At 34.5% G+C, this 209783-nt stretch overlaps 11 protein-coding genes and 3 long non-coding RNA genes across 37 annotated transcripts in view; 5 read left to right on the forward strand and 9 right to left on the reverse strand.

Annotated features, from left to right (window-relative positions):
- Window positions 1–13614: 13614 nt before the first annotated feature.
- Window positions 13615–21527, reverse strand: LOC117689183 (uncharacterized). The gene is made up of 2 exons (XM_066088943.1): window positions 21462–21527; window positions 13615–17373 (listed from the first exon to the last, which is right to left on the reverse strand). Exons 1-2 carry the CDS (start codon window positions 21482–21484, stop codon window positions 15303–15305), a joined length of 2094 nt encoding a protein of 697 aa, XP_065945015.1. The 5' UTR covers window positions 21485–21527; the 3' UTR covers window positions 13615–15302.
- Window positions 21528–30914: 9387 nt separating this feature from the next.
- LOC105322234 (neuronal acetylcholine receptor subunit alpha-9) lies at window positions 30915–47212 on the reverse strand. 5 transcript variants are annotated; one of them, XM_011420954.4, is made up of 7 exons: window positions 46279–47212; window positions 38521–38617; window positions 35811–35974; window positions 34571–34615; window positions 34266–34375; window positions 32856–33391; window positions 30915–31942 (listed from the first exon to the last, which is right to left on the reverse strand). In XM_011420954.4, the coding sequence occupies exons 2-7, from the start codon at window positions 38582–38584 to the stop codon at window positions 31356–31358; spliced, it is 1506 nt and encodes a 501-aa protein (XP_011419256.2). In that variant the 5' UTR covers window positions 38585–38617; window positions 46279–47212; the 3' UTR covers window positions 30915–31355. The 5 variants fall into 5 exon arrangements, with proteins under 5 accessions (XP_011419256.2, XP_065942548.1, XP_011419183.3 ...); XM_066086476.1 differs by lacking the exon at window positions 46279–47212 and adding an exon at window positions 45397–45441; XM_011420881.4 differs by lacking the exon at window positions 46279–47212 and adding an exon at window positions 42444–42611.
- Window positions 42754–65186, forward strand: LOC105322564 (neuronal acetylcholine receptor subunit alpha-2). Of its 8 annotated transcripts, none has more exons than XM_011421403.4 (9): window positions 42754–43265; window positions 48711–48979; window positions 50043–50167; window positions 62043–62157; window positions 62336–62490; window positions 62668–62712; window positions 63200–63309; window positions 63729–64264; window positions 64472–65186. In XM_011421403.4, exons 4-9 carry the CDS (start codon window positions 62100–62102, stop codon window positions 65041–65043), a joined length of 1476 nt encoding a protein of 491 aa, XP_011419705.3. In that variant the 5' UTR covers window positions 42754–43265; window positions 48711–48979; window positions 50043–50167; window positions 62043–62099; the 3' UTR covers window positions 65044–65186. The 8 variants fall into 8 exon arrangements, with proteins under 8 accessions (XP_011419705.3, XP_011419783.3, XP_019920574.3 ...); XM_011421481.4 differs by having other exon boundaries at window positions 48711–48811; XM_020065015.3 differs by lacking the exon at window positions 50043–50167.
- Window positions 65187–65870: 684 nt separating this feature from the next.
- LOC105323106 (galactose mutarotase) lies at window positions 65871–78978 on the reverse strand. The gene is made up of 8 exons (XM_034469280.2): window positions 78824–78978; window positions 78380–78510; window positions 78129–78283; window positions 77781–77990; window positions 77273–77354; window positions 66742–66889; window positions 66344–66518; window positions 65871–66182 (listed from the first exon to the last, which is right to left on the reverse strand). Exons 1-8 carry the CDS (start codon window positions 78889–78891, stop codon window positions 66102–66104), a joined length of 1050 nt encoding a protein of 349 aa, XP_034325171.2. The 5' UTR covers window positions 78892–78978; the 3' UTR covers window positions 65871–66101.
- Window positions 78979–86969: 7991 nt separating this feature from the next.
- On the forward strand, window positions 86970–107070 carry LOC105347938 (neuronal acetylcholine receptor subunit alpha-10). The gene is made up of 6 exons (XM_011457193.4): window positions 86970–87438; window positions 104081–104262; window positions 104361–104405; window positions 104579–104691; window positions 104921–105456; window positions 106015–107070. Exons 1-6 carry the CDS (start codon window positions 87321–87323, stop codon window positions 106602–106604), a joined length of 1584 nt encoding a protein of 527 aa, XP_011455495.3. The 5' UTR covers window positions 86970–87320; the 3' UTR covers window positions 106605–107070.
- A 3990-nt stretch (window positions 107071–111060) lies between these two features.
- On the reverse strand, window positions 111061–115003 carry LOC105347939 (uncharacterized). The gene is made up of 4 exons (XR_010715018.1): window positions 114860–115003; window positions 113858–113951; window positions 113221–113370; window positions 111061–112189 (listed from the first exon to the last, which is right to left on the reverse strand). It is a non-coding gene; the product is annotated as an uncharacterized lncRNA (long non-coding RNA).
- A 10983-nt stretch (window positions 115004–125986) lies between these two features.
- On the reverse strand, window positions 125987–135286 carry LOC136276611 (uncharacterized). Its single transcript, XR_010715135.1, has 4 exons — window positions 135163–135286; window positions 133425–133515; window positions 132423–132575; window positions 125987–126474 (listed from the first exon to the last, which is right to left on the reverse strand). It is a non-coding gene; the product is annotated as an uncharacterized lncRNA (long non-coding RNA).
- A 7180-nt stretch (window positions 135287–142466) lies between these two features.
- Window positions 142467–146309, reverse strand: LOC105332239 (uncharacterized). The gene is made up of 4 exons (XR_010714941.1): window positions 146220–146309; window positions 145057–145153; window positions 144070–144222; window positions 142467–143740 (listed from the first exon to the last, which is right to left on the reverse strand). It is a non-coding gene; the product is annotated as an uncharacterized lncRNA (long non-coding RNA).
- Window positions 146310–154087: 7778 nt separating this feature from the next.
- On the reverse strand, window positions 154088–164146 carry LOC105332238 (eukaryotic translation initiation factor 3 subunit J-A). The gene is made up of 9 exons (XM_011434769.4): window positions 164001–164146; window positions 163837–163916; window positions 160359–160407; window positions 158878–158966; window positions 157329–157443; window positions 155632–155729; window positions 155159–155216; window positions 154801–154874; window positions 154088–154468 (listed from the first exon to the last, which is right to left on the reverse strand). Exons 1-9 carry the CDS (start codon window positions 164014–164016, stop codon window positions 154340–154342), a joined length of 708 nt encoding a protein of 235 aa, XP_011433071.1. The 5' UTR covers window positions 164017–164146; the 3' UTR covers window positions 154088–154339.
- Window positions 164147–164403: 257 nt separating this feature from the next.
- LOC105332237 (protein FAM221B) lies at window positions 164404–171324 on the forward strand. Its single transcript, XM_011434768.4, has 7 exons — window positions 164404–164562; window positions 165711–165870; window positions 166201–166341; window positions 167486–167596; window positions 167802–168002; window positions 168291–168410; window positions 169297–171324. Exons 1-7 carry the CDS (start codon window positions 164521–164523, stop codon window positions 169494–169496), a joined length of 975 nt encoding a protein of 324 aa, XP_011433070.3. The 5' UTR covers window positions 164404–164520; the 3' UTR covers window positions 169497–171324.
- A 2377-nt stretch (window positions 171325–173701) lies between these two features.
- Window positions 173702–184638, forward strand: LOC105332235 (PWWP domain-containing DNA repair factor 3B). Of its 4 annotated transcripts, XM_066088166.1 has the most exons (16): window positions 173824–173865; window positions 174775–175434; window positions 175595–175662; window positions 176176–176246; window positions 176695–178114; window positions 178418–178512; window positions 179173–179240; window positions 179648–179730; window positions 180080–180146; window positions 180810–180945; window positions 181384–181549; window positions 182070–182133; window positions 182268–182396; window positions 182749–182856; window positions 183216–183426; window positions 183464–184638. In XM_066088166.1, exons 1-16 carry the CDS (start codon window positions 173839–173841, stop codon window positions 183481–183483), a joined length of 3393 nt encoding a protein of 1130 aa, XP_065944238.1. In that variant the 5' UTR covers window positions 173824–173838; the 3' UTR covers window positions 183484–184638. The 4 variants fall into 4 exon arrangements, with proteins under 4 accessions (XP_019924463.3, XP_065944238.1, XP_065944237.1 ...); XM_020068904.3 differs by lacking the exon at window positions 173824–173865 and adding an exon at window positions 173702–173793 and having other exon boundaries at window positions 183216–184638; XM_066088165.1 differs by having other exon boundaries at window positions 183216–184638.
- A 1367-nt stretch (window positions 184639–186005) lies between these two features.
- LOC105332234 (asparagine--tRNA ligase, cytoplasmic) lies at window positions 186006–194155 on the reverse strand. Its single transcript, XM_011434764.4, has 18 exons — window positions 193968–194155; window positions 193027–193109; window positions 192864–192929; window positions 192201–192293; window positions 191745–191834; window positions 191333–191411; window positions 191143–191213; window positions 190902–190988; window positions 190093–190179; window positions 189892–189948; window positions 189535–189612; window positions 189008–189085; window positions 188756–188877; window positions 188415–188550; window positions 187756–187869; window positions 187446–187577; window positions 186960–187091; window positions 186006–186266 (listed from the first exon to the last, which is right to left on the reverse strand). The coding sequence occupies exons 1-18, from the start codon at window positions 194005–194007 to the stop codon at window positions 186135–186137; spliced, it is 1677 nt and encodes a 558-aa protein (XP_011433066.3). The 5' UTR covers window positions 194008–194155; the 3' UTR covers window positions 186006–186134.
- A 150-nt stretch (window positions 194156–194305) lies between these two features.
- On the forward strand, window positions 194306–206010 carry LOC105332233 (integrator complex subunit 3). Of its 2 annotated transcripts, none has more exons than XM_011434762.4 (32): window positions 194306–194735; window positions 194958–195041; window positions 195144–195227; window positions 195310–195423; window positions 195546–195630; window positions 195725–195791; window positions 195961–196102; window positions 196400–196529; window positions 196643–196740; window positions 196876–196923; window positions 197115–197258; window positions 197383–197470; window positions 197599–197678; window positions 197787–197878; window positions 198654–198745; window positions 198894–199004; window positions 199352–199484; window positions 199829–199886; window positions 200049–200155; window positions 200245–200289; window positions 200531–200650; window positions 201036–201129; window positions 201305–201364; window positions 201778–201846; window positions 202082–202157; window positions 202346–202459; window positions 202818–202866; window positions 203115–203282; window positions 203393–203487; window positions 203928–204000; window positions 204360–204546; window positions 204951–206010. In XM_011434762.4, exons 1-32 carry the CDS (start codon window positions 194658–194660, stop codon window positions 205017–205019), a joined length of 3054 nt encoding a protein of 1017 aa, XP_011433064.3. In that variant the 5' UTR covers window positions 194306–194657; the 3' UTR covers window positions 205020–206010. The 2 variants fall into 2 exon arrangements, with proteins under 2 accessions (XP_011433064.3, XP_011433065.3); XM_011434763.4 differs by having other exon boundaries at window positions 199355–199484.
- Window positions 206011–209748: 3738 nt separating this feature from the next.
- The window catches only part of Striatin-3 (striatin-3), a 19957-nt gene continuing 19922 nt past the window's right edge, over window positions 209749–209783 (reverse strand). For all 9 annotated transcript variants that reach the window (XM_066089087.1, XM_066089086.1, XM_066089084.1 and 6 more), the window contains one exon: window positions 209749–209783. This exon is cut by the window's right edge and continues 1858 nt beyond it. The gene's annotated coding sequence lies outside the window, so the exon portion shown is untranslated.

Raw genomic sequence — 209783 nt, forward strand, 5'->3', positions numbered from 1 at the left:
TGTCATACAGTATACTAAAACAAACCGTGCTGTGTCATACAGTATACTAAAACAAACCGTGCTGTGTCATACAGTAAACTAAAACAAACCGTGCTGTGTCATACAGTATACTAAAACAAACCGTGCTGTGTCATACAGTATACTAAAACAAACCGTGCTGTGTCATACAGTAAACTAAAACAAACCGTGCTGTGTCATACAGTATACTAGAACAAACCGGATGTGTCTGGTTAACCAAGTTAACCATCAGATCTACCTTAAATTTTTCATAATATAATTTTTTAGTCATGAACTATAATTTTTTTTTAATTTTAAACTATCAATTAGTAAATAAAATTCCATGGATATTAACTTAAAAATGAATAATAACTTAATTTTGCAGCACTCTATTATGAAACTCATCTTTGGAGGCTCTCCCTTGGTTCTTATCTTTATTATTTTATTTTTAACATAAACATACATAAACGCATATCCCATCTAGAATTGTTTTCCTTTGGACTGAAATGTCACACTTTCATTGATTTAAACATGCCACCTGACTCCCATAAATATCTCATATATATGTCCGTCTGGTGAGAATTAATATTCGGCAATATGGCTGACGCTTCGCCTACCCATCTAAACATTTTCATTATTTAATAGAGAATCCGCATTTTGTGAGTTCTTAGAATATTTGAAGAAGTTGCCCTTGAGATTTCTTTAATTACTTTAATAACTAAATTAGAGAAGTTGTCCTTTGAATTGACGTGACATTGTTGTGTATGGAGCAGAAAAAAATGACAGCGTCAAGGTCTCACTTGGAAGTCCCCGGGAAGACAAATTACTTATTAGATTTGTTACTGATTTACTACATAAATATATCTGGCTGATCAATCTCATAGACTGAGTAAGTAGACTAATAAGTAACACATAGCACTAGTAACAGTCAAACATGAATGTATGATTTATTACAGCAGTTAATTGTACAATACCAATGGTATAAATCATATCTAATAGGATTCATCGATATAAAACAAATAAAATATCAAAACAAATGAAACATCGAAACAAATAAAACATCAAAAGAAAATGAACATCAATACAAATAATACACCAAAAACAAATGGAACATAAAACAAATAGTATATCAAAGAAATGGAACATCAAAACAAAAGGAACATCAAAACAAATGGAACATCAAAAGAAATAAAACATCAAAACAAAATGAACATCAAAACAAAAGGAACATCAAAACAAATGGAACATCAAAAGAAATAAAACATCAAAACAAAATGAACATCAAAACAAATGAACATAAAAACAAATGGTACATCAAAACAAATGAAACATCAAAACAAAATGAACATCAAAACAAATGGATTATCAAAACAAATAAACATCAAAACAAATAAAACATCAACACATATAATGTCATTGTGCCAATATTGTCCTAATCTATAACATATTGATTGTTTTCAATCTAAAGGCAGATTATCTATATACTGGTGTTGACTGAAGTATGTCGCGTATTCTCCTCTGTGTGGCAGTTTGTATGCGATGATATGGATACTGTATTAGGGACTGTTGGTATGAGTATAAAGCAGCCTGGAAGTTCCCTGTCATCTGTTGACAGATCCCAAGGAGATGTCTCTGTAATATTCATGTACATACCGTCCCTGATCATAGTGGACTAGGACCTGTAGCTCATTTAGAGCTGCTTGTGATAATATTGTATTAATGTGTCTGTAACACAAGAACTCTAGGAAGTGTAACATTACAAACACTGGGATATACAATGTATGCCATATGTTCTGTAGAGCAGACTGTTGTTCTGGTATTAGTTCCATGATATAACATATTTCGTTTTTAAGTTCTACATCCATTGTTACAGCCTGTCTCATCTTTGTAGACCAGGACTGTCCCCCTACAGCCTCAGTATACCTCTCTCTGTCTACATATCCCTCATACATTAGATATGGCTGTGCTAACTTGGCCTTTGTTATCTCTATAACAGATGAAGCTTCCCTGTATCTGAGTGTCTTGTAATAATACATGGCAATGTACAACATGTCAGAAACACACCCAAACTTAGCTGTTAGTTTCATCAAGTGACATGACAGTGTGTCTGCAATATAAATCTTTTTATTGACACCTATGTTAGTGTACATATTTTGTATTTCAAAAGCAGTAATCTTTAAAACAATAGTTGTGAAGATCTGTAATGTAACAACTTGATAATGTGACAATGGTGTATGTATCAATTCTTCTATTTCGTGGATGACTTTAGTAAGACCGCATAAGTCTTCTTGATTCACACCCAGGGAAAAAGAATATAAAGAAACAGACCCATTGACAAGTTCTACATCATAATCACTTCAGACCTCATTATACTCATCTATACAAATAGAAAGTCTGGGATTGTACAGGACATCAATGATGTAGGACCTGATTGAGGAACTCTGTAACAGACAGGCCGGACCTTTTTTGTACAATTCATGTAACTGTAGGAACAGTCTGTTTTGTGCTGACCCATGGACCTTTGTCAGAAACATGTTGTTTTGTGTGATAAAAAAGTTAGGACATATCCCTTCATACACCCATTTAAGGAGGAGATTGAAGCAGACCCAGAAACCAGCCAGGAGGTTTTGTGGACACAAGTGAGGCAGTGTATTTTGTTGAATCGCCCAGAAAACTGTTGTCTTCATGTGATAGGAACACAACAGTTTATTGGTTTCTTCTGATTTTTGATTTATAATTTCTTTAAAGAAGATTTAAAGAAGATTTTTAACAAAAAATATGTCAAAAACTGACAGTGGTTCATTGAAAACACAAGTTTTATATTCTGCCCGAGAAAAAGAAATTCTCCATTGTTCATTTCCATGGGGTTCTAATGGGTGTCCTATTGCAACAAAGTGACATCCATTTCTAACAATGTCATCAACAACCTCAGGATCAGGCCATGAGTGACATCTGTCTATCCATGAAGAGGCAAATGGAGGCCAAAAGTCACACACAAGACAGTAGGCAGTGTCATATTCTACACCCCTATCGACAAAACTCCAACAGGGTCCATGTATAGTAGAGTTAGGAATTCCTACTAAAACATGTAACTCTCTGTATAAAGAACTAGATATATAGACTCTGTCATTCAATCTGACACATGCTGAGTGGACTTTTCTGTCTATATGTGGTGTCAGTAACTGAAGTAAAGTGAATCCTGGTGGACTCTCAGAACTGTCAGAGAGAATCAAGGTTGTATTGGCCGTGTTGTAATACTCAGACTGCGACATGTCCACGATCACTCGGTGGTCTTTTACCCAGTACATAAAGTCCACATCTGATCTCTCCAGTCTAAATCATTCTCTATGACTTCCACTCATCATCATATTGCCCCTATCATTAGGTCTCGTTCGTCTGTATACCATTTCCATGAAGTCCACTATCTCCCTTCTGATAGCCAATTGTTGTGTGGTCCCCACTATCCAACACGTTCCCACAAACACTGACTTTGACATGTGCTGCATTTCCTCATATCTGTCAAATTTGATATGTAAACGTTGAATATTTGTCTTTTTTATTTACACTAAACACGTAAATAAGAAATGCACTCATAATGTTTACTTTGTGTTAGGATTATATTTAGCAAGGTCACATGTCAAGCACATGTTAGTCTTTAGCATAAAGCCCCATTCACAATTGGCGCACGACCACTTTACACCACTTTGCGATCGAAATTTTTGAGATTCGCACGAGCTCTCGCATACGTTGCACGAGCCCTCGCTTACGTTGCACGAGCTCTCGCATTCGTTTCATACGTTCTACTGGTCACATCAACGCGGGGATCACAGGCAGTGACCCCCTTGCACGTTACACATTTATTGCATGATGGTGAGGGAAATACAAGTATGAAGATTTATTCTCTCAAGAAAAATCGTGTTTCCCGGGAGAAATTTGTTTCTTCTAGGGAATAAATCTTCATATTCCCTGAACATTAATGCAATAAACGTTTTATTATACCAAGCAACATATGATTACACAAAATACGTTGATTTCTAATAATGTTTGACTTTTCAACAGTCGCAACATTAACGACGTGATTGTTTGATTTCCCATGTAACTGTCTCACTTTTCTTTCATAAATCATAGATAGTTAAGTTGGTTATGATATATAAAGAGAATCATAATGATTTAATGTTTTTGATTTAGTCATATTTGTCTACATCGTATGCTCATATCGGCTTTTTCATTCCTATGACATCGCCCTGTCACGTGGCTTTCTAGACCAATCAGATATAATATAATAATCATATTGAGGTATGATAATAAATGCTGCTGCATACCTGTATCTTCTTGGGCGGCATCAATTATGTCTACTGAATATGGGCGGTGTATATACCCCCTCTGACTCGCACGATCATTCGTTTCATGGAACGCATAATCGCACGTCCAATCAAATTGGCGCACGTTCAATCGTCCAATCATCTAGTCTCTCGCACGTTCCTATCGTATTATCTTTCAACAGTTGCTTTCATTGTACAACAGTCGCATACAGACGCAAGATATATCGCAAGATTCAATACGTTTACATCGCACAACGCTCGCTTAGATCGTGCGAAATTCGTACGAATACTTTGTCATATGCGATTATTTCAGCAGCAATTAACGATTCATATCCAATTTTTTCGGTCGCACGAATATTTGGTCGCTTCTTCTCTTGTGAAAGGGGCTTAAGCAAAACTTAACGAAAAATATGATTGGTTGTAATTGTTTGAGTTACATTCGGAAAGTGTCGGTGTTATTCATAATGATTTGGGAAAATGCTGGTTTGACTTATAAATACGTATAGTCGTTGTGATTGGTTAAGAGAAACACACCCCACGGCCCGGTGTATATAAAGTTAGGATTTGCCTTAGTCTTGCAGCTGACATGGAATCTTCACTAAGGTTTGAGTCAACTCACTTACCCAGATAGATGGGTGGGCCTCAGTTTCCGTTTCCCGTCTCGTTCATTGTTTCGCTCAGTGTTTTGTTTATTGTCCCATAGTGCAGCACGTTTGTTTAAGATTCTATTGTGCTATATTTAACATTAGGAACATGCTAGGTGTTAAGTTCGTGCTAAGTGGGTTGGCATTAGGTTGGGGTTACTTGGACTTTTATTAACATTAAGGCAGTCTTACATTTTCGATGTGAACAGACGTATGAATACCACTATTCGTTTACATTGGTGCCGTGACGTTACAATTACCACTAAATGAATACATTGATGCTGTGAGGTTACAATAACCATATACAATTACATTGGTGCGCTGACGGTACAATAACCATATACGATTATACTGGTGCCGTCACGTTACAATTACCACTATACGATTCCATTGGTGCCTTTACTTTACAATTACCACTATACGATTACATTGACGCTGTGACGTTACAATAACCATATACGATTACATTGGTGCTGTGACATTACAATAACCATATACAATTACATTGTTTCCGTGACGTTACGATAACCATATACGATTACATTGGTGCCGTGACGTTACAATAATCATATACGATTACATTGGTGCCGTGGCGTTACAGCTACTTCTATACGATTACATTCGTGCCGTGACCTTGGTGCAGTGACGTTACAGCTACCACTATACGATTTCATTGGTGCCGTTACGTTACAATTACCAATATACAACTACATTGGTGCGGTGACGTTACATTAACCTTAAACAATTCCCTTGGTGCTGTGACGTTACAATAACCACTATACGATTACATTGGTGCCGTGACGTTACAATAACCATATACGATTCCATTGGTGCCGTGACGTTACAATTTCCACTATACGATTTCATAAGTGCCGTGACGTTACAGATACTAATCTACGATTCCATTAATGTCGTGACGTTACATTTACCACTATACGATACGATTACATTGGTGCCGTGACCTTACAGTTACCACCATACGATTCCATTGGTGCCGTTACGTTACCACTTTACGATAACATTGATGCCGTCACGTTACAATTACCAGTATACGATTATATTGGTGTTGTGATGTTACAGATACCACTATACGATTCCATTGATGCTGTGACGTTAAAATTACCACTACTCGATTACATTGGTGCCGTTTCGTTACAGTTACCACTATACGATTACATTGGCATCGTCACGTTACAATTACCACTATACGATTACATTGGTGCTGTGACGTTACAATTACCACTATACGATTACATTGGCGCCTTGACGTTACAATTACCACTATACGATTGATATTAATACTTATATTTCGGTGTGAAAGACTCCATCTTGAAGGATGTGAAAAATTGTCATGCTTTATAAATAAACAAGAAATGACTTCCTGTAGGCCAGGATATTTTCTTTAAGGGTATCAAGGGTTCTTATAGTTTCTTCCAAAATAAGTATTTACAAGTGATTCAAGTTTCAGTTTTTGTAAATGTTTTATAGCAATGAGCACAAAGCTGAAACAACTCATAAATAGGCACCAGTATATAGGTGTATAACCCTTTGAATTTGTTACACCCAAATGCGCATCTGAGACTCATGGTCGATGTGTAATTTTCTTTATGTTGTCAAAGATTTTGCACTTTTATTCCTGTCTAATGTGCATTTTTGTTATTTTCATAATGCATTTAACAGTATGTTTGATGTTACTTTTCTCTGAGAATAAGTACGTATAATTTGGTAATTCCATTGCAGCCGAGGATGATGACAATATAAGTGTTTATGAACAGACAGCAAAATACTTCTTACTGTAACGAGGTCTGCAGCTTATATAAAGAGAGGTTGTAGGAATAACACCGATAAAAGAGGAACATGGCCAACAACGCCTTTTACAATCTGTGTTCAGATCTAGGTTACTCAGTCATCTATAGATGAATATAACAAATAAATATTATAATAGTGGCTTTATCCAAAGGGTCGGATCACGTCAAGTTGCCAGGTGCTGATCATCAGATCAAACAAGACGGGAAGCGTTGAATTTGATCTGATGATCCACACCTGGCAACGAACCAGATATGATCCAGTTATGGAAAGAAACGTCCAAACTGTGGAATCATTCAAATTCGTGGGGGACAATTTTCGTGGACTTTTGCTTATTTGTGGGGATGAAATTAAGGAATTATTCTTTCAGTATTATGAGGAGGTCAAATATGGTCGGGGTGATCAGCAACAGTATTTTATTAAGGGATGATTCCCTATTATTTATAATTATATAATTTCAGCAATTCTGGCATTAATTTTAAAAATAGTCTTGATGGAGCTTATTGGACTATACGTTACAAAATCGATTCGTATAGTGTTATCACAGACAAAGACACTCGAAATTGTAAATATACCTAAATCAGTTTATCTTACAGTATAGATATCCCATTTAGATGGGAATCGATGACTTATGTCTTACACTGTTGGTATGAAGTAAACAGTGAGAACACGATGCTGTAGTCTTCGAACGTAACATTGACAGTGAATTATCGTGCTTTATGGAAATACGTCAAACAATGCTCATCAATATTTTGAACACCCAGGGTCTGAGAACAAGATGCAGGTTTATATGTATACAGATACATGCGCGGATCAATATTTTTTTTCCCGGGGGGGGGGGGGGGGTTCTAGTCATATATTTTAAAGGGACTTGAACTAGATTTGACTTAAAATTTTCAAATTTTATATTTCCATTTTGAATGTTTACACTGATAAATAAAGAAGTTTTTTGTCAAAACTTAAAAGTTAAATATCACGTTATAAGCAAGATACAGAGTTCATAATTCTTTGTTTTGTAAACAAAGCTCGAATATTGTCATTTTTTTTTACATATGTGTTGTATTGGTGTAAGTTTCAATCAAATGTATCTTTCTTTTGTTGATAATAGTATTTATGAAGATAGAGAGTTAGTTTAAATTGTTTTTTACAAGTCATTTTGTCTAAGAAATGGTAAATCTCTACATCACATATTTTGTTATCAACTATAAGACTAGAGCTTTGTTTACATAACAACCAATTCATACCTCTATATCTCGCTTATAACTTGACTTTAACATTCAATATTTTGGTCAAGCATTTAAAATGCACCAGTAAATCATTGTATACATAAAAAAAAATTGATCTCAAATACTGTCCAAATCCCTATAAAGAAGATTGATGAAAAAGGCTTCTAAAATGCCTATATGACAAAAGGTAAGATACTGTAATATTAAAATATCAAGAAATCTGATATCTTTTTTAAATTATTAAAAATAATTCATACAGTAAGACTCGTTTAGTACGAACACGAATATATAGCGAATTCTCGGATATAGCGAAGTTTTTTGAGTCCCCGGTACAATACTTAACAAATCTTTACAAAATTACAATTGCGACCCTTAAATATGTAAAATACTTTAAATACGCCGATTTAAACTAGCATATGCATGTCAAGACCTCCAAATAGGGTTATTTTTGAGAACTTAAATGCGTTTTCTTTTACAGAGTGGGTCTGAGCTCCATATTTTTGCCATAGTGTAAATAAGGTTTAATGGAAATCAAACCGATTTCAATCAACAAAAACGTGGAGAGATGACCACTATACATTAAAAATGTCATTTTGTATCGCAACAATTTAACGTTTTAGAAAAATAATACAAGTCCGTGGTTCAGTGGTTAGAGCACCAGACATAAGATAACCTTATAGAGCTAGGGTTTTTTTAGATTGTGGGTTTGATACGACTAAAACTGTAGGGTTTCTTTTTTTCTCATCATTTGTTTTTTAAAATATTCAAAACTGAACATAATAATTACAAATTGTTCTTTTGTAAACTTGTATTATAACATTATCAAATATATTTTTAAAAGTTGATAAAAATTAATTTGAAATTGTATTTTACGACTTAACCAAATGGGCATTTGTGCTATATCATTCTTCATTCTTCCTTTACTATGTAAATTTAAGAAATTTGAATTTAACATTGGGAGGGGTTCGGAACCCCCCCCCCCCCCCCCAACCTCTAGATAAACCTGTGTGTGGCCGAGCTATTTACTAGGAAAGACCTTTAAATGACGCGATAAGGGAAACCAAAATATAGATGAAAGAGGGACCTAGTAATTTGAAAAGTGTTGGGGTGTCAAGACAAATGATACGTAAACCGTACAAGGTGATATCCGAATGAAAATTCAATGTATATACGTGTTAATATTCATTACTATTCTATGTCAAAGTTTTTTGAATTAAGGCATTTTGCAAATAAACTACAAAATGCCTGCACCAGAGTACTTGCTTACACCTTTGGTATTTCAACACATGCGTGATGATGTCCGTATAAGGTATATTTGAATTTTAACTGATTAGTTATTATTGTAAAATTAATCAAAAACCTACTTTCATTTTCGATTAACAAGCCCGAAATAGCTAAAATGAGAGTAAGGTGGTAGACACGGTTTGGCGGATCCAAGTCACGGATAGTTTGCATCAAAATATACACTGGCAATGAAAAAATATTGAATGATTACGCAAAGAGTGAATATTTTTACTGTGAGCCTATTTACGGAATACATAGAAGTTAAGATTTGATAAATGTTGAATAAGTAAAGGATATAAGCCAAAAACTGTCCATTCTGTGAGAGAAAGAACTGATCGAGGCCCGAACATTCTGTGAGAGAAAGAACTGATCGAGGCCCTTCGGGCCTCGATCAGTTCTTTCTCTCACAGAATGGACAGTTTGAGGCTTATATCCGACTTAAAACATTCTCTTTTGTTTTAAGAATGAACTTCGACAGGTACACCAGTTGACAATGAAAATAGAGCTATTTATAACCACCCCTAACAAAAATGCAGTCCTGAGTAGAATTCTGTTTCTATTGTCTACTTAGTGGACAGGTACAGGTGACTTTTTAGGTATAACTCATTGGCGGATCCAGAGGGGGGGTTCCGGGGGTCGGAACCCCCCCTTTCTCTGGGACATATGACTTTTTTTGAAAACGTTCAATGCCTATTTAAAGGCAATTTTTCCCATTTATAATAGAAATACTGTAATTATCTCAAAGAAATGCTTTTAAAATGGCTTATTTAAAAGAATTTCTTACTGCGTCCCATAATTTTGTTCTTATATGAAAAAAACCCTATCGAATTTTTATCGAAATAAAGTACATTGTACTCCCCTTCAGCATCCGGTGTTTACTACACTGAGTAAACATGTGGAAAATCAAAGAAAAAATACACAAAATTAAGCAGTATCGCTAAAAACATAGATTTATAATAACAGCTAAAATGTATTTTCTACTCTATTTCTTTAAAAAAAATTGATTATAGTTCATACAGTTTTGAACTGACAAGCCATCGAGTAAAACCACGTTCAAGTACGAGTACACGCATTCGTTTTACTTTAAAAGGCCTCTTTCAAATGCATTATTTAGTTAATTAACTAAAGTAATTATAATAGATGAGTTTTACTTCGTTTCATACGAAAAATACTGTACAAAGAAAATTACATGACCCGCTTATGCGGGTTATGCTATTTTTCTGAATGCTAGCTATCTTCATACCCACATGAAACACAATAGAAAGCCTTTTTTTGTTTCCAAGAATCGGAATTTTAAATTCTGTAACAAAATTACCGTGTAAAGGGTTTATATGTAAATTATTATGAAAATGCCTAAGTTTTCAAAACTTTTCTAAATATGATCGCATCTGCACTAGCCGGATGATGTAGCGCACCCATTTATTCAGCAGATAAATTATCCCCTATGTTTTGTCATATTCTATCATTTAGACCTTTATTTTAGAAGGCAATCGATAGAAATCAAAATCGATAAATAATTCAGAATTTAAAAACATCAAATACATAAAAAAGTTACCAAAATATCCATTTTTATAATAGTTTGTCGTAATTAGTCTGATTTATCTTTTGTTTCTTCGTGTTTCTTTTCTATCAATTTATCAAATACAGTTGTAAACGCACGGAAAACGTTCAAAAAGTCATTGTTTATTGACAAATGGTGAATTTTGCACATATTGGTTTTCATCAAATGGAACCCCCCCTTTTCCAAATTGCTGGATCCGCCTTTGTAACTTGAAATGCATGATTTTTCATTCATTCACACAACTTGTGTTTTAGTATCGAGATGTCTTCCTCTGATGGAGAAAGTATTTTTCTAAAAATAACTCAGTCAAAATGCAAGGATGATAATGAAAATCATCCAAACATGGATGGTGTTCTAAGTGACATTCTAGATATGGAGGCTGGGCCAGATTTTGATTTAATTCAGAACTGTGTCTTTTCTGATATCTCTGATGAAGATATGATTAACGCCAGTCAAGTGGTAGAGAGCAATAATAGGTTTTTAAAACCTCTGAATCAGCAGGATTTGGATGACTTAATACGGAGTGGTTTATCTAAGAAAACGGAGGCAAAGTCAAATCTGGATTTTCCTGATTCCACATATGTATACAACTGCATTTGGATTATTTTCCACTCATGTACCAGCGCATTTGAATTATTTTACAGAGTTGTGTCAATTCATTTGGATTATTATATTTCAAAGCATGCTTAATTAAACATTTTGTTCTCAGATGTATGGCTTTGCATGGTATTTGTTTTATTACACGTCCAATAAGTTTACAATTACTATCCATTATTTTTTACTGGGCAGATTTCACTGTCCATTCTTTAAAATAATGGACAGTTTTTAAAACTTATTGGACACTTACAGGTAACTTTTTGGATTTGTTCTCAAATCTACAAGTACTTTATGCTATATATTAGTTTAAAATAACAAAGGATTGCATAACGAAAATGTTTTAAATAAAATGAGTCAATTCGTTTCTTTAGTTCGCGGTTATAGTTTTGATACATACTTCCTAGAAAGGGGTAACCAAGAACGCGGATAATTAATCAAGGAAAAGTGTAGGACGAGTTCACCATGCATTGCGGGCAGATACTTTGGATCACTCAGACTTAAAATGGAACTTATTAATGCGATTTCGGATTTTAGTATTTTCCAGAACTTTCCTGGACGGGGTACCCAGTAACGGGTTGACTAATTGACATCATGGCGGAAAGTGTAGGGCGAGTTAACAATCATCCAGAACTGACAACTTCGGTTTAAAATATGCTTGCCAATGGATAATATTGCATAACCTAGCATGTTTGAATTGCATACTTTTTTTTATACGACGACGGATTGGTTGTTGTGTAAACCTTAGACATCAATTTCAGCTTAATGGGGATGCCCCCACCCCCATCCAGATTGCCCCCACCCCCATCCAGATTGCCCCCTCCCCCTCCAGATTGTTTTTAAAACAGTCTTTTATCTAAATATCCTTATGTTGGAGAGTAATACAAATTAAATTTATAAATTGACCAAAAGAAAAAAATTAAGAGAGAGATACACTAAATACCCATTCACTGATTTGAAATAAATAACAACAAACGGGATTACGGCCACGTACTCACTTGTTTTGTCCTGGATTCGTAAATACACGCATACACATGCAGTGTTTTGGGTTCAAATCCTACTGGTGACTCTTTTATTATTATTATTTTTTTTTTATACTTTTTTGTTTTTAAGCTTGTGTTGATATAACATTGAGTTATAGAATACCACTATAATTTAATTTGTCATTATTGATTTCTGCAATATTTTCTGTTCTTAATACTAGATTATTAAGATATACAATATAACTAAATTAAAATATGCATGCATTAACATTTCCAATATATCGACAGTGTAATTATCGGATTACCCCTCATTGCCATTTTTAGAATGCTTGTGAGTTCTTTTAATAGCCGGAATAGATATGTACTTCAACTCTCAACATAATATAGTTTGAGTTATCAATTTTTGTTCAAACCTGTACATAGACTTTCGAAGTTATAGACATTTAAATCCCAAATGATTTGTGTTGATGATTCCTGCAAACTTACAATCATGTACGCCCAATTTTTTTTAAAAACAATGCCAGATTCATTGCTTATGAGCTGAATGCACTCTTCTCCTTTAAATAAGTAATCAAGAGCTAGCTCTTTCTTTCACAAATTGAACTTTTATTAAAAAAATACATGTAGAATATTTTATAACGACAGCTTATAATTAACGCTCTTAATTATTTTTGCAATTTGGAGACATGTCGATTTTTGTCTTGTTTAAAAAATTGTTGATAACCTCCTTCAGAATATGAGGATAAATAATCTACAGCAAAACAGGTTTTAGCAAAGCTTTCAATGAGTCCATGAAAAAACTTTCTTGTAATATTCTTAAACATAAATCATGGTCGTGTAGTAGTTGGGGCTATATGGGCCGTGGATATCGGCCTGGGTAGCTCAGTGGTAGAGCTCCTGACTAGAGTTGCAGGGGTCCCGGGTTTGATTCCCGGTCCAGCAATATGTTTTCATTGTATTTATTTACTCATTCCTCCTTTCCTATTAGATTCATATTAATTTATATAGTAAATTGATAATAGAAAGCGTTCAAAATAACATCTCTAATTGTTAAATACAAGACAAAAGATTAAACAATTATTTTATTTAATTTCAAACACAAAATATCATTACAATTATTTCATTTTATTTTAAAGACTTTACAAAAAACTGTTTAAATGAACTTGCAAAGTGACAGATATTACAACCATCGTTTAAAAGATTTTTTTTAGCATTGTTTTCAGAAGTTTCATGAAAATTTTACTTTTTGAGATTATAAATTCGTTATATTTGATGTTATATTTCAGTTTTGCTCTACGTATCATCCTATACACGATTTTGTATAATAGATGCATATATCATGACCAATAAAAGTCAATTATATCCATCTAGATATATTTGTAGAGTCACTCATGACTTAAGATTATTATCAAACGTGTTGTGTGTTTTCTATCTCCAAGCATCGCAAATCATGAGACGATCTTTTTATCGCATGCTTTACCACGTCTATTGTTAAACCTCAATCTTTTCTGTGAAAATTATATTTTCAGAGCCGCACAACACATTTACTGCAAGACATCAATAACTTTACTAATGAAAAAAAGATCTTTGAAGACTAACAAACAAACATTTCATTTTCGATCATACTTTTATCAGTTCATGAGAGTAGAATAAAACCAGTTTTAATTAAATTGCTTCACATTTACAACTTCACACCTTTCAACTTATTTATTTTTTCTCCTTTTTCATTCTACGTCAATCAACCGCCTAAACTTATGTAATGTTATTAATAAGACTAAACAGTGTAATATAAAAAAAATAGCACATGAGTGATATACACCATATATTGAGCTAAACATGTGATAAAAGAATATATTGAACATGGATGTATGGTTCTATTACAGCACTAAATTTTACAATATCAGTGGTATAAAACATATCTCACAGAATTCATCTCATCATAACAAATGGTACACCAAAACAAGTGGTTTATCAAAACAAATGAAACATCATAACAAATGATACATCAAAACAAATGGAACATCAACACGAAAGAAACAGATACGTCAAAACAAATGGAACGTCAAAACGAATGATACATCAAAACAAATAGAACATAAAAAACCACAAAAAAAACCAACCAACAACAGGTACGTCAAAACAAATGGAACATCAAAACAAATGGTATACCAAAACAAATAATACATCAAGCAAATGGTATATCAAAACAAATGGAACATCAAAACAAATAATTCATCAAATCAAATGATACATCAAAACAAATTGAACATCAAAACAAATAAAACATCAAAACAAATGGACCATCAAAACAAATGGTATACCAAAACAAATAATACATCAAGCAAATGGTATATCAAAACAAATGGAACATCAAAACAAATAATTCATCAAATCAAATGATACATCAAAACAAATTGAACATCAAAACAAATTGAACATCAAAACAAATAAAACATCAAAACAAATGGAACATCAAAACAAATAATTCATCAAAACAAATGAGACATCAACAAATGGAACATCAAAAAAAAAGAAACAGGTACGTCAAAACAAATGGAACGTCAAAACAAATGGTTCATCAAAACAAATGGAAAATCACAACAAAGCACATTATATGAGAGTCATCATATAGTATTAAATTGATCTTAATTGAACTCAACTGTTCATAGTTCTAGTATGCCTGTTCTCCCGAGGTATTGTTAACTAAGCAAAAACAAGAGAGAAAGATAAACTGCTTAAAGATGGTTAAAAGTTAGAAAATTAAAAGTTAGATACACTGCAATGAAATGTAGTGATTCAAGAACTATAGTGATTGGGGGGGGGGGGGGGTACTGTCCCTATATTGTCTTAATTTTTACATACTGATTTTGTTAATCCAGGCTTTTTTAATCTAAAGGCAGATCCTCTACATACTGGTGTTGTGTTGACTGAACTATGTCCTGTATTCTCCTCTGTCTAGCTGTATGTATGTTGTAGAATGGATGCTGTGTGATCTGTGACTGTTGGTATGAGTAAAGAGCAGTCTGGAGGTCCCCTGTGATCTGTTGACAGATCCCCAGGATCTCCCAGGAGATTTCTCTGTTTCCATCAACTATATACAGTTCCTGATCATGGTGGACTAGGGCCTGTAGCTGATCTAGAGCTGCTTGTGATAATGTTGTATCAATGTGTCTGTAACACAAAAACTCTAGGAAGAATAACATTACATACCCTGGGATAAATAATGTATGATTTCTGCTCCGCAGAGCGGACATTTGTTCTGGTAGTAGTTCACTGATATAACAGATTTTGTTGTAAAGTGTGATAACAAATGCCACAGCCTGTAAGAACTTAGACCAAGACTGTCCCTCTACAGGCTCAGTATACCCCTCTCCGTCTACAGTTTGATGGTATGATAAGATCATATATCGTGCTAACTTGACCTTTGTCATCTCTATAACAGATAAAGCTTCCCTGTATCTGAGTGTCTTGTAATAATGCATTGCAATGTACAACATATCAGATACACACCCAAACTTGGCTGCTAATTTCAGCATATGATAGGACAGCTTGTCTGCAATATACATCTGTTTGTTATGACCTGTGTTAGTGTATATTTTTTGTAATGCAAAAGCAGTACTCTGTAAAAACAGAGCTGTGTACTTCTGTAATGTAACAACTTGATAGTGTGACAAGGGTGTATGTACCAACTCTTCTAGTGTATGGATGGCTTTGGTAAGATCACACATGTATCCTTGAGCTACAACTGTTGACAATTGAACGAAAGAACCTTTGAAAAGTTCTAAATCATGATCAAATTCAGACTTCAGTATACTCTCATCTGTACAAATAGAAAGTCTAGGATTGTACAGGACATCAATGATGTAGGACCTGATAGAGGAACTCTGTAACAGACAGGCCAGACCTTTGTTGTATAATTCATTTAACTGTAGGAACAATCTGTTTTGTGCTGAGCCATGGACCTTTGTCAGAAACATGTTGTTTTGTGGAATGAAAAAGTTAGGACAAACTCCATTATACACCCACTTAAGGAGAAGTTTGAAGCAGACCCAGAAACCGGCCAGGAGATTTTGTGGACACCAGTGAGGTAGTGTGTTTTGTTGTATTGCCCAGAAAACTGTTGTCTTCATGTGATAGGAACACAACAGTTGATTGGTTTCTTCTGATTGTTGATTTATAACTTCTTTTAAGAAAATTTTTAACAACCCATAAGTCAAAAACTGACAGTGGTTCATTGAGTAAACTATTTTATATTCTGCCCGAGAAAAAGAAATTCTCCATTCTTCATTTCCATGTGGTCCTAATGGGTGTCCTATTGCAACAAAGTGACATCCATTTCTGACAATGTCATCAATGATTGCAGGATCAGGCCATGAGTGACATCTGTCTATCCATGAAGAGGCAGACGGAGGCCAAAAGTCACAAACAAAACAGTGAGCATTATCATATTCTATTCCTTCTACATTGGCAGTTCCACAGGGTCCGTGTAAAGTTGAATTAGGTATTGCTATAGAACGAGTGATCTGTCTGTATATAGAACTAGATATGCAGAGTATGTCATTTATTCTGACACATGCATGTTGGGCAAGCATACTAAACATATGTGCTGTTGGTGTCAGTTTCTGAAGTAAGGTGAATCCTGGTGGACTCTTAGAACTGTCAGAGAGAATCAAGATTGTATTGGCTGTATTGTAATACTCAGACTGAGACATGTCCATGATCACTCGGTGGTCGTTTGGCCAGTACATGGTGTCAATATCTGATCCCTTCAGTCTGAACCCTTCTCTCGTACTTCCACTCATCATCTTAACGGCCCCATTATTTGTTATCAGTCGGTTCTCCACCATCTCCTTGATGTCCGATGTCTCCCTCCTAATAGCCACCTGTTTTGTGGTCCCCACTATCTCACACAGTCCCACAAACACAGACTCCGACATGTGCTGCATTCCTTGATGTCTGCCAAATTAGGTAAGTGAACATTGAATGTTTGTAATTTTGTTTCTTATTCATCCTATACACGTAAATAATAAATACAATCATATTGTCTACATTTTAAGATCAATTCTATGTCCGAATCAAAATTCGGTGATCACGCATAGTCACTGATTTTTTTAATACTTCACAGTTTGATAGACATTGATGAGTAAAAAAGTTCAACACCATTAATTCGTTGCTATGTGGCCCTGTTTCCATTTTGACAGAGGGTAAAGATGTAAAAATGGCATTTGAATGCTTATTTGGGAGCATATTGTGAGTATTTGGCAACAATTTAGGGTATCTAGGGTATATACGGTATCTTGGGTATTTTTTTTAATAGTCATTTTTCAAGAGATTGAAAAACAAAGTGTAAAGAAACATGTTTTAAAAGTGTTCCATTTTAATTAAACATCAATTTTAAATTATTATTTCTTCAGTAAATTTAAACTTAGAATGCAAATCTATATTTTTTTAGGTACAAACTACTGTGCAATTAAGAATTTAAAAAGGAAAATAGAGAACTGCCGCTTTAAGCTAAAAATAAGGTGAATTCAAATATTTTGAAGTATTTGTGAATGGGTTCAATTCGCAAATCAAAAAAAATATTTGTTATTGATTAGAGAACAAGAGGTCCATGGGGCCACATCGCTCACCTGAGCAACAATGGGCGTTCAATAGATATTGTGTCATATGGCCCTCGGTAGAATAACAAAAAATAAATATTGTAAAGTAATCAAATTTTACACTTATTTTTGCATACACGTAATCTTTGACATTGTACCTTCATGAAATACTGTTTTTACACACAATAAGAAAATCCTACGCAAGATATAAAACTAAATATTTGGTAGGGGTACACTGTTCTATAACTTCTAATTCCCTGTATTTTCGTTCTGCACCCCTCCCCCACTTAATAAAGCGATCAAAATATATGAGAGCATATAGGTACATTTTCTTCCTCAACTACTTACTAGTTATTGTATTTTTCTTAAAATATAATAGTTATTGTATTTATCAAAAAATCCTACATCTATATATGTGAAGAAGAAAATTGCACCTCAATGCGCTCAATTTCTCAAATTAAAAATATTCAACAATTTAATTTGTCTTCTCCATTATAATTAAATGACTGTTGTTTACCTCGCGTAAACTCGTGACTTTTATAACTTTACTCACACTTGATTGATGAATCCACTGGAATGAAAAATGTTGTCACGTGACATGTTAAAGAGCTATAAAAATCAATGTTACCGTATTGACAGGCACATCAATCTAATTTACTATGGCCCACCCATTATTTTCATTTTTATTCAAAAATTACAAATGGCTACAAACCAGGATAATTTTCCGCTGTAATATTTTCTTAGGAATAGCGATAATTCATTTATCCCCGCAACAGAAATGTGTCAGAACTATGGAAACTGTTTTAACGATGTCGTTTTTATTTACTCACATTTCACATTATTCATTGTATAAAGAGGGGCCCCAGAGAGTAGTTATATATATACAGCATATCATTCTTTAATTTTTTTTGTGTACAAGTATTTAACATACTCTAATTCATATAGATTCTTATGATCAACCAAAATTTCAGCGTCAATCGTAGAATTATAAGCAAGATACAGAGCTCAAAATTTTGCTAGGTTTGAGTCATATTTTGTTCACATGAGTTTATTACATTCAGCTTAAGATTTTTAACTTGGTATTTCCTATTCGGCATTTAAAATGGAAAAAAATGAATGGCCTCAGATCTGTGTACAAACATAGAATTGTGAGCAAATCTCTATATCTTGCTTATAATTCGTAGCTTAACACTCAAATATGGTAAGTAAATAGAAATTGTAAACAAGTAAACACAAGAAACATGCACTATAACAAATAAAGAACACAATTTATTTTTCAAAATGAATCATATATATGTATATACCTACATATTTCCGTCAGCGATATTAAACTCTATTTAAACTGAATAAACTCGAGAAAATGCCGAGCATCTCAACAAAACATATTGCATTATTCTACCATTACGCAAAAGATGATACCGAATTACCCATAGCATGAATGAATTGCATTTTAGTCCTTTCTTAATACATAAGATGTTGCTTAATTTGCGCAGGTAAACAGTAAACTGTTTGATTTACCGAAGTCTCTGTTTGATTTGATACGTAAAAATCAGGAAATACAAGCGACAGTTCCCAAGTTAACGCGAAGCATAAATGAAAACGAAACGAAAATCACAACAAGCTAACACCACCGTCATATGTGAAAACTGTCAACGCATTGAAATATGTAGCCTCAATTTACTTCACAAAATCGGCACCAATGTATTTTGCATGTTTCAAAGATTCCCTTTGTATACGAACTGTTGCACAACAAACAAATTCATCATTGTCAGATCGACCCGTTTATCATATAGTGTCATGGCTGCTTTAAACAAAGAACCTCGTTTAAGAATTATGGAATACGAGTCTTGGTAAAATGGGTAAGCAAACCCGAGCCGGGGCAAAATAAAAGCCGGGGCAGATCGGCAATCGTCATTTCCAATTACGCATTATTTTGCAGCAATATTTACAGCGAATACAAATATACTGGTCAGTAAATATCTTGAAATTTTAATGAGATTGGCAGATTAATAACTGTCGATCTTTTGTTTTGCCCTGGCCCGGTCATGCCTACCCATTTTACCAAGACTCATGGATGCTATAAATTGCTTGAAACACGCCTTTTCATTCTTATTATTTCGTAATAACTCAGATTTGAAACAGAATTAGCCCATAATTTTTGCAATTTATATTTTCCTTTCCATAAGGATTACTAATGCTAAATTACATTGAATTTGACTCAGTAGGTCTTGAGAAGAAGATTTTTAAAAATGCACCCCCCTTTTTTTTTACAGTTTCGATGTTTTCTCCGCTTTGAATAAAGATCTGTCTTTCATTTTTGCAATTTATATTTGCCTTTCCATAAGAATGCTTTGTGCCAAATTTGGTTGAAATCGGCCAAGCAGTTTTAAAGAAGAAGTTTAAAATGTAAAAAGTTTACAGACAGACAGACGGACAGACAGACGGACGGACAGACGGACGACGGACAAAATGTGATCAGAATAGCTCACTTGACCTTTAGCTCAGGTGAGCTAAAAAAGGTAAGTCATGAACTTCAACATTTTTAAGTTACAATGGTAAATTTTTGAAAGTATTGGTTTCTTCATCAATTTTCTTCTATGACATAAAAATTGACAATTTTACAAAGTTTGTTTAAAGTCTTTGATAGTTTATATTAGTGCACAAAACCTTCTGTCTTTAGAGTAAACTACTGTCAAAGTGGATCCTGTATTTTCCGTGCACCCCCGCGGGTCGTGACAGGTGTCTCAGGTATAAACTCGTACCCCCGCGGAAGGGTTGTCCAGCGAATCAACATTTCAGAGAGAGAGAGAGAGAGAGAGAGAGAGAGAGAGAGAGAGAGAGAGAGAGAGAGAGAGAGAGAGAGGAGTGTTTGAAGAATATGTTTATTTGTTTATTTTGTCTACCACGTTTTTAATTTTTAAAACCTTATTGCATATCTTTTGAAACCAGAATCTTTGTTAAATAAAGTCAATTTTTAAGCCACTAAATGACCCCCAGGACAAAGTTGACATTTCTGAAGCATTATTGCGCATCTATAGGACACCTCCAAACATATTCCAAGAGATGATTTGTCTATTTTTGAAAATGTATGAGTATAAGAAAGCAGATTATTGTTAAAAAAACGTTATTTTTTTACCAATTATTTGACCCAGAAAATACAGAAACCTTTTTACAAAACAACATGACACCCCACATTAAACTCAAAGAGTTCAGTTTGCTGGTTTATAAGATGTAGGAGCAAGTTGAGAAAGTAAAACGTGACAGACGGACGGCCGGAAGGACAGACGGACCGGGGTAACAACAAAACACCCAAACTTTATTTAGAAAGTGCAGGTATAAATATAAAAAACATTGGTGACTTTGCATGGCCAGATCCTTATATAAATCTTTAATTTTCACATAGAATTGATATTAAAGCAAATAAAGATATTTTAATGCACTTACATTTTGGTGGGGAAAGTCTCCATTTTGAATGATGTGAAAATTTTTTATGCTATATAAATGACCAAGAAATGTTCTTCCTTTTAGCCAGGAAATCTTTTTAAATGTGTCAAGGGTTCTGATGGTTTCTTCCAAAATGGGCATTTACAATTGATTCCAGTTTCAGTTTTTTGTAATTTTTTTTATAGCAATGAGCTTGAGGTATCTCACTCCTTACTGTTCTTGTATCAAGAATTTCTTGATAAGTATATCATTGAAATCTGTAGACAAACCATACTTGAAAAATACAAAGATAATTGGAGGACGTGTTCATCCTTTTGAGTTATGGTCTATTCAATTTGAGCTTTTTGCACCTAAAATGCGATTTCATCCTGATTAGGATTTGTTGTCAGCCTTTTTGATTAAACAAACTTTATTCTTGAAAATGGCCACTCTGAATAGAGGGATTACAAAAAAATTGTACGAAGCTGCATAGATTTTTTTGTGTGACCTTGCACTTAGAATAGACATTTCCTATAATAGTTACAGTTTGATTTGAAATAAAAACATTTTAATAACAAGAAAAATGACAATAACAAACTGTCAACCAAGAATTTATAAGAAACAGGGGGTCAGTTTTGTCTAATTTTACATATATGGCTTCAAACACGGGCCCTGGAAGTTATTGTAAATATATTGCATGTGCATGTATAAAAAAGTAAGGGTAGGACACTCTTTTTGGGGCGAAATCGGGTTTGACGAAGTCTGGGCGTTCCTCAAACGAAATTTCGCGATAAATCGTTCAAGTATACTTTACTTACGACATATGTATACATTCGTTCCGCTCCAATGCTGTTACGTCGAAGAAAAAGGTGTTTTTATACATCCAAGTGCCTAAGAATTTCGCTAGACTGGTTTACATCCGGTTTAATCGCAGTGAATCGAAAGGTAAATTGAAAGGTAAGTTCTGATTGGTCAATAATGAAATAAATTCTTTAATTTCTAATCGATATTTGTCAATCTTCTTTATTATTCTCGCATTTCATTGTTGAAAGGGCAAACTACCCAGTATCTATATGCATAACTCCTTTCAAACATTTGATACATACTCATCATAAATTGTTATCAGTTTCGCCACCTTATTGACGAGCAGATTTATTTTATTATTAACAAATCAGAACTTATCTTTCGATTCACTGCGATTAAACCGGATGTAAACCAGTCTAGCGAAATTCTTAGGCACTTGGATGTATCAAAACACCTTTTTCTTCGACGTAACAGCATTGGAGCGGAGCGAATGTATACATATGTCGTAAGTAAAGTATACTTGAACGATTTATCGCGAAATTTCGTTTGAGGAACGCCCAGACTTCGTCAAACCCGATTTCGCCCCAAAAAGAATGTCCTACCCTTACTTTTTTATACATGCTTGAAATTTTGATGCCCCCTTTCTTTAATCAAGCCATGTGGTTGGAATCATTTTTTCACGAAGTTGGTATCAACTTTATTTTTAAAGTTGATTTGCATAATTTGCAAGCAAGGAATTATATTCATCATTTACATCTGTAGGAAAACTCATTATGTCTATTCTGTGTGCTGTAGTATTAACTTGTACAATAAAATAACAACTATTATAAAACTTGTACAATAAAATTACAATTATGAACTATGATAAAAAGTGTTTAAAATAACTTGGTATATTACTGTTGTAATAAATAAGATTGCTTCTTTTTGTTCAAGTTTATCTCAACTAAGTGTTTAATTTAATGGCATTGGCTACTATATGAACAAAATAACTCATATTACAAATAGACACACAAAGATATACAAACAAGATATCTGTGAGCCAATGCTCACTAGTGATACCCCCGCTCTGATGTGAATATGCAAAATAAGCAAAGTCGACATTTAACAGAAAGCTGGCATCTGATTGGTACAGAAATATATCCCACAATATGGCATGCCTAAACAAATAGTGTGTTAAAATTTCAAGCATCTGCGAGAAATAGCTGCTGAGAAATCTTTGAGGAAAATTTGTTTGAAAATTTTGGCTAAAATAAACAAAGTACTCATTTAACAGGAAGTTGACGTCCGATTGGTACTATATAAATAGTGCCTGTTTGGGAGGGTAACAGTTGAAATTGACACCCCGAGAAAACCATTGTCAACCGACGCGAAGCGGAGGTTGACAATGGTTTTCGAGGGGTGTCAATTTCAACTGTTATCCTCCCAAACAGGCACTATTTATTTTGTTATACTGAATGTCTTTTTTAAAATTTTTAAGAAAATTTTACTGCTTTTATATAGGAATAACGTGAATTCTACAGCGAACCGTACGCGCATAATTTTCGCGCATGTAACATTTTTTAATGTTACCCGTTGCCAAGTGCGTTGCTAACGCTGAGGGTAATAGTAAATATTATTAACTGCGTCTTAACCAATCAGATTTCAGTATTTAACATGAAAGTATAACAAAAAAATATATCACATGATATGGCATGCCTTAACAAACACTGTGTAAAAATTTCAAGCATCTGTGATAAATAGCTGCTGAGAAATCTTTTGACGAAAATTTGTTTGAAAATTTTGGCTAAAAATAAACCAAGTCATTATTTAACAGGAAGTTGATGTCCGATTGATACAAAGTATATCCCACAATATGGCATGCCAAAACAAAAACTGTGTGAAAATTTCAAGCATCTGCGATAAACAGTTGCTGAGAAATCTTTGACGAAAATTTGTTTGAAAATTTTGGTTAAAAAATAAGGAAAGTCATTATTTAACAGGAAGTTGATGTCCGATTGATACAAAGTATATCCTAAAATATGGCATGCCAAAACAAAAACTGTGTGAAAATTTCAAGAATATGCGATAAACAGTTGCTGAGAAATCTTTGACGAAAATTTGTTTGAAAATTTTGGTTAAAAAATAAGGAAAGTCGTCATTTTACAGGAAGTTGACGCCTGATTGATACAAAAATATATCCCACAATATGGCATGCCAAAACAAATAATGTGTTAAAATTTCAACCATCTGCAATAAATAGTTGCTGAGAAATCTTTGACGGAAATTTGTTTGAAAATTTTTCCTAAAAATAAACAAAGTCGTAATTTAACAAGAAGTTGACGTCCGATTGGTACAAAAATAAATCCCACGATATGGCATGCCTATACAAATATTGTGAAAAAATTTCAAGCATCTGCAATAAATTGGAATAAACTGCAAAGAAATCTTTGACGAAAATTTGTTTGAAAAGTTTAATTAAAAAATAAGCAAAGTCGTCATTTAACAGGAAGTTGACGTCCGATTGGTACAAAAATATATCCCACGATATGGCATGCCTTAACAAACACTGTGTAAAAATTTCAAGCATCTGTGATAAATAGTTCCTGAGATAAATGCGACAGAAATTTTTGTTACGGACGGGCAGACAGACGGACGGACAGACAGACACACAAGGGTAAAACAAGATACCCCCTCTCCTTCGGAGCGGGGGTATAATAATTTACAATAGGCAATTTTTCATTTAATTCAAATTATGATTTATCAACAAACCTCCAAGATATGGCGGCAGTGTCAAAACCAGTTAATAAACAGTAAATTACCCTTTTGCATAAGGTTTGACTGTATATAAAAACATCTTATATATTTACGTTTAAATCTATAAAACCTACAGACAGAGTTATCATTACACTGTATGTCAATACGACAAAATAACATTACAATTATTTCATTTAATTAAGGTCTTACCAAACAATTTGTAAATGAACTTCCAAAATGACAAATCTTAAAACAATCTTTTAGAACACACATTCGTTTTTCAAATGATTTTGCCACAGTTAGTACGAAAATGTAACTTTTAAGGTGATACATTACTAAGAGATTGTAAGAGTATGTAGTGATGATACATATGTATTTTGATTTGATGATTGATTCAAGAACTACAATGATTGGGGGTTGGGGGATTGTCACTATCCCTATACTTTAAACGTACTACATTTGGCTGTATATTTTAATTAGCGCTTTTGGCGAAATGCGGCTGTCATAAAATCAAGAACATCGTTAAATGCCATGCATGTATGTATACGAATAGTCACATTCAGGAGTAACCTAATTCAAATCCAACTTCTTCAAAAGGTAACTTCAACCAAATATTGTACACGCCAAATATAATACGTTTACAGTATTGTCTTAACCTCTGCATACTGTTTTTTTTTTCAATCTAAAGGGAGATCCTCTATATACTAGTGTTGTGTTGTCTGAACTATGTATTCTCCTTTGTATGCTGTGGAATTGTTCCTGTGTGAGTGACTGTTGGTATGAGTAAAGAGCAGCCTGGAGGTTCCCTGTGATCTGTTGACAGATTCCCAGGATTTCCCAGGAGATGTCTCTGTATAGATACAATATATACAGTCCCTGATCATGGTGTACTATGACCTGTAGCTCATCTAGAGCTGCTTGTGATAATGGTGTATCAGTGTGTCTGTAACACAAGAACTCTAGGAAGTGTAACATTACAAACACTGGGACAAATAATGTACGACATTTGTTCTGCAGAGCAGACTGTTGTTCTGGTATTAGTTCACTGATATAATAGATTCTGTTGTGAAATAAGATATTATCTGCTACAACCTGTCTTGTCTCATCTTTGTAGTCCAGGACTGTCCCCCTACAGCCTCGGTATAACGTTCTCTGTTTACACGTCCCCAATACATCAGGTAGGGCAAATACATCGGTTATGGCTCTGTTAATTTGACCTTTGTCAACTCTAGAACAGATATAAAGCTTCCCTGTATCGTAGCTGCAGGTATGTAGCTCCCGGTCTGAAAAAATATCAGATGGACTACCTGGGAGCTACAGTGCCTCCCATGGTAAAAAAACTGCAATTTGCGGAGCACAAATCGCGCTAGGATCGCACAGGACATCAATGATGTATGGCCTGATAGAGGAACTCTGTAACAGACAGGCCAGACCTTTCTTGTACAATTCATGTAACTGTAGGAACAATCTCTTTTGTGCTGAGCCATGGACCTTTGTCAGAAACAGGTTATTTTGTGGAATGAAAACATTAGGACAAATCCCCTCATTCACCCATTGACGGAGGAGTTTAAAGCAGTCCCAGAAACCGGTCAGGAGATTTTGTGGACACAAGTGAGATAGTGTGTTTCGTTGTATCCCCCAGAAAACTGTTGTTTTTATGTGATAGGAACACAACCGTTTATTAGTTTCTTTCTGATTGTTGATTTGAAACTTCTTTTAAGAAAATTTTTAACAACCCATATGTCTAAAACTGACAGTGGTTCATAGAATACACTGCCTGAGAAAAATAAAATTCTCCATTCTTCATTTTCATGGAGTCCTAATGGGTGTCTTATTGCTACACAGTGGCATCCATTTCTGACAATGTCATCAATGATTTCAGGATCGGGCCATGAGTGACATCTGTCTATCCATGAGGAGGCAGATTGAGGCCAAAAGTCACAAACAAAACAGTGGGCAAGGTCATATTCTACTCCATCATTGACACTACTCGAACACGGTCCATGTTCTGTAACATTAGGAATTCCTGCAGCAAAAATTAACTGTCTGTATATAGAACTAGATATATATAGACTCCGTCCTTCATTCTAACACATGCTAAGTGGACATTTCTGTATACTGTTGATGTCAGTAACTGATATAACGTGAATCCTGGTGGACTCTCAGAACTGTCAGAGAGAATCAAGGTTGTATTGGCTATGTTGTAATACTCATACTTAGACATGTGCATGATCACTTTATGGTCGATTGGCCAGTACATTACGTCCACATCTGATCCCTTCAGTCTAAATCCTTCGCTGTGACTTCCACTTAGCATATTAATTACCCCATCATTAGGTGTAACTCATCTCCACATCATCTCCTTAATGTCTTTCACCTCCCTCCTCAAGGTCACCTGTTGTGAGGTCCCCACTACCTCACACAGTCCCACAAACACAGACTCTGACATGTGCTGCAGTCCCTCACATATGTCAAATTTGATATGTTAACATTGAATACATGTCTTCTTTTTGAATAATTGTCTTCTATTATTCACAGTATACATGTAAATAAGAAATGCACTCATAATGTCTACATTTTCAAAGCAAGTTAAGATATTCAAATTTACATTTCTGTGGGGAAAGACTTAATTTTGAAAGATGTTAAAAAGTTCATGCTATTTAAATGACATGACAATGTACTTCCTGTTAGTCAGGAAATTTTCTGAAAGGGTGTCAAGGGTTCTTATGGTTTCTTCTAAAATGATATTGAGAAATGTTTCAGTTTTTGTAAATGTTTTGTAGCAATAAGCTTAAAGCAAATCACAACTCATAAATAGGCACCAGTAGGCACGTAGCATCAGAGATGGGCCGGGGGGAGGTGGGAGCCCCCCCCCCCCCTTTTTCTCGCAGCAAAGATTTTCTTTAATTTTGCATATCAAAAATTGGTTTATCATGGAGTTGGTCCCCTCACTTTTTTGGGGTTATGTAAATAATTGAATTGAAAATAAGGAAATTAAGAGGGTAATGTGAAATTGAAGTCAAAGGGTATAATGCCCTCCGCCCCCCCCCCCCCCCATCCCCCACCGGGTTAGAAATTTCATGGATTTCGGATTGTTTTTGTTTGAAAATTGCAGTCCCCCTTTCAGAGCCCGAGGAACATGACAATGCACGTGTATTAACATCACAGCGAAATACTCCGTACTGTTACGAGGTCTGCAGCTTATATGTGAAAAGGATGTTGTAATAGCACCGATGAAAGAGAAACATGGCTGATAACGCCTCTTACAATTTTTGTTCAGATTTGCTTATTTGTGGGGATAAACTAAGGAATATCGAATCATTCTTTATTAGTTTTATGAGGAGGTCAAATATGGTCGGAGTGATCAAATCAAATAAAGCCTGAAGGGCTTAATGATAGATTTGATCACGCCAATTGTTTCTGATTACCTCAAAATAATCAAAGAAATTCTCTCTATTACTTATGTTTATATAATTTCAGCAATTATTAAAATAGTCATTGAGTAAATGTATGCATGCGCGGATCCGTTGGGATTTTTTTCTGGGGGTAGGGTGGGGGTCCGAGACATTTTTTTTAAAATTTCATTAGGTTAATTTAAGAAGTTGAAAAAGATTAATCTAAAATGATAAATTTTTAAAGTAAATTAAAAAATTGTCTAAGAAATCATAATGTTTTTAATCAATTGCAAACTGATTTTTGTATAGATGAAATAACCGTAGTCAAGGTACCCCTTTTATTTTATTTATCATAATTTATATTCAAACACCGGGTCTTTGTTTAAAAAGAATGAATAAGATTAAAGATAATAGTGGATTTTAAAAAAATTGCTAATATATACACGTATTTTATCAGAATATACAATTTTTATGTGTGATTTTATTTTAAAGTTCCTTTTCTCTTCCTATTCACTTCACAGAGGTTATCGTTCCTTGCATATAGGGTTTTATTTTAATCAATTTTGATCTGAGTGCGAGTTCATTGGTTCATTGCTTGCTGAACCTCGAGTTTACATACGTAATTCAATTTTGATACAAAAATTATAAAGAGATGAAAGCAATGAAACATGCTTAATTTTTATATACATGTATTTTCATTTTTAACTGTCTTTGTCTGTGGTAACATTACGAATCAATTTTAAGCCCTAAAACCAAATAACTTCATAAAACATGAGTGACACAAAATGGGTGCGTCTTATAGCATAACCGAAAAATGGTAGCGGCTGTGCCGCTTAGTAAAACATAGTATGTGCTACATATGAAATAGTGGTTTTAAAATAATGTTGTTTCAAATTGTACAAATTGGAAATACTATAAATATAAATAATAAGGAATCATTCTTTGAATATTATGAGGTGATAATTTCGGTCGGAACGTGGTCAAATCTATCATAAAGCCCATTGGGCTTTATTGGATTTGACCACGCCCCGACCAAAATTATCAGCTCATAATAATCAAAGAATGATTTCTTATTTCTTAATTATAAGATTGAATTATTATTCAATTAAAGTTCAATTTGTTCCAACAAGAGGCTCACTGGACACATTGCTCACCCGTGTTCACTGACAGTGCCAAACGGGTGACTGATCAGCTAACTTAAGCTTTATCAAATCCAATGCAAAACCTACACTTGTTCCAAGAGAAAATTGGGGTTCATTACTCAAAAACAATCTTCTTAATAACAAAGGTGCCACCTTTATAGTTATTGTGCAGATTGTTTTAAAAAAATACCTGATATGGATATTATCTTCTCTGTATTAGAATTATTGCAAGTAGAATACCGGTATCATAAACGACATCCGCGTTCTTTTTTGAAATCCATCTTTTAAACTATGTACCTAATATGTTTATAAGTTTAAATCCTCACCCCGTTTGGGTCCCCGTATTTCGTTCGGGACCAAGGTGTAAACATACGAATATACGTCATAGCAGAGTCAGTCACAAAGGTAGCGAGGAAATTATTCTTTTTAATTACTATGTTAAATTATGACCATTCCTTTTGCCTCTTTATTTTTACAAAGATTACAGCTTGGACAAATCTAAATGATTAGAATAAAAGTTTGAATCAATTTTGCCCACTGATTCCGAGAGGAAAGAAAGTGTTTAAAATTACTTAATGCAGATGAATAAACGGATAATAATGATGGCATATTTCTGCCCCCTTTTTGCAAGTTATTTTTCTATAAATTATGTCAACATGTAAGATAATGTTGTCGTCGACATGAGGATAATTATGTCAACATGCAAAAAAAATTAATAATTTGTTGATATGTTAAATTACGGAAATTAATCAGATAGAATTCGTAGAAAGTCAGATTATCCAGTATTGCCAACATATGACTTCCAACATGTGTGACACAACTTATTAATATCAACATGCTATATATACTAGTTTTTATATCGACTTGCAATTATTTTGTCGACATTCGACATATTTATGTCGACAAGCAACTTTTCTACTGAAAAGACGAGATAGATATGTAAACATGCAACATAAGTTACATGTCGACAAAAAAATAAGTTGCATGTTATCATATGTTTTTCGCATGTTAAATTGGAAATGTTGAATGTCAACATAAATAAATTATTTTTAAAAATCAATATCGATAAGTTGCAAGTTAAGACATCTATATCGCGGGTCAACAAAAATAAGTTGCAAGTCGATGTAAATTAATTATACTTGATATGTTTTAAGTCACATGTGGACAGTTATCGGGTAATTTCTGAAGTTTTTTTTTTTTGCATGTCAACATAATTATGACGCATTTTGACATAATTATTCTGAATGTTTACACAATTTATAGAAAAATAACTTGCATTCCGACGGCAGAAGTTTGCTAACATAGATTACAGACAAAAATGTATCAGTAAAATCTTAACTGGCCTTTCACCTCAGTTGAGATAAAAAAAATTATTTACCTGAATGCAATTAAACCAGATACAACTTAGTATGAAATTGTTTATTCGCATATGCAAAGAATTTATTGTCTTATACATATCTGATAGCATAAATATGTTTATCCAATACACATCCACTAGGTGTGAATAACTTTGGCGGAATGCGACACATCTCGTGGAATGCGATACATCTCGTGGAATCACGCCTTGATGGTTTTGTAGAATCAGCTTGGACTACAATTAATTAGAACCATGACACTCCGACTAATATGTGATCAGTACAAACAACGAATCGGCAGTAATAGTTTATACGATGAATATGGAAGTTCTAATACATACATGCAGTAAGGGGTAGCAATGCAGTAACAGTTCACAGTTCATTTATGACGTCACGCATCTTTGACAACATCACTGGAACCTTATCTTTGACATGCTATTGTCACCGATATCAAATGGGCTTGATGAAACTGGCCAATACTAGATGTCAAGTAGCAACGATGTCCCCGTGGTTGTCATAGGGCCGGATAGAGGGAATCACCACCAATAGGATGATTGTTGAAAACAATGTACCGAAGATAAACAGCCAGAACAGACACCTGTCGATCACCTCAGCGGCCTCCATCCAGCGCTTACAAACTAGGTCACTCCTCTCCTTCTCCTCCTCCTTGTCCACCAACATCTGAAGCCGCGCCAGGATCTCCCTGGTCACCCATGAGTCGTTACACACCCCCACCTCCCCCTGCACGTGTTCCGTACTGTTGCCATGCATCTCGCATTTCTGTTTTGTGCTGTTGTTTTCATAATCTATTAGAGCACACCCCGAGTCGTTGGAGAAGGTCGTGTGCATCTGATAATACTTTTCCTTTCCGTGCCTATCGTCCACGGTTCCACAGTCTGCCGTCGTAACGTACGCCAGTTTCATACAATTGATTTTAGCACAAACTATGATTAATTTGCGTAACCACCTGGGTAGATCCACCTCTTTGAATCCCCGTAAATTGATGTTTGACGTCACGACGGCCATGATGACGGAAAATGACGTCAGAGCCATAACTGTGGTAAGATATATACCTGTCGAAAGTTGAATTAATAAAAAATTTATAATGTATTTTAAATTTTCTAACGTAAATATACACAAGCTTGGATCATGCATAAACATATCACGATATGTACATTCACCGCTCAGAGATCCTCTCCATGTAAACGGCTGTGGCATTGACAAATGAAGAAAAAGATAATTCGCATGATTTAACAATGTGGTTGTAAGCGATTGATAACAGATCAGAATGAATCAGAAATTCTACAGTAACACGGACAAGTATAAAACTATTTGATTAATTAAACGCCCATAAAACAATTGCCTCGCAAATTCAAAACCAAGATGGATGGACGAACTGTTCGTGCTAGATGGATGGTAGTTTGCAATAACAGTAGCTGACGTTACAATCAATCTGTGGGCCGGCAGCCAATCTGGCAGACCAGATCTAAGATCAGAGGATGCCTCCAGCTCAAAGACAATATGTAATTATTTGTGTCAAAATATTTGGTTTGGAGCACCGAGCGCACACAGCTCGAAATTATAAAGATATTATCAGGATACTCCGCGAAAGAAAGTCTCCGCTAAACCTATACATACTCATTTGAGTAACCAAAATTATTTTGCGGTATATATTTTATAAATGCTTTTTAAAAAGTTGTTGTCCCTAATGAGTACATAAAGTGCAAAAACCTTTTTATTCTGAATTTAAAAAAAAAATAGATGGATTAATATGGCAATAAGCACTAATTTTAAAAGAAAAAATATAATTAATTTGAATAACCAATCAACTGTTTTCATATATCTAAAGGGAAAACATTTTAATGTTTACAGGATGCGATATGTTTATTACATTGTAGATGTGCGATTTTACTTTACTAATGAATAAGAAGGAGTTAAGAATTTTAATAGCAGGCTTTTTATAACACCCCTGTAAAGCAGTCGTACCTATGAGCGGAACAAAGTTGGAAGTGGCGGGCATGTTCTCTGCTATGAGGAGCATGAAGACAGAGAAGGCCAGCAGCACGGTCAGTCCCAGGGACACCTTCTCCCCGCTCTCGGGGCGGATCCAGAACCCCACCATCGTCAGAATGGACAGCATCACACACGGGATGATCACGTTGTACGTGTAATACAGCGTGCGTCGCTTCAGGTGAATCCAAAACGTCACATCCGGGAACATCTCCGAGCAGCATGGGTACCGGATGTTGTGACGTATGGATTTAACACTGAGAAGTTCCCACTCCCCGTTACGTACAAAGTTCGTGAGATCCACCCCTTTTGTCGTGTTGAAGACATCGACTTGAGACCCGTCGTAGGCCCAGCTGCCAAACTTCATCTTACAGAGCTGGTCATCGAACGGATAGTATGTGATGTCAATCTCACACGTGCTGCGGAACTTGACGATGGGCGGCCAAAACACCGTGCCGTCATAGGAGACCATGGCCAGCGCCTCCATGTACCCCCCGGTGTAATCCTCGGCGCTGAAAAACACAGGGGTTAATTATTATACATTTCAATTTATGCCACGCAAGAAGCAAGTACTTCTATTGGTTTTAACCTTTAGCACTTAAATTTATCAACATAGTAATCTGATTTTGCAACAAAGTTAAAAAGCAGTAATAGTTTTCGGATAAACCTAGATAAAATATAGAGGGTATCTTTTTTTTTATAAAAAAAATTCAAGAAATACATACGATATCTATAAATCATGTACGTGTCAGCCTTTGGAGGAAATCCTTGAAAATTTCAATTTTAACTGCTTTGCATAAATATTGCTTGATCTCAGGGTATGCTCACAAGAGTACGGCATCGAGCAACCAGATGTTGTTACATGGAATCCCTGACACTCATTGAGTGTACTCACCTGTTGTAGAGTACGATCTCATGTAGCCAGAAATTGTTACATGTATAGGGAATTCCCGATACTCATTGAGTGTACTCACCTGTTGTAGAGTACGATCTCAGGTAGCTAGATGTTGTTACAAAGGATCATCAGGACTGCTATTTGGAATCAATGACACTCACTGAGTGTACTCACCTGTTGTAGAGTACGATCTCATGTAGCCAGATGTTACATGGAATACGATCTCAGGTAGCTAGATGTTGTTACATAGGATCATTAGGACTGTTATTTGGAATCGATGACACTCATTGAGTGTACTCACCTGTTGTAGAGTACGATCTCAGGTAGCTAGATGTTGTTACATAGCATCATCAGGACTGTTATTTGGAATCATTGACACTCACTGAGTGTACTCACCTGTTGTAGAGTACGATCTCAGGTAGCTAGATGTTGTTACATAGGATCATTAGGACTGTTATTTGGAATCGATGACACTCACTGAGTGTACTCACCTGTTGTAGAGGACAATGTCGGGTAGCCAGATGTTGTTACACGGGATCCTCAGGACGGTCAGATTGTTGTAGTGGGCGGGGTCCCAGCCAAGCTTCTCGTCCTTCCAGCTCTTCAAGATAGAGGAGAACCATCAGTATTCTCTCTCTCTCTCTCTCTCTCTCTCTCTCTCTCTCTCTCTCTCTCTCTCTCTCTCTCTCTCTCAATGCTTTTTATAATCTGTCAGTCACTGTAAGTAGCTTATTGCATTGTTTTTGTGAAATGTTTGTATGTGTGTCTTGTTCATTTTATAAAATGATTTCGTTACCTGATCCAACCAAATATTGGTAGTAAGCACTTGATTTTTTTCCTCCTGGAAAGAAAAAGATAACATAGAGCAGAGTAATTAAGCACAAACTCCAGTGTCCATTATTAAGGTTTTTTAGTGATTAAAACGTATGCATGATGTTTATTATTAGATGGGCATATACATGTAGTTCTGTTAACTATAGTAGCATATATAAGCTGTGCATGATGACTTTAGTCCATATCATTTAAGTTAATATAACTAATTTCTATCCTAACATCTAAATTGCATCCACTTTACATTTGTATATCTTCTTCCTAGCATGTTGTGGAAACATGTTTGCATTAAATACATATCCGGCCGGGGTAATGTGTATCCATAAAGATGTCAGATTTAAAGCCACAAGCCCAAAATATTCCTGGCTATATCAGACAGATATATGGTAACTGAAGCATTAACAGCTGCAATGAAGTTACTCTGGTATACTTTAACCAAATCAAAATAGTAAACGATATACGGAAACAAAGATATCTATATCTGATGTGTCCAGAAATGGAGAAGCCATTTTGAGTAATGTAAACTAGATGAACCCATTAAGATGAGAGTCCATTTGCTTTAACCGAATCAACAAAAGATGTATAGAAACGGGTCACGATCAACGTATTCTCAGCTGGATATGTCATACATATTGTGAAAAGTCCCACCTTTTTACTTCTTTCAGTCGCATGGTTTTGCCTTTTATATCGTTTTTCGTGCACTGAACTTTTTCTTCGTATAAAATTAATTTCTATCATATTTGTCACGTGATGGGAACACGAAGTCTTGTTTCACCGGAAGTAACAGGAAAACCTATCAAATACCCTCATCTGACTTTCACAAGCACAAAGTCGAATTGAATTTGTAAGCACAGTAAACTTGAATGATAAAAATGTATAATAGTTTTTGAAATGGAATGGAGATTAATTATTCCGGCTCCCGCTCTCTGTCTATTAAATAAAATTCTGATCCGATCGGGCTCGAGATTAACTAGACGAAGCACGTGTTATATATTAACGTAGAATTTGAGACGACTTTCACTGCTTTTATGAAAAGATATACAGGAAGTCGATCATGATTCATTGTTCCAAAAGTGCAAATGTTTTACGTATCTCAAACCTCACAGAGTGTCGTTATTGTTATTTGTAGCCAACAAGCTTCTTGTATAGAGGCGAGTTGTACTGGTGAGTATTGGGTCGTGTTTCTATAATAAGTCTGTACTGACCACATCAAAGATCTGGGTGAGGGAGATACTGATGTTGACATTGACAGGGTGGGAGGCGTTATAGACCGGCCGTGTGTTCCTATCGTAGTTACGTAACAGCTCCTTGTACAACCTCTGCTCGTCCGTCAGCCGGACCCGGGGGTCGTCCGTACCCACCGCATCAGCTGTAAAAAAACAAGTGTCTGTTACAGGTACAGGTGTAAAAACTAAGTGTCTGGTACGGATACATGTCTAAAAACTATGCATGTCTAAAACTAGGTGTCTGTTAGAGACACATGCCTAAACCTACACGTCTAAAACTAGGTATTGAATACAGATAAACGTCTAAAACTAGGTGTCAGTTAGATATAAAAGCCTTAAACTACACATGTTCAAAACTAGGTGTCTAAAACATGTACATCTCTCAAACTCTGTGTAACCTTCAGATACAAGTCTAAAGCTTTGTGTCTAGTACAGGTACTTGTCTAAAGTTACAGGTATCTATCTATCTATCTATCTATCTATCTATCTATCTATCTATCTATCTATCTATCTATCTATTCATTACAGGTACATGTCTAAAGCTATGTGTCTATTACAGTTACACGTCTAAAGTTACATTTATGTACATGTCTAAATATATTTGTTTTGTCATGGACTAGAATGTCTCGACGTCATTGGATGAATCGCGTCACGTGGTTGCCTCATAAATTTCTTTACAGGGCAAGCGTCAAAATTTAAACGGCAACATGGCGGACGTAACGTTATTTGAGCTCCGCCTCGCCTTCTATGAACTATAATATATATGCATATTTCAGGTACATGTCTAAAGCTATGTGTCTGTTACAGGTATATGTCTAAATATAAGTGTCTATTACAGGTAGATGTCCAAAAACTACGTATATATTTCAGGTCAATGCCCAAAACTACGTGTCTATTACATGTACATATTTAATTGTAAAACTGCACACCTTACTGTAAATACGGCGAGTATTTTAGACCTACATGTACCTTGCAATAATCAATGCCAATCAATGGTACGTTCATTAGCTGACTCTCATTAATTGAAACATCAAAAGTAACCGCAATATCCTTCATGATAAGTATTGTTTTTTACTCTAGTGTCCAAAGCTCAATTAAGATGTAGCCATTTCTGAGTGAGGTTTATCAAGAGCCAAAGTTTTACATCTTCACAAACAAATCATCTTATCATATGAAGCCTCTGGAGCAAGCAAACTAAGGCACATGTTTTCTAATTAGTAATTAAAACTATTAAAAAAATATACAACTGTTTTTCTATTCATTTTTTTTTTCGAAAGAAATTGAAGATAAAAGCAATCTAATTATAGGTGCCTGTCTGCCCGATAGATGGATTGTTATATTTCACGATCACGTAGACGAAATTTTACATAAAAACATCACGTGATAGTTTACATATCGTTTTGGTATCTTACACATGACGATGTATATCAACCCTTGATAAAACAGATACTGTCTACCAGTACCACTGGAGTCAAAGGCATGCCCCTTTATAGTGGCATAGAGTTACATACAGAATGGTTTAAATCTCGGACGAAGTATACGCATGTATCTTTAGATCTGAAGGTACCGGTATATATGGTACTTGCTTAGTAAGTAAACAGTTACATATAGACAGATAACTTAATATATATGTAAGACAAGATAGTCCGCTTCCACCGACACTAAAAGTCACCAAAATTTTCAAATCACTCAACTCAGTCCACAACTCAAATCCTTACAAGAAAAGTGCATACATTTGAGGTAAAAACTCAGACTTGAGGATGAGTATTGACTTGGGGAAAAGTTAATGACGGTTGGACCTGATTAAAATGCAAACTGAAGGTAAAGTTCCGGAAAAGGTACTAAACTATTTCCAGTAAAGTTTTTATATAATTGATTTCTAACATTTCTATGAGTAAAAATGAAGTGGAGAATTTCATTTTCAGCTACACACGAATCTTAATGCTTACGTGAGGGTCTACCCATCTCATTTAATGAAATAATAACCGCCAAGAGATTGACGAATATTGCAAGTGCAGCGATGAACCAAAAAATCTGTTCAATTATTTTGACATTGATAGCGACTTCTGAAGAAACCGAATGCCCTTGAAACTGTGCATATTGAATAACACTGGAACAGAGATCTATTTCTCTCTCTAAATGGTCCCTCACCCCACACGCAAAGCACTTTTTGTGCTTTTAGTGCCACATTCCGAGCTCTTTGTGTGAATTTTGGCTCTGCTATTTCTTCTCGTTTTATTTGTAAAACCTTTTGCCAAAGATAATCTAAATAACTAAATAAATAAATGAATGAATTGGTAAGTGATTACTTAAGTAAAGGTGTGTTTTCAAAACCATTGTATGATGCAATCACAATAAAGAACGGATATCTAGGATCGCCTCCGTTACTCTCTCTCTCTCTCTCTCTCTCTCTCTCTCTCTCTCTCTCTCTCTCTCTATATATATATATATATAAATGGAAATATAACAATGGTTAAAAATATGTTCTATAGAAAAAACATAGGAATTTTAAACGTTTTTTGCTAAATGATGAACAATTTTACAACATTCAAGAACAAAGAACCGAAGAAGATTTCGGTATTGTAGTAATTTTTGGGGTTGCATTGTAGTTTGAAATAAAATTCTTAAAAGGTTATGTTGTGTTATCTGTTTCTGAAAACACTCCCATAAAAAATCAAACAAACCTTACCTGATCTGACCAGAAATCCCAAGATGCAACAAAATGCACTGATTAACACAATCCGTGACGTCATCTTCGCAAGACATTCGGAAAGACCATGAGGAGTCTGAAACAGGTGAAAATTACACAGGTGTAAGTTATGCAGGTATTAAAGGTTGATTGGTTTCTGTGGACAGTGTAGAGAGTACTGAGCACACCTTGACACCGACAAATGTTCCAATCAGGTATCATGTCAAGGATGAGCCGAAACTTTTAGGTTTTTTACGCATCATTGAAATCATCCTATCTTAAAAGTATCAGCTTTCATTAAAGAGAGACGCCAAATTGTGCGTGATTTGTGAGGCGCACATTAAGTCCAGGTGACACTTCGGACCTGAGGGGTTGATGCTGTATTTTGACGGTAAATACACAGAGTTTGCTTTAGAGTGTTACAGTCACGAACATGCAGAAAGGTATGTGTAAAAAGGACATCATGTTGTATTCCTAACATGTTGTTTAAACAAAAGATAAGACAAATTATCATGATAAAAACTTTTTTTATGTATTTGGGTGGTCTTTGGAAGTATCCTAAGACTTGTAATCATTGCACGTGCTATTTTCATATCAAATGTAAAGTATGGATTTGGTTTGAATCTCTCTCTCTCTCTCTCTCTCTCTCTCTCTCTCAATTATGCTAAACATTAAACTACGTTTTAAGATGTGTACTTTTTTTCCACAACATATATATATATACGAGTTTCGAAATCGGAATTTGTTACCTTATTTTACTTAAGGTATATATGTATTTTTACTTATTGATAACAATCAGTAAATCTTAAGCTCATTTTTTTTCTTTCAAACGTAAAGTGAACAAACAATCTTAGACGATTATTGTATTGGTTCTTCGTCATTGTTTATCTTCAATTCTGTTTTAAAGAGTGTTTAACAAAACGTTCAAGTGATAAGATACATTAAAAACTGAATGCCTTGATCTGTTAAAAGGAGTTATTATGGAGAAAGTTAATATACTGAAAACAAGACTATCCTGGTACCAACCGCATGGGCGTGCGCCGTCCCTGTGATAGCAGATTGAAAAAACAGCCTTGTTTACAAAAACAACATCATTTGTGAGTTTTTCCTAATTTTAGAGCAAAATCCAAACAGTCCTACTTCTATTTTGTTAAAACTCTTCTTTGAAAATTTGCATATTTGGCCCCACCTGAGGTGCCCCCGGGGTGGTAGAGCCACGAATTTTACAATTTAGATACCTCTTACCATAGAGATGCCTCATTGTAGTTTAAGAAAACGAGAATTACCATTCACAAGATCAGTTAAGTTACAGTCTAACACTATTAAAGCTGTAGGTTTATGGTAAGGGTAAAAACGGTTGTGCTGAATAAAGTATTTTTCATTTCTTGTTTTCAAATGGCAAAGAAAACTAATATAGTTTAGCATAAAACTCTCACGAAGCATCGGAACAAGTAGATTTGATGTAAAGGTGTTTATAGATTACTTTCTCTAGTCATCAAGAAATTTGAATTTTATAGTTTTATCTTTGGTGGCTAAATATATATAAAAAACTTAGAGTTTAAGAAGCTCAAAACGTCTCCGTTACTTACTATAGAAACGGATATCCTTAGATACCTTTTTAATTTATTACTCTGTTTTCAACATCAATGGTATAAATAAATGTAACTTGAATATAAAAAAAAATCGGTGACTGCTTTACGGGACAGGGGTTTATCTATAAAAAAGCATGTTCAAAGAATCGACCAAAGTTTGTTACATAACAATGTCATGATGTAGACAAACAGGTAACTTGAACATTTTTCAATCAAATATATTGCATTTAGGCGTTATTTATACGTCTTGTGATTTTAACGTGAAAAAGGGAGCCTTTCATTTGACTTTCATAGAGATGGAGGCAATATGTATGGTGACATCTGTGATATTTGCACATAACTGAGGAATCAAATAAACTAATTAACTTAATTTCCGCAAGGTTAACGGTGAAATCAGCATATTAACGCCCTGATATGCATGTCTCAAAACTATTGAGATTACAGTAATAACAAGAAACATATTGAGTTGCTAGAGTGTCTTTCTTAGGAAAGTTTGAAATAAGCAAATATGACGATTGATCAAAATCAATAATCATTGATCAAAATCTATAAATGGTCTTTGCAAACGCATCAAAAGCAATTATTTACCGAGTTAAAATATAAAGAAATAACGACTTATTAGAGACGGTACACATGCAGGTTTTTTTTTTATTATAACATTTGTAAAGCGTCCTTGATACATCTTCGCGTGCATACTATTTTATTTTCTTTGTCCGTGAATGTCACATACGAAATAAAACATTACATAGCAAAACATAATCTATAATCTTGTCTTTCAAGAAAACTATGCTTTAGCGTTTTTTCGGTGTATATTCTTGTAGTAAACTGGATTCTATGCATTTGGTTTCCGTTTCAAAAACTTAACATATCTTATACAAACTGAGACTAAATTCGTTAGTCTAATGTCAAATGATAGAGATAAATTTTACCTGTTGAAACTTCTCTCAAACGTCACTCCTTGAGGGTAAGCTTATTCAACACAAATTGTTTAATGCGGACATGATATTGAGGACATTTCAGGAATATTTGATCGGATAATCCAATTCGCTTTTGTAAGATTTTTTTTCATCAAGATTTACCACGTGAGTGTGATCTTTTTTTTCAATGAATGCAGCATTTGCATTGATAAGCTGTCATATTAACCTACTTAATAATTAATTGAATTGAACTCGTGTCCATCACTTTAATTAAAAAAAACCATGACTTTGTAAAATTGGATTTATTAAAGATGAAACGATAAGACGAAACAGATGCGCATTTTCTTTATTTCTAGACACTTAAGACGCAGGCCGAACAAAGGAGCAAGGTTCAATTTTTCAAACAAATAACTTTAATAAGTTTCTTTGTGGCATTCAAAGCAAAAGTGCGTGTATAGGGTCACAGCACTCGGCTCATGGGGCTGGATTTCAAAAACGAGAAAAAACGTGTTCACGTGAAGAGAGCCGTATCCAAAACTTCAATACAGAATTAATGAAGAGAGAAAAGATAAAATTAAAAATAGTTAAATGCAACCCATAAACAATATAAACGGTGCTAATTACAACAAGTAGGAACTAATCGTTACTTGTACTGTTAAACACGACCCACAAAACACATAAAAACCACAGAAACTTAGAAAATCAACAAAGAAATAACAATGGGAATACAATGATAGAAATCATTCAAAAGAAGGAAGCAACAACATTAAAACTAACTTACACAGCGAAGTTTCTGCAAACTTTTAAAAAATACTATATCAAAGATGGAACGTTTTTTTTCCTTACGCTAGAGAAACCGAAAGAACCGGTAACCAACGGATCTTAAACCATTTTGTTAATGGAAAGTATCGTCACCAAGAAAAAGAAAAACACTAGCATATATCTTCTGTTAAAAATAATCATAGAGACTAAAAGCACTCAACGAACACGCTACAAGATTCAGATCAGATATTGTAAAGTTTGGGCTTTGGTTTACCTTTGTTAAGTTCAGACAGGCATGAAACTTGTGTACCCAAAGTACAGAGCTCTTAATATTTTATTTCTGTTCAAATGTACAAGTACATGAAAATGCTTGGTTAATAAATTCCATTTGAATCTCTACCTATCTGCAAAATTAGCGGCAGTCTTAATGTACTAAAAAGTACTAGAACTGATGGAGAAGGGTTATGATGTACAAATAAAACAACTTAACGTACATTTTCTATACTTTACAATTATTGTACCAGGCCTACTTACTAGAAACGATTTTTTTTTATGAATATTTAAATAAACAATTGTTATTCGATACTAACATGTTTTAAAAGTCAGACATGACTAACTTGACTGCGCGATGATTAGTACCTGTATATCTTACCTGTAAGGTGGGTCTGGGCAATGAGGGGACACAGTCATACATGCTGAATGGGACACTAAACAATGCCTTACGTAAATGCGGGTCGCGGTCAGCAGTGCGTGTCAGAGTCGGATCGAGATACTGATCTGTACAGACGATTGGGTGATTAGCCATTCAGATGTTTTATTTACGTCTAAAAAAACATACGTAAGGAAGGCAGAACGAGAAGCATTCAACGATAATTACAGAACCTTTAGGATTTAAATCTCCGCTAAATGGTTTATAAAAAATGTCCATAATTGCACTGTTAGCTGTAATTAAACTGTTATCAGTTTTTGCGATAGGGCACGACAAGCTAGATTTTCTCAGCTAGAAACTAATTCAATTGGCAAATAAGTTTACAAAAAAAAGTTCTAGCATAAATGAATAGACTGTTTATTTTCTTACTGAGCTAAAAGACTGGACACAAGAAGGAGGGAACCGAATGACAAAAAGAAATTAAAAAGAGGCAGGCTATATGACGGTAACAGCAGATATCGAACTGGTTTAGGATATAGGAAGTGAAGTGGAGAGATTAGGAAAATAATGATAGGACAGTGGTTCAGGATAAATGTAGGAAGTGGTAACGGATAAAGGACTGCTGTTCATTTTAAAGGACGGTAGCTGAGGATAAGGGTTAGGTATATAAGACAAATTTAGGATACAGGAAGTGGTTAAGGATACATGAAGTGGATAAGGATACAGGAAGTGGTCAAGGATACAGAAAGTGGTAAAGGATACAGGAAGTGAATAAGGATACAGGAAGTGGTTGATGATATAGGACGGTACCATCAGGAAATGTAGGTAGGAAAACTAGATGTTCGCAACAAGCGCTGAATAGAACGTGGCTTAATCTTGGCGTATGACAAGAGCCGGGACATATTTACACGTACTGTAGGGTTTCATGATATCTATGATGTTTACATGGTACAGAATGACATTACATTGCTCGGTATTGAGCTGAGGTTAACACCCCTCGATCCCTCTCTCTCTCTCTCTCTCTCTCTCTCTCTCTCTCTCTCTCTCAGAATCAGCATGAAGAATTGGAACAGTTGTCTGCCGGTGAATGCAAAATTGATCAAAGAGTGACTAAATAGACTTATACCTATAATCATGTTATAAAGAAATTAATAAACTATCACAAGAAATAGATTAACCATTCCATGGTCCCGACCGTCCAGTCTCCGATGACATTTCTTTAGCATTAAAATATCAAGGTAAAACCTTAGTTTTTTTCAATAAGGCGGCAGGTAACTTTGCTGGTGCAGTCAAAGTAGAAATTACCAAAACAGAGAAATGACAATAAGGTATTTAAAAATAAACCTAATTTAGTTATTTTTATCTAAATCTTAGGGTTTTGTGGGTTTAACATTTTGAGATGACAAGATTTCATAAGGACAAGAGGTTATAATGAAATGAAAAATTTGTGTACTAAACACTGGTCAAGTGGAAAGATAAATCTAGAACTATAGCCCTCGACCCCCGCCCTCGGTGCATCGTGACCAGTTAGACAGGACGTGTCTCGGGTCACCGTCTGGGGTTTAAATGAACCAGATTTCATGTTTAAACATAATACAGTTGATTAGGTTCTGTAATTCCGCCGTAACGGTTTGACGGTCAGTGAGATTACCGGAAGTCATCGGAATCAGGTCACGAGTCTAACAATCACTAGGTTCTTGTGTTGTACCCGTTATTTCGTAAATGTTTCAATTATGATTAAAAAAAATTTATTGTTCCTTACAAGTAAAAAAAAAAGTGAAATTGACTTTTTAACTGCTCATAAGATCAGATCCGTCAATAAATGCCATAAATCGAGCTTGGATTTAATTTGGATGTCACGTGTTACTGTTACCAACATAACCGTATCAATGTTGGAACCAATAGTTTTCTCTAACCTTACACGAATTTGTCTGTAATCTTATTTTGTTCAGTATCACTAATTAAGATGTTTCAAATTTTAATTCAGAAGGGTACAGTGGCATATACAAAGTATACTCATAACATACACATGTCACTATAATAAAATATTTACTTACTTACTTACTTACTTACTTACTTACAAAGTCGTTTTTTTTTTTGCATTTAGCCTACGTAAACTTGTTGTACTCGTATGATGAGTAGTTCTTAAATAAGCTGTATTATTATTGGTCTTTCATTGAATCTTTTTTTTGTTTGGTTATAATTAACAAGTCGCTCGCAGAAACCTCAGCTCTCTCTCTCTCTCTCTCTCTCTCTCTCTCTCTCTCTCTCTCTCTCTCTCTCAGAAAATTTAATTGAAAATTTCCTTACCAGAGATCTAAATACAATTGTTGCATTTTTCTATATTTTGTAAATAACTCTAACAAACGCTAGACGATCGGCAAACTGTTAAAACGTATATTGCAACAAAAAACAGGCTGAACATTAATTAAGAATAGTATGCATTCTTTGGTAATGTTATAAAATCGGCAGAAAATTTGTCGAAACATCTGTATATGCATTTTTTGTAAGATATCAAAATCAACAGAAATGTCGTCAGATCATCCGTAAGCTGTGTGGGGGGGGGGGGGGGGGGGGTTGTCGTGTGACTAACGTGGTCACTGTACAGAAATAGTCCGTCTGTTTAATGTACAAAATATAAAGAAATAACGACTTATAAGAGACGGTACACATGTAGTATGCTTTAATTATTATTACATGAAGGGCGTCCTTGATACATCTTCGCGCGCATACTATTTGAATTTCTTTGTCCGTTAATGTCACATACGAAATATAACATTACATAGCAAAATAATCTTTAATCTTGTCACTCAAGAAACCAATGCTATTGCGTTTTTACTGTGTATATTCTTGTAGTAAACTGGATTCTATGCATTTGATTCCAAAAACTTAAGATATCTTATACAAACTGAAACTAAATTTGTTAGTCTTATGTCATATGTTGGAAAATTTTTACCTGTTGAAACTTCTTTCAAACGTCACTCCTTGAGGGTAAGCTTATTCAACAGAGTGTTTAATGCGGACATGATACTGAGGACATTTCAGGAATATTTGACCGGATAATCCAATTCGCTTTTGTAAGATTTATTTATTAAGATTTACCACGTGAGTGTGATAATTTTTTTTTCAATGAATGCAGCATTTGCATTGATAAGCTGTCATATTAACCTACTTAAGAGTTAATTGAATTGAACTCATGTCCATTGCTTTGCTTTAATAAAAAAACCGATGACTTTGTAAAATTGGATTTATTGAAGATGAAACGATAAGACGAAACAGATGCGCATTTTCTTTATTTCTAGACCCTTAAGACGCAGGCCCAACAAAGGAGCAAGGTTCAATTTTTCAAACAAATAATATTTTAATGTACAAACAGATCGGGCACCTGCCACCAAGAATATCTTTTTTAATCAAGTTTTTAAATTCCATTCCTATTTTGTTTGATTACTAGGTTTGATTTAAATATTCGTTTATACTATCTATGTTCGAGTAAATATTGGTGAACATTTCAATTTTTGCTTTAAATTTGACAAAACGTCAACAGATTTATTTATCCATATCTTGATTTAAGTGAAGAAATTTACTGCAAACAAGAGACTGGGTGGATACAAATAATATCTAAATTATTGAAAAATGCAAACTGAGGAAATAACGATCAAAAGAATGAGGTACAGTGAACGCGTAAAACAGAATTTGAAAACAAACATTATAAAAGTCATAAAACAAATACATAATTCATATGAATGCTTAAATCGCGTCTGGGGCATTCACCAAATGAAATTGCAAAGTCAGTACAAATTTCATTTTTATAAAAGATATAAACTGAATAACTTCTTACCGTTAATTTGGCGCTTCTCTTGATTAAAAGCCTATAGAACGATGGTCCATCGACACAAAACGGCAGACAATCCAATGCATTCTAAGAATTGGCCGATAGCTCAATGAAGACCCAGAATGCCTGAGTTCATTACTGATCGTTAAGGAAAAGTATCATCAGCGCTAATATTATAGGTGATCTAAGCGGACCTGATGGTTCCGGGAGATGCAACAAAGCAGTCAAGTGGAAAAATACTGTCGCTTAAGTCCGGATTAACCGGGAAACAGCTGATCGTTCGGAATGATCCGCTGTAATTCACGTTAGCAGTCAGTAATTATAAATTGCCATCACTCTGAATCCTCGCTCTATACGCCCATCATTTAATCCCTGCTCATCCACAGGCATCACTGTTTCCCTCACTGCAGACAGAGAAAGCGTCATTTGATGAATTAGAATTGTTGTTGTCTTTGATGATACCTGTCCTGACACATAGATTTTTTTACTTCGGGGTTGCGACTTACTGAGTTTGTTAAGTTACTTCCCCTTACTAACTTTATAAATTCCTGCTTAGATTTTCGAAAAACAAAACATGCGTTAGGATCCCCCCAGAGTGGGATTTCGGCATGAATACTGAGGCAGAACGGCCAGTATCTCAAACAAAAGATAACACATGTATTTCTTTCATATCAATTGAAACATGCTGGGGAATGATTGCATCTACCTGTTGTACTTTTGTTTTTTGGTTTTTTTTTCGTTCTTGCTTATAAACACATATATCTCACTTCGTATTGCACGACTGCGGGGGAGGCGGACAAAAATTGAAGGATCCCTAGATAATTTTCTCTAAATGATACCAACAAATGGTAGCATTAAATCAAAACAAAAGCTACCCTTATAACTGGCCGCTAAAAGAGAGCGGACTTTGGTTCAAAAGAATGAATGGCGTAAACAACACACGTTGTTGGTATTTGCCATCAAAACAGTGATATATTATCATAAGGGTTTTTATAAGAATCTGCATAAGACTGTGGCTAGTTGTTATTTTTTGTGCTATTCAATGCTGGATTTTTCTTTTCTATAGCCACTTGTAACTTCTGTTTGCCTTTTTGCGAGGTAGTCATTTGCCTCCTATTATTTTTCGACAACTTTTTCAGTCTAAGAATATGTTTAATCCCCTTTTATTTATTTTTTTTTTCTTTAAGGGTTTCTTTTACCGAAAAAAAAGATTATCTGTATTTGTATTAGATACTATGCTTTTTTTTTAAAATTAGTTTATTTGAGTGATACCAACTATAATGGTTGTATAGAGGTCTCATTTTGGTAATATTTTACACACATAGGTCCCTATCATTAATTCACTCAAATGGATGTCGTTTTATTTTCCTGATTAACAGAAATGTGTTTTAGTCCCCCATCATTCGTCTATTGTCAATCAATCTCCCCTTCAGATGTGGCTGACCTTTCACAATGGGTCTAAATCCAAAACCGGATTCGGATAATCAGAGATTTCAGATGCGCAAGAACTGTCTTTATAATAAGCATGCGCCGGGCATGTGGCGTACACAAACAGCTAATGACATGCAAGGACCTCACGGCATTCACAGATCACGGTCCCTCTGCAAGCTACTGTCATTGTATGCTCAAATCTGGAAGGCCATCAAAAGAATTAAACATTATGAAATTCGGTGATTCGATAAAAAAAACCCACCAACAATTCGAAAATTCTTCAATCTAAAACTAACCAATACCATCTCAGGAAAATTGGAAGTTATTTAGAAAGATTATAAAGTACAGCTATAAAAGTTTCAATGTGACATTTTCCAAATATGAAACTCCTTGGCCTAATAATTTTATATAAATTTTGTTCGTCTAAAGATTTATTGAATAAAAATAATAGATTTGAAAAGCTGTTAGAATAGATAAGGAGTAAAACTGTCCTGGTTTTGAGAACAGAAGAACTGTATAGGCTTTGTAAAATATTATCGCAGTATACCACTGATATATTTTTTTTAAAAATACAAATAATTCCATTGACTTGTCATTATGTAGATCCTTCATACAAATTACAAACAGGGACCATCTGTTACGGTTAGAAATATCAATGAATTAATTTAATATCATAGAACTATATTCATAAAACATTGTACACCCCCCTTTAACCAGCAATGTTAAAGGTTATTGATAAAAGGTACATATGTATACAAGACTTAATCATGGGGGCTGCCGAAGCTCACCTCCTACCAGATAAAATCCATTCATCGTTTATGAGATTAAAAATCCGGACAAATAAAATACAACATTCCAAAAAATTACACAAACAAGAGGGGAAAAAAGAAGGCAACGCGTTGATAGACATGAATTATTTTCTCAATAGCCTCATTGCTTTATAAACATCGTGGCTTGTTTGTGATATGAAGGCTGTCATAACAGCGAACCTGTTTTTTCAACTACAGGGTGATACTGAGTGGATCGCGAAATCCTTCGTACATCTGCTGAAAAAAGGTGATTTGATCATCCGGGGACTTACCTTACACCTGTCTTTATCTTGGATCAGGTACAAACTTTGTTTACCTTAATTACGGAATACCTCATTAACAGTGAGGCCCAACATCCGGTGCAGATTTGGATGACAGAAGAACGTGTCCTATATCGCCTACCATTGGGTGATTAAATCGATGTCGGGTTAGACGGGTTTATCGGATTAGACAGGTTGTCAACTTAGGTAATGTCAATGAAACGATACTTAGTTTAATTGTAGAATTCGAACTGTCAGCTGAAACAACAGATATCGGAATAAAATATTCCGGTTTAATTTGTTTTTCATTTGCTTTATAAATATTCTTACTTATACTATGGGTGTATCATATGATATTAGCTAAAAAATCGGTTATTAACCTTTTTCTGAATTATCGAAATGTCTTTTTACAATAATATATAAAAAAAACTTCTAGTGTGCAGGCTTTCCTAACAATTAGAAGCATTCTTCTTCTAGCAATGTTTACAGTATAAACATTTGGAATAAGAATGCCATGGTTGAACAGTGCTGTGGATACATGTATTTTATGTTAGGTTACTACAAACACATCGTATAAAACTAAAGCATCGTAACACAGACGACATTTAGTACCTCTTGTCCATTTTTCCGGTAGCGAGGCTTACTTTTTAATCGCGTTTGTCTTAAGAGCTAAGTATTTTTACAAGTTTTTATTTAATTTGCCCTTGCAGTGACCAAATTCGTGTAACATTTTTAGCTAAAAAAGTAAAATTAATACTTGACCAACGTTTTGAAGATTCTGAAAGTTTATTTTATTAAATACAAATGAATTGTATAGTGAAGAAAACAGTTCTGAAATTTGGCAAACATTTGGTGTCCCGTCGTGTTGTTAACCTTGTGGACAACAGACAGACCTTCCGGAAGTCCCGCCAAGATTTTTTTTTTTGTGATTTATCTTTGGAGATATAATTGCAATAATTAAAACAAGGCTAAAAGTGGTTTTTAATTCTTTAAGTTTGTGTTATAAAGAGTAGACAATTAGTCCTTCTTATGGAATATATGCTTGTACAATCTATGAGAAACTCAGAAAATCAAGGAACGTCTTTACAAATAAGATCGAAATTTAAAACCAACACGTACGTGTGTAACATCCCGCAGCAAACTGTTTACTCTGGTCTTATTAGTTAAGCAGTCTATCAAATACCTGAAGCGGAAAATTATCACCGGCTGATGAGGCGAACGATTATGGAAATAATAACTATTTATTTGTATTTGTCTGGGCGTTTTATAGGTGTGTTATTGTTCCGTTGTCTTGTGGTGGCGACAGATGGCGTGACAGGCGTCCCCCGGCACAGCTTCCGCTGCCGGTCGATTGCCCGGATTAAGTGGACCGTGCGACCTTCCGTGGACCTCTACGTAAGTGTCCGTTTCTTCTTCTATCTCTGTAAACGATGGCGCGGATGCGGGGTTAAAGTACAGCCTTGTGTCGTTAATCTCTTTGCTAAGTGAATAGAGCCACTAATAGCTCTCTTAGAGTGTTGATACCAATCATGATTGATTTGCAGGAATAATAGTTTTAAATTGTTATTAAAACAAATTGAAATAAAATATAGGAAATATATTAATTATTCGTCATAGAGGTAAAATTTAAGAAATTTTTGTTTTGATTTTTGGTCATAGTGATTGTTTTTCAAAGTGATAACAACAAGGATTTTTTATATAGGGGTTTCAAATATGAATGCCAATTTATTAACTTTGAAAAATGTAACTAAAGGTTTCTCTGATCTAATCTATCAAGTTTTACGAGCCATGAAAAAATCTTCTCCATATATTGGTGTTTTCGGTCTTAGATCCGGAACAAAGTTGTGTCTTCCTCAAATTAAAATAAAACTCCTCCAATTATTTCTAGGTTACGAAGTAAGATTTGAAGCGGTTTGGTTTGGGCCCCCACTTTACTCTGGATCGTTTCTCTTAATGTTCAGTATATGGTTAAACCTTACCCTAGATAAAGTATAACACCAGGGAACAAAGAATGATAAGCTCTGTATATTGCTTCCAATTCTACGACAGACACTCATGAATGGTCAATGGTTGATCATTTAAAAATAGAAAATTTGTTCAAGATCTTGACCATGCCTCTCTTGAATAAAATTTTCAAGTTATCTTACAGAATACATGTATATTATTTTTTCACCCAGATTTTTTAACAAAGATACTTCCTATATTCACGTTACAATTCAAATGTCCACACGGTCCTATTTCTTGTTCTTTACGCGTTAAAACACTATTTTGATACAGGAGATTGTTTGCTGCTGTATTCAGTATAAAAGTAACGTTTTTTAATATACACTTTGTTGCAATCAATGTGTTATCGTTCAATAAACATCTGTTTCATTCCATAAAATTAAAATATGTTTGGTAAATATTGTTAGCAGCCATGCTACAGATCTGGAGGCGGAAGGGGATAGATGTACTACACATTATTTTTTTTCTTCATTAATTCCTCTTTGCCCGGATTTCTGTTAACTTTAGCATATTTATTTACAATGATTTATTGATTATTGCTTGTGGTACAACATTGGAATTAAAAGTGTTGCCAGAAACGACTTGTAGAATTAGTCTAATTTTTTTAGAACCAGCGTAGTCCTAAAGAACCTATAATTGACCAAGAGTGATAATTTAATGATGATTTAGAGATTTAAAATCAGAATTATTGCAACCATGGTTTGACTCCTTAAGACTTTAATGGAATTTCAGAAGTTTATTTTTTTTGTTTTTGAGTAAACTTCCACAACAGTGTTTTAAATAAAATCATAATTTTACCAAAACAAAATCTTCTTCTCAGGAAAATTCTTCTTTCTCGTGATCTACGTTTTGTTTCGTTTTGTTTTTGAGAAATTAAAAACCCGATTTACCAAAGAACGATTCGATTTTGTCTTTACTTTTGCAAAAACTCTGTCTCATAATTGTGCTGTGAGGCAAAGTATGACAGGATTCTCAATATATTTGTGTGCATCTTCTGCAATTTCATTTCTGTCTCCAATGCACTACACGCCATCTGAAATACCCCCCCCCCCCCTCCCTGTATCATCAATCACGGAACAATGAGAGTTTTCCCAGCATCAATCTAGACCTTCATTCATAGTCATCCCATCATATCAGTAACAAAGGATTTCATCATTCTCGGTGGTTCCTTGTTAGAATAATTTACTGCAATAACATCAAAGCTTGAATCCTATGGGTCTATGGTTTTTGTTGTATTTTGCAAGAATTGAGACACAATTATTTAATCAAATGCGCCTTTTAGATTATAATTGATTTTGTCATGTAGGAAACGAATAAAACGGTTGCTAAATATAACTGAAATGATTGTGAAAGAAAACGTGACCTGTGGGTAGTGCTTTGGTGGTGCTTTAACCACCTTGTGGTTTGGTGGTGCTTTAACCACCGTGTGCTTTGGTGGTGCTTTAACCACCTTGTGGTTTGGTGGTGCTTTAACCACCGTGTGGTTTGGTGGTGCTTTAACCACCTTACTTAGGACGTTTTTGATGAGATTGACAAAGACTATTGTTCTACAGTTAGATTAGGACTCCTCTGTCTATCAGGGATTCTGTTTTGCGGAATTGATCTAGCTTTTTGGCGATGATAGACCTACCTAGTGCTGTGGTAATCTGATTGGAGATGTCAGATCAACCGAGATCTCGCGAGAATTGGGGCGTAGTTTTGTATCGTAGTTCTTGATGGTAACATGCTTATTTCTTGTAGAAGAAGGCAGAAACCCCCCTCCGGAATATTATCATTCACTCTCAATCAAAACACTGGAAATTACCCACACCCTAGGGATGTTGTTGTCAATGGAAATGTTTCTTTATTCTTAACACTCCACATATCTTACAAAGTAATCCTGAATTTGCAGTATTCAATTTATAAATTACGCATGTTCGAAATGAGAGGTCGAAACAGTTTTTCTCAGGCAATTTTACTCCTTGTACAATTAAGACATTTTTATTCCACTAACTGACTTAGTTATTTTTAACAGTGAAAGACTTTAATCTCGCAATGCAATGTTGAATGAAAACTTGATGAAGATCCCCAAGGCCCGGTGTGATATGATTGCTTTTGAAAGTAGTTTGCACTTTTATTAGATAAGGTAGTAACAAATCGTGTCCATCTCCAAGGTACTTGTAAATAGTCCGTGTTGTTTTTGTCACAAGTAACTCTTGCAGAAGAACAAAAAATGAGAACTTTTGAGGGGAAATTAACCCCATCCCACCCCACCCCAATAAAGGACACATAACTTGCAAGTTCTTCAGTACAATAAGCTTTTCGTTCCAAATTATTGTTTATCTGAATATTCATTCATAAAGTTTTAGTTTTAAAAGATGATAAAAAATAAAGTGAAAAACAATCTTTAATTGTATCAACTGATAATCGCGAAATGAAAACGTATTCCAAATTAATTCATCTAATTCTGATAGGAAATGAATACTGATTACAGTATACGGAAATTTTCGAACCCCTTTTTTATAATTATGCCCGTTAGCCATCATTAACAATTGACAATTAAAAATTGGACTTTCTAAAAACTGCACGTTTTTTCTCTTTAACCGCATCAGTATTAAACCGAATTCAAAAACAAAGCAAAATCTTCTATTATCGTCATTGAGGGAAAATAGCATCCTAATTTTTGTTACTAGTTTTAAGATTCAATTTTTATGTTTCTTGTTTTTGTTTTGTTTTTTGTTTTGTTTTGTTTTTTTGGTTCCAAATAAGGTTGTATACTCTTATGACTTAAATAAATGTACTAGTTATATGACTTTTTAAGTGTTAGATTTTTTAAAGATTTTTTTTTTTGCAATAAGAGTACCACATTAATTGACTCGATGTGATTGGTGGAATCCATGTTACTATTAATAGATAACCACAGCACTCAGTCCCCCGTGGTGACTTCACACTTCCGTCCTTAGTATCTCTATCTTTCACACAGCGTCCAATGAAAGAAAGCATAAACATTACACTTAAAATCAAGTGTTTACACGGACCGTATCAATTAAAAGCTTGATTGAGATATTTAAAGAAAATACCACTAAATGCAAACGTATCTTGAAAATAACTTACTGTGTTTGAATTCAAGGCACGTCAAGGGGGTGCTGATATAAAAATCCAAAAATATTCAATTTACACGCAGAAGTTGTAACTTATGTATGTTCATATGCAAGCTAGGAGATTTGTTAGATTCAAAGGATAATGATAGACCAATAATAATACAGCTTATTTTAGACCTGCTCATCATACGAGTTAAATAAGTTTACGTAGGCGAAATGCATAAAACGACTTTAAATATGGCATTGTACCCTTTTAAATTTAAATTCAAAACATCTAATTCAGTGAGATTGATCAAAATTGGACTGCAGATAAATTAGAATAAGGTAATTGAAGTTGTGGGAGACTATTGGTCACTTTTTTCTTACTTGTAAGGAAAAATCATGATTGAAACCCTTTAAGAAATATTGGGTGCAACACAAGAATCGACTCGTGACCTGATTCCGATGACTTACGGTACTTTTACTGACCGTCAAACTGTTACGGCGGAAGTACAGAACCTAATCAACTGTAATATGTTTAAACATAAAAACTGGTTCATTTAAACCCCAGACGGTGACCCTAGACACGTCCTGTCAAACTGGTCACGATGCACCGAGGGCGGGGGTCGAGGGCTATAGTTCTAGATTTATCTTTCCACTTGACCAGTGTTTACTCAACTTTTTTTTTTCATTTCATTGTAACCTCTTGTCCTTATAAAATCTTATCCAATGTATCTCAAAATTGTTAAACACACAAAACCCCAAGATTTAGATAAAATAACTAAATTTGGGTGGTTTTTAAATACTAATTTTCATAGTTGTATTTTGGTAATTTCTTATTTGACCGCGTCAGAAAAGTTACCTGCCGCCTTATTGAAAAAAAATAAGGGTATACCTTGATATGTTCAATGATAAAGAAATGTCATCGGAGAGTGGACGGTCGGGACCATGGAATAGCTAATTAATTTCTTGTGATACTTTTTTAATTTCTTTATAACATGATTATTGTTTTCTTAGATGATTTAGCCAATTCAGTGTTACTTCTGTGGACAAACAAGTACCTTTATATAAGCCTGTTCAGTAGCTCTATGATTAGTTTTGCAATCACCAGCTGCTGTCCCAATTCTTCCACATGTCTACATGTAAACGTCATCAAACAAAGCTGTATCGTCTTAAGTTTAACTGCCTGTTCTTGGCCTAACATGCAACCTATATTTCGTCCATTGTCTGTAGCAGCATATAAGAAACAGTTGCCAATTATTTGAGGAATTATATTTCGTATAAAGTACATATAGAATGCTTTGAAATGACATAGATAGTTGTAACATGTATGCACGTGCCCGCTCTAAATAGTACCCTAAAACCTTTAGATAACTTTTTGACCTATTCTCACGGGACTTCCAATTATAATTAACATAAGAGGTGATTTTATACTACAGGCTATATGTGTGATTGTAAGAGCCAATGACATCCCTCTCCGGGGAAACTTTCCTAAGCTTTATGATAAATGACTGAAATCCGAGGAACTATAGAGAACAGGTGCGCGCCGTAGACGCTATAGTTATAGATCAGTGGTACAAGACTCGGCAGTTCCTGGAAATCCAGAAAAAGATGAACAACTCCTTGAGTTGTCCTCACCAAATAAATGTAGGGATGTGATAAAGCTAAGCGTATTGATGATACTGATCAGCTCTGCTGGAGAAATGAGAATGGCTGTCTGTTTGAAGATTCCAGTTCGTTCACCCGCTTTTACCCCAAAATGTGATTCTATCATTTACCGTGCATGTTAGGGGTTTCAATGTTACATTAATTTCTCCCCTATTGAAAATGGCAACATTTCATTCAAAATCAGTTTGAAAATTTTGCAAACTGGTTTTACACTTCTGAATGTCTGAGAAAAAAAGATAAGACTGTCTTTCATCAGTATGGTAATGGTATGTTCGATCGAATGTTAATAAGATACAATTCATAAAAAGATGGTCCTTGTGAACTGATATGATAAGGATGTAAATGGAAATAAATTTGATTCTTGATTAAGGCTGATAACAAGAATCACCATATAGCTGCCGCTCTTCACCCTAAGTACCTCACCGCTTTGTTCTAATGAGGTGGACAGACAAAAGGAGGCATTCAGACACTTGGTCATCTATCAAAGACTACCCGCCAGATTCATTTAAACAGACAATGCCCCCCTGAACGGTGTGTTTACGGAGAAACCTGACCCTCATCAAGGCACGGGACCGCTTTGTAGCGTATATTATCTATATATTTATGTTATTGTCCGACGAATTTTGCATATCAAGTCAGAAATCTTTATTGCTAAATGTTTAGACAAGGTCGTGATGAATTTGTTCTATTCTTTAATAAGCGCCCGAGGTTTGTTTCCACGCTAAAACCACGTGCGGTTTTTTCCATTATTCACTCCGGACTTACGTGGGCCGGGCCGCCGGATCTAAAGTCCGGACACTGAATCCGTTTTTTGTCTTTGGAAGGTTTTAATCAAGAAGAACTATGGGGGTAGGTATAGTTCTCAAGTGTTCCATGTTTCCGTCTAAATTAGATCTATTTTAAAATCTAGGTTTTAGAAATTACTTAGCGCAATCCATTGACCATAAACTAGTCTTGATGTAAATAAATCTTATTTTTAACTAAATTTCATTTAAATCAGACTAAGTAATCACTAAAGAAGTGTACATTTTTATAAGTTAAATTACGGCTTCATTTAACTTTAAATTTCCTTACAAAATACAGAAAAACCAAAATGATATACGAAAAAAAAATGTGTTTGTATCTGTATGTGGTCCGTTGCGGTGTATGTAAATCTCATTAGCGCGTGTTTACAGTTGCATGGTCAGCATGTTCAGATAAACGAAATAAACAAGGCACTGGGTACAGATCTCTCCGACAGGTTTCTGCAGAATACAGGGAGTCGGGGGACGATAGTACATGTGTGTACAGCTTGACTGGCGAAAGTAAGTGACCCGCGAAAGTTTAACACAACACCCCTCGTCCACGGTGCCAAAAAATATTCGTGTTTTTATAAAAAAAAATTCTTAATTTTTGGAATGATGACTAGAGAAAGGCATAGTTCTGTCAATGAAAGTGAATAAACGGTAGGGCTTTTTTCGTGTGATTTTACGTAGACGGTTCGTTCGTAATCGGGTGTTGACAAATTTCTCTTGGATTCTGGGATATACATAATAACTACCATTGTGTAAGTTGGTTTCAACTCAGTTATCAACGAACTCGGTAATCTTTTATTTTTTACAGTCTTATGTATACACTGTACCTAGTTTTTAGTTTTTGGTTGTTTTTTCTTAAGTTTATGTGATCATGAAATTAATGAAGATCCTTTATAATAAAACCTTTTAAAGGACTATATATGGTTTGAGCCTAAAATGGCCCCCTAAAATGAACATTGTCATTTTACTGTAATTCTTTGATTTATTTGTACAAATATACATTTGAAGTTTTCTCATAATATTTATTTTGATTTTAGTGCCCACAATTTAAAAATATGACATCATAAAGTTTACTTTTCCCGCCATTTTCGCATTTTTAGCATAAAACGGCTTGTTTTGAGGCAGTTTTTCTGTAAGGAAACATTGAGCGACTACTTGAACAAACAAAATATTTTCACCAAAGATATATCTTTCCAATACTTATAAGTGACAAAAAGTTTGTTCTTGTTCAAAGAGTCGCTCTATATTTCCCATTCGAAAAAAGATAAGAAAAATGTCAATTTTTGGTTGATTTTGATTGAATTATAAAAATAGCGTCACTTCTGACGTCATATACTGCCAGTGAGTGCATATAAATCAAATAAATAGGTGAAAAACATATTTCATGTCAGCTCTTTTATAAAATAACACAAAAAATTAATGAACCTGAATCATTTTAAAAATAGCGAATTTTGGGGGCCAAATTTGACTTATATCATATATAGTTCAAATTTTAAAAATACATTCACCTATATTAAACAGTTTTATTAGAATTAATTTATAAGGTTACATCTGATAAGGTCAAAACCTGACAAGTTTTGTAAGAAATAAATGTTAAGAGGGCTGGACGGTCGTGGCCATTTTTTAGGCTTTATTAATCTCCTTAAAAAGAAGAGTTTTATATGAATAAGAAAAATTCAAGTTTTATAGTTAAGATAAATGAAGATGTTCTGTACTAAATTGTAGTTTACGGCTAAACAATCCATTTTCGAAAATTTGAGGTGAATCTGATGGTTGAGTTGTTGACTAAACCTCTTTGAATTAACTCTCGGTCGTAGAAGTCGTAGAAAATTATTTACAATATACAGAATTATACATTTTTACACTGGGTCTTGGCACAATGACATTTGCCCGGGAAAACTGCAATGGCGTGCAAGACTCTTTCAATGTACTGACGGAAATATCCGCTTTCATTGATATTGACTTTAGTTAAGAACAGAATGGCAATTGTATTACCGAGATGCAGCAAATCAGTATCGGACGGCCATTGACGGCAATTTACGCTTCAATCCCCGGAAGATTTAGAATTGTTGACACGTGCATTATTGCACCGAAAGTTGTTCTCTGACCACGTGATTTATTTTAGATCGTGACGTCACGAGGCAGTCTCTGCGATCTAGTGTTGTACCCACCAGATGTACAGGGGATCCTTTCTGATCTGATTAACCAAGCTCAAGCCCGTGCATCTTGAGTATCGGTTACAAATAATTACCTAATAAAATACACCTGCTTTATTTTAAATGTAGATAATAGATGGCTAGACCACCTTTATGCCTTTTATATTTTGCCAATCCATCGATCAGCCATGTCGGAATTGGTTCTGGAATTAAAAGTCAGAGGATGGTATGGGTTACGGTTACTTCTTTGGCTTTAAGGACACAGGGAGGAGAAGTTTAAGGTTGTTGGTGCTTTATTAAGTCGGTGGTTCCCGAGGACAGGAGAAGGTTTAAGTTGTGAGTGGTTTATTAAGTCGGTGGTTCCCGAGATCCGGTAAACCATTCTGTGCAAGTTGTAAACATGGACACTTTAATCTCGGGAAAGGTAAGGTCATACCATGAATTCAATATAAAATGGTTGTGTTCAGTGTAAAATTAAGTTTAAGAACTGTTTTTTTTTTTAATTTATTGACTAAATGATTTTATCTTGAATCTTAAATCTTGGTAGTTTTAGTTGGGACTCGTGAGGGAGTTGTTTGCGGGAAATGTAACACTTGTTTTTATAAAGGAAAAAAACAACATTATTTTTGTCTAAAATCATCGAACAATTATACTTTGCCCTGGTGACAACAGTGAACTGACAAGGTTCGTGCATTAATGGCTCTCAGTATTTTCAATGAATAATTCAGAATACCTATTGAATTGATAGCCAGAGTTTTTCTTAAGTTCTTTTTATAATTTATTTCTTATTTTAAAAACCTCATGAAGAAAAGGCAATACAGATTATTTTTTTTATTTTTTAAAGAAATTTTAAAGTGTCTTGTTTACTTATTCAAATCAATTATATTACATAATCATCATGATGGTGTTTTGAATAAAATAAAGCTTTAATTTTGGCTCCTGTCGTCTGTATGTTGACAAGTGTGCAATTAGTTTTAAATGAATAATAACGGCTTACTACCTTCCACAGCGCTATTAAATAAGCTTATCGTAGAGGAATTTTTTAACAAATTAAAATAAAACATGAAGAGACTGAGTAAATATTTTCTCAGTAGACAGATAATCTGCAAGTTTAATTTTGTATTAACTGGTATAATATGTACAACCCTAACCCTGCAAGTTTGTACTAGCTACGACTTTTTCATTAGTCTAATAAGTAGTGTTACTTTAATGTTTACATTTTATTTTTTAAATTATATTTTGCTTATCGGTTTGTTATTGATTTCCAATATTTTGTTCGCTTGTTTGTCAGTAAGTTATTACATAGGTGTATGAAGACTCGTTTTAATCTAGCGTCAAAATTCATAAATGTACCATTCCGGCATTTCATGTCAAACATTAAGTTTTTTTGTTCAATTTTGATTAAACCCCACACTACATATCTTGGAGTTTCTTAAAATCACTGATTTCAGAATACAACTAATACTTGAGAAAACTATTAAAGGTAATCTTGCTTAATATTCATGAGAAAACAGAAAGATGAGAAAGAAAAAGAATAACAAAGCCGTATTGAAAAGTACAACGTTATTTGAATATTTCATTTAGCACCGTTATCATACTCAGTTTCTGAAAATAAAAAGATAAATTGGATAATAAATTATATTTTGATATCAGTTAAATAGAAAAAACATAGTTTGATTGAATCAGTGCATGGTATTTGGCGGCGTTATAATTGGTCAATATTTGACCTCTGACCCTTGGCAGTGCCTGTCACTTCCTGTCTCAGGCTCTCCGTTCTTGTAAGCCACCTTTCGACCTTCGGAACATTTCATATCAAAATTGCCTTATTACAATCGCAATAGTTCTTGTTTTATACTCCATTAAACTGTTCCGTTATTTCGACATCAAAGTGTTTGAGAGGTATAGCGTCGACGAGTCCCGAGAACCAAGCCATTTGGAGTACGTACCCTGGCGCTGAAAGCCAGTGCATATGGTGGCATTTTTACACACCGATGACTGGAGAATTAACTGATTAACACGGCTAACCGAACACTCACCATATGTACCTTAAAAAGGTGGATCAAACGCGCTTTGTCTGTTCCCTTCATGAAGTTTAATTTTCGTTTCATTTAGATTCTGCCTTGAAGCGGGTTTCGTCCGTTTCCGGTTTCTGCCGATATTAACAAGGTATAATGGTTGAAATGCCGAGCATTCTAGAAAAAAAAACTTTCAGTCATGACCGTACGTGACATTTATTTAATAAGACACGTAAACATATATATAATTAAGTTACGTGTGCTGTCCACCCAATGCCTATGTACACATCGTCTCTCTGTCTGTCTGTCTGTCCGCCGTATTTGCATATCAAACACACATTAATCACAAAGCTTAATAGATAAACAGGAAATGTTTGTTTATTACAATTAATTATAAGTAACTTGTTTAATTGCTTTTACTGATTTATACTGACATCTCTACAAATTCTACTGAAAAATAACATTTGTTGGATGCATATAAGTATTTTTAACGGAAAATGTTGGGTTGACAAAAGCATCTTAGAAATTTCTTTCACCTCAGAACAGGGCGGGGGGGGGGGGGGGCTGGTCATTGATTGATTTTGGCAAGTTTTCTGATTTGATCGTTCTTCCTAGGAGAAGCTAGCGTAGAACGTGGATTACATATAGACGTTAAGAAGATAAGCAACTTTTCAATAATAACAAAAATAATGCACGTGTAAATATATACAGATTTTTATAAACAAAATTATTGGTCCGTTACCGATTTCTGAAAACCAATTTTAGCTGGAATCCAAATGTGTGGCTGACCTTTGTATTAGGAAACCTTTTATTTGCTAAATTACATTTGTAGGCGAATTTTCTTGTCCATTAATTTTGGTGTCGTAAATGAAGACAGTTGTTTAATGCGAAAAATTCATAACAATTGCATGCTTGCGCCTCATTTGTGTACCCCCTGGAATTCCATGGTCAGAAGGGACCAATGTCGGATTTCAATGCACTGTTTTAAATAGTTACGACTCTTTAACGCCATTATGAATGAAATTTCTTCTGTACTTAATTGTAGTGCCCTGGCCCTAATATCCAGTTCTGCTTGCTAGAGCACAATCTTACACCCAGATGATCAATTTGCTATTAAAACAAGACTAATGCTGTAATTAGAAAAATGTGTTTGAATGCACTAAGCAGATTGTGAAATCAATTAATAGTTTAAGCGGAATTCCCCGGCGCTGCCTTTCATTATCTAATCATAACATAAAATATTCCTAAATCCCTATCGGAAACTAAGTTTATTTTTCTTTTAAAAAGGGGGTAACCAAATGTCCGCGCTCGAGCCGTGGCTGGTCTTGTTTACAGCACGGGCCGCTGGAATTCTACTATTTTTATTGAAGCTAAAAACTGGGTTTAAGAGCTTTCACCGTTTTGACATGATAGAGGTGTGGTACTGAAAGAGAGAGCTCCTACCGGATCTTAGCATTCATAACTTTGGGTTTTACGGAGCCATTTGAACATTTGTTTACAATTCAAAGGGAAAATTTTGTATTCCTTATATATAGATAGATCACTTAAATTCTGATTAATTCTTTAATTTACAGATTTTGACCAATTGCAACTGACGTGACAAACCATGACTTTACCCACGAGAAGCCAGGATGTCACGTGACCTATTGTTTGTTCTTTACATTCTTTTGCACCCGTCAGTCTTAACAGGTAAATTTATAATTCAGATTTTTAAAACATGTTGTTCCCCGTTAATAATTTCCTCCAAACGTTGTAGAATACAGCCTGGAGACATGTCAGCATGTATTTGTTAAGCTCTTGTCTCCTGAAACGTTTCGGCAGACCTTGAGAGTCTTGTAGCTGCTGTTTGATTTATCCCTACTTTTAGCTGGCGGTCCGTCTACCAATGTCAAGAAAACGGACGAGCAGAGACTGCTAGAGGTTCTGTTAAACGGATATAACAGTGACACGAGACCCGTATATAATGCGTCACATCCGGTCCAAGTCTCGCTAGGAATCACTCTCACTCAGATATTTGACGTGGTAAGTGACGGAGACCCCGGAAATAATTACCTGTTAGCAGTAGACTACCTGTCATCGGTAGGATCTATGAATTACAAGTTTCAAAAAATTATACCACCTAAAGGTAAAAAGACCCAAACTTAAATTGATATAAATACATTGTAATGTTAAAAACTAATCATTTGATTTCTGTTCCAGGATGAAAAAAATCAAGTGTTGACCACCAATGTCTGGTTGGACCAGGTGAGATGTTAGGCTTGAGACAGCAATATTGTAACAACATCTAATGACCTCCGAGTCCAATATCTTTTCACTGTACAAACGTCAAATGTTTGATTCCCAGTCCCAGACTATTAATTTGCGTATATTTGACTTTTTAGATCGTGAACTGATAAACGTATAGCTATTTTGATAATCAACGGTAGGAAAAATTCAGAGTTCTTAAATGCCTATTAATGGGCTGTTAAAAGGCCCCCATCATCAATTATTGATGTTTGTATTGATTTGATTGAAAATATATATGTGGATATGAAATAACTAACAATATAAATATGTGGTCTGAAACCCCGAAAACTGCATTCTGGGATTATATCATCTTTCCAAGTCGGAGGTTTCTGATCCGCTCTACTAACTCACAAACGTCGTTTATGGGTAGCGAAGCGGATCAGAAACCATTGACTTGAGAATATGGGATAAGATGACTGACCGATTTTCATTCCCTTGCCATCAGGAATGGAAAGACGAGAAGCTGACGTGGGACCCCGCTGATTATAACGGACTGGAGGTGATGAGGATCCCGTGCCGGAAAATCTGGCTGCCGGATATCGTCCTCTACAACAGGTGTGTGTCCAGGGACAACCAAACCATCGCCCGCTCCGTCAATACAGTTAATGGAGAGACGAGTTTGAAGAACATAGTCCATGAACTTCAATTTTAACCAATGATGATCTTATATCGTTAAGCTATGAGTTATAAATGGCGTAATGAAAACAGAAAGAGTTAAAGATGATACAAGTACTTACTCGTAAATTCATCAACAAGATCAGTTTGTAACTATTGCTTTGTTAGGGGTATGTCCCCACTTTTTTTTATTTTCCTTAACGAATTAATCTTACGAAGTAAAAGAATTATGTGTGCTTTTAAGAGTGAGTTCCTGTTTCATGTTTCGCTGCACATATGTGGACAATAACTTATTTTTAAATATAAGGAAATAAGAAGCAAATGCCTGAACGTAACCTAAATCTAATATTTTATTGCAGCGCCAGCGACCACAATGAGAAGTACATGGAGGCGCTAGCCATGGTCAGTCACACAGGGGTAGTCTTCTGGCCCCCCATCGTCAAGTTCCGCAGCTCCTGCCTGATGGACATGACCTACTTTCCGTTCGATGACCAAATCTGTAAGTTAAAGCTGGGCTCCTGGGCCTACACCGGCTTCCAGGTGGACGTGCTAAACCGCTCAAACACCGTCGATCTGTCCAGGTTCGTGCAGAACGGCGAGTGGGAGCTTATCCGGACGTACGGTGTCCGGAACAACGTGTACTACACGTGCTGTCCGGAACCGTTCCCGGATGTAACCATTACGCTGCACATCCGGCGGCGGACCATCTACTATATGTACAACGTCATCATCCCCTCCATCATGCTGTCCAGTCTGGCCCTGCTGGGGTTCTGGATTAACCCTGACTCCGGGGAGAAGGTCACGCTGGGACTGACCGTACTGTTAGCGCTGTCTGTCTTTATGCTCCTCATCGCGGAAAACACGCCGGCCACCTCATTCTTCATACCTCTGCTAGGTACTATAAAAAATCATCACAGGAACGTTTCCAAAATAACTGATCCATTCTTCAATATACATGGTCACACGTATTTAACGATCTTATTCGTGATTACTACAGTTCCATTACAGATACCTTGCAGCTAATGTAAATGAAACATTACTCTTACCATAACCATCTGATATTTTGATCACGCTTTAACGAACTCGTATGTTTATATTTCAGGAGTTTACCTTATCACCACCATGTCCTTTACCTCTATATCTGTCATCTGCTCCGTGGCTGTGACGAATCTCCACATCCGGGGATACGCGCATCCTGTCCCAAACTGGATGCGCAGTGTCCTACTGGTGGTGTCACGCGTGCTCTGTATAACTGTCAATCATCTCAAGGAGAGGAGGTCCCACTGGAAGCCAAAACACTGGCACCGCGTCCCCGAGGCTTCAACCGTCGGTAACCATTCCTCGACCAATGGCCGTGTCGTTCATGACATAGGGGAGGCGACTACCATCGTAACTCATGACGACGTGCTCCATGACGGAGCGACACCTGGTGACAGGTTACTCAAGGACGATAACTCACAAGTGAATCACGCATTACTGGAAACACTGAAGTGCCTTATGAACAAACAAGAGGAGACCGACCGAGAGAACAAAATCCACGACGAATGGAAGGAGGTTGCCATTGTGATCGACCGCTTCCTGTTCCTGGTTTTCCTGTTGGGGATGATTGTGGCTTCCGTTTATATCCTCGTCGCCTTGCCATTACAAAAGTTACAGAGATTTGGTGGTTCTTAACTTTTCTCTATGACTAGTAAATGTATCTGTTTATACATGTGAATTGATTGTCTTGACGATATAGTGATATTATTCAGAACTAATTTGTGTTTGACCTATTAAAAACGCACAATTATTCGGAAAATACATATATTTTTATATATCGTGGTTTAGTAGTTGATTACTAGAAATTCGTAACGGAAATTTATATATGAATGTTTTGTTTTTTTGGCTGATATCAGTTTGATTAAATACGATTAACCTATAAATATTTATGTTACAAAACTTGCAGTAATTTTGGACTTGCCTGTACGATTTTTCACATATTTTATGGAGATATTTGATACGATATAAACAGGTTTTTAACATTCCAGCGTATTTCTTTTAACGCATTCACCAGCCTCGAAAAATTCACTTACCATTTTTACCCGTTAACACTTTGTCCGGTTAATAAGGATGATGTAAAGAAAATTGGAGACCAATACATTTATAATATGTTGTGATACCATCGCTGGTAACAACCTAATAAATGCTTTACACGGGGTATTTTTTTTTTTAAATAAGCCAACTTTAGAGCATGCGTTAGATATGCAGGCACGGAACATCAAGAATGGGGGAGGGGAGCTGCCCTCCCCTTCTTTTCGCAGTAGATAGTTTACTTAAATTTACATGTTTAAAAATTAAAATGTCATGCAGTTGCCCCTACCCCTATTTTGTTTTATTTGGGGAGGGGGGGGGCATGTAATAATTGGAAGTGAAAATAAGAAATTATAACAGTGAAAATGAAATTACAAGGAATACTTCGCGGTAACATATAGCTTGCCTTATCAAAGAAAAAACTACCTGGAGATGACAATAAACTTTATTCCATTAACCGAAATAACACTTTAGAGGAATTATGCATGTATAATATGCACAACATATATGACAGATAAACACGCAGAAATCTTACTAGCAAAGACACAGATGTTTTCTCTTTTGGGGTCATAAAAACAATTAAACTCCATTCCTTTTTTAAAGCACATTAAATTCAATGAATCATACTTAAATTGAAAAAAATCTAACACAGTGGTAAAGCATTACGACACCAGTCCGAATTTGTACATAGTGGTGTGACGGTAGGTTTGACCCGGGTGGAGGATCGTACTGGGGAAGTTGGGCTGAAAAACAAAGTCTGTTCATTAGGAACCAATACTTTACACTATTTACAGGACTATACTTGGACTCAATTGTATTTCTATTTACTTCTTTAACTCACTCAAAGTCAAAATGAAAAATTAACATCTGCATGCAAGAATTGGACTGACTTGGACTGACTTGCCTGATTTACACTGTTAGCGTAGTGCTGGGTCTCTAAACAAACTGAGGCTAACTTCCGGTATTCCACGCCTCCCTTCCCGAACACTTCCGGCTTCATATTACATCCGGTGTAGCACTGCAGTCCGGGCTCTGTTGTAAAAACTTCCATTTTTCGACCGGAAGGCGGATGTTCTAGGCTAGAAGAAAAGGTAGTACATGTAGAACTTTAAAAATGTAAAACTCCGGCGAATACTTTGTTTTGGACATTGTTTCAATTTTTTCTTAGAATAATACAAAAAAAATTGACATATCCTACTTTCCATCACCAATTTTTAATTAATTGGTTACCGATATACATGCACAATTATTCCGAAGCCTAACTTTATAATGATGGCTATTCTTCATGGAGAGTTGAACTACCTAGCAACCCGCGTGAGTTTCCCCAGCTGTCCTCCCACGCAGAAGTTCGTGTCGTACCCTTTGCCGTTGTTGACGTTTTTCAGGCGGTCGCCAAGGCGGGTGGGCGTTCTTAAGTCGTAGGCTGTTCCCGCCACGGGAGCTATGATCCCTGAACAGAGAAATACTGCAGCTCAGAAAAGCTGCGTGTATGCTTTAAACTAAATAATATCGGAACCAAAGACCATGGAGTCTGAATAGACCAAGTCTACTTTAGTAAGTGCATAGGCGTCGGAACCGGGGGGGGGGGGGCTTTTTGCAAAGTTAGACCTAACCATTAGAAACATAGCATGATAGAGGGTTCAGCCCCCCACTTTTTCTCTGAGGATTAGTCTAGCCCCCCCCCCCTACTTTCAATTTGCTTCCGACGCCAGTGTTGTGACACTATTTTGAAAACCAAATGAAATTTTCATCAATGTTTTTACATTTGAAAATATTACTAAAATGCAACATTTTAAACCTTTTAGTCAAAATCAAATTATTTTTGATATTCATTTATTTGTGCACCGGGAATTAAAAAATAACTGCCTCGTTTAGCACCAATCCGAAATTCTTTAATCAATTACAAGTAGTAAATAGACGTGGTGGGCACAAGTCAGCATTTAACAATTATAACGTGATTTTTTTCTTTTTGGTTTTTCTACTTAACGAAAATTGATTTTCTTTTATCCGCTATGAGAAATCACGTTAATCTCAATGATAAAGAAACAGATAATTCTTTATAAAGATGACGTGTGGTGTTAGAAATCTGTAGACCGAACCCGAGCAAACTAGGACCTTGATGAATGATTGGGACCGGAACCAAAGTCAAGCTAGCCAGCACTAACTCCAACGCACTAACAAAAATTTCATAAAAATTATCGGCTATTTTCAAGCGTTTTCCGATCCCGATGTAAAACAACTGAAATTAACAAATCGCCCTGCTAGGACTTGTGCTCATTAGATGAGCCCGGATTTCTTGGGGGAGGGGTGTTCCCTCGAGGACTCCGGTGCCAAATCAGGCACTAGTTACACCGTTTCTTGGCGCCAGTGCGCTGAGTACACCTTAAGTGAACAAATTATTCCTCTTATGTAGGGATCTAAACAAGGCGCTCTGCGCCGAAACTAGGACTTGTGCTCATTAGGTGAGCCCGGATTCCTTGGGGGAGGGGTGTTCCCTCGAGGACTCCGGTGCCAAATCAGGCACTAGTTACACCGTTTCTTGGCGCCAGTGCGCTGAGTACACCTTAAGTGAACAAATTATTCCTCTTATGTAGGGATCTAAACAAGGCGCTCTGCGCCCAAACTAGGACTTGTGCTCATTAGGTGAGCCCGGATTCCTTGGGGGAGGGGTATTCCCTCGAGGATTCCGGTGCCAAATCAGGCACTAGTTACACCGTTTCTTGGCGCCAGTGCGCTGAGTACACCTTAAGTGAACAAATTATTCCTCTTATGTAGGGATCTAAACAAGGCGCTTTGCGTCCAAACTAGGACTTGTGCTCATTAAGTGAGCCCGGATTCCTTGGGGGAGGGGTGTTCCCTCGAGGATTCCGGTGCCAAATTAGGCACTAGTTACACCGTTTCTTGGCGCCAGTGCGCTGAGTACACCTTAAGTGAACAAAATATTTCTGTTATGAAGGGATCTAAACAAGGCGCTCTGGGCCCAAACTAGAACTTGTGCTCATTTGGTGAGCCCGGATTCCTTGGGGGAGGGGTGTTCCCTCGAGGATTCCGGTGCCAAATCAGGCACTTGTTACACCGTTTCTTGGCGCCAGTGCGCTGAGTACACCTTAAGTGAACAAATTATTTCTGTTATGAAGGGATCTAAACAAGGCGCTCTGCGCCCAAACTAGGACCGTGGCTCATTAGGTGAGCCCGGATTCCTTGGGGGAGGGGTGTTCCCTCGAGGATTCCGGTGCCAAATCAGGCACTAGTTACACCGTTTCTTAACGCCGGTGCGCTGAGTACACCTTAAGTGAACAAAATATTTCTGTTATGAAGGGATCTAAACAAGGCGCTCTGGGCCCAAACTAGGACTTGTGCTCATTAGGTGAGCCCGGATTCCTTGGGGGAGGGGTGTTCCCTCGAGGATTCCGGTGCCAAATCAGGCACTTGTTACACCGTTTCTTGGCGCCAGTGCGCTGAGTACACCTTAAGTGAACAAATTATTCCTCTTATGTAGGGATCTAAACAAGGCGCTCTGCGCCCAAACTAGGACTTGTGCTCATTAGGTGAGCCCGGATTCCTTGGGGGAGGGGTATTCCCTCGAGGATTCCGGTGCCAAATCAGGCACTAGTTACACCGTTCCTTGGCGCCAGTGCGCTGAGTACACCTTAAGTGAACAAAATATTTCTGTTATGAAGGGATCTAAACAAGGCGCTCTGCGCCCAAACTAGGACTGTGGCTCATTAGGTGAGCCCGGATTCCTTGGGGGAGGGGTGTTCCCTCGAGGATTCCGGTGCCAAATCAGGCACTAGTTACACCGTTTCTTAACGCCGGTGCGCTGAGTACACCTTAAGTGAACAAAATATTTCTGTTATGAAGGGATCTAAACAAGGCGCTCTGGGCCCAAACTAGGACTTGTGCTCATTAGGTGAGCCCGGATTCCTTGGGGGAGGGGTGTTCCCTCGAGGATTCCGGTGCCAAATCAGGCACTTGTTACACCGTTTCTTGGCGCCAGTGCGCTGAGTACACCTTAAGTGAACAAATTATTCCTCTTATGTAGGGATCTAAACAAGGCGCTCTGCGCCCAAACTAGGACTTGTGCTCATTAGGTGAGCCCGGATTCCTTGGGGGAGGGGTATTCCCTCGAGGATTCCGGTGCCAAATCAGGCACTAGTTACACCGTTCCTTGGCGCCAGTGCGCTGAGTACACCTTAAGTGAACAAATTATTCCTCTTATGTAGGGATCTAAACAAGGCGCTCTGCGCCCAAACTAGGACTTGTGCTCATTAAGTGAGCCCGGATTCCTTGGGGGAGGGGTGTTCCCTCGAGGATTCCGGTGCCAAATCAGGCATTAGTTACACCGTTTCTTGGCGCCAGTGCGCTGAGTACACCTTAAGTGAACAAAATATTTCTGTTATGAAGGGATCTAAACAAGGCGCTCTGGGCCCAAACTAGAACTTGTGCTTATTAGGTGAGCCCGGATTCCTTTGGGGAGGGGTATTCCCTCGAGGATTCCGGTGCCAAATCAGGCACTTGTTACACCGTTTTCTTGGCGCCAGTGCGCTGAGTACACCTTAAGTGAACAAATTATTTCTGTTATGAAGGGATCTAAACAAGGCGCTCTGCGCCCAAACTAGGACCGTGGCTCATTAGGTGAGCCCGGATTCCTTGGGGGAGGGGTGTTCCTTCGAGGATTCCGGTGCCAAATCAGGCACTAGTTATACCGTTTCTTGTACACCTTAAGTACAAGTATAGAAACTATTTTTTAAAGGACTACTTTGTTGTCCTACCGATTCTAAAAATAGCCAGAGGGATAAACTCAATTTTAACCGCAAAAATATTCCACGGGTAATTCATACCCTGCATGTTTACACATAGACCGGTTTCAGTGAATATTTTACTTTTTAATGCTTACAATGATTCAAGGTTATAATAAGTCAAGTGCACTCTCTCTTTCTCTCTCTCTCTCTCTCTCTCTCTCTCTCTCTCTCTCTCTCTCTCTCTCATTAAGGTTTCCGATCCATAATAGCCCATGTTCAATGAATCGGGATGTATGGCAAAGAATTAATACAAGAAAACATTGGATAAAAGCATCAAGGACTACAATAATAGTATTTCAGACAAGCTTAAGGAACTCCATAAAGGGAAACCTAAAGAATACTGGGATATTTTAAATAGTACCAATAAGAAAGACAAAACTAGTGTAAATATTGATTTAATGTATGAGTTTATGAAAAAAAAACAAACGAAGGCACAGTTGAAGACCAAGAGATAGATATAAACATAAACTTAGATAATGATACACTTCTTAATCAGTCTATAACTTGTGAAGAAATTAGGAATGCTGTAAAAAAATTAAAAAACAATAAAGCGCCTGGCGGTGACCATGTTATATCAACGAATATATTAAGGCAACTATGGAAATATTCTTACCCTTATATGTAAACTTTTTCAATTTGGTTTTTGATATTGGCCTAGTCCCAGACGACTGGCTATTAAATTGATAATTGACTCTCAGAAATTTAAACTAAGGCGATGTCCAAGTTTAATTTTACACTCGTGCCAATTCCGTTTTTAAGCCTTGTATTTGATAGTTGATTAGTAAAAAGAAAGTTTCAACTTGGAAAGAAATATGTTAGTTACAAATCTATTATATTTTATAAAAAAAATTGTGAAAACAGTCTCTCCCCATTCAGTGGTATTAAAGCATAATCAAACATTTAATGTTCTGTAAAGAGGCTAGCAAGCTTGTTGGACGAACATTTTATTTGCATTAATATTTTCATTCTTTCTCCGACCTACAAGAGTCTTTTATTTATTCCGGGTTTCCGTGGTGCCAATCGGATGAAAATCATCGACTCCCTTGGATGGGACTCCGGTCCATTGCAGACTAACTTCCAGCCTTAACCGGGACCCAAATTTATCTGTGTGGACTAAGACAAATGTTGATAAAGTACATTGTCTAATTCAAAGACACAACACACATCAAGTGGTCACACCGTCGACCTTTTCATATTTATATATAACACTCATATAATTTATAATACATCATATGGCATAAAAATAATAATAAAATAGCACACCATGTGACCTCCAGTATATGTATTGATCGATAACACAAGTCGACCAAAGACCCCTATTGATTTAAATATTTGATTAACTTCGTTCACGTGATTAAAGAACATGTTACGTACTAAGCGCTTGTTTTGTTATCAATTTTATACACTATAAATAAAAAAAACAAAGTACTGATTTCATACTAATGGTATTTACCAACGACGGATACAGTAACATAAAAATATTTTTATCTCCTAATTACGAGAAAAGATCTCGTTACATGTGTATAACAATTTCATTATCTCGTTATTACGAGAAAAGATCTCGTTATAAAAAGTTGTCTCGTTATTACGAGAAAAGGTCTCGTTATAACGAGTTAAATATTTCGTAATTTCCAGAAAAGATATTGCTATTACAAGAAAGGATCTATTTAAAATGGTGTGATTCTGGAAAGACCTCTAAGTCGATAAGTTCACCCTTTCAGTCTATTTTTATTTTTTTATTGTAGAAACATTAATTCAATATTGATTAACTTTTAAATAACAACTATTATTATTTATCAATTTCCACATAAGATGGTCAGTTAATTTGTAAATCAATCTGCTTTGTTACTTTTTCTAACATTTCTTTCGCTAATTTAATGAATATCTTATGTTCATCTATTTTACATAAAGAGAGTAAAACAATAAAATGCACCATTTTGTATAGATATTAGATCTTTCTTGTAATAACGAGATCTTTTCTCGTAATAACAAGATCTTCTCTCGTAATTAACGAGGCCGGGTCCAATACTTATTCTGCCCTAGATTTTTGAATGAAACTTTAACATGAATTTCTACTGATATAATTATTATTTTAAAATAAAAAAAAGAAAAAGAAAGAAGATGGGGAATAAGATGGCGCAAATGCCCATTCGGTTTAGTAGTGAAATACAATTTTGAATTTATTATTCCTTCAATTTGTATGCACACACCGCTGCAGTTATGAGACTATATCTTTCAAAAAATAATGATTCAATGCTTATATTTACATTTTTTAACATATTTGTTAATTGGAAAAATCCTTACTTACAAGAAATGTGACACCTTCACGTTGTGTCGTATTATTTATCAAAATAAACAATAAAATCAAGTATAATTTTATACATAGTTTCTTTCCACTTTTCGACACCTTACAGCATAGCGCAGTGGGTTAGTAGGTTCGCTATAAACCTATACGTACTGAGTTCGAATTCCGTTGAGGACAATAAAAATCAAAGTACTGAAGTACTGACGGGAGTTGATTTTATCGATTATCATTTATTTTAAAATCAACTTATCTTGCGTGGCAATTAGTTTCTAGTCTGTATTTAAATTACGTACTTTTTTATAACATGAATTTCAATTAGACTTTTCAGACAAGAATTTAGAGAGACCCCATATGAATCATGTTGTGTAATATTTAAAGATAGATTTCAAACTATGTATTAGTAATCGAAACAATTCTAAAATGTGTATGGATCCAAGCACTATTGATATTGAACTCCAGCACTCAGCTGTCTCCGTTAATCTCCGACAAGCAAGAGAGCCTCTCTGTTTGTCGGAGATTTACGGAGACAGCCGAGCTTTTGGTTGAACGAGACTATATAAACTCTGGCGTAGGGATACATGAGACTACATAAATATCTAAATTGTTCGTATTATATAAAATCTTACTATTTTCAAAGTGTTTAAAGATAAGTTTTCTTGAAAAACAGTGCTTCAGCATACATTACGTCGAATTTTTCTATTATATTCAAGAACTAAGATTTGTCAGCGGTAATGATTTGTGCTTAGGTCCAAACACTGTTTCACTTTCGGTTTGCCGGAGAGTTGATTAAAATCAACTCCCAAAAATCACTTTCCATACTCGTCTTACACTTTTCGTTAATTACAGTCAATTCGCGTTCATGGTTACCCCGTTCTGGAAAATTTTCTAAAACGTATTTTTGGTTGAATATTGTGAAAGAAAATTCTAAACCGGTGAAAGTATGTCAATTTTAATATATTTTAATCCACATTAATATTGACAGATGTTCCTTACCATCATAAGGGGGATGGGAGGGTGGCTTTGAAATTCTTTCAGGTTGGGATACATAAATCCTATTAGTTACGTTTCTCCTTTATTTATTTGACTTAGTTTTGCATAAAAGCGAATACACCTTCTCTGAGGAATCCGGGCTCACCAAATGAGCACAAGTCCTAGTTTGGGCGCAGAGCGCCTTGTTTAGATCCCTACATAACAGAAATAATTTGTTCATTAAGGTGTACTCAGCGCACTGGCGCCAAGAAACGGTGTAACAAGTGCTTGATTTGGCACCGGAATCCTCGAGGGAATACCCCTCCCCCAAGGAATCCGGGCTCACCTAATGAGCACAAGTCCTAGTTTGGGCGCAGAGCGCCTTGTTTAGATCCCTACATAAGAGGAATAATTTGTTCACTGAAGGTGTACCCAACGCACTGGCGCCAAGAAACGGTGTAACTAGTGCCTGATTTTGCACCGGAATCCTCGAGGGAATACCCCTCCCCCAAGGAATCCGGGCTCACCTAATGAGCACAAGTCCTTGTTTGGGCGCAGAGCGCCTTGTTTAGATCCCTACATAACAGAAATAATTTGTTCATTAAGGTGTACTCAGCGCACTGGCGCCAAGAAACGGTGTAACTAGTGCCTGATTTGGCACCGGAATCCTCGAGGGAATACCCCTCCCCCAAGGAATCCGGGCTCACCTAATGAGCACAAGTCCTAGTTTGGGCGCAGAGCGCCTTGTTTAGATCCCTACATAAGAGGAATAATTTGTTCACTTAAGGTGTACTCAGCGCACTGGCGCCAAGAAACGCTGAACAAGTGCCTGATTTGGCACCGGAATCCTCGAGGGAATATCCCTCCCCCAAGGAATCCGGGCTCACCTAATGAGCACAAGTCCTAGTTTGGGCGCAGAGCGCCTTGTTTAAATCGCTACATAATAGGAATAATTTGTTCGCTTAAGGTGTACTCAGCGCACTGGCGCCAAGAAACGGTGTAACTAGTGCCTGATTTGGCACCGGAATCCTCGAGGGAATACCCCTCCCCCAATGAATCCGGGCTCACCTAATGAGCACAAGTCCTAGATTGGGCGCAGAGCGCCTTGTTTAGATCCCTTCATAACAGAAATAATTTGTTCACTTAAGGTGTACTCAGCGCACTGGCGCCAAGAAACGGTGTAATTAGTGCCTGATTTGGCACCGGAATCCTCCAGGGAACACCCCTCCTCCAAGGAATCAGGGCTCACCTAATGAGCACAAGTCCTAGTTTGGGCGCAGAGCGCCTTGTTTAGATCCCTACATAACAGAAATAATTTGTTCATTAATTAGGTCTACTCAGCGCACTGGCACCAAGAAACTGTGTAACTAGTGCCTGATTTGGCACCGGAATCCTCGAGGGAATACCCCTCCCCCAAGGAATCCGGGCTCACCTAATGAGCACAAGTCCTAGTTTGGGCGCAGAGCGCCTTGTTTAGATCCCTACATAAGAGGAATAATTTGTTCACTTAAGGTGTACTCAGCGCACTGGCGCCAAGAAACGGTGTAACTAGTGCCTGATTTGGCACCGGAATCCTCGAGGGAATACCCCTCCCCCAAGGAATCCGGGCTCACCTAATGAGCACAAGTCCTAGTTTGGGCGCAGAGCGCCTTGTTTAGATCCCTTTATAACAGAAATAATTTGTTCATTAAGGTGTACTCAGCGCACTGGCGCCAAGAAACGGTGTAACTAGTGCCTGATTTGGCACCGGAATCCTCGAGGGAATACCCCTCCCCCAAGGAATCCGGGCTCACCTAATGAGCACAAGTCCTAGTTTGGGCGCAGAGCGCCTTGTTTAGATCCCTACATAAGAGGAATAATTTGTTCACTTAAGGTGTACTCAGCGCACTGGCGCCAAGAAACGGTGTAACTAGTGCCTGATTTGGCACCGGAATCCTCGAGGGAATACCCCTCCCCCAAGGAATCCGGGCTCACCTAATGAGCACAAGTCCTAGTTTGGGCGCAGAGCGCCTTGTTTAGATCCCTACATAAGAGGAATAATTTGTTCACTTAAGGTGTACTCAGCGCACTGGCGCCAAGAAACGCTGAACAAGTGCCTGATTTGGCACCGGAATCCTCGAGGGAATATCCCTCCCCCAAGGAATCCGGGCTCACCTAATGAGCACAAGTCCTAGTTTGGGCGCAGAGCGCCTTGTTTAAATCGCTACATAATAGGAATAATTTGTTCGCTTAAGGTGTACTCAGCGCACTGGCGCCAAGAAACGGTGTAACTAGTGCCTGATTTGGCACCGGAATCCTCGAGGGAATACCCCTCCCCCAATGAATCCGGGCTCACCTAATGAGCACAAGTCCTAGATTGGGCGCAGAGCGCCTTGTTTAGATCCCTTCATAACAGAAATAATTTGTTCACTTAAGGTGTACTCAGCGCACTGGCGCCAAGAAACGGTGTAATTAGTGCCTGATTTGGCACCGGAATCCTCGAGGGAACACCCCTCCTCCAAGGAATCAGGGCTCACCTAATGAGCACAAGTCCTAGTTTGGGCGCAGAGCGCCTTGTTTAGATCCCTACATAACAGAAATAATTTGTTCATTAATTAGGTCTACTCAGCGCACTGGCACCAAGAAACTGTGTAACTAGTGCCTGATTTGGCACCGGAATCCTCGAGGGAATACCCCTCCCCCAAGGAATCCGGGCTCACCTAATGAGCACAAGTCCTAGTTTGGGCGCAGAGCGCCTTGTTTAGATCCCTACATAAGAGGAATAATTTGTTCACTTAAGGTGTACTCAGCGCACTGGCGCCAAGAAACGGTGTAACTAGTGCCTGATTTGGCACCGGAATCCTCGAGGGAATACCCCTCCCCCAAGGAATCCGGGCTCACCTAATGAGCACAAGTCCTAGTTTGGGCGCAGAGCGCCTTGTTTAGATCCCTTTATAACAGAAATAATTTGTTCATTAAGGTGTACTCAGCGCACTGGCGCCAAGAAACGGTGTAACTAGTGCCTGATTTGGCACCGGAATCCTCGAGGGAATACCCCTCCCCCAAGGAATCCGGGCTCACCTAATGAGCACAAGTCCTAGTTTGGGCGCAGAGCGCCTTGTTTAGATCCCTACATAAGAGGAATAATTTGTTCACTTAAGGTGTACTCAGCGCACTGGCGCCAAGAAACGGTGTAACTAGTGCCTGATTTTGCACCGGAATCCTCGAGGGAATACCCCTCCCCCAAGGAATCCGGGCTCATCTAATGAGCACAAGTCCTAGTTTGGGCGCAGGGCGATTTGTTAATTTCAGTTGTTTTACATCGGGATCGGAAAACGCTTGAAAATAGCCGATAATTTTTATGAAATTTTTGTTAGTGCGTTGGAGTTAGTGCTGGCTAGCTTGACTTTGGTCTCAAAGGATCATAGAGTGAGCGGGTTAAAATGGGACTCTCTCAGAAATTACCGGCAGCATGAACTATTGGATGATTGATCAATTTATTCTATCACAGAACCGTTTGATTTAATTTAGTTCGTAAAACACGAGCATCTGGTGTTGCTAAAGCTATCCAGATGAGGCAATGAAGTTAACAAGGAACGTCTATAAATTACAAGTGCACTCCTAAAACACCAGCGGGGATATTCTCTCCGACTTCCGTGTGGATAGATTTACCAATAAATACGGAGGCTGTGATATTGTTTGTGATGGATATAACCAATTAATGATAAGATAATGGATGGTAGAGCGTGATTGGGTTTTATCGGAGGTAAATTTTCACCTGTTGGAATGCTGTTCTCATCTAGGGGCGTGTAAGTGAAGGCGTCAATCCATAGTACGTGGTCCTCAAGGTTGGGATAACCCTGGAATATATTTATGTTTTCTGTATTGATAACAATGCAAAAGAAAAAGATGGTGCAAAAATGGAACGAGGTGTTGTTAAATATTTGTAGATTAATTTAGAACAACCTGTTTATTCCAATTACTTCAAAAGAAGACCACCTAGAATTGATTGCACACAATTTGCAAATAGACTTTCGATAGTTTATTCATTCTTTAACCGGCCAAGGGCTCTTCTGTGATACGCACAAAATTGTATACTATTACTCCAAACAACAATTTAACCCATCAATAAAGTGCATTATACTGTCTCTAAGTTAAAACATAAGAAGTTAATATATAATGAGCAGTTATTTTACTGCTAATAATTGATCGTAGGTCACAAGGGATTATGTTTTGTAAAGCAGATTCTTGGAATAACGAGATTTCTCTACAATATGTCCACGCACCTGTCCAGCTAGGTTCAAGTAGGCGTGGTTTGTAAGGTTGATGGGCGTGGCTTTTGTTGTCGTTGCCGTGTAGTCGATACTAAGCTCGTTCTCATTGGTCAGTCGGTATCTGACCTCCGTAGTTAGCTCCCCTGGATATTGTTCCTCGCCGTCCGGACTGACGTACCTCAAAACAAGCGTGTCTCCGTCCGCCCGCGCATCCCACACCACCTTGATATAAAGTATATATCAACAGGGGAGAAAAAATGATAACCTAGCGAATCCAGTTCTTCGTCAGCATTACTTTGATTAGGAATGATAGAAATTACGTCAGTGGCACTAAGCTTCAGTTATATCAACATATATTACCTTATCAAAGCCTTTTACTCCACCGTGTAGGTGGTTTGGGCCGTTATTAACCGGAAGTTGGTACTCTTTTCCGTCCAGACTGAATTTCCCCCCGGCAATTCTGTTAGCGACCCTACCGCAGATTGCGCCAAAATAAGGATGCCGAGCTTCGTATCCTATTCAATACGCAGAGGATAATGAAATTTTGTTTTAAAACATTTTTTAAACATATAAAATTTATAGTGACAGTTGATTTTGTAATTCAAATATACCCTTAATGTCATCAAATCCTAGGTTGATATCAACTACTTTTCCGTTTTTATCCGGGAGGAGAATGTCGGTGATAATTCCACCATAGTTGATAATTCGGACTGTCACGTTGCTCTTGTTTTTAAAAGTAAATCTAAAAGTGAAACAAAATAACAAAAGACATATACATTTATCTTTTGAACTTAAGTATGTTGAATAAATATAAAAATAATTCAAATCAAAATTTAAGCCAGTGTCATACGCAATCAAAACCGAATTTGAACTTTAAATAAAAATATTAGCCTGTTTTCATATATTTTTACCTCATGTTGCCCACCATAGTAATGTTGAAACATTTTCTATTCAATTATATTGCATGACACTATGTCAACATACATATGATATACGTTCATAACCCACATCCCCGGTCAAACGTACCTGGTCACCAGGGTTGCACATTTTCTCACCTGCTAATTTCCGTCCCGTCCTGCAGACGACCAAAACTGTCCCGTGTCGGTACGACTTTTTCCGCCATCACTGACCGCTGGGTAACGTCAAATCTAGGTCGGCCTACTTGTCCTATCTCATCGTTGATAATAAAGACACCTACATGTACCTGCAAAACACCGGGCCACAGGTTTCGTCAAAAAATGTATTTTACAGGATGAATGAAAACTAATCATATTTAGATTTTAATATGTGATTGTGCAAAAGAACACACTTGTTACTTACGGTTATTTAAGGTAAAATTAATTTATTCATTCTGATTAAGATTATTTTGAATACAAATATAATGTACGTAACTATGACTATTAGCAAATATAAGATTATATCAAAAAGGGTTCTAGCTTGTGTATGTATTTGGGATTAAACATTTATACTACACAAATTCACTCATAGTCTGAACCATAATGATTCATGTCCATATATCCTTGGATGTTAATATTACTTTAACTAGTATACATGTTATTTACATAATGGGACGTGTGTATGAAAGAAAAGTTACACATTTCTTATAATTATTACAAGGTTCAAGTAATGTACTAAAGTACTCTACAGTTCACTGACCATCAGCAATGACGAAAAATTTAATGAAGGAAAAATGTTTTCAAAATAAATGATTGTTTTTCAGGTTTACATCCATTGATAAATGAAATATACATGAAAATCTCGTGTACATAAATCAAATATGTTTATTGTTTCGTTTTCAGTTTGTCGGAAAGAAGCCCAGCTATGATTCCATACATGTTTTCTATCCCGAAAAGAAATTGTTCGTGGATTTAAAAAAAAAGTGTATTTGACAGTGTATTTCAATTTGAATTCTTTGGAGACCAGAAAGATCTATAACTTCCTAGACACACATTTATTTATTTTTTGTTATCCCTCTTGCTCTATCTGATTATTTGCCCATTTTTTAAATTTATTTTCCAATCTTAACAATAGAGCTGTTAGTGTCAGTGCATTTACTTGATCAAGCTAATGTTAATCTTGCTGTTAATTATTGAATCCAACTCTGAGCATCATTTTAGATAAAGCTACTGGTGTCAAATCTTATATTCTAAAGATGGTTTTTAAAATATGGAGAGTGAAATATATTAATGCTACTTCAAAACAAATGATAAGTTTATTATCCTACATATAAGTAATAGATGCAGGTAGATGCATGATTAAATGTAGGAACTATTGATTTGGTATAACCGTTTAAAAGTGCTTTTGTATTTTGTCTGTAAATGGGAGAATAGAAAAAGACCAATGTCTTAGCTATTTCACACAAAATCAGGAGTTAGTTTGACAGAAGGGCTTTGTATGATCAACATGAATTGATTCTGGTCCAACTGAAGTATGTGTAGAATCATGTGAAGGCATTGGTAGCTTTCAGATAAGTCGGCTTTCTCCAAAGTTTTGGTAAATTTTCAGAGTTCACGGACGAAGAAAGACGGCAATCAAATAGCTGTCCTTATTTTATAGAAAACAACATTGTCCTAGGCTTTCAAGGTAGCTAGATTTTATCCCAATTTCTAAAGACGTTACTTGGACTACTGCGATGAGTTCAGTTAATTCAAATAGAACCTGATGCTGAAAGCTTCGTTCTTTTAGAATGGCTAAATACTCGGTAATGTCGAAATGTCGCTGTAATGTAACAGTCTGAGGAAGAATAACAGTGGTGTTTTAATTCCCATAAAGCATCGGATTCCGACAGCTGTCCACGTCATCAATTGGTACTTAATGGAGACCGAGACTAAATAAATAAATACAAGTGGTTATCTAAGGCCAGGGCACTCACGTTGATGGCATATCTAAAGGGGGCGAGACTGGTGACCATTAAACGTGTGAATCTCTCTCTCTCTCTCTCTCTCTCTCTCTCTCTCTCACATAGAACCTTTTTAACAAGAGCTTGGACTTTGGGTGCAATGTGACGCAGGCCTGTCTATTTCATCGTCAGCCGCTCAGCCAAGGCTCTCTGAAATCAACAAGATTTGTCTGGCTTTTGAGCTAAGACTTACGCAATCGGTGCATATTTCAGTCAAAACCGCGTCCTTTTAAACTTGTTTTGACGCAAGAAATAGATAGCTGCGTCCTACTGAAAGTCTAAGATCTTGTTTAAATTGTTCTATTGTATGATTTGTTGTATTGTTTACAGCCAAGATGTCGACAAATAATCTTTGATTCATTGTTACGTCATAACGCTAGTAGGGAGCTTGAGATCTCAAACGTGTACGGGTACGTGTACGTGTACTAGGGGAATCACCTAAATTCTTCGCGTATTACGTCATCAGTTTTTGTGACGACATAGTTTCTACACGTTCTCTAAACTTGTAGAGTGTCGTCTATACGTAAGTACTAACGTGTAGCTTTTTACAACAAATTGATGAGTGAATGTATTCTCGTGATACATTATATATATTTTAAACATTTGCATGAAAATTGATAAGAAATATACCATTTATTTGGAATTAACTAAATAAATTCATTTCACAAAACTGCGTCGATTTACGTAAACGTTTATATCCTACAAGTTAAGAAATCTCAACTGATAGATTACAAAAAACGTGTGCGTGTACGTGTAGTTTTAACACACGTACGTGTACCCGTACACGTTTTAAATCTCAACCTCTCTACTGACTACTGAGGGTGCCTGACTTTGACACGTCCATCACAAATTAATTATTGCTGTCCTTCCCCTGAACTTTCTGTTTCAATTTCACCAATTTCCGTCCGTTGTCATTCATTACTTGATCGCTTCTTTGCAATGTATCTGAAGACCACTAGACTGAATTAAAATGTCAATATACGCCACTAATTAGTTTAAGACAATGGACGTACTGTTAGCGCATTAGTAATAACCAAAACATCCCTGATACCTCCCCCGTGACCACTTCGTTGTTAAAGATGATGAGAGAGTGATGACAACCTCTGGACCAATTACAGCGTCGCACACAACGACAAATTGGTCCTTGTCTGTGTTTGTTAAATCAAACGCAGTCTCATGCTCCCAAAGATCATGTCGCGGTTCCTTAAAATGATTCAGTAGCATACAAAAAACACCAGCCTATGATTGGGCTGGGAATTCTACTTCATTTGAATTGTTCTCATTGTTTGAATATGTAGCTTCTAATATATGCATAGCTCCTTCCAATTCTCATTACCGAGAGACAAAAACATAAAAGCTGGTCAAAATCTTGTCAGAGAAATCACAGTATTCCATCTCCACGCAATTTGTGAATGGTGTTCAATGTTTGTGGGCAAGATTGAGCGGAAACCACATCACTTTGAGTCATTTAAATGCATTGTAATTAATCAATCCCTTAACTACAAACGTTTCTCGCTAAAATTTAAATCGTATGTTTGAGTTGACAATACAAAACATTTATTCATTCTTTATTCCTTCAGGCTTTGCAGCTCATTAGATTATACAAATTAATATCAAAGAACATAGCTGCAGAACTGTAGCTCTCCGGGAAAAAAAATATCGTCAGACTGTCAATATTTTTTCCCCGGAGAGCTACAGTTCTGCAGCTACAAAGAACATAGTAAAGTACAGAAGTGGATGTTTTACAGGAGACCTTAGTATATACGTATAAAATATGACATAAGTAATGGGAAAAGAATCAAAAGAACAACATCTAAAGTTTATTACAGATACATGTATTGGTACTTTATTTCATACTAAAGTAAATGTATTTGCCAAGGTTACACATACCTTTAAAAAATTTTGTTATTTAACAATTGCAGCAGTTTGAACATCGATGGGGTTTCCCATAAAAAAATTTTTTACGGTATTCAATATACTAAACTATTAAAATAAAATGGAATCTTCTTCAACATAGTTTTTACATCAAAAGTAGTTCCTTCGGGCTCTGTGTGTATTATTGTACCTTCCAGTTTCGATTGCTATGGGTATACAATATCTAAACAATCTTTAGAGTGATAAAATTAAGGAAAACAATCAGTTTATTTTATTTATCTTTAAAAAATACATAGTTCTCTCCTTATTCATAAAAAATATTTCATTAAAATATATAAAAATGAGCAAAATGGACGCTATTCTTTTCTGAGGCGCAACGATGAGAAGACAATCTTAATTTCGATATACACTGATGAAATTTTACAGGAACTTACTTTCTAAGGTAACATTGAAAATAAAATCCATCAATTAAATATTTATAAAAATGACATTTCTGCGTATCTTCTATTTTACCAAAAATATCTTGTTTAGTCAGGTCTGCGATTCGTTGATTTATGACTTTTAGAGTGAGTGAATCAATTGTTTGTTTATATATAAAACTTCATTGGACTCAATTTCATTTAAAATTTTCTTTACATCAGAAGCCCATGTAATTCGCAGTTAATGTATATTTTTTCGTAACAATTACTACAATTATAACTACATGTATAAAACACATCTTTCCAAAACTTAAAAGTAAAATTGAAAAAGCCTCTTTGTAATAAAGGGTATCTACTTAACTCTGCATACACAGCAGCATTAAATGAAGACCTTTTCACACCCAGGGTTTGCGTACAAAAATCAAGGTGCAGTTTTTCAACATTGTTACCTCTATGAGAGCCCCAAATTTCTGATGCATAATTAATATTACCACCAACATAACAATCATAAAGCGATAATGTTTAATGATTAAGTAACATGCCTCAAATATTTTTTCTTAGAGCAACCATTGCCTTTCTACCCTGGTCAGATAATTGCTTTTCAGCCTTTGTATATTTAGTATTAAATTGAAATATTACAAAAAACAAATGAGTTAACCTAACTCATTTGCTACTTATTCAAACAACGTTTGGATCCCCACTCTTTTCGTTCCATACTAATAATTCTAAAATCATTTTCTATCGCCAAGGGGTGATTCTTTTGGGAGTTTTGTTGTTTGTTTTGTTTTTGTTTTTTTTTTTAAATTATTCTTTTTTCTATTTCTGGAGGTTTTTAGGACGTGATGTCCGGATATTTATACTTCTTTATATCTATTGTAAGTTAAACCTCGCATGTTTTCTTGGTCAGAATCCAGTGTGTCTTGGGGCGGAGGTAAGGTTTGATACGACGCACAAAATAGACATGTTTGAAGCTGACATGTACCTCGTAAACGGTCTCTGATTGCCTCTTCTATTTCGTGGGGGCTGTATATGTTTTGTCTGGGGCCTCTCCCCTGGGGATCCGGTGATTACTTTGGACGCCTTTGGCCCTTACCCCCTCCATCGTAGTGTAAGGTGATATATTTCACAGGCCAATGACCTCCGGCCGGAGGCGCGGGAATGATCACGTGACGACCCGCTCCGTTGATACAAAGCCCTGCTCATCGATTCCACGTCACGCGGGATCTCTCTGTTAACGAGCACGTTAAGATTTATTTCGCTCTTTGTACGATTTCAGGGAATTATCTATCTATTCATTAAGACAACGTCGATTGACCAAAAAGAGACTGATTAGTCGAACCATGTAGTTCAATCAGGATTCTATGAAACGTTTGTAAACAAGTAACAAATGACGGTTGGTGGTCAATAACATGTTTAGATTTCCCAGAAGTAGCAGGAACACAAGATACAAGATGAAGGACCAGATGAAGGACCCGAGAGGTTTGTGCACTTCATAAGGACCCTCAATTACATCCGGGTCCTCATGTTAAAGAAACAGAGGCGAGAAAGACACTCAAAGACATACTGAAATAAAAAGTCAATTAAGTTCCTGATGGACGATAGTAAATATTTATCAGAGCGGCTTTTAGTGCGAACTAATTTCCGCGTGTGTTTTAATGGAAATCCTTAGATCTACATACGCGTCACGACTAAAGAAATAAATACAAAGGGCTTTGTCAAAACTAATGATTACAGAAGAAAAAGTCGGCAGACATGTTCGTTTGCTGTCGTTATCAATAATGTTGCAATCAAGAAAATATAATCTTAAGGTAGTTGCGTTCTTGTTGGATAATGATATGTCAATTTCCTTTACTGTTGTGTGTTTGAGATGAAACATTTTTGGAAATTTCACTGGATTAACAAGGGTGTAATAAGTGTGCACATCGCGTGACTTCAGCATCTCCTTTATAAGGATGTCTAAAATCGCTCAAATCATTAACAGCCTGTGTTATGGAAAACAAGAAGTTGATTAAGAACCAGTAATTTAGTAATTTAAATCTTATGTAACAGGCATAGAACAAATAACAAATGATAGTATCTCTGGCGATAAGAATTGATCCCCGCACCCCCTGCTTGAATTTAGAGGTTTATGGATTGGACAGCTTTTCCGGGATCAGTTGACAATTTTCGAGGTGATTAAGAAATAAAAATATTGATCAGGTATAATGAGGCTAATAAAATGCTCTTTAATTACTCTGCTAAAATATATGGTATATTCTGTGTATTTCTAGAGCAAAGAAAAAACACAACCGCAAGTTTTCAAAATATAAAAATGAACTCGAAAGATAACAGACAGTAACATATATTTGCCAGAATTTCTCTAGTTCAAAAACTGAAATATGGTAAACCTACATACATTGATTAAACAAGCAAAATCGACATGCATTGATAACACAGAGGGAAAAAACTATCAATGAAAATAAACAAAACATTTACGAGAACAAGATAAAACCGCCTCCATTTCTCTCGGTTGAATACCGAAACGTCAAATTAGAGCTGTAAATTCACTGCAAAGTTCAATCAGGGGGTTCCCCTCCCCCATAAACAGGGACCAGGAAGGAGAGCCTGACTGATTTGAATATTTTCCAATGACGCGTGTAATTACAACCAATCAAAGCTGCTTTAAGATAGATCTTACAGTCCGAGGAGCACGCTGTCCATTAAATGTAAAATAAAGTATATTCCCAATTAGCCTTAATGAGCCTTACTATTGTCAAAGTAATATAATCTGCCATTAAGTATATCATCAATATGGCATTAACAATCCGAAGTTGTATGAGTGTAAGAAATTAAACACAAATTAAATAAATAAAAAAACATGTATTCTTCTTGTATAACATTTGAACATTAACTAGGCAATTGTATGTGTAATTGTAATTTTACGCAGATGTTTGTTCGCCAAAGTAACTGTGGCAATAGTTTCTTAACTATTTTGAGCAGAATTTTTGAATCTGCACATTCCACCTGATATTCTGTCAATAAGATGTGTTGTCCGTAAAGACGAAAGAGTACACCAGACATTTACTGTTGTCTGTTGTAACTGTGATGTCATAGATATGACTAGGCTGTATGTGATGTCACAGAATTGACTAGACTGTCTGTGATGTCACAGAAGTGACTAGACAACAGCCGTTGTCTGTTGTGTCTGTGATGTCACAGAAGTGACTAGACAACAGCCTTTGTCTGTTGTGTCTGTGATGTCACAGATATGATTAAACAACAGCTTTTGTCTGTTGTGTTTTTGATGTCACAGAAGTGATTAAACAACAGCTTTTGTCTTTTGTGTCTGTGACGTCACAGACGTGACTAGACAATGACCGTTGTCTGTTGTGTATGTTTAATTCAACAACCAAAAAATAGTTTAATTTTACTAACCGATGATCCCCTGAGTTTTTTTATGAATTAACACCGACCACCTGAGTTTTATCTGGAGACGGTTATCTCTACTTAATAGGAACTGATTTTAATAATTAATCTCTATAAAACGATTTCAGCTTCTCTGTAGAGACTACATAAACATAGACAAACGATAGATGGCGGGAAAATACCAAATTTAATCGTTATACACTGATACTCTAGCTTATATCGATTGATGTACAAGCTTATATCAAACATATTTGTTTATTCATTTAAAAGCTACAACTGATAAAGTTAGGAATTTGGAATTTAAAATCTGGTCAAAGAAAGATTAAGTCGTCATAACTGTGAATTAAATGTGTAGATTAGTTTTAAAATTTGATTAGCAGTTCTCCCATTGCTATATTTACTAGTGCAGTTTCGTGTATTTGGTGAAAAATAAGTTTTAGTTGAGAAGAAACGCTTAGTCTCCATTAAATAGTTCCAAACTCTTGACACTTAATTTTATACAGATCTGATCATTATTACTATTTGTTGTTTTTACAAAATTGCTACTTGTCTCTAAAAACAAAATCTGTTTTCAATCCGCCGACCTCCAAGAATCGATGGATTTTGTCAACTGTAGCCTAATCGTCGTTTTCTATTGCGCTGTGTTTGTCATTCTATAAGATATCGGGGAAAGGGCTTGTTGTTTAACCAGGAAAGCTGAAGCTACACTTTGTTTCTTTTATTGTATTCCAAGACATCAGGAGGATTAGTTGCTTGATCCCCAAAGTCTGTAATTTCTCGGATTCTCTTTCACACAGACGCGCACACAGAATCCATGTATCCTATCATACGGCGGTCGGGCCCGTAACGCTGGTCATTGATTCGGAGAGCGGACGAGAAGGAGGCGGCGAGAGACAGAGAGAGAGAGAGCGGCCGTACAAGTGACTCGACTCGTCATGGAGAAGACCACGGGGGATGTTCGCCGACCCGGAGTCCGTTAAAACCCTGCCCCCAACTCCTGCCAAAATGCCACCCTGGACTTTATTTGTGGTCCTATTCCAAATACTGGAATTGAGTACGGTGATTGCATCAGGTAAGGCTTTTTACTGCCAAGAATCAGTTAGATACACCTGAGGCCGGTAGACTGGCCAGGTGTTAAGCTGCCTTTTATGATGCAGATCACAGTTTTTTAATCATAAGCTTCTACTTACATGTAAACCTATAGATAAGTCCACCCGGGATGTATATGCATGTAGAAATAAATGTTTTATCATGAATTCAATCGTGATGATAGAGCAAAATTCGGTTTTTTTTGCTTTCATTTTTAATAAGATAAAAATGCGTTTCCGATTCAGCCGATTAATTCAGGGCTTATAAATCTCAATGTAACTTCTCTTGTAGTCCGATTTACCAATTCTTATATTAAGCAATGTTTTATTTTTCAAGAAAATTATCCATGAGCATTATACTAGTATCTATTGATGTTTCCTTCCAGTTGTTTTTAATTACGTACACATTACATATTGATGAAGCAGCAGAACCATTATAGAGCAGAATGCACTGTTTTATATTTACATTTCCTTATTTTATTGGAAGAACAGCATAAATTGCATGAAAGCAAAGATAAACGAGAACCGGTTACCAGACATATTTGGGAGTTGATTTTAATCAACTCTCCTATGCAGTCACTCAGACAAACCGAAAGTGAAACAGTGTTTGGACCTCAGCACAAGGAAACCTATTTATAAATACCTTGATAATAGTCAGATTTTAGATGGTACGAACAATTTAAATATTTTTTGTAGTCGTATGTATTCCTACGCCAGAGTTCAATATAGTCTCGTTCAACTCAACGCTCGGCGGTCTCCGTAAATCCTTGTCGGAGATTTACGGTGTCAGCCGAGCGTTTGGTTGAACGAGACTAGAGTTCAATATTGCTTGGATCCATACACTTTTCGAGAAATATTTCTATCACTGATACATAGTTTGATTGAATTAATTTTATCTTTAAATGTTATTTAACATGATTCATATGGGGGTTTCTCGACATTCTTGTCGAAAAATTCATATTATAAAATTGTACGTAATTCAAATTAGAAACTACATGTACTTGTCATGCAAAATAACATATCATTGATTTTAAAATAAATAAACATCGACAAAATCAACTCCCGCCAGTTCTTCAGCACTTTGATTAATAAAGTAAGCAAAACAGCTGTCTACTCAGAGCACGTGAGGACTAAATATCTATATACCAAATGTCTCGCAAAAGTTTTTTTCCTTAAAAATTTGTCAAAAAGGTCACTTATATATAAAGTGTTTCATTAGTGAAGAGTCAGTCAATTGACAGTTTAGACGAACAGTTATATTGTAGACGGTTTTGACAGACAGTCGTGCTGTTGTTGACAGCAAATTTAGACAGTCAGTAAAAAGTCAAGTTAGACAGTCAGTAACGTTGTAGACTGTCAAGTTAGACAGTCAGTAATGTTGTAGACCGTCAAATTATACAGTCAGTAATATTGTAGACCGTCAAGTTATACAGCCAGTAATGTTGTAGACCGTCAAGTTAGACAGTCAGTAATATTGAAGACCGTCAAGTTACACGGTCAGTAATGTTGTAGACCGTCAAGTTATACAGCAAGTAATGTTGTAGACCGTCAAGTTACACGGTCAGTAATGTTGTAGACCGTCAAGTTAGGCAGTCAGTAATGTTGTAGACCGTCAAGTTATACAGCCAGTAATGTTGTAGACCGTCAAGGTATACAGTCAGTAATGTTGCAGACCGTCAAGTAATACAGTCAGTAATGATGTAGACCGTCAAGTTAGACAGTCAGTAATGTTGTAGACCGTCAAGTTAAACAGTCAGTAATGTTGTAAACAGTCAAGTTATACAGTCAGTAACGTTGTAAACAGTCCAGTTAAACGGTCAGTAATGTTGTAGACCGTCAAGTAACACGATCATTAATGTTGTAGACCGTCAAGGTATACAGTCAGTAACGTTGTAAACAGTCAAGTTACACGGTCAGTAATGTTGTAGACCGTCAAGTTATACAGTCAGTAACGTTGTAAACAGTCAAGTTATACAGTCAGTAACGTTGTTAACAGTCAAGTTACACAGTCAGTAATGTTGTAAACGGTCAAGCTAGACAGTCAGTAATGTTGTAGACCGTCAGGAAAGACAGTCAGTAACGTTGTAAACAGTCAAGTTACACGGTCAGTAATGTTGTAGACGGTCAATTTAGACAGTCAGTAACGTTGTAAACAGTCAAGTTATACAGTCAGTAATGTTGTAGACGGTCAAGTTAGACAGTCAGTAACGTTGTAAACAGTCAAGTTACACGGTCAGTAATGTTGTAGACCGTCAAGTTATACAGTCAGTAACGTTGTAAACAGTCAAGTTACACGGTCAGTAATGTTGTAGACCGTCAAGTTATACAGTCAGTAATGTTGTAAACAGTCAAGTTACACAGTCAGTAATGTTGTAGACTGTCAAGTTAAACAGTCAGTAATGTTGTAGACTGTCAAGTTAGACAGTCAGTAAAGTTGTAGACCGTCAAGTTAGACAGTCAGTAACGTTGTAGACCGTCAAGTTACACGGTCAGTAATGTTGTAAACAGTTAAGTTACACAGTCAGTAATGTTGTAGACTGTCAAGTTACACAGTCAGTAACGTTGTAGACCATCAAGTTAGACAGTCAGTAACGTTGTAGACCATCAAGTTAGACAGTCAGTAATGTTGTAGACCGTCAAGTTACACGGTCAGTAATGTTGTAAACAGTTAAGTTACACAGTCAGTAACGTTGTAGACTGCCAAGTTACACAGTCAGTAACGTTGTAGACCATCAAGTTAGACAGTCAGTAACGTTGTAGACCATCAAGTTAGACAGTCAGTAATGTTGTAGACCGTCAAGTTACACGGTCAGTAATGTTGTAAACAGTTAAGTTACACAGTCAGTAATGTTGTAGACTTTCAAGTTACACAGTCAGTAACGTTGTAGACCATCAAGTTAGACGGTCAGTAATGTTGTAGACAGTTAAGTCGGACGGTGAATGAAGATGAAGACGATGTTGATTATCAGTCATGTAGTTGAAGAAAGTCAAGTTGGACGGTCAATAATGTTGTAGAAAGTCATCTTAAAGGGTATTTAATAGATAAAATTTGTAGAAAAATCGGGATAATTTTAAGAAATATTGAATATATGCTTGTATATACGTTCGCTGGGATATACATCCGTGGGCAAGGGTTACTCACGAAAGCCACGTTCATTGGTTCCTAACGAAAAATCATGACAGCCAGCTATGTGAATACATCTATGATTGTGTCCTTTTTTTTATATAAAACTTAGTTAGTTATACAACTCAGACAGTCAGTTACGCTACAATAAGCTTAAATAACTACGTTGTAAAATTCAGCACAATCGGTTATTTTGTGGATAATTCAGCCAGGAAGCTTTTTATATAGAAGAAATTGTAATTTAATGAGATAATTTTTAAATTTCAAACAAACAAGGATTTATAAAAAGATAAATTATGGCAGGTAGAAGGTTTATTTTTCAATCAATCACATGTTATTGAGGTAAATAAGACGAAACATGGTTAATTATCACGCATTTGTTGTCATTTAACAACTGTAAAAGTCATATGAAAGATATAAAAATGGCAAATTTATATCTTTTGATAAAAAATCAAAATTTCTGTTGAAAAGATTAACAAATGCCTTTGGTCAATAGGATGTAAAGGGACTTTTTAGAAATATGGATTGTGCTCTAGGGACGAAACATTTAACGCCAATCTCTTGTAGATGTTCGTCACCGGAAGTACAAAAAATAAAATCTGTCAAAAATTATATCGTGTTTGGAGGGAAATCTATATCTTTCAATCTTCTAAGTCTGTTAGAACTGCCTCTAAGACAGTTTGAATGTTGTAATCACTTCCTTTTTCATGAAGTAAGGTAATAAATTAATGATACATCCCCAAAAATGATGCTGAACATTGTGTAAATGTTTGAGTGAGTCACTACAGAGAAATGATCTAGTGACACCAATATCGTTGCTTTATTACGTCACTTGGATGTCATAGATGTTGTTGATTACAGCTTAGAAATCTGTTCCTTGCGTGCAGTAATGACGATGTAGCGCTATTCTGTAATGGAGGTAATAAAAATAGATTGCATGTTAAAAAAAGTATTTCCATGGTCATTGACAGATTCTATTCTCGAATTACATAAAAAAAATCATAGTACATTACTAAATACCCAGGTCCTTATTTCTCATATAATTTTATTGCTTGACCATTTTTAAACGAGCCGCCCGTCTGAGCAGGGCATATTGACACCATCTTCTATATGTTTCGCATACACAAATTAGATCTTGAGGTTCAAGGATAAAAACTAGACGAAATAGTTAGTATGGTATTGTCATATTGGATTCAAACTCAATTTTCTGCTCAGAATATTACTAATGGGGCAAACGTAAGACGCTTAGCTTTTGTAACTTTGTTAACCATCTAACTATTCGGGATCAATTGAAAGAAAAGGAATACCCAATCTAAATTATTCTTGAAACATACATAGATAGACATATGGAGCCATTATCAAATCTAAATTAACGACATTTGCGCAAATGTTTTCTTAAAGTTGTATGGGACATCTGTTGATATCAATGTGGGAAAAAAAACACCATTAAAATCAAAATACTTTCACCGGTTTAGAATTTTCAAATTTTACAATTTTTGAATAGTGAACATTCTTTTTGATCTTATATTTATAATCATCACTATAAAACTTTCTGTTTAAACGTAGTTAGATGACTCTTTCGGAAAAGAAACTATTTATAAAATAGTACTTGATTTTATTGTTTATTTCGATAAATAATACGTCACAACATGGAGATTTCCCATACCATCTTAAGGGGGAAGTGCCGCCATCTTCTACATTTGGGAATCAAAATGTATACATTTCTTGAACTGGCTTGTTTCTGCACAAAACTGACCAAAACTGTTGTAAAGAGATAAAAAAAAAAGCTATGCTACGTACGAGCTTGTTTATTCAATCATAGAATTTGGACAGTCAGTTATACACAGTCAGTTATACATTGGACAGTCAGTTGTACAACCTAAACAGTCAGAAATATAACTTAATCAGTTATACAACTTAGACAGTCAGCAATATAACTTAGTCAGTTATAAACTTAGACAGTCAGCAATATAACTTAGTCAGTTAAACAACTTAGACAGTCAGTCATACACAGTCGGTTAAACAACTCCTACAGTCAGTTTTAGATTTTGGACTATCAGCAAAAAAGGTAGTCATTTTTACAACTTAGAAAGTCAGTTACTTAAATTAGACAGTGAGTTATTCAACTAAGCCAATCAGTTTTACAACTTACACAGTCAGTAAAATAACTTAGACAGTCTGCGATATAACTTAGACAGCTAGCAATATAACTTAGACAGTCATTTATACAACTTAGACAGTCAGTTGTACAACTTAGACAGACACTTATACAACTTGAAAAGTCAGTTATTTGAATTACACAGTCAGTTATTCAACTTAGAAAGTCAGTTATTTAACCTAAACAATCAGTTTTACAACTTATACAGTCAGTAATATAACTTAGAAAGTCAGCAATATAACTTAGACAGTCAGTTATACAACTTAGACAGTCAGTTGTTTAACTTAGACAGTCAGTTTTGTGTTGCAGTTAGCTTTTATGGTTATGTTGTAAACATTCTAGATAGAGGCTAATTTTGTAAGTAAGTTAGCCAGGGAGTTATTTTTCAAATATCAAACAATCTTAGGCTCATAAAAAGACGTAAAATGTCTAAATTAATGTTTATTTTTCAATTATTCACATGTTAATGAGGTGAATATTCTGTAGAATACATTGTTTTTTTGGGTTGTTTTTTTTTTTTGGGGGGGGGGGTTGTTGTTAGATTAATGTCGTTAATTTATAGAAATTTTAAACAAGGCAAAGGCTATATTTAAATCCGAATTTTTTTAAAAATCGTGATATTTTCATTTTTTTGAGGGGGGATAGCCCTGCTGATGAAACCTTGTAATATTTTAAGACAATGACTGTAATTATGTATCGAAATACTATAGTTTTTCCAACACGACGATTTCTATAGAAACGATGAACTAATGCCTTTGGTCGATAAAAAAGTTAAGGGGATTTTAAGAATAATCCATTATCTCTAAGGGACGGAATTTTTAGAATTATGGATTGTGCCCTAGGGACGGAACATTCAAAGGAGATCTCTTGAAGACGTTCGTTATTGGATATACAAAAATTAATTAAAAAATGTCAAAAATTATATCATGTGCTGTGGGAAATCTATATCTTTCAATCTTATAAGTCTGTTAGAACTGCCTTTAAGACAGTTTTAATGCGGTATAGAATGTTGTAATCACTTCCTTTTTCATGAAGTGAGGTAATGAATTTAGTGATGCATTGGTGCCTTTATCAAAGAAAAAGTTGATGCTGTGAAAATTTTGTAAATGTTTGAATGAGTCACTACAGAGAAATGATCCAGTATCTTCAATAACGTTGCTTTATTACGTCACTTTGATGTCATAAATGCTGTTAATTACAGCGTAGAAATCTGTTCCTTGCGTGCAGTAATGACGATGTAGCACTCTTTTGTAATGGAGGTAATAAAATAGATATTCGACAAATTTCATGCGTAAGTGAAGTATTTCCTGGTCGTTGACGCACTCAATTCTTGACTTACATAAAATATTCATAGTACATTACTATATACCCCGGTCATAGTACATTACTATATACATAGTACATTACTATATACCCCGGTCATAGTACATTACTATATACATAGAACATTACTATATACATAGTACATTACTATATACATAGTACATTACTATATACATAGTACATTACTATATACATAGAACATTACTATATACATAGTACATTACTATATACATAGTACATTACTATATACCCCGGTCCTAGTTCTTTTATAATCGTATCGCCTTCTGCGTAGGGCATATTGACAAGTGTCTCTCTCTATTCCGTATATTCAAATTAGATTATATTTTTAAATAGAAGAATATAAACTAGACGAAAATAATTAGTATGGTATTGTCATACTGAATTCCAACCCAATTTTCTGCTCAGAAAAGCACTACTGCGTAATGGGGCAAACGTATAACATTTAACTTTCGTAACCTCGTTTACCATCTAATCATCTAATTACTCAGAATAAATTGAAAGAAAAGGAATTATGATATATAAACCAAAGAGTTTAAATCATTTTGAAAGATACTTAGATAAATATATGGAGCTAGTATTGAGTCTAGATAAACGAGACAAATTTCAATGCTAAATAAACCATTTGGCTGCTTATTGCATTTCACTGTTCTGATTTTCTTACAGAAAAATTGAAGCTAATGTTTGAGTTTTTTTTAAAAGCTAATCATCATTTTATCTTAATGATATACACATAAAGGTAGATAAATATTTGGATCTTTGGATTAACTCGGTTCCGAAAAAAAGCCCCCCAAAAATAAGTAATCATATCATTTAACTGTGTAAGCTAACGAGAGCTGAGCGAAAATCAAAGTATTGATATCACTCACCATAATGGGTTGCTTAATTGTATTTATTTATTATGATATAAGCACTGCTATTTCAGGGACATTTGTTACAAATCGATGACATTAACTTACATATATGATCGATGATAAGATATAAAACGGACAAAAATAGAAACAGTTTAAACAGTTTATTAGTTCAGTATGTATCAGTGCTTAATGGTCAACCTTGTTCTAATTGCTCCTTGAAATATTAATTTGTGTTGCTCATTCAATATATCAAGATTTTTTAAGTGTTTAGGTTTGATTCACTTTATATGCCGCAATTGACCAATTGAAAACATAACATTGATTAGTTTGATGTTTCCATTGAGAGCTAAGTTACAATTTCTGTACAAAAAAACAATGGCTTTACGGTGGACTTGCACATTTTGAAGATGGGGGAATAAGATGGCGCAAATGCCCATTCGGTTTAGTCGTGATATACCATTTTGAATTTATTTTATCCCAATTAAATACATTCAAATATATTATAATATAAGTTTGCAAAAGCACAATTTCTAACTATATTCAGTTTTTAATATATTTAACAAATGATTCGAAAAAAATATTGCTTTTAATTGTGGTGGTATCGAACCCAGAACATAAAAACCCTAGATATATAAGGTTAGTTTATGTCAGGTGCTCTAACCACTGAGCCATTTCAGACACAACAAAGTCGGCTGTTTAGATAATACGTGTGACGTTGGCCATGAATTTACGGACGTGTATATTTTTTTTTTCAAAACGTTCAATTGTTGGGATACAAAATGATATTTTTTATGTATATTGGGTCATCTCTCCACGTTTTTGTTAATTGAAATCGGTTTGTTTTCCATTATACTTTATTTAGAGTATGAGAAAAATATGGAGCACAGACCCACTCTATGAAAGAAAATGCCTTGAAGTTCTAAAACATGACACTTTTTGCAGGTTTTAATGCGTATACGCCTGTTTGAGTCAAAACATTCCAAGTATTGAACATATTTATAGGTTACAAATCATTGATATGTTAAATATATATCGTTTTAAATGGGTTTTTTTAAAAATCAGATTTATTGTTATCTTAAGGTCAGACGACACGTTCCTCAATCTTAGATAACTTTTTTCCAGGAATTTGTAAATGGTTAACTACTACTTTGACAAGCTTTCTTGCAAAAAATTAGGGTACCTTACCAGGCATTTCTGCAAAATACTAGAGTATATGCAATTTCCTATATAATCTTCTTGAAAATACACTTGAATTGCTGACTCATATATAAAAAAAAAATGCATCTTTAGCACAGCGAAATTCACTTTATTAGAGCTATATCTCCGCCGGGGCGAGGCTTTGAACTCACGACCTCTAGAACCTATACGCTTCTGGCAGTGACCGGCCACGGTTCTAACCACTCGACCATCTAGACAAATAACCAAATCAAGTAAATTTTGATTATTTCTAAAGTAATAATAAAATTAATATTTTTTATTGGAACTCTTTATTACGAGGAGATACAAAAAAGATTCTCGAGGAACGTCTCGTCTGACCTTAATTTTTCAGTAGCTTGTCCGACCGTGTATGGGCATTTTACACGCCTTATCCGCCTATCTTCTTTACAAGTATACCGTTATATATGCAAAACTTGAATTTTATGTAGCGGAATTATCGTTCAATTACTTAACTGGGATTGAATTTCGATGGAGATGGTTTCTTTGCTTCTACATATATTGTCGTCCTCCATTATTATCTCTCCGAAAACCGACTCGCGCCTTCAACTTGTGAACTCGTGGTTTCAATATTGAATTCCGATTGGTCAAATTTTAACCGCGCCACTTCACGTTAGATCAGTTTTATTGCTAAAAACGATGCAATAATTTGAAATCGCAACGATACAAAACATTTAGCGTGATCTTTGAATTCCTGCATTTTCTGATACAAGTATCGCGGCCTCTGCCCCCTCAAACGGTATTGGAAGATACACTTTTTCAAAGGTTCTCTTTATATTGCCTAACTGTATAACTTAGTCTATGTGATATACATGTACATCATGTATCCCTAACTGTATAACTTAGTCTATGTGATATACATCATGTATCCCTAACTGTATAACTTAGTCTATGTGATATACATCATGTATCCCTAACTGTATAACTTAGTCTATGTGATATACATCATGTATCCCTAACTGTATAACTTAGTCTATGTGATATACATGTACATCATGTATCCGTAACTGTATAACTTAGTCTATGTGATATACATCATGTATCCCTAACTGTATAACTTAGTCTATGTGATATACATCATGTATCCCTAACTGTATAACTTAGTCTATGTGATATACATGTACATCATGTATCCCTAACTGTATAACTTAGTCTATGTGATATACATCATGTATCCCTAACTGTATAACTTAGTCTATGTGATATACATCATGTATCCCTAACTGTATAACTTAGTCTATGTGATATACATCATGTATCCCTAACTGTATAACTTAGTCTATGTGATATACATCATGTATCCCTAACTGTATAACTTAGTCTATGTGATATACATCATGTATCCCTAACTGTATAACTTAGTCTATGTGATATACATCATGTATCCCTAACTGTATAACTTAGTCTATGTGATAAACATCATGTATCCCTAACTGTATAACTTAGTCTATGTGATATACATCATGTATCCCTAACTGTATAACTTAGTCTGTGTGATATACATCATGTATCCCTAACTGTATAACTTAGTGTATGTGATATACATGTACATCATGTATCCCTAACTGTATAACTTAGTCTGTGTGATATACATCATGTATCCCTAACTGTATAACTTAGTCTATGTGATATACATCATGTATCCCTAACTGTATAACTTAGTCTGTGTGATATACATCATGTATCCCTAACTGTATAACTTAGTCTATGTGATATACATCATGTATCCCTAACTGTATAACTTAGTCTGTGTGATATACATCATGTATCCCTAACTGTATAACTTAGTCTATGTGATATACATCATGTATCCCTAACTGTATAACTTAGTCTGTGTGATATACATCATGTATCCCTAACTGTATAACTTAGTCTATGTGATATACATCATGTATCCCTAACTGTATAACTTAGTCTGTGTGATATACATCATGTATCCCTAACTGTATAACTTAGTCTGTGTGATATACATCATGTATCCCTAACTGTATAACTTAGTCTATGTGATATACATCATGTATCCCTAACTGTATAACTTAGTCTGTTTGATATACATCATGTATCCCTAACTGTATAACTTAGTCTATGTGATATACATCATGTATCCCTAACTGTATAACTTAGTCTATGTGATATACATCATGTATCCCTAACTGTATAACTTAGTCTATGTGATATACATCCTGTATCCCTAACTGTATAACTTAGTCTATGTGATATACATCATGTATCCCTAACTGTATAACTTAGTCTATGTGATATACATCCTGTATCCCTAACTGTATAACTTAGTCTATGTGATATACATCATGTATCCCTAACTGTATAACTTAGTCTATGTGATATACATCCTGTATCCCTAACTGTATAACTTAGTCTGTGTGATATACATCATGTATCCCTAACTGTATAACTTAGTCTATGTGATATACATCATGTATCCCTAACTGTATAACTTAGTCTGTGTGATATACATCATGTATCCCTAACTGTATAACTTAGTCTATGTGATATACATCATGTATCCCTAACTGTATAACTTAGTCTGTGTGATATACATCATGTATCCCTAACTGTATAACTTAGTCTATGTGATATACATCATGTATCCCTAACTGTATAACTTAGTCTATGTGATATACATCATGTATCCCTAACTGTATAACTTAGTCTATGTGATATACATCCTGTATCCCTAACTGTATAACTTAGTCTATGTGATATACATCCTGTATCCCTAACTGTATAACTTAGTCTATGTGATATACATCATGTATCCCTAACTGTATAACTTAGTCTATGTGATATACATCATGTATCCCTAACTGTATAACTTAGTCTATGTGATATACATCATGTATCCCTAACTGTATAACTTAGTCTATGTGATATACATCCTGTATCCCTAACTGTATAACTTAGTCTGTGTGATATACATCATGTATCCCTAACTGTATAACTTAGTCTATGTGATATACATCCTGTATCCCTAACTGTATAACTTAGTCTGTGTGATATACATCATGTATCCCTAACTGTATAACTTAGTCTATGTGATATACATCATGTATCCCTAACTGTATAACTTAGTCTATGTGATATACATCCTGTATCCCTAACTGTATAACTTAGTCTGTGTGATATACATCATGTATCCCTAACTGTATAACTTAGTCTGTGTGATATACATCATGTATCCCTAACTGTATAACTTAGTCTATGTGATATACATCATGTATCCCTAACTGTATAACTTAGTCTATGTGATATACATCATGTATCCCTAACTGTATAACTTAGTCTATGTGATATACATCATGTATCCCTAACTGTATAACTTAGTCTATGTGATATACATCATGTATCCCTAACTGTATAACTTAGTCTATGTGATATACATCATGTATCCCTAACTGTATAACTTAGTCTATGTGATATACATCATGTATCCCTAACTGTATAACTTAGTCTGTGTGATATACATCATGTATCCCTAACTGTATAACTTAGTCTATGTGATATACATCATGTATCCCTAACTGTATAACTTAGTCTATGTGATATACATCATGTATCCCTAACTGTATAACTTAGTCTATGTGATATACATCCTGTATCCCTAACTGTATAACTTAGTCTATGTGATATACATCATGTATCCCTAACTGTATAACTTAGTCTATGTGATATACATCATGTATCCCTAACTGTATAACTTAGTCTATGTGATATACATCATGTATCCCTAACTGTATAACTTAGTCTATGTGATGTACATCATGTATTGGTGTTTCTTTATGATTACATAAGGGTTTTAACCGGTTTTGAGCTTTTATAGAAACTTTGGTTAATTGTCAAACGACCAAACCTCCAAAGTCAAAGTATAAGACGAAGCCATAGGAATTAGTGTCAATCAAACTAGGCAAGCTGTTTGTGGTTTTAGTTTATGGTTGTCACCCCCCCCCCCCTCCCCCGACTCTAGAACGTCAATGTATTTTTGTTTGCACAGTTAATATATATTCCCACGAGTTGCGTTGACAACGACACCCCATTTCCCGCTTGTTCTGTCTTTATAAATGTCACAGGTTCAGACATTTACCGTGAGAAAGACACTGTCTACATTTCAGTGAGTGTGATGTTTTCTTCAGAGACATTGCAGATAATATTTTCAGACCCAAATGAACACAATGTTTCTTAAAATGATTCCTATACATTCCCAAAGGCTGAGGATCGTTCTTATTACGTGGAACAGCGACCATTCCCCAGATTATGCATATGTCATTATTTTGATAATGTATCGTGAAATTCATTTTTTTACATTGGTATATTGGTTTCTACAACTGGTATAATCTTGTTATCAAAGGATGACTGTTTTGAGTTCTAGCTTCACGTAGAAAATAAAACTGATCATGAAATGGTTAAACTAGGGTTCCTTCATGTATATAAACCACAGGAGTTTTCATCTTCAAATTCAAACGTATATCAGTGTTGCATTATTCGTGTGGCGATGGAATAATTCCTAATTTTTTGTTTTATGGGTTTATTTTTACCGTTTTTCAGAGTTCTACGGACCAATTTAGAAAAAATTTTCAATTACAAAATTTGCGCAATGAAATCCCCCGTGGTGAGATTCAAGAAAGATTATGGAATACTGTAAATCCTTAACCATTTTATAGTCTTTTTATCACGTGACATATTAGTAACAGTCATGTGACTTCACTGAAATTGACAACATGATAATTACACGGGTTCTTTGCGATTCATCTCAATTGTGCGCGCTCATCTGCGCGGATTCTGATGATGTATACCATTGAAAACAACTTGAATGGCAGAATTGGTTATTGTTTGCAGCGTTCATCATGACGAAAGTTTCCGTCTTTTTAATTAAGCAGACGACATGTCTTTTCAGTGACGTGACGCCGGATCGTCAAGGTGACAGACCGCGCCGATATAACAACATTGATCGGTCTGTGGGATTCTATGGTTTTACGACATACTGTATTGGACATTTCATTATCGATGAAGGGAAGGGGGGGGGGGGGTAAACATGCTTTACTTAGTCAATGAACAGAACTTGAAACTTAAAAGAATTTTCTTTGATATTTCGAAAAAGGGTCGTATTACGAATATTAAAAAAGGATCACGGAAGTTTAGTTGATTGTAATCTTTATACATGTATACTAAGTTGAAGAACTTCATTACTGTATGAACTTGAATCTACACTTCCATTTATTAAAACAAGAAAATGCTTTCTTTGATGATTTATGCGGGGCATTGCAGAAAAAATACATAAGCAGCGTTAGCGGGCTATGTATTTTTCCTGCAATGTCGCTACCCGCATAAATCATCAAAGAAAGCATTTTATTGTTTAAATTAACATCTTTCTTTTAACTAATTAATAAATTTATTATAAAAAGTAAGTAAAGTTCACTAAATTACTGTTAATGTACATAAGTACGTTAGCTAAAAGAAACAGCCAAATCATCTCCTGTGAGACTTTAAGTCCCTTCCCCCCCCCCCCCCTTCCCATCCTTCCTCGTAAAATCTAACAAAATACAAGTCATCTGAATCTTCTCATCAATATCCGAAACTCGTCATGTCGTGTTCCCTAACACCGACTTCAGAGTCCCATGGAGGCTTTAACTCTTTCTGTTGCGATATGTCACTCAACTGTCACATCTCACACACATGTAGCTATCTAATGTTGGTGCTTATAATCGATTTCCGAAAGAAAGAAACATTATAAAGAGTTTAAGAAAGGAGATTTTGCAAAGATTTTTTACTTCTCTTACATTTCGGAAAATATCAGTTTAATTTGTCAGTTTAACTTGCATTGAAGGCTACCATATCCCTTTGGGGTGTTGACTATTGGACAGGAAACGAATTTATCCACACTCGTTAGGAATTTATTGTACATAGCATTTCAATGAGCTATATACATTGAACAAAATCAAATTCATTCCACACGGATAAAATCTTTGCTAGCATTACCATCTTTGACAGTTGTATATCGACTATCGATAAATCTCCATCTTATCTACGTCATCATTTTGTAAATTTGATTTTGAGCTAAAATTTAATTATTGATTCTTCATTATTTTATTCAGAGAGATCGATGGTTTTAGATATCACAGTTTTTCAGCCAAACAGTGATCTTTTTTTTTCTTTTGGATACATGCTGTTGCTTGACTAGTTTCCTTCTATTAAAACTGATTTATTTAAACCTTTGGATGCCACCATGAAATCATTAACAAAAATAAACCTGTCAAAAGAGGACCTAGATAAGCGTTGATTGCAGAACGGGATATAAATCAACTATAAACACAGCCAGACAGACGGACAAACAACGAACCCTCGCTTCCGACAGACCGCGGTTTACCGCCGAGGTCCGCCTCTTAGTGCTTTGATCTTAAAGTTTAATTAAAAATAATTAGTTTTCTGGTCTCGATATGCCACCCACCATCTTCTTCGTTCACAGGTTGTTTTATATTTCAGTATATTTTATCTTTATTTGTTCAGAAGATATAGAGCATAATGGATTATGAACCATACAACCCCTATCAGTATGTACATTCTTTAAAACTTTACTATACAGATATACAACTGATGATTTGAATCAGAAAATTTAAACCCCGACACCCCCCCCCCCCCCACCACCACCACCACCACCACCACCACACACAAACACAGAGAAGAGAAAAACCATGCAGCATTCAAAAAGTTCAACGTGCCATGAATATGGCCGTAAACAAAAAAAGATAATAAAATCGTGTAATCTAACCGTACACCCACAGAATGACGAAACTAAAGATTCTTACCGATTTCTTAATTGCTAATTTCCCCGTTGGCCGTGAGTTAATCACGCGAGTTATCAGTAGCAATACGGCAAGGGGTCTGCGTTTCTGCCACGCCCAAAATACACACTTTTTAATCGTATCATTATTTTCTTTCTTTATTTTTCATCAACTTTTTTCTTACTTAAATGTACACAGAAAGTTTTGCAAATCATGACATTTGGAGTTGGGTTGAGACTAAATGGAATCTGATGGGGTTAATAATACACGTGTACATGTTGTATGCATATTAGATGCCTGCAATCTTTAAATGATACTCAAAATTCTAAATAGAAAGTTACTGCATTGCAATTACGATACAACACCGGGAATAGCTTAAACCGATCGATGTAGATTTAATGTTGTAACAAAGTTCATTTTTCATTCAGGGATACATGTGTATTTGTCTGAGTGTCCGTATGTAATACAACTTAATCTAAACGATAAACCAACGAACCGCCCAGAATCGTCAGAGGCGTGGGGTAGCGGGGCTGGGGGGGGGGGGGGGGGAGAGAGGGGGTTGGCATGTAGCCTAACAGTCTTGCTTGCAGCGAAGTTGTTGTTTAAATATCTGCAGGCAAATATTCAATCAGAAGAATCAAAAATAAAGGCCAATCTATCAGATTTTTTTCCAGAAGAAATGTTTGGAATACTTCAATGTGATTTTTTCGTACAATCAAGAATTCACATTGTAGAAGCACCATGAGAATTACTCAATGCAAACTTCTAAGAAAAACAGGTTATATGATATCCAATTTTGTCTTTGAAGAGGAATATTTCCGACTCGCTTTGGGAGCGTTGGGAATTCTTCGCTCCTGTGGAATGGTTATGTACATGGCGGATAGCATTCATCATAGTCAACAAGATCCTAAACAGTGACATTGTTTATTTAATTTTGCTGGGAATAACAATCAATGAATTTAAGAAAGACTGATTGTATCGTTCTAGTAAATACTCCATCAATACACGAGCGCCTTGTATGTTTCAGTATTCTTGTTATGTAACTACACGAATATAAGATTTTTTTTTTAGCCAAGGCCATCTTATCATAATACTGTTAATCGATCATAATAATTCAATCTTTTATATTCTGTATGTCAGGTGATGAAGGACCCGCCTATTGGAACAAATTTAACGACGTCTCGCGGGACGAGATGACAGAGGAACAGCGCCTCCTATACTTTTTATTGCGGACCTACGATAAATCGTCACGTCCGGTCATCAAGGCATCCACCCCTGTAGTGATCCGTCTGGGAATAACCCTAACTCAGATTCTTGATGTGGTAGTACTAATACTCATCTCCTCTTTCTATTTATATAAAAGCGTTTTTGTCACATATGTTACACCTAATTTTCAAAAATTACTTTTTATTCATTTTAGGATGAGAAAAATCAAATTCTGACCACCAATATTTGGCTCGATCAGGTAAGACTAAGTCGAACAGTCCCTGAAATATCCGTATTCTGTCTGCATTTTGAATAAGTTATGGTGACTTTATTACTTTGTAATGTTCTAGGACGTTCAAACTTAAAGTTTGTCATAATTGAACAGAGCGTAAATTTTGCCTAGTATTATAGCCTTTCCCGTCTTTTTTTCAGGAGTGGATGGACGAAAAATTAGTGTGGGACAACATCACGGAGTTTGCGCACATCCAGAAGATGAGGATCCCGTGTGATCTCGTCTGGTTACCCGACATTGTTCTATACAACAGGTGTGTAATAGGTTCAGGTTTCTGACGTCCAAGTCAAATCACGGAGCTCCAATCTCTTCTTGACATTCTTCTTTTCAGCTTGCTTCTCGGACAATTCATGGGGGTTATTTTGATTTTGCCTTTAAGTTTTCATCGGTTATATGCTTCTATATATTCTTATGATATAAATTGATGCATTTCAATAAAACCTTGATGTTTTGATACTCGTGTTTTACATTTTTCCTTACAGCGTTGACAGTCACAACAAAGGGTACATGAAGAGCCTGGCTTTCTTGGACAGTAACGGGAACGTTTTCTGGCCTCCAATAGTCAAGTTCCGTAGCTCCTGTAAGATGGACATCACATACTTCCCTTTCGACGACCAAGTGTGCTCGTTAAAACTGGGATCGTGGGCTTATGACGGGTACCAAGTTGACGTCACAAACCGCTCGCTGGATGTCGACACGACTCGGTACGTGGATAATGGCGAGTGGACACTCATAGGCACAAAGGCCGTGCGCAGAGTGGTTCGATATCCGTGCTGTCCGGAGCCTTTTCCGGATGTGACGTTTTACATTCACATACGACGTCGAGTTCTGTATTATGCGTTTAACGTCATCATACCTTGTGCTCTTCTGTCTTCGCTGACGTTGACGGGATTTCTATTGCCGCCGGATTCGGGAGAAAAGGTGACGCTAGGACTAACTGTTCTCCTGGCGTTTTCTGTGTTTATGTTGCTGATAGCAGAAAATATGCCCGCCACTTCCGAGTACATTCCACTCATAGGTGAGAGAGAGAGAGATGGAGATGAATATCGGCGAATCAGATGTGTTTTTCACGCCAAAATTGAAAGTGGAAGTAATATATCTGTTACATATGCCGATTTACTAACAATCATTATCATTATATGCAGATTTACATTTTTACATTTTAAAAAATGAAAATTGCTAATTTTCGATTGATTATCGTGTAACTTTATTTTTCCATTTATTTTTTGCAATATCTGTAATTTATACCACATTCGAAAGTTTTGAAATTTTAGCTATTTGTTTTAAGCAAGCATTCTAAATCTTGCAAGATGTCGCCTATCTGTTTTGTTTGGATTGCCACAATGTTAGATCGTTCCAAGACATTGGTACTTTCAACTTTATTTATTTTGTCTTTCACTACTTGAATTATGTCGTTTGATAGATGGGTTTATATAGTGGAATATTTTGAATTTTGAGAACCTACAAAAATAAAGATCTGTACTGTTTTCTTAATATATACGTTTCTGTTGGTAGCATACTAAAGTCAGCATTTGTCCGCTGACCGCTGAATCAAAAAACTGTTTTATTTTGACAGGGATCTACCTGACGGTCATTATGGCGATGAGCGGGATGTCTGTGGTCTTCTCTGTCCTGGTGCTCAACATCCATCACAAGGGCGTCCTCTCCAAGTACCCCCCGCGGATCCTCAAGTGTGTCACGCGGGTCTTCGCTCGAGTCCTTTGTATGAAGGTTCAACTTGACGACACAGCGAACCCCGCCTCTGTTCGCCGAAACACGTACACACCGGTCAACTACACGTGTAAATCCCATGACAACGAGAGCTTGTTGTACAACGATATGCAGCGCCACACTCCCATCCACGTGGACTTACAAGACAGTGACGCCATTGATGACGTCATGAACCAAAACATGCCCCAAAACGTGTCTGGGAAATCTAACTTTGACATGGAGATTCTGAATTATTTCACACAAGTGATGGCTAGCCATGAACAGTCGATGGTCGAGAAACAAATAATTCACGAATGGCGGGAGATCGCGCGAGTTATGGACAAGGCGTTCTTCTGGTTGTTTCTGCTTGTGACGATATCATCAACCATCGTTATACTAGTGATCAGCCCAATGACAAAGGAAATCAACCTAGACGAAGTCAACCATTCATATTAGGGACATTCGGACTCCTTGTAAACAGTCTCTCTGTACCGTTTGTGTTCTTCCGTACTGAGTCATCTTTGTTTTTGTTTATGCGTATTCCGTTAAAAGAAGTATAACACTTGTCAACAAATGTTTTCTGTGACTTTCTTTGTTTCTCGTTTGGTGGATACTTATTCCTGGTGGAATGTGAATGATTCTGATTCAGTCCAATTAATTGGCTATGGAAGTGTAATTTTCATTTTTTTAATGTGTTTATTGAATGTCCATACAAAGAACCACGTGATCAACAATGTGGACATGTGCTTTCATTTTTTTTATTTGGCATCATAACGATTTCCTTAATTTCCTCAGTATGTTTCCGTATAGAACAAACAAAAGTTGTAATTCGATTTTGCATGTTGTGTGCATATTTAACTACTGTATTGTCATAGTTGATTATTAGTCATGATAAAATTCAATAAACTCATAAAACAATTAGGATTAGCGGAAAGTCAAAGAAGGATTCATGAATATTCAAGATAAATAGTTCACCAGTGTTAAATTGAATTACATTATAGGTATAGTATTTAATTATCAATATCCAACTTTAAAACTTATAAAGAATATTTATTGCAGTCCTAGTATTTCTTCTTTTGATTCACCGCTGCATTTGCATTGTACAAACAATAGATCAATAGATGTCAAAATTTTTAAATAAGGGGTGAGCTTGAGGTTTTTGATGGCTATTTGAAGAGTTTCAATTACTAGAAAATATATTTAATATTTTAAAAGGAGTAAACAGAAGAACAGGGGGGGGGGGGGGGCTACTAGGGGCTAGATTTCGACAATAAAAGAGAAAAAAGAGTATGAGATTTCAGTTTTAAGAAAGATCTCAGTCATAAGATAGGTTGGTGAGACGGTCCTCTAGGGTAGAGTAGACTCGGTCTGGTGGAGAAGAGAACGGATATAAAGACACTTGGACTCCATAGATGATGTATATTATAGATAGTTGCTTATAGATAATGCTTCCGTGGCTGTTCTTGAGGTTTTAATAATTGATGTCCCCTTAACTCTTCCAACTGACGTTTCTCTAATGATGCCCTTAATCTCGTTAATTGATCTTCAGCTAGTCCCTCGTGTAAAAATAACTCCTGTTTTCTTTTTTATTCCTTAATCAGAGACAATTTTTACTACTCATGCATTTATGTTTCTTCTACCGACCTTATATAACCTGTTGCATTTACTACATTGCCTTTGGACGCTTTCTCTTTTTCAGAGAATACGTAAAAAAGGAATTCTGTTCTGAAAATATAATGTACTCTTTTATTTCAACCTGTTAATTTTGTGGACTTCTTTTCTGGCTGCACGGACTTCTATATCCGTACCCTCTTTATATATAGTAACAACTAAATGCATTAAAACAACATCTATTGATTGTTCAGACGTAAATTCATCAGTGCATCGAGTAATACCATGGCCATCAATATAGTTAGATATTTATATTTTAATCTAATTGTCATTGTTTATATGACCATTCTTTTCGTTTTAAGACAACTGAATTTAGCAATGACATCCCACTTCCCGTATAAGATATCAAGTTGGTACAAAATCAAATATCATTTCAGAGCACAAAACTCATCTCAAAACGAAAACTGAGCAAACAGAAAAAGGCCCTCAGGCAGGTAAATGGTTTCACTACTTGTATTCGCAAAGAAAATTTAAATATATAGTGAAGTGTGTCTTAAGAAATGTTTTAAAATTCAAACAACTAAGAGTTTTTAAAACGGAAGTGATATATCCTATGTTACCATAAGTTATAATTAGATATAAAGATCATACGATTATTTTGTGAAATCAATCCCAGAGCTCATTTTGTCTGCTCTCCAGCTAACTACTCAACAATGTCCTCTAAAATTTCATCCGTCAACCTTACAGAAACTGTTTTATATAACACATTGATTATTAATGCTTTCTTTTTCAAGTCTCCTTCTTCATGAAAATACCTTTTGTTTCTAAAGTTAGATATCAACATCCATAATCGTATTGATATACTAGTATGTTATTGATATGCACAAGCTGAATACCATTTTACAAGCAAGGGAGAGGTTATGTTTTATGCCTAACTTTTACCATATTTATTTAGCAATAACCTCTCCCTTGCTTGTAAAATGGTATTCAGCTTGTGCAAAATCAAATATTAGAGAATAAAATTCATAAAAATTAGTAAGATTCACAATATAAAAATTCAAAATATAAGCAAAAGGAAGACAATCTCCACGTAAGTATAATGGTTTATTTTAACAATTGCAATGAAATGTTTTGTCAAGAAGGATTTTAAATGTTTAAAACACTGAACTATATCTGAAGTATATAAGATTTCTTATTCTAGTTTTGTGAAACAGAAGAGAGAGATTTTATGTATGATTGTTAAACCTCAGAACTTATGACAACCGTAAGATATCTCTTATGATTCTTTTATAAATGTATATGACTCAACACATTTCACAAACATTCATAAGCTTTTGACAAATTGGGCATTGTTTATAAAAACACAACAAATTTAAAGAGAGTACTTCAAATGACGTCCTTTTTGATCAATGACAAGGTCAAGTTGATGAGTAAAATTCGTCTCACACTAAAATGACAATGTTGCTCCTTGAGTTGGTTTTTCCAAGGGTATTCTGTATTTATAATTTGTACAACTACATATGGAGTCTAATATGGTAAGGCAGATCTAAAACGAAAATTGTCTGCTCTCTTGTGCGTTTTATCTTAATTGAAATTCAATTCAACCAAAGAAATATGATGCAATTTTATGATATTATGTTTTAAATAAACGGACGTATTTTTCCATACCTTTTTTGTGGAAAAGAATTGTAAGATTTTACTTTTTATTTGAGTCACAATTTACAAGTTTTGGCCAAATATTATTTAGTTAATACTAATTTTTAAAAAATGATATCAAATATTCTGGGATACCCTGTACACCAAGCACGGGTTATCTATGATGTATGACAATCAAGTGTCGTTTTAGTAAAAATTGTTACACAAGGGTGCATGGTAGAGTGATGAATAACGGAAATGACAATCGTGACAATCAAAAGTCGGTTTAGAATTTTGAATATAAATTGTTTTAGTTAAATTATTTTCATTTAACCTGATTCAACGATGCTTCATCTATGAAATTATGCTGCGTGATTTAGGATGTACATCAATTTTTTTGGTTCTTATTGTGAATTAAACAGTTCCATTTTTATTAATTCATTGGGAGCAATTTATACAGGCATTTTGTATTCAAGTTTCAATAATGATTTTCCAAGCATGATAAGGTGTGTTAACACCATTGATCAGATATGCACATACGATACTTGGTGAGTTCTTAACTGTTAATATTCTACTCACTCTAAAATATTTTTTTAATATATTTTAATATGCAGGCTTTCATTTCTTTTATAGATTGCTTGGCCAACAAAGTGCCATATGCGATAAGAAAAACTATATTTTACATTTGGTCATCGTATTATGCAAACCCTGGCCAAAACAATTGTCAAAAATGACATGCTTACTCGCTGTCCGTCATAATGTAGACTTTAAGCTTTTGGCAATTAATATATAAACTAGGCGGATCCAACTGTGTTCATGTACGCTCATCTATAATTTGTTCTTTGATTTGTTCACATAAATCAAACAGTCTTGCCTCGTTCAAACTTAAAAAGTGTTTTCCGATTCTGTTTTAGATCAACACTCACATTTTTTACATATTCGTATTTACTAACAAATATATCTAAATGCTTTAATTAGAAAGATCGATCGTAATTTGTTATAACTTTAAAAAATTGTTTATGATATTAAGTTTCTCAGCATTGAACTAAACTACGTCCACCATACCAACATACGATTTCATGAATTTCGCAAGGTTAATGAACCTCGGATTTTTCACTCCTGCATAACTTCCCAACAACAGCTGATTTTTCTGTTTATCGTGAAGGGATAAAATTACAGCTTTTGTTCCTTCTGTTACGACTGGAGCCAAATGCATAATTTATGATCTTTTTTGTCACACAAAGTATTCAAATTTAGCGCTTTCTCGATAAAGAGCCCCCAGTTCCCATGACAGCATCTTCCTTTGTATAGTGACTGAGTAACTGTGCTTTATTATGCGATGAGCATGTTATGTTGTGCAGAGACTGAATAATGACAGATTATGTTGTTTAAGGTGGTTTGTTTAAAAAAAAACAAACAAAAACAAAAAAAGAACAAATCAAACAAGCATAAAATAAGACAAATATAAGCATGAATTCTTGCAACATTTTTTTTTAGGGCTGCGAGATTTTTTGGAAGGGGGTGTTTGTTTGTTTATTGTTTGTTTGTTTGTCAGTTTTTGTTTCTGGGAAATTCTGGGTTGTTTAAGATATACCCAGATTCGCTTGGGAGGATTGTACAACTTGAATTCAGCCTTTAAGAATTTCTGGCGTTAAAAGAAAACACGTTGTGATGGTTTGTAAGTTTATTCCAAAGAAACCGCAACTCTCAATATAATAAAGTTAACAAATAAAAATAATTCCTTATACATTACATCCTGAAAAATAAAAAATAAATTAATACCGTTTCATTTTCGAATCTATAACACTCCAGTTGCGTTAACTTTTAAAGCGATAGTTTATAAATATGATAAGCATAAAACGTACTGAGTAGAAAGATATACTTTTATAACTAATGGATATAATTAATTTACAAAAATATATGAAAATGAAATGCGGTAATAACAATCAGTGTTAAAAAAAATCGAAAGTCCAAAGAAGAAATACAAAACAGGAGCATAGAAAACTAGGACCTCTTTGTCGTAATCGGGAAAACGGAAAAATCTTAAGACAATTCGGTGATTAATAATGGACTAACAATAATTATAAAAAAATAAATACAAAGATTGCTATATAAAAAGTATTAAAAACTTCCCAAAATTTGTTTTTAGCCTTTGAAGTATTGTTTGTATATATTACATGTTTTAAGGTGCCTCACTACACCTTGAAATAGTTTCTCAAATCAGCAGAGAATTACTTGATTATGATAGGAAACATGATGGATAAGAAGTATATATGTGAAATTGGCGAAAAAATGTGCATTTTAGATAAAAAATGATATTTTCAAAAATTTCATTCAGTAAACATGAACAAAAGCCCAAGGCGGATTCAAACTCATGATCTCCGGTTCACAAGTCTGATACTTTAACCACTGAGCTATTAAGATATACATCTGAATCGATTGATACAAACAGTTTAACAAAACTTTTAAATCGCCAAGAAAAAAGACATTGGACTACATAATATTACGACAAAGATACCGTAATTACACGTAATGAAAGGTGTAAGAAAATTGCCGAACAACAAATTGTTAGCACCAGGAGGGGCATGAACTCCTTGTACACAGGACCTCAGAGAGTTTATTGGCAAAATGGTGGCAGTTGTTAGAAAGGAAATTGTAGTTTCCGAAATTACGCCTGTAGCTGTGGGCACAATTCTTGATGCACTCGACATCCAAATAACTGTATCCCGCTGGAGAGCTTTCAGTTCCCCCTGAGCATCTATGACTGTCTATCCTATTCCTATGGACGAAGATACCTATTTTTCACGTAGGAAGATAAAAAAAAAATGTTCATGTTTTGATATACATGTATATCTAGCCCAGTCAATTTAACTTTGGTTTAAACATTAGTATGGCATCATTCTTTGTTCTTTTGCTACCTTCCATTGCTTGAAATGACAAATGAAATCTAATAAGTTACCTGTAACCGTCCAATAAGTAATACAAATTGGTGTACTTTTAAAAAAAATAGACTCTTATTACAACTTATCAAAAAATTACCAACTGTTCTCTCTTCTCACAGAATGGTAGTTTTCGGCATATAACCTTAACTTATTTGTAGTGTTGTACAGGTGCTTGAGGGCGGCAGGACCGCCACTCTTTCAGTTTCACTCTCAAGTATATAGACCCCGATACTTTTCTCTTCTTTTTATCAAATTATCCTTTAATAATATATTTCTAATCTAACTATATAATTTATACATCCATTACTCAAAATTACTTAAAATAAATATTTTTTTAAAAATCAGACCCTCTATAAAGCTTGGAGTAAGGATCATAATTACATTATAATACACACAAACCACATGTCCCTAATATATATATATATATATATATATATATATATATATATATATACACACACACACAAACCACATGTCCCCCATATATATATATATATATATATATATATATATATATATATATATATATATATATATATATATATATATATATATATATATATATATATATACACACACAAACCACATGTCCCTAATATATATATATATATATATATATATATATATATATATATATATATATATATATATATATATATATATATATATATATATAATTTTAAAACATGAAAGACAACACAGAGTAAAATGTATTATTATTGTTTGATAAATACTACAAGTTAAGTGAAATTTTTGAAATTATCTTGTGAATTACTAGGATAGTGAAGGCTAAAATTTTTGAGATTTATAAACGATTGGGTAATGCACCAGTCTTTCACTGCACGTATAACAATTCTTAAGGCGTAAACAGTGTTTATACTTACCACGGTTGCTAAACTCGAAATAATATCCTTGGTAATAAATAAACCGATGTTTGTATTCCAAGACCCCTCTCGATGGCGCTCTACGTTTACGCTTTCCACTGATCATACAAGCTAAGTTGGTTGTGCCGAAGTAATATGGGCTTGCCGATCCTAATGTTGTAAGGAGTATGAGAAGTAAAAAGTCAAACATAAAGATTTTTTTAAAATTTTGTTAAATATGTTTTGAAAAAAAATAACTGTTCCCCTAATTTATATCATTCTCTAAATCGCGTAAAAAGTGTTAAATAACCTGACTGTAAAGATGTCTGTTTTTGGGTTTACAGTGAAACACGCATATAATGAAGTGCCAGGGATGGGTGATTATGCTTCGTTATAAGTGAAATTCGTTATATCCGTCAAATTGACAACATGTAATAAAGTCACGGTGAATCATTTCTCTCTTAGCGTCAATTCATTATAAGCTTGTTTTCTAAAACTGTTTTATTTGTTGAATTTTTTGTTTAGATAATAAGTACTAGTAAAACAAATCAATACTTTTAAAGAATTTAATGAAATTACTTATAACATAGTACTGAGAGTTTCAATTGACCGATTTAATTGCTCGATTGGTTTTTTTTATTCATCTGAACGACGATACCTCTTCTTGGACATTGGCTGTTGTTCCCATTCCTCCCGACGAGCCACCATGCATGCAGCGCAGGCAGGATGGTAACAAAGACAACCAACAGCAACTGTATATGAAATGATAAAATCTTTGGTTGGCACATATGAGAGAATCATTTAAACATTTAAAAGCTACAAAGTAACACTAACGTTACATGTATTTTTTTTTATGTTGACATTTTCCAGTTTTGCCGTGTATGACAATACAAACAAAATTAACATTCAATTTTGCATTAAAAATATTGATTCACGTGTAAGCCAGTTGGAATCTTAATTCTGAACACTGTTCGTTTTCACTAAATTTCATCCAGTTTGTATTTACATCATTCTTACGAAACAAAAAAGCAGTTAATAGAAAAATAAAGGTATAAGACATGATTAATTGGTGTATCAAGTAATGTTGATTTTTAGTTTTCCCCTTATAGAAATAAATTGGAACCAGCTATTCCTATCATTCGAGAGGGTATTATGTAAGTGTACAGCTTTCATTTATGTGTAATTCAGACTTCTGTTATCAAATGTTTAAACAACACGCATAAAAATATGTCCAAAGATGGTAGAAAGACGCATACATACAGGAATAATCTTAACCTTTGGGATTTTTTCAAAATTATGCCAAATTTATTGCCTGAAGAAATTAACATTCAAAGTCTATGGGTTTTTTTTTCAAATTATAGGCAAAAAGTTGAAAAAGCTTCTTTAAAATGCTACAGAAATGATACATTTCATCACACATTAAAATAATGTTTTTGCCCCAATTATTGGTTACCAGATATTTTCTTAAAATGTTTCAAAAGTGATAAGTTCTTTTTTGTAACTATTAACATTCTCATAGATTTTGAAGTTGTCATTCTCATAATATTTATAAACGATGTAAAATATCAAATATGTTTTAGATAAAGATATCAAGATATAATCATTTTTTCATATAGCGATTTACTTGATCTACATAATATTTCAAATAAAGTATACTCACGATAAAAGTGTTGTGATGCATCGTGTGGATGAGAAAACCTTTATGCTGAGAAATCGACTGCAACGATACCCTTTCTGGCTTTATTGAGTTTATCGAATTTATATAAGCTTTTCTATGGGTTTTTTGTTGGTTAAATTTATTTTAATCATAAAAGTGGAAATTCCCTTTACGTGAATATTTCTACGAAAACTAGTGGAATTTATTATAATGTTTTAAGTGTTTGTACCTCTTTAACCCCATATCATAATTTATTAAAGTATCAAACTTTATATAAATCTTGCCTGAAGGTTTTTTGTTGGGTAAACTTTTTCTAATCATAAAAGTGGATAATCCCCTTAAATATTTTAAGAAAACTTAGTGTTTAGATCACTTCAACCCAGTACATAAGTTTATCAAAATTTATATTAAGGTTGTCTGAAATATTTCTACGAAAATATATGATATTTCAGGTTATGACAATTTATATAAAGCTTGCCTGGGATTGTTTGCTTGTTAAACTTTTTTTAATCACAAGAGTGAATATTCCTGTTGCTGACGGGAGTAGAATCTATTCAGGAGTGAATAAAAACATAAAGATTAAGATTTGATGACATCATTTAGTCGAAAAACATTAATATGAATAATATATTATAGATTATGAATATCTAAATTAAGAAAACAAAGATATATTAATATGATGTATTAATATTGCAGCTTTAATATTACTTAATTGAAACATTCACCAATGCATTTGCGTCAGTTTGAAAAATTGATGATGTTCGAATGCTTTGATTTGTGACCATAAATCTGGTACAAACATGGAAGCCCGTGCGGTCAGAAGATATGGGTGAAATCTGATGTCAAATTTAATTGACGAAGTAAAAACAAACGTATAACAAAATTAGTTTGGTTCAAACACTCTGAAGGAATATGTGCGGAAAGAGAAGGCGACAAAAGTCAATATGGTAATTGAAACAAGTTAAAGTATGGTCAAGTGAAATGAAAAAGAATACTTGTTATCCTTTTAACGAGGCCGAGTCTAATTTTTCAACCATAGATAATTTTCTACAAAATTTCGCAGAAACGTTTACAATGAAAGTAATTGAAGATTACCAATTTGTTTTTAATTTTTCTCAATCAAGCTTCGCTTATTAATAATTAACGAAAATTCTTTATAAAAATCCGGAAATCATCAGGATTTTTTGGATTTTACAATCTTACGCATGCGTATTAAATTCACGATAATTACGGGGAGATCTTGAGTATATGTTTCCACAATATCACATTTGCATGGATAAACTCAGAAACGGTATTACAAGTACGTGTACATTTTTTATTCAAATTTGTCATATATTCTCTTCATCAAAGTAAATACGGGAGATAACTCTAATTCAGTGCAAATAAATATTGGCACTTCTGGTGCAGTGGTTCTTAAGAAGATTTTTTAAACATTTTTCCGATGTATTTCTATGTTAAACTTTGAACCCCGCCTGGGGCCCCTGTTTTGGTCCGGGGGTCACGAATTTTGAAAATTAGAGTCTTCACTATATGTACAAGTTTTTATATACATATTGGCATCTCTGGTGCAGTGGTTCTTAAGAAGAAGATTTTAACATTGTTCCTATGTATTTCTATGTTAGACTTTGAACCCCGCCTGGGGCCCCTGTTTTGGTCCGAGGGTCATGGTTTTTGCAATTTAGAATTTTCATTATATATACAAGCTTTTATGTAAATATTGGCATTTCTGGTGCAGTGGGTCTTGATAAGAAGATTTTAAAACATTTTTCCTATGTATTTTATGTTAAACTTTGAACCCCGCCTGGGGCCCCTGCTTTGGTCTGGGGTCACAGTTTTTGCAATTTAGAATCTTCACTATATTTACAAGTTTTATTTGTAAATATTGGCATTTTTGGTGCAGTGGTTCTTGAGAAGAAGATTTTTAAACATTTTTCCTATTTTTTTTTATGTTAAACTTTGAACCCCACCTGGGGCCCCAGTTTTGGTCCGGGGATTACGATTTTTGCAATTTAAAATCTTCACTATATATACAAGCTTTTATGTAAATATTGGCATTTCTGGTGCAGTGGTTCTTGAGAAGAAGATTTTTAAAGACATGCATCCTATTTTTACTATTTCGCAATTATCTCCTTTTTAAAAAGGATTAGCCCTCTATTTTAGCAATTTATAATTCCCTTCCCATAAAGATGCCTTGTACTAAGTTTGGTTAAATTTGGCCCAGTGGTTTTAGAGAAGAAGTCAAAAACGTGAAAAGTTTACAGACGGACAGACGGACAGACAGACAGACAGACGGACAGACGGACGACGGACAAAAAGTGATCAGAATAGCTCACTTGAGCTTTCAGCTCAGGTGAGCTAAAAAGTGTTAAATTCTTCAATAATTTGAAAAAAAATTAGATGAAAAGTATTTACAGCCTCAAAATGGTTTGTTATGAATAATTTGACTGTTTATTTAAAATGCAGCTTTGTTAATTTTCTCCAAATCGTTTTGGAGCAAATTTGTAATTACTGGCTACGTTACGGGTATATGGGAAGCATTTTAACTGTGGTGAGGTTCTGTCCCAGACACAGTTAGATTATTCTAACTAAGCAGAGTAAAGTGAAATTAATAACATTATTGTAGGCTTAAAGTTTGGTTATGAAAATGTCAACAATACGGTGTGTCTTTGTATCTATTTTGTTAATGTCCGATATCATATGCAATGTCAACCCGGGCACGCACAGGTCAAAATCTAGTATGATTGATAATTTCTAAAATTCTTACAAAATACAATGAATTGCTTCCAACAAAAACCGTTCTTTACTTTTAGTGAGAATTGATCAGTCTGTAAAACGTATTTTGTGTTTATTTTTGTTTTTTAATTACAAACGTTGTAACCGTACCCCAGCCCCTTGCTGTTTGTAGGTGTGTAATTTTCTATTTTCTATTTTAATGGTATGACAATATGCAACATATGTATCGATTTTTAACTGTTTATTTTCTCTCTTTATTCTTTTTTATTCAGTTCAAAATGACCTATTTTTTTTAAACTTCCCTACTTATACTTACTGTATATGCATGCAAATTTAGTTTAACATTGGATCGATATAACAGTATCCAAAAAAAAAAACAACCAAAATAAAGCCCCGGTAAAACCAAAAAACAAAAACAAAAGAACAACAAAATTAAAAATATCATCTAAGGCAGGTATCGCAGCCTATACTTTAAAAATTGTTAGTACGCGCATCACGCCATTTTATCGTTAATCGTTAAGACTAAATATAAAAATCAAAAACCTGGTAATGTTTCTTCCCCGGTTACTTGTCTAAAACCAGTCTGACTAAAATAAGCCCCTACTACAACGAAGAGAATTAGTAGGGGCTAAAACATACGTCATTGATGATGTATTTTCCTGAATATTCAAGTGTCCTTTTAGAAACATTCTTACACAGAAGTGCAACAACACTCGTCTAAGACATACGTCATTTAAGATGTATTTTCCTGTATTCAAGTATCCTTTAAGAAAATAGATTGTTACACAGAAGTGCATGTTAGGGTGATGAATAACGGATACGTACATAGTCGCAATAATAAATATTACGCTTTGAATTATGAATTAAAATTGTTTTTTTTAGAAGGTTAAATGGTTGATTGATGGAGTGTCCACCAGATGATTTTAATAGGATAGGATAATTTTTATCATGAACTATTGATAAAATAAACCAAAATAATTTAGCTGTAAAATTGGAATATTTTCCTTTCTCTGAAGTTGTTTGTTTAGTCCATATATAGCCTTGACCACACAACCCTCTTAATCTGATTAAACGATGCTACTTGTAAAGATTTATGCTATGCGATTTAGAGTGTATATTACCATCAACTACTTGTGGTAATAAATAGAAAACACTATTTAAGCTTTAAAATATGAATATCTTTTGTCATCCATTGCTTGCAATACAGTTTGTATTCGAGTTTAAACAATAGGATTATTTTAAGCATGGTATATTAGGGATGTGAACACCACTAGCAATTGGTGCTCTGTGCTGAACGGCTATTCCTCTACATTATAATCGTTCATCCATTTACATTAAAATATTTCATATTCAATTCACATCACCACCATGACAAATAAATATGTCTCTTTTTCTGATCATTTAAGTTGATATTCCCCTTGACAATTTCTACGAAAACTCTTAGGATGTTCAAGTGCTTAGATCTCTTAAACCCAATACAAAAGTTGTTCATAATTTATATTAAGCCTGTCTGTAATAAATCTAAGAAAAATTGCGGAATATTTGATATTAAAGTTATCAAAAATTATATAAAGCTTGTCTGTGATTTTTTGCTTGTTAAATGTTTTGAATTGCAAGAGTGAATATTCCTGTTACAGACGGGAGTTGATTCTATTCAGAAGTTAAATAAAAACATAAAGATTAAGCTTTGATTATATAACATGATAAAATTTAGTCAAAAAACATTAATATAAAGTAGTTATAATTATGTCTAAAGATAACACCTTTTATGTGACATGTGTTTTTCTTCTTGTTTTTATCACATATGATATTTGTTTACATTTGATTACATTTGTTAGCCTGAACTTAGGTCTATCATTTGGGCATATGATGATTAGGTAATTAACTCGGGTTATATCTGGGTCAAAATTCTATATTTAATACGATCGGGGTTAGATAATATTTAAACCAATCAGCGTGGCTCCTCAATACCATGTGACCATTCTTGATCTATTTACTAGAGGAGTACGCCACGCTTTATTTTTAGAAGATATTTTGGGAAAACCCTCCATCCACCCCTTTCTTCCGCCATAATTATAATTTTCACGTTATTTCTATCGTCAGGGATTGGTATACTTTGTATCTTGTTATTGTGTGTATCCTGTTATGCGTGTATTTTGTTATTTTCCACCCTTTTTTTATGTTTGGCATATATCATTGCCTTGATTTTTTATATGTTTTACTATTGGGGGTCAGAATATTGCATAATGTACTGCCAAAGTCTTTACACAGTAGTCAGTTGTTTTCTTGTCTATGCTGACCCCTTTGATGGTGTATATATTTCTATAGCTGTTTTGTTTTCTCTATACATCAAAAAACTAAAAGCAGTTGTCTTGGCTTTAAATAACATAGGAACATAAATAAAATGTTGTAGGACTATGTGTGTAAAGAAAAACTCAATATGGCAATTGAAACAAGTTAAAGTAAGGTCAAATGAAATTAAAAAAAGATACTCTTTCTCCTATTAATAAGGCCAGTCTAATTCTTCAACCATAGATAATTTTATAAAATTTATACAACTGAATTAAATATGAATTAAACAACCATACTGATTTGGTTCAAGTATTTTATCAAAGTTAATTTTTTTGCGTTCAATATCCGAGCGAGTTACATCAGTCTGTTTATTTCAGTTTTAGGCATAGTTTACATTACCGGAAAACGTTACTGTCTTGAAAGCGGTTTTACCATATCATCTGATTAATGTTTTACAATCACAATTTTTCACATGTTATGGTTAATTTTGTTTTAAATCACAATGATAAAGAAAGTTATATTTTAGTACTAACAGCAAGAGAAAAATAAAAAGTTCCAGTCAGGGCAACTCGAATTATACTCGTCCTTCTGACATATATCTGATTGTCTCATGTTTATAAAAAAAAAATCATAATTATAAAATTTGTCAGATTTTTTAAATACATGTAGCTAAGATAAGAACTAAAGGCAAATTTTTGTCTTAAGATAGATCTATTTAATTGGACATGTTTGTAAAACGAGCCTCTGAAGCTTGCACCATTCTATCATTAATCACTAAAACTAAATTTGAAAATAAAAAACCCTGTTAATGTTTCTTCCCAGTTTCTTGTAAAAAAAAAAACACACACGTCATTTATGATGTATTTTCCAGAATATTCAAGTGTCCTTTTTGAAAAAAAAATGTTAAACAGAAGTTAAACAGAAGTGGATGGTAGGGTGACGTTCGTTCTATCATAGTAAAGGTTGTTGCTGTGAACATTTTGAAAATTATAGAATGAGTCACTGTATAAAAATGATTCAGTATCATGGCTTTATTACGTCACTTGGATGTCATAAATGTTGTTGATTACAGCGTAGAAATATGTTCCTTGCGTGCAGAAATGACAATGTTGCATTCTTTTGTGATGAGGGTAATTATCTCATATAAGTGAAGTATTTCCTGGTCATTTACGTATTCAATTCTTGAATAACATAAAATATTCTTAGTACATTACTAGGTACAGCTGCCCCGTTTCTTATATAATCATATCGCTTGACCACTCTTGAGCGAGCCGTCCGTCTAAGTAGAACATATTGACAACATCTTCTATATTCCGTATTTACATTTAATTTTCAAGTTCAGTGATAAAAGTGAGACGAAAATAATTAGTATGGTATTGTCACATTTGATTCAAACTCAATGTTCTGCTCAGAATAGCACTAATGGGGCAAAAGTACATTTAGCTTTCGTAACTTTGTTTATTATAATTATAACTTCTCAGAATCAATTAAAAGAAAAGGAACAATGAGCTATGCACCAACCGTAATCATTCTTGAATATACATGATAAATATATGAAGCTAGTATCAAATCTAAATAAACGACACTTTCTCAAATTTTGGGGCTGCATGAAATATGACAATAACAAACTGTCAACCATCTCCAAAATCCATAAAACGAAATACAAATTCAATGCAGAGCAACACGGATCTCTAAAAAGATAGATAGAGGTAGGATCAGGTGCCTAGGAGGAGTAAGCATCCTCTGCTGACCGAATTTTCTTAAATCCCTAATCCGTGGGAGGGGGAGGGGTTGGGGTGGGGGGGTGGGGCTGGCTGGCTGGCGTAGTATAACTTCAATTGCACTCATAATTTCCTTCTTTTCATGCCAATTTTTTTATACATACTCTCAAAAAAGTGGGGGTGGGGCAACTCCATGTTAACTCAATTTTTTATATGTAAATTTAAGAAAATTAGTTGCTGCGAGAAAATTGGGGTGGGGGCAGCCCCCCTGCCCCCCCCCCCCCCCCCCCCTGCTACGTGCCTGCAAAGCAAGAGTCAATATGATTAATTGATTATCTGCATCCAGTATTTCAACAAGCGGATTTTTTTTCCTGAGTCATATTATCAAATTCTAATCCTAAATTAAAAGGTCCTATTTTTGGAATCGGGGCAGATCTCATCTAGTGGTGTGAAATTAGGTCCCTTTCCAACATGGAAGTCAGAGAGAGAGAGAGAGAGAGAGAGAGAGAGAGAGAGAGAGAGAGAGAGAGAGAGAGAGAGAGAGAGAGAGAGAGAGACACTAATACAAGCCTGATCTTCTTTGACACTATCTGTTTCAGTAAGGACGTCTATTTTTTACTCCAAGGGGATCCATATTTTTCTTCAATTAGCAAGGATGTTACTTTTTAGGAAGTTAACAAATAGATTAATATTTCTGCTTAAAAACACTTTGTAACATATCACAGATTATATACCTTGCTTCTTATATTTCTTACTCAACGCAATTTTTGTAAGTACGCTGTTAGTTCAACTTTAATTTTTCATAAAAGAGAAATCCTAACTTGGACATACCAAAATTTATCGATGGAAAAGGATTTATCTATTAAGTGTTTACTCGTTTCCAAATCCTGCATTATTATGCATCATTATATACATGTAAAAATATTGGACGTTGTAAATAAAGGAATATGGAATCAATGTTTGAGAATTTTGAGGTGATCAAATACGGTCGGGAATAAACACTTTTTTTGACAAAATTGCATGCATATTATGAGAAAAAAAACAGAGAGAGAGAGAGAGAGAGAGAGAGAGAGAGATTATTACCACATTGTCAGACTTTTATTACTTTTTTTAACTGGTCGATTGAAAAGAACACTCATAATTCGAAGAAAATGTATAATAATATTGTAATATTTATTGTGTGGAAGATGAATTTAATTTTCTATTGGTGTGTCATTCGTATGATCTTTTTCATAAAACATATATAAACAGAAAAGTTCCAAATTATGAATAACCTTGTAAAGTATACAGATAATAGTTTAAAATTTATTACAAAATGAATTGCTGGCATAATCTAAGTACATTGTCTATTCTCCTGTTCCACTTGCATATCTGTACACTAGCGCCGGAAGCAAATTGAAAGTGTGTGTGTGTGTGGGGGGGGGGGGGGGGCTAGACTAATCCTCAGCAATATTAATATTTTAAAAAAACCCACCTTATTCCCAAAATCATGAAAATCCTAATCCGTGGGGGGGGGGGGGGGGGGGGGGCAATTATATTTCCTGCGATGTCTCGTTTATCTGAACGCGATGTCGCGCTAACGCAAATGGCCCTATCCGGACACCATAATATTTAGCTTTTAATAACCGCAAAATTATTCCATAAATTGTTTTCTGTTATGCATGTAATTCTGTGTCTCTATCTCATATCTGACATCGTATCAAGCCAAATGCCTAAAAATATCTTTTTACTTATGTAATATATTGTTCATTATGCCACAAGATGATTATATATTGAGCAAATAAAGAATGACTCTTGTGTAGTCATTGAATTTGAACCTGATACTAAACATGAACCTGTAGATATGTTAAAAGAGTGTTTCATATTTGAAACATTTGCACAAACTCTTTATAAGCTTTACTTTTTCAAAACAAAGTAATGGTAATGGTAATGCATTACTTTATTCATGTAATGGTAATGTTATGCATTACTTCAAGAAAATCAAGTAATGGTAATGGTAATTGAATGCCCAAATACATGAAGTAAAGGTAATGTAATGCATTACTTTACAATGTAATTCGCCCCAAGCCTGATGCGGGCAGATTTAAAATTAATCCATTATTTATTATACAACAAAATTTATTACTTTCAAATGCATATGGTAGCTAATTATGAATTAAGTTAATCTAGTTCTTGTGCGCAGGTGGATTGAGTTGGTGAACACTTACTTTCCTTTCCATTGGTCGTTGTACCCTTTGGCTAGTATTATCGAATCAGATCATTTCTATTATTATAAAACCCGATAACTTTGGATTTTGTTTCACTGTGGGTCGGGCGATTTTGTAAACCAACACCTCACACAAGGTATTTATTGTATTAATTTGAATAACTTATAACTTTTCTTATTGTCTACAGAAAGTAAACAAGGATTATAATGTTAAAGGTTTATTTAAACTGTAATGAATTACTGTGTATAAATTGTATATATTTACATGTGTTTATATTTATTTACAGAATCACCTTTTTGTACATATTAAACATCCTGAACAAAGAACCTTGCCTTTATTATTTACTCGGTCAGAAATATATATATATATATATATATATATATATATATATATATATATATATATATATATATATATATATATATATATATATATATATATATATATATATATATATATATACATCCATTATTTAAAACTTTTTCCAATTCCATTATTATATTTGACTGCCAGTAGAATAAAACATTGATTAGTTTATAAGGGCAACACTTGTAAATAAGCTGTGCATTGATGGTGTTAATTACCGAGGGCTGGAGAAGCTAGATACTAGTATTCGGGGCACAAAGGCTGGAGATGAGGGTGCTACATGTATTGAGGGGTAGGATGATGTGGAGAATGTTATAAACCCAACATCACTGTGAAAGACTAAAATTCATTTGTTGGAACATTAATGGTGAGTTCTGGACAAAAATTAATGTAAACAATGTTAGAGAACTCTGTAACTTAAGGAAATTCTTGCACCATGCCTTCAAACTACATGATGATTGTTATACTATTCAACAATTGTTGTAATTAAATTGATGTGTCGAATTGTAAATTCTCCAATGCTATTATTACTGTTCTAGATATTCATTGTTGCTATTACCAGTTTGTCAGTAAATCCATGCAATGTGCTGCACATATTCTGTTAAAAACATTTCATATGCAATAAGATGTATGTCTTACGCAATAAGAAAGTTGAAAGTTAAAAAAAATAATTTATAAGCATTCAATAATTTGGTCGGAAAATTTTTTTTAAAAGAAGCACTGGCCGAAAGAAATGCAATGCAATATTTCACTAATCAGTTCAGTGGACCATAAAATTAATTAATCAAGAAACACAAAGCAATGGCAGGAATCGATTATCTCACATTTGGCTCGATAAATGGTCTTTAAAAAGTGTCACATTTGCTCCTCTAGAGCACACGTGAAAGTAAACCAAGAGTTTTACTCTATATTGTAAACTACAGAATAAAAAAATAAAACGTATTGAAATTTTTAAAAGTGTTTTATTACATTAATCTGTTTACAATTATTATTTCTTATATCAATTTAAGTCTGTACATACAAAAAGATAAATCATAAAAATTGACAAAAAATTGATGGCTGATCTCTTTGTAAGGATAGTTTTTAATCACATTTTCTGTTGGTTATCTTATAAAATCAATTACATATTTTTTTCGTATATGTGTATACCTGGGTATACATGTTTTGTTTTTTAAATTCTGTTAAAAAATTTATTTGTATTGTTATTTGATCATACAATACAACAAGATAGGGTCATATACATAAAGATGCTGCATGTCATTGCTATGATAATTGACTTTAAAATTAACAAGTTTAAGGTGGTATGGGAAATTTCCATGTTGTTACGTATTGTTTTTCCAAGAAACAATAAAACCAAGTGTACAGGGATTTACGATTTCTACCTCTCCAAATATTTTTAAAAATTTAAACCGTATTTTTTAAAGTATTTCATTTATAATGTACTTTGATCTAATAGTATCGACAGATGTCCCATACCACCCTAATGTTCATTGCAATTCAAACCGTCCATCATGATTCTTGCAGGCCGGAATCTTGACTTGTTTTTTATTTTAATTATCAAAATCTCATAGGAATATTTTAATAAATATCAATTCAATTAAAATGTAAAGAAATCGACAGATCTTAGTTCACTTTCTTTCCTGCAAATTGGCATAGCAATAGTAATCAAAGTTTACACTCTAACAAGTACTACTTTTTGCGAAGCAGTGGCGTCGGAGTTTCTGTAATTTTAAATCTTGGAATTTAATCAACATTTTCTTTAAAAATATCAATTATTCAATATTTTTTTCAACACTTTCAATTAATAGTAAGGGACGTAGGTTTCAGAATGTGTTAATTATGTAAGATTTTCTAAACAACTTTTTAGCGCTCACTTTATAAAAAGATTTGTTTCGTTCACTTATTTGACTATAGGAAGCATAACAATAATGAAAAATGCTTTAAAATATAGAAAAATTAGATATATTCGGGCTAAGCAACCTCAGATTTAGGTTAAAAATATTTCTTGGTAGCATTGCCCATTGTAAAATAGAGAGAAGATATCACTGCACCCTTGGGCATGCTGCTGTCTCATCAGTGCACCAAGATGGACATCGTGTATTTAAACAGAGGACTTGAGAAAGACGATTGGCAAAAACGTGGCCGTTGTTATCAAGTAAGTGGTAGTCTCCAAAGGTACATCTGTAGCGTGAGGTACAGTTCCTGATGCAATCGAGACTCAGCATACTGTATCCAGCTGGAGAGCTTTCAACTGACCCTAAACAATGATTGTAGCTCCTGTCCGTACCAATGTGGGCAGCTGATTTTTCATGTAAGACGATAAAAAAAAGTATTGATAAGTATTCAGTCTAAATCGATTTAAATTTTGCTATGTGTAGTATGTGTAGAAAAAACCCAAAGACATCGAAATTATCAGAGAAGGTTATATACAATAACGAGTTAAGATGGCAAGAAAAGAAATTGTGAGCTCTGTATCTTGCTTATTTCTCTAGAACTGACACTCAAATTTTGGTTGATCATTAGACTGTATTACTAAAGAGTTGTAAATAATAAAAATAAATAAAAACTAGATGCTGTCATTAGACAGTAATACCCGCACCATGTGTTTGCCCCTAAATAACACTGTTTTGTACCAGTTTAATTAAAAATGAAGGCTATATGCAAGCTCCGGTAATACAATTAAAATTTATAATTTTCATAACTGAAGGATGAGATCCCTTCCCATATGATAATACACATCGTGACATGAGCAGCACTTTATGTGCAATTTGGGGTAGAACTGTTTGCATTGAATTTTCAGTTAATCAATAATCTTAACATTTTATGTCATAGAAAGTATAATGGTCTATATAATTATGCCCCCTCCCCGTGGCGGTTGCCGGTTTTAGATTTGCTTCTGTGTGCCTACATGAACATCATCGTGTGCACAGATTTAGAGAAGGGTGGGAGTGAGGGGTCCAGACCCCCCCCCCCCTCCCCATGAAAATTCATTTATATCAATTGTAAAAGTACCAAAAATACACCTTGGACCCCAATGCTCTTACAGACATGTAAACGCTCAAACCCATTGCGCTTCAATGTTAGGTAACATTATTTGGGGGGTAAATATTTAATCAATATTTGATATACTTTATTGTTTATCTCAATAGAAAGTAAACATGTACATCACAATATGCAGGTGTCCTGCACCACCTTAAAGCTCTTATTTACCTAATAAAATAGTGCAAGTGGATTTGAAGAATAGGTCATAAAAATACATGCATGTTACAAATGAATGATCTTTGTCTGAAGTTACGTACACAACACAGGTCTGCATGTCTCATTAGCGGGTACTAGTTTTACCCAGCTCTTCGATTAGATGGGTTCACGTGTATACATACATGGGTGTTGCTAAAACGCGGAACGGAAAACGGAACGGAAAGCGGAACGGAAGGGAAAACGGAAAATCTTATCTAATGTTATTTACCTCATAGATTTGTTAATCATGCTAAAACGATTTACTTTATGTACCTTTTTATTTATTTTTTGAAAGATTAGCAATATTAGATTATTTATTCAAGAATATTTATTTCCTCAAAATTACCAGTACATGCATTGACCACTATATTCTGTCCCAAAATATCCTCGATTCACTTTTTGCTGTATATTTATATATACCTCAGGGTTCAAGCGATTCTCTTTTAGAAGCATTACACATTCTCATTATTCTTTCTTTAAAACGTCCTCACTAGCTTATCAGCTGGTTTAAATACACGGCTAAAAACAAAGAAGTCTATGGGGTTTTGCATTTCAACAGACCCGGATTATAGTGTTGAAAAATTGTGCAAGGTCTTCTGAGTGACTTCCAAATGGAGAAAAGATTGTCAACATTTTCCATTATAAATCGTCCAAATGTGCTGCATGAATATTTTGGGATCGACATACTATAGTCCCAATATATAATCGTAAAATCAAATTAAGCAACGTCTAGAGCTCTCTATTCGGATCATATGTATACGAGGGTTGTCCCAAAATAGCGTATAGCTGCTGGAATAAACAACTGCTTAGTAATGCAAACGTAAACAAAATTGCATTGCTAAAAATACTAGTTTCACAAATTACTAGTTTCACAAATTACCGGGTATATTTTAATGTTTTCTGTATTTTAATTTTTAATGTCGTCAGTCCTACGGGTTTTTTTTTTCTTCCATCTCAATGATACTGTATCGTCTGTATGATAAAAGATCGTCTAGAACACCGACAATTCAATTTTGATGTAAGTATATACATGTACATCATCATATTTGAAATATAAAAATACTCAAAACACGCATAAAACGCTTTCACTAACTGCGTACGTTACGCTGATATGCCAGCAATACCATATAAGAAAAATAAGTAAAAAGTTATAGCTAATTTGCTCGTTTAATCATGTGAATGTTTCACAATTCGTATACATTTGATTTTTCCGTTTCGTACTCAACTAAAGCCGAATGAATACAATGCTATAATTGATAGACATTCATATGAATATTAATAAGATAACAACATGTTGATAATCATTCATTGGATATAAATAAAAGATACAAAGTAAATCGTTTCTGGCCAGTCTATACCCTTTTTAAGCGATAAACGTGATGATATTTTCCATTCCGTTCCGCTTTCCGTTCCGTTTTTCGTTCCGCGTTTTAGCAACACCCATACATACATGTCTGTGTTTTCCGTATGCAGAAAAGGATAAGGCTCCTAGTTAAGATCAGCTAAAGGAATTCATTATTGTGTTTTAATTGGATTATCATTATGATGTTGACCAATTTAGGTAAGCATAATACATGTAGTAGCAGTAGCGCAATATAATGAGATGCCAGCATGCATATATAAGTTCTACTTTCACTTTCTAAATGTGATCTCCCTTTGACAGCATACTGTATCATCATCTTTTAATATTTAAATAAGCTTATCATCGTTACCTATCCTATCGCATTTGTAAAGTTTCTGTCATTTTAGTTGCAAAAGTTATTTTTTTCATTTGTCAGACTGCATGATCATGCACTATTGAGTTGACCCCATATTGACCCTGTATAAACAATTTCTTATTAAATTTGTGTATTACATGTAAGTAGGTGTAGACACTTATCATTTTTATATGAGTTATAATAGGAAGGAAGGAGTATTTCTTTCCTAATGTATTATAATGCATCAAATACAATGTAGGTCATGACCTTATGAGACTGTTCTGACCCCACGAAACAGGAAAATACAGAATATCTTCTAATGTCATTATGCATGCATGATGCATCAAATGGTGTAAAGTACATTAATGACCCCCAGGTGTTGTATTTAACCCCCCAACCCCCATAATAATGTATTTTATCTTATTCATATGTTATACAGTAGTGTTTGATCCATGTGGGTAATTCCTTGCCTAATGATATGTCACTGCTTTGTTTAGGAGACTTTACAATTGCCCCAAATAGGCGAATACACATGGAAGTGATGCATATAACATTTTGTTTATAAACCTTAAAAATTGAATTAAGCAATTTCCAAAATGTTAATCACAAGAGAAAAAGCAATCAAGAAATGATTTAAAATTTGCTACTAGCTGTACACATGTAAGAATGTATTAAGAAATTAAGACTGAATCTTTTTAACCAGATTAGATGGGGGGGGGGGGGGGGGGTTGTTGGATGTGGATATAAACATTTATAATTTGAATAATTTATTGTTATTAATTTTAACTTGTCAATGAATACTACTTATTGATCCCAAGGTAGAAATATGACCTCTGATTATATCTCAATAGATCATTTGTCAATAATGCAAGGTGTAATATAATTTTTTTAAGAATAACATTTTTTACCAGTTTATGTCAGTTTTTAGACACCCAAATTATATTTTGATTTTAATTAATAGATCATTCGACAAGGGAGGGGAGGGGGGGGGGGGGGGAGAACAGTTTATATTTGAGTTTGTTTGGGAGTGGGGGTTCCAAGTCATATATTTTTTCAATTTTAAAATTTTTTAATGTAATTTAAAATAAGACTAAGCCATACTACAGTCATGAACATGAATAGTATAGAACAAAACACAAACTAATACATGTACATGTATATATACATAGGAAGTATTACAAAACAGATGATTGATATATATCTGGGTTCTTAAATTGAATCATATATCATGTACATATTATATTATTGTTTCTTTGTTCAAGGCATTTAAGATGGTATGTAGGTCATGATCCCAAGTGCTCTTCCTGAAATTATTAAATATCATAAAACCAGTCATGACCCTAAGGGGTCATCCTGACCCCCTTAGAATCAGAAATTGTCAATTATCTTTAAATTATTGATGTTTGATGATCCTATCTCTATTTAATCTTTATTATTAAGTCTCCCGAATGAAATTTGAAGACTTATTGTTTTTGTACGGTTCTTAATACATGTATTATTATTCTTCATCTTCTTTTTCTTCTTTCCTGCTCTGAACTTGTTTCTTAGAGATGGCTGAACAGAATTGTACAAAACTCTAGGATATGATAGGCCTGCATATCTAGTTGTGCACCCTGGTTTGATTTTTCTCATTTTGGGTTAGACAACCACTTTTCGGGGGAGGGGGGTGTCAAAAGGGTGTGGGGTCTAACATTGAACCTTGTAGGAAGAATCGTAGACTCTATTGTAAATGGTAACTTGAAAACGGACAAAGATAATAATATAGGGTTTTTATAATCATATATTGGCTGTTACTGGCAATATATAGGGTTTATTAGATCTGACCCCTGGGGTCATCCCCACCCCCCAGGAATTTGAAATTACTATATATCTCAGAAACTGTTATAATCATATAACCCCTAAACCATATATATTCATGTTTCTGATGTCAAGGGGCATCAAATGTTATGTAGGTCATGGGCCCTGTGGGTGGTCCTGACCCCCTCAAACAGCAAGTCCCTTAATATCTTCAAAACAGTTGAGATCCCCACCCTTAAACCATATATATTCTTGTTCCTTGTGTCAAGGGGCATCAAACGGTATGTAAGTCATGGGCCCTGGGGGTGGTCATGACCCCCCTTGAACAGGAAGTGCACGAATATCTCGAAAACGGTTGAGATCCCCACCCCTTAACCATATATATTCTTGATCCTTAAAGGGCATCAAAAGGTATGTACCGGTAGGTAATGGGCCTCAGGGTTAAATTTAATTTTTCAAAACCGTAATGCACATCTATGGAACAGTTCCTATCATATCCCAAGATATGATGTGTCTATCCATTAAATCATAAAAGGATTTCTAGGATCTCTGTTTTGTTTTTTAGTAATAAACGTCAATTTTCTGCTACTTTTTGACTCCCTGGATGAAATTTAAATTTTTAAAACCTTACTGCACATCTATATAACAGTCCCTATCATATCCCAAGATATGATTGTCTATCCATTAAATCATAAGAGGAGCTCTTGGATCAATGTTTTGTTTTTTAGTAATAAACGTCAATTTTCTGCTACTATTTGACTCCCTGGATGAAATTTAAATTTTTAAAACCTTATTGCACATCTATAGGACAGCCCCAATTATATCCCAAGAGATGACGTAGCTACTCCAAAAGTTGTAAGAGGAGTTCTGGGAACCATATTTTTTTTGCCAAAAAACGTCATTTTTGTTGCCCACAGATCCCCTTAATAAAAAAAAAAAATTCTGGAACCTGATCACACCTCAATATGACACCCCCAATCATATTCTAGAAGATCATTTGGCTACTGCAAAAAAAAAATGACGTTTTTGAAAGCAGTTTTTTTGTAAAAAAAACGTCATTTTTCAGCCATTAAATGACCCCCAGGACAAAATTGAAAATTCCGAAACCTTATTGCGCATCTATAGGATACCCTAAAACATATTCCAAAAGATGATTTGTCTACTGTTGAAAATGTAGGAGGAGTTCGAGGAAGAAGGTTTTTTGTGAAAAAACGTCATTTTTTACCAATTATTTGACCCCCAGGACTAACAGAGAATTTTTGAAACCTTTTTACAAAACAACATGATATCCCAAATCAAACTCCAAGAGTTCAGTTTGCTGGTTTATAAGATGTAAGAGCAGTTTGAGAAAGTAAAACGTGACAGACGGACGGACGGACGGACGGACGGACGGACGGACGGACGGAACAGGGTAACAACAATATACCCGAACTTTCTTTAGAAAGTGCGGGTATAATAAAAGTTGATTAGAAATCGTGACCATGCCTCTTTAAACACAAAACAAAGTTGTACTTACTATTGCACCCAAACTCAAAATAATGTCCTTGGTAATTAATAAACCGATGCGCCCAAATTCGCTCTCTTCTCTGTGGCAATTGTCGCTTACGCCTGTCGCCTGTCATCATACATGTTAAGTCGGTTGTACCAAAGTAATATGGGCTTGCAGATTCTAACAAATGAAACAACAATGATGTTTTAAGATATATGAAAAATAAAAAGTAAAGTATGAATTCGGTTTGTTTGTTTCGTCACGGTTGTTTTTTTTTTGGAGGGGGGGGGGGGGTCGTTTGTAAAATAATTCACTCTTTTGGTTGCATAAAACTGTTTGACTAATCTAAAATTGTCTATTGCATCTTGTTGAAATTGGTTTGCAATATATAATTGCTCTAAATGTTAAGAAGGCCTACATAAGCTAAACATACGACTACGATAATCGGCTTGATATTATACAGTGAAATTGTAGGTGAATGAGACAAAGTAAATTAAATACGTTCGTTTCGTAAATGTAAAGCAGCTACATACATCAAATTTATGCAGCAGGAAATAAGCTAGAGTGGGTCCAAAAAAGCTGTTTACAAATCATGACAATGGACTAAATTGGAAAGGGTCAAACTCTCAGAAAAACCACAACTTAGAAACTTTTACGCGTCCTGTCGAGTGAATTTCCTCAAAAATTGATGTAAGGCCTTATACGAAATTAAATTATAGGTAATTGTTAATAAACCCAGAAATATTTACTACTTCAATTGTTCTAGTGCTTTTTATATAAAGTTTACTGGATTAGTATCTTTATAGTTGATCCGACCATGTTGTTGATTTTAATTATTATATGAATATATATTTTATATGGTCTTTTCAATACCATTTTCATCGTTTTAGCCTGTAATATACATGATTCCATCAAATTATAGAGAATCTAATATAATTACTACATGTAATATGTTTCTTTTAAAGTTTTCAATTGATCAATTCCAATGACTGGAGTTGGGGTTTTATTCTAATCAACTGTGAGGCCTACCTCTTTCCGGACAGTAGTCTCTTGGATCAGCATTCCGCCATAAAATTGCATCCACTGCATGGATGATAATAAGGATATTAACTAACAGCAGCTACATATGAAATAATGAAAAATATATTGGTACATGTCATGTATGAGAAACCATTTTAACTTCGCTACTGTTAATTCGCTAGCTAGCTAAAGGTTTGTTTTATTTTGAACTTACAGGTAAAAATAGCAGAATAAGGTTTAGAAAGGTTTAATCAGAACTGGTCTTTAAATGTTTAAATAACATCAACACATTTCTTACAATCTATACCGAACCTCTTTATATTCATTATAAAGAGGATATTTTTTTTTTACAATTGCAAGTGCAAGAAGTTAAGTGACTACCAAGAGCCTGTTTTTGGTCTTTACCATCTTTATAATAGAGAGGTTTAGCAAACCAACGTGTACGCGTACGTGTACGTGTAGAACGGAAAATATGTGCATTACGTCATCAGTTTGTGTAATGACGAATTTCTACACGTATGTACCCGAATGAACATACGTGTAAATTGCAAAGTACCCGTAAGGTCGAACTTGTAGCCTCTGTTTCCCTGTTGTCTATTAATTTTAAAAAATATGTTAACTTTTCTTAAGCCTGAATACTCAATGCGAATACTGATATCTACCAACATAAATTTTCATTAGCGTTTAATATGTTACTGGAGTTTTATTTCACGCATCTCTTCCTCCAAAACATGCAATGGCTCCGTTATCTTATTAATTTGCGATAAATAAAAATGTGCATATATAATAAATGATGTTTAATAAAATTAACATATGCAGAATTCCTACTTTTCGTTTATAACCAACATTCTCAGCTTAGTAGGAGAGGATATCCATAATTACATTAAAACATTTAAACATACAAGTACACGTTACAACTGCTAAACAAGAAAAGTAATTGAGCTGGTACGGGTAGTTCTAACTTGTAACCTACACGTACAAGTACACGTACACGTTGGTCTGCTAAACCTCTCTAATATTTATAAACGACTTACGATATGAAATATTTTTAAATAAATCAAAATTGTTCATTCTTAATAATATATGGTTCACCTAAAAATAAATAAACATTCTTATGGAAAGGGAACTTTTAATTATTAACGAAAGGGTAGATTATATATTAAAGATAAAGACCCGTATAGAAGTATGGTTTTCCTTTAGACCTCAATGTTAACTTTAAACGTCGATAAATTTGGCATTGATCAAATGTTTCTAAAATAAAACCGAATGAGAATCATAAGAATATGATACACAATTTAAAATCACAATGCTTTTTGGTGATTAAACTTAACATGCTGTGGAACTGTAGCTCATATTGAAATTTGAGTCAATATGCCGCGCCAACCAAAACTTTCCCGTAGAGCGATATGCTGAGTTCTGCAGCTCTCTATTAGGTAAGGTATGTATAAAAAGCCACGATTGTAAAAAAAAAACCGACTGTCCAAGCGTGATTAATTTCAGTGAATATTGAGAACATAACATAATACTGTGCACTTTAGGTTTTCATAGGAACATTTAAATAACTTTTATTACGAGCTATACCTCTTGCATTTGAAATATTTAAGGGGAAATCTGCCCTTAATGAAATCAGAAAAAAATTAATTTGTTTTAAAGATAAACAAAGCTTGTGCAACTTTTGCAAAGAGATTTGGAAGTTAATCAAGCGATTCACACGTTCTAATAAATATCTCTAATATAGAATACTTACGATAATAGTGCAGGAATGCATCGCCGTGTCGAATGAACCTCTTTGGATAGCTCTGGACTGTATCGAAATCCTCTCGGTTTTTTAGGTTTATATAGAAGCTATATGAGTTTTTAAGTAGTAGAGAGGACTTTAGTATTTCTTTGAACCTTGCGTAATTGCTGATAAGTTAAGTAGTTTTGCAGACTTTGCAGCATTGTGACCCCATTAAAATGGTCAACATCGACTGCACTACAACAATTGGGTCTTCCGAATGAACGTCATTTATGACGCTTTTCTTTAAACTTTTTGTTATGGTGTCTACTCTTGGTCAGTTTTAGCATATCAAAATATTTAAATGATAATTATATACACATATAATATAGTTGCTTCTTAAAAGAGAACGTATGTATATGGCTATGTAAGGGTAATGCTCAATTTGTGTTTGACATAAAAACCGTTTAAAATATTATTTCCTTTTCCTTTTCCTTTTCTTTTTTTATATCTTTAACCTGGCCTTTATAAAAGATTCGGACAGTTGCATATTATTGAACGAAGTGTCATATATTTCTTAAAAAATGAACTTATATGCCCAAACTTTGATAGATTCAGATGGAAACTTATTAATTTTAGATTTTTTTTAATTATTATTAGTAATATTAATTTTTTTCCTTTTTGAGTATTTTTAGGGGGGGGGGGGCGAAGAAGAACTATTTGATTGAAATAGTATTTTTGACATACATTGAAGAGCTGGACACCTGATAGTTCAGAATACCTTTTAAGTCGTAAAATAAAATGTTACTTGAATATTTTTACAAAAACTTGCCGAATCGATGATAAGTACTTTAAGGCTTTCTTTAAGATCTTTGTCAGCATTGCGACTCCATTACAATGACCATCTTCAAAACAATTACAACTGCACTCAGTGTTAATAATTTGGTCTTTCAAAACAACGTCATTTCTGACGCTTTTCTCAACGATTTAACCCACATACATGTACCTTTTGTATTTATTAATCTAGGTCAAATTATTTGCATTGGGGTAAGTTTTTTTGTATGTCATGGTTCTTTTACTGTTTCAATTTAATACCTTACAGTTTTGCCTTCAAGTTTTCTCTTTTTTTCTTCCCTGTCACTTCCTTCTCTATTATTTTGCATGCCTATTACGAGGGTCAATTAAAGAATACGAAGACAATGCATCTGCCTATCAACTAACAGATTGATTTATGTGAAACACGAAGTTTCCTTTCATTAGATTAAAAGATGTTTTGATAATTCAATTTTTAAAACAACATGTTTTCTTCTGGGTGTTTTGTATTTCGTAGTTTCTTAATTGTTTCAATTAAGTACATTTAAAAAGTCACTCTCCTTCAAAACAAAGGGTTTATTGAGTGGTATGAAGGGGCTTTTTCCAATTACTACTTAATAATGTTGCTGGGTTCATTTCTCTCTCTCTCTTACGACAAAGTCGTAAATTTTTTTTTAGTCTCATAGAACGGTCTTTAATGAACAAAATTTATATTTAACCGTTTATTTACAACTTTTTTGATTTTTCATAATAATATTTAACAAATAATACAATAAAACATTGATTAGTTTGTGATTAATAAAGATTCATTAATTTGGTAGTAAGTCGTAAGTTCTTTTGTAAAACGCAGCCCTATATCCATATATAACTTAGTAATAGGCTTTAATTCAATGCCTTTTTTGTGCACCGATTTGAGTCCGTTTTTTGGTGTTGTGTTCTGTTCGCAATTTTCTCCGCCCCATATCCATATCAATCCCATTGTGCATGGTCTACTTTCTGCTATAAATAAGCACACAAACCTAAAAATAAGAATCCTAAAGCAGTAACGTTCCTTTTTGGTTTTGAACTATAAACAGCATCAATGAATTCTATCATAAAGCCAACAACACTCAAAGAATGATTCCTTATTCCTTCAAAAATGTCTTGTTTTTGCTCTATGTACCTCCGGATGAACAAAGTACTAAGTAAGTCAGTAGACTTATACATACGTAATGTCTATCCTTTACTCTAAGTATCTGGATGAAACAAGAACTAAGTAAGTCAGTAGACTTATACATACGTAATGTTTATTCTTTACTCTAAGTATCCGAATGAAACAAGAACTAAGTAAGTCAGTATAGAGTTATACATATGTAATGTCTATTCTTTACTCTATGTATCCGGATGAAACAAGAACTAAGTAAGTCAGTAGAGTTATACATATGTAATGTCTATTCTTTACTCTAAGTATCCGGATGAAACAAGAACTAAGTAAGACAGTAGAGTTATACATATGTAATGTCTATCATTTACTCTATGTATCCGGATAAACAAAGTACTAAGTAAGTCAGTAGAGTTATACATATGTAATGTCTATTCTTTACTCTAAGTATCCGGATGAAACAAGAACTAAGTAAGTCAGTAGAGTTATACATATGTAATGTCTATCCTTTACTCTAAGTATCCGGATGAAACAAGAACTAAGTAAGTCAGTAGAGTTATACATATGTAATGCCTATTCTTTACTCTAAGTATCCGGATGAAACAAGAACTAAGTAAGTCAGTAGAGTTATAGATACGTAATGTCTATCATTTACTCTAAGTATCCGGATGAAACAAGAACTAAGTAAGTCAGTAGAGTTATACATATGTAATGTCTATCCTTTACTCTAAGTATCCGGATGAAACAAGAACTAAATAAGTCAGTAGAGTTACACATATGTAATGTTTAGTCTTTACTCTATGTACCTCTGGGTGTAACTAGGTCTAGGTAAGTTAGTAAGGTTATTTTTATATAATGTCTAGTCATTACATACATTACATACAGACAAGTATGCACCTCTGGCACATTCAAGTATATAAATTGGAATAAATTCAGTGAAGTATTCGTTCATTTATTACCCTCTCCATTAGTTGTTATTTATAAACGATCCTGATTATTATTTTTTACTAAGATTTCAAGTAAGCTAAGCTAAGTACATGTATATAAATAGTGAAGATTCTAAATTGTGACTCTGTGACTATAATGTATTAAATTTTTAAAATCTTCTTGTCCACTCCCTATATATTTTTGTTAAAAACTAAATGCATTGTTATGATATATCAATGTCCATGAAGTCTTCTACCTAAATTGTGAAATTCATGACCCCTGGAACAGGGGTTTATGCCATGGGGCGGGGCCAATGTAGCTATTTAGTGATAATGTATTGTATCTGAGAAAATCTTCTTCTTTACTCCCACACATATTGGCAAAAAACTGAATGCTTTGTTATGATGTCCACTAACTCCTCTACCTAAATTGTGAAATTCATGTCCTCTGGATCAGGGGCTCAGGACCTAGGGATGGTGGGGGTGGGGGGGGGGCAATATGGCTAAATAGTGTTAATACATAAAATGTTTAAAAATCTTTTTCTCTACTCTCACACATCTGTAAGAAAGGTTGACTTCATAATTATGTAAATCAAGAACTCCATTACTAAAATTCTAAATTCCATCTCCCCTGAGGTAGGGGTTTTGACTCTAGGGTGGGGCCAAAATAGTCATAATGTGTTAATGCATAAAATGTTAAAAAAATCGTCTTCTTTACTTTGCTTGTTCATATTTAGTAATTAATTATTGATATAATGTAATAATAAAGACGTTGCATGATCCAAAGAGTTATGCAAGTATTTTTATCATTTGGAACAAAAACAGTTTTTGAACTTTTTAAATTTACAAATAGACTTGTTAATAGTAAAGTAATAATTGGCTAACTAAAATCACTGATACATGAAAAATGATTTTGGTATAAATACCAGATGCTGATTAATCGTCAATGAATGTTGAATATTCAAGAGCTAGAACAGGGGAAGCGCGTAACTCATGATGTATTTTGAAGCTTGTTTTTTTTTTTTGGGGGGGGGGGGTTGCTGTTAAAATGCCCACAGGGAGAGTTTCTGTCTGCCCCAGAGGATGGGGGATGGGAGGTTGTTTTAGCTAAATCATATATACAAGCCACCTTGTTTTAGTTTATCTATGAAAACATACACATAAAACCTATCCTGAAATTTCACAAATATGGGAAAATTATTTTCTATCAGAGTCTTGCACCTTTTTAAGATCAGGTCATGCACTCTATTATGATCTTTCAATTTTTCGCTAAAATTATGGGTTTCATAGTCCATTTTGAAAGACTTCAGGTAGGGAGGTGGTCATCATTACAAATCTATATTTTATCTGCTCCAGAATGAAACCTAAAAAAATGCATATATGAGACTCCTCGACAAGTTGGTGTATGGGTTATATGCTACTCAGGTGACTGTTAAGGCCTGTTGGCCTCTTGTTTGTTGATTGAAATCGGTTTGATTTCCATTTGACGTATCTTATTTAGACTAAGACAAGAATATTGAGCTCAGACCCACTCTATAAAAAAAAGGCATTGAAATTTTTAAAATGACACTATTTAGAGATTTTCTTGAAAGTCAAAGCGAAGTTTTTAAAAAAAATATCTATGGTAAAATTAATCATAGACGGATATTACAAGGCCCGTTGCCCTCTTGTTAATATAATCGTCTTAAGATCAAGTCTTTTATGAATAATAAATATATATAGAGAATGCCTTTGGTTTTAATCTTGATTTAAGTCATCATTATACAGTTGTTGACCGGGTTCGAGGTCAACCGAGTTTGCAAGCCGGTCCGACAGATCAACTATTGCACGAGACACCTGTTTTGTTACTCCCATACTGATTTAATTTAATAAATCACTGATCTCATTAAAATTTAACAATATTTTACTTAAACACTTTATATGGAGCAAAGAATAAATTGATCAACTGTAACCCGAGATACAGTCAACAACTCTTATGTTATACCCTACTTATATAACTGTGTAAGTATGGTGTCACTAATTTATCAATCATTTAATCAAATAAATACTCATCTCACTAAAATGTAACACGATTTTATTTAAACACTTATATGGACCATAGAATAAATTCATGGTTAAATTGTTGAATAATGAGGTAAATTGTTATAAAAAAAAATATCACAGTACATCTGATCAAAATTATTACATTTGAAAGGTGTGAAGATATTTAAAAATTGAAATACAAATGTAAGAGCAAAGACTGTCAAACAATATTAACAACTTTAAAATAAGACTATAAATAATGTACAAGTAATTAAATTGTGATCACAGACATTTTAAAAAATGCGCTAATTTAAAAAAAAAATCAAGTACAATAAAATAATTTTTAGCTATCACATTTTGTAACAAATAACTTCAAGAGAAAACTTTCATATCATATGCAAATGCAGTTTGTTTGCAGTGTCAAACAAACAAAGATTCAATAATGCTAGACCTAGCACACAAAAGCATCATCATACGGATAACGAAGGGACCAGAAGAGAAAACCAAACACGTAATCCTAATTCCAGTGTGAATTTTTTAGGCCAACGCCGAGCCCAGAGAACACGGAAGAAACAGGGCACGTTCCGTTTCAAAAATTATTGATAAATGAGCCAACGGGTCCTGAAATTAAAAATCTATCTGGAAGGGATTTGAATGAGACCGAAATAGGATTATTAAACCATGGCTTGAAATTTACTCTAACTTACTATCTAAACGTCTGGAAGAATTAAAAAATTTCTACAACGACAGAGATACCCGAAAAATTTAAAGCAATATGAGCTGCAATTTTCATCTTGAAATTTTTTTTTACGAAAAGGTGTTTTTCTTCTAAAATGAAAAAAAAATCATGGTTTTAAATTTCTGTAAGCTGTATTTTTGTGGGAAAAGCCGTTAAGAAGCCTTTATTGGAGCAAAACTGAATTATTGTCGTCCTGTACAAAAATTGATTTGCTATATATTCCTTATAAGAGAAATCTTTCTTCTGGCAAAAATTAATGATTTTTTAAAACTTTATTCACCATAAAAGTTTAAGTTACATGCAGACTTATCAAACTAGCAGGTTTCTGCAGCAAAATAATTTGTTTTGAAAATACAGCTCATATTGCTTTAATCAACGCTGGAGTAAAAAGAGCGACACAAATTTTATTACATGTTCTACGTAATCCTCGCCAGTCTTCTAATACTCGCAACAACAACTGGAAACTTGCTTTTGTTGTGACCCACAATCCAAGGAACAGAAATATTATAGCAAACGTAAAACGACTTTACCCTATTTTAGAACAGTCAGAAAATATAACGAAATGATTACATAATCAGTAGCTGACGACAAGCACATATTGACCAAGGCCCGATTTACAATGCGGGAGGAAGTTCCATCCGTGAAAAAAATGCGGCAACCCGTGATGTGGTACATGTGCCTACATAGAAGAAGGAAATACATTCTACTAAAATCCGGGATGGAAATTCGCGTCAATTCGTCGATGAACTGTAAATCGGAAAATGTTATTAATTGTGCAATTAGCCCAACATGCAAAGAATTTTACATTGGACAGACGTGACGCGCGTGTTCGTGTCCACAAGCAACAGATTAAAGGTTCTTCCTTTATTTCAAAATTTTAATTTTTGATTTTTGTTAAGTCGTACGCTGACACATTCGGATCCTTATGTTAATTCGTTCTTGAAATCGTTAAGGTTTTTGTTAATTCGTTCTTAAAAACATTCGGATTTTGTTAAGTTGTACCAAGAATTATTCGATTTTTTTTATTTTTGTGTTTTTAGTTGCTCTAGTTATTGTTTAAGAACTAGTTATAAGTCTTATTCTTTGAAACATCATGAATATGACACTAACGGTAAATGGTATTCGACGAGAATGCAGACAAGGGCTGCGTTTTGCAAAAGAACTTACGACAAAGTCGTATATATATATATATATATATATATATATATATATATATATATATATATATATATATATATATATATATATATTCAGATTAATGAAATGATCTTTAAAAATATCTCTGTAAAACCATTTTCTACAACTATTTTGATTTCGTTTTATAATTTACAGCCAATAGAATAAAACATTGATTAGTTTATCATTTATAAGCATTCAATAATTTTGTCGTAAGATTTTTGTAAAAGAAGCACTGGCCCAAAGAAATGCAAGATTTCACTAATCAGTTCACTGAACACTAAAACAATTAATAAAGATACTTAAAGCAATGCCAGGAATCGATTATCTTGCATTTGGCTTGATAGACAGTCTTTCAAAGGTGTCGCAATTGTTCTCCTAGAGCACATGTGAAGGTAAATCTAACGTTTTATTCTATATTGTTCTACAGAATGTAGGAATACAAAGAATTGTAATTTTTAATAGTCTTTTATTCATTAATCTTTATACAATTATCATTGGTATTGAAACAAATTAAAGTCTGTACAAACAAGATGATAACTCTTAGAAAGTGACAAAAAGATTATTTTTTTGTCAAGATAGTTTTTAATCACATTTTTTGCTGGATATCATATAAATTCAATTACATATTTTTCGTTTATGTGTATACCAAACTATACCTGCTTCGGATTTAAATTCTGTTTAAAAAGTTATTGTTTATCAAAATAAACAATAAAATCAAGTGTAATTATATAAGTAGTTTCTTTCCCAATTGTTTCACTTATCAGGGTAGCACAGTGGTTTTGAGGGTTTACTACGAATCTGAAAGTCATAAGTTCAAATCCCGCAGGGGTTTTTACAATTTTTTCCTCTCCAAATACTCTAAAAAGCTATCTTCGGTTAAATATTGTAAAATTTGACATTTCTAATCCGTTGAAAGTATTTTAATTGTAATGTACTTTGATCTACATTAATATCGACAGATGTCCCATACCACCTTAATGTTAATTGCAATTCAAGTTCTTTAATGTCGGCGTCTTGACTTCTCTTTTATTACTTATCAAAACGTCAAAGGACTGTTTTAATGAATGTCAATTCAACCAATATGTAAGAAAATTGACAGATCTTACTTTTCTTTTTTTCCATTTTATAACATGGCATAGCAATACATGTAGTAATCAAAGTTTACACTCTAACAAGTCCTACTTTTTGCAAAAGAATGACGCTAGAGTCTCTGTAAATTAAAATCTATGAATTTTAATCAACATTTCCTTTAAAAATAACAATTATGAAATAATTTTTCAACTATTTTTAATTAAAGTAAGGGACTTGGGTTTCAGAATGTGTTAACCATGTAAGATTTTCTAAACAGCTTTTTAGCGCTCAGTCTATTCACAGATTTCTTTTGTTCATTTATTTGACAATAGGAAGCATGAAAATAATAAAAATAGCTTTAAGATTTGGGAAAATAAAATATAATCGGGCTAAGCAATATCAGTTTTGGGGTAAATATATGTCTTGGTAGCATTATTCATTGTATAATAGAAAGTACATATCAGTGCATCCATGGGCATCTTGCTGTATTGTCAGTGCACCAATATGGACATCGTGTTTTTAAACAGAGGTCCCGAGAAAGGCGATTAGCAAAAATGTGGCAGTTGTTATGAAGTACGTGGTAGTTTCCCCAGGAACACCTGTAATGTGAGGTACACTTCTTGATGCAGTCGAGACTCAGCGTACTGTATCCAGCTGGTTTGCTTTCAACTGACCCTGAACAGTGATTGTAACTCCTGTTCGTACCAAAGTGGGCAGCTGATTTTTAATGTGGGAAGATAAAAAAAAAAGTATTGATAAGTATTCAGTCTGAATCGATTTAAATTTTTCTATGTGTAGTATGTGTAGAAAAAACCCAAAGACATCGAAATTGGCAGAGAAGGTTATTTACAATAACGAGTTAAGATGACAAAAAAGGAAATTGTGAGCTCTGTAACTTGCTTATATCTCAAGAACTGACACTCAAATTTTGGTTGATCATTAGAAATGTATTACCAAAGATTTGTAAACAATAAAAATGAATAAAAATAAAAGTTTACCAAAATCGTGACCATGCCTCTTTAAACACAAAACAAAGTTATACTTACTATTGCTCCCAAACTCAAAATAATATCCTTTGTAATAAATAAACCGATGCGCCCATTCTAGTGTGTTTCTGTTTGGCACTTCTCGCTTACGCCTGTCGCTTTTCATAATACAAGTTAAGTCGGTGGTACCAAAGTAATATGGGCTTGCCGATTCTAAGAAATGAAACATTAATGTTGTAAGATATATGAAAATAAAAAGTCAATCATAAAGTTTGTTTGATTTTCATTTTTTTTTTTATAAAATAGTTCACCCTTTTGATTGCATAAAACTGTTTGACTAAATTAAAGTTTTCCTGTTGCATCTTGTTGAAATTGGTATGCAATATATAATTGATCCCTAATGTTAAGAAGGCCTACATAAGCTAAAAGTACGACAATGATTATCGGGTTGACATTGTACAGTGAAATTGCAAGCTAAAGACGAAAGGTAAAATGACACGAAATGTAGGTGGATGAGACAAAGTAAATAATACACTGGTAAGTTTCTAAATTGCAAAGCTGCGACATACATTTAATATAAGCAGGAAATTAGCTGGAGTTGGTCCAAAAAGCTTTTAGAAAATCATATAAAAATGGACTAAATTGGAAAGGATCAAACTCTCAGAAAAACCATAGCATAAAAACTTGTACGCGTCTTGTCGAGTAAATTTGCTGAAAAATTGATGTTCGGCCTTATAAGAAATTAAATATAGGTAATTGTAAATAAACCCAGTGCTTATTATATACAGTTTACCGGGTTAGTATCTTTATATTAGATCCGACCTTCTAAATAAATCTATAGTGTTGTTGATTTTAATTATTATATAGATATATATTTTATATGGGTTTTTTTCAATACCATTTTTTATTGTTATAAGCCTGTTATATACACGATTCCATCAAATTATAGAGAATCTAATATAATTAATAATATGTTACTTTTAAAGTTTTCACTTCAATTCCAATAACTGGAGTTAAGGTTTTATTCTGATTAACTTTAGGGCCTACCTCTTTCCGGGCAGTAGTCTTTTGGATCAGGATCAGGATTCCACCATAAAAATGTATCCACTGCATGGATGGTGAAAAGGATATTAACTAACAGCAGCTATATATGAAATAAAAAACATATGTTGGGATATATCATGTACATGAAACCATTTCAACTCCGTTGTTAATTTACTGGGTACATGTTCGTTTTATTTTGAACCTACAGTTAACAGTTAAAAATAGCAGAATAAGGTTTTAAAAGGTTTAATCAGAAACGTGTCTTTAATGTTGAAATAACACAAACACATTTCTAACAATCCATACCGTACCCCTTCACATTCATTATATAGAGGGGTTTTTTTACAATTGCAGGTGAAGTGCGAGAAGTTAAGTGACTACCAATAGCCTACATTTGGTCTTTACGGTCCTTATGATATTTATAAAAGACTTATGATATGAAATATTTCTAAATAAATCAAAATTGTTCATTCTAAGAAATAAATGGTGTACCTAAAAAGTATTTAACATTTTTATTGAAACGGAACTTTTATTATTAACAAAAGGGTATATCAATTATTAAAGATACAGACTTATGCAGAAATATGGTTTTTCCATAGACCTCAATGTTAACTTCAAAAGGTGATAAATTTGGCATTTGTCAAATGTTTGTAAAAAAAAAAAAAAAGCCTAATGTGAATCATTAGGGTATGATCAACTATTCAAAATCAAAATACTCTTTTTGGTAATTAAACTTAACATGCCGTGGAATTGCAGCTCATGGGGAAACTCGAGTTAATATGCCGCGCCAACCAAAACTTTCCCGTAGAGCGATATGCTCAGTTCTGCAGCTCTCTATTAGGTAAGGTATGTATAGAAAGCCACGATTGTAAAAAAAAAAACGACTGTCCAAGCGTGATTAATTTCAGTGAATATTGAGAACATAACATAAGTGCACTGTAGGTTTTCATAGGAACATTTGAATAGGTAGGAACTTTCATTATGAGCTATTCCTCTTGCATTTGAAACTTTTTAGGAGATATCTGCCCTTTATGAAATCAGAAAAAAAAGTAGTTTTTATTCTTTGGTAAAGATAAACAAAGCTTGTGCAACTTTTGCAAAGAGGTTTAGAAGTTAATCAAGCCTTTCACACGTTCTACTAAATATTTCAATTAGAGAATACTTACGATAATAGTGCAGGAATGCATCGCCGTGTCGAAGGAACCTCTTTGGATAGCTCTTGACTGTATCGATATCCTCTCGGTTTTATAGGTTTATATAGAAGCTATATAAGAGCTTTTAAGTAGTAGAGAGATCTTTAATATTTCTTTGAACCTTGCGTAATTGCTGATAAGTTTTGTTTTGCAGACTTTGTCAGCATTGAGAACCCATTACAAAGGTCATATTATTTGAAAAAAAACAATATCAACTGCACTTAGGGTTAACAATTGGGTCTAACAAATGATCGTCATCTATGACGCTTTTCTTTAAAAGTTATCCTACATAATTGTTGTATTTACTAAATTAGATAAATTGTTTTGCATATTGAAGTTTTCAATGATAATGTTTAGTTTGTATTTGACATAAAAATTGCTGAAACATTGTATTTCCTTTTCTTTTCTCTTTTTCCTTCAATATTTATTTAACATGTCCTTGAAAAGAATCAGATAGTTGCCGACTTTCTGAATGAAATATCATATAATACAAATGATTGGCTTATTTTACATCTCATCATGGACATATTCAGACGAAAACTTATTCATATAGACCGTTGTTTTGTTTTGTTTTTTATTTTTGACGTGGTTTTTTTTTATCTATTTATGTATTGCTTAATTCCTATGGGAGATTTTATTTTTCAAATTTTTGTAAAGAAAATTTCATTAGAATATTTTGTCAAACATAGGAACAGTAGGACAGCTGTTGGTTTAAAATATCGTTTTAGTCGTAAAAAAATCATGTTCTCGTTACTTGAAATTTTTTACGAAAACTTGCTGAAATGACAATAAGTTAAGTTGTGTTAGTCTCTCTCTAAGGTTTTTGACAGCAATGTGACCCCATTACAATAGCTATGTTGTTAAAACAATGTTTGCCTTGTGTTTTAACAACTAGGTCTTCCGAAAAAATATCATCTATGACGCTTTTTCTAACAATTTATTCCACATAACTGTTGTGTTAACTAATTAAGGTCAGACTCTTTCCATCGGGGTGAAATTAGAGATGTCAGTATTACCAAAGCATTGAATTATTCCACCCCAAAAAAGTCATTTGAATAACTTATTCTATATTTATTTCAAATTTTGATTAACGACATTGGAACAATTCAACATATTTCATGATAATAACACATATAGTTGCTTTTTAAAAAAGAATTTATGTGTGTTTTATGACACTGTAAGGATATTGATTTTGGTATTTGACAGTAAACACGATAAAACATAGTAATTCCATTTTCTTCTCTTTTTCATTTAAAGCAATATGTATGTATTTTTTTTTAGAATTTGATTCTGCTGCAAAAACCTGCCAGTATGCTTTGTTTGCATGTAACTTAAACTTTTATGATAAATAAGATTTGAAAAAGTCATTAATTTTTGTAACAAGAAAGATTTCTCTTCTAAGGAATATATAGCAGTACAATTTTTGTACTAAACGACAAGATTTGAAAAAAATATTATTTTTTGTCAGAAGAAAGATTTCTCTTCTAAGGAATATTTAGCAGTTCAATTTTTGTACAGGACGACAATAATTCAATTTTGCTTCAATTAAGGCTTCTTAACGGCTTGTCCCACAAAAAATCATGAAAATCGCAGCTTATATTGCCTTTATATATTTTTAACCTGTCCTTGATTTTTCTTTCCCGATATCTGCGGTTGTATTTCCGCTCTTTAAAGAACCATCAGGATCAATAAGAAAATCATGTTAAACAAATTCATTTTACTACGTTACAAACATTCGTTAAGAAGTGCAAGTTTTCTACATGAATTTTCAAAATCACATTTTTAATCACATGTATCATTTGCTTAGTGTTTATAACATGCATAAAACCATGGCAACTGATCATGCTTCTAATTTTTGTAAAGACCCGTGTTTGCTCTGCTCCTGTTTTGGGTTTTTTTCCTTTGGACTTTTGATTTTGAACACTGTTTGTTATCACCGTATTTTATCTTTATATGTAACAACCGTGACCTAATTATTCATTCAATGAACTTTCATTGTTTAATGAATAGTTTTTTATTATTATACAGAAATTAATATTGAAATTTATTCTATATCAACAATATTAAAACGTGCCGATAAAAATTAAATTAACTATATCTTTTTATGATTATTCCGATAATAAACATTTTATTTTCATTGATTAATGATATCATTGATAAAGTATTAGCTTAATTATTGTAAGAAACTAAGAACTGCACGTAAATTGCGCTTTATATTCGTGAAGAAATAAACGATTCCCTTTCATTCTCCAACGGACCCTCAGCTTCAATGTCAATATTGAGAACTTTTGCCATCTTGGATACAAAACAGTTCCACTGCAGAGGATCAGAAGAATCAGGTGCATCAAAAGGCACCTCTACCGGTGCATCTGACATAGTACACATGACATACCTGCCATATATGCATTTGAATCAATATCCTCAAAGTCATTGTCTTGTGCATTAACTGACAAAACGTCTGGCGCACTGGACTCAAAGGACGACATTTGTTCATCGTAAGCCTAAACTTGTCAAAATGAGGCCTGTCTATGGTCGCCATTTTGGAATTGGCGCTCTCGTTTTTACTGGTCGTCCTTATCTCGTTTGCAATGACTGTATGTTGATCATTAAAATTTATATCAACGTCTTTACGCTTGAGCAATAATTCAAGATGTTGCCTTACTTGGTCTTGAATAATGTCTGATAAATTTACGACCTCCGAGACTGATCCATCATTGTTGAAATTCCCGACATGGGACTCTTCAATGTTACTCGTCCCGCGGACTGCCGCCTCCACAGACGGACTTGTGTCCAAAACTGCCGTACCGTCTCCACAGACGGATTGAGGCACTTTATTGTTCATTTTAATCGTCTTCTGTAGACTTTTACCGATCATTTTCGTAATCTAAAACAAAAACCGTGATCATCTAGTATGTTAATCTTACCGGAACATTTAGAACAATCTTTAAACTCATTATCCATCTTCCAGACGCAATAATTACATCCAAAAACGCCAAAATCAAAAAACTATGTATGATAAGAATTAAATTTGGCCCCCAAAATTCACCATTTTGTATAAAGTCTTTTACAATAAAATGTTATGTTATAATTTAGAAAAGTTTATATAAAATATATTTTTTACATATTTGTTTGATTTATTTGCACTCACTTGCAGTATATGACGTCAGAAGTGACGTTATTTCTATAATTCAATCAAAATTAGTCGAAAATTGACATTTTTCTTATCTTTTTACGATTGGGATATAAAGAGCGCATGCTTGAACCAGGACAAATTTTTTGTCACTTATTAGACTTGGCTAGATACATCTCTGATTTTATTTATATATATTTTGTTGGTTCAAGCATGCGCTCTATGTTTCCTGAAAGAAAAACTGCTTGAAAACAAGCTTTTTATGCTAAAATGCAAAAGTGGCGGGAAAAGGTTGTATTTACAATGCCGTATTTCTAAATTGTGGGCACTTGAATCAAAATGAACATTAACGAGGCCGAGTACAGAACGAGTACGCACGCTTTCGCGCAGCGTTTCATTTGTATTGTGACGTCATCTTTTTGCTTGGTTGACGCCATGGCGTGATAGTTTCAACTGCAGATATTCAGCGAAAATTGTTGAAAATATCTCGTTTGATGCGTAAAAATAATGTTATATTGTGGAATAAACATAAATGTCTCGAAGTATAAGCTATATCTGGGCTCGGGTCGAAAACGTGAAGAGGGTTCAGCAAGCCTAGCCTTCTGTCACGTTTTCTTAACCCGCCTAAATATAGCTAAATTCATATATTTCAGACAGTAAACATGTATTTTATATCAATGACCCTTAATATGTGATGTTATGTATTTTTTTATTACTTAAATATGTCTGAATGTTTTAATAATACTATTTAGATCACCTTTTCCGCTTTTGTCAAATAAAAAATAGCCATTATCTGACGAATCTGGGAAATTGGGCATACAAAAATCAACTTTGATAAGACCCCTGGAACAAACCAGGAGGTAAAAGGTTTTTTTTATTTGACCATTAGATGCCTTTTAGCAATAACTTTAATATATAGAACAGAAAAAGAAATCCCTAGGGCAGAAGTTTTGAAAAAATGTAAAAAATATGCAAAATTTATACATTTCAAGCAAAATCCCATAGGGTCCTATGTTAAAGATTAACACACTTTGAGATGACCCCCTAAACAAAAGGTGTGGTAAATGTCTTATTTTTTAATCTTAAAATAATAATTATATCAGTAGAAATTCATGTAAAAAGTTTCATCCAAAAATCTAGGGCAGAACAAATTAGACCCGGCCTCGTTAAGTTTAAACATCACATATATACCTGTACAAAGAAAACAAAGAATTACAGTAAAATAATGATACATGTATTCCTTTTAGGGGCCATTTTAGGCCAAAACCATATATAGTCCTTTAGTTGCACTGTATGAGGAAAACCGCATGTCTAAAATGGCGTCGAGAGAAAACTGAAGAGTTATAGTTAAGGGGGATAACTGGAGGTAATACCGTAGTGACTCTAAAAATTATATCGACGCATTGTATGGGGAACTAGAGGGAAATTGCAAATAGTTAAGGGGGCAGGTAAGTGGAAATATTGAAATGAACTGCGCTTTATATCGGCATCTCATTATAACTCCTTGAAATTGTGTTATTATTACCTTAAATTATTAAATTCTTCGAGAGTTTGCATGTATTTCTTTTACCAAAAATATACCCATCACAACCAAACGATGTCAAAATAATGATGTATATATGCATGTACAAACTAACGTGCCTTCTCGAATACATAATTATATATACGTGTATGTAATTTATGATTGCCAATGGATCATATGCCGTTTTGGGTCATAGCTTTTAAATAAAATATGTCGTGAGCTTTCAAAACTGCTGCCATTGTGGTAGACCTTATTTTTTTCACAAAAAATCGTCTTTACACGCGTATATAACTTTGCTGCTACGGCCTGGATGTCTAGATATCTGAAAATGCGGGTTTTAATAATACCCATTTTGAAAAATGATATAGTACTTGTGCTTTTAACGTTTGTTAAATTGTTGTTATAACGTTTGCGTTATTTAGTGGGTTTTTTTTTTTTACATAATTGCCTTATTTAGTTTGAAAATTGTCAAAACATTAAGCTGTAAAACTATTAAATAAGTTATATAGGGTGGGATTATGTAGAGCATTGACGCAAAAAAGGAGTAACGCTTGAAAACTGATCGCTAACTTGTTGACAAGGAAAAGACTCCAAAATGTCATGAACACCAAAATGTCATAATTATCTTTATATCAAACGGATGTATACGTATATGTCTATAATAAATACATATGAAAATGAAAACTAGTTTATATAAGATCGTTTTAGGTCCACTCTTATAGAAAAGTAATTTAAAATTCATATAAATAGAAGAATATTTAAACATACTTTACAATAGTCGAACAAATCATTTGTAAACTTTGGTAGTTAAATCAAAACATTGAGGTAAGCAGTAACAAGAAATGCACGTTTTATGGGTTTTTTAATTTATCTATTTATTTATTTATTTATTTATTGCAAAGATTAATCCTCATTGACATTAAACAGTTTCTTTATACTTTCTCCACTCAATCTAACTTTATGTTTCCCCGTTTCGTTGTCAAGTCTGTTTCTTTTGTATTTCGTGGTTCCTTTAATTTTTCAATTAAGCACATTGCAAGGAGGTCATTCAAAACAAAGTAGAAGTTCAAAAATCACAAACACAGCAAATACAGACCTCTACAAATATTAGAGGCAGGATCATGGGCCATGGAGGGGTGAGCATCCTCTGCTGACCGGTTACACCCACCGTTTTGCTCTCTATCGTAATTGGGAAAACGGAAAAATCCGTAGACAATTCGGTAAATAATAGTGGCCAAACAATAAGTATGAAGAGCGTCAGTCAGCATGCGACCCAGCGGAAGGTTGTATATGCTGACAAGGCCGTTGTATCGACCATATAACTTACGAAAAGATGACTTCAAACGAGATTATTAGTTCAATCGAGATTGCTGATAATCTTGTTCAAACAACTTGCGTGTCAATAGCTTGCCTCTTTTTAGAAATTGATCATACGTTGAGAATGCCCTTACGTTTGGAATCAAGTAAGAGACAAAAACTCCATGCTGGTGATGAAGGTATATTGCTACATAAGTAACCAAAGTTGACGATAGAAAAATTGAAGTCATCACGTTTATCACGTGTTGGGAGGGTAACTGTTGAAATTGACACTTCGAGACAACCATTGTCAACCAACGCAAAACGGAGATTTACAATGGTTTTCGAGGGGGTGTCAATTTCAACAGTTACCCTCCCAAACAAGTACTATTTATTTTATTATACTGAGTGTCTCAATTTTAAAGAAAATTTTACTGCTTTTATATAGAAATGAAGTGAAATTTACGGCGAACCGAACGCGCATAACTTTCGCGCATGTAATAATTCGTTGTGTTACCCGTTGCCAAGTGTGTTGCTAACGCTGAGGGTAATAGAACGAATTACTAATCCAATCAGGTTCCAGTATTTAACATGAAAATATAATAAATCTAAATCTGAAACAGATGATTCAGACTTTCCTTCTCTTTTTTCTAATATTATTACTTTCTCTTTCTCAATGCCAACTTCTCATTGCGAGTGAAATAGTCTCATTGGTACGTTAGAAAGCAAACGGACATTTTAAACTCATTTTAAAATCAGAATACCGTAATATTTGGCCATGCAGTTAGACTTGCAATTGTCATGATTACAACTTGCACACTTTACTCAAGTCGGAAAAATTACCATTTCTCAGGCTTTGAAGTAGATTTTAAAAAGTAAAGAAATATATTATTCCTTCGTTTAATCATGAAATCATGAGTACTTTTTACTTCCATATCATACAATAATCAATCTGGTATCCCCATGTCTAGGTAAATAAACTTATTTGTTGCGAAATACACTGATTGTATACGGCGCAAATAGAAGAATCAAAGCAATGAAAAGGGGGGGGGGGGGCACTTTGGTCACAGGTATCTTGTTATTTATTAGAGAAAAGAAATAGAAAATTAGAATGTGAAAAAAATAAAAATATAAAATGATGAAGTATTTGCTTTTGATTAAATTAAGATATTTAACATCGCGTCGCATATCATTGGTTAAATCTTCACAGCGTCGTCTTACATCTACCAAGAAATCTGGAAGGGAATGATCGTCCATTGATACAGAAGACTACGGAGATACAATTTGGGAATTTGCGGCAGTTGTTAATATGCGAGGAGTCTCTCTGACCTCGAAAACATCTACATTCAGTATGCCGATGCCGCAAGATGATTTAACGTTGAAAGAAAATTTTTGGTGAGGTTTTTTTTCAGCAATTTGCCAATCTTTGACAGCCTGTGCAATTTTAAACCCTAGAGGAACATAGAATTTTAAACATTTTTCTTTATATATCCCATTGCAAAATTTGACCCCCCCCCCCCCCAGTTGGGCCCCGTCCAACCCCCGGGGATCATGATTGGAACAAAGTTAAATCTACCATAACTAAGTTACTGGTTTTGGATAAGATGATTTTTAAAAGATACCAGAATTTTCAATAAGTCTCCATTATCTCCCTTTGAAAGAGGGTGTGTCCCTTCATTTTGACAAACTTGAATCACCTTCACCTAAGGATGCTTTGTGCAAATTTTGTTTAAAATCAGCCCAGTGGTTCTGAAAAAGAAGTCGAAAACGTTAAAAGTTTACTGACATAGGGACAGACAGACGGACGCCAGACAAAAAATGATTAGAATAGCTCACAAGCTTTCAGCACAGGTGAGCTAAAAAAGAAAACTTCCATGACAACCAAGTCTAAGATTATAACTATAATGTGAATTTATTAATTTCATTGAATGAAAGATAATCAACAATGTTCTGCATCTAAAAATATGATGTAATTCCTTCAGTAAATTGAAGAATCCTTGAACTTCAATAAATAGAATTTTGTACACAACTTCTCAGAGGCTCAATCACATGGTATCCCCTCGGCCAATCAGAAACAGCCAATTTTCATGTACTGATAGAGCAATTTGCACAATAAGCCACTTAATACATGGTAATCACAAGAGGTTATATAAAGTCGTCGTCGAAAAAGTCGTCATAACCGCCTGTAGAGGCTGCAGCAAGGTCACCAAAATCATTGTCACGCTCCGCTTTTATCACAATCTTCTTCTTGTTTTTCTTCTTTTTGTCCTGCTCCTAAAGCAGAAAAAATTTGATAACATTAATAACATTAATAACATCAATAAATAACAGTATCTATAAACAATATCTTATGTGCTTCTGTTTCAATTCCCTTTTTCATACGTCAATATTTTGCCTTTAACATTAAAATGTTCCAAACAAATATAACTGGAATCCAACACAGAATTGTACCATGTCATTGCTCAAGCTTACAAGTGTCCACCTGGTAGATGTATATCCTACGTAAGTAAAAATGTGTGTGCAGGTGTTAGCCTCGTCCTGTCCTCAACTTAATTGGCAGCATCCTTTAAAATTTTTAAAACACTCACTAACAATAATTAGCATACCTTTTGTTGTCTCTGTTTTTCGTGAAATACAGTGTTGAGTGTTGCACCAAGCCTTTTAACATCCTCCCCTTCTACTGCAATTAATAATTGAAAGTCTTACTGCTGAGGAATCATCCTATTTGTGGGGGCTCATTTTCATGGATTTCATAAGTTTTCCTTACCTACCTATTATCATCTCTAACAAATTGTAAAACAGTCATTATTACATATACTTAAATCCAAATTGAACATCCCAACAAACCTTAAGAAATTTAAAAATCCACAAAAATTGGCCCTCACAAGATTTAAGGATATTACAGAAATAATCACTGCTTTCCTCATTTGGCAAAAAATCACTTTCTAGATGTTGCATACTTACATGAAACCACTAAATCTGTGAATAACTTTTCTAAAAATGGAACATAATTTTTGGATTTCTGAAACAGATCAAAGACATATTTTTTATTATTATACTTTCATGTTAAATACTGAAAGCTAATTGGTTTAGACGCAGTTGGTAATCCGTTCTATTACCCTCAGCGTTAGCTACACACTTGGCAACGGGTAACACAACAAATTGTTACATGCGTGTAAATTATGCGTGTATGATTCGCCGTAGAATTCACTTCATTTCTCTATAGAACAGTAAAATTTTCTTTAAAATTAAGACATTCAGTATAATAAAATAAATAGTGCCTGTTATGGAAGGGTAACTGTTGAAATTGACCCCCTCGAAAACCATTGTCTCGGGGTGTCAATTTCAACAGTTACCCTTCCAAACAGGCACTATTTATATAATATCAGTAACAAGTTTGAAAAGTTAATGGTATGAGTCTTCTTATGGACACTTACTTCGAAAAATGAGATTTTTGTTTTTAATGCCTCCTCAAATCTGTTGTATTCTTCTTCTGTCTCAGGATACATAGCATCGATTCCAGTGGCATCAACTCCTACAAAAAATAGATCTCACTAAGTGAGGGCCTGGGTAAGCCTGGTACCATCACAAACCAACACACCACCAATTTTTTTTAATCTTTTGCACTGGGGTTTTTTTTCCCTTCAACACCGAAAAATCTTGGAAGAAGGGATATGATTCAACAGTTCATTTCAATATGTCCTACTTTGTAACACATGACGAAAATAATGAGAAATAACTTGAATGAACTAGTCCAAAACCTTTGTGGGGTTTTTTTCTTTCACTTTCTCTCTACAACTCTCTTGAGTGATCTTTTTTGTTTCATAATGATAATGGACATAGCAGAGTAAACTTATTTAAATCTCCTTTCATATCGTAGCTGTATAACTCAACATTACCTGTTCTACGTATATTTACATATATATTCTATATTAATATTATATATTGTTGGCCCATCTGATATATAAACCATGTACAATCTCTGCCATTCTCCTGTTAATTGTGTGTATTATATACCCATGAGCCACATAACTCCTTTAGTCAATAAAAAATAACTCGATTACCATTAAAAGTACCATAGCTACCAGGTATGCTGTGTATGCAGTGTTAAGCCCTTCTATCAAAGGGGCACCTGTTTGTCTTATGCTTGTAGCAAATCAACACTAGGTAGAGTGTTGTATTATTCTGAATCAACATAGAAATATCTCAGGATGGTTTTGGGTAAAAGAAAATTAATTTAATGATTTATTTATCAATATGAACAAAAAATAATTTTTTAGAAAGAATATTGCATCATAATGTATTATCTAATCTGCTTGGGAATATAATAAAAATTCAATCTTTATAGAATTTTTCTAGAATAATAAAAAGAAATGTTGGCTTACTCCTAAAGTATATTATAAGTTTTAGCATTTCAAGAAAATTAAAGATTGAAATTATTATTATGACATTAGACATCAATTAAAAGAATTCCCCCAAATGTTTCTTAACATTTTTGTTTTTTCTTATTAAATGGCAATGATGTGGCATAAAAGTGTTTTCAGCATTGCTATTTAAACAAAATACCTGCATCGGTTTTTAATGAAGTGTAAATTTCAATAATCAATACTTGTCACAGAAATTACACCCATCAAATAAATTTTTTATGGTCATTTTGTCAGATAAAAGTCACATGAAATTTTGATTTTTAATAAATTACATGATTTTTTTCAACATCTTTTTGCAAGCTTAATAACATTGTCCAATTCTAGTTCATCTAAAAAAAGTTGTTTCAATGACATCATTCAGTATAAAAACTAAATAACATAGATGTAGACAGTTTTGGTACATGACATTTAAATATATAAATCACTCATAAATAATGCTTCAGTATAATAATTTAAAATCTGTCTTCAATTTTTCTTTCACAGCATGCATGGTTAATTTTAAATCTGGACAAGGTGGGAAATTTAAAACCAAACATATAATGTACAATGAACCTTTTGCAAGAGGGAATAATATATAGTTTATTCATATTTATCTATTTAAAATATCATTCATATACCTAGGTTACAGGGTTTGGTTACAGATTGTACATTTAAAAGTAGTGGCTATAAAAAGGATCATTTAGTCTATTTTTAAGTCATCAAATTACCGAAAGCTTCCTTAGCCAGCTTTAGATCAGCCTCTTTTTGAATTTTTTCTCTGCGTAACTTTTCTGTGAGTTCCTCTTCCGCTGACAATGGTGTATTTTGCTTCTTCTCTTCCTCCTTGAAAATAAACGATAGAATTTCAAATAAGCATCATGGTTTATTTTCCCTAAATTTGCCAATTGGCCTTAACGGTCACCTGAGTAGCATATATCCAATACACAAACTTGTCATGGAGTCTCATATATGCATCTTATTAATTAGGTTTCATACTGGAGTAGAAAAATTATAAATTTGTAAAAACAACCACATATAATTCAAAAAGAACTGTGAAACCTATAATTTTGGTGAAAAACTAAAAGATCTGGTCTACAAAATAATGAATTCAGTTTTCCTTTCAGGTGTGTGGGAGTAAAGAAGATAATTTTTTAACGTTATATGCATTAACATCTATACATCCATTTTGGCCCTGCCCTAGAGTCAAAACCCATACCCCAGGGGACAAGAAAATTAAAATTTCAGAAGAGGACTTCCTGGTAAACATAATTATTAGTCGGTTTTTTTTATACAGATGTGTGAAAATAGAGAAGAAGATTTTTAAACATTATATGCATTAACACTTTATTGCCATATTGCCCCCCTCCCCCTCATGTCCTGAACCCCTGACCCAGGGGCCATGAATTTCACAATTTAGGTAAAGGAGATTGTGGATATCATAACCATGTATTCAGTTTTTTGCCCACATGTGTGGGAGTAGAGAAGAAGATTTTTTAAGATTTAAATCATTTTTACTATATGGCCATATTGGCCCCACCCTAGAGCATGAACACCTCACAAAGGGGTCATGAATTTCACAATTTTAGTAGAGAGCCTCATGGACATCATAATCATGCATTTAGTTTTTAACAAATATATATGGGAGTAGAGAAGAAGATTTTCTAAGATTTAACACATTTTTACTGTTTGGCCATATCGGCCCCACCCTAGAGCCTGAACCCCTGACCCAGGGGTCATGAATTTCACAATTTAGGTAGAGGGCTTCATGGACATCATAATCATGCATTTAGTATTTAACAAATATATATGAGAGTAGAGAAGAAGATTTTCTAAGATTTAACACATTTTTACTATTTGGCCATATTGGCCCCACCCTAGAGCCAGAACCCCTGACCCAGGGGCCATAAATTTCACAATTTTAGTAGAGGGCCTCATGGACATCATAACCATGCATTCAGTTTTTTCCTCACATGTGTGGAAGTAGAGAAGAAGATTTTTGAAAATTTGGCTTTTTTTTGCATATTTGGCCCCGCCCGTGGCACCCCAGGGGTGGTAGAGCCATAAATTTCACAGTTTAGATTTTTCTTACCATAGAGATGCTTCACACCAAAAATGTTAACGATTGGCCTGGTAGTTTTCAAGAAGAAGTTAAAAATGTAAAATTGTTAACGGACGAAGACCAATTGCAATAGGTCACCTGAGTGACTCAGGTGACCTAAAAAATTATCAGGAACGACATAAAGATCTGATGACAAATCTTCACCAAAAAGTACCTACTTCTTTTGCCAATTTTGCAGCTTCTTTCTCGGCTATTCTCTCTGCTAATGGTTTCTTTTTCTTTCTTTGGAAGGGTTTTGAATCTGAATCTGCAAAAATACCCCAAAAAACCTATTAATATTGAAACAGTTTTAACAATTACATAATTACACTGTCATAATTAATACATTTGCTTCCCACAATGTATCTGAAAATGTTCACATTGGTTTGTTTTGATCAGTTCAAGACACAATATCTACTAATGTTCCTTGATAAATTGTCAAGAGATTTGCAACTGATCTGCATTGGAAAATAATGTTTTATTGACATGTAAGGGTTCGTTTTGAACCAATTATCAGACTTATTCCCAATGGCAAGACAGCAACAAATTTTCCCCATTTCATGATAAAAAATTCTCAAATGCATTAATAATTTACATCTTGTCCAAAATGTTAGCTTTTTGGACTGAAAATCAGCCCTAATTGGTTAAAGTGGACCAGCATCCTCAATAAATGATCAAGTAATAGTGAAGGCACTGATTATCATCTCAATTAAAAGGTTTTCACAACTGAACTTATCCCTTTTGGGGAATAACAACTAGTAACAAGCCTAAGCCGCTAAGCCGAATCATTTTGGGGCCGGTTTATGAATAGCCATTATGAGCTATGCACAGAATTTTTTGCTATACAGATTTTAAAATTACTTAAGCAACATTATCTGAAATTTATTTCTTTAATAGTAGCCCCGAAAATCCTCAAATTTTCTAACTTCCAGACGTAAAGGACTATGTGCGGTATGGTCTCATATCTGCCCCCTATTTCAACCAATTTTTAGATAGTATCGTATAAAAATAAAATCTTCACAAATCATTGTATAGAGGATGCCTATATCTTTAATCTTGATTTTAGTCATCATTGCTCATTCGCTGTTTATCTATGACGTCACCTAAATGACATAATTCCCGCAATTTTGCAAACAAATTAAAATATTCTCATTTTTGCTCTATATTTTGCATTCGGAAGTATAGAGCACAGGTCTGCTCAAGTGCGATTTTAACATATGTTTTTCTTCAGATAGTTATACACATTATACTAAAAAATGGTACTTGAGCAAGCCTGTGCTTGATGTTTCCATGTCGAAAAACCATCGGAAAACACCCATATTTTGCTACAAAACATCAATTTATCAAAAAAATGCAATCTTCATGACGTCATTTCTACATTATGACGTCACTGTGGTGATAAGCTTTTACACCCTTATTTCCAATATGATTTTAACTATCTTTCACCTTTTTTTTAAAGCTACTTCTAAAACTTTGATTTTGGGGGGAAAAAATGCATAAAACCGCACATAGTCATTTGGTAATATTTCTGTTAGATGTTTCTGGTGTAGTCAATGAATAATCCTTTACTGAACTGTTCAGCTCACAAAGATAAAAATTAGGTTTTACAGCAGTGAGGGGGAATTGGTTTTCTGCTAATCATCTGCCAATCAAACCTTACCTGATTTATCATCTTTCTTCTCCTCTTCATCGTCATCTTCCCAGCTTTCCTGTAATAGAGCAATAATCATACTACATGAGAAAATATGTCACATTTGATTACTAGTATGTCAAGTAAATATCTGTTAAGTGATCATTTGTTTATTCTTCATAAACAAGTGTTCGTTCTTTGACTTAAAATTCCTTATAAAGGTCATCATTTTTTATATAAATATACAAATCAACATGAGATAAAAAGGTAAAAAAAAGAGTGACCTCTTCTAAAAAGAAAATCATAAATAGTCTGTCAGGTTATTGTTTTAAATTCATTTTTGATGAATATTAGCTATTAATAGGTACAAAGATATCATTTTCTTTTTGTTGGTTTTGATTCCACTGGCCCTAATTAAGACCTCTTCCTATTGGAAGCCATCGCACACTTAATGATTTTAACCTTCGGTTTGTCAAAACAACTCACGATAATAATTAATGTAGCTGTCGGCATTGTTTACATATATCCACGCTCAGCTTGGGTTTGTATCTGGAGTCAGACGAGCACATAATTTACAAATAAAATCAGGTGATAAGCGTGCCACCTTGGCTTACAAATAATAATTGAGTGAAGGGTAAAAAAATCGGGTGTGACCTAACAAAATCGGGTCAGGTGGCAAGTATGATTGACATATCATCTACATCTGCCAAGAATAATTGACAAGGTCACAAGAACGAATAGGGATTTTTTGATGGAGATTCTGACATCTTTTTTCATTCTGAAATTCTCAGGACTCCTTGCATTGTTTTTTAACATTAATAGTAGTATCAGGGTGCTTTCAGGTAGCTTGCATAACAAAATCTCTGTAGACTTTTCATTTTTAACTTGGTTCTACAACATGACAAGATGTAGGCTGCATTTCAAAGAAGAAATTTTTAGATTTCTTCATACGATTGAATGTAAGTTGTCCATTATTTAAACCCTGAGGTATTCATGGATATCAGTGATTAAGCAAAACATGGTGAGAAGATTTCCAGGGCCAGGTATTGTCTTTATTTTCAAATATGGTACATGACGTCTTGGTAAAACCGTTACAAAAATTATTTAATTTATTTCCATTTGTTTAGACCTTGATCAATTCTTTGGTTATGGACAAAACCTTCATGGCCAATTTCTTAAAATTTGTAAAATATGAATGTTCTGACACAAATGCAAGGAATACAATTTTGATAACTTTAAATTTATGAAACACTGTAAACATTGTCTATACTGGAATTCACATAACATTAAAGAACATATCGCATGTTTTTCAATTTTCTGAATTTTTTAAATCAAATCATTCTACACTTATTAAAAATTACCGTAAGTTTATTATTGTTTTCATAAAATAATCTGGCGAATTCGATGAAATTCAAATGTCGCGATATGCATATTTTCTCTCTCGATCTACCCGCCATGATGTGTGACGCTATATGCGACCTCGAGCGAGAAGGTGCTGTAAGCCATCTTTGTAATTGGATTAGATTTAAACAACAATTAAACTAATCATCACCTATTAAATTGCCGATAACAGGACATGATGGTGTTTTGTGCCTCCTGCGGGTGTTCTAGCCGTCAAAAATGGGGATTTAGAGTGTTGTTTATTAAAGTTTCCCTTACGAAAGTATGCGGAAATCTTGCTACAAATAGGGGTCTATCTGTCGATGAGAGGATTTATAAATAAACAATCAATACGTATAATATTATTTATATGGTATATTTTTGTAATTATAATTTCATAAATAAGTCATATTTATTTTTCAAAGAGAAGAAGCACAGGGGTATGTGTACAAAACGCAAGTTCATCAGAGAAAAAATATAACGAGAAGACGCCATTTTGGATACCGCTTCGCTTCATTAGCTGTTTTCTTATTGTTATACGTTCATGTATGCGTTGGTTTTGAATAAATGATTTCTTCATTCATAGCTCATCTCTGCAGAAATCATAATTTAAGTATGGTAGGTGAGATTTCTGAGTTTTATTTTTTTGTGGGAGAAGTCAAGGACTGAATTGTTGATACTGAATGTTTACGCAAGTTAGACAAAGTTTGTTGATATACATTTATACGTAAATGGTTAAAAAAATACAGAGTATGGATCTTACAGAAAAAACAATAATTAAGGAGAACCTTCTTGCCTGCTTTTATATATATATTTATGCAGTGTAATATGAAGTAAACAACCTTAGAAAGTTGTGACCAGTTACGGCCAAAGAAACAAACTTCTTGTGCACCACAGTTTTACAATAATGAACATTCTGAGTCGTAATGAACGCCAAAAAGCACGACTGTTGTAGATTTTAATATAATAAACACCTTTAACCAATTCATTTGAGCTAAAATCCTTACTAAGTTGTGTTTACAATGTTTACATGTAGATCAATTTGATCGTTATAGTCGACTTCTTCGTCACTTCTTCGGCTATATCATCGTTTTTTATCCGTAATGGTGGCTCAAACATGTACGAATGAATAGTAAGATTCTTTTAATTTAGTCATCATGTAAAAAAAAAAACAACTTACATGTGAATAAATGTCAAAGATTTAAAGAAGATAATGCTTATCCTACAATTTGTTTACAATCAGCTGTTCGAAGAAAGTGGCATGTGACATCACTGTACCACGTGACACGCTATCTAATTAACGAGTTTTTAAACGATCGGGGCTATAATTTAAATTGATATTATGGCTAAGTAATTATTAGATACACAAGGAAGCCAAAAAATGTAAAATGTCCCATACTTAAGAAACATGCGATATGTCCTTTAAGTGACTCTCTCAGAGAAAGACCGCAAGAGAGAGAGACTGCAAGAGAGAGAGAGAGAGAGATCTTGTGTGTGAATTATACCATAATACTTAACAGCTTAATAGTTAAATTTAAGTTTAATCACTGGACTTAATAATTTTGCTTTAACTGGGTTTCTGTAGTCGGTCACTTGAGTGGGACTTCTTTCAGGACTCCTGATTTCAAACGTGTTATGCCCGTCAATCAATTTAAGTATAACAGATCAAGCTATGCCCCGTGTGTTACTTACTTCTTAGAAAATTATCGAATGTAAAAAATTCCAACTTTATGTTTTCTTAAATCCATATTTAAGAGTGTTCCTATTTGAAATTATTCAACATAATTCCCTTTTACACGTTGTTATGATAATCAGAATTCCTCTAAACTCTAGCTTTACCAAAGATAACTGTCTGTCGCAACTCATTCAATACTGTATGCTGTACAACTAAACCACAATAAAGTGCAATTACAAAATGCACACGAATTCAAAGTTTAATTCAACAGCTGTTTTCTAATTTGACACATGGTGTACACTTTTTTCGTCAAATGACATAAATTTCAGTCAAATTAAATTCGTACAAAATTATTTTCATTCAATATTCTGCGTCATTTCATTGTCAGATCCATCGAATAACTAAATTTATGACGCAGATTTCCTCCTTATTCATCAGACGATCAGTGCATACCTTTACATCGTCCTCGTCCTCTCCTTCCCATCGATCCGATGGTTTGTTCTTAAAATCCTCAGGTTCGAAGTCTTCTGCGTCTACAAACAAAAAGAAAATATTTAAATTGTCTAAAAACATCTAAAAACACGATCATAATTTTCATAAAATCGCCACATGAGTACCCCATGCGTCCGACATTTTGGATGGTTAAGAATCTCGCTCAAACGAGAATATAATTAACTAATATTTTTCATTTTATGATAAATTCATTTTGATTCGTTTATTTTAAAACTTAGAGATTCGTTCACTTTTAATTAGGCCTAGTCCCACTTTTCCAAAAAAAAAATTATTTTTTTGGGGATTTTTTTTTGGGCTAGCATGGTCAGACTAAACTATTCCGAAATAGAGATCTAATTTTCAAGCTATTCCGAGAAAAAATTATTAAATCTCATTCTACAATTGGTCAATTGACAACGTGAAAAACAAGATATTTTACCGATATTATAAACATTTCTAAAGAAGAAATAGTATCCCTGAAGTTGATAAGATGTATCACCGGATATTTTCCTTCCGCCAATTTATTTTCAGTTTTATTGACTCAACAACCTGTTGTTTACACATGGCTGACAGTAAAATGTCTGTGTGGTATGTTTAGTGTAACTTCACAGATTGAGATCAGAATCTAGTGCAAAAATCAGAAAGATGTCTAGCGGAAAAGTGCCAACTGGAGCCAAACCTAAACAGGTAAGTGCATTCTACCATCTTACGCTTTCCGGGCGTTTATTTTATTTTTTTTAGTAATTTGATATTTTACTTGTCCGGAAAAATTAATTAAATATATACCTCGTTAAAAAAGCAAGGAAAACGTCAGATATTTCTGACTACATCCTACCTAGTTTTTTTTTCTTTTGTTATCGCAAGGAATCTTTGTGGTTAAGCAGTAAAAGAATTTTATTGATTGAATATTTGCTGTTTTGATTCCTGTCCAGACACTTTAATGTCACAAATTGAGACTATACTCTAGTCTGTCCCTAGATATTTATCGTTATCATTCAGGTCTGCTGCAAATAAAAAAATCCCTGTATACATCCCATTATATTTTTTAGCAGTGTATTGAAACCTGATAAGCTAAAGGGGGCATTTCAACAAAGAAATCTCGAAATTTTTCATACTTTTGAATGAACATTATTTGAATCCTGAGGTATTTATAAATATCAAGTAATCAAGCAAATTAAATGCAAATAAAGGATATCTTCGGGACAGATTATAGACGGAGATGAATGTCATAGAATTAACAATTGAATTTTTTACATGATGACTTGTATTGTTTTTCTTGACGTAGCGGACTCAGAATTCATCTTGACATACGCTATCGAATAAACCTGAGCATTAAAGCTGATCTGATAACATTTTTGAAACAATAATTAAAATGGCATAAATACAGGAACATTAGCTGCAGAACTGTAGCTCTCCGGGAAAAAAAAATATTGACAGATCGGAGAGCTACAGGGCCACCCATTGAAAAAATTGTATATTTATTGGGCAGAAAAACGTGCGCTAGTTTTCGACTGATTTACCTTATTTATACGCAAATTCTGTGATAACAATTAATACCATTAAATTCTTCATGCAATTTACTACTGATATCGTCTGTTCACTTGCCTCAGATAGTCTTTTAAACACCATCACCAGTCCCGTAAATTCATGTGGTGCACTTTGTTTACATGTAAAAATGGCAACTCTCGATCTCGATGTAAATTCAACATACTTTATTTTCCGAGGTCGGTAGCGTGTTTCGATGAAAGTCTTGACCACATACCTGATCTTAAATGATTATTTCCCAGAATAGAAATCATTTAGATGGCATTGCGAATATACCCTTGTCCTTGTAGGCTGGTTCACAGACAAGAGGTTCCAGTCAAGCAGTTGTTCCTCGGGGTAGGGGTGCAGGGCGAGGCACAGGAAGGGGCGCAGGAAGTAAGGCCGTGGTTCCTATGGGAAGTCGACAGATAGCTATGACGAAGGATTCAGAGGGAATGCTTGTTCCTGAAGGTGTGCCTTCTTTATGCTAAAATTTTGTTTTAAAATCATTACAAAGATTTTATTATAGATTAAACCTTTTACTGTTGTATGAATATGTATTGCCGCATCCTCACAATGTCAGGGGTCCTAAGTCCACTCATGGCCACGACCATGAGTGGACTAAGGACCCCTGACATTGTGAGGATGGTATTGCCGTAGTAAGAATAGAATAAAAAGTTATGGGATTCAACATTGTTTAGTAGAAATGGAAAATAATTAATTAATAACGCATTTTTGCATTCTATTAAATTCTCTGGTATAATTTGGTTTTGAGAGTTGGATTATTTTTACTTTATTTAGGATACACAATGAGAAAAATTGAGCCAGCCAAGAACTATGATGTTGTGTCCTTTGCTCGAGCAATGAATGAGGACTTCGCTCCTCGTCTGAAAAAACTCTTTGATCCGGAAACAGAAGCAGCGCTGGAAGCCCAGAGAACAGGTAAATACCAGGTAACAGAGAACAGGTAACGACCAATCAACGAAAAACAGGTAACGATCAATCAACAGAGAACAGGTAACAACCAATCAACAGAGAACAGGTAACAACCAATCAACAAAGAACAGGTAACGACCAATCAACCGAGAACAGGTAACAACCAATCAACAACTGAAAAACATCTGTGAGGCGAGCCTTATATGTGTGATTATTACGGGCCGCCAGGAGGCGGTCCGTTATTTGATACACATTTAAAAATTGTTACTGCGTTTCTGCGGGATAGTTTTTTTTAATGAATTAATATTATGCTCATTTTTATTAATTTAAAGTAAATTTGCATGTAGAAATATGTTTTATGCCTTTTAAAAATATTACATATTTTTTAGTTTTGCTCCTAAATGAAAAGTTAGTCATAGACTGTCTTGTCAGACGCGTTTTTATCGAGACTAAAATCTATTCGGAAAATTTCGGAGTTTTCCATTGTATCGGGATCGGTATACGGGACATATTACTAAAGACCTGAAATACTAAAGACCTGAATGACATGAACTTTTATATAAATGATGTATTTGAATTTCTATGTGCTGCGTCAAATAAAATGACTTTGTGTGTGAATTTATTACCGGGTATATTGCCATGTGCTTTGTGGTAGAAAATTATCATGAAATGACATCCATATCATTTTTTACGCAAAAATATGAAAAAAAAACGGAAAATTTGTATGGACCTGAAAATTTGTGCTAACCTGATTTATTTTTTAATTCTTTTGAAATAACAATGATTATCTTTATAAACTGTAGTGTAGATAAGATTTATAATTCCATTTAGGTAAAAAATTATCAAACTCTATTCTTAATAATAATAGTAACATGTTAAAATTCCCAATTGGTGTGTTGAAAATATATAGTACATGTAATTAAAATTAAAATCTACATTTAAAATTAGTACAACCAACTCGTTATTTTCTTTGTGGTGTGTTTTTATGTAAACAACCAATGATGATTCATACAACAATTATATTTTTGCGGCCCATTTGACGCTTGCGTCAATATTATTTCTTGTTCTTAATGAAATACTACTATATTTGCAAGTCTCTTGGTATATTGAGCGAACTGGTTATAAAGCAGGGTGTACTGTTATTTTACAGGCATTTACATCGGGTGGAGATGTCCAGAGTTCAAGCATGACTGTCAGCGAGTCAACAAAATGTCTAAGTGTTTTTGTGGACACTTGCTGGGGGAACATGATAATTACACAGGTAATTACCATTTGACAAATAGGAGGAAAATAAAACAATATACTTATTTGATGATTGTATAATTTACTCTTTGGTAAGTAATATCCCTGGAAGCAGCATACAGTCATAGAGTTAAGAGTCTGCTGTATCTTTCTTTAATCAAAATGAATGTACAATTTATTTCAAATCCAGGATGCAATATTGAGTCAATCTGATTCTGTTACAGGTAAGAGTATCCGCGTTCCATGTAAGCAGGGAGGCTGTAAGTGTAAAGCCTTCGCCTGGATTCCCTCCAGACCGGAGGATGTCGGGGAGTTTTGGTTCCAGAGGAGGCGGGATTTTGATCCCAGCACCTGGCGAGCTAAGTGTCGCTGTAAACACACCCACGAGGAGCACGACCCCGTGATGAGGCGATGCAAGACCAGAGGTTAGACAGCTCGGTTTTGATTTAGATATACTTCCAAAATTGACATTATCAGAATTGCATCAATTTTCAAAGTGGAGGCACAAGGGGCCAACTGGCTATTATACTATTTCGGCTGTAGATAAATATGAAAAAATTACATAAAATAATTATTCATTTCATTTGTTGCTACAAGCTAGAATAAAGATAATATTTATTTACTGGCTTCGATTATCTCTTGTCTGCTATGAGCTTGTATAAATAATTTATTTATTTAAATTCTATCTCCAACTATCTCTCGTCTGTGTGCAGGATGTGGATGCGGATTGTTTGACTCTAACTTCCTGTGCGCAGCATGTGATAAACACTGGGAGCAACACGAGACGTTCTTTGAAACGGAGGACGAAAGAAGACAAAATGGTCTCCCTGTTGGTATGTTAATGAACTCATTATATATTATATATATATGTCGGTGTGTTGTACTGATTATATATTATATATATTATTTACATTTTCCAGTGTCTTTGCCTGTGATAACACTACGTATCGATTTTGTACTATATAACCCATAATACAAATGACGCCAAATTGAGGCGCCAGCGGGGTTTGCTTATTTATATTTAAATATTTAATCATACGATGGCTTAAAATTATATAAATATAAGTAATAAGGAATCATTCTTTGAATATTATTAGGTGATAATTTTGGTCGTGCGTGATCAAATCTATCATATAGCGCTTCAGGCTTTATTGGATTTGATAACGCCCCGACCAAAATTATTACCTCATAATACTCAAAGAATGATTCCTTATTCCTTATATATGTCTGTATGTTGAACTGATTATATATTTGATTTCAGAGATATTTTTCAAGTTTATATATTAAGAACATTCAATTGAAAATGGTTGAGCAGCATATGCATTATGCTTATAATACATGTATTTATGTTCCCGGCCTGTTAGTATGTTGACTTGATTATACCCAGTAATTGTATATACTACATTGAAAAGGATTGAACTGCAGGCAATATGTCTATATATGTTTGTAATTGTATCAGTCATGCTTGTTATTTGTGATGCCTGAAAGGGCCTTAATTTGGAAATAGATTCTATCTGTCTATACCTTTTCACTCCTATCATATATTTTATTGTATGTCTATTAAAAAAGTCATCACTTAACTCTGTGCAAAACTGATAAAGGTTCAATCTTGAAATACAAAATCTTTAATTTAGTGAGCGACGTCAGTTGATATCACCTTTGTATTTAATTTTATACCTTGATAAATGACTTATTAATAATTTACTTTGATGTTTTTAGGAGAAATGTACATACCGTTCGCGGAGATGCCAAATTTACGTAACATCGCCCTGACCGGTGACGAGTACGATGACACTGCTTACCTGGCTCTCACCCAGGGGGAGGGCTCCATTCCCCAGTCTAACAGACCCGTGGGTAATGAGGCCGCAGTCAACTTTGGAGGTGGACCCAAAAGTGGGTTCAAACCAGTGTACGACTGAAAAAACCCATCCCAGCAGAATCTATTTATTGACATCTTTGTTTATTTTGTTCAAGTTGTTTGAAAAGCAGACACAGTGTGGTTGGTTGAACTGTTTACATTAGTTCAAATTTATGTTTTTTTATATACATGTCCATTTATACATTATTGATGATGTTATGATGAAAGTGCATTTTTGCTGATTCTGACAGACGAAGATTGCATGTAGTTGTGATAATATAATTATTTTAAGAAGAATAATTTTTTCACATAAATTGTTATGTTTTCAAATTTTATCTTAGTTGCACACAATGATATTGTTTTACTGTTCATTAGTTACCTACTAGTATTTTACTACATCGGGTGGCATTTAAAGTGGCCCATGGTTTACTGTAAACAACTATTATTCACGACGACTTTAAATTATTTTCGCGATTTACCTGAGATGAACTGGTTCGCGGAGACTATTTTTCGTGGCCAAGTCCCATCCACACCTGTTTTGATATTACAACTATATGGCAAAAACTGGTATGTGACAAGAAATATTCGCAACAATGAGGCTCCCGAAATTTCTTGTACACGAATAAAAGTTGGTTTGCAGTAATTGCAGTGACTATTCTTTAAAACTATATAATTTCCTGCAAACTTTAAAGTTAAAATGTTTTGAAATTTACTCTACTACATATAATTGACAAATCACTCTTAGAAATTTAAGGTAGATCTGATGAATCATTTTGTGATCAAATGTGATTCTTTAAATGTGATGAAACTTGATCTCTTTATGGAAAAACCTGTCATTTTGATTGTTTACAATCAGTTAAATATTAAGGAGAAAAAATACAGACTACCAACAAGAATTGCCAACCAAACACCCGTCACATTGATGCTCTTGTGCATGCTTGATATGGATAGTCCTACTGAGGTTTCATTAACTATCTATATTGTTGTTTTGTTTTTTTTATGTTTTTATTTACTTAGATGCATATGAGGTATGCATTGTTATTCAGTTAGTGTTTTTAAATTGGTGCTTATTTGGTACATTTCCCAACTTTTTGTTTTAAAAGTACTTTAATGATAGATTACTACATTTTGTATTTATAAGTGTTTGCTCAATTTTGCTTTTAAATGTGCAAAATGATTTTGTTTTTCTTTGATCCTTTATCTGCACATGCAATATATATGTATATGCTGTTCAAAGTCTTTACTTTAATGATATTCAGATTAAAAATTCCGCTCATTTGAACATTTAATTATCTTATCTAATTAAGAGTACATCCTCCATGTAAGAAAACTTTTATATAAAACGCTAGTTGTAATGAAAAATTTAATAATTGCTATACAAGGTATTTTTTAAAAGTTGTATATTTCATATTTATCATATTTTTTACTTTTTTTTATTAAATTATTTGTTTTACTGAATTACATTGTACAATATGTATATCAAACTCCATTTCATATTATGAATGAATATATACAATTGCACTTTTCAAGTTACAGCCTTCATTGTATTAAAATAAAATGTAAAAAATATATATTTGGAATCTTATATATGTGAAAGTGTAGTAATTAATTGCATTTTTTTATGTGTATATTATTTAATTATACATATTATAATTTAAGTTAAAGTTAATTCTTAATTATTATAGATAGCTTAATCACCTTATAGTTACCGGTGTAGCAATAAAGTCGGGATATATTTTTTTTCAAATTGATCATATAGAGATTAGATATGATTATCTTTCAAATGAGTAGTGTATGAGCTCTAGGTCATATATATGAGGTTCCTGCATAGATATATCAGCCTTACATTGATACTCAAAATAAAGCCCAATTAACGTACATATTATGAGCTGACTTATTGTTTAAAAATCATTAATAATCTAAATTAATTAGAGGTAACATATACAACATAATTGAACATATACAGCTAGCTGATTAATTGTAATTATAGAGGTCAGACTCATATAAATATTAACAATATTAAATGAATTCTTATAAGATTGTCTTAATTTATCTAAAACTTGTGTTTTTTCTACTATGGTAAATAAAATATGTGAGTATCAAGTGTGTATCTATCAAAGTAAAAATATCTTCTCTTAATTAGATAGATCATATCAAAGCCCATTGAGCCCATTTTCGAAGGTAATTTAACAAAATATTTTTTTTCGCGAATAAACATGAAACTTTCGCGAGGAAACGTGTTACTTCGCGAATAAACGAGAACATTTCACGAATAAACGCATTAGTTTCGCGAATAAACGCAAAACATTCATATAACTATTGTCATTTCATACAAGAACCCTTATGAAGAACAATGATTGAAAACAAACAGATTTTAGTTTTAAATGAATACTTATTATTCATCATTATTTTTTTATTCTATTTAAACAAAATTATCTTGCTTATATATAGATATAAATAAATCTGATAAAACTTATAAAACTGTTAGATGTTTCAAAAAGATTAGGAGGTAGAGCATCATTTTTCATTTGTACGCCGACCCTGTGTTCGGACAGGTATTCATTAATAATCTTTTTTTCTAAAATTAATATAAATTCAAACGTGGGAAATCTTTAAAATCTTAGTACTGATTTTCAACCTACATATGTGAAAAATTTAGAGGACGAATTTACGTTTTCTAAATTTGAACAAAAGCTTAAAAAATTTATAGAAAACCGACAAACTAGTAATTAATTTATGTTGCGGCGATATAACATAATATAACGTTTTGAACAATGATATCCTTTCACTTTTACATTGATATTTGATAAGCCTTTTAATTCGAATTAAAGTTGTTATTATGAAAATATGTCGATGCCTCATTTTCTATAATACAGCGCTCATGAGAATAGTTATGTCCTTTGAAAATCAGTACTAATTATATATATAAGATTTTAAAGATTTCCCACGTTTGAATTTATATCAATATGTATCAAGTTTTATTAGATTTATTTATACCATTGTATGTAAAAGATTATTTTGTTTTATTTAAAACTAAAATGTGTTTCCAGTCATTGTATGAAATGACAATATTTATAATTAATGTTTCGCGTTTATTCGCGTTCATTCGCGAAACTAACGCGTTTTTTCGCGAAGCTAACGCGTTATATCGCGAAAGTAACGCGTTTATTTGCAAAAATTTCGCGTTTATTAGCGATTTTTTTTTACCTTCGAAAATGGGCTTTCGTCAGTACGATCACATATCCATTATAATCACTTGATAACATCTAATTCTTTGGCATTTAAATTATATCAGGGAACGATCAATTCCAATTCCTGGACTAAGAAAATTTATGGCATCCTAGACAATTTGGGATTCTCAAACATTAGTAATTATAAAAGCACAATCCAACACCTTTTACCAAACATAAAGCAAAGAATCATTGACCAATGTATCCAAGAGCAATCATCAAAAATTTTTAGTTCAGAAAAACTTTCATTTTTTCAAAAATTATATATGAGAAAAAGAAGTCCTTATATGTTGATATACTCAGGAAAAGATCTGAGAGATCCTCTATTAGTAGAATAAGATTAAGTGCACATAAACTTGCAATAGAAAGTGGTAGATATAATGCCACAATTAGGAATGAAAGATATTGTAATGCTTGTAAAACTGGTGCAATTGAAGATGAAACTCATTTTCTTTTTCAATGTAAAGCCTATTCTCATCTAAGGAACAGCTATTTTAGTAATTTTTATAAGATAAGTAAAATAAATATTGCCAATAACTTGGACAAAGAAAGATACATTTTACATGTATGTTTAAATAGTGAAATACATACTATTTTAAATATTACTGTTAAATTCATTAATGACTGCTTTGAACACAGATGTCAATTAGTCTAAGGAAATGTTAAACTGATCTATATAGATCAGTAAAAATATATATACTGTACATGCAACTATTGTAAACATACAATGATGTTCTTATATATTCATTGGGCCTTTGCCAATTATTGTAATTGTGTTTGTGCCAATAAAATATTTGTATTTGTATTTGTATTTGTATCCATTATATAATTTTATAATAGTTTTTATATCTCAAACTCGTGTGCTTAATTGCAGTACCTATAAATCGCAACATTTCTTGAGTTCATTTGTTAATATTTTTGACTTGGACAAAACCCAGTTTATCATAGACAAAAAAAGCGTGATATTATACTTTAATAAAATTGCTCGAATTAAAATGGGTCGAATTATCAATAATTTAAAATTTACTTTCACTTTCGACTGCGCATGCGTCGATGATTCGACGCTCAGCAAAAACATGTAAACACTTTGAAGTTAATTCTTGGAATTTCCTCACACAAGGCCTTCTCGTGAGTAGTGCATTTCATACGGGCGGCAAGTTTTTTAAATGGACGATGCAGATGCAGCTATGCATTATGAAAGTAACAGCTTGAGATAAACACAGACTGCATATCAGATCACGCGATATTTTGGAACTGCACGAAGCAACTATCATTTTGTTTTTACATGCATGTGTAACTTTAGAAAAATTTTATACCCAAATCTATGCAAATTGTATTTAGAAAATAATATGGTATATTAAACAAGCTAATTTTCTTTTTATATGGCTGATTAAATGTCAGATCATTTCATAATTGTGATCCAGCTTACGTTAACACTATTTATAGTCTCTTTGGTAAGCTGTTTTACCTCTGGGATAGGGGCAGACCAGGATTCAAACCAAGGCGTGCCCCTGTTTGTCACATATTTCCTTCCATTAATGCTTTTGACTCTCTACAGAGACTTAAATAATAGAGATAGGAAACTCTGCCATTAGTGCGTTTTGTTGTTTAAAAAAGTTACGAGACCAACCTTACTTTGAGAACTACATATTAGTAAATTGATATGTTGATATTTAATCAAAAGTATATTGTTTTTATGAAAGATGTGCATAGGATTTAGATGTTTTTTAAACAAAAAATTGAAAAATAAGATTAAAGAAAATTTATAGGCCAGCTATAAAACATCGGCAAAATCATGGTCGATGGGTAGCCAGCTGCTACCTAAAATTCCTCTTTTAATATTGTTTATAAGTCATAAACTCATGAAAATATAATATTTTGAATGTTTTGGTAATAGGATTTGGCTGTTTATATTTCGATGTATTTGTTTATTAGAAAGATATACTGATTTAAACTAAGAATACTTTACAATAGGGACCGGGATATTTCGATCAGTTGTGCCAATCTCTGTTATTCATGTCTCACTCTGCTCTCTATTATTATCATCCCATATATTCTTTATCCAAGTAAGAGTCGCAATATTACACCAACTGTGGGTTTTTTTTTCAGATTCTGAACATGTTGTGTTTAGACCAGTTAAAAACCAAAGACGATGACGAGACAGGTAATGGGGACCTGAATCCCTCTCCTGCAATTAATCTTCCTGTAAACTTAGAAACTGGTAATACTCATCTCTCCAGTAATGTTGAAAACGAGCTCAGTTTGTCAGCACAAGATGCCACAATAGACAGCCAAAGTTCATGTAAATCTGAATCTGTGGAGGGTGTTGTTCAGCCTGGCCAGGTGTGTAGTGTAACAGAGAGTGATGAAAACTCGTTCGTACCTGGACTTGAGTCAGGTGTCGAGTCTGAGGAACCTCATAACCCTTCACATCACCAACACTTTACAGAAAATACACATATTGAGGGGTCTCAACATTGTGTGAAATCAGAGGGGGGACATAATTGCAATAAATCGGACGAGAAACGTAGTTTGTCTGTAAACCAACAAATGTCAGAGTCATCAGGAGATATTTCACCTGAGCTCCAGCAATCAAATAAGTTGAGGGGAAGTATCTCACCTGTTGTAAAACAACCGGAGGAGTCAGGGAATGATTCATCCATCATTCACCCACCACATCATCAACAGAATGAGAGCCCCTTGTCACAGTTTACCTGTGGAGACTTGGTGTGGGTCAAGTTGATGAACACACCTTGGTGGCCAGCAAAGGTAAGCCTACCTTGTAATCAGGTGAAGTCATTCTCAATCTCAATCTGTATTGCAATGTTAAGTCATAGTTATTCTGTTCATGGAAAAGATAATATGAATTCTTAATTAAAAGTTACTTTTTTGAGAAAGTGATTTATAATAATGAAATATTCTTCATTAGGTGGATGGAGTGCAAGAGACAGGAAATAAACATTTCATCAGAGTGGAATTTTTCAATGAAAATGCCATGTAAGTTGTTCCTTTGTCATCTATTTCTTTTCTACAGGTACTTTTTAGGTTAAACTCCAAACAACATAGTTCCTGATATTACCCAAAGCATTGTCATGGCAAACAATATTTGCATATTAAGTGATTAAGATAGCTTTTTTTCATTTGCAATAAAAAAAAAAAAATTGTAAATTTAAATTCTCTCACTGACAGAATACTCGTTGAACATGAAGATTTACTTTAATATTTTGAAAGACTGTGTTTAAAATTCACTCTGCAAAAAACATTGTATGATTGAGGCCAAAAATATTCCTGTATGAGAGGTGTATACATGTTATAAGAATTCTATTGGATACAAAAAAAAAAAATGTTTGAGGTGTTTCAGGAAACAATTTCACAATAGTCTGTTAGAGTGTAGGTAGTGTTTTTACAGTGGGGGAGAGAGTTACAAGGGTTTCCTGGCTATGCTCTCGGTCTCCTGTTACATTTCCTGTTTCATATTAATAATTATTTATACATTCTTTCTTTTGGTAGAGAGTTTATTAAAGATTCCAAGAAAATCAAAATGTTTGAGTGTCCAGAGAAGGAAACCTTCATCAAAAAAGGTAGGTTATTTTAAAACTTGAAGAATTTGTTAGAAACTTGCAATTTCATCTCCATCTAAGACACGTTTTCTAATATTTTTTTCTAAAAGTTACTTGGTTTTTGAAGATTTTATATACAGATTTAACCAAAAATTTAACAAATTAGGATTTAAATTTTAACAAAAAATTTAATATCTTTCTGACTATATCTTTTTCATTTTAGTAGATACTTTTTTTAATGATTCAGAAGTGTCTTTTATGTACTTATAGTGACATATTGGTTTTCTTTGAAAGAAAATGAAAAATTGATCAATAATCTTTCAAAAGAGAAACTTTTATGGTCTGTTATCATCCTTGAATTTATTTAAAAAATAAACAATATTTTCTTGTCTTTTGTTTTATATTTTTAAAACAGTTGATATATTGATTTCTATTCTACAAACATAAGTTCACTCTTATAATTTTTCAGGCATGCAAAATAAATCAAAAGACCGAGCAGCTTTATTCAGTGAAGCATACAAATTGGCTGTTGGTGATATATCAGATGGGGCAAAAGTAGAACAATCGCCTTGTGATGGAAAAGGCTCAAATGGACTCTACAAATCTGTAATGGACTCTTCAGTACAATCCTCCAGTGATGGGAAGGGTTGCACAGATATCTCTGGCGAGGTGCTAATATCTTCACAGAACTCTTCAGTTGATAGTAGTGGCCCAGAGAGGAACTTGTGTGACAACCAGAGTTCTACATCTTTAAGTGAAAATCAGAAATTTAAGGAAGTGTCACTGACAGCCGTCAAAAGAAAACGACAAAACAGTAACAAAGGTGCCATCAGTAGCAAGAAAAGGAAAGTTCAGGATACGAGTGACACAAAAGTGAACCAGTCAAATCTGCCAGCGACAGAGGACCAGTCAATTCAGTCGACCAAGCGAAGAGGAAGAGGACGGCCACCATTGTGTAAAAGCAGTGGTAACGGAGTACCAAATGTAAAAAGTGTTAAAACAAAAGACAAACAACAAAGGATTACGAAAGCTGTGTCAAGGAAAACTCAATTAGCCAAGGAAAGAAATGATTCTCGGCAAGGACAGAGAAATGTAGGGAAAACAAAGAGCCGTAAACTTCCCAACAATATGTCAAGAACCAAGAAGAAGCATCAAGAGAAAATGGAGACCATGAAGGAGATTGAGGAGGAAAGGACAGAGGAACTGTACGGAGGGACGGATACCGGATACTCCGAGTCGAGCTCTCCCATACCCTACAGAGACGACATATCCGAGTCGAGCTCTCCCATACCCTACAGAGACGACGTATCCGAGTCAAGCTCTCCCATACCCTACAGAGAGGACATAGACTTGGGTATGTGTCTCAGTGAACAGACTAACTGTAATCTACAGCAGAGATCTTGTGTCTCAGAGAAAACTCGTCTACGCAAGTCAGAGACTATGGACTGTGACCCCAAACCACTAGTCAAGTTTAAGAGAAAGAAGTCCACTGAATCAAAGGCAAAGGATCAAGACTCATTACCGTCCTTATGTAATCGTAGTATACGCAGGAAAGGACGTCCTCAAAAACCATCGAAGAAAATGAAAAACAAGAAGAAAAACAGGCACAAGAAAAATAGCACTACTGAGGAAGATGACCACAATGCTGACAAAGAAATAAATGATAATGTTGACTCTGTGTACACCGAGGCTAGTTCTCCAATACCATACGGAGGTCATGTGGATTCTGAGGGGATTTCAAATCATGGAAGAAATGCTGTAAGTGTTCTAGAAGACTCTTTGTATCTGCCCACCCCTACACGCTCTTTTATCAACTCAGAAGCTGTTCAGTCAAATTGTGACGCTGAAACCAATCAACTCAATGGCTGTGCCAGGGAAGAAATCAGCAGGTACCATCATACTTAATGGAATGTGTAATCAATTCTAGATGCAAAAATGTAACCCTCCCCATTTTATTGGGATGTGGAGGGGGTGAAAGATCAAGAAATTATCTGAGAGAGAATTAGATTTACGGGAATTTTTTAAGAATTCTAGTTGTTATAATGTAATCTGGCTGGGAGTTGGTGAAAACATTGGACGTATTGAACCTACTGAATTATAACAGGATACTAACTGATATTGTGTGCATGTTATTCATCATAAAGAAAGGGCTATATTGTTTGGTTGTCAAACACTTTGTTGGTTTTTTGTAGGGAAGGCTTTGACCCAAATCTTGACGTGGATGACTGCTATGGGAGTGATTCCGACGATGAAGATCTGCCTGATGTCTTGACCCCCTCCAGACAAGGTAACCACAAAGGTCAAAGGTCACTCCTTGATAAAATTAAATGTCAATCGATACTCTGTGTCAGAATTAAATGTCAATCCAAAAAATTCACTCTGCATATTTCTCAGAAAAGGACACTAAAAACCAACTTTTATATGATATTTTTATGCGAGAATTATCATGAGGTTTGTGAGAGCCTCATCTTTGCACAAAATTCTCATTCTGAACAAGTCTTTGTTTTATGGTCGTTATTACAATTTATTTGACATTTTACTGCAGCTGTAATACAGGAGAAGGACATTGTTTATGTATGAACCTATTTGACATTTTACAGCAGCTGTAAACATATTTGACATTTTACAGCAGCTGTAAACATATGTACCATTTTACAGCAGCTGTAAACCTATTTGACATTTTACAGAGCTGTAAACTTATTTGACATTTTACAGCAGCTGTAAACTTATTTGACATTTTACAGCAGCTGTAAACTTATTTGACATTTTACAGCAGCTGTAAACATATTTGACATTTTACAGCAGCTGTAAACATATTTGAAATTTTACAGCAGCTGTAAACATATTTGAAATTTTATAGCAGCTGTAAACCTATTTGACATTTTACAGCAGCTGTAAACCTATTTGACATTTTACAGCAGCTGTAAACCTATTTGATATTTTACAGCAGCTGTAATACAGGAGAAGGACATTGTTTGGCTGAAGTGGAAGGGCTGTCCTGTCTGGCCCGCCATTGTAAGTACTCAAGGCTTTAGAAACAGTTAGTTTTTATTTACTGGCCCGCCATTGTGAGTAAACTGAACTCATTGTGAAGTACTTAAAACTAGATTTTTCATTTACTTGTGTTCCATTGTAAGTATTTGTGTCACAATCCTTTATTGTTCCTTTACTGGCCTGCCATTGTAAGTTCCCCAGTCTCCTAGAGGCGATCTTAGAACAGTAAAAAAGGGTGGTATATGTCTTTTGTTGCTTTGCTAAAGAATAAATGGATGGGATCAATTTACTAACAATGCACCACAATGGATCTAAGACTGGTCGCTTAACTGTGTCCCTGATTAACAGAGCACGTCTCTACTACATTTCTTACAATCATGGTGATGTTGCAAATGTTCTTTTTAATACTTGGTCAATTTTTGCTGCAGGTCAAAAGACTACACAGGAAAAAGAAAAGGATTCTGAAAGTGTCCCTGTTGGTTGTTGAACCTCACAGATACATCCCCAAAAAGTACTGAACCAAGTAGAAAATATCACCATTATAAAGCAAATCAGATATGTAAAGCTTGTAATAAATGACTGACAGATATTACTTTTAAGAAATGGTACAATTTTTGACCACTAATTTACTATCGGTTAAATATCTTGTACTGAAGATTCATTTAAATTTGTTGGAGCCAATTTTCAATGTCGGCATTTTTACATATTTATCAGGACATACCCGAAAACATGTAATTTCTTGAATAAGATTTTACAGTTAATATTCCATGTACAAGAAAACACATGAAATACAAGAAAATTGAGTCACTAAAAATTCTTGAGATTGCAATTTATTTTATGATAAAAACCATTTGTTTTAGGTTCACCATGAATTACAACCCTAGGTCAATCCTGCCGTACAACTCCAAGGAATCGGACATCTTCATGGTGAGTTCTACACACATCTACATTGTACAACGTTCCTTGTTCGGTGCTTACTTAAGGGCAGTACAGCTTTTCAGCATAAAAATTTGTTTATTAATATTTTTTTACATTAAACATTAAACTAGTATCAAGACAATACCCTGAGAAATGTTTGTATTAAGATCAGTAAAAAGACGGAAGATTTTTCACCATATCATTTTATATAAGTACGGGGTAAGCAAGTAGCTCTTTTCACAGTGTGTATTAATATATATCAGAAATTTGTGTACCATTGGTTTCAAATCTACGAGAAAGGAAAGGGTAGATATTGCATGTGTAAATATTTCGTCGAAATAAAAGAGAAATTATGTGAGTATAGGAGGTTTCTTTTCTTGGAGCAGGGTTACAGTCTGGAGTGGTTATATTTTGTGTGTGTACTAATCACTTGTCTTACTGAAACACAGATTCTTATGTAAAGGATGATTATGAGAAGTAAGGAGGGGGGGGGGGGGGGGTTGAGGGATATTGTTTGTACATGTACAGGTATTAGTAAACAATCAAATGAGACCTTTATATGAATATCAATTGTTTCATCTCAAGAAGCAGAGCTACAGTCTTGAGGGGGGAGATATAATGTCTATATTAATTTATGGATGATTATTTGAATACCGATGATTTTTTTTCCAGGAGCAGGGCTACAGCCTTGAGGGGGAGGGGCGCCAGAGGTTCACCAAGGCCGTGGACCTGATCCACAGCTACATGACGCGGAAGATCCTGGGGACCCTCAAAAAGGAGGACGTGGAGTTCATGGAATGTCTGGGAGGTCAGGACAATGCCCAAACATTCCACAATGTTTTATGATTGAAGTCTTCTGATAGCTAACATTTGAAAGGAATATTAAGGATGAATTATCAAATAAACCCAAAATTGACTCATTATAGATAGTAATCTTTGCTTTTGACATAGATACCTGTCAAACAACAGTCTTGAACAAATGTATTGAGGCAGTGATGCATCAACTTTTCTGTTGACAAAATATTTTATATGCACTATTTGTTTGATAAATTTCCATGCTTACATTTTTGTTACCTGTATGATTATAATCGTGCTGACACTCTGACAGTTACATTATAATCTTGCTGACACTCTGACAGTTACATTATAATCTTGCTGACAGTTACATTATAATCTTGCTGACACTCTGACAGTTAGGTGAATATACCTCTACAGCTAACCAGATTGCACTGCTTTGTTTTGACAGACTTTCCGGAGGTGGGTGAGAGTTCCCCTCTCTCCTCACCGGTCACTGACCAGGAGGCCCTGCCCCCCTCCCCTCTGCCATCAGAGGCCAGCGAGGGCAGCCAGGAAGACAGTCTGGTGTGTGTGGGGGTGGAAGAGCCAAAGTCAGACCCAGAGATTGCCAAAAGGTACTCAGAGTTTGGTATTGGTTGAAAAGTGTATTATATTACATGTATTAACGTTTGATGTTATTTGTTAATGGGAAATTTCCATTTGTTTTGATAAAAATGCTTGAAATAAATTTAAGCTCATGTATAAAGGCCACTGTGCCTCACTTGAATTTCAATTATCACACAAATTTTGTATTAAATTCATAACTGAAATTATCATGAATACAACACTCACTTGAATTTGACTTTTAAGAAATTTACAGGGTAATGTAAACTTCAGCTTAAAACTATTTAGAATTTTATACAGTTGAAATTAGCTGATGTTTTCTAAAATTACCAACTCCAGAAATTCATGTGAGAAAATTTCAACCGAAACTTAATTGAGTGAATTTCATGTGGAGATTTGTGTAAATGCTCCCATCACATCAATTTTATGTGATGTGTAATTGGCTGTGTACAGAATGTTACCCAAAGATTTGTGCGACGAACATGTATTATCTTATTGCAACTTTAATATAGCGGTATCTCTTATATTTAGGTATGAGAAGATTAAAGAAAGGAATGAAGCGTTAGTGGAGTTTTTGAAGACCAACGAAGTCAAGGTGTGTATTTTAATTCAACAAAGATCTACATGTATGTATCAATTGCTCCAAATGAAATCAAATGAAGATTGTTTTGTAACTTCATATACCGGTACTATCACTGAGTGATTTATTGCATTGGGTTGTGTTTACAGGATTATCTTTTGGATATTCTGAGAGAAAAGAAGAAGAGTGAGAAACATACCACTTACAAGTTTGGTCTGTCCAAGGCAAGGGACGCGCTGAAGAATCCGGGATTTGGACCCATCGCTGATGAAAGCCAAGTAAGTGTAGAGTTGTACTCTCTTTGACTATGTTGTTATAAGCTCATGGACCCATCGCTGATGAAAACTAGGTCAATGTTGGAATCATATGATGGTCAACAAGTACAGTATACCAAAGTCAGCAATGTACCTCTCTAGGCCAGGTATCGAATTAAGAATCTCATATCAGTGTACTTACATGTACATAAAGTTGCTACAAAAAACGCAAAACCCAACCAGCTGGTTTTAAAAACCAACAGGTAGTAATTCCATAAAAGCAAAACTTATTTTGGAAAGGAAAACCGGAAAATTAACACATATTGTCAAGCAGAAAACAAAGTTATAATGTTGTGCACTCTCCTGTTTTTTGCAGCAGGAGGACGTTCTATTTACCATGGTGAACTGGTACAAACAAGAGACAAAACCGTCTCCCAAAGAACTCCCAGATGTGAACTATGTACTGGACGTCTGGGTCCCTGAGGTATGTCTCATACTATAGACCAATAAATGGGGATTTTTTACCAAGTCAAATACTGTAGATTCCTGATTTTTTTACGCGTGTACTTAATTTCACAATTTATATCATTTTGCATCAAACTGCAAGAATTTAGAATCATGACTTACAAATTTTTATCATATTTTCAATTTACATCCTTCAGAAAAATAAAAACTAGATTCTAAAATTTACAGGATATATTTCTGTGATTTTATGTGAATATTAATTACTCATGTTTAATTTGGAATCAACAGTATTCATACAAAGAAGTTTTACAAATGTTATACAATGTTTATGATTTATTGATTCACAAGATTGTACAATTGCTATTTTATTGACTTTAGGGAATTGTGTACGCCTTGATAAAGATGAAGAAGTACTCTCGTAAGAAGGCGTGGGAACAGTTTGAGAAGGGTGTGTTCATGACGAAGCGCGAAAAGGCTGAGGTTCACGAGTCTCTACTTGAGAGCGCCTCGAGGATTTCCCCGGAAGACAGACAGAGGTATGAGGAAAACCTCCGCCACAGAATGGACCTCATCTCTCACCTCAGTGGACTCCAAAATGTCATCTTCTGAACCTCACCTTGGTGGAATCCAAAATGTCATCTTCTGACCTCTCACCTCAGCAGTCTCCAGAATGTCATCTTTTTACCTCATTAGACTTCAAAACCTTTGGATAAAAAAAACTACCATTAACTGAATGGAAGTCCAAAAAATAGAGACTATCAACAAAGGATGACTATTGGAAAATTTCTTCTCAATCTCAATCTTCTCAATCAGATTTTTGACTAGTATGACTTTTTGACAAGAATTTTTATTGTTTATGTGTACAGCTCAGTGATTAAACTCCTGTACTTATTGCTTCAGCAGGTAACTAGAACGAGTGTTCATGTACTTAAAATAATCGATTTTTTGCCACTTATGTAAATCTGATTGAATCATTGAGTCAAATTGTTTTACTTAGAATTTCAGTTTCAGACCTTATAAGCATTTGATCAATGTGTAATCATATTTGATTGGTGAAATGAGGAAACTTTACCCCTCATCATTATTTTCAGTGAGATTCGCCTGTAGTCTTGGTTTGTCCATTGTTATGTTGTAAGGAGTCACTAATCTTGAATGTTGAAATCTCTGGCTTGTTTGAATATTCCTGCCGTCAATATGACCATTTTTTCATCATTGTGTCTTATGTTTCCGAAAGAATGATGTTAAACATACTAGTCTATGATAAGATATATTGGTTGTACATACTGAATCAATACCGGTAGTTCTTTCAAAGAAGTTAAGACACCATATTCAACTTTAAGCAAGATCTTCAGATTTATATTCTTGTAAAGAAGCCATGATAAATGTACTTGCTTTGCTCAATTACTTGGCAGATGAAATGTACCCAGTTCCTTTTAAAAAAGTGTAAAAGAGTGTATTTACATATTAATGTTGTGGTGTGTCTGTGATAATTTAAGAGTGCGAGAAGCTTAAGGCATTAAACAGATATATACAGTGTGTTTATTGTAGGACACAAGTGAGAAAGGAGTTGTTTTGTAATGAACTCTAGGGTGAATTAAGCATTATATTGACATTTATTCAAAGAATAGAAGTGCAAAATAAACAATTTGCCACAAATTATGTAAACTTAATTTGTAATATGTACAAATTTGTAATATATTCCTAAATGATGATTTCCCAATTGTGATTTTACATTCTCATATTTTAACCTGTGGTTTTTTTTTTCATATTTTATAAATCCGCAATAAAGGAAATAAACAATGTATATCTTCTTGTTTTTCACTACAACTGGTCAGTAGATGGCGCTTCACTTCACTCGGTGTAGACAAGTTGTACAATGGTACGGTCAGCTATTTTCGCAATGATTCAAATTATCATGGATTTTTTCTTTCACATCATAAAAAATTTGATTCACAGAAATTACATGATTGTCTAGTATAGCATGTAATACACAGAAATTATGTCTGGTATAGTTTGCAAGTAGAAACTTATTTTTCACTTTCAAAGAGTGACTAATGCAAATAAGAGGCGACACCATTTTCACAAAATCTTGTAACATATAGAAAAAATCCATCTTGCGCCAATATCCTGTGAACAATATTCACATGCAAAGACATTCCAAAGAAGAGCCGAGGAATTTGGCATCTCACTGTAGTCTGCGAGATCTATTTACAGGTGTACCTTGGAGCGAGTTCACCCCAAAATTAATTTTTGTAATTTACCGTCATTTGAGAATTAGCTCTTAACTTATCATCAATGAGTTTGCTTAACTGGCCATTCAAATTGTTGATTTAAAAAAAAAACGAAATGGCAGATGACAGAAGCTAGTGTACTCCTGTACATTAAAAACATTAGTTGATTTGATTTTACTGTTTGAAAATTTTTAAAAAATGCAGTAACTTCTGGTCATACACGCTTTCTACTGGTAGTATTTAAGACTATGAAATATAAGAAATTTCCTGTTCTGTTTTACAGATTAGGAATGATAATAATCATCACAGCACACTACTTAATGCAATTGATTTTATTAATACATGTGTACAAGTATTAGGCAGAATCTTTCCATGTGGTTTGGAATTTATTCAACTGAAGGTATCTCGCAGATAACCTAGCCTACCCACAGGATCAAGTCATGTGGTTTTACATGAATCAGAACAAAGGAATATAATTTCCACAACAGTCGATGACATGTATTGACAAAATGAATTAGTTTATCATGTAGAGTCAAATGTACAAGCACGTTTTCATATTAATTTCTTAAAATTTGAAATAAGAATGTGAATTTTTTATTGAATCAAATATACTGTGGAATCATTTAAATTTGTGGGGGACGATTTTTGCGGATTGTGGGGTTTTATATGTTAATTTGTGGGGATTTATTTCATGGATGTGTCATTACTCAGTTTCTGTAAGAAAACTAACTTGCATTTCAAACAAAATTTGTTTTTATTAAGGATGTAAATTTTGTGGGGGAGGGCTTCCCATGAATTCCACTAAAATTGGGCCACCATAAATTCTAATGATTCCACAGTACAAGTACTTTATCAAGTTAGGTGTATTAAATATACAAAATGAGATTGTAAGTCAAATCAAAATCCAGACTTAAGCTATAAAACACAAGAACACACACAGAGTTCATAATTTTAATAATGTCCTTTTCCCTCACTCATCACAAGTTAGTGCACACACGATGAATGCCATGTAGATAATGACAATAATTTACGGTCCATGTATCGTGTCTATAAGTAGGTCACAGGTTTACGGCTTGCAGCGCTCCACGAATCGTGGGTATAGGGTGACCTCACGGATGTGATAGCGGTCCAGCAGCCAACACATGAACCGCTCCAGTCCAAGACCATAGCCGCCATGGGGGCAAGTTCCGTACTTCCTCTATTGGAAAAATAAATAAATATTTACAGTAATAAAGTTCTTAAGAAGCTTATACATGGGGGAAGTTCTACACTTCATCTATTGGGAAAAAAAATAAATATTAACAAAATATAGTTCCTATGAAACTTAAACATAAAGCTAAGATCTGATAAGCATCTACCGTATACCCTGTTTTCATCAATAATTACATTTGACTGAAGTTTTTGAACTTGTAAAGTGTAAACAATTAACCCCTCCTCTGTGTTTAAATGAAAATTATTCAGGGTAAACATGTAAATTTGTCCTCTAAGTTTACAGTCGTTATCTTGCTCTTTACGTATTCTTTACTTACGTATTCATCAATTCTGAATTCACATGTTAATTTTATGTTGACGTGTAAATTTGTACTGCAAGCTAAAAGGTACTGGTAAATAGGAAGGGGTTTCTAGTCTTGTTTGCAAAGTAAGTTGTCTTGCATGACTTCTACATTTTACCCTCAGGCGAGGCCTGTACAATCCTTAGCATCCTCAACTCCCTGAGGAGCAGACAAGCAGAGCTGCCAAACTACAGCACTAATGCTTATACATGTACCATACATTCATATAGCCAGCTCGTCTCATGTGCCAGGTACCCATTTACGAGTAGAGTAAAGTAACTTGTCCAAGGGTACAATGTTACAATTTACAGTAATGTTGGGGGAGGGTGGTTTCGTACCTGGTCAGTGTACCAGTAGTAGTTGGTGGTGTCGATTCCCTCCCGCTTGAATCCCTCCATTAGCTCCTCATGGTCCCATATTCTCATAGATCCCCCCACGATCTCTCCTACATTGGGCATCAAGACGTCCACCTGACCAAAACATAAATCAGTTGATTCATCCAGGAATAATATCACATCAAACAGGCACTCTCAAATTGTTATGTAAGCAATACATTCCCCTATGATTTTTTCATTTAATGTAAACATTCATTAAGTGTTCATAAACCAAATAAATGTACATGTATTAAAGAGCGAATAGCATTCAAAATTGTTTGACTTTAGAATCAGTAAATCTCTGATTAAGATCCAATTTTATCATAAGTTTGTCATTTAGAAGGTTTAAGGAACGTTTCAAATCAATTCTCGATAAAAAGCTGAGACTGAGTTGGACAGATTGACAGAGAAATTTCTGGACTCGATCATATGTAAAATAACGTCACTCACAGATTCCGTCAACCTGCGGTCATCCGCGCACCTCTGCATGTAGAAGGATTTTATTTCGGCCGGGAATTTACACAGCAAGATCGGCTCGTTTATCTGGTCCGTCATCTTCCTCTCGGGAGCCTCCGGAATATCCTACAAATAGGGAAAAGTCAGTAAGGTTTTCAAAAAATATCATTTCTAGCAATTAAACTTTATTAACCAGAATCATGTGTAATACCTGGTATATTTATATTTGCAGAAGGAATAATGATAAAAAGGATCCTACATGTTATGATGTAGCCCCAAAACTTAAAGAGTATTTAGTGCTCACCTCCCCAAACTCATAGAACGTTCCGTCGTCTTTCTTTATGTCATGTTCTTTCAAGTATGTGATCGCGTCCTTGTACTCCAGACGTTTGAACGGTCTCTTTGGAGGTTGAAAGTTCTAAGTGAAAAAAAAACATTCTCCATTAATAAACTATAGATGCAATACTTTATAGAAATTAATTAATGTCATGGGTGAAACATGTTAATACCATTTTATATAAAATTTGTAAAGTTTTATATGCAACAGATCTTGCAAACAAAAAAAAAACAAAAAAAATTTGCAAAATAAATGCATAATTTTGGTTCTGTACAATGATTAACATCCTCTGAGAGTAAGTTACAACCAGAAAGTTTAAGTTCTTTGACGACTATTAAAATACAGACAGACTTACATTATTCTTTTATGATTACATACTGGTACTAACCTGGTACACAGCAACACAGACTTAAGGAGTTTGGTTCCTTGACAATTATTTACACACAGATCTTTGACTAAATATACACACAGACTTACATGGTTGAGTTTCTTGACGATTATTAACACACAGACTTACGGGGTCGAGTTCCTTGATGATTATTTATACACAGACTTACGGGGTCGAGTTTCTTGACGATTATCTACACACAGGTTTACGGGGTCGAGTTCCTTGATCATTTACTTACAGGGTTGAGTTCCTTGACGATGCTTCCGTACGGTCCGTTCAGCACCCTGTCCACTACATCACACACAAGGTCCTCTAATTTGTTCAGCAAATCGTCAAAAGAAATGAAGGGGCATTCCGCCTCAATGTGGGTATACCTGGTGACATAGAAATAAACACTACAGGTGTGGACAAGTGTAAACCAGCAGAAAATGTCTATCGGACTTGTTGGGGAATTTTTCTGAAAGGTGCCTTCATTTTTTTTTTTCAATTTCACTTTGTATTTTGTTTTGGTATTTTGATGCAAAGTTCAAGATAGCTAAGAGAAATAAACAATGCTGGCTATCATTATCAAACTCTTACTCTGCCAGATGTCTCCTGGTTCGGGAATGCTCTGCACGATATGACTGAGCAATACTGAAGACGTCCCCCATGGAGGGAATACACGTCTCGAGATAGAGCTGAGATGACTGGGTGAGATAGGCCTATAATGTCAGAAGTAGAGGTGCATGAACTATCCAAAATACATTTTTTATATCAAAATTAATACATTTTTTTATTACATTTACATGTAAATATCCTGAAGCAATAGAAAGCTATGACTGATGGACTGACCTCCTCCCCGAAGTAGTTCAGTTTAAATAACGTGGACCCTCCTTCTACCTGTGTCTGGACCAATGTGGGCGGAGTCACCTGTCAATCATATCAGTTTATCTGAATACACTGGTAAATAATATTGTATTACTGTAAACATTATATTTTAATAGCGTGACTGTATGATAATTGGCATAAACTGATTTTTTAGCATGTTATTACCAGGTAGCGTTTTTTTTTCTATATGTACCCATCATTATGCATATGTGCCGACATTTTGCATTGTACTTAATTATGCAGGAGCTGCTTTTTAACAAAAAATGCTAAAGAGAACACGCGGCCTGCCGCCAAATCTAAAACACTTTCAGTATAACACTTTGATGGCCATTCCTACTTATGACAAAATACCTGGACATCAGTGATCCCTATTGCACAATTTGAAATAAACTTAATTACAATATTGCTATGCAAAAACAAATATTTTCTGGATTCATGCACATACCACATTCCTCACTTAAAAATAAGATCAACAATACACAATAGCTCACCTCGTAGTATCCTCTGTTGATGAAATGATCCCTGAAGGCCTGCATTATTACTGACCTCATCTTAAGAACCTTGGAGGTCTGCAATAGTAAAGTCAAAGCTTTTTTTAAAGATATTCATGTACAAGTATGAATGTAACATTGTCAATCATCGTCGGTTACTTTCCAGTGTCTACCAAGTTACCAACACCTGGAATCAGCACAAGCTGCAGATATCATTAAAATTTCAAATGGCCATACTATCTTGCAATTCCAAATTAACTCCAACTATAATTTCCTATAATTTGAAATATTTTATTTCAATCAGTTTCTTGATGAAATAACAGTAAGTCCTAGGGCCTCTTGCTGTGATAAACTTACGTTTTCTCCTCGGATCATCATATGCCTGTTGTCCAACTGCACATCAATGTTAGCTTCCTGTCATGAAAAAAAGATATCAACCGAAAATACTTCAAAAGATATCAAAATACTTCATTGATGATACTTGTGACTGTTTAGTTCATGTTTATACAATACAAACATCACTATCGATTTGCAGACACAAACACAAGATCCTAATACCTCGTTGAGAACAGTGTCAGCGCCACCTGGTGGGGAATGTCCCACTAACTCCCAGAAGTCCACAGTCAGCTCGTGTCCGTCGGGTGCCTGGAATGGGATTGAAACCTCATTATCATAACAAGATATGACAATTCAATAATGTTTTTTAAAAATATGTCAAATACCCTGGTATCAGACATTGATGTTTGTAATACAAAGGACTATGTGTGGTATGGTCAAATATCTGCCCCCGATTTCACCCAATTTTTAAATAGTATCGTATGAAAATGAAATCTTCACAAATCATTGTAAAGAGGATGCCTATAACTTTAATCTTGATTTTAGTCATCATTGCTCACTCGCTGTTTATCTATGACGTCACTTAAATGACCTAATTCCCGCAAATTTGCAAACAAATGAAGATATTCTCATTTTTGCTCTATATTTTGCATTCGGAGGTATAGAGCGCAGGTCTGCTCAAGTGCGATTTTAACATAAGTTTTTCTTCAGATAGTTATACATATTATATTAAAAAATGGTACTTGAGCAAGCCTGCGCTCGATGTTTCCCAGTCGAAAAACCATCGGAAAACACCCATATTTTGCTACAAAACATCAATTTATCAAAATAATGCAATATTCATGACGTCATTTCTACATTATGACGTCACTGTGGTGATAACCTTTTACACCTTTATTTCCAATATGATTTTAACTATCTTTCACCTTATTTTATAGCTCTTTCTAAAACTTTGATTTTGGGGGGCAAAAATTGCATAAAACCGCACTTAGTCCTTTGGGTAAAGTATTCATAGTCTGTACAATACACACCACTTTTCCTTCTGGTAACTTGGTTATCTTGCCATAAACACAAATGGAAGCTTCTGTTGACAACAGCACAGCATCATATGTCTGGCACTGAAAAACAAATCATGCACTCACATTAACTGGAACATCAGAAACAACATGCTATAATCTGACAATTTGAGAAGAAATTTAATAACTTGAATACTTTTAGATAAAAATTTTCAAAATGCAAGAATTTAAAATATTCTGAGATATAAAGACTCACCAGGGCATCAGAGAAAACACACTGTAAGAAACCTGTTCCGTCTCGTAACACTACAAACATCAGGTTCTTTCCTGGAAATAAAATTAAAAGTGTTACAGTAGTGTTTCTCTTACAGTACAGGTAGTTGTGCCTCTAAATTGAGACACATGCTGTTAACTTTCTATATAAGAGTTATTACAAGTTCTGTTACCTTGACGACGAAGTCTATGTACCCAACCAAAGATTTTCACTCTCACATCTCTCATTTCAACAGAGTTACGAATCTTGATCTGAAAAATTTAGTTGAGTTCCTAAACTAGTTTTAATGCAAACTAGTATATTTTAACAATGAACTTGTTTTTAACACCAAAATGTTTTCAAACATTTTTTTTTAAATGAATTTATTGAACATGTAAACTGTTTCCATTTATCCATATAAAATGGAAGAATGATACGATGCAAGCAAAATCCAAATAACTTCCACCAGCTTACAACAAATCATGATTTACAACTCCTATCAACAAGACAAGTTATCTGAAACCAATTTTTAACGCTTTTAATTTCAAATTTTCTTTTTTTCCCCCCAAGACCCCTGTCCCTCCCTGGCTATCCCAACAAAGCACCTGTTTGGGGGCAGGCAGTGACTTGTCCTCTTCAATCACTATCTTCTTGGCCTCCTCCAAGTTCTTTTCTCTTCTTTCAGCATCTTCTGCCTGAATTAGGGAAAACAACATATCAAAAACATATCAAAAACATTGCTAAGTAGATCACTAACAAAACCCCTGTCCAGGATGTAAAAAAGTTTTGTGAAATGTTGGTGTTTTATTTGCTTCACTGACTCCACAGTCTTGCAAAGTCTGTATACAGTATACTGTCAAATGAATTAAACCTACGGCAGAAGCAGTAAATTTTATTTTGTTGATTTGTGATTTAAAATGGTTTTGTGCAAGTTTAATCTCATTGTCAAAAAATAGCCAAAGTGAATATGTTAACCAGTCCCAACAACCTCCCTCCACAAATGTGACATTTCAATAACTTCATTCTAAGCGTTAACCTCTCTAATTGACCTCTGAACTTACCTCTCTGGCAGCAATGTCGGCCTTCTTGTGCTGATCCCGCACAAACAGTTTAGTGATCTTCTTCAGTTGTGATTTAGAGGCCACCTCATACTTCTGTTCAATATAAAAGAGAGAAAATATGGTGTCAGCTAACTTTCAACTTGTGAATAAAACATCCAAATGTAAGATGAGAGTACAGTATGTTTGAAACCAAAGGTCCCAGGATACCCGAATGAATGTCAAATCTAAAATATCCTAGTCATTTATTTTTCAGTCATTTCATCATACTGTTCTTATGTCTTTTTGTCCATCAAACTTTGCATTTGAATTTCATATCTTTTGATCTAGCTTTCTACAAAAAATGTGGGGGGTTTTCCTTTAGCTTATATCAATAAGGAGAATCTCAACTGCAGAGTGAATTACCTATGTTTGATAAAGGGCATCTGCATTTTTTTTTCAAATTTGACTTTTAGCTAAGTCTTAAGATACATTTCATTCATGCTGAAATACTAATGTACCATTTGGTGAGGCATTGCTGTCCTAGAACAAATTTCTAATTCTTTACAATTTTTAATATTAATTTATATAAAATCATCGAATATTTCGAAGTATGATCTCAACAAAATTGACGGAACTAGTTTTGACCATAAGTATATCAACATTTCCTACTCTATTTATACAGACCTCATTTTCCTTTTTACTGTCCACATAAATAGGAGGGAAAGGTTCCTGTTCTGCATGTTTCATTGCCTGTGAAAAAAACGGTGGGAAGATAATGGAAACTTGTAAATTGAAAATTTATTTTGTCAACCATTGAAGCGCTCAATTTAATGATATTAAGACTTACTCTAAGAATGGTTTTGAATGGCTTTTCTTGACTGCCATCTCCAGTCTCGTCACTTCCTGTGGCCTCTGAGGTGTAGATCTCACCTAAGAGTCATATCATACAATTATTTCTACGGGCAAAGTACATGTAAGAAACAACATTGGTTCATGGTCTAAATAAGATGATCATGTTTTCTTTGCATACAATCTAAAAAATTCAATATGTGGGGTTTTGGACCAAGAGTTTTTCTTCTGAAACAAAAACTAGTAAGCCCACTTTTCAAAGAATTTGAAAACATATAGATTTATAAAGTTTTTTTTTTGGCTAAACCTATCATAATCAATCAATTTGCATATCAAATTTTCTGTTTAAGTTAAAGAAAAAAATGGAAATTTGACAATGCACATGGCTTAAATGACATAATTACAAAATGGAACATTTGCATTTTAAGGTGAAAACATTAACAAGTAAGGCGATTACTCAAACCATTAAAATCAAGCTGACAGTTAGTGTCTTGTCAGCAGTGTCATCACAGAGAAGTTAACTTGTTCAGAGACACTCAAACATTGTTTTCCGACAAGTGAATGTCACGCTTGAATGAATTTAACTTGAACGAAACAGCGACATCAGTGAATGTGTAAATATACAGAAACAGAGTATCATGTATATAGATGATACTGAAACTACCATTTGTGTACATCAATAATCACATTTACATGATTTAAGGTATATCCAAAGTGTGCATGGTACATTATACATGTCAAAATGTCAAAAAGATCTAACATTTAGATTGGCAATTTGACAATCTGTTCATTGACTCTGAATCTTTTATAACCGTGATCATTGAACAGCTTAAATATATATATATTTGCATTCGTTTAAGATCGCCCATTGTACAACTCATTTACATAAAATAAATAACAAGAGTGACACATAGAACATTTTTGACAGGCTGGACTTACCAAGTTTCAACTGCTGCGTACCTTTCTCAACACCTTCCATGATTATTTCTGTTTGTTTACCAGTCAATATATGTTAAATAATCAACAATATCGCATTATATTTATACTATCCGCTCTATATATTTCTGTTTTATTGCATCATCTGTTGACGGAATCCTCGTGTACACCGGTCTGGCAGACACAGGAAGTAGTTGTGGCAGTTGTCGTAAAATATGGCATAAGTTTGAAAAAAGTAAAAAGTGTCATTATCTGTTTTAAAATATAAATATTTTGAAGAATAAATGGAATATTTGTGTGGAAAAGGATTTTTGAATATAAATATAAAACAACGAAATATGTCGTCACGACATAATGAACCCAGTTACGTTATTCGCACGCAAGGGAAGTAGAGCTCGGAAAAGAACATTATTTTAGACAGTTTTACCCAAATCTGTTGATACGAAAATTACATACATCATTTAAAGAGTTTTTTCGAAAATTACCAGTGGTCATATGTCAACTTTTATGGTGCAATTTGGCCAAACAAGGGTGTAAACCGCAAGTATCGACCACAAATATGGCGGACCAATTCTTTATATTAGAGTTATCCCCCTTAGAATATACAGGAATTGAATGAAGTGGAACACAATGTTGAGACTGACTTAAGTTTTTCATCACTGACATTAACTGTGACTTAGATGTTATTGAAGAATGGAACAAGCTGCACGATTGTCGCCTTCAAAACTCGTGTTGACGTCCGTACTGGAACCTAAGGATGAATTGAATGAGGTATTTACAGTAGTTAAAAATGGGTCAGTTAAAAGTTGTACAGAGAAACTGAAGTAACAATAGCTATGTTCAAGTGATTTGTAATGATGTTATTCACCAAGGTTAAATGATTGTTACTGGTTGTCGTTTTGATAGAAAAAAATTGACAAGTTTGATAGATGTTCTGCAAAATTCGCTGCATTGTATCACATTTAAACATAAGATTGTATTTGTGTAATACAGAAATTAGAGAGGTTTTACAATACTGTAACTGGAATACAAAGCAGTCTGTCAGAGAGGGAAGCAAACGATGCTCTGAACTCTTTCGTAAGTAAAGTTAAATCTGTAAAATTCCTTTTTATTTTCATATATCATACAAGTCTTAATCAATGTAATGCTAATGAAATACATTTTGTACTCATTTTCAAGGCCTGTCGTGGAACCCAACAACATGAAGAGATCCAATTGGGATTACTCTATGGAATCCTCACTGATCCCAAAATGGCACCAAAGGTATACATAACTGCCATGATTTCCTGTTTTATACATCAATCCATCCAAGGAGCAGACTTTTATTATTGACTCTTACTTCCAGCATTACAGAGACCTGACCCTGGTTAGTCGAGATGGTCTCACCATTGTCTTAACCAAAACAAATCAAATCATATTTGAGAAATGGCTAAAGTTATTGGACAGCACCAGAGCACAGGTAGGTCACAGTAGAGAGTTAATACACAGGTAGGTCACAGTGCACAGTGAAAACTGAAAATAATTAAGGTTTGATCTTTTTGTTAGACAAATAACTGTAAGCAAAGTTCGTATTTTTTTCAGATTGTATGGCTATGCAAGGAACTGATACAAAATGGAATTCTTGGATCTGATAGTGTTTGTCACAGCCTTATAAGGCAAATAGCAGGTCAGCAAACCAAATAGTCTTCATAGCTTTGATAGATAGTATTAAACATAGATTGGAATGGGGAGAGGTCACATAAATATTTTTTTACTTTTAGGTGGTGATATCTCGCCAAAAAATATTTGGCTTACGGAGGTCATGGTCGACATTTTCACCGAAAACAGGTCAGTGTGACACAATTAGATTTTCATGGAAACTGTTTTCTAACTCAGAATATTTGAATAAGAACAAAATCTGAGTTTCGTTTCAAGTAGATTTATAGTGTTTGTCTAGTTTTAGGAGAATTTCTGTAATCTGATGATGATTGTTTTGATTTGGTAAATTGTCCTATAGGACCTGGTTGGATAAGTTTCCGAACCTCCTGTCCACGGTAGTGTACACCTACCTGAGGGTGATCGTGGATCACAACGGACAGGTGTTTGTCAATCTACGGCAGAAGGAGGTGGAGCTCTGTATCTCTATTCTAAGAGAGAAGGTACAAAAAACAACTTATCGTTCTTGAGTTCAGTAATCTGTGCACCTCAAATCTTAGAAAGTATATAACAAAAGTGGCCCGTTAGTTTCAGTGATAATTTGATAAAAGATAAATTTTATCTCATTGTACTGAAGGAAAAATTTGTGTGAGATAAACTGTATGTATACAGGTATTTCAATTCCAATAGATAAGTTAGTTGTGGGACACCTGTCTCTGCTTAATTTGAAAGTTTTTTCTACCTAATGATGTTGTTCCATGTGAATCTTGATTCGTTTCTTTTTCTATTGTGTGATTCAGTGGACAGACTGCCAAGCAGTAGGAAGAGACTTGGTCCGTCTTTTACAAAACGTGGCCAGAATCCCAGAGTTTGAAAAACTGTGGCGGGACATGATGTTAAACCCCTCTGCCATCTGTCCCTCTTTTACTGGTGAGTTGTGAAAAGGAAAGAAGTGATATAAGAAATTAGATAACAAAAACCTGATGGACTTGTTAATACATCTGTACCTCTTTAATAACTGTATCTGACTATCTGTATTGCAGGAGTTCAACAGCTGATGCACACTCGAACCTCTAGAAAGTTTCTCATCAGTCGACTCACTCCAGACATGGAAAACAAATTAGTTTTTTTAATAACAAAGGTTTCCAACAGGCTTTAAGATGTTATACTTTACAAAAAAAATTTGGTTTGAATTTTAACTGTGTCTAACTACTTGCAGTTTATTACAGCTTGACTGAAGTACTTATGTAACATATATGATTTTTGTAAACTTCAGGTGAAGTTTGGTCAGCACAAAAAGTACCAAGACTGGTTTCAAAGACAGGTGAGTCTAGAAGTTCGTTAGATCTGTTGTTATTCCATTAACATGTTGGTATGTCTCCTACTATGTCATACTTTGATATTCTTAAAAGAAAATGATGTTCCTAGAATCAATATAAAAGAAAATTAATATCATTCATAATAAAGACTACCGACCTTACTAACTGGTGACTACTGTTGTTCCTTTTGTTGCAGTACCTGGCCACACCAGAGAGTCAGTCGTTACGCTGTGACTTAATTCGTTATATCTGTGCTGTCTTTCATCCTCCTAACGAGCTTCTTTGTTCTGAGATCATCCCTCGCTGGGCGGTGATTGGCTGGCTCCTGACCACGTGTACGGTAAGGGTTCCTGTCGTTATCATGTACGGTGTCTGGTAAAGCTAAATATAATTTGGGATTTTTTAGTCTCTGTTTTTGTGTAAGTTATCATTTACATCTCATTTGACAATTTTGGTTTTTGCAGTCCAATGTAGCAGCATCCAATGCCAAGTTAGCTCTTTTCTATGATTGGTTGTTTTTTGACCCAGAAAGGGACAGTATAATGAACATAGGTGAGTGAGTTCTCAGTTACCACTTTTTAATATCAGGCTTTCATTGAGATATACATGTAGTTATCTTTTAAGTTTGGAATACTTCATAATTTTTTTTTGGTAAAGATTTTGTAAATATTGTGTTTCAGAACCAGCAATATTAGTTATGTTTCATTCAATTCGTCCACATCCAGCAATCACAGCTACGCTATTAGATTTCCTTTGCCGGGTATGTGTATCTTATTCTTTGCTGTTCAGCATCAATGGAATGCAATTATTTTGCCGAGTTTGAGTTTTGCTCTCTGCATGTAGTTAATTCCATGGCTTGTGTTTGTAGATCATGCCAAACTTTTGTCTGCCTTTACGTGAACAAGTCCAACAGGGGGTGTATACGTCCCTGAGGGTTATCTTGGAGAAGAGAGTGCTACAGTAAGTCAAGTTAACACACTCTGATGAATGATGCTGTCTCTCTGAGGAATGTCTTTAAAGGGACTTAGACACGATTTGACTTAAAATCTTCAAATCTTATTTTTTCATTTTCAATGTTTATAATGATAAATATAGACGTTTATAATGTTATGTCAAAATTTGAAAGTCAAATATCAAGTTATAAGCATGATACAGGGTTCATAATTCTTTGTTTTGTAAACAAAGCTGAATATTGTCATTTTTTACATATGTGTTGTATTGGTGTAAGTTTCAATCAAATGTAACTTTTTTTGTTGATAATAGTATTTATGAAGATATTGAATTACTTTAAATTGTTTTTTACATGTCATTTTGTCTTAGAAATGGTAATTCTCTACATTACATTTTTTGTAAACAACTATAAGACTCGAGCTTTATTTACATAACAAGCAATTCTTACCTCTGTATCTCGCTTATAACTTGACTTTAACATTCAATATTTTGGTCAATCATTTTAAATGCACCTTTAAACCATTTTATACATAAAAAAATAAAAATAAAATTTTTGATCTCAAATCGTGTCCAAGTCCCTTTAATGCAAAAAGAGCAATGTTCATCAAACAACTTATTCATTCTCCAGACATTGTGTTTATGAAGTTTATTTTCCAAGTTTTAAAATGGGCGTGTTTTGTAGATTACAACAGCTTGTATATAGTAAATGTTGACATCGTTACTGTTTTTTTTTGTTTAAGTATATGTATTGGTTGTTCTAGAACAGCTTTGAATATTTTTGTAGATCTTTATCCCCATTATTTGACAACAGCAAACTTGATCAAGAATTAAGAATCCTCATTCGGGAGAATTTTAATGAATTCTGCTCACAAGAAGGTAAATCTTGTCCATCATATATTTAATTCATGTAACAGAATGTTACAAATATACGTGTCGGAAATCTGTTAAAGATATGAAGACAAGTTTTTTTTCTTGAATTTCATAAAATATCATCTTGAATGGGTTTTCTTGGGGTTATTTTTAGTAGTGAAAGAAGATTCCATGAACAATAAAGATGTGATAGAAATAGACAATGGACACCATGTTGAAAATAATCTGTCAGACGCAGCTTTTAGTGATGAAGAGGATGATATGGGTATGTCGAGATGTCACTTTCTGATTAGAATTTTTACAACAAATGATTTAGGTTTATAATTCAGATTAGAATTTTTACCACAAATGATTAACATTTATGATTCACATTATCGTGGCCAAAGCATTTTTCCTTTACTGTATACAGTGTAGATATATTCTGGAAATGATGCATAGCATGAAAGCTTGTTTTAGAGGGGGGAAGCAACACTTTTAGAGGAACTTTTTCTCTCTTTGAGGGAATATTAGGAAGACAGCACACATTTGCAGCATACAAAAAAATGCATTGCATTTGAATACATCATGACTGTCTCTAAGATTGTTGTGTTTTATGACATTACATTTGATCAGTAGAAAAGCTGCCATCTGACTGCACCTTCCAACCAATCAGAGATACTCGGTATGAGCCCGTGGATTTAGAAGAATACCTACAACAGCTGGGAGGAGATATATACGAGTACACAGTTCAACTCAGAGACGAAAAGTAAATTACATACACTTATTACATGTGGCAAAAATTACCCAGACTAATTACATGTGACAAAAATTATAAAGACTTGTTACATTTGGCAAAAATTACACAGACTTATTATTACATGTGGCAAAAATTACATAGACTTATTACATGTGACAAAAATTATAAAGACTTGCTAAATTTGGCAAAAATTACATAGTTTTATTAAATGTGGCAAAAATTAGACTTATTACATGTGGCAAAAATTACCTAGACTTATTACATGTGGCAAAAATTACCTAGACTTATTACATGTGGCAATCTGAATTTTGTATAATGGTATGATTGGTTGACATTGCCTTTTCTGTTGACAGAGATCAAGAGATTCAGTGTGAGGTCATGGACCGACTTCTACAGACAATTCTAAGAGAGGTAAGTAGAATATCAATCATTCATTATAGCATGATTGAAATGTTCACATTGATACACACAGGAAACAGTTTTAAATGATTGACCATCAAGATTAAATATTGACGAACCTGTTCAAGTTCTCTGTATCTTTACACTGAATGGCTGTTCTTTCATTCTCAACAGGACGAGTGTGACCTAGATATGACAGGTGGCCCTCTCGCCGCCTGTATCTGTCAGATCCTCGCCTCCCAACTCAGCAGTAATCTCTTCCCGAAGGAGCAGGATGAGGAGTAAGTACCGTACATCTTCCTTTATCAATCAGTCCTTTTGGAATAGTTGTGAACATGTCCTTACATTTACATTGAATTGTACATTTCAGGTCTTTAGAAGACTCAATAGGATCACCCCTCTTTGTCATGTTTAGGTAAGAACCATTGTACACTAACACTGTTGATTGTTTATATGTACAACAATGTACACCGAACATGGAGGTAAATTAACAGAGAAAGGGATGTTTGAGATCTAATCTCATTTCTGTGATTTTCTTTAATGTTTACAGAAGTACAACTAGTTGGTCCAGAAGTACAATATGTTTTGTACAGATATACATGTACAAAAAGTTACAGTATGTACAGAAGTACTGTATGTATCTGTGTTTGTTTAAGGTTTCTGACAACAATGCCTGAGGAGGACCCCAACAGGCAGCCGATCCTGCAGCTGATGGGTGAGATGTACAATCGCCAGGCCCGGATAGGCTACTATCTCCTCTACTTCATCAAAGTCGGGTCAGTGACCACGCCCATAGTCTGACCCAGGGACACTGTGTCTCGGGGTCATTTTAAATATGATATACTGTACACAGGAAAATATTCACCCCTTTCACACTCAATTTTAGCTGGCAAATTTAAGACTTGAATTCCAATGTCTCAAATTATCTCTCTTAAAGCGCAACTTTGTCTAGGCAAATTCAAGATGAGTTGAAGGTGCAAATGGTGAAAATTACACGGGGAGAAAAAAACTCTGTGTAGAGTAACATGTGAATGTTAAGGTTTTATGAGTTTGTTTGAATTGGAGGGCCTTTGGTTTAGTCTCTTTGACTTTGTAGACTTACAGTAGATTATGAGCTTGTGAATGTGTCTTTGATAAAGGGCATTCTTTTTATTCCTTCAGGAAAGTTAATGATGAGAAAATGAACACGTACAAAGATTTTTGTAAAAGTTTAGACAACAAGGATCTGCCCTCCTGTTTGATGAGAGACTTAAAGGTCAGTTTATCTCTTCTTCTTGTGAACTCTACAGGTACACATAGATCTATCCTCTTGTGCATGGGTGAACACCATACATGTATGTTAAAAATTAAATATATTGTATTAACATATATGAGTTATTCATTATAATTGAGGTGATTTGCTAATCGTATCATTGTTGATTTGTTTACAGCTGTGTCAAGAGGATGATGTGAGGCTGTTTATCTTCCTTATGCCAGATATTTACACAATTGTGAGTATTAGTTGTTTTAACACTCTATGGGAGAAATTTATTTGTAGATTCTAAATACTCTACATTTATTTTATAAGAGTTAACTGTCATCAAAGTACTCACATACTCTGTGATTTTTGATTGATTGATAGAGTAAAGTGAAAGTAGAGTCTGAAATATTATGTTATCAAGACACTTGGTTAACCTGAAATTAATATTTACAACATGTCAGTGAAATGATTCATAAATCTTTGATTATTTCACCTGTAACAGCCCACAGTAGATGTATCCACCATGTTTACTCACAAGTTTTTTCTGTCCATAGAAAATCTACTCGCCCTCTATTACATGTATCAATCTAGAACATCCACAGTTAGAACTTTCACTTAATACATTGTACATGTATTTCTATCTGGACCTATTTCTTTTTTCAGTTTCCAAACATAGCAATAGGAAATGTGGAGTTGCTTCACATGATAGTGTCAGCCATTGATGGAACACAGGTAAAATCTACAGGCTTTCACACCAACATTTCCTGTATAATCAAAGCATTACATGCACTTTGCAGTCAAGTGACAGCAAACAAATAAAATATATTTTCTACAACTTTACCTATAAAGGAACAAAAACTGAAATTCTCTTTCACTCTTCTGTATGTTCATGTACTATGTTAATAATTGTTGTGTTCATGTGTAGATATTAAATGTTGATGTTGATGTTTCTATTTTTGAACAACAGCTCCAGGAGTTGATCTGTCAGATCCTACAGGGACACCTGGTCATGTTCAGAAAGGACTCCTTCCTCTCCATCCTGAGTGAGTGTTTTAATCATTGATATGACATATTGATGTACATGTACACAGACACACATTCCTCTAATACAGATGGCTAGTTTACACTCAGTTGACATACACTGTTATTATATTTAATGTGATAAATGTCCATGTCTGTTTTCTATTTGATGCTGTATATATATTGGTTACACCTTTCTGTTCCCTTACAGACGGGAGCCTGGAGTGGGAGACTTTGGAGCAGTACTTCCTGTGGCAGCTCATCTCCGCCCACAACATCCCCGTTGATTACATAATGCCCGTCCTCCCCAAACTCGACTACACAGGTCAGGCTTCCTCATAATTCACTATTCAAAAAATGAAGATGTTCTGTTATTCCACAAGTTTATTTTTTAGTCTTTCATAAGTCTTCAAGTTGTTAGATGGAAGAGTTAAATCATGGTTTTACTCATGTGTAAGAGTTATTACATGTAATTTGACATACAATTGTTTGAATTTTGATGTTTTAAAAATATCTAAAGCTTTTGCAGATACTCCATTTCAATTATTTCACAATAAACTATCAATGCAGTAACCGTAAAGCTCAGTGTAGTGATGCCATTAAAGATAAATTTTTTGTGGTCAAAGAAATCCATCCAGCCTTTTACTTTTCCCCTTTCCTCTAAAAACTACTTGTTGTTTCAGCTCATGCGGAGGCTTTATCCAGCATACTGGTGCTGCTCAAACAGGAAGGGTAGGTCAAAGGTCACGCTAGAGCTTGATCACTCTGTTATTGGCTAAATTATCACCTTAAACTCCTTGCATAACGCTTACCTAACAATATCTATGTTTATATCTCCCCTTCAGGAAGCTGTTTTGTTGCATAAAGATAGTTTTAGAATAAGGATAATAAAGCTTTTCCATACATGTATGGTTTACTGTACATATCTGACTTCATGAATCTTTACATATTGAGCTGGATCAGTGTCCGTTTGATTACAGACCCTCATCGGACCTGATTCGGCCTATCCTGTGTAGAGATTACAAGAAGACGGACTTCTTTGCTGTATCCATCCTCAAGTACTGGGCCCAGGAATACGAAGACAAACTGGCCGAGATTATCCTGGCTCAGGTCTCCAAGATGAACGGGACGCCAAAGAAACGACAGAGGTCAGATATAGTCCCATAATGCAATGCTCTCACTTTACAGACTAAGTTTGAGTGATAGAGCTTTTGATTTGGAATAAATTTCTGTATTTGTATTTTGTTTTATGTTGTAGGGTTGGAAATGCAAGTTCAAAGAAGGATGGGATCAGCATTGAACAAATATTGTCACATCTGGACCACATGAGACAAGTCTGCAAGAACATTTCCTGTATGTGTACATAGTGTCTCAGGATTTCTGATATTTGTGAAATCTTTTGATATAAGTCACTGTAATATTGTATAAAATTAAACCAAGTTGTCATTGAAAAGATGCAGTTGAAAATCATGGGAATTTTTAAATTACACAGTATATTTTTAGGTACATATTACATGTATATGTAAATATGGATTATCAAAGTACTTTTAGTACATGAATGTTTATGTCAAAAACTGAGATGCTTTTATGTACAATATTTTTCATTTTGATTTTTAAAAATATATTGGACTTTGCAAAGAATATGGAAACAAAAGGAACTTGATTTAATGTCAACCCTTCCATTTAAAGATATTTTTGGCAAGATTAATCTGAAAAATCATTTTGTTTTTAAGAAATATAAATTATGTTGCAATGGTACATGATTTCTGATGTTTCTTTTATTTTTTTTTTAGTTTTGAACAATGAAAACATACAGCATGCTCTGCAACAGGTGCATCAAATGTCCAATGAAACTCTGAAAACAAAGTAAGTCAAGTTCAACTAAACTCTGAAAACAAAGCATTTCCAACTTAACACTGAAAACAGTATGTAATGTCCATCTAAATACTGAAAACATAGTATGTTATGTCCAACGAAAACATCATATCCTATAAATGTCCAACTAAACACTGTCAATTTATTCAAGACCCATTGTGTCAGTTTGAGTATGACCCCATTGAGACCTGTATTCTCTTGACTTGTATTAAAATCATATGCCAGCAACTTCCTTATTTCTGAAATTTTTTGATGACAAAAAGGTCAATTTTATTTATGCTTTTTATTAATACAAAATTTTATGACAAATCTTGCTGACACTGTGATGAACACTTATTATATTTTTCCAGATTCAGCGACCTTCTAGCTCTAGCAGACGACATTGAGGCAGACTTTAAATCAGTGCGAGTTTTACGTGGAGTACCGGCCAGAAAGGCTGCTAATGCTAGTGCTGCGATGGGGCTAGACAACAGAAACTCTCGCAAAACCACCAAAAAGGTTGTCCAGGAGACGAGTGGATCCTCAGATAGCAGCGATGTAAGTATAACAGTTATAATATGTGTATTACCAAAGCCTGTTGTTCTCAAGTTTAGGAAAGTTAATTACATGAATTCTGGACAGGCCATTGTGAACTATTGATCTGGATGTTGTACAAGGTTACGAAATGCAGTTGAACTTACATGTATAGATCACGAACATTGATATCTCAAAAACAATGGATGTGTTAGATGAGTTTCAAATCCCAATGATTGTTTGTCGAAATGAGTTTCAAATCCCAATTGTTTCTCTATGTTCATGTACATGTACTATTTTACTTTCATATCTCCAATCTTTGGATAGATATCTTGGTCCAATCAAGTTTGAGACAACAAAGTTTGACTGTAATAGATATGGCTAATTTGTTGATATCTGCATGTAAATATTCATTGTCCATTTGAAAGGATGAAGAAATCAAACCAAGACCCAAGAAAAGGAAGAAAGCTTTACCAGTGGAGGAGGATAGTGATTAATCAACCAACGTCTGGACCGCCCTGTCAGGGGCCTCTGTTACAGAGATCTTGCCCTGTGGCGGGGCCTCTTATAGAGACAGATCTAGCCCTTTGGGGGCCTCTGAGAGAGACAGAAGGCCGATACCTACAGTTTCTGTATGGGGACAATCTCAGACAGCAATGGTTTTATTGTGAAGTCTTTCATTTTATTGGGAAGTGAGCAACATTTTACCTGAAGTAAGGAAGGGGAACTCATTCTCCTGATAACGTGCTTTTCAAGGACAGCCATGGACCTGGAGAAGTGTGGGAAGTGCTGTACAACAAGGTGGTCTGTGTCGGATCATTCATCAGTGTCCCACTGTTAAACAGGATGTTAACCTGAGGATGTTAGCATCAAGGTAGTTGACCATGGAGCAGGGGTGCTGAGGGGTCTGTGTCACAAACAGAACATTAGTGATAATGGCTAGTGTCTGTGACTTTGATACATGTATGTGTGTCCTTCAGTGCCTGGTGTCTGATTCTGAGAAAAAAATGACACAGTGTAAGGTACACGCCCCCTAATTCTGAGTGTGACAGACTAAGCCAGGAACCTCAACTGGATTTCTACAGACAACACATGTTACAGCATATGTTGGGCACACCCCTTTATTTTATATGTAACTTGAAGTCTGACACAGTGCTATTTGAATTGGTTGATGTCTATAAACAGCACATGTTACAACATGTGTGACGGACACACCCCCTGAGTGTGACTGAAGCAGTTCAAGGTGGCTCAACTGGATGTCTTCAGGCAGTACGAGTTACAGCCCGCCTGGATCTCACATAGGCAGCACAGTGTATCCGGAACAATCCATTTTATATCTCGTTTGACGAGATTTCCAGTTTTTTATAGCAGAAGTCTGTGTTCTACACAACAAGAATGTGATGAAACCATCCGTCTTTGAATCATTAAACCTGATGTTTACTTTGTTTTTTGATACATGTACTTCAGATTAAAATGAATGCAATCTGATGTTTTCTTCGTTTTTACATGACATAAGAGCGGGTATTTCAGAGCCACACCAGTATTTAGCATCAAATACATGTGTGTCCAGTACCCAGCATCCACTCGGCTACCAGTCATTTCTTGACATACTAATACAAAGTCCATGGTAAAGTGACCAAATAAATATTTGACCTTATAAGATGTGCAAGAATTAAAAATGCATCTACCGGTACTTATACACTGTATTTATACTCCATTACATTATCTCAATCAGCAGCTTTTTTCAAAGTTTTAAAATCTTTAGACTTTTTAGCTCACCTGAGCCAAAGGCTTAAGTGAGCTTTTCTGATCACAATTTGTCCGTTGTCTGTCGTCGTCGTCATCGTTGTCGTCGTTAACTTTTCACATTTTCATCTTCTTTTCAAGAACCACTAGGCAGATTTCAACCAAATTTGGCACAAAGCACCACTAGGTGAAGGGGATTCAAGTTTGTTCAAATGAAGGGCCACGCCTTCTTTAAAGGGGAGATAATTGAGAATTATTGAAAGTTTGTTGGTATTTTTCAAAAATCTTCTTCTCAAAAACTATTTGGCCTGAAAAGCTAAAACTTGTGTGAAGGCATCCTCAGGTTGTGTAGATTCAAGTTTGTTCAAATCATGGTCCCTGGGGGTAGGGAGGGGCCACAAGAAGGAGATCAAGTTTAACATAGGAATATATAGAGAAAATCTTTAAAAATCTTCTTCTCAAAAACTATTGGGCCAGGAAAGCTCAAATTAAAATGGAAGCATCCACAGGTAGTGTAGATTCAAGTTTGTTCAAATCATGGTCCTAGGGGGTAGGGTGGGGCCACAATTGGGGGAGAAAGTTTTACATAGGAATATATAGAGAAAATCTTCTTCTTAAAAACAGTTAGGCCAGAAAAAATCAAATTAAAATGGAAGCATCCTCAGGTAGTGTAGATTCAAGTTTGTTCAAATCATAGTCCCTGGGGGTAGGGTGGGGCCACAATAGTGGGATGAATTTTTACATAGGAATATATAGAGAAAATCTTTAAAAATCTTCTTCTTAAAAACAGTTAGGCCAGAAAAAATCAAATTAAAATGGAAGCATCCTCAGGTAGTGTAGATTCAAGTTTGTTCAAATCATAGTCCCTGGGGGTAGGGCGGGGCCACAATGGGGGGATCAATTTTTACATAGGAATATATATTAAAAATCTCCTTATCAAAAACTATTAGGCCAGAAAGCTCAAATTTGAATGGAAGCATCCTCAGGTAGTGTAGATTCAAGTTTGTTCAAATCATGATCCCTGGGGTAATGATCCACAATTGGGGGATCAAGTTTTACATAGGAATATATAGAGAAAATCTTGAAAAATCTTTTTAAAGACCATTTGGCCAGAATAGCTTTAACTTGTGTAGAGGCATCCTCGGGTAGTGTAAATTCAAAATCACAGTCCCTAGTGGTAGGGCGGGGATGTGATGGCGGTTTGAATTTTTACATATATAGAGAAAATCTTTAAAAATATTCTGGGAAAGTTTTTCGGTCCAAAACTCAGTACTTAGTGTGAAAGCACAGGTTATGCAGATATAAGTTTGATGAAACCATGATACCCTAGAGAAAAGTGGGGCAACAAAATGGGGGGGGGTGGGTATATAGGAAAAGAGAAAAATTATCTTACAGGTACAACAACAAAAGGGGCCCGGTATTTACCAAAAGAAAGAGGTGGAAAAAAAATTGGCAGATTTTCAATTTTTTTTTAGCAAGATCTACTGTACTTAGTTGTCAAGATATTTTGATACTGTAATGCTAATTTGATCAGAATTAAGGCAATTGTTGCTCAGGTGAGCGATGTGGCCCCTGGGCCTCTTGTTAACTGTAACATTGTATGAAGCTATTAAGGTGAGCTAAAATCTCAGTAAGCTCCTTTTTTGATCTATAAACATTTAGGCAAGTGGTCCTACTCGCATATATCTAAATTTGGCTCCAGACTGGAACATTTTCATAGCCATTCCTACTTAAATGAGCAATTGGTTTTGTGTATTCAACAATCAACTCCACGAAAAAATTTGAATTTGATGAATATTGATGGAACTACATTAAAGCTGAGCACTACTCTGTACAACCCCTATGTAAGCCGCAAACCTTTTAACAGTTCAAAGAATTTCGCTGTAGAGATACCACCTGTGTGGGTGTACATTTCTGTAGAGATCCCACCTGTGTGGGTGTACATTTCTGTAGAGATCCCACCTGTGTGGGTGTACATTTCTGTAGAGATACCACCTGTGTGGGTGTACATTTCTGTAGAGATACCACCTGTGTGGGTGTACATTTCTGTAGAGATACCACCTGTGTGGATGTACGTTTTGCTTCCCTGTGTTACAGGTTGCAATGAAATTATCAAAGGACTATATATGGTTTGAGCCTAAAATGGCCCCCTAAAATGAACATTGTCATTTTACTGTAATTCTTTGTTTTATTTGTACAAATATACATTTAAAGTTTTATTATAATTTTCATTTTGATTTTAATGCCCACAATTTATAAATATGACAAAGTTTACCTTTTCCCGCCATTTTCTCATTTTTAGCATAAAACGGCTTGTTTTAAGGAAGTTTTTCTTTAAGGAAACATTGAGCGACTGCTTGAACAAACAAAATATTTACACCAAAGATGTATCTCTCCAATACTTATAAGTGACAAAAAGTTTTTTCTTGTTCAAAGAGTCGCTCTATATTTCCCATTCGAAAAAAGATAAGAAAAATGTCAATTTTTGATTGATTTTGATTGAATTATAAAAAAAGCGTCACTTCTGACGTCATATACTGATAGTGAGTGCATATAAATCAAATAAATTGGTGAAAAACATATTCATGTCAACTCTTTTATAAAATAACACAACAAAGTAATGTACCTGAATCATTTTAAAACTAGCGAATTTTGGGGGTCAAATTTGACTAATATCATATATAGTTTATTATGCACCTTTTTTTATTTTATGAAATAGTCCGATACCTTTTTCAATGCATTTGATAAAGAATTTTCAAAAATTAAAGAATACAGTCTTTAAATTGATTAAAGACCTATTTCATTTTTTTTAAAGTTTGCATGTATTTTATTGTCATCTATAAACTTTAAAAGATTTTTAATGGGAAATCCTTATAAGAAGTCATGAAACCAGTTAAGGATGCTTTGTAGAAATTACAATGAATTTATTTAAGAGGTATCAGATCAGAGGCATTCACTCAATACATAAAATTCATTTCCAAAGATAGCCCCAAGCAAATGTTACTGCTTCACTTTACTCAGCTTGACCACTTCTCAACACAAAACTATAAGGGTTATCATTATAACTTTACAAACATCGCTTTTCTGAAATGGCCTCTGTAAGTAGTATCCTCGATCAATATGATCCAGAGAACACAAAAGGAAACTTCAGGGAAAAATGTGAGCACTGTCCACCATTTATTTCTATATAATTTAAGAGTCGCCTAACACTGCAAAACCCATATCAAGTGCTCACAGAATTGTCTTTGGATCATTGTTTCTTGTAATGTGTAATGTAATTCATTTCTCTAGCAAAGTAATTGTAATTTAAATAATTACATTTGAAAAGTAATGGTCATTGTAATGGAAAGAACTCCAATGTAATTGAAATTTAATTTCAAAGTGAATGACTCCACATCCGTCACCTGCACAATATTATTGGAGAGCTGCAGTTTTGCTACACATTGCACCCAGTGACAGAAACAAGACAGAAGCCAAGAGTATACTTGTAGAAATGTGTTTATTAGCCAATCTTT

Source organism: Magallana gigas, chromosome 6 (assembly GCF_963853765.1).
Source record: "Magallana gigas chromosome 6, xbMagGiga1.1, whole genome shotgun sequence".
Taxonomy (NCBI): domain Eukaryota; kingdom Metazoa; phylum Mollusca; class Bivalvia; order Ostreida; family Ostreidae; genus Magallana; species Magallana gigas.

Excerpts from the sequence above, each read along its gene's own strand:
- LOC105322564 (XM_011421403.4), top strand. The coding sequence starts at position 62,100 with ATGTCACGTGACCTATTGTTTGTTCTTTACATTCTTTTGCACCCGTCA. Across the intron at positions 62,713-63,199 it reads CCAATGTCTGGTTGGACCAG|GAATGGAAAGACGAGAAGCT; the intron begins GTGAGATGTTAG and ends CCTTGCCATCAG. Across the intron at positions 63,310-63,728 it reads GATATCGTCCTCTACAACAG|CGCCAGCGACCACAATGAGA; the intron begins GTGTGTGTCCAG and ends ATTTTATTGCAG.
- LOC105332233 (XM_011434762.4), top strand. The coding sequence starts at position 194,658 with ATGGAACAAGCTGCACGATTGTCGCCTTCAAAACTCGTGTTGACGTCC. Across the intron at positions 197,259-197,382 it reads GGCTCCTGACCACGTGTACG|TCCAATGTAGCAGCATCCAA; the intron begins GTAAGGGTTCCT and ends TGGTTTTTGCAG. Across the intron at positions 202,158-202,345 it reads CTCCTTCCTCTCCATCCTGA|ACGGGAGCCTGGAGTGGGAG; the intron begins GTGAGTGTTTTA and ends GTTCCCTTACAG.
- LOC105347938 (XM_011457193.4), top strand. The coding sequence starts at position 87,321 with ATGTTCGCCGACCCGGAGTCCGTTAAAACCCTGCCCCCAACTCCTGCC. Across the intron at positions 104,263-104,360 it reads TAACTCAGATTCTTGATGTG|GATGAGAAAAATCAAATTCT; the intron begins GTAGTACTAATA and ends TATTCATTTTAG. Across the intron at positions 104,692-104,920 it reads GACATTGTTCTATACAACAG|CGTTGACAGTCACAACAAAG; the intron begins GTGTGTAATAGG and ends TTTTCCTTACAG.
- LOC105332238 (XM_011434769.4), bottom strand. Across the intron at positions 155,217-155,631 it reads CAAAAATCTCATTTTTCGAA|AAATCCAAAAATTATGTTCC; the intron begins GTAAGTGTCCAT and ends GATCTGTTTCAG. Across the intron at positions 154,875-155,158 it reads CACAGATTTAGTGGTTTCAT|TAGAAGGGGAGGATGTTAAA; the intron begins GTAAGTATGCAA and ends TATTAATTGCAG.
- LOC105332234 (XM_011434764.4), bottom strand. The coding sequence starts at position 194,007 with ATGGAAGGTGTTGAGAAAGGTACGCAGCAGTTGAAACTTG. Across the intron at positions 190,989-191,142 it reads GTGTTTTCTCTGATGCCCTG|TGCCAGACATATGATGCTGT; the intron begins GTGAGTCTTTAT and ends TTTGTTTTTCAG. Across the intron at positions 188,551-188,755 it reads ACCAGGAGACATCTGGCAGA|GTATACCCACATTGAGGCGG; the intron begins GTAAGAGTTTGA and ends CTATGTCACCAG.
- LOC105332235 (XM_020068904.3), top strand. The coding sequence starts at position 173,719 with ATGATTCGACGCTCAGCAAAAACATGTAAACACTTTGAAGTTAATTCT. Across the intron at positions 176,247-176,694 it reads GGAAACCTTCATCAAAAAAG|GCATGCAAAATAAATCAAAA; the intron begins GTAGGTTATTTT and ends ATAATTTTTCAG. Across the intron at positions 179,731-180,079 it reads CACAGATACATCCCCAAAAA|GTTCACCATGAATTACAACC; the intron begins GTACTGAACCAA and ends CATTTGTTTTAG.
- LOC105322234 (XM_011420881.4), bottom strand. The coding sequence starts at position 42,596 with ATGGCTAATCACCCAATCGTCTGTACAGATCAGTATCTCGATCCGACT. Across the intron at positions 34,376-34,570 it reads CCAATATTTGGTTGGATCAG|AGCTGGAAGGACGAGAAGCT; the intron begins GTAACGAAATCA and ends TCTATCTTGAAG. Across the intron at positions 33,392-34,265 it reads GACATTGTCCTCTACAACAG|CGCCGAGGATTACACCGGGG; the intron begins GTGAGTACACTC and ends TGTGTTTTTCAG.
- LOC105323106 (XM_034469280.2), bottom strand. The coding sequence starts at position 78,891 with ATGGCGGAAAAAGTCGTACCGACACGGGACAGTTTTGGTCGTCTGCAG. Across the intron at positions 78,511-78,823 it reads GACGGGACGGAAATTAGCAG|ATTTACTTTTAAAAACAAGA; the intron begins GTGAGAAAATGT and ends TTTCACTTTTAG. Across the intron at positions 66,890-77,272 it reads TGAGAACAGCATTCCAACAG|GGATCATAGCTCCCGTGGCG; the intron begins GTGAAAATTTAC and ends TTCTCTGTTCAG.
- LOC105332237 (XM_011434768.4), top strand. The coding sequence starts at position 164,521 with ATGTCTAGCGGAAAAGTGCCAACTGGAGCCAAACCTAAACAG. Across the intron at positions 164,563-165,710 it reads CTGGAGCCAAACCTAAACAG|GCTGGTTCACAGACAAGAGG; the intron begins GTAAGTGCATTC and ends TTGTCCTTGTAG. Across the intron at positions 167,597-167,801 it reads GGAACATGATAATTACACAG|GTAAGAGTATCCGCGTTCCA; the intron begins GTAATTACCATT and ends ATTCTGTTACAG.
- LOC117689183 (XM_066088943.1), bottom strand. The coding sequence starts at position 21,484 with ATGGAGACTTTCCCCACCAAAAT. Across the intron at positions 17,374-21,461 it reads GAGACTTTCCCCACCAAAAT|ACATCAAGGAATGCAGCACA; the intron begins GTAAGTGCATTA and ends CTAATTTGGCAG.